General features: G+C 47.7%; 6 protein-coding genes and 3 long non-coding RNA genes across 32 annotated transcripts in view; 4 read left to right on the top strand and 5 right to left on the bottom strand.

The window, feature by feature from the left end:
- Window positions 1-35,065: 35,065 nt before the first annotated feature.
- Window positions 35,066-49,354, bottom strand: MFSD2A (MFSD2 lysolipid transporter A, lysophospholipid). 2 transcript variants are annotated; one of them, XM_003127828.6, is made up of 14 exons: window positions 49,071-49,354; window positions 47,469-47,600; window positions 45,881-46,005; window positions 40,463-40,586; window positions 40,249-40,327; window positions 39,722-39,879; window positions 38,909-38,999; window positions 38,668-38,789; window positions 38,376-38,459; window positions 37,783-37,866; window positions 37,572-37,684; window positions 36,989-37,132; window positions 36,723-36,899; window positions 35,066-35,521 (listed from the first exon to the last, which is right to left on the bottom strand). In XM_003127828.6, the coding sequence occupies exons 1-14, from the start codon at window positions 49,161-49,163 to the stop codon at window positions 35,458-35,460; spliced, it is 1,590 nt and encodes a 529-aa protein (XP_003127876.3). In that variant the 5' UTR covers window positions 49,164-49,354; the 3' UTR covers window positions 35,066-35,457. The 2 variants fall into 2 exon arrangements, with proteins under 2 accessions (XP_003127876.3, XP_005656144.2); XM_005656087.4 differs by having other exon boundaries at window positions 49,077-49,354.
- Window positions 49,355-61,528: 12,174 nt separating this feature from the next.
- Window positions 61,529-68,649, bottom strand: LOC102167319 (uncharacterized). Of its 2 annotated transcripts, none has more exons than XR_014807523.1 (3): window positions 68,506-68,649; window positions 64,892-64,982; window positions 61,529-64,133 (listed from the first exon to the last, which is right to left on the bottom strand). It is a non-coding gene; the product is annotated as an uncharacterized LOC102167319 (long non-coding RNA). The 2 variants fall into 2 exon arrangements; XR_014807522.1 differs by having other exon boundaries at window positions 64,003-64,136; window positions 68,506-68,617.
- A 9,513-nt stretch (window positions 68,650-78,162) lies between these two features.
- On the bottom strand, window positions 78,163-79,410 carry LOC146402693 (uncharacterized). The gene is made up of 2 exons (XR_014807517.1): window positions 79,300-79,410; window positions 78,163-78,364 (listed from the first exon to the last, which is right to left on the bottom strand). It is a non-coding gene; the product is annotated as an uncharacterized LOC146402693 (long non-coding RNA).
- Window positions 79,411-85,507: 6,097 nt separating this feature from the next.
- Window positions 85,508-92,053, top strand: MYCL (MYCL proto-oncogene, bHLH transcription factor). Its single transcript, XM_003127827.6, has 3 exons — window positions 85,508-85,712; window positions 86,061-86,565; window positions 89,504-92,053. The coding sequence occupies exons 2-3, from the start codon at window positions 86,070-86,072 to the stop codon at window positions 90,100-90,102; spliced, it is 1,095 nt and encodes a 364-aa protein (XP_003127875.3). The 5' UTR covers window positions 85,508-85,712; window positions 86,061-86,069; the 3' UTR covers window positions 90,103-92,053.
- An 11,970-nt stretch (window positions 92,054-104,023) lies between these two features.
- TRIT1 (tRNA isopentenyltransferase 1) lies at window positions 104,024-150,222 on the top strand. 7 transcript variants are annotated; one of them, XR_014807514.1, is made up of 12 exons: window positions 104,024-104,200; window positions 130,178-130,318; window positions 134,051-134,149; window positions 134,873-135,018; window positions 138,703-138,845; window positions 142,408-142,589; window positions 142,967-143,079; window positions 143,330-143,407; window positions 146,353-146,462; window positions 146,784-146,901; window positions 149,116-149,214; window positions 149,435-150,222. XR_014807514.1 is itself a non-coding variant. In XM_003127821.6 (11 exons), exons 1-11 carry the CDS (start codon window positions 104,027-104,029, stop codon window positions 149,292-149,294), a joined length of 1,413 nt encoding a protein of 470 aa, XP_003127869.3. In that variant the 5' UTR covers window positions 104,024-104,026; the 3' UTR covers window positions 149,295-150,222. The 7 variants fall into 7 exon arrangements, 4 of the variants coding, with proteins under 4 accessions (XP_003127869.3, XP_084820150.1, XP_020951653.1 ...); XM_003127821.6 differs by having other exon boundaries at window positions 142,478-142,589; window positions 149,116-150,222; XR_014807515.1 differs by lacking the exons at window positions 149,116-149,214; window positions 149,435-150,222 and having other exon boundaries at window positions 142,967-143,138; window positions 146,784-148,100.
- A 38,436-nt stretch (window positions 150,223-188,658) lies between these two features.
- LOC100620374 (bone morphogenetic protein 8A) lies at window positions 188,659-221,615 on the top strand. 3 transcript variants are annotated; one of them, XM_003356326.6, is made up of 7 exons: window positions 188,673-189,067; window positions 203,062-203,251; window positions 203,646-203,794; window positions 214,246-214,440; window positions 215,217-215,296; window positions 215,771-215,881; window positions 217,608-221,615. In XM_003356326.6, the coding sequence occupies exons 1-7, from the start codon at window positions 188,734-188,736 to the stop codon at window positions 217,755-217,757; spliced, it is 1,209 nt and encodes a 402-aa protein (XP_003356374.5). In that variant the 5' UTR covers window positions 188,673-188,733; the 3' UTR covers window positions 217,758-221,615. The 3 variants fall into 3 exon arrangements, 2 of the variants coding, with proteins under 2 accessions (XP_084820152.1, XP_003356374.5); XR_014807516.1 differs by lacking the exons at window positions 188,673-189,067; window positions 203,062-203,251; window positions 203,646-203,794 and adding an exon at window positions 206,900-209,055; XM_084964026.1 differs by lacking the exons at window positions 214,246-214,440; window positions 215,217-215,296; window positions 215,771-215,881; window positions 217,608-221,615 and adding an exon at window positions 204,789-204,937 and having other exon boundaries at window positions 188,659-189,067.
- LOC146402692 (uncharacterized) lies at window positions 205,982-207,813 on the bottom strand. The gene is made up of 3 exons (XR_014807524.1): window positions 207,704-207,813; window positions 206,491-206,691; window positions 205,982-206,256 (listed from the first exon to the last, which is right to left on the bottom strand). It is a non-coding gene; the product is annotated as an uncharacterized LOC146402692 (long non-coding RNA).
- Window positions 221,427-239,665, bottom strand: PPIE (peptidylprolyl isomerase E). Of its 13 annotated transcripts, none has more exons than XM_021095990.2 (11): window positions 239,416-239,590; window positions 238,397-238,695; window positions 238,144-238,242; window positions 237,020-237,063; window positions 236,504-236,530; window positions 234,499-234,580; window positions 233,883-233,983; window positions 231,305-231,428; window positions 226,063-226,248; window positions 224,655-224,797; window positions 221,427-224,492 (listed from the first exon to the last, which is right to left on the bottom strand). In XM_021095990.2, exons 2-11 carry the CDS (start codon window positions 238,431-238,433, stop codon window positions 224,424-224,426), a joined length of 912 nt encoding a protein of 303 aa, XP_020951649.2. In that variant the 5' UTR covers window positions 238,434-238,695; window positions 239,416-239,590; the 3' UTR covers window positions 221,427-224,423. The 13 variants fall into 13 exon arrangements, with proteins under 13 accessions (XP_020951649.2, XP_084820153.1, XP_084820155.1 ...); XM_084964027.1 differs by having other exon boundaries at window positions 234,499-234,601; window positions 239,541-239,590; XM_084964029.1 differs by having other exon boundaries at window positions 239,541-239,590.
- Window positions 239,666-272,490: 32,825 nt separating this feature from the next.
- HPCAL4 (hippocalcin like 4) overlaps window positions 272,491-284,640 on the top strand; it is a 13,174-nt gene continuing 1,024 nt past the window's right edge. Inside the window, exons 1-4 of one of the 2 annotated variants that reach the window (XM_005665245.4) lie at window positions 272,491-272,618; window positions 278,898-279,067; window positions 279,230-279,445; window positions 281,621-284,640. The exon at window positions 281,621-284,640 is cut by the window's right edge and continues 1,024 nt beyond it. In XM_005665245.4, coding sequence (XP_005665302.1) covers window positions 278,906-279,067; window positions 279,230-279,445; window positions 281,621-281,818 — 576 coding nt within the window. In that variant the 5' untranslated portion in view covers window positions 272,491-272,618; window positions 278,898-278,905 and the 3' untranslated portion in view covers window positions 281,819-284,640. 2 annotated transcript variants of the gene reach the window in all.

Genomic DNA, 284,640 nt, shown 5'->3' with positions numbered 1-284,640 from the left:
ATCGGAGCTGCAGCTGTTGGCCTGCACCATAGCCGCAGCAATGTTGGATCCAAGCCACTTCTGTGACCTATACCACAGCTCAGGGAAACACCAGATCCTTTTATTTTTTTATTTTTTATTTTTATTTTTTTGCTTTTTAGGGCTACTCCCTCTGTATACGGAGGTTCCCAGGCTAGGGGTCGAACTGAACCTGCAGCTGCTGGCCTACACCACAGCCCCAGCAACACCAGATCTGAGCCGTGTCTGCGACCTACACCACAGCTCATGGCAACCTGGATCCTTAACCCACTGAGCAAGGCCAGGGATCAAACCCGCAAACCTCATGGTTCATAGTCGGATTTGTTCCTCTGTGCCATGACAGGAACTCTCACCAGATCTTTTTTTTTGTTGTTGTTGTTTTTTGTCTTTTTGCCTTTTCTAGGGCCGCTTCCTGTAGGGCCCTAGAAAAGTCAAAAGACAAAATAAATAAAAATAAAAAAATAAAGGGAGTTCCCATTGTGGCTCAGCAGTAATGAATCTGACTAGTATTGATGAGGATGCAGGTTCCATCCCTGGCCTTGCTTAGTGGGTTGTTGCCGTGAGCTGTGGTATAGGTTGTAGATGTGGCTCTGATCCGGTGTTGCTGTGGCTGTGGTATAGGCCAGCAGCTGTAGCTCCGATACAACTCCTAGCCTGGGAACCTCCATATGCCATGGGTTCCACCCTAAAAAGCAAAACCAAACCAACCAAACAAACAAAGAGCACTAGAGAATACAAGAATCTTAGGTGTAAGAAATATCTACTACTATTGGAGTTCCCGTCGTGGCACAGTGGTTAACGAATCCGACTAGGAACCATGAGGTTGCTGGTTCGATCCCTGCCCTTGCTCAGTGGGTTAACGATCCGGCGTTGCCGTGAGCTGTGGTGTAGGTTGCAGACGCGGCTCGGATCCCGTGTTGCTGTGGCTCTGGCGTAGGCTGGTGGCTACAGCTCTGATTCAACCCCTAGCCTGGGAACTGCCGCGGGAGCGGCCCAAGAAATAGCAACAATAACAACAACAAAAAGACAAAAGACAAAAAAAAAAAAAAAGAAATATCTACTACTCTAGGGCAATGCCTACAGAAGAGTATTCCTTGCCCTCCAGGCTGAGGCTCAGAATGGGTTCATGAGGGAGTGTCCTCTTCACTGGATGGTGAAGTTGAATCAGTGAAATTTGCTGGAAATCTCACTGAGAGGGTGCTGGGGAAGCTGCTGAATACCGAGCACTGTAGGCTACTGCGTGATATAGGAATCAGGTGCTGGACAAACTATGGGCTGCAAGCCCAGTGCCACTAAAATGCATACTGCAAGAGCCTGGAGAGGAGAAAACAGGAAAAATCTCTTTTCCCTCCAGTGTTACTCTAGCATTATGCCACAAATATTTAAAGGGATCATCTTAATTTTTGCTGAGCAGGCAATGAAGGATAGATCTTGAATTGTGAATCTGGCACAATTGAAAACTGGCACAAAGGCTAACTGGATTGTTTCATAGATAGTGTTTGATAAATTGGCTCACTCTATGGAGAAAAGTACTAGGCCTCGATCTAATATATACAAAGGTGAGTTCCAAATGGGTTTAAGCCTAAACATAAAAGGTAAAATTACTAATTTAACAGGAAAAATGTAGGAAGATATTTTCGTAACCTAGAGGCGAAATAGAAATTGTTTTTAAACTTCAAAAAAGTGTAATGAGGTTAAAACAAACAAACAAACAAACAAACAAACAAAAAAAGGAGTTCCCATCGTGGCGCAGTGGTTAACAAATCCGACTAGGAACCATGAGGTTGTGGGTTTGGTCCCTGCCCTTGCTCAGTGGGTTAAGGATCTGGCGTTGCCGTGAGCTGTGGTGTGGGTTGCAGACGCGGCTCGGATCCCGCGTTGCTGTGGCTCTTGCATAGGCTGGCGGCTACAGTTCTGATTCAACCCCTGGCCTGGGAAGTTCCATATGCCGAGGGAGCGGCCCAAGAAATAGCAAAAAGACAAAAAAAAAAAAAAAAAAAAAAAAAGTCAATGGATTTGATTGTATTAAATCAAGTTTTTCCTTTTTTTTTTTGTCTTTTTAGGGCCCCACCTGAGGCATATGGAGGTTCCCAGGCTAGGCCCAAGACTAGCACCACAGCCACAACAACACAGGATCTGACCCACATCTGTGACCTATACCAGAGCTCACGGCAACACCGGATCCTTAACCCACTGGGCAGGGGCGGGGGCCAGGGATTGAACCTGTGTCCTCATGAATATTGGTTGGGTTCATTTACCGCTGAGCCATGACAGAAACTCCAAGTTGTTGTTGTTGTTGTTTTTTCTTTTTCGGTTCAGTAAAGGAAAAGATAAGTGCCACGTCTAATTCCAGTAAGAGACATTAACTAGAGCAGGATGTGGCACACTCTGTAAAGGACCAACAGTGAAGATTTAAGCTGGCCTTGTGGTCCTGATGGTTTTTGACACAATTATTCAACTCTATTGTAGTAGGAAAGCAGCCTTAGAAAAAGAAGTGAATGGGCATAGTTCCCATAGGGACAGAGCTGAAACAAATCTGACTACGAACCATGAGGTTTCGGGTTCGATCCATGGCCTTGCTTGGTGGGTCAAAGATCCAGCGTTGTCATGAGCTATGGTGTAGGCCGCAGTCAAAGCTCGGATCCTGTGCTGCTGTGGCTCCGGTATAGTCCAGCAGCCGTGGATATGATTCGACCCCTAGCCTGGGAACTTCCATATACTGCAGGTGCAAAAAAAAAAAAAAGGGGGGGGGAAATGGATATGAGTAGGCAATACACAAAAGAGGGAACAGAAAGGTAGTAAGCATATGAAGATATGAAGAGATGTTTAATTTATACTTAGAAAAAAGGAAATTAACCATGAGATATTGTCTAATCAAACAGCAAAAATTACAGAGATAATGAGTTTTTTGGGGGAAATTGGAACTCTTCATGGTGGGAATAAAGACTGGTGCAGCCATTCTTTTTCTTTTTTTTTTTTTTAACATGATTTATTATTTATTTATTTATTTATTTGTCCCTTTAGGGCTATACTCGAGGCATGTAGCGGTTCCCAGGCTAGGGGTCTAATCGGAGCTCTTGCTGCCAGCCTACGCCAGAGCCACAGCAACGCCAGATCCGAGCCGAGTCTGAGATCTACACCACACAGCTCAGGCAACACTGGATCCTTAACCTCTGAGCGATGCCAGGGATCAAACCTGCAACCTCATGGTTCCTAGTCGGATTTGTTTCTGATGCGCCACGACGGGAACTCTGTCATTCTTGAGTGCAATGTGGTGGCACATAGTCCAATAGTGTGTATGTATACCTAATGCCCCAGCAAGATTTCTTCTGAGTCTATAACTCAATGAAATTCCCACAGAAGCCAATGAGGGGTCATGAGATAGAATGTTCACCCCAGCATTATTGGTGGTATAGAGAGTAGGGACGATCTGAGTTTCTGTCACTTGGAAAGTAATTATGTAAAATGTAGTAAATGCATTCCATGGAGTATGACATAAGGTAGCTGGGAGAGATGGATTAGATGTACATGTAACGGCATGGATGGAGCTTGATCTTAAAAACAGTACCGATTTTAAAAAGTCAAAATAAGTTATAAACACAAACCACTTATGCAAATTTAAAATTCATGGTCTACAAGCGATATACTTTTTGCGAGAACACAAACACAAAGGTATGTATTAAACATGCTGCAGTGGATTGTTTATGGGGTGTGAAAGGAAGTGAATTATGGAGTGAAAGGGAATACAAGTATATATGAGAAGTACATGAACCAATGATTAAAATAGCAGATAAAACAGCAGATAAAAATCCAAAGAATATACAATTTTTTTTCAAGTAGCCAGGGATGTAACTCTATAGGACGATGAACCTCAGCAGAGCTGTTTACCCCCTCATTCAATTCTCACTCAGGATTAGCCATCCACACAGGCTAGCCTGGGAGACGCTAGCACAGATTAGCTGGATAGCAAATGAGTCAGCATGAAAACCATCTGATTAACAGTGCGTAATGCCTGCTTGAAGCTATCAAGGTTTGAAGTGTGTGTTCTAAATTCTGAATGTATATGGTTTACAACTAGGTGTAGGTTATATCTGAATCAGCCTGCCCATACATAATATCTAACTTGCATAGTATTATTCAAATTTTCAATTTAAAAGAGTTGTTATATATTTATATATGCATATAAAGAAAGTTGCAGGACTTTGCTCTCAAATGTTGACAGTAGGGGTAGGTGCGGCAGAGGCTGGTCAAGTCAACAAATCTCTTTCCTCTTCCCCCGGGCACTCATTTGCTTACAGTCCTCAGCCTCCCTTGCGGGAGAGGTATGGCCAGGTGCCTGGAATCTGGCCAATGGAATTGTGGACAATTCTCCATGCTCTTTCTCCTTTTGTGGCAGATTTGGAAGCTCTGTATTCAAGATAGAGACACAAGATGAAAGGAGCCTGGGTCCCTGAATCATTATCTAGGGGAGTACAGTTTATTGATAGGCGATGAAATCCTATTTTGGAATTCCAAAGTGAAAAATAAACTTTTTTTTTGTTGTCTTTTTGTCTTTTCTAGAGCCATCCCCGAGGCATATGGAGGTTCCCAGGCTAGGGGTCAAATCGGAGCTGTAGCCACTGGCCTACGCCAGAGCCACAGCAATGCAGGATCTGAGGCACGTCTGCAACCTACACCACAGCTCACGGCAACGCTGGAACCTTAACCCACTGAGCAAGGCCGGGGATCAAACTCGCAACCTCATGGTTCCTAGTCGGATTCGTTAACCACTGCCCCACAAAGGGAACTCAGAAAAATAAACTTTTATTAGACACTTGAGATGTCAGGACTTGTTAAATTGCTAACATACATTAGCTCATAAATTAGGATTTAGGGAGTTCCTGTCGTGGTGTAGTGAAAATGAATCTGACTAGGAACAATGAGGTTGCAGGTTCAATCCCTGGCCTTGCTCAGTGGGTTAAGGATCTGGCGTTGCTGTCAGCTGTGGTATGGGTCGCAGATTCGGCTCGGATCTGGCGTTGCTGTGGCTGTGGTGTAGGCCACGGCTCCAATTAGACCCCTAGCCTGGGAACCTCCACATGCTGGGGCTGCAGCCCTAAAAAGACAAAAAGACAAAAAAAAAAAAAAATTAGGATTTAGGAGACTTTGACTTCCTACATTATGCATTTAGGTATTGCATTATCGCATTTGGTAAAGTTTTATATTGCATTTGTAGTTAGCCTTGTGTAAATATAGATGTTTTAAAATTAATATTTCATACTTTATAATCCTTCTTATTCTCTGAGTAATTCCTTCTTGCTTAATATTTTGGTAGAAAATGCAAAGTTGGATGATGTTACCAAAAGGCTGATTGTCCAAGTTCTGTAGGTATAAATCAGCTTGTTATCCTTTCTGGTTTTTTTATTGAGATATAATTCACATACTATAAATTCACCCATATAAGTGTACAATCCAGTTGTTTTAGTAGGTTTTTGAGGTTTTGTAATCATTATTGCAAACTTTACCACTATCTAATTCCAGTACATTTTTATCACCCCAAAAAGAAGACCCATGACCCAGTAGCAGTCATCATCCATGTCTCCCACCCAGCATCTGACAACCATTAAACTGCTTTATATCTCTATGAATTTATTTATTCTGAGCATTTCCTGTAAATGGAATCATACAACATAGTGGCCTTTTGCATCTGGCTTCTTTCACTAAGCAGAATGTTTTCCAGGTTTATGCATGTCGCAGCATATATCAGGGCTTCATTTTTTTTTATGGTTGAATATTATGTCATCAATGGATAGGCCACATTTTGCTTATTAATTCATCAGTTGATGGACATTTGGGTTGTTTCCAGTTTTTGGCTATCATGACTAGGGCTTCTATGAACATTCGTGTACAATTTTGGTCCTAAACACACTTCACTAAGCAGGGATCGAACCCACACCTCTTCAACAATTCCAGGTCCTTAACCTTCTGTGCCACAGCAGGAACTCCTCCTTTCTGTTCTAATGTGTGTGTGTGGTGGTCATGTTGTGATAATTACTTTGCTATAGTGACAAGTTATTTATGAATTAAATGTTAAAGAAAATATAAAACATGGAAAAGTTGATCTTAGGAGCTCCTGCTATGGACCAGTGGGTTAAGAATCTTGCATTGCCACTGTAGCATAGGTGACAGCTGCAGCTCAGATTTGATCCCTGGCCCAGGAACTTCCATATGCCATGGGTACAGCCAAAAAGAAATTTGTTTTGTTTTGTTTTTGTTTTTTAAGGCCACGCTCTTGGCATGTGGAGGTTCCCAGGCTAGGGGTCCAATTGGAGCTACAGCTGCTGGCCTACATCACAGCCACAGCAATGCAGGATCTGAGCTGTGTCTTCGACCTACACCACAGCTCACAGAACACCAGATCCTTAACCCATTGAGTGAGGCCAGGGATTGAACCTGCATCCTCATGGATATTAGTTGGGCTCATTACCACTGAGCCACAATGGGAACTTCACAATTCTAGGGGCTGGAAAATCTAAGATCAAGGTGCCAGCCAATTCAGTTTCTGGTGAAGCCTCTTCCTGGCTTGTAGGTAAGCACCTTCTTGCTATATCTTTACATGGCCTTTCCTCAGTGTATGTGTGTGGAGAGAGAGAGAGTAAGAGTTCACGGGTAACTCTTCTTATAAAGATACTAAACCTATCAGGAACCCACCTTCATCATCTCATTTTAATTACTTCTTTACAGATTCCATCACCAAATATAGCCATGCTGAATTGAGGGCTTCAACATATGAATGTGGGGAGGACACAAATATTCAGTGTATCGGATTTCCCACTGTGGCTCCGCTGGTTAAGAGCTGGTTAAGAACCGGACTAGTATCCTTGAGGATGAGGGCTTGATCCCTGGCCTCACTCAGTGGATTAAGAATCAGGCATTGCTGTGAGCTGTGGCGTAGGTCACAGATGCAGCTTGGATCTGGTGTGGCTGTGGCTGTGGCATAGGCCGGCAGCTGCAGCTCTGATTCTACCCCTAGCCTGGGAACTTCCGCGAGCTGTAAGTGCAGTCCTAAAAAGGTTAAAAAACAAACAAACAAACAACAGTGTAACCATTGATTTCCTAGGAACCTCCTGAGAATCAAAGTCTTGATCCTCATCCACTATTTGATTCATACACATACAAACGCATCTGATGGAGTGGTTCAGGTCTAACTGATTACAGGGAAGTTCAACTGTGCACTTGAGGGAAAATTCAAGAGAAGGAAGAGACTGTACGCAACTGACACAAAAAGCAAAATCCAGCAACAGAGATTTTGAGAGGGAGGTAACAGGTCACTGTACTACACAACACCAAGGGCACCTTTCAAATCATAATCTATATGAATGGCACTCCCAGGAGTTTTTCCTAATGCAAAACCTCTAAGGCCATACCTTAGGTAGTGGTTCTGAATACAATGTATCAGCAAGTACTGGTTCCCTTCCTGAAAACTTTTCCAGTCCAGACACTATGGAGATATGCCTGGGGAGAAAAATTGCTATGTGTATGTGTTGAAAAAGCTGGATCACTAGCATATTATTTGGGGGTCCTCTTTGCTACAAAGCCCCTCCAACAGAATTTAGTGTTTTTGTTTCTGTGGGATGCTTATGAGTTTAATGCTGAGGAATCAATGACCAAATAAAATTCCTTGGCTACAAGCAGCAGAAATCATCTCTGGCTAACTTAAGTGGGGGATATCAACGACTCTATTGAAAGAAAATATGAAAATTCACAAAATCAAAAGCCAACCTAAACAGTTAAGTATCAAGAGAATCAGGAATCAGGGTAGTTCTGGATATGCGGGTAACAGAAACAAATAGAAAGTCCCTCCAGGATACTTGTCCGAGAATGAATCAATTTGAAGAGTTTCCTGTCTTCCTGCCTCCCACTAAAATATTCGTCCAGAGAAAGCACTTCCAAGTGTCTTCATAGGAATTGGATGCCATCTTCTGACTAGGGAAGAGTAGAGAATCATGATTGACAGCCCCACCAAGCCAGCTTACAGTGGGGGAGGCTTCTCCAAAAGAAGGAGCAAGAATGCTGATAGAGAAAAACAACAGATGTTCTCTGCATTCCAACCATGCGTTGCCAAGCAACGTCCTCCCACTTTTTTTCATACCACATACAATGTTTTAAATGCCTCTGCCTAACATAATGTAATTATTTCACATGCAGACAAAAAAAATACACTTAACTCCTTCCAAAAGGAGGCAACCCATGGCCAGTTATGGCATCCAGTTCTCCCCTGGTTCCATCATGATCCCCCTCCACATTTTGCAACTTGTGGACAACATGACAAATTTAACCATCACAATTTACACCACACACAAGTCCAGGGAAGGGAAAGGGAAATGGAAAGACAAGGATAATTACTGTTAAAATATAGCTGACTTTCTTCATGTTACTCTATGTAGGCTTGAGAAGGAAAAATACAGTCTTCTCCTGTGTTTCTCCTTTACTCTCACATCACTACCACACTCACGGAGTGTGTGACAGCAGATGTGCGGGGTTTATCCCCACAACAAGTGAGTCTCTGTGATGCTAGCTGGGTGTCTTACAATCCAACTCAATTTGGACACTATCTACCTGAAGGTGGCATCAAATCCCACAGATTAAGGGCTCAGTCCTACAAGCTCAAGTCCCTCCCTATTGACTTCAGCTACCAATTGCAAGTCTAAGTTGTCACCTGTGCTTCTGGTCAACTGGCTGTTAATTGGAGGTTCCCCTGACCTCATCAGGTTTGATTACTTTGCTAGAGTGGCTCACAGGACTTGGGAAAACTGTTTGCTTACTGCTTACCAGTTTATTATAAAAAGTATGATAAAGGACGCAGATGAACCTCCAAATAGAAGAGGTGCATAGAGCAAGGCATGAGGGAGAGGCATAGAGCTCCCACACCCCCTTAGGACATGCCGTTCTTCCCACACCTCCATATGGGAGCTGACCTGGCAGGACTCAGACCCTCATACTAATGGGATTTTTATGGAGGCTTCATCACACAGTCGTGATCAATGATTAAATCCCTTTCCAGTCCTTCTTTCCTCTCTAGAGGATAGAGGGTAGGGCTGAAATTTCCAAGCTTCTAATCATGGCTGGTCTTTCTTGTGACCAGCCCCCATCCGGGAATCCACTAAGAGTCACCTCATTAGAACAAAAGGCACTAATGGTAATGCTATCACCCAGGAAGTTCCAAGGAACTCTGTGTCAGGACCTGCGGTCAAAGACCAAATATTAGAACAAAAGATGTTCCTAGGGCTCTTATTAACTAGGAATTAGTTAATTCTGTGAAATTGGGAAATTTTAAGGGTTTAGGAGCTCTGTGCCAGGAACCAGGAGCAGAGAACAATGCATATTTTTTCTCTTATCTCACAAAGTTATACCTCAGTAAAAGAGAAAAAAATATCCATGACACAGCAAGGAGGGAAATAGAGGCAGAGGCAACCATCCTCGCTTAACACAACTGGTTATGGTATTTATGACTTCTCTCCTATCCCATCAATCCAGATTGTCTTGGCATTGGCCAGTACCTCAGTTGGACTAGTACTTTGCCAGGTGGGTTGTGGTAGACAGCCTTCAATGTAGCACCCAGTAGGAGTACCCTGGTGGCTCAGTGGGTTAAGGATCCAGCGTTTGCTACCATTGAGGCTCTGGTTACTGCTGTGGCATGGGTCTGATCCCTGGCCCAGGAACTTCCACATGCCATGGGCGTGGCCTGAAAAGAAAGGTAGCACCCAGAACGTCTCACCACTGGGTTCATTCCCTTGTGTAGTCCCCTCCCACACTGAATAGATTCTAGAATTTTTTTTTTGGGGGGGGGTGGGCTGTACCTGCACCATATGGAAATTCCCAGGCTAAAGGGTCGAATAGGAGCTACACCACAGCCACAGCAACATCAGATCAAAGTCACCTCTTCAGCCTACACCACAGCTTTTGGCAATGCCAGATCCTTAAACCACTGAGCGAGGCCATGGGTGGAACCTGCATCCTCATGGATACTAGTTGAGTTCATTACTGCTGAGCCACAACGGGAACTTCTGGCATATTTTAGATTATTGGAATTAAGTCCCCCCTGCCGTGGTAGCTGCATCATCTGCTCTCATGCTTAGCATTCTGGTTTTCAGCTCTCTCTTTACTTTGGACCCTGGCGATTTCTTTCGTCTTACCAGTGAAGTTAAACATTTCCTTACACTTTTTTTTTTCTTTTAATGGCTGCACCTGGAGCATATGTTAGTTCCCCAGGCCAGGGATTGAATCTGAACCACAGCTGCGACCTGTGCCATAGCCATGGTGATGCTGGATCCTTTAACCCACTGCAATGGGCCAGGGATCAAACCCAAGCCTCTGCAGTGACCCGAGCTGCTGCAGTCAAATTCTAAACCCACTGCTTCACAGCAGGAACTCCTAGCCAGCATTTCTAAGTATTTATCATATGAACATTTTCAGGTTCTCTAGTGTTCCAGATCGCTGAAGTTGGAAGTTGCCATGTGTTTCCCTTTCCATTTCCTCAACTAGACTGCAAGCTCCACAGAGACAAAGAAGATGATTTGTTCATAATTATGTTCCCATAATTTAGCACTGCACCTGGTACATAATAGACATTTATTACATGTTTGTTAAATGAGCAAATGTAACCAGGGAAGGGATGGATGCCACAGTCGGACATGGTTGTCTCCTTTTGGAAGGAGTTGAGTGTGTTTTTGTTGGCAGGTGAGATTACTAATAATTAATTAAATAATTAATTAATGAGAAAGCACATAAAAGCCTTTCTCCCTTTAACAAAACTCTCTTTCAGAATTGTCCGTTGGTGATCATTAAACCTTGAAACTTGCCTTCTAGATATCAGTATTTGGGCTGCAAACATGGTTGTCATTTGAGTTTTACTTCTTATCCTGCCCCCCTCCCCCGACCTTGAATGTCTCTGGAGGAAGTGGAATTTGGTTATGTTGACCTAGGTATAACACTAGCAGGACATGAACTTCTCCGTATCCGGTAAAAGAAACAAAACTTATTTATATAGCTATATTATTTGCATTGGTATTTCTAGAGCTTGTTCTTTAATGGATGGATAGTTCAGGGGTTGACTTGAAAATGCACTGTAAACAATGGCTATGTTCCAGAGTCTGTGGAGTTTGTCTTGATCAACTTCATGATTTATTTTATTATTATTATTATTTTTTTTTTGCCACACCTTTGGCCTGCAGAAGGTTCCTGGGCCAGAGAGCAACAGCAGTGGCAATGCCAGGCTAGGGTTCTAAGGCTAGGGTTCCACCGGCCTACGCCACAGCCACAGCAACCGGGATCCGAGATGCGTCTGCAACCTATACCGAAGCTCACGGCAACGCCGGATCGTTAACCCACTGAGCAAGGGCAGGGACCGAACCCGCAACCTCATGGTTCCTAGTCGGATTCGTTAACCACTGAGCCACGATGGGAACTCAGAGAATTCTTGATTCTTTTTTTCTACACTTGCCCCCATCTTCGCCTTCTCTGAAATTTTATTTAGTAATTCGCCAAAACCCTAGGAAGCAACAGTGAATCCTCTTGTCCTTCCCATCCTACAGCCCTCACTTCATGTCTAATCCATCAACCGTGCTGTTGACTCTCCTTTCAGAAGATATCCAGACTCTTACCTCTTCTCTGATATCCTGCTTACCAAGTCTAACCCCCATAATTTTTTGCTTAGCTTGGTGTAGAACCCTAAAGTCACCTGCCGGCTCATCCATGTCCCCACTCTCAGTTCTCTGCACCGCAGCCAGAGGGAACTTTCCAAAATATAAATTAGATCATATTAGATATATAGCCATGGGCCAATTTAAGAGGCAGCTGGAAAGAATATCCTCCTGTGTCATCTCTGGCTACATGGTAGGAAACCAGGGGCCGTCCCCAAAAATGGCGTGACGGTCCATTCTTTTTTTTTGGTGTTTTGTCCTTTTTAGGGCTGCACCGGCGGCATATGGAGGTCCCAGGCTAGGGGTCCAATCAGAGCTGTTGCTGCCGGTCTACTCTAGACGCCAAAGCCATAGCAATGCCAGATCCGAGCTGAGTCTGCGACCTACACCACAGCTCACGGCAACACCAGATCCTTAACCCACTGAGCGAGGCCAGGGATCCAACCTGCAACCTCACGGTTCCTAGTCGGATTCTTTTCCACTACACCCTGACGGGAACTCCCCTGAAGGTCCATTCTTGGCAAATTAAAAAAAAAAAAAATTTAGTGAGTTCCCATAGTGGCTCAGAAGCAATGAGGACTTGGGTTCAATCCCTGAGTCCCTCGCTGAGTGGCTTAGGGATACAGCATTGCAGTGAGCTCTGGTGTGGGTCGCAGATGCGGCTCAGATCTGGCATTGCTGTAGCTGTGGTGTAGGCTGGCAGCTACAGCTCTGATGGAACCCCTAGCCTGGGAACTTCCATATGCTGCGGGTGCGGCCCTAAAAAGACAAAAAACAAAAAAAGTAAATTTTTAAAAAGGAGGGGGGCGTGTTGCTGCATGAGAACTTTACGGGAAGTTTTAAATTGCAGACCTTGGCCTGATCAGCTTGGCTCTCCTCCATACTTCACGGTGCAGCTAGTGCAAACAACCTCTGAGCAATCAGCATGAGAATGCTGGAAAAATAGTCATCATATCCTGATGTTTTCCAGATAGGTCCCTGCTGTCTTACTTGCTTCTCTCATTACAAAGCGGAACCCTTGATGAGCTAGTGAAAGGTTCGTTCCTCTGATGGCCCAGGATTGCTGCTCTGATGTTATGCCATCACTCGGCAGGAACAAATACGATGCATTTCGATCCTTCTCTATGATGTCTTCCAGAAGGACCAATGACCAAATATACAATGGGCAGAAAAAGGTTTTCTTTTTTCTTTTTTTTTTTTTTTTGTCTTTTTTGCTATTTCTTTGGGCCGCTTCCGTGGCGTATGGAGGTTCCCAGGCTAGGGGTCAAATCGGAGCTGTAGCCACTGGCCTACGCCAGAGCCACAGCAACGCGGGATCCGAGCCGCGTCTGCAACCTACACCACAGCTCACGGCAATGCCGGATCGTTAACCCACTGAGCAAGGGCAGGGACCGAACCCGCAACCTCATGGTTCCTAGTCGGATTTGTTAACCACTGCGCCACGACGGGAACTCCAGAAAAAGGTTTTCTGATGCAAGCCAAAATAGAGACACATTTATCATGAAGCTAATGAAACAAGAATTAGGAGCCCTTCCTTGCACAGACCCTTCCAAGGCCTGTATCTAATTTTGTATTCATACTTATGTATTTTTTTTCTTTACAAGGACCCTCCCTCTCCTCACCCCTTTTGCAACAAGTTACAACCCTCTTCCCAGGTTTTGTGATAGTTACCAGGAAAAAGAGATTCAGGATGTAGATGATACCGGCTAGGGAAAAAGAACAGCAAGAACTGTGTCCCTGGGACCTTCTATTTTGCTGCTACCCCGAGACAACTTGTGTCCCAATGATTCCAGGCCACTCAACATTCATACCCTTAATTCAGCCATCGCTTTTTTGGTCAAGCCGAAGAATCTTGGCAGATTGCCAGCTGTGTGGTCATCCATGAGACCCTTGAAATTATATGATCCTTGGAGTTCCTGTGGTGGCTCAGCGGAAACAAATCTGACTAGTATCCATGGGGACGCAGGTTTGATCCCTGGCCTTGCTCAGTCGGTTAAGGATCCATTGCTGCCAAGAGCTGAGGTGTAGGTCGAAGACACAGCTCGGGTCCTGCGTTGCTGTGGCTGTGGCTCAGGCCAGCAGTTACAGCTCCAATTTGACCCCTAGCCTGGGAACCTCCATGAGCTGCGGGTGCAGCCCTGGAAAAAACAAAACAAAACAAAAAGGTAATCCTAAATACTTTTATTACGATACTCTATGTCAGCTCGACCTTCTCTTCTCCACAGAACAGAGAGACCAGTTTGTCATAGGTAATTGCCTTTGGCCCTGCCTCTCTCCCATCTGAGATATGAACTGTGAGTCACTGAAGTCTGGGAAGGGTGTATATGAACTTCTTGGAACACAGCAGACTCTCTGACTCATTAGACTTAACCAGTGGTAATATCTTTTGCTTTGATCTCTACCCCAAACTGAGAACGATTAAATACTCTGGATTTGCATTGACTTCCATAGCTCCATCTTGAGGCCAAATTGCACAAAGTAACTTAACTTGGATCAGCACTTTCCAGGTGTAGCACCTGTCCCTTTCATCATCTCAAAAGCAGGAAGGACATCGACGTCTCACTGAGTTACATTTATAATGATATAATTGTTTTCTTCTTTGGCCACCCTGGGGGAATATGGAGTTCTCAGGCCAGGGATCAGATCCAAGCCGCAGTTTCAACCTACACTGTAGCTACGACAATGCTGGTTCCTTTAACAACCCTCTGTGTTGGCAGGGGATCCAACCTATGTCCTGGTGCTGCAGAGACTGGCTAATCCCATTGCGCCACAATGGGAACTCCTAATTTTTTAATGTTTAAGAATCACCATTTTAGGAGTTCCCATCGTAGCACAGTGGTTAACGAATCTGACTAGCAACCATAAGTTTTCGGGTTCGATCCCTGGCCTTGCTCAGTGGGTTAAGGATCCGGTGTTGGGTGAGCTGTGGTGTAGGTCTCAGATGAGGCTCGGATCCCGTGTTGCTGTGGCTCTGGTGTAGGCCAGCAGCTACAGCTCTGATTAGATCCCTAGCCTGGGAACCTCCATATGCTGCAGGTGCAGCCCTAGAAAAGACAAAAAAAAAAAGACAGATTTCATTAAATACAAGACCCCCATTTGATGAATTTAGATAGCCATGTTGCAAATTCAGAGTTGGGCACAGCTGAACTGCTCTGCATAATAGAGGAAGACAAATTTATTTATTTATTTATTTTTGTCTTTTATCCTTTTTAGGGCTGCTCCCTCGGCGTATGGAGGTTCCCAGGCTAGGGGTCCAAATGGAGCCGTTGCTGCTAGCCTACGCCACAGCCGCAGTAAGGCCAGATCCAAGCCTTGTCTACAACCTATACCACAGCTCATGGCAACGCCGGATCCTTAACCCACTGAGCGAGACCAGGGATCGAACCCTCAACCTCATGGTTCCCTGTCAGATTAGTTTCTGCTGTGCCATGACGGGAACTCAGAGGAAGACAAATTTAGAGGTCAGAAGGCATCTAGAGGGAGGAATATATAGGAAAGGGAGGGAAATGGTAGCTAGCTCAATTCCGGGAGATTGGATTCACATGGGGTTAAACGTCAGTGAGAAACCCATAGAATGGCAGGATAACTAAAAGAATTTTAAGGGAGTTCCCATCATGGCTCAATGGTAATGAACCTGACTAGCATCCATAAGGATGCAGGTTCAATCCCTGGCCTCACTCAGTGGGTTAAGGATATGGCATTGTTGTGAGCTGTGGTGTAGGTCACAGATGTGGCTCGGATCTGGCATTGCTGTGGCTGTGGCATAGGCTGGCAGCTGCAGCTCTGATTCAACCTCTAGCCTGGGAACCTCCATATGCCACACTTGTGGCCCTAAAATGACCAAAAAAAAGAAAGAAAGAGTTTTAACATGGTAATTTTCCCTTTTGCAAAGTTTAAGTGTATATTACTTCTGTGTAAATACTTCGCTCCCCCCCGCACCCGCCTCCAATCTTATACCTAATACTCCAACCAATGCTTAGTATGAGTAATTTTTATAAAACTTAGAGAAAGAAATGGGGTCATAGAGGAATCAGGAATCTAGTGGGATAACCTGCAAAAGTAATCCCTAGGAATTCGCAGGATTCTTAAGGTGACTGTGGATTTCCTCCACAGGATTTGGGATGGAGGTTAGAGAAAATTTTACTTATTTACCTATTTTTTTATTTTGCTTTTTAGGACCACACCCATGGCATATGGAAGTTCCCAGGCTAGGAGTCCAATTGGAGCTGCAGCTGCTGGCCTAAGACACAGCCACAGCCACAGCCACGCAGGATCCGAGCTGTGTCTGAGACCTACACCACAGCTCACAGCAACGCTGGATCCTTAACCCACTGAGCGAGGCCAGGGATCGGACCCACAACCTCATGGTTCCTAGTTGGATTTGTTTCCACTGCGCCATGATGGGAACGCCTTTTTTTTTTTTTTTTTCTTTGATGGAGGTAATTTTAAGTAATCTCCAGGTGTAGGGAGCTAGGCTACTTATAAAACTTATGTACTTGTTCTCTCCTTTTCTCATCCTACTGGACATGAAACAGGAGGGAAGCGGGGGAGGGCACGACCTTTAAAAGAATGACACAGGGAGCTCCCGCTGTGGCACAGCAGGTTAAGGATCCCTCACCATCTCTGCAGCAGGCAAAGATTTGATCCCAGGCTGGGCTCAGTGAGTTACCGATCTGGCATTGCTGCAGCTGTGTCATAAATTGCGGCTGCAGCTTGGATTCCATCCCTGGCCCTGAAACTTCCATATGCCACAGGTGAGGCCAAAAAAAAAGAAAAAGAAAAAAAGACCATCCTTGAGGATATGACAAAGACTTGTTAGACCAACTAGGGCCAAGATGACAAATGACAGATGATTGACTTCCCATGGACCTTGAGCCTCTTTATATACCCAGTGTAAAGCATTAGCTAAATGACACACCTACCGGCACCAGGACAGTTCCCACCATAAAAGGACAAAAGTGGGTAGTGGCCCAATTCCTGGAAATCTCTGCCTCCTTCCCCAAAATGGTCAGAATAATCCTTCTGCTCATTAACCTATGAAATTACCCAGCCCATAAAAACTCACCATCCCATATTCCCAGGCCTCTTGCCTTCTGTGATAGCCTACACTGTCTCTCTCAATATATCTACTTCTTACCTATCTCTTTGCCTCTCCCTGAATTCCTTCTGCACTGAGACATAAGGAACTTGAACTTCAGTAAATCCTGAGACCAAGTGTGCAATTTTATTGGGGGGGGCGTTATTTTTAGGGCCTCACCCGAGGCATACAGAAGTTCCCAGGCTAGGGGTCGAATTGGAGCTGCAGCAGCTGGCCTACGCCACAGCCATAGCAACGCCAGATCTACACCACAGGATGTAGCAACACCAGACCGACCCTTCAACCCACTGAGCAAAGCCGAGGATCAAATCTGCATCCTCATGGATACTACTTGGATTCTTAACCTGCTGAGCCACAATAAGAACTCCCCATGTGAATCATTTAAATTAAAAGTCAGTGGGTTTGGAGTTCTTGTGTGGCTCAATGGGGTTAAGGTTCCTGCATAGTCACTGCAGTGGCTTGGGTCACTGCGTTGGCCTGGGCTCAATCCCTGACCCGGGAATTTCCACATGCCAGGGGTGCAGCCAAAAAAAAAAAAAAAAAAAAGACAGCGGGTTCAGATTCCAATCTGAGTGGTGTGGTTTCAGGTGTGTCTCCAGATGCAGGAGAGCCCTGGGCATCACCCTTGTTCCATCGGGGTCCATCTTCTTAGCATATGTTCCTTGCAGCCCACTAGTCCACACTGAGCATAACCTCGGAGGCTATTTGGAGGCTATGCAGGGTGCAAGGTGCCCAGCTCATGCATCACTCCTCTGCACCCTGGCTCAGAGCTGCATCCGCTTATGGAGGGGGCACCCTTTCCTAACTTCCTCTAAGGGGCCCCATTAGATTAGATTAGAGATGGCCCTGTGGCCACCGACCGGGTTAGAACTGGAAGGGGCAACCTACAGCTCCCACACCTTGTCCCACGTAACATCTCTTTGCCTACCTTCCCCTGGAGGTGTACACAAGTCTCCAGTCTTGAGTTTCACTAATTGTTTCTGAGGTAGCTACCTCACTCCCTCTACCCCCAGAATTTGCCAGGCTGCCTCTCTCACAAGGGAGTAGGACTGCTATTTGCAATGCAGAACAGTTTTCTTTCTTTCTTTTGATCCTAGGCCTCCCAAACTGTGTTCACTTAGGCCTGCTGGGAATAATGAGCCAGCCTATTCAAGAGCAGGTAATTCTTAATGGCTTCTCCCTTTTCTACAAAGACACAAAGGCCCTGCCAAAGCTTTGAAACTAAACCCTTGTACTCCTCCCATCTGTGCTTGTGTGAGTTACATAAAAGAAGCCAGTAAAAGGGAGAAAGAAGAGGACAAAGAGGGTGGTTTTCTTTTTCTAGTTAAAATTGTTGGCATTTTCTGATTTTTCTGAAATGAGTACACAGAGATTCAGGGAGGTTATACAACTCGCCCAAGGTCACACAGCTTGTAAATGGTGACCTGGACGTTGATCCCATCCCAGGACTTCAGATTGCATGGAAGGCACTTTCCAGGATAACTGAGCTGTCCCTGGAAGATTAAGGCTGGCTGCCAAGTCCAGAGTTGAAAGACATTTTTCGATAAGGAGAGAGACATATAACTGTCCCTCAGCTGGTGAAAGAAGGACCTAAATATCTCTACAGTCAAGGGTGCAAACGTGGGATTTCCTGTTGTGGCTCAGCAGAAACGAACCTGACTGGTATCCATGAGGATATGGGTTCAATCCCTGGCCTTGCTCAGTGGGTTAAAGGATCCGGCATTGCCATGAGCTGTGGTGTATGTCACAGAAGAGGCTCACATCTGGCATTGCTGTAGCTGTAGTGTAGGCCAGTAGCTGCAGCTCCAATTAGACCCCTGGCCTGGGAACTTCCATAAGCTGCAGGTGCGGCCCTAGAAAATAAAAGGTGCGAATGTGATGCCTCCAGGTGATTGGAGAGCAAACCCTTTCAACCACCTAGCTGGGCTAATAGGGTTTCTCTCTCTCTCTCTCAAGGAAATCTATAATTAGAATCAGGAGTGTCCAACTCAATCGGGGTAGGTCACTTGAACAGAGATGTATGCTTCAGGGTTGGCTGTCTTCTACCTGCCAGTGGAACAAAAAGCTGAGCAAAGATGTGCAGAGAGACATACAAGACAAAGAAATAGAAAAATTCCTAACGTCTTTGGGTTCCTAGATCCAGTGATTTCCTAGTTTATTTGAGGAGGCCAAAAAACTTGGGACAAAGGCCACTACATCACAGGGCAGTCATTTCTAAATTTTAAATTAATTGCCTTCTATCACATTTTCATATAATAAGAGGCGAAATAGCTTATGGATAAAAGCCCCAATAAGGATGCAGACTTCTTGGGGACTTGGGCAAGTTTAATATGTTTCCTCAAATGTAGGATAGAAATAGTACCTTTATTTATTTATTTTTTTGTCTTTTTTTGTCTTTTCTGGGGCCTCACCCGAGGCATATGGAGGTTCCCAGGCTAGGAGTCTAATTGGAGCTGTAGCCACCCGCCTGCACCAGAGCTACAGCAACATGGGATCCCAGCCACATCTGCGACCCATACCACAGCTCACAGCAACGCCAGATCCTTAACCCCCTGAGCAAGGCCAGGGACTGAACCCGCAACCACATGATTCCTAGTCAGATTCACTAACCATTGAGCCACGAAGGGAACTCCATAGAAATAGTACCTTTATTACATGATTTTTTTTTTTTTTTTTATCTCCGTACGCAAGGCATAGGAAAGTTCCCGGGCCCGGGATCAAATCCGAGCTGGAGCTTCGACCTTCTCTGCAGCTGTGGCAACGCTGGATCCTTTAACCCATGGCAAGGGCCAGTGATGAAACCCCATGTCTCTTCAGTGAACTGAGCCAATGCAGCGGGATTCTTGACCGACTGTGTCACAGCGGGAACTCCTCTTACATGATTTTTATGATGATTCAATGAGTGGATATATGAAAAGTCCTCAGAATAATGATTGGAACATAGAAAGTGGTATGTAACGGTTAGCTATTATTCAAATTGGGTTTCTTCTTTTTTTCTCCCATTTTATACCTGGGAAAAGTAAGGACACACACCCCCCACTGCCCCCAAATGATGGGTTTTGCCCAAGGCTATGTAGAAATCACAGAGTTAGGCTGAACCCAGAACTAAAAAGTCTTCTCATCCTAAATTCAAAGTTTTGTTCATCACCCTAAATGTCCGGCAACCAACCACCAGTTAAAGAGTTACCCTGGGAAATATATTAGAACCCAAGTCCTGAGGATGTTATGAAAGCTGTAAGGAACAGCTCCCTGGCTCTACTTCCTGGTTGGAGAACAGGCTGAGCCTCCTTGCTTGTACAGTTGAAGAAGAATAAGAGGGCTTGGTAATGATAATATAAGATTTCTGACAAGTATTTTGCAAAGAATGTTACTGCCAAAAATATGTCTGCTAATGTTTAGGAAATCAGAAAGTGCAAAAATCAAAAGGAATCAACACCAATAATCTCAGCTACCAGAGACACCAAAGGGGGTGATTTACAGAAGGAGGCCTGAAGCTGTACCCCAAACTCCATCTGCGGTCTGCAGAAGCTCTAAGCTGGGGAGTTCACGTTGCGGCTCAGCAGTAAGGAACCCGACTAGTATCCATGAGGACAAGGGTTTGATCCTGGGCCTTGCTCAGTGGTTGAGGATCTGGTATTGCTGTGGCTGTGGTGTAGGTTGGCAGCTACAGCTCTAATTTGACCCCTAGACTGGGAACTTACATATGCCATGGGTGCAGCGCCAAAAAGACAAAAAAAAAAAAAAAAAAAAAAAAAAAGCCCTAAACCATTCACCACTGATATAGAGTCATGATGGCTCTCCTTTCCTCTGCTTTGCAAGACACAAGCTATAGCTGTGTGGTCAAGGCAGTCTGGAAAAGGTAGTCCTGAGGCCTCCAGCCTCAAAATGTAGAGGAAGTGAGAATGAATCATAAAAGGAAGTGAGAATGGTGCAGGCCAGCAACCTGGTATGGTCTATCCCTTTGGCTAGTCAGTAAAATTCATATCCTTTCTTCAGTCCATATTTACCTTTCAAACCGCAATAATGTTCCCCTTAATATGATGCAGCTACCCTTCAGATGAATAAGGATGTTGTTATAAGCTGAACTGTATTCCGCTAAATTTTATATGAAAGTATAACACCCAGTACCTCAGAATGTGACTTTTTTTCTTTTTAGGGTCACTCTTGGCATATGGAAGTTCTCAGGCTAGGGGTTGAATCAGAGCTGAAGCTGCCAGCCTATGCCAGCCACAGCAAAACGTCATCCAAGCTGTGTCCATGTACGATGGATCCTTAACCCACTGAGCTAGGCCAGGGATCGAACCTGCATCCTCTTGGATATTAGTCTGGTTTGTTACTGCTGCATCACAAGAAAAACTCCTCTAACTTGCATTCTAAAAATGATACCACTGTGTTCCTACCTGAACGAAGTTCCCACCAGTGCCTCGATGGGTTAAGAATTCAACTGCAGCAGCTCGGGCCGCTGCGGAGGTGTGGGTTTGGTCCCAGGCCCAGTGCAGTGGGTTAAAGGACCTGGCATTAACGCAGCTGTTGGTATATTTAAATTCATGACACAGGAGATCACTTAAGCCAGTGAATCTCCAACAGCATAATGACCCAACTAAAGAAAATTTTGGAAAACTGCCAGAACTTTTTTTTTTTTTTTTTTTTTTTTTGGTCTTTTTGCTATTTCTTTGGGCCGCTCCCTCGGCATATGGAACTTCCCAGGCTAGGGGTCGAATCAGAGCTGTAGCCACTGGCCTACGCCAGAGCCACAGCAACGCGGGATCCGAGCCGCGTCTGCAACCTACACCACAGCTCATGGCAACCCCGGATCCTTAAGCCACTGAGCAAGGCCAGAGAGCAAACCCACAACCTCGTGGTTCCTAGTCGGAATCGTTAACCACTGTGCCACAACGGGAACTCCCCAGAACTTTTTTTTCAGGGGGTGAAGGTTGGTTGCGAGGGAGGCTATGTCACAGCGATTTGGGTGGGGAGCTCTACGAGGCTTTAGTGGGTGGGGCCAGGGCAATTCTGTGCAATAAAAATTGTCCCACATTCCACAGGATTTTCTTTCTTTTTTTCTCTTTTTGGGCCATGCTTGAGGCATGTGAAAGTTCATGGGCTGGGGATTGAACTCATGCCACATTCATTTGGTGAAAAATGTGTTTATTATTTATTTCAACCTAGAGCTTAAATCTGTTCTCTATATAAACACAGAATATTTGTGGTACAGCTTTTTTTCTTTTTATGGCCGCACCCACAGCATATGGAAGTTCCTAGGCTGCAGGTGCTGGCATACATTGCAGCCACAGTGATCACAGATCCACGTCTGTGACCTACACCACAGCTCATGGCAATGCCAGAGCCTTAACCCAGTGAGCAAGGCCAGGGATCAAACCTACATCCTCATGCATGCTAGTCAGGTTCTTAACCTGCTGAGCCACAACGGGAAGTCCGGGTACATTATTCATATACAGCAAATTTCCCAGGAAAGCCCCTTCCATGCAATTGGTGGAAGAGTTTGCTTTGTCTTGTTCAGGAACTCAACACGGCTTCTCTCTGCATTTGAGATGCTGGTCCAGGTCTCCTCAGTCAGTCTGCCATCTGCAGCTTTGGCTGACGCAGTGATTCTAGGAAAAGCTGTAAACGTCTGATGATTCCATTGGGGCTTCTGGTGAAGTTGCAACATTTTTACATATACAAATATACCACTTTTTTTTTTTTTTTTTTTTTTTTTTTTTGGTCTTTTTGCCATTTCTTGAGCCGCTCCCGCGGCATATGGAGGTTCACAGGCTAGGGGTCGAATCGGAGCTGTAGCCACCGGCCTTCACCAGAGCCACAGCAGCACGGGATCCGAGCTGCGTCTGCAACCTACACCACAGCTCATGGCAACCCCGGATCCTTAACCCACTGAGCAAGGCCAGAGATCAAACCCGCAACCTCGTGGTTCCTAGTTGGATTCGTTAACCACTGAGCCACGACGGGAACTCCAAATATACCACATTTTATATGTTAGTTTCCTCTTATTTCTCCTTATATTACAGAGAATTCATTATTTTGAAATTATGTTGGAGTTTTCTGGTGGTGTAGTGGGTTAAGGATCTGGCGTTGTTGCCATTGTGGCTCGGGTCACTTCTATGGCTTGAGTTCGATCCCTGGCCCAGGAACTTCCACATGCTGCAAATGCAGCCAAAAGAAGAGAAGAAATGATGTGTGAGATTGCTCCCTGTGTCCCTCCTGACCCAATCTACTCACTGCTCTTTGGCACCCTGCTCCCCGCCGCAAGAGGCTGATGTTTACAAATGGCATCTACCAACTCCCTTGTCCAGTGGCTTCCAGTTGGCTTCAGCCAAAGGGAGATAGCACCCCCTCATCTTGGTCCCGCAGGGATGGCAGACACACCCTCCAGGGCTTCCTCATTTCTTGTTGGTTGCCTTAATTTTGCCCACATCTTTGTCAATAATCCCTTCATAAAACTGGCCGCAATTGGACAGAGCTTGCACATGCCATCCATCCGTTTCCTGTCAGACCCCAAGTAATACAGTAGCTACATTATTTCTGAATTTTGTTTTCAGGACAGTAAAGGGCAAATTACAAAAGATTTGTTATAAAAAGAAAGTAAATCCAGAATGTGGAACATTCAACAGGACAACTGAGCTGATTTCTGTAATAAATCAATGGTATAAAAAATAAAGGGAGGAGGAAGACTGCAGGACATGAATAATGTTGAAAGGGTTCACTAATAAAATGTAATGCAGAGACCTGTTTGGATCCAAATTTGAACAATCCACTGTAATAAGATGTATCTGAGACATTAGGAAAAGTGTAATTATGGACTGGACATTAACTGATACCAAAGAACTATTTCAAACGTTGTTATGTTTGGTCATGGCATTGTGGTTTTGCAAGACAAAGGCCCATGTCTTTAAGAAATGCATACTTGGGAGTTCCCATCGCGGCACAGGGGAAGCAAGTCCAACTAGTGTCCTCGAGGATGTGGGTTTGACCCCTGGCCTTGCTCAGTAGGTCAGAGATCTGGCATTGCTGTGAGCTGTGGTGTAGATCACAGACGTGGCTTGGATCCCGAGTTGCTATGGCTGTGGCATAGGCTGGCAGCTGTCGCTCTGATTCAACCCCTAGCCTGGGAACTTCCATATGTCACAGGTTCAGTTCTAATTAAAAAAAAAAAAAAAAAAAAAGAAGAAGAAGAAGGAAAGAAAGAAAGAAAAAGAAAAGAAATGCATACTGATCTTGGGAGTTCTGTTGTGGCTCAGATTAAGAGCCCAGTTAGCATCCATGAGGAGGCAAGTTTGATCCCTGGCCTCGCTGAGTGAGTTAAAGATCTGCAGCATAAGTTGTGGATGTGGCTCGGATCTGGCATTGCTGTGGCTGTGGTATAGGCTGGCAGCTGCAGCTCCAATTTGACCCCTAGCCTGGAACTTCCATGTGCACACCTGGAGCCATAAAAGAGAAAAAAAAAAAAGAAAAAAGAAATGCATACTGAGCTTACTTGAATGACAAGAACAAAGAAAAAAAAGGAATGCATACTAAAGGATGTAGGAATGAAATGACGTGGTGCAAAAAAAAAAGGTATAGATAAAGTAAACGGGAAGAAATATTGTTACACTGAATCCAGGTAATAGATATATTGCACCATTCTCCACCCTTTTGTTTATATGTTTGACATTCTTTATGATAAAGCATTTAGAAAATAAATTAAATTAAAAGGGATCAATGGGGTGACAGGGTTGAGAACCACTAACCAAGGCAGGCAGTGTAGACAAGAGATGCGTCTGAGAATGGGCACTTCAGGTAGAGGTAGGGAAAATGGGAGGAAAGCCAGGGAGGGAAGAAAAGAACAAGGACAGAAGGGTGTCCCTGTGAGGTCAGGTGGAGTTTCAAGGAGGAAGTGATCATTTGGGTGCAGATGGGGCAAATAAGGGAGAAACTGAGAACTGACCACAGGATTTAGCCACATGAAGGCCATGGGTGACCTTGACAAGAGCCAGTTTTGTGTAATGGTTGTGGCAAAGCCTGACTGCCTTAGAGTCCAGTCATCCCTCTTTGTAGAATTGCCCCTTTCTCCGCTCCCCATTACAGCACTGCCTGTGGGTAAAGCATGTGGATTGGAGGGGGTTCAAGAGAGAATGAGGGCACACAAAGGAGAGAGAGAGAATAAAGCCAATCTTTTGAGATGTTTTGCTGTAAAGAAATGAGATGGTACCTAGGAAAAGTGTGCTGTGAGAGGAGATCTCCCTTTGCTGCCGAAAGGGGGACCCCTCCCAGGGCTTGAGAATGGGTTCTTGCCTAACACTCGGGAATGAATTGTCAGAGGAGACACACATGCTAACAAAGCAGAAGACTTTGTTGGGGAGTTCCCGTTGTGGCTCGGTGGTATCGAACTCCACTAGAATCCACAAGGATGCAAGTTCAATCTCTGGCCTTGCTCAGTGAGTTAAGGATCTAGCATTGCTGTGACTGTGGTGTAGGCTGGCAGCTACAGTTCCGATTTGACTCCTAGCCTGGGAACTTCCATATGCTGCGGGTGCAGCCCTAAAAAGACAAAGAAAAAAAGACTTTGTTGGGAAGGAGTGCCCAGCTGGGGAGAAGCTGGGTGAGGGAACCAAGGATCCCGGGAAGTTGGTTGTCTCCTCCCTCCTATTGGCTCCTCCCAAATCCTCCCAGCTCATCTTCTGGGCAGCATGATGCTCCTTATCAGGGTCTCCTGTTGTGAGAAAACTCATGCCTGGCCAAGGTGGGAAGTTTCAGTCAATGGTTCTCTGATAGTTTGATTTAATTTTTAAGATAGGAGGAAAATAATGTGTTTATAAACTGTGAAGAATAAGTCATTAGAGAATGGGAAATGGGAGTTCCCGTTGTGGCTCAGTGGTTAATGAATCCGACTAGGAACCATGAGGTTGCAGGTTCGGTCCCTGGCTTTGCCCAGTAGGTTAAGGATCTGGGATTGCTGTGAGCTGTGGTGTGGGTTGCAGACGCAGCTCGGATCCCGCGTTGCTGTGGCTCTGGCGTAGGCCGGTGGCTACAGCTCCGATTGGACCCCTAACCTGGGAACCTCCATATGCCCCGGGAGCAGCCCTAGAAAAAGCAAAAAGACAAAAAAAAAAAAAAAAAAAAAGTTCCCAGGCCAGGGATTTAACCTGTACTACAGCAGGGACTGGAGCCACAGCAGTGACAATGCTGGATCCTGAATCCACTGAGCCATCAGAGAGCTCCAGTTGTTTTTTTTGTTTGTTTGTTATTGTTGTTGTTGTTTGCCCCTGCTCCCCTACTCAAGCACACTCCTTCTACAATTGTTTGATATCTCTCTCACACATCTTCCATTTCCCCTTCTCTCTCTCTTTCTCTTTTTTTTTTTTGTCTTTTTGTCTTTTCTAGGGCCGCTCCTGCGGCATATGGAGGTTCCCAGACTAGGGGTTGAATCGGAGCTGTAGCTGCCAGCCTACACCACAGCCACAGCAATGCCAGATCTGAGCCTCATCTGCGACTTACACCATAGCTCACAGCAACGCCGGATCCTTAACCCACTGGGCAAGGCCAGGGATCGAACCCTCAACCTCATGGTTCCTGGTTGGATTCATTAACCACTTCGCCACGATGGGACCTCTCCTGGCCTGGGAACTTTTGCATCCCACAGTGTGCAGCCAAAAAAAAAAAAAAAGCAGGGGATGGGGTAGGGGGAAGTGGGGATGCTGGTGCTGAGGTTGATTCGGTGGTGAGAGAATGTAGAGGTTCTCTTCTGATTTTTTTTTAAGGACTGCACCTGCTGCATATGGAAGTTCGCAGGCTAGGGGTCGAATCGGAGCTGTAGCTCCGCCACAGCCACAGCAACACAGGATCCAAGCCGGGTCTGCTACATACACAGCAGCTCAAGGCAATGCTGGATTTTTTTTTTTTTTTTTCTTTTTAGGGCCACGCTCGCGGCACATGGAGGTTCCCAGGCTGGAGGTCTAATTGGAGCTGTAGCCGCTGGCCTACACTAGAGCCACAGCAACTCCAGATCCGAGCCAAGTCTGCGGCCTACACCACAGCTCACAGCAATGCCGGATCCTTGACCCACTGAGCAAGGCCAGGGATCGAACCCCCAACCTCATGGCTCCTAGTCGGATTCGTTTCTGCTGCGCCACAACGGGAACTCCAAATTGTAACTTTTTTTTTTTTTTTTTCTTTTTAGGTGGATTTTTAACCCACTGAGTGGGGCCAGGGATTGAGCCTGCATCGCGTGGACACCAGTCAGGTTCGTTACCGCTGAGCCACAATAGAAACTCTTGATTGCTTTTCTAATGAAATAAGCCACAAGATTACCAATTGAGAGTGAGGACAGAGAGGAGGCTTTGGAGGTTTGAGAAGGCAGAGGGTGTGAAATAGTCAGCTAAGAGTAGGAGAACAAACAGGCTAGGGAAATGGCTCAAATATAGTGAAACTAGCCAGTATGGTTGTGTCTTCTTCTCAACCATGTTGAGCCTGAGATTTGGATTTGAGCAGGAGTGCATTCAGGCAAGACCTATAGAGGGGAAAGGGGGCAAGAAAGTAACGATAAAAATGAGACCATGGGAGTTCCCATCGTGGCGCAGTGGAAACGAATCCGACTTGGAACCACAAGGTTTCGGGTTTGATCCCTGGCCACCCTCAATGGGTTAAGGATCTGGCGTTGCCGTGAGCTGTGGTGTAGGTCGAAGACATGGCTTGGATCTGGTGTTGCTGTGGCTGTGGTGTAGGCTGGCAGCTACAGCTCCAATGGGACCCTTAGCCTGGGAAACTCCATATGCTGCGTTCGGGGCCCTAACAAGACAAAAGACAAAAAAAAAAAAAAAGAAATAGCAGGGAGTGGAAATGCAGTGCCCCTGGGAGTTAACAGACAGGACAAACCTGAGCTGGGGAACCAGCTCTGGAGTCTGGCCTTTGATGGGAGTGAAGGGGGAGGGAACCACACAGGATGAGAGCCTCCGCATTCTTCAGAAACTGACAATTTGGTGAGAAACAAAAATAACTCTGAGCGTGGGAGTGAGAACTAGATTCCGTCCTGCTTCTGTCTCTGGCTGGCTGTGTGACCTTGTGTGACTCTGTTGTCCTCTCTGAGCCTGGGGGCTACTCTGCCTGGGTGATTCCCCTGCCTTCCCCTGTACAGGCGTCCTCTGAGGCTGCATGGAGTTCTAAGCAGAAGGTACTGGATGCGGGTCTGCTGTGACTGCAGTGGGAGACAGAGAAACTCCAGGCCTCATTCTTCATCTCTGATGAACCATATTAAGGGCAGACAGCCCTGTTCCCTCCTTGCTTCTCTGACTGAGGTCACCCCAAGATATCCCAGACTCCCTCCAAGCTCTCCAGGACGCTGTGGCTCACCTTGGGATAGGGACCCAGTCCACCTACCCCAAGTCATTTTCAACAGGATCTCTTCCAGACAGAAGGTGATTTCCTGGATGGATGAGCAATCAGAACTCACTCAAGCCTGGGCTACTTTAGGGTTTGGGCGTCACCCCAGAAAACGGAAAACTGCTTTAGGCCGTAGCAATCCGGCACTTCCTTGATTGCCCTGGAGATGAGAGCCCCACCCTGCCCTGCACAGCTGCTCTGGAGACAAAGCGGGAGGCTCTGGATCTTGTCCAAACACCCAGTCCCAAGGCCTCCCTGGCTCTCTACCACCTGTCATTGCTGCCTCTTTCTTCCCCGTGCTCAGCCTCCCTTCTTGCAGTTACAAATAAATATGGGCAAGTAGGAAAATTGGCCAGCTCAGAATCTGCAATTAATGAGGATCAACTGTGTTGTCCTAGGGGATCCTGGAGGAACCTCTGACTCAGCCTGGAAGAGTCAGGGATGATCCCCAAGGGGATGAGACTTTGACTATGACCTGAGATAAAGAAAGATCTACACGGGGGTGGGGGAAGCGGGGGGAGGGGGGAACTTCCTGTGATCAAATAAATCATACAGTTTGTCAAAGAGTGATTTCTTTCCTATTCCTAGGTATTTTGTTGCTCTCATAAGTGTGACTTTCTCTTTCACCCTATCTTCTAACACAGCCCTGGACAATAGAACTTTCTGCAGGGATGAATATGTACTATAATTACATGACTATTGTAGCCACTAAGCATGCATGGCTATTGAGAACCTAAAATGTGACCAGTAGGATTGAGATACTGAATTTTTTGTGTGTGTGTCTTTTTAGGGCTGAACCCACGGCATATGGAAGTTCCCAAGCCAGGGGTCCAGTCGGAGCTGCAGCTGCCGTCCTATACCACAGCCACAGCAACACTGGATCCCTAACCCACTGAGCAGGGCCGGGGATCAAACCTGTGTCTTCATGGATACTAGTCACGTTCGTCACCGCTGAGCTACAATGGAAACTCCTGAATTTTGTTTTATTTAATTTTAATTATTTTACCCTTCAATTCAAATAGCCACATCTGGCAGTGGTTATTATGTCAAACTATGCAGTTTAACTGTCTTCAGTTGGTATAGTTAAAGGGTATTGATTTTTGTATGTTAATTTTATTTTTATTTTATTTTTATTTTAGGGCCACACCCACAGCATAGGGAGGTTCCCAGGCTAGGGATCCAATTGGAGCTGCAGCTGCTAGCCTACAACACAGCCACAGCAAAGCCAGATCCAAGTCGCGTCTGTGACCTACACCACAGCTCACGGCAACACCGGATCTTTAACCCACTGAGTTAAGGGATCAAATCCACATCCTCATGGATCCTAGCTGGGTTTGTTACCACTGAGCCACAAGGGGAACTCCTGCATAATAATTTTATACTGCCTTTCCTTACTTTATTTTTAAATTTTTTTTAAATTGTTATTTCCCCCAACACCTTACTGACTTTTTTGGTCAATGGCAGTTTTTCAGTTGATTCACTTGGGTTCTCTTGGAATACAAACATATGCTTGACAAAGAAAGATAATTTTACTTACTCCTTTCCAATTTTTATTTCTTTTTTTATCTTATTGCATTGGCTCATATCACCAATGACAGGTTATACAGTAATAGTGGTGATAGTGTGTATCTTTTTTCCTGATCTAGTGGAATTTCTAAGTGTGATTTCTTCTTCTTTTATGTGAAAATGAGATAAACAGGTGACAAGTGAACTGTTCCCCAAGCTTGCTCCTCCTCCAGTGCTCCCTCTATTATCAATTGAAGCACTACTCTGTTTCCTAAATTAGAAATCGAGGCATCACCTTTATTTCTCCCTCCCTCTCCCTCTCTCACCCTTTCTCTGTCAATTATCCAGGCCCGTCAGCTGCCAAATCTGTCTTCTTCTATCCATTTCCACTGCCAGCACCTCTGGTACTTTTCATTACTCAGGAACATTGCAAGAGCAACCTCTTCATTAATCATCCTGCTTTCACTTCCACTTCCTTCCATCTTTCTCCACAAAGCAGATGATACAGTCTTTCTCAACTCTTGATCTATCATGTGGCTCCCCTGCTTAAACTTGTCAGTGGTTTGTGTCTGCTCTTAGGATAAAGACCAAAATGCTTCACACGGCTCAGGAAACCCTGGGCTATCTGCCTCGGCCTATGCCTTTTTAAACATGTAAATCACTTTTCTGTTTAAACCTCTTCAATGGCTCTTGGCTGCTTTCAAAATAAAATCAACAAAATAAAATTGAAACTCTCACTGTGGGTTGCAAGGCCTGTATACCTCTCCAAACCCATCTCACACCACCTGCCTTCTCCTTCACTACTCTGGCTGCCCTGTTTCCTTCTGGTACTTCAAATACGTTAGGCTCTTTCCTATCTTTTTTTTTTTTTTTTTAAGGGCTGAAAGCAAGACTTATGGAGGCTCCCAGGCTAGGGCCAAATTGGAGCTGCAGTCGAGGGCCTATGCCACAGCCACAGCAATGCGGGATCTGGATTCTGAACCTACTGTGCCATTACCTTGGAATTTTTTATGCTGTCTCTTCTATCTGCAATGCTTTCCCCGAGCCTCTTCAAATGTCTGGCTGTGGAGTTCCCGTTGTGGCTCAGCAGAAATGAATCTGACTAGCATCCATGAGGATGCAGGTTTGATCCCTGGCCTTGCTCAGTGGGTTAAGGATCCAGCATTGCCGTGAACTGTGGTATGGGTCGCAGACTCAGCTCCGATCTGGTGTTGCTGTGGTTGTGTCGTAGGCCAGCAGCTATAGTTCTGATTCTACCCCTAGCTTGGGAACCTCCATATGCCATTGGTGCAGCCCCAAAAAGCAAAAAAAAAAAAAAAAAAAAAAAAAAGTCTGGCTGTATCTCCTTCTCCATCACTTTCTCAGAATGTTCTTTCCTGAGCACCTGATTTACAATAACCTCCACACCCGTCAGTACCCTCTATAAAGCACCCTACTTATTTCTTTTACAGTGCTTATTGCAATCTGAAAATGTCTTATTTGCATGTCCAGTTATTTGTCATTGGTCCTCACCAAGAATGTAAACTCTGTTTTGTTCACCACTCTGTCCTCAGAACCTAGTCCATGCATGACTCAGAGCAGAGTTGGTGCACTATAAATATTTTTTCCATCAGAGTTCCCATTGTGGTTCAGCGGTAACAAACCCAACTACTATCCATAAGGATGTGCGTTCGACCCCTGGCCTCACTCAGGGTTGCGATGGGTTAAGGATCCAGTGTTGCAGTGAGCTGTGGTGTGGGTCGCAGATGTGGCTCAGATCTGGTGTTTCTGTGGCTATGGCATAGGCTGGCAGATTCAGCTCCGATTGGACCTCTAGCCTGGGCATTTCCATATGCCATGGGTGCGGCTCTAAAAAGCAATACATACATACACACACACACACACACATACATGCATACATATTTGTTCCATAAATGTGTAGCCCAGGCCTACAGCCAGTCAATGACAGATCCTTCTTTGCAATATTAAAAGATGTTTCTCCTTTCTTCCAGCAGGTGGCGCCAAAGCCTCACCTGGTCCTTTGCAGGGATCAGGCGTGGTAACACGTGGTTGCCAGGGCTTGGGGCAGCTGGAGAGTAAAGTGGGAGAGGCAGAATTTGTTGTAATGTTGCCGGATCCAAACACTGAGGAAGCTGAGATGGCACATCCTCCAAAAGACAGGAAGCTATGAGCTTTCCAAAAGGCCTGGAGCAGCCAATGACTCAAGGGGTCTCTGGGATCCCAGTTTGCTTTCCCTCTTCCCCCACCTATCCCACCGCCTATATCATCAACCCAAAAGTCAACCAGGGGTCTTTGAGGAGGAGAGCAACTTTTTGTGCTCATGAAACTGGATAGAGGCAGGGATTTTTAATTCCAAATCCCCATTTTACAGTTGGGGGAAAGGGAGACAGGAAGCCTCAGTGGGAGTTGGGTCTGGCTTACAAAGCCCTCCGCGTTCTTAGTTCGTTCATTCAGCTCCAGTCCCCTACTCTTCCCTTCCATGCCTAGAGGGCTCTGGGCTCCATGTGGGCAATCATGAGATCATGACGAGGAAGGCACGGATTTCCCAGAGCTGCCGCAAAGATGCAGGGGGCAGGAGGAGCTTTTGAAAAGCCTGTGTGTGAGAAGGTGGCTATGCTCACCACTGTACTACCAATGCACAAGAGGCATGCTGGAGCAAGACACGCTGGCCCGGGGTCTGCCTGGGGCATCAGGGACCAGAGGTGTGTTCCTGGGCCAGGCAGGTAGCCTGCAAAAGGGGCTGGGAGAAGTCGGCAGGGGTCTTGGATTTCCTCCAAGACAATGAGGGCTCAATGAACGGGCTCTAAATAGGAGAGTTACTCGGTTATCTTGCATAGCTTGCAGAAGGAATCAAATCTGATTGAGGAGATCAAATCAGACAGAGGCCAGTAAGGACACTGGTATAATCATTTAGGTGAGAGAAGATAAGACCTGAGAAGTAATTGCAGGGAAGGAAAAGAAGCAAGCTTGGGTGGTTTAGGAAACTAAAAATAATCTTTCTCTTTTAAAGACCGGATTTGGTGGTTATTGATCAGAATGGAGGGAGAAGGGAGGTGTGAGTGGGCCTCTTGCGGAGATCATCTTGGGATTCTTGAATGCTCCAGCTATGGAGGTCAGACCAGAGCCCAGGGCTCCTGCTCTACTAAGGAAGACTCTGACCCTGAGGGCAGCTCCAAAAGCATCTGGACCTGGTGTGGCAGTGGCGAAAATGTTGGTTCACGTAATAGCCTAAAGCAGTGGTCAAGAGCACAGGTCCTAAGCCAGATAGCTTTGCTTCAAATATCAGCTAACTTTCTGTGGCTGAATTTTCTTATCTGCAAAATGGGAGTTAACTATGTACCTAACTCAGGGAAGTTATGAGGACTAATTAAATTGATATTTGTTAAGCATGTGTAATGGTGCCTGTTATTAACACTTATAAGTTTTTTCTTTTTGTTTTTTTTAGGCTTTTTGTTTTGTTTTGTTTTTAGGGCCACACCTGTGGCCCATGGAAGTTCCCAGGCTAGGGGTCAAATCGGAGCTACACCTGCCAGCCAACGCCACAGCCACAGCAACACAGGATCTGGGCTGAGTCTGCGACCTACACCAAAGCTCACAGCAACACCAGATCCTTAAGCCACTGAACGAGGCCAAGGATCGACCCTGCAACCTCATGGTTCCTAGTCGGATTTGTTTCTGCTGCTCCACAATGGGAACTCCAACACTTATAATTATAAAAGTGGTTGGGGGGTTCTCACTGTGGCTCAATGGTAACAAAACTGACTAGTATCCATGAGAATGTAGGTTCAACCCCTGGCCTCGCTTGGTAGGTTAAGGATCTGGCATTGCTGTGGCTGTGGTGTAGGTCTAGCTGCAGCTCCGCTTGGACCCCTAGCCTGGGAACTTTCATATGACACAGGTACGGCCCTTAAAAAAAAAAAAAAAAAGAGCAGTTGGGCAGAACTTCATCTGAAATGTGGAGCCCTGGAGATCGGCTATGGCGCAACAGGATCAGCGGCATCTCTGCTGCCACCAGGATGCAGGTTCCATCCCTGGCCAAGCACAGTGGGTTAAACGATCCAACATTGCCACAGCTATGGCATAAGTCACAACTGCAGCTTGGATCTGATCCCTGGGCTGGGAAATCTATATACTGCAGGGTGGCCAAAAAAAGGGGGCATGGGGAGCCAGATACCCAAAGTAAAAACCAAGGCTAGGAGTTCCTGTTGTGGCTCAGTGGTAGCAAACCCCTGACTAGTATCCACGAGGATATGGGTTCCATCCCTGGCCCCGCTCAGTGGGTTAAGGATCTGGTGTTGCTGTGAGCTGTGGTGTAGGTCACAGACTCGGACTCGGAGCCTGCATTGCTGTGGCTCTGGTGTAGACTGGTGGCTATAGCTCTATTTAATCCCTAGCCTGGGAACTTCCATGTCCTGTGGGTGTGGCCCTAAAAAGCAAAAAACAAACAAACAAAAAACAAAAACTAAGCATAACTCATCTAAACATGTCCCTTTTCCATACCTCATTTATCCAGCTATATAATATAATGTAGAGGTTGGACTGGCAGCCTCTGATCCTGCCAAGGTTGCCTTCCTGAATTTTGGAGCTTGGCCTAAGTGTATGAAACCTTAGAACTTGCTAGGGCAAGCTCTTACCAGCTTGTGAGAGCCAATTATTGCAAATTTAGTAATTTTGCAGGACAGCACAACCGTTGGTAACTGGAAAGTGGGTGGAGTGTTTACACCATGGAAATAGGTGAATGCTACAAGCAAGGCCTTCCTACCACCCTGCTCCCTGCCACCAGTGGTGAGACCCCCTCCCCTCAACCCACACACACACCCAGCTGGGCACATTCTTGCCTTCCAATGCTGTCATTCTCAGTGGTGGAGAAAGAATCCCAGGCCTCTGGGGACCCCAGAGGGCCCCAGTCATGGAGTCTGCCCTAGCACAGCCAGCCCCATTGCTCAGGCACGCACAGGGCGGGAAGCACAGCACACAGGCCTGGGCAGAGCCAACTGGTTGTTCTCACACGCAGGGGAGCAGTGGGTGGTGGCTAAGGCATCGGAGTCTCATAGACCTGGGATGTTATTCCAGTGAGGTCATTCTTGGCTGCGTGAGCTTAGCCACATCCCTTCTCAACACACGGGGGGCTCAGTTTCCTCATCTTTAAAATGGGGATGATCCTGACCCAGCCCGATGGTTTCTGGGATTTAAGTGAGAACACCAGCAAAGTGAGCAGAAAGCTTTCACACGGGGCCTGGCACACGCAGGTGTTTAGTAAAGCTTAGCTGATGTTATCACCCCCTCCACATACATTCTTGCACCCCGGGGCACCTGCAGCTGTCCTCCCTCTCAATCTGAGTCTTGGTACAGAACGGCTCAGTGAGTAGCCAAGGACAAAGACAGAAACAGGCAGCTTTCTAGCTTTTATGAAAATTAATAACATTAATAGCTCACAGACATATATACATAAACATACATTGCTATGTACACAGTCATTAAGTTATTAATTAGTCTCTGTATAAAAGGTTTCTACATTTAGTGTTCCGGGCTAGGCCCGATCAGTCCTTGGCATATTCACAGTAGCAGCCCCTGGGCTCAGCCCCATGGGCAGGTGGCCCTATGAAGAGCATGCCCCCATTGTGGGCACAGGTGTCCTGGGTCACTTTCTTGTGAGTCTTTGGTTCCCTTCCTGGCATCTGGAGACCAGCTGGTCAGTGAGCAGGCAAGTAGGCCGGGACTCCTCGTGCGGCCTGGTAACCCAGACCCTGGGCGTGGTGGCTTCAGGTCACCCAGCAGGCCCTAGAGGATGCTGGCCAGTTCTGTAGAGTCTGTATCAGAGCAGCCTGAGCTGCTGGCCTCTTCCCTGCAAGAACCAGAGGAGACGGGTTGGAAAAAGCATCCCCTCCCACCAGCTTGTTCCCTGAGGGATCCCCGGCTCTGTGGTCTCAGCCAATAGGCATCTAATCCTAATCACAGCACACAGTTTGTTCACGCCCACTCTCAGCCCAGAAACTGCTTGTAGGATTGTTTGCTGTTCTTGCTGCCCACAGGGAACCCAAGTCCCAGCACTACACCCAGGCCTGGGTGGGCTGATGGGCTGGCACCACTTACTGCACCCTGCCCTCTGGTCTGCACACCTGAGGTCCTGCATGCCAGAAGAGCAGTGAGTCAAAACCAAGGGGAGTTCCTGTCGTGGCGCAGGGGAAACGAATCTGACTAGGAACCATGAGGTTGTGGGTTCAATCCCTGACCTTGCTCAGTGGGTTAAGGATCCGGTGTTGCCATGAGCTGTGGTGTAGGTCACAGATGTGGCTTGGATAGGGCATTGCTATGGCTCTGGTGCAGGCCAGAGGCTACAGCTCCGATTAGACCCCTAGCCTGGGAACCTCCATATGCTGCAGGTGAGGCCCTAAAAAGACAAAAAGACAAAAAAAACAAAAAAAGATAACACCAAGGGCTCAAACCTCAGCTCTGCCACTTATCACTTGTCACTCTTCCTGGTACAGCCGATTTACAGTGTGGTGCCAATTCCTGCTGTGCAGCCAAGTGACCCAGGCATTCACATACATACCTTCTTTTTTTCATGTTATCTTGAGTAAGGATAATTTTGTAAGTGATCAATTCACAGTGATTTTTTTTTTTTTTTTTTTTTTTTTTATGGCCACACTTGCAGCATATGGAAGTTCCCGGGCTAGGGGCTGAATCGGAGCAGCAGCTACTGGCCTATGCCACAGCTACAGCCAGGGGAACACCAGATCTTTAACCCCCTGAGCGAAGCCAGGGACGAAACCCGCATCCTCATGAACGCTATGTCGGGTTCTTAATCTGCTGAGTCACAACGGGAACTCGCCATACCTACTTGTTGAATGAAAACAAATGTAAAACCATTCAGCACAGACAGGCAGTTCAGTGTGCCAGAAATGTCAACGGCCACTGCAGGAGGAGAGGGCAGAGGAGGAGCTGTCGAGGGCGGGAAATCTGGGCTTGGCCCCAGGAAGCACTAGTCAAGGGCTTCGACGGGATGATGTCCCCTCTGCACCTCCCTGTCCCCGCGTCTCTCTTACCTCAGAGCCTGCAGGGCCTTCTTGTTCTGCCGCCGCTTCTCCTCATCAATGGGGTACAGCTTGAAGAGCAACAGGCCCAGCAGGATGAGGACTATGGGAGCCATGGTCACCAGCATCTTCAGCGTGAACTTGACCCGTGCCGGCTGGGAGCAGCCTCGGGTCTGGTACCCAGTGAAGCTGTGGGACCCAGGGGTAGGGAAGTGGTGAGGATGAGGCACCTGGGACCTAGCCATGCCCAGCACTGCCCAGACCCCCATACCACTCACTCCAGGCTGAGGGTGGAGATGCCCAGGGAGACTCCAGAGGCAAACTTGGTAAAGAAGACGTAGAAGGAGAAGAAGATGGGCTCCGTCCCGTGGATGTGGGGCTGCTTCAGGTGGAAGTCGTCAATGACGTCGGGGAGCATGGACCTGTACAGAGAGGCGGCAGCCATGAGGACCCTCCCGCCTGGCAACCCTAGGCCCCTGCCAGCCCACGTGGTGCTTGTCAAAAGCAGCGGTCCTCTGGGAGTTTGCAGTCCCACAGCACACACAGTTGAGTGAGAAGGTGGTAACTTCGTGTGAATTAAAAAAAAAAAAAAGGCCCCTTCCTCCAAGATGAAGTAGCCCCAAGTCTAATTGTTCAGCTGGGCAAGTAGAGGACAGGCTCAACTTGAGCCCCCATTTCCCACCCTGACGAGGTCCTCTTGTGCAGTGCACAACCTGTACCACTGTCCTGGGAAGCCCTGCCCCAACCTGGACCCATCTGCAGGAAAAGAAGCCCCCACAGGATTCTCCCTAAGGAGCTTCAGAATGGGGGTGAGGATGGGGGGAGGCTGGGAAGCATACCCAGGCTGGCCCATATACTTACCAGGGTAGTAAGAAAGCAGCTGCTACGCTGATGCCGGCTGCTACTGCTACCACGTATGTGACGATCAGGTTACTTTCCATGAGGGCCACCAAGATGAGAAATGGCACTGCTGACTAGGGGTAGCAGGTGTAGAAAGATGAGTCAGCTGGGAGGCTCCCATCAGTAGTAACCCCCACGTCAGCCCAGGCCCCTTCCCTTTAGCTCGACTCACTGAGATCCCGATGTACACAGCCATCTTCTTGCCAAACCGGGTTAGGAACCACTGCCAGATGGGAATGGTGATTGTGGCTGAGAGCTGTGGATGGGCAAAGGGGGTGAGGGAAGCCGGTGAGAGCCATGGAATCCCTCCTGCCCTTGCCGGGACTCTAAAGGGGTTCCCAGCCCTGCTCAAGAGCAGCCAGATGACGTCACCTGGACCCTGAGCATATTGACAGCCTCTCCAGGGAGCTGAGTCCCAGTCTGATCTCCCACCTCCTCTCAACGTGGAGCTCCATGCCTTTGCTTTTGCTGTGCTCTCTACTTGAACAACTAACCCCAAGCTCTCCCCCCGCTAGTGCTATTGAGATGTAATTGACATGTGACATGGGACTAGTTTAAGGTGTACAACATATAGATTTGATTTATGGACCCAAACTCTTCCCTTTACAGTCCTACCTAAGCAATTGTTGGTCAGATCCAAATGTTCTGAGAAGCCTCCCTCATCCCTCATGGCCTTGGGTCAGTCTGGGAAATGCCCTCCGCCTATCCAAAGAACCCATCTGGAAGCCCAAGCCATTTCACCCACCCTCGGGGCCCCACACGCACCATGATGGCCAGGAGCAGATTCTGGAATTCATTGCGAAAGCCCAAGGTGTATGTGCAGAACAGGGCGAAGTTCCCCTCCACCAGCTGCGGGGACAGGGAAGGCAAGGCAAGAAAAGAGGTGATGCTGGGGTTGAGGCCCCCCAAGACATGTCCCATGCTCTAGGGACCTCTGCTCATCCCTCCCTCCCCCAGTTCACTGGTCCCTCAGGCTTCATCACATCCCGAATGGGTGGCCTACCCCGCCCTCACCTCACACCCCCCATCAGGCTGAGCACATCAGGGCACCACTCACCATGAAAGCCAAGGAGGTAAAGAGGAAGCCGGCAATAAGCTTGATGTAGGGGCCATGGCTCATGACCAGCCGGAGGCCCGGAAAGAAGGACATCGGCTTGGTCTGCTGAGTCTCGTATGGTTCTGGGGGACAGAGGGGACAGATGAGGCAGGAGCAGAGGCCCCTCCCAGAGCCTGAGGCCCAGGCAAAGGGACAAACCCACTCCAAGCCAGGGCCTGCACCCCTCACCAGGACCCCTCACCTCTCTGCTCCCGCACGCCCAGGATCAGGATGATGGCACAGATGACATAGATGGAGGCAATGACCCCTGCCGCCAGCAGGTATGCATTTTGCTACAGAGGGTGAAGGTAACATAGAGGAAAAGTCAGTCTGATCTCATCCCGGCCTCCAGCAGCTCTACTTAATGACCTTGGACCAGTCCCTTCTGCAGGGGCCTCCCTGTCTTCATCTGTGAAATGGGAATCAGCCTGGGTCTGCTGCTGCTTCCCAAGGCTGGGCAAAGTCTGGATGAACAAAAGGCTAAGAAGATCAGGCTGTGGAGGCCAAGAGCCTCCAATTCGAATCCCCCCAAATCTAGTTTTTGCAACTCACTAACTCGATTACCCTGAACAAATTATTTCGCCTCTCTTGTGCTTCAGTTCCTTATCTGCAAAGAAGGCATTTTTTTTTTTTTTTTTTTCAGGGCCACACGTGCAGCATATGGAAGTTCTCAGGCTAGGGGTCGAATCAGAGCTGCAGCTGCTGGCCTAAGCCACAGCCACAGCATCACCAGATCCGAGCCGCGTCTGTGACCTACACCACAGCTCACAGCAATCCTGGATCCTTAACCCACTGAGCAAGGCCAGGGATCGAACCCGCATTCCCATGGGTACTGGTCGGGTTTGTTAGCAATGAGCCACAACAGGAACTCCCAAAGGGGCACCTTAAAGTAAGACTTATTTATCAAATGCTCAACATTTACAAACACTAGTCATTGTTACTGTTTTCAGGATTGACTGCAAACCACCCCATCTTTCCTCATCTTCCCTGGATCCCAGCCATGCTAGGGCCTCACCGTTTCTTTGAGCGAGGTGGCACTCTGTGTGAGATTGGCACCTTCCGAGGCTACTGTAGAAGCATTAACATCCTGGATACAAGGCGTATCTGCTTGGCCCACGATCTGCCCCTGGATGGCCGTGCCCAGCACTGTCCCTAATACCTCCACGGTCATCCCTGAGTGGGAAAAAGAAAAAGGAAGTCCTTGAGAGGGGCTGTGTGGCTTGGGGGCCCCTAGGGAGGAATATCAGATGGACTGAAGCCCAGGTCTAACCCCAGGTGATGGGAGCGGCGTCAGGTAGACGAGCGGGGCCAGTGGCATCTTGGCCTCAATTCACAGCCTCGCTGTGTGACCTCTGCCTCGTCCCTGCATCTCTCTGGGTCTTACCAGAGCAATAATGGGACCAGGTGATTTTTAGGATGGTTTCTCAGCTCCTCTCAAGAGCAGAGAGTTGGGCGCCCAAGGGAAGAAATGTGGTAGGAGGATCAGGGAGTGGGGGACCCCGGGTCCCTGGTGGGTGGGTTCAGTGCCCTGGGGAAACTTACGATACGCAGTGGCAGAATCCCGCTCGCTCTGCTCCGTGCTGATGAACATGGTGAGAGCTGAGTAGGGAACGTGGAAACACTGGCATGGAAGAGAGGCCCTCGGCCAGTCAGATGATGGACAGACAAATGTGGCTTCGGGCACCAACCCGGAGGCCCCAGGGACTGCCCCTCCCCACAGCCCTCCGAGACACCCAGGGGACGTGCCCACACTCACCGTGACCAGTGTCTCAAAGAGGCAGTAGAAAAGCAAGTACCACAGGGCCTGGCCCTGCTTGAAGTCAGGCACGAACCAGATGAGGAAGTAGGCGATGATGGCCAGGGGTGTGGAGAAGATGATCCTGAGGGGTGGGGAGAGGGAGGGTCTGAGTGGGGGGGGGATGCCAGAATCCCAGGATCTGGACCTAGCCTGGACGGCTTGGCAGTCCCACAGGGTGCCTGCCAGGAAGGACACATTCCTCCTCCTGGATCCACCCCTGACTCGGGGTCGGGGAAGGGACTGATGGCCAAGCCAGGAAGGGCAGACAGAGAGGGCCCCCAGCCCACAATCCCGAGGATGGAGCATGCGGTCAGACCCGAGTCTTGCCTGCATCTCTCCAGGGGTGAAGACTCCAAAGATAGAGGCTTCCTATGGGCTGGGGGCCGGGGGGCGCTGAGAATGGAGGCCAAGGCCTCAGATGGTGGGGCAGGGGAGGAGGACAGAGGAGGAGGAGCAACCCCAGGGCTGGGCTTCTCATGCAGACGCATGGGTGGGGAGATCAATTCCCGGTGAAGGTGTTCCTTCTGGAGAAGCCACCAGGGAGACGTGGGCCTAGTGAAATGAAATAACTAGGGGGGCAAATGTCTACCTCCCCACATGTGAGGCCCACACCATCCTAGTAGGATCTCAGGATGGTCTAACTTCATGGTATCAGTATAGAAAGGCAGCAGAGAACTGTGGTTAAAAGAAAGGCCTTTGAGGAGTTCCCTGATGGCTTGGTGGGTTAAGGATCCAGTGCTGTCACCTCTGTGACTCAGGTCACTGCTGTGGTGCGGGTTTGATCCCTGGCCGGGGAACTTCCACATGCCGAAAAAGAAAGAAAGAAAGACCTTTGCAGCCACACTTCAGGGATCCAGTTCTGGTTCTACCAATATAAATAACTTGGTCTTAGGCAAGTTTTCTTTTTTCTTTTTTCTTTTTTTTGGCTGCACCCAAAGCATGAAGTTCCTGGGCCAGGGATGGAAGCTGAGCCACAGCAGTGTCCTGAACCACTTGCAGTGACAATGCCAGATACTTAACTCACTGAGCCACAAGGAAATGCCATTGGGCAAGTTATTTAACTTCTCTGAGGCTCATTTTCTCAAACTGCAAAATGAAAATAATAATAGACCCTACCTTACCTTCAACAATTACTCAAATATTCAAGGGCCAGCCCTGTGCTGAGCACTATTCAAGTAATTCGAGATGTATCAGTGAGCAAAACTGGACAAGAAATTGCCCTTGTGGAATGTACTTTCTAGTTGGCAAACAAAATATTACACATAATTATATCATTATGTTATATACATAATCCAACCTTAAAAAAGAATGAAATTCTGACACAAGCTATGGCATTAACCTTGAAGACATTATGCTAAATGAAATAAGCCAGACACAAAAGGACAAATATAGGATGATCCCACTTAGATGAGTCAAGTTCCCAGACAGAAAGTAGTTAGTCGGTTGCCAGGGCCTGGGAAGGATGGAGGTATGGTGAGTTAGTGGGGGTTTTCTGTTTGTTTTGGGGGTTTTTTGGTTTGTTGGTTTCTGTCTTTTTAGGGCTGCATCCACGGCATGTGGAGGTTCCCAGACTAGGGGTCAAAATGGAGCTACAGCTGCCTGCATACACCACAGCCACAGCAACACCAAATTTGAGCCATGTCTTCAACTTACACCACTGCTCATGGCAACGCCAGATCCTTAACCCACTGAGTGAGGCCAGGGATCGAATCTGCATCCTCATGGATACTAGTTGGGTTCGTTACTGTTGAACTACTTTGGGAACTCCTGGGAGTTACTGTTTAATGGGATTTTCTGTTTGAGCGATGACAAAATTTTGAAAATAGATAATGATGATGGTTGTACAGTTTCAGTTTGCAAAAACATTGTGGGGGATGGTTGCACAACAATGTGACTATAATTAATGCTCCTGAATCATATACTTGAAAATGCTTAAAATGGTAAATTTAAAAAATTTTAGGGAGTTCCCTCTGTGGAGCAGTTGGTTAAGAATTTAAGAATCTGGAATCCCCATTTTGGCTCAGTGGGTTAAGAACCAGATTAGTATCCATGAGGATGCTGGTTCAGTCCCTGGCCCTGCTTAGTTGGTTAAGGATCCAGCATTGCTGTGAGCCTCGGCATAGGTCGCAGATGCAGCTCGGATTTGGCGTTGCTGTGGTTGCAGTGCAGGCCAGCAGCTGCAGCTCCAATTCGACCCCTAGACTGGGAACTTCCATATGCCACGGGTATGGCCCTAAAAAAACCAAAAAAAAAAAAAAAAAAAGAATTTAAGAATCTGACCCAGTGTCTCAGGTCTGGCAGAGACGAGGATTCTCTCCCCTCCCCAGCACAGTGGGGTAAAGGACTCAGCATCGCTGCAGCTATAGAGTAGGTCGCAGCCGTAGCTTGGGTTCAATCCCTGGCCCAGGAATTTCTATATGCCAAAGATGTGGCCATAAAAAAAAAAAGAAAAAAATTTAAAGAGTGTACTTTACCACACACCAAAAAAATCTATATAACATATTAGACGGTGATTAAATATCATGGAAAAAAGAATAAAACAGGCTAAAGGAGATGAGGAGTATGGGGGTGCAATTCACAACCAAGTGGCCATGGAGCCTTCATTGAGAAAGTGACATCTGTGTCAAGGCTCGAATGAGAGAAGGAAGCTGGCCTTGCAGAGGTTGCAGGGCAATGGTGCTTACTTAGGTGGGACATGTGCCTGGCCGGTCTGGGGAACAGCAAGCAGACCAGGAGGCTAGAGTGAAGTGAGCATGGGAGATGGAATTAGGAGATGAAGTTGGAGAGGAAATGGAGTACGAGGCCCTGTAGGGCCCCATAAGCTATTACGAGGACTTTGGCTCTATTTCATAGGGCTGAAGAAGCTGGGTTCTTTGTTTGGCCAGGCATACAATGGCTTGAGGTGGGATCTCAGTTCCCAGACCAGGGATTGAACCTGGGACATAGGGGTGAAAGTGCCAAATCCTAACCACAGCACCACCAGGGAACTCCCAGGTGGAAGTATCTTGAGACTTAAGTGGATATTAAAAAGATAGAACAGTGCTTGGGAGACAGCAAGCATCCGCTGTGATTTTCCCACCAACAAAGCTCAGCGGGAGAGTTCTGGGCTGGGAATCAGACTTCAGGTCCAGCCCTGCTGCATCTCCCATGTAACCCTGATGACACCCTGCTCACTGGGTGGCCTTGGGAATTCTAGCAAAGTGTTTGTCAAAGTCTTCCTGGTCTGAAAAGGAGGATTTTGTTTTTCAGAATGTTTGTTTGTTTTTTTATTTACGTCTTTTTAGGGCTTCACCCACGGCATATGGAAGTTCCCAGGTTAGGGGTCAAATCAGAGCTGTAGCCACGGGCCCACAATACAGATCCAAGCCCCATCTGTGACCTATACCATAGCTCGTGGCAACACCAGATCCTTAACCCACTGAGTGAGGCCAGGGATCGAACCTGCTTCCTCACGGATACTAGTCAGATTTGTTTCCACTGGGCCACGATGGGACATGGAAAAGGAAGATTTAAATGCTGGCTAAGGACAGAGGCTGGTCTGAGGCCTGGGAGGTGAGGGAGCCCCAAGGCTTCCTACACTGAAAGGACAAGGAGTGCTGGGTCCCAGGTCTTAACTGCTATGGACAGAGAGGAGAGTCACATACACTGCAATGCGGCCCCTCAGCCAGATGGGGTGGGATTCACCAGGCGTGACCACCCAGACACGTGAGGACACCTACAGAGACACATCTAAATCAGAAAGCAGCCTGAAGGGCCCTCAGCTACCTCATCACATGGGCTTCCACACCTGCCAGATGAGAGGCCTCAGATCCTACTTCCCACAGGGACGGCCTCTCCCTCCCTGCCCTACACCACCCCTCCCAAATCCTGGGAGAACAAGGCTCCTGGGCAGCCTTCACTCCATCCTCTCCCTCCTAGGCTGCCAAGCAGCTGCAATGAGGAAGCAAATGTGACTGAGAGTAACCCGGGCTGCTGCTGTGTCTTGGGCTGGCCAGGGCGGCTGCCTGCCATTGGCTGTGCCTCATGAGGAGATGTGGCAGCAGAGCCCCGCCCCCTGCCGGCTGCCAGGGAGGCGGGTACAAGGCCCGGGCTCTTGGGCTGGCTCCCTGGAAGCCCCCACAGCCTGTCCAGGTAAGGCAGGCTCTCCTGCCCCCTGGCCCCAAAGCTTGGATCAAAGGCCCCAACCTGGGCCTTGGCCAGGGACTGGCGGGATTTCGGTGGGAGGGGGGCCTCGTGGGAAAGGAAGCTGGAGGGGTGGGCAGGGACTGCGGGAAGAGCTTTGAAGGCCTTAAAGGCCGGAGACCAGGTATGGGCGCCCCTGGGGCAGGAAGGCGCCCATTTGAGCCTGGATGGGCTGGAGATGAAAGGGGCATGGCCTTCCCCCAGCCACCAAGCAGGATGTCCTGGAGGGAACCAGAGCTTGGCCCTTGTGCCTGCCTTTGCTGTCTGATCTGTGGCACCACCTCCCCCAACCCTGCCTCACAGCCTGAGGCTGCAGAGGGTAGGCTTTGTATCAAGAAAAGAGGTAGTTCACACGGTCCAAGAGCAGAGAATGCCGTCCCATTCTTGGTTTGATTGTTCACTCTGCATAGGTACCAAATTATCTATTACTTAATATGTGCCTGGCACTGTTCTCAGTATGTCACATATTAAAAAACTTAATCCTGGAGTTCCTCTTGTGGCTCAGAGGGTTAAGAACCCAACATAGTGTCAATGAGGATGCAGGTTTGGTCCCCGGCCATGCTTAGTGGGTTAAGGATCCAGCCTTGCTGTGAGCTTTGGTGTGAGGTTGCAGATGCGGCTCAGATCGTGGCTGTGGCATAGGCCGGAAACTGCAGCTCTGATTCGACCCCTAGCTTGGGATCTTCCATATGCCTTGGGTGGGGTGGTAAAAAGAAAAAAAAATATCAATCCTCACCACAATCCTAGGAGCTATCCATACATAATTAGTGTCCTCATTTTGCAGATGAAGAAACTTGAGGCTCAGAGATATGAACTGTCTTGCCCAAGGTGGTACAGCTCGAAGTGGTGAGGTTGGTGTTCAGGCCGAGGCAGGCTGGCTCTAGTGTTACCTCTTGACCACTATGAGAAGTGGTGGCGTGGGACAAGTTAGAATTCCAGCCTCGTGGAAGGGAAAAGACCTCAGGGAGTAAGTAATGGGACCTGGGCCAAGGGAAGCCACTCAGTCCAGTCCAGCCTGGGCACAAACTGGCAGGAGTTTCCAGTGCCCATGCCAGTGGCAGCTAAGGCCTCAGCTGGGGGTTTTGTATCCTTTCGTCTCCTCACCACGCCCTCCCCCAACCTGTGACAATCCAGATAGAAGGACCAGGGGGCAGTAGACATGCAGGAAGACTGCTACCATGATCTTCTACTCACCAGGGCATGAGGCGGCCCAGGCGGGTCCAGGAGGATTTGCTAATGCAGAAGCCCACCAGGGGGTCTGTGATGGCATCCCAAGCTCGGCCCACAAATAGGATGATGGAGGCGGAGAAAGGATCCACCTGGGATGGGGTGGGGGGAACAAGCAAAGTTGACGGCCTCATCCTTCTAGCTACCTCAACCCTCACTGGTGGGCAAGAGCAGGGCTCTCTCCCCCTTCAGCCAGGCCCCTGGGACCATGTACTGCTCCCACCCTGTTCTTAAGCATCATCACTCGCTTGGTAATCATGACAATATCAGCTCTTCAATGGCAGTAGAACTACGTGTCTCCTTAGAAACTTTCCCAGATCTGCCCCCCTTATGTCTGCTCCACTGCCCATGAAAACGCTCTCAGCAATGAGAATGAATCCAGACTCCATTTCCTGGTCTCCCTCTCCCAACTGCAAGCCCCCAGCCACGGGATATCGGAAATAGCATTTGTTGGGTCACCCCAGGGGGCCACCATTTCCCCATCTGTATAATGGGGGATATGATCCCTATCTAACAGGGTCAAACTCTACCTTGGATGTGGAAAAAGGAATCAATGGAAAACATTTTGAAAAAAATAGGCTGTCACCATCACTACCCATTTCAAGCTACCCCCCTCTTCCCCAACCACATAGACTTAAATAGACAGTTTCTCTGGACTCTTCCTCATCCATCAAGGCTATTACTATCACTCCGGAAAGCTGGAGAGGCTGCTCCCACATCACAGCTTCCCCAGCCTCACTTTTCCAACCCTAATCTTCATGACAATAGTTTTACTTTTTGACAGTAAGCTCCTCATATTTGTACCCCACTTAAGGCTCGGCCCATGCTTGGGACTTGCTGGAAAACTAGCTGCTTAAATGAAGTTATCTGTCCTTTCTGGGACTCAGTGTTCCCCCACCTATAAATGAATACAACTAAGACGGCTCGCTTGCAAAGTCAGGTGCTACATACAAAAGACAGCCAGTGAAGACTCCTGAGAGCCATGACTGTTCGGCCTCCCACTCTCCTAACAGACAAGGTGCATTCTCAGGATGCCAGGCAGCTGGCCAAGGTTTCGCAAAGCATAGTGGAGCCCTGCTTTACTCGGAGTACCTCTCCTGGTCAAAGACCCTGCGTAGTAGGGTACCCAGGACTTGAGGGTCCCTCTGCCTACTAACATGCCCCTGCTCCTCAGGTGAAGGTGGGATGCGTGTTGTCCACAGGCCCGGCAACATCCACCAACCCCGGAGCCAAGCCAGCTGACAGCTGGGGACATGGTGTGCCAGTCTCTTCTAAGAAAAACGTCACAGCAGGCTCCATTCTTTCACACTACCGCCGCTGCTGCCTATCCCTCCAGGATCTGTTGCTCTTGCCAGGCAAGAAGGAGTTGCCTGACCTTGCCAGCTAAGACTCGTGGGGCAGAGAGACTCCTCTTCTAGATACTCCTCAAAGCCTTATTTCTCATGGGATTCCCAGGTCCATTTCACAGATGGGGGAAATGACCCTACCCGGGGAGTCCATAGTCTTTTCCCCCCTCGGGATTATGGCAGAGTCCTGAGGGGCTCAGCCCACTTACCTGAGCTACATCCAACAGGTAGATCTGCAGGAAGAACCCCAGGGCACATCCCGTCACCTGGTAGGGGGCCCCCCCAACTGCATAGCAAAGCTTGTTGCAAACGGACAACTGTTTTTGCTTCTTCGGCTCCTTCTGGCAAGAGGAGAAAAGAATGAAAAGAGAATCCATGAATGAAAAGAGATCCACAATCCTGTCCACATCCTACTAGTTTCCAGAGGCAGGACCATCCCTTCAGCCAACTCTGCCAGGAGGAACCAAGTCTGCCTTGCCCTGTTCCCACCCAGGGAGATCCCACTTCCCAGAAGAAAAGAAAGGTATTCTCTGTTCTTAGGAATCTTGAAAAGGGGAACCCATACTGGAAGTACCCCTAAGCCACCCTCAACCCTGGATCCTTATCAGCCCATCATCCCTTAACTTCCCTCCCAAGGCCTCAGACATGTTTCTTTCCCAGTTGGAGGGGGAGCATGCTGCTCCAGCAGCGGACCTGTCCCCACCCGGCACCAACTGCCGCAACCTGAAAATCCTCTTGCTGCCAAGAGCTGGCTAAACCCAACTCTGGCTCCCGCCCTGATTCAGAGGCCAGAACCCACCTGCCTAGTGGGTGAGGGCTCTAGAGATCTATAAGGGCCCAGCCCAGCTGGCTGTAGGCACAGCTGTTCCTTCCATCTGTCCCAGAGACTCCCTGGCCCCTGGAGGCAGCCAGACCTTCAAGCAAACCCAGGAGCTGTCCTACCCTCCTTCCCTCTCCCTGTCCCCCACCCCCCACCCCCCTCACCCCGTTCCCAAGGGATCTTGGAGAGGGGAGGAAAGGCCTCTAGGTGCAGGGCTGGGCCCTGTCTGGGTGGGGCACTAGGGAAGTTAAGGTTGCCCAGGGAAAAAAGAGATTACTCATACATGTAGCAGCATAATTGCTTACCCAAGCTCCTTCCAAGGACTGGTTAATAAAATGAAAAGGAAAAAGCAGTCACCTCCCAGGCAGGTATCTATTGCCTGGGATCCCTCCCTGGGGCCTCCTAATGCCATACAGTCCTTCATTTTGTCCACAGAACTAGAATTGGGGCCGAAGGTCAAGTCACGCAAAGCGCCGCGCGGGACCAACACCCACACTCACACAAACGACTGCGGAATGCGGCTCCTTTAAGAGCGGAGCCCTGGTTCTTATGAATGAACTTGAGCGGCCCTCTCAAGCGGAGTTGAGAAGCACTCGTAGGATGTGGGGGCGGGGAAGAGGGGGCTGAGAGATGGGAAACCAAGGGGGATTTCTCAGATCTCTGAGGTCTCTCTGGCTTCCAGTGTAGCAAACTTAAGCTACTCGTCACAGAGGTAGGCAAACTGACTAGGCAGAGCCCGGCACACGTGGAGCAGCCGGCGCGGCCGCTCCTCAGACTTAGCCAGAGCAGGGGTGGTTAAAAAGAGGGCCGCCGCCTGCAAACCTTCTCCATCACTCCCTGCCCCCGCCCCCCACCCCGGGCATCCTAGGGCCCCTTCCTGCCTCTGGGTCCTCCTGTTCCTGGCTGGCCCAAGGTGTCCCAGAACCAGGTTTATTCCTCTACTCCCCCATATCAGCCTGCCCCGCCACCCCACCCGGTGCCGGGCCCTCACCTTCACCTGGACCGGACGTTCACCCGCTTGGAGGATGCCGGTGGGCAGCAGCCCCGCCGCGGAGCCGCTCTCGGCGCCCTCTCCTTTAGCCATAATCCGCGGGCCACGCCGCCCGGGACCGGGAGGCCGGGATGCTCCTCTGCTCCGCGATGTTCCTTCCTCTGCTCCGCGGGCCTCCGCTCCTCCCGGGCTCTCGTTGTAGTCGTAGCCGGCTCCGGCGCCGCCGCCGCCACGGTTGCCGCGCGATAGTACACCCGGCAGGCGGCTAGGCGAAGCTCACACTCCCCTGCACGCCCCCTCGCTCTTCTTAAAGGTTGGGCCCCCGCCCTCTGCAATTCAGCCAATCCCAGAGTTCTGCTTCTCCGCCGGCGGCCAATCCTCGAGCTCGCCGGGCGCCAGCCTGCCCATACCGCCCCGCAGCTTGTGCAGCTGAGCCACGTTCTCCAGTTGGGAACCCGCATCCGGCTGCGCGTGCTTTTCGCAACCCCTCCCGCCCCCCAACGAGAGAAGGCCGGGAGACCCACCTGATCTGCCCGAGATCCCCCCAAGAGAGTTCTCCCAGAGTGAGATCTACACCCCATGATGTCTGACCCTCAGGCCTAGGAAAGACAGAGGCTCAGAAAGCCCACTGCCCCCTTTAGAATCTGGAGTCAGGTCAAGTTTCCCTCTGGTCCAAACCGGGAGGATGTAGTTGGAACTTTTCTGACCTATACTTCTCTTTCCTCTCCGCGAACGGACCCTTCCCTCTTCCCGACACTGGCATTTTTAGGGGTCCTCGCGATGGGGTAGAAAGACCGGCTGCGCGGTCGCTGGCGCTGCCCGCAGGAAGCTTCCAAGTTGTGGGAGGAAATCAGGACCACAACCACCCGCACACAGTGATGATAACAGTGGTATTTTATGGAGAGCTTCCTTCATTCTTGACGTGATCCCATTCAGTGCTCATAACCACACTGTGAGGGTGGTACTATTATTATCCCTGTTTTACAGCCGAGAGAACGCAGAGAGATGAAACAGCTGTTATGTGGCAGAGCCAAGCCTGGAAGGTTTTGCCCCATTTCAAGGCACAGACCCGCTCTATCCCTCTCAGGAAAAAAAAAAAAAAAAAAATGCAAACCCCCACGAGCATCCCCAATAAGAAAAGCCCTGGGGGAAGAGTTCGCATCGTGGCTCAGCAGTAACGGAACCGACTAGTATCTAAGTATGAGGACGCGGGTTCGATCCCTAGCGTCGATCAGTGAGTCAAGGATACAGCAGCGTTGCGGTGAGCTGTGGTGTAGGCCAGCAGCTACTGCTCTGATTTACCCCTAGCCTGGGAATTGGTATATGTTGTGGATGTGGCCCTAAAAAGACAAAAAAAAAAAAAAAAAAAAAAAAGAGAGAGAGAGAGGCAAAAAAGAAAGAAAAAGAAAAGCCCTGGGAGACACAAAGCTCTGTGTTGAAACAATCAAGGAAAGGCAAAAGGAGCACTGATTAAACTGGTCCTTGAAAGAAGATGAGAGGCCAGAGACAGAAGCCAGAAAACAGTCTTCTACCACCTCTGGGTCCCTTTTGCCACCATCACCTTCTACTTTCCAGACATTTAAAAGGCCCTGTTGGGGAGTTCCCATCGTGGCTCAGTGGTTAACGAATCCAAATAGAACCATGAGGTTTCGGGTTCGGTCCCTGGCCTCCATCAGTGGGTAAAGGATCCGGCATTGCTGTGAGCTGTGGTGTAGGTGGCAGACACGGCTTGGATCTGGAGTTGCTGTGGCTCTGGTGGAGGCCGGCGACAACAGCTCTGATTCAACCCCTAGCCTGGGAACCTCCATATGCTGTGGGTGAGGCCCTAGAAAAGACAAAAAAAATGAAAAAATAAAATAAAATAAATTAAATAAAATAAAATGCCCTGTGGAGGCCAGTTGGTACTGATTAATGAAGCAGTTTGTGGGATGCTCAAAGGCCACTCACTCCCGTTCCTGTGGTTGCTCTGTTCAGGTTCCTCCCCTTATTTTTCTTTATAAAATCTGATTGCCATGAGGAGAGATGAGGTCTGGCTGCCCCAGGATGGCCACACCAAGCTTCCTCATCTGCCCTAGCAGATCCCCGTCTTGGCATAAAGTTCTTGGCCATTGCTGAGCAGAAGAGAACCAAAATGAGGCCACTGAATACTGTGAAAAGGGCCTGGACTGGCCCCCATGGCTCTGTTATAAACTGTGTGACGCAGTTCTGTCTCTTCCCCTCTCTGGGCTTGAGTTGGCTGAGGACTCTGATCCCTTCCAGCCCTAATATCCTCAGTCCTGTAGCACCACACTGCATCACAAGGGATTTAGACTCACACCAGACTGTGTGTGAGCTCTGGGAAGGAAGGAACCACATCTTTTTCATCACCATATCCCCACCAACTAGCTGGGGGCCTGACTCTTAGTAGGAAATGAATAAATATGTGTTCACACCTGCTCATCTCCTTCAGGATGGGCACAGGAGGAGCCCATTCAGAAAAGTCAAAGTCGTCTCTGTTTACTGCTGCGTGGTTGATCCTGGGCAGCAGTTAATCTCCCTTTGTATAAAGCAGAGCTATTAAATGACTACCTGATAGGGCTGTTTGGAGTATGAAACCAGAAAATGCAGGAGAAGTGCTTAGCACCAGGGCCTGGGAGCCAAGGCTGGGCTGGTCCCCCCTCCTGGCCTGATTCCAGTCTGTCAGTGTAGCAATGCAAGATTCCAGATATGGCCTGATCAAGCCAACACAATAGGCCTATTATTTCCCCCAGTCTGGACACGACACATTGTTAATGCAGCCTAAGACTGCTGGGCCTCGGAGCCTTTCTCTCCCATGATTAGTTCCCATCAGGTTGTGGTCAACTAAATCATGCAGATCCTTTTCACTAGAGCTGGGGTCAAGTCAGGTCTCTCCCCCATCCTCTACTTTGTGTAATGTCTTGAAACTCACAGAAGGGCAATGTCATCTTGCTTACTCCAGCCTATTGAAATTGTTTTGAATGCTGGTTCTATTGCCCACTGTTTTCTCTCCCTCTCTAAGTTTAGATCCAGGCTACCCCTTGCGACTTCAACTCCACCATCCATTCTGTTGGTCAGAACAGAGCCCCCTACAACACGCTGCTGGAGATAAGTCCTTCACCATGAATAGAATGGTGCTAATACCACAGTTCCCAATTATTGCTGGGCAGGCACTGTGCTAAGAACCTTATGTATATATACCATCTGGTTTAGTCACAACATCGCTGGAGAGGGTAGGTTTTTTGTTGTTGTTGTTGTTGTCTTGCCATTTCTTGGGCTGCTCCCACAGCATATGGAGGTTCCCAGGCTAGGGGTCCAATTGGAGCTGTAGCCGCCACCCTACACCAGAGCCGCAGCAACACGGGATCCGAGCTGCGTCTGCGACCTACACCACAGTTCACGGCAACACCAGATCCTTAACCCACTGAGCAAGGCCAGGAATCGAACCCACAACCCCATGGTTCCTAGTGGGATTCGTTAACCACTGAGCCACGAGGGGAACTCCCCTGGAGAGGGTAGTTTTGATTACCCCCACTGTGTAGATGATGAACCTGAGGCTAAGAGAGGGAAAGCAGGGACCAATTTTATAAACCCAGAGTTAGGCCCCTTTTCTGACCATGAGCTTGGCTGTAGACCTGTCACTCAGAGATATTATCCTCCGGGTGCATACAGTCCTGACCATGTGTCCCCATGGCGCTCTTGGCCACTCCCTCCCATCCCCACCCTTCCCCACACCACCAGGCCTGGGGCCCATGGCGCTTTACTGAGGCTCTAGTCCACAGTGGGCAGAGGGCAATTTTATCAGCTTCATTAGCCTCGGGAGCCTGGAACAGAGACCTGGGCCCAATCGTCATAGCAACGTTTTTTGCATCTAGGATAGCAGTGAGAACAAGGGCCTCTCCCTGAGGAGCAGAAAGGCAGCTCCCCACTCTGTAGTGGTACAGTGGTACCCTTGCAGCCATCTTTGACCTTTTCTGGATCTAGCCCAGCCTCAGAGCCAAGGGCAAATACATTTCAGTGCTCCCCTTGTAGCTCTCCATTTGTCTGTGCCCTTATAGTGCATCATGCCCAGCCTGGTAGGCTTCTTCATGCCCTAGCATATTCCCCCTTGAGGGAAGCCACCAGGTCTGCTGAGCTTCTTGAGACAGAGCAACAGAGTTAAGTGCAAAGATCCTAAGGACAGGGAGTTCTAGTTCTGGCACAATGAAAAGAGTCCGACTAGTATCCATGAGGATTCGAGTTGGATCCCTGCCCTTGATTAGTGGGCCAGGGATGCAGTGTAGCTGTGAGCTATGGTGTAGGTTGCAGACTCAGCTAGGATCCCGAGTTGCTGTGGCTGTGGTATAGGCTGGTAGCTGTAGCTCCGATTTTGACCCCTAGCCTGAGAACTTCCATATGCTGTGGGTGTGGACCTAAAAAGCAAAAAAAAAAAAAAAAAAAAAAGGTGCTAAGGACATGTAGCCTAGCTTCATAGTTTACCATACAGTTGGGCAATTTACCAAACCTCTTTGAGCATCACTTTGCCCACCTGTCCCACACATCTAATTGGGGTAATATTGTATCTATCTCACAAGTGTTGGCATGAGGAGTAAGTGGAGTGCTTAGAACGGTGCTTGGCCTGTAATAAGCACTTAAAAAGACTTATCACCACCATCAGCATCATCGCCATCAGCATCCTCGCCATCAGCATCCTCATCAGTGTCATGGGTGAAACCTTACCAAGGAAGGCCTCAAGTCAAAAGGGAGGAAATTTGATGTAAATGGCTAAGCCAAGATTTATATCTGAAGATTCCAGGTGGTATTTCTAGCCCAATGGGGATGCTGCCAGGGCAGGATTGCCAGATGCAGCTGTTGGGGTGTTGGTGCTAGGAGACGGTTGCTAAGTGAAGGTGTTATCAGATGCCAGTGTGTCAAGTGGGATAGCTTACAGTCTGTTATCCAATGGTAAGATCTCATTAGTCCTTAACTGGCAGATCCACAACCTTGACTTCTGGAGAAAAGGAGCCCAGCCCATGTTTTAAAACACACTTATCTCAGAGTTCCCATCGTGGCTCAGTGGTTAACAAATCCAACTAGGAACCATGAGGTTGTGGGATTGATCCCTGGCCTTGCTCAGTGGGTTAAGGATCTGGCATTGCCATGAGCTGTGGTGTAGGTCGCAGATGCAGCTCAGATCCCGTGTTGATGTGGCTGTGGCTTAGGCCAGCAGCTACAGCTCTGATTGGATCCCTAGGCTGGGAATCTCCCTGTGACGTGGGTGCGGCCATAGAAAAGATAAAAACAAAACAAAAAAAAACCCCCAAAACCCCATACTTATCTCAAGAGCCACTGGTAAGTGGCTGGTGATCCGAGGCTAGAGAATGACCAGGTTGAAGAGCTGAGGGCTGGGCAAGCATTGGAACCAGGACTATAGCCTTGGCTCTTCCCCACCTAGCCCTTGGGTTTGCCTTGTGGGGAGGAGGCAGGGCAGAAAATAGGAAAGAGGGACTCTTGCGTGTCCCAAGAGTGGTTCTTTGGGGAGGAGGTAGCTGAGGGCCCTTGAAGTCATCTGAGGCTACCAGTTCCTGCCAAGATGTTGGTTGGGCAATTGAGGGTCAGAAGAGCACTCAAGGCTGACCCCCTCAACTCAAGGCTGATCTCCAAGGCAACAGATCACTCCACAGGAAGGCCTCTCATCCTGGGCTTCAGGACTGGGCTGGGGGATAGGTCTAACTTCTGAGCCTCAGGTCAGGCTGAGGGGCATGGAAAGCATCCAGAGATTCCTTGGGAAGGAGTTCCTGTTGTAGCTCAGTTGGTTAAGAACCCGACTAGTATCCATGAGGATGTGGGTTCGATCCCTGGCCTCACTCAGTGGATTAAGGATCTGGTGTTGCCATGAGCTTTGGTGTAGGTTGAAGACACGGCTCGGATCCTGCGTTGCTGTGGCTGTGGCAAAGACTGGCAACTTCAGCTCCTATTTGACCCCTAGCCTGGGAACTTCTATCATCTGTGGATGTGGGCTTAGAAAGAAAAAAAGAGAGAGTGAGATTCCTTGGAACAACTGGTGCCCCCCTGCCCACTTAGTGTCTCAGCCCACCTAGTGTCTCTGTATCTTTTCATCCTTGATGAACCCAAATTCAGGTCCTCCCTAGAAGAGAGAGACAGCCCTACTTGCCAGGAAGACTCTGACCACTGAGGTGGCATAAGAATGACAGAGTGGAAAAAGTTGGGTAGGTTAGCCTTGGCTCAGAAAGCCATGCCATCTGAGGCCATGGTACAGCTCTGAGAAAGCCCCAGTGGTTGGACCAACCTACCAGATAGCCCCAGGGCCTAGAAGATCAGGTGATGTGCTCTTTGAACAGGAGCCCAGAGCCTGATCTCAGAAGGAGGTGTGCAGACAGGGGCCTGAGCAATGCCACTCTCTTACTGGATGACGAGGCCTCTGCCCTGGTTCTCCTTATGCTTGTACCACATTCCTGCATGGCAGCCCTGCCTTGGTCTGCTGGCCTTGACCCTTTCAGAGTTAGAAGAGTCTTTCAAGATAAGCGACTTATCTTGACGTTAGACTCGGTCCAGCGTGGCAGAAGCAGAACCTGTCTTGGGAAGCCCTGAGGTCCTGCCTCCCATCTAGGCCAACTTTTACCTGTCTGCACAAAAAGCATTCTGGGGGTTCTCTTGTCACACAGTGGGTTAAGAATCCAGCATCGTCACTCTTGTGGCTCGGGTCACTGCTGTGGTAGTTTCAGCCCCTGGCGCAGGAACTTCTTCATATAGTGGGTGCAAACAAACAAACAAATAAACAAATGAAACATTCTGGACAACCCCATGCAATGGCAGCTTCCACTTTCCTGTGGCATGCAGAGACCTTCATCTTTTGGTGGCCACCTTCAGACACTGTGGTAGCCTGGTGATCACATGTTGATTAGGAGCAAGGGGTAAGGCAGAGCTGGAGCCTTAGAGCATGTGGCTTGGAGCCAGGATCATCAGGGATTGAACCTTGTTCTGTTTCTAGCCAGTTCTATGACTTTGGGCAGGTCAGTTAAGCTCTCTGAGCCTCATTTATCTGATCTGCAATTTATCTGATCACAGTGTTATCTGAAGATCAGAAAAGACAATGTGTGTGTGTGTGTGTGTGTGTGTGTGTGTGTGTGTGTGTGTGTGTGTAAATAAAACAGTCCTTACTGTTGGCTCTCAACAAGTGTTAATTTCTTTCCTTTGTTGCCTCTGATTGGCAGGATGTCTTTGATTAACAGACAATGGAAAAATACATTTCTAATCTGGGTTTAAAAACTTAAAGTTTGAGGGACTTAAATTTAAAAAAAACAAAACAAAAAAAGGAAATGGGGGGGGAGCTCTTGTCAGTACATTCACTGAGCCTACTCTACTCTGTGCCCACCCAGCAACACAGAGATGTATAAAGCATGGATAGTCTTCTCCTTTGAGGAAATAACATCTAATCATGGAGACAAACGTAAGCAGACTAAGTTATGAAATGATGTGGCAAAGGCCTAATACACAGACTTGGGAACACCAGATGCTGTGTGCTAGGTGCATGTGTGGGAAAGCTTCACAGCAGAGATGGTGATGGAGCCAAACTCTGAAGGATGAATAAGAGTTCCTGGGGCAGGGAAGGGCATGCTAGGCAAAGGGAATGCCACAGACATGGAAGTGTGATGGAGGATGGGGGGTGTCGTAACAATGAGCAGCCTTGGCCTGGCTCAGCATTTGCTGGCTGGGGAGTTGGTAAGCCCTGAGGCTGAGAAGTTGGGAGAAGGCCTTGTATCTTCATCCTGAAGACAGGAGGGAGTCATTAAAGGATTCTGAGGAGTACCCATTGTGGTTCAGTGGGTAAAGAACCTGACTAGTATCCATGAGGATGCTGGTTCAATCCCTGGCCTTGCTCAGTGGGTTAAGTGCTTTGCTGTGGCTGTGGTGTAGGCCGGCAGTTACAGCTTTGATTCAACCCCTAGCCTGGGACCCCCATGTGCTGTGGGTGCGGGCCTAAAAAGACCAAAAAATAAATAAATAAATAAAAGATAAATAAAGCATCCAGGGTTGCCACAAGATACAGTGTAAGTTGTAGATGTGGCTCGGATCTGGCATTGCTGTGGCTGGGGTATAAGCTGGCAGCTGCAGCTCCAATTCAGCCTCTGGCCTGGGAACTTGCTTATGTCACAGGTATGGCCCTAAAAAGAAAAAAATAAAATGAAATAAAATAAAAGGATTCTGAGCAGAGGAGTAAAAAGACCACATCTGTACCTTATAAAGATGGCACTGGCACTGCCATGCTCAGACCCTCATCTCATCTTTCCCAGACTGTTGCAACAATGCCCTAACTGGTCCCCTCTGATCTAATCTCCAAAGATAGATGAATTTTAAAAAATAAGTCAGACCATTTAATTCCCCTGTTTCAAGTCTACCTACTGATGTATAGCACAGGGAACAATATCCAGTCACTTGTGATGAAGGATAATGTGAGAAAAAGAATGTGTACGTGCGTGTGTGTGTGTGTGTGTGTGTGTGTGTGTGTGTGTGAGACTGGGTCACTCTGCTGTACAGCAGAAATTGACAGAACATTGTCAATAAATACAATGATTAAAATAAATAATTAAAATAAATAAATAATTAAAATAAAATCTACCTGTTATATGTGTCCAATAAATAATTAAAATAATATCTACCTATTATATGTGTCCAATAAATAATTGATGAGTAGAAGACTAAATGAGTGAAGGGTCCATCTGTACCAGGCCCCTCTTCTGTTTCTGGGTCTATGGGTCTACGGAAAGCACTTTCTAATTTCCCTTCGAGTAGAAGTGAAACCAGAGAAAGGAAGGAACTCGTTCAAGGTCACATTGAAGTCAGCAGCGTGGGACTCTGTTTCCTACCCCATTGGGATTCTGAGGGCCAGCCCTTGCCGAGAAAGCCCCAGGCTGTGAGTCCCCAGGATGGACCCTCCAGATCAGGGATGGGAGGACCACAGAACACTACGCCTGCCACACACGCAAACACCAGCTCCCTGCCCCCATTTCCCCCCCTTCCCCCCCGCCCCCCAGCCAGGAGTAGGGTTGAGATCTAGAATGCCTCCTCTTCAGCTTGTAACCTTGATCTCTGCCTTTGGGTTGCCCCCAGGAGGAGTGTCAAGGATCTGCTAGGCTCTGAACTGAAGGTGGGGTTCTAGGGCACCCTAGCTATTAGGTTAGACTCTGAGTTCTGGAGCTAAGATGGGTCTGTGCTGGGTTCTAGGCTTTTGGGTAAATACTGAGCTGGACGCTAGGCTGCTATGGCCTCTACACTTTGGGCTTAGCTTTGATCTGAATTCTGGGCTCCGAGGTTTGGACCCTCTGCTCTGGGTTCTAGGTTGTGAACTGATCTGTAAACTGAGTGCCCAGCTCTAAGTCCTTAGCTCTGTTCTTTGGCTCAGGCTGGACTTTGGTCCTGGACTGAGTTGTGCTTTGGGTTCTAGGCTTCCGTTCTGAATTCTGAATCGGACTTTGGACCAGGGCTGCGCTATTTTGGGCTATATGTTCTAGGCTCTGAGCTATACCTTGGGGCTGAGCTGGGCTGAGTTCTAAACCTCAGGTGGCCGGTAAGCTGTGACTCTCCTTCCTCTGAACTCCAGGCTCTGAGCTTTCATTGGGTGGAGGTAGGTGATCACAGAAGGGAGAGTAGCAAATTATTGAGCTTCTCCATTCACCCTACTTCTCTTCCTAGAGACTTTCAGCTTTAATCTTCTTTTTAGTGGAGAAGGCCAAAGTAAACGTGGTAGGAGCCTTTCTTGAGCTGCCAAGGACTTTCCTGGTCACCAGGAAAAATGCGAAGTGAAGGGTAGGGCAGGTGGCATGTGGAGGTGTCCTCAGGTAGGCAGGATATGTTCTGCTTCTTATCAAGGACTTTCCTATAGAACAGAGAGCAGTGAGGAAGCACAGGGGCAGCTCAAACCCCCATATGCACTGAGACTGAGACTAAGGGGCTCCCAACCCCACCTTTCCCACTTCATTTCCTGAGACATCACCCCACCCTCTTGTTCTAGCCAAGAATTGGGCTTGAAGTTTCCACATGTGGTTAAGAACCTGACATAATATCCATGAGGACACAGATTCGATCCCTGGTCTTGCTTGGTAGGTTAAGGATCCAGCATTGCAGTGAGCTGTGGCATGGGCCAGCAGCTGCAGTTTTGAATTGACCCCTTGCCTGGTAGCTTCCATATGCCATGGGTGTGGCGTGAAAAAGAAAAAGAGAAAAAAAGAATTGGGCTTGAAACTCCTGGTCCCCAGAAGAGGTCATTTCCAGGGCTCACTGAAGCTTTTGCTCAAACCCTGCCCCTTACCCTGAGTGCCCTCTCCTTACCACGGACTGTGCTACCTTTTTTCCCCTTCCTCCCAAATCTGCTCAGGAGCCTTTCACCCAACAGGACTCCTGCCCAGCCCCCCTTCTGAACATGCTCACTCCACGATGCTGCCAGGAACACAAGGCCCACGTGCACAGGATTCACTGAAGAAGCAGGAATTTCCTATAGGGAGATAGGGCTAGGAGAAATCATTTTGTTTATTTATTTTTTATTTGTTTGCTTTTTAGGGCCACACCGGCGGCATACGGAGATTCCCAGGCTAGGGTCGAATTCCCAGCCTACGCCAGAGCCACAGCAATGCGGGATCCGAGCCGCGTCTGCAACCTACACCACAGCTCATGGCAACGCCGGATCCTTAAGCCACTGAGCAAGGCCAGGGATCGAACCCACAACCTCATGGTTCCTAGTCGGATTCGTTAACCACTGGAACTCTAGAGAAATCTTTTTAAATTGTACATGACATATGACTGCCTGAGGGGAAAAGCAACCAAAACCTGTTAACAGTATGTCCCCTCATGAGGACATTCAGTTCCTAACTTTATTCTCTTGCCTTAGGTCTTCCTTCCCTCACACCCACAGAAAGAGACCACCTTTTCAGTTTTCCACTGGGTAAAATCTCCATCAGGCTTTGTGCAGGAAACCCCACCCCTAAGCCATGTGCAATCTGATCAACAGGATAAGAAACACTGAACAGAACACTTCCCAAAGGGAGTTCCCATTGTGGCTCAGCAGGTTAAGAACCCTATGTAGTGTCCATGAGGATGAGGGTTTGATCCCTGACCTCCCTCCGTGGGTTAAGGATCTGAGTTGTTGCAAGCTGCACCATAGGTCACAGATGTGGCTCAGATCTGGTGTTGCCATGGCTGTGGTAGAGACCTGCAGCTGCAAAGCTGATTTAACCCTTAGCCCAGGAACTTCCATATGCTAAAAAAAAAAGAACGAACACTTTTTCCAAAATCTGATTATTCAATCTAGAAGAATTTCACAGCAAGCATATGAAATGGTGCAGGAAAAAACCCTCCGCCAAATAGCCCTGGGTGGGCTTGGCAATTTCGATTCTCAGTGTCCTTTCCCTTCAAAGTCTTTCCACCAATGAGAAGTAACAAGCTACGCCTCCTCCTCATTGTTCAGACTTGGCCTTTTGGGGTGAGTGGGGATGGCAAGAGGTAGTTAAATGCAGATCAAAAACATACATACACACATACCTCTATAAAATACAAGTGGTTATTCTTAGCAAAAATATAGTCTAAATCTATATCAAGGAAGAAAAATACTTTCCTAAGAGATTTATAATCTGGTCCCTGCCCACAGTGGGGGCAAATTGAATTTTTTTTTTAGGATTTCACTTGCAGCCTATGAAAGTTCCCAAGCTAGGGGTTGAATCAGAGCTGCTGATGCCAGCTTACTCCACAGCAACACCAGATCCGAGCTGCGTATGTGACCTACATCACAGCTTGTGGCAACACAGATCCTTAACCCACTAAGTAAGGCCAGAGATGGAACCCACATCTTCATGGATACAAGTTGGGTTTGTTTCCATTGAACCACAGCAGGAACTCTGACAACTTGAATTATTTTTTTAGAAAATGTCGGATCGTCTGGGCACATCTCTCTGTGTCAGGCTCTGCCCCAGTCTATCATGCATAAAAATAGGTCTGCAAAGAGCATCAACCTATGATAGTCCCTCTTGGATGTATAATATCCCTATAAGAGCTATGAAATGATTATTTCCTTCACTTTGGACAGATGAAAATCATGGGGGATGGAGGGCTGGCTCAGACAGAGCAATCCAGAAGTGTGGGGCACTGGGTTTTCAAAGTACATACTCCTTTTTTTGTTTGTTTGTTTGTCTGTTTTTTGTTTTCTTGGTTTTTTTTTTTTTTTTTTTTTTTTTTTTTTTTGCTTTTTAGGGCCACACCCATGGCAAATGGAGGTTCCCAGGCTAAGGGTCAAATTGGAGCTGCAGCCGCTAGGCTCCATCACAGCCACGGCACCATGGGATCCGAGCCGTGTCTGCGACCTACACCACAGCTCACGGCAACACTGGATCCTTAACCCACTGAGCCAGGCCAGGGATCAAACCTACAACCTCGTGGTTACTAGTCAGATTCATTAACCACTGAACCATGACTGGAACTCCAGTACATATTTATTTTTTATGTCTCAGCTCTAGCTGCCTCTGTGACCACTGCATTCTCCCTTACAGAAGTCTGTCTTAGTAAAATCTTGATCTGAAACACATAAATCTGTGGACCTCCTGGGTATGCTCAGTTCCTAACCCTTATCCTGTTTGTTCCTTCTGTCTTCCCAGCCTTCTAAGAGCCCGAGGATGCAGGGATGAGACCAAGATCTCCTCATTCAGATGAGAATTCACTGAGCCCTGACTCTGTGTCAGGCAGAGTCCTCAAGGAGTTCAGAGTCTAGAGGGAGAGACCAACAGGTAAATAAATCATTACAGTAAGGATTTGATAAAAATTATGATAGTGGGGAGTTCCCATCAAGTTTGCCAGGCTGATGAGAAGTGAAGGACAATCCATTTAGAGCAAATAGCATGTGTGAAGCCACAGAGGGGTGAGGCAAGATGCTTAGTGCTGGGAAATACTAGGAAATCCACTTTGACTGAAGCTCTGGGCACACATGGGAGAATGCCGAGAGATTTTCCATTAAGTGAGCTAATGAATGCAAGAAGGACCCTACTAACAAAAAGCATAACCAATATTTGTTAACCACTCGCTCTATGCCAGGCACTGTACAAAGGGGTTCCCATGAATTTTCTCATTTTAACTTCACTGCATCTCCATGAGGTAGGTTCCCCTCTGCAGATAAGATGCAAGAAAAGTTAGTCAACTTGCTCCAGGTCAGCTAGCAGTAGAGCCAGGATGGAAACTCAGATGTCCTAGACTCTAGAACCCTGAGCCCTTAATCACAGCTTCCTTCAACACCAGGGTCCTTAACTTTGGTCAGGGGTGGTGTCAGTGCAGAGCCAGGTGGGCATCAGCAGTCACATCAGCCGCCCCTTTGAGTTTCACCAGCCGTGGTGCCTCCACTGGCCATCAACATGGGCAAGAGTCAGTGGTTCTACCAAGATCTTGAGCAGAAGGGGAAAATGGGGAGGGAGGCTCCTGAGTGAATTCTCCGAGCAAATGTGAGAAGATCCAGAACTCCTGGAGCTCCCAGGAGGACTTTCAAGAGGGTTAGGATCCTGCAGAATCAGAAACGCACAGACACACAGAAACACAGACACAATTTGGTGACCTTGTTTTATCCTAGGCATGATGTAGCCTAGTTACACCCTGAAAAAACATAAGACTCTCTTCAGTTTTCTCATGCCTGCATGTCCATGTTATTTATTTTTTTTAACCCCATTGGACCCTCCCATCCCTCTACACACCCCCATCCTCACCCAGCCTAGCAGCCCCTCCTAGTTTCACTTTGTCTTTCCTCCCACAGGACTGGCATTTCTTTTTTTTCTTTTTTCTGTTTGCTTTTTAGGCCACATCTGAGGGCTGCATCTGCAGCATATGGAGGTTCCCAGGCTAGGGGTCCATTCGGAGCTACAGCTGCCGGTGTACACCACAGCCACAGCAACACCATCTGAGCCTCATCTGTGACCTACACCAAAGCTCACTGCCACGTGGGATCCTTAACCCACTGAACAAGGCCAAGGATCGAACCCGCAAACTCATGGTTCCTAATCGGATTTGTTAACCACTGCACCATGACGGGAACTCCCTCTTTTTTCTTTCTTTTTTTTTTATGAAGCATTTTATTTTTTTTAATTACTTAATGAATTTTATCACATTTATAGTTGTACAACGATCATCACAACCAAATTTTACAGCATTTCCATCCCAAACCCTCAGTGCATCCTCCCACCCCCCAACCTGTCTCATTTGGAAACCATAAGTTTTTCAAAGTCTGTGAGTCAGTATCTATTCTGCAAAGAAGTTCGTTCTGTCCTTTTTTTTTAGATTCCACATGTAAGCGGTAGCATTTAATGTTGGTGTCTCATTGTCTGACTGACTTCACTTAGCATGATAATTTCTAGGTCCATCCAAGTTGCTAAAAATGCAGGTATTTTGTTCTTTTTAATGGCTGAGTAATATTCCATTGTGTATGTGTACCACATCTTTATTTTCTCATCTGTCGATGGACATTTAGGATGTTTCCCTGTCTTGGCTATTGAAAATAGTGCAGCAATGAACATCAAAGTACGTGTCTTTTCGAGTCATGGTTTTCTCTGGATAGATGCCCAGGAGTGGGATTGCTGGGTCAAATGGTAGTTCTATTTTTAGTTTTCTGAGGAATCTCCATACTGTTTTCCATAGTGGTTGCACCAATTTACAATCCCAACAACGGTGTAATAGGGTTCCTTTTTCTCCACACCCTCTCCAGCACTTATTGTTTGTAGACTTTTTGATGATGGCCATTCTGGCCGGTGTGAGGTGGAACCTCATGGTGCTTTTGATTTGCATTTCTCTAATAATTAGTGATGTCAAACATGTTTTCATGTGTTTTTTGGCCATCTGTATGTCTTCTTTGGAGAATCGTATGTTTAGATCTTCTGCCCATTTATCGATGAGGTTGTTTGTTTTTTTTGATATTGAGATGTAGGAGGTGTTTATAAATTCTGGAAATAGGACTGGCATTTCTTTTGTGGACACCATCTCTTCTTCTCATCCTAAAGTCAGACCCAACTGACTCCTGTCTCTGCTCCTATGCCAGGCTACCGAGAGCTGCTGGAGGAAACCATGGAATCATATGTGGTCTCTGAGATCACCTGCTCCACAGCCCTTTGCTCAATCCTTGCCCACTCTTGGGCTTTTCTCAGCCTCATTCTAGAGTGTTTCCCCCTCAACACGACCTTAAAAGACCACTTCCTTAGCTCTCTTTTCTCCTTACCCATCCTCTCCCACCACTTCAGTGACCATATTTATACTAACAAACTATATTACATATTAATATACTAATAACTCCCCAATTGCAGCTCCACCCAAATCTGGATGCCTGAATGTGTATTTCACAGGGTTGTTAATAAAATCTGACATTTGGGGGGGGGAGTCTTTGGTGGTCTAGTAGTTAGAATTTGGTGCTTTCACTGCTTCAGCCTGGGGTGCAAGCCCTTGTCGGGAACTGAGATCAAGCCACTGCACCCTGGTGGGGGTAGGGGGGTGGAGGGGGTAACCCAATATTTTTTGATTTGATTAGCCACTGTGCTTGGTAAATAACATGGACCCTGCCCTTGTGAGTTCACAATCTACTGAGTAAATAGAACTAGGCAATTAGAATGGAGAGTATTGGCAGAGCTAAGGGAACAAGAGGAAAGACAATTGATCGAAGGAAAGTGTATCATCAGTGAGGCTTAGATTTGGCTGTGAGTGACAGAAAACTCCAAATCACAGTCATACAACCAGTCTGGAAATAACCAGTCCAGAGCTAGTATGGTGGGTTCATAACCATCAGCACCCCAGTGCTTTCTGTTTTATTGACCTACCATCTTCTGCCGTCCTCAGCATGAGGCTTCTGCTCATTATCCAGGATGGCTGCTCAAGCTCTAGTCGTCACAGTTGACATTCCAGACCATCCTAAAGAGGGGGAAAGCAGCACATTCTCCCTTTAGAAACAGTTCCTGGAGGAGTTCCCTGGTGGAGCGGCATGGTTAAGGATCTTGAATTGTCACGGCAGCAGCTTGGGTTCCTGTCGTGGGTGCAACCAGGGTCACTGCTGTGGCATGGGTTTGATCCCTGGCCTGGGAACTTCCAAATGCCATGGGTGAGGCAAAAAAGAAAAAAGGAAAAAAAAAAAAAAGAAAGAAACAGTTCCCGGAGGTTGCACAAAACCCTTTTCCTTATCCTTATAAGCCGTTGATCAGCACTGAGTCACAGAGCCACACCCAGCTGCAAGGAATTCTGGGAAATACAATTTTCACTCCAGGCCAAGAGCAGGGGTCTATGACTAAGGACAGGCAGGGTAACGGAAATTAGGGGGCAACTAGTAGTTTCAGCTTCAGAAAGCATCGTGATGTTTAACCTGACTTGTGGGGGATGAAAATCAGAGTTAGCAGCCAGAGTAGCGAGTTTTAGTCAGTGGCCTGCAGAGTACCTTTTTTTTTTTTTTTTTTTTTGGTCTGTACCCTCAGCATGTGGAAGTTCCCAGGCCGGGATCGAACCGCTGCAGTGACAACACTGGATACTTAACCCACTGTGTCACAACGGAACTCCCGTAGAATGCATTCTTGTAAATGCAAGTGATTCGGGGCATCTCCAGCAAGGAGTGATGGAAGATGCAGACAGGATCACATTATCTAGGGAGTGAGTGTAAGACGGGAAGCATGGCCCATTCTGAGGAAAGAGACACACCTAGAGGTGGGGCCGAGAGGAACCAACCTGCATTAAAATTAGGTCCCTCCAGAGATCAGCAGCCTGAATATGGCTGACTTAAAAGTGCCTAAACTTTGGAGTTCTCTCGTGGCTCAGTGGTTAACGAATCTGACTAGGAACCACAAGGTTTCAGGTTCAGTCCCTGGCCTTGCTCAGTGGGTTAAGGATTCGGCTTTGCCACGAGCTGTGGTGTAGGTCATAGACGCAGCTTGGATCTGGCATTGCTGTGCCTCTGGCATAGGTTGGCAGCTGTAGCTCCAATTGGACCCCTAGCCTAGAAACCTCCATATGCCGCGGGAGCCACCCTAGAAAAAGGCCAAAAGCCAAAAAATAAAAAATAATAATAAAAAATAAATGCCTAAACTCTGAAGTTCCCTTGTGGTGGCTTAATGGGTTAAGGATGGCACAGGTTCCATCTCTGGACGGGGCAATTTCCCCAAGTCATAGGCAAGGCAACAAAGAATAAGGAGAAGAAAAAGAAGAAGGGGGAGGAGGAGAAGAAGAAAGAGAGGAGGAGGAAGTGCTTAAATGTTTCTTCTCCAGCCCAGAGTTCCGAGAAGTGCCGGTTTGCACTTAGCAGGGAGGCTCTGAAAGCCTCAGTTCAGGTAGTGGCAGTAAGGCCATTGGCCTCACAAGCTTCGACTGCTGGTCAAAGGAAAGGCAGCACTCATGTGAGCTGCCAGCTGCAGCATCCTTCCCAGACACATCACCAGGACTTCCAAAGGTTGTATTTATTTCCCTAGGCTGTTTGCAGACATCAGGGCAGGGTAGTCAGCTGGGCGTGGAGCGTCTGGCTCTTGGGAGAACAGGCTCAACCCCCCAGTAGGATTTGGTCCCTTCTGCCCTTCTCTGCTCTTGCAGCAATGGGCAATGACCTTGGCCCAGGTCACCTCAGATAATTCAGCAAGGATTCCCAGATATGCCAGCACCTCCCCACTCTCCACTGCCTAAGAGAGCTCTCCAGGTCACACTCCTCTAGTCCCCCTTTACACAAGGCACACACATCACATACAGACACACCAGCACACACTGCTTAGACCACATAGCCGGGTGAACATCTGTCTTCACATACACGGTTTTCCATACGCAAAAGTCATATACACACACCACATGCATGCTTACACATAGGCACAGCCCTCCAACCACTTACATCATTTATAGACACAAACTCCCTGCTTACAGGCATATATACACACTACATGTGATATTCTAACCTGTCTGTACCCACCACATACATCCACACCTACACAAGCACATGCCTGCACATTGCATGCAGACCCCCACTGAGGGTGGTTCCTGGGTTTAGGGGACAGGGTCCTCAAGTTCCCTCATCCATAGGAACCCTTGCCTTCTGAGTTTTGACAGGACAGAGACTCGGCGAGGCAACCGGAGGGGAGAAGGAGGCATCCTGCCTCCCCAGCCCAAATTTTACTCAGCCCACAGCAACAACGGAAGACTGGCCTTTCTCCCAGTACTCTATGGACTTGTGTTTGCACCTGACGTCAGGGACATGGAGTTCTGGTCAGGTAATCCAGTAATCCATTATGGTGCCTTGGCTCTGTCCCCACTGTCCAAGATGCCCTTGGGACAACAATCCCAGCCAGAAGCCGGGAAACAAGGCTATGCCAGGCCCCCCAGTGTCATAGTAGCAGCAGAGCCCTTATGCAATGGGCACTGGAATGTGCAGGTCCCTTGCAGGAACTGACCCAGTGGACCCGGGGAAAAGATGAAGAGGACATTACGGTCATTGACATCTACTCTGTGCCGGTCACCATGCCTGGACCTCCTGTCTTATCTCCTGTCATTGTCACATCAACTCTTGTCCCATTTTTTTCCTTCCTTTCTCCCTTCCTTCCTTCCTTCCTTTCTTTCTTTCTTTCCTTTTTTATGGCCACACCCACAACATATGGATGTTCCTGGGCTAAGGGTCGAATTGGAGCTGCAGCTGCCCGCCTGTGTTACAGGCATTGCAATGTGGGATCTGAGCCGCATCGGAGAACTGCACCACAGCTTGTGGCAACTCCAGATCCTTAACCCACTGAGCAAGGCCAGGGATCAAACCCACATCCTCACAGACACTATGTTGGGCTCTTAACCTGCTGAGTTAATAGGAACTCCTGTTGTCCCATTTCGTAAACAAGTTAATTGGGGCCCAAAGATCAGAGCCAGTAAACGTCAGGCTCTTGCTTTGAACTTGGGACTCTTTGTCCCCATAGCACTGATCAGGGCCCTGATATTGGGCTACGATGTCGCAGCCACGTGTCTCCAGGGCAGAAGCAACCCCAGAAGTGAATAGGCTGCATGGGGCTCTGTTCAATCTCTTGCCATTCTCTCTCCCTCCTTCCAACCTGGGAGGACTTTCAGTCCAGGAAAGCAGAGCTGGGGATTGGGAAGGTAGGAAACTTTTGAATATACTGCGAGTCTGGACCCAATGCTATAGGCTAAGCCCACACTGGTTCTAGATATTGAACCAAAGCTGGTCCTGGGTCAGAAGCTGGAAATAGAGCTTGAAACAGCTCAGGGCTAGAACAAGAGCTGGGGCTGAGCCAGGAGCCAGACCTGGAGCTGCTGCTGTTGCTGAAGTGAATCCAGGCCAGATCAAGGGCCAGAGCCAGGAGAGAGGGGTTGGTGAATGGAGGCTTAGAGGCTCCCAGCCCATGCTTACAAAACCTCCCCAGGATGTCAGGTTCTGTGCTGAGCACAGAGGGAAGGATACACCGAAGCTCACGCTGCTCAGTAGGGAAGAGAGTCAGGAACACCAAGCACTTTCATCCAAGGTACTCCTGGGTCGGTGAAAAGGCCCTCCATGAAGCTGGGCCTTTGAGGGTGGCAGAACTTTAGTCGGCAGAGAGGGATGGAGGAGAGAGATAGTGGTAGGCTGAGTTGGCAGTGGGTGCAAAGGTCCAGAGTTGAGAAAGCCCAGCCCAGGGCCTGTTCAGAGGAGTGTGAAGTGGGTCCTGTTTGGCTGGAGCAGCCAGGAGAGCAGTCAGCCCAGCAGGCCTGGTGACCTGTTAGGGAGTTTGCCCTTTATCCAAAGGGCAATGGGATACCAGGATTTCATTGGCAGGTGTTAAAAAGACAATAATGTGTTTTAGGAGAAGTTTCTGGCTGCTGATGTGGAGGAGGGACTGGGTGGCCAGAACTGGAAGGCAGGGAGACCAAGGAGGAGGCTGATGGCAAAGCTACCACGGGATATCACGGAGCCCACACTGGGGCAGTGGCTCCAGGACTGGAGGAAAGGGGACAGATTCAAGATGTGCAGAGGGGGTGGGATGGACAGGATTTGGTAGTCATTTTTTTTTTTTTAACTTTCTAGCCACACCCATGGCACATGGAAGTTCCTGGACTCGGGGTCGAATTGGAGCTGCAGCTGCCAGCCTATGCCACAGGCACTGCAACACCAGATCCTTAACCCACTGAGCGATGCCAGAGGTGGAACCTGCATCCTCCTGGATACTAGGCAGTTTCGTTTCTGCTGAGCCACATGGGAACTCTAGTAATCACGCTTTGATTGAGTGTGAAGGAGAGGTGGAAGGCTAGGAGGACGCCAGGGTAGAGCCCAAGTGTCAAGAAGACTGAGAAACCATCACGGAAGTGGGGCCACCCCAGGAGAAAGCATAAGGATGGAGTCTGATCTCCCATCATGTCCTCCCAACTCTGCCTCTCACCAACTGCATGTCCTTGGCATGTTATTTATGTTCCTTGAGCCTCAGTTTCCTCTTCTGTAGAATAAAGAACATTGCATGTCCTCCACAGAGTTTTTATGAAGATAAATAAAACATGTGTGATGGTGTCTGGCGTAGAAGAGTCAGGGCATGTTTCAGAGCTCAGCCCCGCCCAGCCCATGTCTCTGGCTCCCAAGCAAGATTGCCAGCCTCTTTCGAAGACAATCGAAATACCTCCCGGTCACAAGGGATGGGCCTCCCTCGCCTGACCTGTTGTGGTCCCACCATGTGACAGCTCCAGGCTCTTCTCATCTCCCAGCTTCCCTTGGCTGGGCCCTTCCTCTGAGCTCTCCTTCCCAGTCCTGTCCCAGATGCCCACCAAGTGACCCTGGAAGGCAAGAAGGAGCTTCTTCTCCTTCTTTTTTGCTTTTTAGGGCCAAACCCACAGCATATGGAAGTTCCCAGCCAGGGGTTGAATTGGAGCTTAGCTGCCAGTCTATGCTACAGCCACAGCAACACCAGATCCGAGAAGCATCTTGCAGTTCACGGCAGTGCTGGGCCCACTGAGTGGAGCCAGGGATCGAACCCACATCCTCATGGATACTAGTCGGGTTCTTGGCCCACTGAGCCACAGCGGGCACTCCCAAGAAGGAGCTTCTAAAGGGCACTTAGTTGTCCTGAACTTGACTGGGGTCTTGCCCCACCTTATCCTCAGGGCTCTATCAGGCTCAGATCAGAGCTTGTCCTCTCACCCTGTTCCTCAGTCCACCTGCAGAGGGGTACTGGGGAGGGGTCCAGTGCTGCAGGTGGAGGGCAAGGCCCCCTGGGGAGGCAGCTGGACCCTCCTCTCCTCTTCGCTTTACATTTTCCAATCCCTTCAATGTCCTTAATCCCTTAATGTAAACAGGTCCTCACCATCCATCCCAGGCCTTCCGTTCTCTCCCCCTGCCCCCCCCCAAAGGAATGATCTTACCTACTCCCCAGGCCTCCTGTCTCACCACTGACACATCATAGGGCTGGCTCTCCTCTGTCAGACCTCATGACTGATGCAGACTCTCAGACCCCACATGGCTAAAAACAGACCCATTCCCTCCTCCTCTGGACCCTCAGGTCAGTGAGTGGGTTTACCTCCCACCCACCCATTTCTCTCTCCCCCATACCCCACATGCTGTCAATTCTACTTTCAAAATACCTGTCACCTGTCTGCTCCTTCTCTCCATCTCCATTCCACTTCCTGGTAAGGTCTCCACATCTTCCACCCAATCACTAGTGTCTAGCCAGCCCAGCTATGAAAACTCAAAGGACTTCAGAGCTTTTCTTGGTTCAGGGGGTTCAAATGGCAAAAAAATGGTCCCATTCTGACACATTTAAGCTTTTTTTTTTTTTTTAGATGTCCCAGAAGGCAACATTTAAAAACCAGGGCAATCAATAACCACAATTTAAATATAATATATAATATCTGCCTTTCAAAATAAATTTGCCTGGCAGACCCTTGCAACAGGGGAATTGCCCAAGAGGTTTTTGTTTTGTTTTTTTCTGGTACAACAATTAACACCATTTTGCAAAAGAAGTATGAAAATATGCTATAAATAAAGAGACTGCCTCTAGCATAATACTCAACAGCAGCTTATGAAACACAAGCTTCCCAGACCATCAATCTTTTAAAAAGAAGCCCAAATCTGAGTTTTAGATGAAGTGTCACAATTTTGAAATGTTGACAATCAGTTCTTAAAGTCTTTAAAAACCACTGTTCATGCCTTCAGTATGCTGCTTAGGGCCCCCTGTAGTGCACCCTCCACATGGCTCTTGAAATGGTCTTTTGCAATAATAAAAAGGATTTTGTTTAAAAAAACAACAAAAACCCTACACTTAAATGCTGACTGATTGCAGACATGATTCTAAGTGCGTCACTTGGAATTAATTTAATCCAATGGGCTACCTCCACTCACTTAAGTCAACATGTCCCCCACCTTCCCCCGCTGGAGGTCCAGAGCGGTTAAGTCATTTTCCTAAGTTAACACAGCTAGTGAGTGGAGGAGCCAGGGTTCTTATGCAGTCATCTGCCCACAAAGCCAGGACCTGTGAAGGTCCTTGGGATCCTGAACCAGGTCCTCCTGCCCAACAGTTCAATAACTGATGCCTGCATGAATGAGCGAGTGCGTGAACAGAGGAATGAAAAGACAGATCTAGGCTTCTCAGCCCAGTTACTACCTGCCTGAAATGACGCGGGCCCCGCCCCAGCAGCGAACGCCAAGAACGCGCGCCAAGGGGTCCGCGGCGACTCAGCAGGGAGCGGGCTTGCACAATGCAGGTGCCGGCTGCTCCCTCCCTTCCGCCACTTTGAGGCTCCCGGACAGCCCCGGCCACTGCTTCCTGCGCACACCCCCGAGGCCTGCGACATCCGGCTGCCCCCCCTCCGGCCTGAAATCCCAGCCCTGGAGTCGGGGAGGGGGACGGCCCTCAGCATTTGGGCGGAGGGCTGCTTTCCAGTCCACTTCCTGGCTGTGTGCTTGGGACAAATCCGTGCCATCAGGGATTTGTTGCATCCTGGTCCTTCCTATCCCACGCCCGTTCCTTGACACACAGAGTCAAGGTGATCCAGCACCTACCACCCCACCCCTCCACAAATAGAATTATAATAGCTTCTGCATCAGGGAACACCTTCTCCGTGATGGAAGGTCCAGCTGAGGGCTCTACAGATAAACCTGGTTTAATCTTTGCAAGGGCCATGCGTGATGACTCTTCTATCCCTATCTGACAAGTGCGGAGACTGAAGCCCAGATCAGTTAAGTGCCTTTCTCAGAGCATGCAGTGAGGGGGCGGAGGAGCTCAGAGCTGTCTGACGCCAGTGTCTTGCTCGCTCCTGCACAGTGTTCCGCGTAGCGGCTCCAACATTATGGCCCAGGGACTTGAGCCAGGCCTCGAAGACAGACCCAGGGGTTTCTTCCCTGGCCTCAGAAAGCACCTCTTCTTCTTCCTCCTCCTCTTCTTTTTCCTCCTCTTCTCCTCCTCCCCCCTCCTTCTTCTTCTCCTCCTCCTCCCCCCTCCCCTGCCTTCTCCCCTCCTCCTCCTCCTCCTTTTTTTTGGTCGTCCCACTAGGGCAGTTCCTCCACCAGGGATCAGATCCGAGTTGCAGTTGTGACCTACACCACAGCTATGGCAAAGTGGAATCCACTGTGCTGGCCGGGGATTGAAGCTTTGACCTGGCGCTGCAGAGATGCCACCGATCCCGTTGTGCCACAGCAGGAACTCTGAGTCCCCCTTCTGATGGGGCAAAACTTTCTAGTGCTGGATGACCTCAGAACTTGCAGAAAGGCATGCCTGAGCTCCTAAGCGCAAAGAGACTTCAAGTGAAAGGAGTACATTGCACAAAGCCTGAGACTGAGAGAGGACCTTTAGGCTGAGCTCCTGCAACAACATGACAATGCTCCACCCACTGCCCTGTCACTGAACCCCGCTACAGCTTCTGTCTGCCGAAATTGGGTCCTCCATCGCTGGGGACATCTCTGAGTGTTTGACAAGACCTCTGTAAAAGCCCATCTTCTCTCTGCAAGATTTTTTTTTTTTTTTTTGGTCTTTTTTTGGGGGCTGCGCCCATAGCATTTGGAGGTTCTCAGGCTAGGGGACCAATCTGAGCTGTAGCTGCCGGCCTAGGCCAGAGCCATAGCAATGCCAGATCTGAGCCACATCTGCAACCTACACCACAGCTCAAGGCAACGCCAGATCCTTAAGCCCTGAGCAAGGCCAGGGATCGAACCCGCAACCTCATGGTTCCTAGTCGGATTCATTAACCACTGAGCCACAACGGGAACTCCGCACAAGATTTAATGTGGGGAAGGCCTAGGCAGTGATGTCCTGGTTAATATTTAACAACTGGATGGGATTTGGGAACATTCTGATTTGTAGCATTTGCAGGCTTCCACGGAGTTAATACTCCACCATGGCCAATGTCAAGCTATCAACGTTCGATGAACCATAGCTCACCACTCTGTAGTACTTCCACCATAACAAACACAATAGATAACAGTAAAATATAGTAAAATAAATGGGGAATTATAAGTCTGGAGTCTCTTCTATCTTTCTTGTTCTCTCTCTCTCTTTTTTTAATGGCTGCACCTATGTCAGAAGGAAGTTCCCAGGCTAGGGGTCAATTTGGAGCTGCAACTGAGGCCTATGCCACAGCCACAGCCACATTGGATCTGAGCCTCGTCTGCAACATATCCAGCAGCTTGTGGCAATGCCGGATCCTTAACCCACTGAACAAGGTCAGGGATCGAACCTGCATTCTTGTGGATACTATTTTGGGTTTTCAACCTGCAGAGCCACAAGGGAACTCCTATCTTTGTTTTTAATATTTATTTAAACATAAACTTATATAACAGTTTTCAATGACCACATGTAACAACCAGCTCTCACATTTCCAGAAAATGCAACCACCAGCTGGTACAATCAATTCCAGCACAGCACGGCACCTAGGTCCCTCAGGCCCTGGTCCTGGCAGCTCCATCCGCTTTTTCCAACCTCGGGACTTCTCCGCTCAGGACTTAACATCTCTCTAGCCTGGGTTTCCCTCTAGTGGACAGAAGAGTCATTCCAGGTGATTCTCTGGCTCCGCCTAGAGCTCAGAACCCAGTGCAGGGTGTGGGTGAGGTTTTGTCATCCCTCATGGAAAAATTTTCTCAAGGGGAACGCACAGGGTTTCACAATTGCCCTTACGCACGAGGTGCCTGGTATTCCACATCTCTGAGGGGCGGTGCCTGGAAGGCCACTGGGTTTTAGCTATTATCCGCCTTTCCAGAGCTTCTCGAAAATCCCATCTCATGCCCCAAGTAACAGCTCAGGCTGGTGACGTCACCTCCCCCCACTCCCCGCTGGTCTATCTGTAAAAAAGGCAAACTGGTGAGATCCCATTTGTGTTAGGGATGAAGCTGTCACATAACTCACAGCCCACTAGTGGTGAAACATTGGTGAGGACCGGTCATCTGCGTTGGGCACATATGAGAAAACGGAATCAGTTAGAGGCAAAGCTGGGGCTCAGGACTTCCCCACTTGCATTATGCTTGGACTTTGCTCTTCCAGAAGAGAACTTTCCAAAGCACGGATAGATCTGTGTCACTCCTCCACTCCCAAACCTCCGATAATTCTCTGCTGCTTTCAGCTTCAGGACAAGCTTCTTAACCAGATATGCAAGGCCTTGATTGAGACCCGACATGTACTGTTTCCCTTGAATCTCCAAAGAAAGAAAGAAAAGAAAACTGATGGTTTTAAAATTCTCTTCCCGCCCTTTGCAAACAGTATCTTATTTAATTCTCCAATACTGCTACTAGATAAGGATAACCACTTTCTCGATGGGAAAAAACCAGAGAGGCAGTACAAGTGTGATACTGCTTACAAACAGAAATTTTATATTTAGGGAGTTCCCGTTGTGGTGCAGCGGAAACGAATCTGACTAGGAACCATGAGGTTGGGGGTTCGATCCCTGGCCTTTCTCAGTGGGTTATGGATCCAGCGTGGCCGTGAGCTGTGGTGTAGGCCAGGAACTGTAGGTCCGATGTGACCCCTAGCCTGGAAACTATATGCCATGACTGCGGGCCCTCAAAAGCAAAAAAAAAAAAAAAAAGAAAAAAAAAAAAGAAATTTTATATTTAGCCTTTTTGTCTTTGTTCTAGAAAGCTGTCCCTGTCTCTCTAGACCTGGATCCTTCCCCAGGCTGGCTGCAGAGTGAGAGCAAGTTCTCCAGAACTCATTTCTCATTGCACTCAAGGCAAGGCCATATTTCTTAGGGTTCTAAGGAAAGGACTGATTTTCAGTGAAACTCAAGCAGAGCCACAGACTTGGGATACGAAACCAGAATTTAATCTGATTACATTTTCTGGTGTTGACGCCAGAGTTCTTCCTCTCCCCGCCTTCCCCCTTTCTCTTCCTTAAGTCTCCCTTCTCATCTTCTCCCACCTTCACCCCCTTAACTTCCACTGGAATCCTAAACATCTTTAAGGCTCAGATCAAATGTCCCTCCTCCAGAAAGCCCTCTCAGACCACCTGGCTCAGGAATCTGCCTAATGAAAGTGAGAATTGTTGCGATTTGAAAGGAAGAACAGATTTCTGGCTAAACATAAGGACTGATCACATGTGTTTATCTCCACTGATTCCTGGAATTCCACTAAAGTGACAGTAAATGGATTAAGAAAAATAGTATAAACTCACAGGGGAAGGGAATGACTATTTAATGGGTGTGGCTTTTCTTTTGGGGGTGATGAAAATGTTCTGGAAATAGTGGTAATGGTTGCACAAAAAAGAAAAAAAGAAAGAAATTGGAGACATTGAACCGATACCTTGTACCATGAACAAAATTTAATTCAAATGGATCAAAAACCTAAATGTAAAAGGTAAAACTCAAAACCTCTTGGAAGAAAACATAGGGATAAATCTACATGATTTGGGAGTTCCCATCGTGTCTCAGCAGTTAATGAATCTGATTAGCATCCACGAGGACAAAGGTTCAATCCCTGGCCCTGCCCAGGGGGTTAAGGATCCAGCATTGCCGTGAGCTGTGGTGTAGGTTGCAGACGTGGCTCAGATCTGGCATTGCTGTGGCTGTGGCGTAGGCCAGCAGCTACAGCTCTGATTAGACCCCTGGCCTGGGAACCTCCATATGCCGCAGCTACAGCCCTCAAAAGACAAAAAAAAAAAAAAAAAAAAAAAAATCTCAGAGAGATACTAGTTTACACCTGCTACGAGGGCAATAACCATGATACTAATAACCAAAAGCAACAGTGTTGGCCAGGACGTTGAAAAATCAGGGCTTACACATTACTGCCTATGTAAAACAGTACAGCCACTGTGGGAAAGAGTTTGGTAGTTCCTCGAAAAGTTAAACATAGAGTTGCCACCTGAGACAGCAATTCTACGACCAGGTACGCATCCAAGAGAATCAAAGATATATAGTCAAACAAAAACGTGAACATGAATGTTGATAGCAACATTATTCATAACAGCCGAAGAGTGGAAACAACCCAAATGTCCATCAGCGGATGAATGAGTAAAATGTGACATATCTACACAATGAAATCTTTTTCAACCATAAAAAAAGGGAAGTACGGATATAATCTGCAACATGGGTGAACCTTGAAAAGACAGTACTCAGTGAAAGAAGCCAGAGGCCAAGAGCCATGGATTGTATAATTCCATTTACATGAAATGTCCAGAACAGGCAAATCCGTAGAGACAGAAAGCAGATTTTAAAGGTTGCCAGGATGTAGGAGGGCAAGGAATGACTGGTTAATGGATATGGGGTTTTTTTGAGGGGGAATGATGAAAATGTTTTGGAATTAGATAGAGGTGATGGTTGTACAATCCCATGAATATTTATCAAAAACCACCAGATTGTACACTTTAATGATTAAACTGGTGACTTTGATGTTATGTGAATTTTACTTTAATTTTAAAAAAGAAGGAAAGAGAAGGTGTTCCTCTTGTGGCTCAGCAGGTTAAGAACCCGACTAGTTTCCAAGAGGATGCAGGTTTGATCACTGGCTTTGCTCAGTGGGTTAAGGATTCGGGGTTGCTGTGAGCTGTGGGGTCGATCGCAGATGTGGCTCAGATCTGGTGTGGCTGTGGCTGTGGCTTAGGCCAGTGGCTACAGCTCCAATTTGACCCCTAGCCTGGGAACCTCATATGTCACAGCACAGCCCTAAAAAAAAACAGAAGAAGAAGAAAGAGGAGGGAAGACAGGAGGAGAGACAACAGCAATTGAGAGAGGTGAAGCTGGAAACCAGGTGGATAAGGGATTGGCTGCCTTAGAAAAAGGCCAGAGGAAGCTGAAATGTAACCAATTATCCAGGGAGTGGTGAGAGTGGGAGGGAAAAGTGTCAACGAGAAAGAAGTCTATTGCTGCAGTCAGAACCCAAGGACAGCTCAGGAATGGGAGGAATGAAAGATATCTCTGAAGGCAGGTTGTAGGATGGGACTGAAAAGAGGAGGCTTGAATGAAAGCATAAGGAGTTAGACTCCTAATCTCTTCCCTCAACTCTGCAACCAAGTGACTGTCCTCTTCCAGCTTGTCAGGAAATTGAGTTGAGAGGCTCTGGATTTGGGAACATGAGGCATAGCTGAGAATAGGAGTGACAGACTGGACTGTAATCAGAGGGAGGCATTTGCTGAACTATAAGACCCTCTCATTCCCTTCCCCTCTTGGCTCCCGGAACACTGGCAAGCAGGCTTGTAACCTGGCCCCTTGTAGATTAGAGGACTTCTTTACATGGAAATTTCAAAACCTGCAGATAGAGACAGTTGAAGAGTTCCTGGTAAAACTGCCAGATACCTGCTTAATCACCTTTTAGTGAAGCTCTGTAATTGACAGATCCCGCCTCCCACTAAACACACACACACACACACACACACAGCTTTCAATCAGCTTTTAATACTTCACCTTTTAATACAAATAAAAACTGACAGCAAGGATCACCAGACATTTGATGAAAGCTTCTAACAAAATAACCAGAGCAAAGCAAATGGGGTGGTGGAGGAGGGGGACCAGCAGGGGGGAGAGGGACAGATTCTAAAGAAACAGAGAAAACGGGGAGTGAAAGAAACCTTTAAGATTTAGAATTAATATAAAAACTATAATTAATAGCCTCAGAGAGAAAAGAGGGGGAAAAAGTGTGTCCATGGAAAAAGAACATTTAGGAAGCTACAAAAAGAAAACATTTAGGAAACAAAAAAAGAGTTCTTAAATTTTTTTAATATTGCAGGAGTTACCACTGTGGCTCAGTGGGTTAAGGACCTGACATAGTGTCCATGAGGATGTGGGTTCTGTCCTTGCTCAGTGGGTTAAGGATCAGGTCTTGCAGCAGTCTGTGCTGTAGGTCTCAGACACGATTTTACCACTAGTCCTCAGAACTTCCATAAGCTGCAGGTGCAGCCCTAAAAAAGAAAAAAAAAGTTTTTAATATTGTAGTCCAAAAAATTAAGTCAATAAGCTTGGAAGTTGAGGAATCTCCCAGAAAGTAAAAGGCTACCAGGACAGGAGTTTCAGAAAGAGAGAAGAAAAGAAAATAGAGGGGATATTTTTCCAAAAAATTATTACAGAATGAATGGGTTTCCAGATATGCAAAAAGATCCTGCAATGCAATTCTGTCTCTCTCTCTCTCTCTCTCTTTTTTTTTTTTTTTAAGGACTGCATTTGTGGCATGTGGAAGTTCCCAGGGCTAAATTGGAGCTATAGCTGGTGGCCTATACCACAGCCACAGAAACTCGGGATCCGAGTTGCATCTGTGATCTACACCAAGCTCGAGGCAACATTGGATCCTTAACCCACTGAGCTGGGTCAGGGATTGAACTTGCATCTTCATGCATACTAGCCGGGTTCGTTTCCACTGAGCCGCTAGGGGAAAGCCCTTGTTTTTTGTTTTGTTTTGTTTTGTTTTATTTTGCAATGCAATGCTGACACTATCCAGAGTAGGCCAAGTTTCACAGGTTAAGGACATAGTCCTCCACAAAACTGCCCTCATTTCAGATGCTAGCTGCAAGTTCAGGGTTTCCCAGGCCACCCACACTTCTGACCAAATGGCTATAGACTCAAGGAGTTCCCACTACCCTCTGATGTTCAGTAATGAACTAGAACAACTCACAGATCTCATGAAAATGCTATACTTATGGTTACAGATATAATATGGCAAAAAAAAAAAAAAAAAAAAGACAGAGAGCGAGAGAGATACAAATCAGGACCAGTCAAAAGAAGAGACACATAGGACAAAGTTTGAAGGTCCCAAATGTGAATTTTCCAATGTCCCATTCCTGTGGAGTCAGAATACATCACCCTCCCAGCACATGGATGTAATGTAATCAGGAAAGCTTACCTGAGCTTCAGTGTCCAGGTTTTATTGGAATTTCATCACATAGGCATGACTGATTGAATAAGTGTCCACGTGGCTGAACTCAAACTCCAGGCCCCTTCCCTTTCATAGAGGTCAGACCGGTATCACATGGCTTAAAGTTCCAACCCCCTCATCACACCATTGGCCTTTCCTGTTTGGCCAACCCCTGTCCTGAGTCATCTGAAACTATCTAGGGGACCACCATGAGTAAGCTCATGGGCATAAACTATTAGGGCCCTGATAACAAAGACAGTCCTATCACTCTGGAAATTCCAAGAATTTAGAGGCTACCTCCTGGGGACAGGAGACAAGGGCCAGTCAAATTCTTTATTATACAGCAGACCCACGCAAAAGCACAGCAGTGAAAAAAATTAGAATGCCAGAGACAAAGAGCACATCCTAAACTTGCCAGGGAGAGAAACTGGTCACATACAAAGGCTTGTAGATCAAATGATATCAGTCCTCTTGGGAGTTCCGGTCGTGACCCAGCAGGGTAAGAACCCAACAAGTATCCATGAGGATTCCGGTTCAATCCCCGGCCTCACTCAGTGGGTGAAGGATCCAGGGTTGCCATGTGAGCTGTGGTGTAGGCCAGCAGCTTCAGCTCCATTTCAACCCCTAGCACAGGAATGTCTATATGCCACAGGTGCAGCACTAAAAAGAAGAAAATGATATCAATCTTCTCAATAGCAACACTGGTTGCTAAGAAACAGAAAAGCAATACTTTAAATTGCTTTTTTTTGGGGGGGGGTTGTACCCGAGGGATATGGAAATTCCCAGACTAGGGGTCGAATTGGAGCTGTAGCTGCTGGCCTATGCCACAGCCACAGCAACGCCAGACCTGAACCACGTCTGTGCCTCAGCTAGCGGCGACACTGGATACTTACCCACTGAGAAAGGCCAGGGATCGAACCTGTGTCCTCATGGATGCTAGTCAGATTCGTTAACCGCTGAGCCGCAATGGGAACTCCATCTTTAAATTCCTTAGGGAAAATTATTTCTCATCTAATACTCCGTACCCAGCCAAACTATCAACCAACGAGGAGGGTATAATAAATGCAATTTCAGAAATGCAAGACATCAAAATTTTTACTTCCTAAGCCCCCTTTCCTAGACAGCTGCTGGAGGATGTGCTTCACTTATGTGAGGAAGTAATAAAGAAGAAGCAATGAGCTCCAGAAAACAGGGAGTCAACACAGGAGAGAAGCAAAGGGAATTTCCAGGAGATTTCAGGTAAAGGAAGTTGCAAAATGACAGCTATGAAGCAGGTCTAGAGATCATTAAGTTCAAATTGGAACAAAAAGACATAGTGCTCCAAGAGGGATGTTTCCAAGAAAAAAATAGAACCTATAGATTGATAACCTGACTCTTTTTTTTTTTTTTTTTTTTGGTCTTTTTGTCTTTTGTCTTTTTTTTTTTTTTTTTTTTTTTGTCTTTTTGCTATTTCTTGGGCCACTCCTGCGGCATATGGAGATTCCCAGGCTAGGGGTCCAGTCGGAGCTGTAGCCACTGGCGTACACTAGAGCCACAGCAACTCGGGATCCGAGCCCCGTCTGCAACCTACACCACAGCTCACGGCAACGCCAGATCCTTAACCCACTGAGCAAGGGCAGGGACCGAACCCGCAACCTCATGGTTCCTAGTCGGATTCGTTAACCACTGAGCCACGATGGGAACTCCTACCCTGACATTTTTGACCATGTGAAGCAATCTTTGTAGCTCTGGTGGGAATGTGCAGTGTTAAATTCATATATACAGGATAATAGATCCATAGAAGTATCTACATTGAAATCTAAGCCCAAAAGATAAAAATACAATTTAACTCTGAAAAAAATTGTTGGAGTTCCCATTGTGGCGAATTGGCAATGAATACAACTAGTATTCTCGAGGCTTTGGGTTCGATCCCCGGCCCTTCTCAGCAGGTCGGGAATCCGGTGTTGCCGTGAGCTGTGGTGTAGGTCACAGATGAGGCTTGGATCCTGAGTTGCTGTGGCTGTGGTGAAGGCCGACAAGTATAGCTCCTATTAGACCCCTAGCTTGGGAACTTCCATATGTCTTGGGTGTGGCCCTAAGAAAAAGCAAAAAAAAAAAATGTTTAAGAGAGGAAATATAATCAGAGTACTGCATATTCATATAGTCAAAATACTATAGATATGGAAATGAATACTTATTTTACAATTGAACTACAATTCTATTGGGAGAATAAGGGAACACCAAATATGTGGGTTGGGAAAGGAAATATAAGAGTTACAGCTTCTTCTATTTTCTTCTCTTTTCTTTTTCTTTCTTTCTTCTTTTTTTTTTCATCTGCACCTGAGGTATGTGGAAGTTCTCAGGCCAGGAATTGTACCTGCACCAGGCAGTCATCTGAGCCACTGCAGTGCCATTACCAGATCCTTAACTCACTGAGCCACCAGGGAACTCCTGCTCCTTTTATTTTATTTATTTATTTATTTATTTATTTATTATTTACTTATTTATTTTTAGGGCGGAACCCGAGGCATACGGAAGTTCCCAGGCTAGGGAATGAATTGCAACTATAGCTGCTGGCCTTTGCCACAAGCACAGCAACACTAGATCTGAGCCACATCTTTGACCTACACCACAGCTCACAGCAACAACAGATCCTTAACCTACTGAGAGGGGCCAGGAATGGAACCCGAGTCCTCATGGATACTAGTTGGGTTCTTAACCCACTGAGCCACAATGGAAACGCCTCCTTCTATTTTAAATGTTAATAAAATTTAAATTTAATAGGAATTAAAATTCCTCTTGCACTTCCTAGCCAATAACTGCAAGGAACAGTTATGTTGTTTATATGCCCCCCCACACGATTTTTAAAATAGATTATCTGTATTGGTCAAAACATAGAAAGAAATATCAGGGACAGAAGTAGCTAAACCAGTAGTTGCCTTTTGGGAGTGGGAATCAGGGGTAGTGATGGCAGGATAGAAGACTGCCTTTTTTTTAAACCTTATCATATACTTAGTTGATTTTGAAAAATTTTGTGCATATAGTATTTGAATTCAAAACATGCTTTAAGAAAAATAAAAATTAAAAATTGCAGAAAAACTGAGTGTCCCTAGGGTAGCATTTGTTACCTTGGTGAATTCATCACCATCCTGGGTCCAGACATCACTCAGAAACCAGAGCCGTTAGACCTAAAAGCGGCAGCATCTCTGTGGAACAGACACACATTAACAGGGCTCATGAGACCGATATTTCAAATCAGATGCCAATTCATTAAGTTATAAGGGGAAGCAGGGCTTTGAAGCAGACTGGATCTTCCTGTTCGCTGATGAGTGTATTCTCTCCCTGTGGGCGGATCTACGTAGGGAACAGAGTGGTTTTCAGCAGGTTGCTTGGTGATCCAGAGCACGAGTGAAGTGGGGGGTGAACTGAGTGGTTTCAAAGAATGATGCCTCCATCTCTCTTGTTGCTGGACCAGCATCTTTGTCCCCAGACAGTGCCAGGACAGACACTCTGGTGATGGCCTTGACAGCCCTTCTGAATGGCACCTTCTTCTCTTTAGCTGCATTAATACCTTTGTTTAGGTTACAGTCTAGACTAAGCCTGACAGCTATTCTGTCTCCATCAAGTGGACCAGCATATTTCTGCTTTAAAGCAGTAGAGGCTTGGGTCCAAACAGGCAACACATTTACCAAACACCCACAGCCTAGATGTGCCAGGCTCTGTTCTAAGCCCTGGAATTACAGTGGTCAACAAGACTGCCATTTGTCCCTGCCCTCATTAAGCTTACAGTCTGGTGAGGAAGTCAAAGCATGCACAGTGAAGGAGCAGCCTACCTCTCAGAAGACAACTTAATTTATCCTCTTTTTTTTTTTTTTTTTTTTTTTGCTTTTTAGGGCTGAAACCAAGGCATATGGAGGCTCCCAAGCTAGGGGTTGAGTCAGAGCTACAGCTGCTGGCCTACGCCACAGCTACAGCAATGCAGATCTGAGCCGAGTCTGCGAGCTACACCATAGCTCACGGCAACACCAGATCCTTAACCCACTGAGTGAGGCCAGGGATTGAACCTGCAACCTCATGGTTCCTAGTCTGCTGCAACATAAGAACTCCTATCCTCGTTCTTGAGGTGAGGCCACCCCTTGGTCGTCCTCAGATATCACCCTCTATCAACCATGGGGAGGGCCTGTTGAGTAAGGAATCTCATCTAGAGAAAGAAGACCCATTTTCCAAGCATATATTTCTAATCTCCCATGGGTTATATGCCCCAAATCCTTCCAATAAAGTGATTTTCTGCTTAAATTTATCTGTCACTTATAACCAAAAACTCTGGTACAGCAATCATTTCAGGCATCTGCGAACCAGAGAACAAGTCCATAAAAGGCAGTTCCAATCCCTCTGCCTTGAGGCTGCAACCAAACCTGCAACCTTTCCGAGCTGTGCCTTCCATTCAGCACAAATCGGTGTGGTGTACACAGGCTATCTCAATAAAATCTGGTTGCCTGAATCACTCAGGAAGTTCAGTCAGAAGCTGTTCTATGTATTGAGATTGCAAAGCTACCAAGAGCTAGTTGCTGCCTTGGAAGATGCCCACATGCACCTGACATACAGCAAAACTGAGGGTGTCATCTTCCTTGTCTTTTCTCTCAACCTATGTATCAACTTACAACTGGTATCCCATGCTCCAACCACAATGAACTACTTGCACATCTCACATCCCTCTGCCAGGATGTCGACAGTGAGGAGTTTGGTGCTCTTAGACCATGGGGAGGGAGAGACAGACAGCAGGTAATCAGGCTGCTGTTTGTAGACCAGACCTTGAATGCCAGTTAGAGCATTCTAGATGTACGGGCTGCTATCCCAGGTTAGTTTCCTTGGTCTAAATAGAACGCTCCTATAGTTTAGCTTTTCCTCTTCTCCTTTTTTTTTGTCTTTTGTCCTTTTAGGGCTGCACCCGTGGCATATGGAGGTTCCAAGGCTAGGGGTCTAATGGGAGCTACAGCTGCCGGCCTACACAGCCATAGCAACGCCAGATCCGAGCCACATCTGTGACCTACACCCGATCCTTAACCCACTGAGCGAGGCCAGGGATGGAACCTGCAACCTCATGGTTCCCAGTCAGATTCGTTTCCCATGCGCAACGAACGGGAACTCCACTTTTCCTCTTCTATTGAAGGAAGTCTGCACAGAAGAGGAGAAGAGGACACAAGGCTTATACCTCCATCATTTTGAACAGACATGCAGAGCTACAAGCAAAGTTCCCATTTTACAAATAAGTAAACAGAGGCTTCAAATGACTTGGCTCTACAGCTACCAAGTGGCAAATTGAAGGCTTGAAAGAAGTTTCCAGACCGCAAATCCCCATTCTTTCCTCTACTAGTACAGCTCCTACAGCGAGTTTTGTGTGTGGTGTGAGGGAGGGGAATCTCAGCTCTGGCCTGGTCTTGGGGAAAAATTCTCCTTACCACCCACATCAGGGGCTAAGTTTGTTCTACTTGCCTCTCTTGGCCTAGTTCCCTTCACTAGATACTCTGTCTTCTTAAATTCTCACAACAATCCTGTGGGATATTACCATCCCTTCATTTTATAGATGAGACCAAGGCTCAGCAAGGTTAAGTTTCAGGATCCAAAGTTTGGGGTCCTCACCACCTTACTTCGCTGAGGTCTGTCCAGGTTTAGGAACACTAGCTGATGAAACGGACCAGAGGGTGATGAAGCGGTTGCTGGGGACCAGTCCCACTTCAGGACCAAGGGCCACCAGGTGGCGTGGTGGACGTTTGGCTGCCCCCACCCTACCTCGCCAGACGCACCAGAACGACAGGAGGCGAGCCCGAGGAAGTAGGCTCGCGGGGCGGGGAGTAGTTCTCTTCTCCAGCCCAGAGTCTGCAAGTAGCGCGCGTTTCCCTCGGCCTCCAGAGGACCACCCGGGCCTCGCTCAAGAGTTACGCCCCCATCAGGCAACCGCCGGGCTGCATCAGCTTGCCGCCTCTTCTGCGCTCCCCAGTGTGCAATCCATTTTGAGAGATACAGGGAACAGAACAGGAGAGAGTAGCCACGATCCGGGCGCGGGGCGGGGGACTGGGGGGGGCTGAGACTCCACCGCCCCCACCTGTCGACCGGGAGGGGCGGGGAAGGGCGGGGCTTGTCCCGTAGGGCCCGCCCCCGGTCCCTGAGCCCTGGGCGCGCGACGAGATATAAGGCAGCCGGGAAACAATGCGCCTGCATCTCGCGCTCCCGCGCCGCTCCCGGGAGCGTCCCGGCAGCCGTGCGCGAGTGAAGGCGGGAGCGCGCGCGCGGGGGGCGAGCTCCTGAATGCGGGCCGCGCGCTCGGTGGCGCGCATGTGCATGTGTGCGGGCTGCCGGGCTGCCGGGCTGCCCCGAGCCGGCGGGGAGCCGGTCCGCTCCAGGTGGCCGGCAGCGGGAGCGAGGTGAGGCTGCGGGCGGCCAGGGTACGGGCGCCAGTCCCGGGGGGGCGGGCTGCAGGCTGCCTTTAGGGCACAGCGCGCCCCCGCCCGGCCCGGCCGGGCCCTGGGAGCTGCGCTCCGGGCGGCGCTGGCAAAGTTTGCTTTGAACTCGCTCCCCGCAGCCTAGACCGCGCGCAGTGAGCGGCTTCCTTGGGCACTCTGACCCAGGGCCGGGCTGCTCCGGACACTAGAGAAAGACGCGAGAGGTTGGGGAGGGAGAAGAGCCTGGCAGCAGGCTGTGCTGGAGGGCCGAGGGACGCCTCCCTCCCTGAGCCCGCAGCGGGGTCAGCACGTCCCCCTTCCCTCCCGCAGGGAGCGGACATGGACTTCGACTCGTACCAACACTATTTCTACGACTATGACTGCGGGGAGGATTTCTACCGCTCCACGGCGCCCAGCGAGGACATCTGGAAGAAATTCGAGCTGGTGCCGTCGCCCCCCACGTCGCCGCCCTGGGGCTCCGGTCCTGGCGCCGGGGACCCGGCCCCGGGAATTGGTCCTCTGGAGCCGTGGCCCGGAGGGGGTGCTGCGGACGAGGCAGAAATCCGGGGTCACTCGAAAGGTTGGGGCAGGAACTACGCCTCCATCATCCGCCGTGACTGCATGTGGAGCGGCTTCTCGGCCCGGGAACGGCTGGAGAGAGCGGTGAGCGACCGGCTTGCCGCTGGCGCTCCCCGGGGAAACCCGCCCAAGGCTCCCGCTGCCCCAGACTGCGCTCCCAGCCTCGAAGCCGGCAGTCCGGCACCCGCTGCCCCTTGTCCGCTGGGCGAGCCCAAGACCCAGGCCTGCTCGGGGTCCGAGAGCCCAAGCGACTCGGGTAAGGACCGCCCTGGGCCATCCAAGAGGGGGGCACCCCATGGGTGGCCAAACCTCTGCCGCTGAGGTCAGGCACTGGATCTGCGCAAGCCTTTCTGCCACCTCCCCCTTCCTCTGGCTGAAGCTGCCGGTGTAGCCCCCAGCGGTGTCTGTCTGGCACGTGGGTGTGTTAGTAAACAGTTTGAAGTAGTGGCGTGGGAGCCAGCGTCCCTTTGATGATGATTGGAGCCCCGGGGGACAAGGGAGACTGGGTGAGGCTTGGCACTTAGAGAGGACAATACTGGGATTGAGCCGTAGGGGATTTTTGTCCTCCAGAGGCTGGAAGTGGTCCCTTAAGGGTCACTCCAGGCTTGACTTTTTTTGTTGCTGTCTCTTTCCCTGGGAAACTCACTCCCCTAGGGAGAGGAGCCCCTCAGGAGCCTTTTGTGCAAAGAAGAAGCCTTCATCCTTTCAAAAACCTGGTCTCCTGCCTGCTTTACTTTAAAATGGCAATAATGGCTCCTCTTGCACCTCCGCCTGTTACTATGTGTACATCCACATCACCCCTGAAACAGGTATTGAAGGAATGACCACTCCCCATTAACAGATGGAAACACTGAGGCTTAGAAATAGGAAATCACCATACGTGAACCCCAGCTTCCCACCATCTAGCCAGCCTCCTTTGCCCAATCCTCCATCCCAACCAGGCACTTCTCTGATGTTTAGAGGACCTCAGTGGTAGTTTATGTGAGAAAGGCAGCCACTTGCCTTTTTGCTTTGGCCTGAGGTGAGAAGGTGTTCCTCTAGCTCCCTCCCAATTCATCCGAGGGCTTCAGCTACTTCATTTGTATTCAGCAAATGTTCACTGGCCCCTACTTTGTGCCAAGCCCTGGGCTTGGTTCTGGCGTCACAGATCTGGAGCTCCAGGCTTCTCTTCCCCATCCTTGAATGAATGTGTAAATGTCACTGAGTGCAGACTGCAGCATCCTGTGCCACCAGACTGTGTTCTTAGCCTAACCTCTTTGAGGTGCTCATGAGAAATACTGGGGAGGGTGCTTTTATAGGGTGCAAACTGAGGGTAGCATCAGGTAGATCAGGACAAAAAACTCACTGTAGCTTTTAGGAATGACTTACATGACCATTTGGAGGGAACTGGGGAATGGATTTGGAGGTTGTCATACACTTGAGGGGAAAAATAAGGATAATGAGAAGAATTAAAAGTCTTTTTTTTTTTTTTTGGTCCACCATATTAAGGTCATTTTTTAACCTTGCTTTCTACACTGAGACCTTTTGTTTGCTTAATGGCTGGAATGGGAACTTTGAGACCAAGATACCAATAAAGATGTATCTCTACAAAAGCTGATGGAGTGGTAGAGCGGAAAGAGCATTGTTTTGGGAGTTTGGACATCTTAGTTTCAGATCCAGAACGTTACAAAGGTGATGTGTGGACTTGGCTGATCTGGATCTCGGTTTCTCCCTTTGCACTTGAGGGAGTTAGACCTTATTGTCCAGCCGAGGACATTTCCTTGTCTGGGTAGAGTTAGACACTACTCTTTCAAAAAGAGAATGGTGTCTTACATTATTTCTTGCTTAGGCAGAGCCTTCCCCAACGATGGGGTTTAACACTGAAATATTAAAAGTTTGGGATGTGGGGGAGCCTCTTGAATCATTTTCCGACCCGCCCTTTAACCTGAACCTGTTTGCAAGCTCCTGGTTCACTCACAGGCCACATGGCCCAGAACAAAATGCAACAGATTGCAAACAATGAGGGGGGTGGGGAGAGTGATTGACGGCAAAACTCAGCCAATAGGGGCTAGGGGCTGGGTAAGACAGCATTCCAAACATGGCTTAGCCAGCCAATCACAGGCCTTGGGGCCAGGAGGGCTGAATGGTCAGGTTTTATTAATGGAGAAATAATGCGATTGTCCACACAATGGAAGGCTTCCTGACAAAGGGGCTCAAGCATCCTGATATGCAAAAGAGGCCGAGAACTGAGCTCTTCTGTTGTCAGGCTGAAATGCATTAAGGTTGCCTTCTGTGTGAGGGCTGCAAAACGTGGGGAGCAGGAAGGTTCTTCCCTAATTGTCCCTCTCCTGGTGGGGTCACCAAAGGGAATGATGGGGTCATGTTCAGGTGTCCCTGATGTTTTGGCCTTTGTATCAAGACATTGTTCCCCTGCTCAGTTCCTGCCCCCGGCCCAGGTAGCTTGGAAACAGTGGCTTATACCTTTGTGAAGTTCCTGCAGCTTTTGCCGACCTGTGATTACAAATCCAACCCTCTTGTGGTCCAGGGAAGGGGGTGGGGCAGGTGACCTATAAATGATGGATGACTTCAGAAACCCATTGAACCCAGGAGCAAAATGCTCCTAAGGGAAAGCCTTTCCCTCCCCTCTGTGGGTGAGGAGGGATGCGTTGAAGCCCTCCCTTCCCTGACTCTTCAGCTGAAAGGAATGGCAGAATAGAGAGGTGGGGGAATAATAGGATTTATAACTTGTGAAAAGTAACAATTCCCAAGTGCAGGCTGTGCTGGGCAGGAACAAAGGGCAGCTCTGCCCACAGACCCCTCATTTACAATTCTGATGGGGCATGAAAGAGCCCGACTGGGGAAGATCTTTATAGCTAAACTTTGTCCCAGGCCGATAGCTCTTTCTCTCTGTCCCCCCAGCGGGGGAGGGGGAGAGTCGGTGCAGACTGGGGGCTGTTGGCTTGGGTCTGCCTTTTGTTCTTATCTAAGCCTTGCTGTGCAAAAGGAAATTGGAGAATATTTTCCTTCTTGCTTATTTCCCCCCTTTCCTTCGCACTGCCCTCGTCCCTCGTTCCAGATGAATCAGTTGTCTTTCTCCTCACTTGAATTTGGTTATATCTAAATTGGGAAACCTTCACCTTCTTTCTCGGATGCAGGGTCTGTATATGTGTTTTTCACGGGGTGTGTTTCTTCTGTTGATGTCTCTTTTCGGACAGAGGGGGAAGAAATTGACGTTGTGACAGTGGAGAAGAGACAGTCCCTGGGCGTGCGGAAGCCAGTCACCATCACGGTGAGAGCGGACCCTTTGGACCCCTGCATGAAACACTTCCACATCTCTATCCATCAGCAACAGCACAACTATGCCGCCCGTTTTCCTCCAGAAAGCTGCTCCCAAGGAGAGGCTCCAGAGAAGGGCCCCCAAGCAGAGCCTCTGGAGAGAGATGCACCAGACGAAAAGGAAGAGGAGGCAGATGAGGAAATGGTGAGCCCCCCGCCTATAGAAAGCGAGCCTCCCCAGACCTGCCACCCTAAACCCGTCAGTTCTGACGCTGAGGACGTGACCAAGAGGAAGAACCACAACTTCCTGGAGCGCAAAAGGCGGAATGACCTCCGTTCCAGATTCTTGGCCCTGAGGGACCAGGTACCCACCCTAGCCAGCTGCTCCAAGGCCCCCAAAGTAGTGATCCTGAGCAAGGCTTTGGAATACTTGCAAGCCCTCGTTGGGGCCGAGAAGAGGATGGCGACGGAGAAAAGGCAGCTCCGGTGTCGGCAGCAGCAACTGCAGAAAAGAATCGCGTACCTCAGTGGCTACTAACTGACTCAAAAAGCCTGACTGCTCTGGCTTAACAAAGAACTGAATTTATTTTTTAACCTCCCCTCTCTCCCTTAGGAATTTGCACTTTTGGTTCCAGTGGGACAGCCTGGACAGTAGATCCCAGAATGCATTGCAGCCAGTGCACACACAATAAGGGCTTGCATTCTTGGAAACCTTGCAACCCAGCTCTCCCTCTGCCCTGACTCGTGGGAGCGCTGTGGCTTCTCTGGCACCTTTGGCTTCTCAGGCGGGCAGCTGACCGAGGAGCCTTGGGGTCTGCCTAGCTCACTAGCTCCGAAGAAAAGCCTGACAGATGCTATGCAACAGGTGGTGGACGTTGTCGGGGGGCCTCCAGCCTGCATGAAATCTCACACTCCGGATGAGCTTTAGGCTGGGAAAGGATGCTCCCACTGGTGTCTCTGGGGTGACGCTAGGACAGCTGGGCCTGGATGCTCTCCCCGAGGCTCCTTTTTCCAGGAGACATATGAGCTGTCTTGGGTGAAGACAAGCTCACAGACTTGATCAACATGGACCATTACCTCACTGTCAGACACTTTACAGTAGCTGGAAAGGAGGTGGAAACCTTTAATATATATATTCTGATGTTAGATAACAGCCCTCCTCCCACTCTCCATGCTGCGACCTTGAGAACATTTAAAGAGCTTGGCCCCTAGATTCTTTGTCTCAAAGCCCTCTCTCTGGGCCCTTTCCTCTGAGGGCTGAGGACTTTTTTGTTTCCTTCTGCCTTTGTTACACCGTGGGCTCAATAGCACCCCTTTCCCACAGGTCAGAAATCCTTCCCCAGGACACAGGGAAAAGGGTCCCAGCCTGTGGCCTAGGGAAGACTTGGAGTCCTGGCAGTGAACTCGTTCCCTGCCCAGGTATTTTCCATCTCGGAGTCTTCTCGAGGCAGACGGCAGGCACGACGGGGGTGGGGGCGGTGGGGGGGGAGAGACTGCACTGCTTCCTCTTTCCCACCTCCCCCTCACCTCAATCCCTAACTGGTAGGTTTGCAGTTCTCCCAGGACCATGCAAACCTGTCCTTCTCATGCAACTCCAAGGAGCTCTGTAGCCACCCTTGGGCCCCCTGCCAGCCTGTCATGAGTCAGATCCCCTTCCCAGAATCTGGGCCTTACTGAAGTTCTTACTGGGAGAGCTGCTGGGACCTATCCAGGGCTCCAGCAGGCAAACTAGCTTCCTGGTGGGTTTTTAAGGAGCTTCCAGGAGCTCTGCTTAGCAGACCATGATGGATTTTACCCCCGCTGAACTCAGCCTCTCCAAGTGGATCCCAGGTGCTGCCTCCGGTCTGAGAAAGGCACCCAACCCAACAGGCTTCCTGTGGGCAACCTCAGGAGGCCATAAGCCTGGCCTGGAAGAAAGGCCAGCCTCCCCCAGAGCTCTTCCCAGGGCTGCAGGTGCCTGTGGGTTGTGGGTTTGAAAGTGGGGGAGGGGAGGATGGTGGACTGCTGTATGGGGCTCTGGAAAGCCTGCTGCTACTTCAAACCTATTATGCATGATGGTCTGTTTCTGAGGTTGCTTCCTGGCCTCAGACAATCCCAGTGGAAGTTTGGGAAAAACCTCCCTACCTTCAGGAGCATGGTTCTGGGGAGCCAACTGACTTCTGGAACTGTCTTTGGAGAACAGGTGAGATGTAGGTTCCTGATATCTCACCTGAACAACAGCTCGTGTTTTATAAGCTGCTGTTGGGTATTATGCTGGGAGCAGTCTTTTTTTTTTTTTTTTTTTTTAATACTGTATTTTTGTATGCCTTTTGCAAAGTGGTGTTAATTGTTTTTGTACCAGAAAAAAATGGAGGCAATTCTGTTGCAAGAGTCTGATTTATTTTGAAAGGTAAGTTTACCTGCAATTTTGTATTTAGTTGTGATTACTGATTGCCTGATTTTAAAATGTTGCCTTCTGGGACACCTTCTAATAAAAGATTTCTCAAACATGTCAGGGTGGGGGCAGTTTATGCCCACCGCGTCCCCCGGAACCAAGGAAAACCATTTCAAGATAGGCACAAGGGATCTCTAACCATGTTGCTAACCTGGTCACTCCACTTTGGGTTCCTGAAATGCCATTTCAGACATGTCTAAACAATGTAGGCTCAGTACTCGGTCAACACGAAATTCTCTTGTGAATTGCAGAGTGCTGAATTTGTACTGGTTTTTGTTTGTTTGTTTTTTTTTTTTTTTTGTCTTTTTGTCTTTTCTAGGGCCGCTCCTGCGGCATATGGAGGTTCCCAGGCTAGGGGTTGAATCGGAGCTGTAGCTGCCAGCCTACACCACAGCCACAGCAATGCCAGATCTGAGCCTAATCTGCAACCTACACCACAGCTCACAGCAACGCCGAATCCTTAACCCACTGAGCAAGGGCAGGGACCGAACCCGCAACCTCATGGTTCCTAGTCGGATTCGTTAACCACCACGCCACGAAGGGAACTTCTGAACTTGTACTTTAGAAGGCTTGAAATCCTGGTTCCACCATTGACTTGTCCTGCGCCTTTCCTTTTTAGCTCAAAGCTAAAAGCCCTCAGTGTCCTTATCTGTAAGATGGGGGTAAATGTTCCTTCACAGGGGGCATTTAATGGCGGGCATTAAATGAAGTACATTTTAAACTGCTTTTCTTAACTAGAAAGCCTTACATCCTTAAATTCTTTAGGGTGGTACTGTTCTTAACTTAGTGGTATTTGCAGGATATCTTTTTCAAAATTCTACGGGATTCGGTGGTGTGATGTGATTTTTTTTCCTTCTCCCTTGATTAATAAAGGAAAATGAAGGCTCCCTTTCCCTCCCATCCTTCTCATAAACTTGCTGTAAATGCAAAAAGGGAGAATTTTATCATTGCTATTCCTGATGGAGCGTTGCCTATGTCTAAGTACTCTGTCCCTTCCTACATATTCTGTCACATGCTGGGGCTCCAGAAGAGAGAACTGAGGTTCTCAGAGTGAAACATAACTGCCCAACATTACACAGTGAAGTAAATGAGTTGGGATTTGAAACCAGTTCTGCCGATCTCCAGAGCCAGAGGTCTTAACCACTGCATACTAACGATCAGCTTGTTTTTGTTTGCATGGGGTGTGTGGAGGAAGTAGACAGGGAATTTGATCACCTAAATGCTTGCTGGTACTGTCTCTCCTTGGGGCCACTGTGCCTGCCACTTACTGGGATGAAATGGAGCAAATGTTCCATGACCCACCACTCTGCTGCATTTTCGGGCTGGGTGGGTTTGTCTTGTCCCAGAGAGGCGCCTTCTGGGACTGGGAAAGGAAAACAGTTGCTGTTTAGAAAGGCCATGAGCATCCTGGTGGGAGAAGTCCACTTTGTCACATGTAATCCTGCCTTACAGCTGAGACCTAGGTACATTGCTCACCTGCATTCCTATGGAGCCTGAGTTGAGTCCAAAAGCTACTATAAATTCCTCACATTAACAAGAGTTCCCTTGTGGTTTAGTGGTTTTAGGATCTGGCGCTGCCACTGTAGTGGCTTGGGTCATTGCTGTGTGCAGGTTCAATTCCTGGCTCAAGAGATTCTACATGATGCAGGAGTTTCTGTTGTGGCTCAGCGGTTAATGAATCTGACTAGGAACCATGAGGTTGCGGGTTCGATCCCTGCCCTTGCTCAGTGGGTTAAGGATCTGGTGTTGCCATGAGCTGTGGTGTAGGTTGAAGACAAGGCTTGGATCCTGCGTTGCTGTGGCTCTGGCATAGGCTGGCAGCAACAGCTCCGATTCGACCCCTAGCCTGGGAACCTCCATATGCCACAGGAGTGGCCCTAGAAAAGACAAAAAGACAAAAAAAAAAAAAAAAAAAAAAAAAAGAAAGATTCTACTCGACGCAGGCACAGCCAAAAAAAAAAAAAAAGATTCCTTACATTTATAAAGTGACCATCACAACCTGGAAAGTTAGCAACACCTGCCACTTGGTACTGGAGCTCAGAGAGGTTTCCTGCTCAAGGTCACAGAACAAAATCAGAATCCCCAGCCCACTTTCCTGTCAGGCAAACTTCCCAGTCAGCCTCCACTGTTCCTAGGTCACCAAACCCGGGTGATAGAGAGGCTGTTTAATAAAAACAGACTTGGGCTACTGGGAATCTTTTCTTACAGCTCCATTTCCTTCTTTTAGTTATAGTCTCTCTGTTCCCAGTGTGTTCATCCTTCTGGTTTTTTAGTTTGGTTTTGTTTGTTTGTTTGTTTGTTTGTTTTAGGGCTGCACCTGCGGCATATGGAAGTTCCCAGGCTAGGGGTTGAACCCGAGCTGTAGCTACCGGCCTATACCACAGCAAAAGCCACGCCAGATCCGAGCCAGGCCTTCGACCTACACCACAGCTCATGGCAATGCCAGATCCCTGACCCACTGAGAGAGGCCAGGGATTGAACATGCATCCTCATGGATGCTAGTCAGATTCTTTTCTGCTGAGCCACGATGGGAACTCATCCTTCTGTTTTGAGGCCCTTTGTCAAGAAAGTAATTTGAAGGGGTTCTCTCCCTTTACTAGATCTTGAAAGAATTCACAGGTCCTCAGTAAAATAGCAGGGACTCCTAGGTACAGGTACTAACACCCACACTAATATTGTTTTACTTTTTTTTTTTTTTTTTTTTTTTTTTTTTTTTTTAATGGCTACACCCATGGCAAATGGAAGTTCCTTGACCAGGGATTGAATCCGAATCCGAGCCTCAGCTATGCTGTGACAATGCCAGAGCCTTTAACCCACTGCACCAGGCCAGGGATGGAACCCATGCCTCCACAGTGTCCCAAGTCACTGCAGTCCAATTCTTAACCCACTGCACCACAGCGGGAACTCCTGTTTTATGTTTCTTAATTTTTACAATAACCTGGAGAACAGGGTGGAGTCAGCCCCATTCCATAGGTGAGCAAACTGAAGTTTAGAGACATTTGTCTGAGCCCAGACTTCTAGTACCAACTGGCTGACTCTAAGCTTCAGCTCCTCTGAGTCTGACACTGCTGAGAAAGGAGTGGGGGAAAAAAGGCATCTCCTTGGGGGAAGGGAGGGTGTTTCTGGAATGTGAAGTATTTTAAGCTCCTTCCTAGCTCACTTCTGCAGACTCCTACCTCTATCTTTGTCTGAAAATAGCCAGAAGTTTATTCCTGGATTTCAGAGAGCAATTTCTACAAATTAGGTTTCCCCTGAATAGTACACCTAAGGGCCTAGGTGCCCAGCTTGGGGACGTGGATGCAAACACTCAGGGACAGCTGAGAAGCCACACTTAGCGTGGAAAAGAAAGGCCATCCTTTCCATTAGCCAATCAAAGGCTAAACTTTGTGCTTAACTCCTGCCTCCACTGGCAGTTATTTTGGGGAACTGAGACAGGTTGAACTACCTTAGAAGTGCTGAATTTGTCTTAAGAGCTCCTGGGTCAGGATATTTTAGAATGGGCACTGTAGGAGGAGAAGGGGTGGGGTAGGGATGGCTTTGTTGATCTGGAAAGTGATAGGGAGCATGAGAGAGGATTCTAAGGATAAGATAACCAATTGGGAGATGACTTGTGACTGGGAGGGTAGAGGGGAAGTGTCTAAATGTATCAGCTGGAGTTCCCTTGGGGTGTGGGCACTTCCACTTTAAGCTCAGTGGACAGCTCTTCTTAATGTCTTTATGTAGAATTACTGCCAAAGATGGCGGCCCCATCATGGCTCAGTGGTAACCAACCCCACTAGTATCCATGAGGACTTGGGTTCAATCCCTGGCCCTGCTCAGTGGGTTAAGGATCCGGTGTTACCGTGAGCTGTGGTGTAGGTCGAAGATGTGACTGGGATTTGGTGTTGCTATGGCTGTGGTATAGGCTGGCAGCTGCAGCTCTGATTCAACCCGGAGCCTGGGAACTTCCATATGCCGTGGGTGCAGCACTGAAAAAAAGAACCACTGCCAGAGGGATCAGCCTTATTAAGGCTACCATTCTTTTGGCGAGGAAATCTAAACATGTTCTTAAGTCTCTAATTAGGTGGGGTATTAAACAATTAGACTCAGTGCCAGGAGTTCAGTAGGTGCCCAGGAAGTAAGTGCTGGATCACCTCCAAACTTGTGGGAAGCAGGAGGGGTAAGGATTCTCCCACACCAACAGCTTTGTGACCTGGGACAAATTATTAACCTCTCCCAGCCCCAGCTTCCACATCTGTAAAATAGGTATAAATCATAGCACGTGCTTCTTTGGGTTGTTGTGAGCAATATTAAGTGCTCAGTAAATGATTAGTATTATTTAAACCATTTAACAAGGCCCGCCTAGAATACAGATTAGTCATATGTGAAAGGTGATAGAAGGAACTGGTAAAATGAGAAGTCTTCCTAGTTGTATTTAAAGTCATCTGGAATGAATATATTAATGCCTCAAGAGGCAGTAAATCATCATGGAAGGAGTAGTCAGGGTTTGGGGAGACTGAGATGAGCAGAGGAGGAAAGGAGGGCAAAGACCTGAGCCTCTGACTGGTCCATGGCATCCCATGACCCATGGCAGGCCCGAGCTGTGGGTCTGTGATGCTGCTGCACAAATGAGCCCTCCATTTGTCCTTACTGGGCACTGTAGTGTCTTCAGACTGAGCTGGAGTCAGTGAATCCGTGCAGTCATTAAAGCTTCTGATGCCTATTTTGTTCAGGCAGTGATTCTCCAACCTGAATGGGCCTTAAGAATACACACATCAGAGTTCGCACTGTGGTGTAGCAGCTTAAGAACCCGACTAGTATCCATGAGGATGCGGGTTCGATCCCTGGCCTTGCTCACTGGGTTAAGGATCTGGTGATGCTGTGAACCATGGTGTAGGTCATGGATGCAGCTCGGATCTGGCTGTGGAGTAGGCCTGCAGCTGCAGCTCTGGCTGGACCCCTAGCCCAGGAACTTCCATATGCTGTGGGTGTGGCCCTAAAAAAAAAAAAAAAAAGAAAGAAAAGAAAAGAATCTATCCACCCCCAAGACCCTAATGCAGTAGGTCAGGCCAGAAATCTATATTGCTGAGAAGCAAGCAAGCAGGGAGGTGGACTCCTGAAGTCACATTTAGAAAAACACTGGAGGAGTTCCTGTCGTGGCGCAGCGGAAACGAATCCAACTAGGAACCATGAAGTTTCGAGTTTGATCTCTGGCCTCGCTCAGTGGGTTAAGGATCTGGTGTTGCTGTGAGCTGTGGTGTAGGTTGCAGACACAGCTTGGATCTGGCATTCCTGTGGCTGCGGTGTAAGCCAGCAGCTGTAGCTCCAATTAGACCCCTAGCTGGAAACCTCCTTGTGCCGCGGGTGCAGCCCTTAAAAAAAAAAAAAAAGAAAGAAAGAAAGAAAAAGAAAAACACTGACATAAGGGTTGGAGCCAGGTCCTGTGGAGATAAAAAAAATACTTAAACAAGTGGCATAGTATAATGGTTAAGAACGAGGGCTTGGGGTTGCTACCTAAGTGATATTTGGGCAAATAAGTCAAACCCCCTGCATCCTAGAAGTTTCCTTCTTTTCTAAAAATGGATATAATATGAATACCTACCTCATAGGATTGGTGCAAAGGTTAAATAATTTATCACATGTAAAGCACTTAGAATGATGCCTGCCACATGATAAGAGCAATGATCTATGAAGCGATGGTTTCTTATGGAAGCTTATGAGCGTGCAAACATGACACAAAATAAGGCAATATTGTCTCTGAAGAGAGCTGCAAGCCTCAGAAGAGGAAGCAAACCTTTTGGAGTCATCAAGAAAGTTCTTGTTAGAAATACTGTGACTTCAACTGGAACTAGAAGTCCCAGCAGCATTTGGCTAAGAGGAAGGTGTTCTGGGCTAAGGGGGTAGCTTTGGGGAAGAGAGGGCTGGGAAAGTTGTGTGGAATCTGGGGAAAGGGGAGGAATCTGGTCTGATTTACAGGCTGAGTGGTCTTCATTTTACAAAACCAGAGGGACTGCTCTCGATTTCGAAGAGGATCCTTTCAACAGCCGACATCCTCTGTGACTCTTTGAAATAGGGAAGTCAGGAAAAGAAACTGATTGTGGTTTGGGACACAATGAGATTGAGGTGATGGGGGTCATCCAAAATAGAGCACCCAACAGGAAGTGGGAAATGTGACATTAAAGCTTTAGAAAGGGGGTTGAAATGAAGATACAGATTTGAGACTCTTCAAGATACAAAGCTGATGAAGGCCCACAATCCCAAGCCACAAGAAAGAGAAAGGGCCAGAGAAGTAGAGCAGAGGGCTTGAAGGAGCCATGAGATGAGAACCCGAAAGAACCTCTGATAGCTCTGCATCTTTCTCCCTTTTGCACCTCCCAAATTTGATTTAGTACCCTTTTGGGGATCCCTGTGCACGTGCAGGCCCCCTTGGAGATCTGGGAAGGCAGGGAGTGGGCTCCCTTTGAGAACACTCTGGTGAGCTCTGGAGCAAACTCTGTAACACAACTTTAGGTGTTGCATAAACCCTACCACATGCTGAGATCTACTCTCTTCTTCCTCTCCCTTGTTTTAAGCCATTCTGAGGCTCCCAGATTTGAACTGGTTAATCACCACTGGAAACAATGCTGGAAACAGCAATTCACCAGACCAATGGAAGGTGTTACAGCTGCGGTTACTCACAGGCACTGTACTGGGTTGTATATTGTTCCCACTAAATTCATGATTATCCAGAACCTGTGAGTGTGACCTTATTTGGAAATAGGATCTTTGCAGATATGATCAAGTTAAGATGAGGTCACCCTGGATTTCACGGTGAGCCCTGATCCAATGACTGGTGTTCTAAAGAGAGGAAATGTGGACAGAGATGCACAGCAGAAAGATGGCCATGTGACATAGGTGGGATTGGAGTCATGCTGCCACAAATCAAGGAATGCCATGGAGGAGTTCCCGTCCTGGCATAGCGGAAACGAATCCGACTAGGAACCATGAGGTTGTGGGTTCGATCCCTGCACTCGCTCAGTGGGTTAAGGATCTGGTGTTGCTGTGAGCTGTGGTGTATGTAGGGTGCAGACTTGGCTTGGATCTGGCATTGCTGTGGCTGCGGTGTAAGCTGGCAGCTGTAGCTCTGATTAGACCCCTAGCCTGGGAACATCCACATGTCAAGAGTGTGGCCCTAAAAACACACACACACACACACACACACACACACACACACACAAAAAGGGAATGCCATGGATTCCCAGCACACACCAGAAGCTAGAAGAGGCAGGGAAGGATTGATTCTTCCCTAGAGGAAGCATGGGAATATGGCCCTACTCATACCTCGATTTGGGGCTTCTGGACTCCATAACTGTGAGAGAGTACATTTCTGTTGTTTTAAGCTACCTGGTTTGCAGTCGTTTGCTACAGTAGCCCTGGGAAACAATTATAGGCACCAAGTTCATCATGAAATATTCCTTCAGGAAACATCTGTTCCTTGGGCTGCCTAATTAGGATGTAGGTCGGGCTGCAAAGACTTGAGTTGTACCAAAAAGCTAGTGTCTGTCTTTGACTCAGCTCTCACCTTGGTAACAGATGTTTCAGGCTTCCCGTGGCACATTCCTCCTCTTGTCCTGATTGTCACAACATCCCCTAGAACTCCAAAAAGTTCAAACTTACTGGGGGCTCCACATTGTTTTTTGGCGTTTTAGCTGTGCTCGTGACATGTGAGAGTTCCAGACAAGGATTGAAACGGCACCACAGCAGTGACGCTGAGCCATAGCAGTGACAGTGCTAGATCCTTAACCACTAGGCCACTAGGGAACACCCTGATGCTCCACTTTGAATGAACCTTCCACTCTAATGGCTTCAGCTTTACCTTCTCCTTAAATTTTTTTTTTTTGTCTTTCTGCCTTTTCTAGGGATGCTCCCGCAGCATATGGAGGTTCCCAGGCTAGGGGTCTAATCAGAGCTGTAGCCACTGGCCTACGCCAGAGCCACAGCAACATGGGATCAGAGCCACATCTGTGACCTACACTACAGCTCACAGCAACGCCAGATCCTTAACCCACTGAGCAAGGCCAGGGGTCGAACCTGCAACCTCATGGTTCCTAGTCAGATTTGTTAACCACTGAGCCATGACTGGAACTACCTCCCTAAAAAAATTTTAAGTAAATTATTTGAAGTATACAGAGGATAGGAAATAACAACACCAATGGGTCATCACCTAGACTTCCCCTCTATCTTTCTGCACTTCTCACTTTCTCCTTTTCTGTCATCTTCCCATGCTCATCCCACCCCACATACTGCTCTCAATTTCCTAAAGAAGGTGAGACAACCTAGAGGTTGCCCAGGCTGACTACATATCTGCCCCTAGGGTATAGCACGCACACACACCAAGGGTAACAATAGTTGGCTAACTGTGGACTTTCATAAGGGCAGGCAAGGAGTTCCCATTGTGGTGCAGTGGTTGATCCGACTAGGAACCATGAGGTTGCGGGTTCGATCCCTGCCCTTGCTCAGTGGGTTAAGGATCTGGCATTGCCATGAGCTGTGGTGTAGGTTGCAGATGCAGCTTGGATCCTGTGTTGCTGTGGCTGTGGTGTAGGCCGGCGGCTACAACTCCGATTCAACCCCTAGCCTGGGAACCTCCATGTGCTGTGGGATCGGCCCCAGAAAAGGCAAAAAAGACCAAAAAAAAAAAAGAAAGAAAAAAAGGGCAGCCAAGAATGATTATCTTCCGAGTAACTTGACTCTTCTTAGTACTTTATTTCTGCATTTTAGATATGTTCTTCCAGACCAAAACTATCCCAGTGTTTTTGCCTCTTAAACTAGAATTAAAAAAAATTTTAGGAGTTCCTGTCGTGACGCAGTGGTTAACGAATCCGACTAGGAACCATGAGGTTTCGGGTTTGGTCCCTGCCCTTGCTCAGTGGGTTAACTATCCGGCGTTGCCGTGAGCTGTGGTGTAGGTTGCAGACGCGGCTCGGATCCCGCGTTGCTGTGGCTCTGGCGTAGGCCAGTGGCTACAGCTCCGATTTGACCCCTAGCCTGGGAACCTCCATATGCCGAGGGAGCGGCCCAAAGAAATAGCAAAAAAAAAAAAAAGACCAAAAAAAAAAAATTTTTTTTTAAATTTTGGCCATGCCTGTGGCATACAGAAATTCCTAGGCCAGGGAGTAAATCTAAGCCACAGCAGTGACAATGCTGGATTCTTAACGGCTAGGCCACCAGGGAACTCCTAAACTAGAATTTCTTTTACCCCAAATAATCTGTAAGCAGTGGAATATTTATTATTTATTTGTCTTTTTTTTTTTTTTTTTTTGTCATTTTAGGGCTGTACCCGTGGCACATGGAGGTTCCCAGGCTAGGGGTGGAATTGGAGCTGTAGCAGCAGACCTATGCCACAGCCACAGCCACGCCAGATCCGAGCCGTGTCTGCAACCTACACCACAGCTCACAGCAACGCCAGATCCTTAATCCACTGAGTGAGGCCAGGGATTGAACCTGTGTCCTCATGGATGCTAGTCAGATTCGTTTCCACTGAGCCACCATGGGAACTCCTAAGCAGTGGAATATGTTGAAGATGGGCTTCCTTATCTTCCACCTCTAGATATACACATAGACTTTAAGGGAGAGACTCTCTTCATCTTAAGTTATCTTTCAGAATAGGTTGAGATGCTTCCTATCTGGCCTCATACAAGGCAGAGAAGGATCAGAGCTAATACTTGGGCATGACTACAACTGGCTTTCCTGACTCCCTTTTGTCACCTTTTGTCTCCTTATTACTCCACCAAGCTTCCTATTAGAGGGTTTTATGTTGTTTTTAAAAAATACTCATTAACTCCTAATCATAGACTTGAATTTCCCAATTTTCTCTTGAAGTTCATCTCTCCAATTAGGATTTCAAGTTACAGGTTATCTTTCAGGAACAATTTTTAGTATAATTTAGAGTTGAGAATATCATTAGGGAGACAGAGGTACAAATAAAATAGCCTAAAGATATTAAATACATGCTTCCATTCTCCTTTGGTGGGGTTGGCAGAATTACCATGAATGGAAATGGTATGATTTTTCTTCTTACTTCTCTTAATTTATTTTGGACCACAGGCTCCATTCTGATTTAGGAGTCTTTCCTGCTCAGTATTTCAGTGATAATTCTCCCCATGGTCTACAGGATCCCTGTTCTCTTTGTTTCTATAGCAACAGTCCTGTGTTGCTTGGCTAGAAGCAATTTTCTGCTGCTATGGTGAAGCCCCATTTTTTCATTCCTTACTCCCCAGTTGCCTTGGTAACCAGCCTCTCCCTCTTCTGGTCTCTCAGTGGTAAATTCCACCTCCCTCTGTTTCTCTCTCTCTCATAACAGTCACCTGGTCATGACTTGGACAGTGCTTTCCCATCGTGAGTGAGCCTACCCTGTCATGGTCAGATTGTCATCATGAAATTAGCCTCCCTTTTGCTTTATTTGCATCATTTCTCCAGCCTGCCTTCTGTCTGGTGGTTGTCATGGTAACCATACCCTCGGAAAATCTCCAGGCAAAGGCTCTACAGTTAACAACCATCATGTGAGAGTGTCTGCCAATGTGTGGCCACACATCTCGATTTTAAAACTAGCCCCAGGCGGTTACCACAAATTGGAGAGAACAAGGCTTTTGATCAAAGCAGGCTGGATTGAGAAAAGGAGGACCCTGGGATACATGGGACTACAAGGTTTAGGCTGGGTCTGCAAAAGTGGCCATTACGCCAATGGTGATCCAAATGTTTGAGAAATGTATTTATTGGCAATCATTCCAGGCAGGTCTGTCATATACTGTAAACATTCAGGAGTGATTCCTTCCACCCAAGGGTGATGGGACTTGAGAGCTAGGCAGAGCCAAGTAGTAATCTCAGAGAGAAAGCAATTAGAACTCTTAAATTGGCTAACAAGGGGTTAGTAGAAAAGGTATTTAGGCACTTTTCACACGTTACTGAACATTTCTATGCCTTTAGGCTGCTGCCCTTACCTCTTTAGTGTGGCAGATGGGGTGTTACTATTATAATAATACAAAGTGTTCAACAAATGGTGGTTATTATGTGCCAGGGCATTGTAGCAAGCACTTTTCAGACATTACTTCATTTTGTCCTTATGGCAATCCGAGAGGTATTTAACAATGAGAAAACTGAGGCTAAGAGGTGAAGCTAATTGTGTGAAGTCATGCAGCTGATAAGTGGCAGTGTTGGGATTAGAACCTAGGTTCATCTGATTCTAAAGCCCTTTCTTTCCTTCCTCCCTTCCTTCCTCCCTTCCTTTCTTTCTGCCACCCCGAGACACTCAGAAGTTCTCGGGCAGGGCTCGAACCCAAGTCACAGCAGTGACCAAAGCTGCTGCAGTGACAAGAATGTGTCTTTAACCTGCTGTACCACAGAAGAACTCCTTGTGGGTTGTTCACATGCTTGTTCTTTCTCTGTTTTCACCCCATCTCTTTTCTCCTTTTACCAAAGAGATGCAAAATTTTATTCTGCCCTCCGATTGTGTCTGAGCTTGAGTTTGGGGTGAAAACATTAGAGCAGCCGCCCTTGCCTGAGAACTAGGCAGATCCAATCCTGGAGAACGCCACACCTCTGAGCTCATTGGCTTTAGCACTAGGTAGACAAGCCATTCTCTTCTCCATTAAAAATTGTTGGGTGTCTATTGCGTATCAGGTACTGCGCGAAGCACTGGAGATACAGCAATGACCTAGGCAGAATCTGTTCCTTGCCTTTATAGGACAGTCTGGAGTGAAAGTCAGACAATAGACAAGAGGTCTGTGTAAATTTCATACTGTAAGCAGTCCTGTGAAGAAAAAGAACTGGGTGCCGTGAAAAAAGCATAAAAATAGATCTATTTTAGATACGACTAACATCCCCCACTTAAAAGACGAAGTAGTTGAGGTTCTCACAGCAATTCGTTGATAGCAGTCACATCGGGAGCTTCCGAGCTTGGAAGTTTGTCCCCTTCGCTAGTCACCCTCCCTACGGTACCTGAGGTCCGCGCCTGCGCATTAATGGTTGCCATGGGGACAGCTGCTCCAGCGCAAGCGCAGACGTCTCTAAGATGGCGGCTGTGGCGGCTGCACGAGCAGTGTCTGTGGGCCCGGGGCTCCGGGACCTGAAACGAACGCTCCCTCTTGTAGTGATTCTCGGGGCCACAGGGACGGGCAAATCTACCCTAGCGCTACAGCTAGGCCAGCGACTTGGCGGCGAGATCATCAGCGCTGACTCTATGCAGGTATGACAGTGCGGCTGTCCCCGGCCTGTGCAATCGGAGGCCGCGTGCCGGCCTCTGGCCGAATGGATACCCTGGCGCTTGGGTGGTAGGGGGTGAACCCCGAGGCTTGTGGGGCGGCGGGGTGGGTGAAGGACGCCCAAAATGACCAGACGCCCACTCTGTGCCAGACGTCGTGCCAGGTGTTTCACGTCCATCATCCCATTTACTTTCTCACGACATTGCTGTTGGTTGTAGGTTATATTATCATCTCCATTTACGGATGCGGGAATTCACCTAGAGAGGTGAAAACAATTATCTCCACGTCACGTAGCGAATACGTGGCGGAGATGGCATGTGAACCTACAAGGTTGACATATAGGCGTCCAGTAAATAACTTTTTGAATGAAAGTTATTCCTGAGCTTTTGCCATTTAGAGTTCCCAGGATAAATCAGTTACTATCTACGAGTCTCTGCTGAGGGAATGGAGCAGGGTCGATAGTCCGGAGACCTGGATTCTCGTCCTGAATCTGCCTTCGCCCACGTGACGTAAACATTGTTAACCATGGTTTGGGGGACGTTCTGTATCTGTGAAGTGGAGAAAATGCCACCTACCTCACAGGGCTGTAATGCTTCATAAGTGAGATCACGCGAGTTAGAATGAGGAGCAAGGCGGCCTGTCCTGAAAAAAGCCAGGAGTTCGATAAATGCGTGTTGCAACTGAGATTATTAACTTACTGACTGATGGGAGTCAGGAGGTTTTGCCCTCTTCCTTGAGCCACAGGGAGGCCCAGAAGGAGTGTAGTACACATAACACTTGGCAGCATTTGTGCTCCAGTTGAGGGTGGGTGACATTTGAGGTAAATATCTGATGGAGGAATTACAAGCACTGTTTGTTGAAGAGAATTTAGTTAAGAGTTTTCACAGAGTAAATGAGATGCTTAACGGGAAATGCCTGGTGCTGAACCTAACACATGATAGGTACTCAACAGAAGGGGCAGTCCTTCTTCCCACTGTACCCCATAAGCCTCCAGGCATGGTTTCTACTCTCATTAATTCGTTTGGGGGCACAGCCGTCAGCACACTTCAGATGATTAGGATAATTCAACAAATATTTTTTTCGAAACCCCTACTTTGTGCAACTTCTACTTTTTTCTTTTCTTTTTTGGCTGCTCCTTGGTATATGGAGTTTTCAGGCCAGTGATCAAGTCCATGCCACAGTTTGTGACCTATGCCGCAGCTGGGGCCATGCTGCATCCTTTAGCTCACTGTGCTGGGCTGGGGATCAGACCCGAGTCCTAGTACTGCAGAGACCCATAGATCCTATTATACTATAGTGGGAGTTCCTACTTTGTGCTGGCTTTGAGAGACAGGCTTTAGCTCAAATCCCAGCCATGTCTTTTAAAGATATGCAACTTCAGCCTGACCTCTTTGTGTCTTTGTTTCTTCTGTAAAATAGGAAAAATAAGATCAACAACGTAATCTTACTGTGATGATTAAACAAGATTAATAAATATGCGAAGTACTTAATATAATTTCAGGCATGTAGTAAGTGCTAAAAATATGATAGGTATTATTTTCTGCAAGGTCCACAAGACAAAATTGCAGTCCCTGTCTTCACAGAATCTAGCTAGTCCAGCTAAACATGAAACAAAGCAAGTTAATAAATGTTCGAACTAAGATATTAAATGATGCTTTGCAAGGTGTGGGGAGGGGAGAGACTACAAGTATTAGATTCTATGATAAACCATAGGATTTCTGAGAAGAGAGAAATCAGTGAAGGCTGATATAGTCATGGAAAGCTCTATCAAAAGAGACTTGAAGGGTAGGTGAATTTTGAGTAGATGAGAAAGAAAGGCATTGTATCAAAGGAAGGAACATAAATGAAGATTTAGAAGGTGAAATGTGCTTAGTGTGAATGTAGGACAGTGAAAGGAAATTATTCAACAGGTAATCGTACATATTGTGGAATGGGGGATAAGTAACATGATGCAGTGTGTTAAGAAGCATTCATTGTGGAGTTATAAGGATCCAGCGTTGCCGTGAGCTGTGGTGTAGGTAGAAGACGCAGCTTGGATCCCGCGTTGCTGTGGCTGTGGCGTAGGCCGGTGGCTACAGCTCCAATTAGACCCCTAGCCTGGGAACCTCCATATGCCGCAGGGGCGGCCCTAGAAAAGACAAAAAAAAAAAAAAAAAAAAAAAGGAAGCATTCATTGTAAGCACTATTATGATAAATTGGGTTTGGGGGCAGGTGGGAGGGGCATACAAAAGTAGCCAAGAATGTAGTAATAATAGATCTTTGGCCTGACTTCAGACTTGAGTAATATTATATAGGTTTCAGTAAGATGGTATTTTACTGACGATACCTAAGGTCCATCCCGGGAGTTCCTTGGTGGCTCAGTGAGTTAAGGATCTGGCATTGCTTGCAGCTGTGGCATAGGTTGCAGCTGCGACTTGGATTCGATCCCTGACCCCCAGGAACCTCCATATGCTTCGAGTGTAGCAGAAAAAGAAAAAAGGGTCCATTCCAGTCTTTTTTTTTTTAAAGGGCTACACCCTTGGCATATGGAAGTTCCCAGGCTAGGGGTCCAATCAGAGCTGCAGCTGCTGGCCTGTGCCACAGCCACAGCAACACCAGATCCAAGCCTTGTACACAGCTCACAGCAACACCAGATCCTTATCCCACTGAGCAGGGCCAGGGATCAAACCCACATCTTCATGGATACTAGTCGAGTTCATTACCGCTGAGTCACAATGGGAGAACTCCCATCCCAGTCTTTATGTTCTGTAATTGCTATAATTCTGAGTTGATGTGCTAGTGAATAGAAGGGAAGAGAAAGATGTAACATTCTGAAGGTGGTAACGTGTTAGTATGAGTTGGTCACTGATGGGCAAGAAGACAGCAGTGCATGCAGTTATGTGCCTGGAAGAGTATGATGAGCCTGGAAGTCAGATCTGGCGGGCACAGGGGAGGGTGGCAGCAGGACATTGATAAGGAAGGTCTCGTGGATATGTGGAGAATGCAACAAATATGATCCCACTTTAGGACTCTTACACTCAGAGGTTTCCTCTGCTTGGTGGGCCTCTTCCCCTCTGTAAGCATGTGGTTGCTTCCTCTCTTTGTTCAGATCTTTATTTGGATGTCACCTTATCTAGGCCTTCTCTAACTGTCCTGTTTAAAACAACACATTGTTACTCCCTGTTTCCCCCTCCTCCTCATGTACTACAATAGTCCTTGTCAGGCAAATGTTCTCAAGAAAACATCTTAATTTTACATCCTTTTTTAAGTAAGTTAATGAGTTCTAGCAATAGGAATGGTTCTAGCAATAGGAATGGTTATAGCTTTGTAATTGTTATCTTTTATTCAGAAATGTTTCTTTACTCATAGTGTTGTACCATAAGGTTGAGCTTGCTAGAGGTCTTGCCTGCCGTAAAGTAGGCCACATCAGTTAGATACTAGATACTATGCCTTGTGTAGTGCTGATGATATGGTAGATCCTTAACATTTGATGAAATATTTGTTGACCTGTCTTATTAAGACGGCACATGATAATCCATTTAGATTCTTCCTGTGGTTGCAAACTAGAGTATGAGAATTAAATTTCTTTCATCCGTGGAATGCCATGAGGATTGATTAATGTATGAAAAACACTTTGAAGATAATTGTGCTTTCTGAATTGGTTATAGGTTGTTTCATTTTGATTATACCTTGGATATTCATAACATTTCCTCTTGGACCCACTGGAAAGCTTTGACCTTTGATTTTTACTTTTCAGTTCAAATAATGAAATAGAGTATTGTTGCCACATTGATTGTGTGGGTGTACACAATTCTTCAGTTTTCTACCTTTGCTCACCATGCCCATGTAGGGTAGTGCTATGGTTGTTTTTTTTTTGCCAGTGGAAAAAGATGATACTTTTCAGTGACTTGTGGTTGAATCAGAAAATTTTTGGTAAGCATATGAACAAATGACATCCTATTTTTTTTTATTTTTTATTTTTTATTTTTTGCTTTTTAGGGCTGCACACATGGCATATGGAAGTTCCTGGGCTAGGGTTCAATTCAGGGTTGCAGTTCTGGCCACAGCCACAGCAGCTCGGGATCCGAGCCCCATGTGTCACCTACATCACAGCTCGTGGCAATTTAACCTGCTGAGCGAGGCCAGGGGATCAAACCTTCATTCTCATGGATACTAGTTGGGTTCATTACTGCTGAGCCACAATGGGAACTCCCCTTTTTTTTTTAAATTCTTTTTTTTTCTTTTTGGCCATGGGATGTGGAAGTTCCCTGGCCAGGGATTGAACCCATGATGCCACAGCCGAAACTCAAGCTGCTGCAGTGACAATGCCAGATTCTTGACCTGCTATGCCACAAGAGAACTCCATGACACTTTTTTTTTTTAATGGCGCACCCGCAGCATATGGAAGTTCCCAGGCCAGGGATTGAATCTGAACCACTTCTGTGACCTAAACTGGATCCTTTAACCTCTCCTGTGCTGGGCTGGGGATGGAACCCGAGCCTCCACAGCAACCTGAGCTGCTGCAGTCAGATTCTTAACCCACTGCACCATGGTGGGAACTCCTCCATGACTTTTTTTTTAAGTTTTTAAATTATAGTTGATTTATAGTGTTCTGTCAATTTTTGCTATACAGCAAAATGACCCAATTATACATACATATATTCTTTTCTCACATTATCTTTTGTCATGTCTCCATGACATTCTTTTTTTTTTTTGCTTTATAGGGCCGCACCCGTGGCATATGGAGATTCCCAGGCTAGGGGTCCAGTCGGAGCTGTAGCAACACAGAGCCACAGCAACACAGGATCCGAGCCGTGTCTGCGACCTACACCACAGTTCACGGCAACGCCAGATTCTTAATCAGAAGCAAGGCCAGGGATCGAACCCGCAACTTCATGGTTCCTAGTCGGATTCGTTAACCACTGAGCCACGACAGGAACTCCTCTCCATGGCATTCTTAATGTTGGAGTTAATCTGTTTCTTAAAGAACATTTTCAGTTTCAATTAAATCCACAGTCATACTAATAACTTTGTATAGCACTGTTATAAAATGCTTACATCTGCTTTTTTATCCTCGCAATAAATTTATAAGATAGATATTATAATCAATTCACAGTTAAGGAAACAGATCCAAGGTCTTACAATAAGTAGCAGACCTAGAGTTGGACATGGATTTCTATTTCTATGCCCAGTGCCTTATCTGTATCCAAAGTTATCATCCCTTTTAGATGAGGCAGGAGCTGTGGGATTCAATCATTAGAGAGTATTTAACTTCTGTTGCACCTTCACAGGAATGTGCTACATTTTGATCAGGCTATAAAATGTATTTTCCTTTCTTTCTTTCTCTTTTTGTTGGCCATGCCCAAGGCATGTGGAAGTTTCCAGGCCAGGGATGAAACCCACACCACAGCAGTGACAACACCAGATCCTTAGCCCACTGAGCCACCAGGGAACTCCAGTATAAAATGTATTATCATATTGTGAATCTTAGTGTGGATTCATAGTCGTGTTTTTTGAGTTGAGTGTTAAGCTGAGTGGTGGCCACATGATGCATTGCTTAGGAGACTAAAACTTAACTGCAGCTGAGATATAATTTAATGTCAGTAATTTGATAATATCAAACTGAGAGTGTTTACTGGAACAGAGGGGAAATTAGGCCTTGTGGAGAAGCTAGACAGGACAGTATATTTCCTTGTCCTAAGAGCCTCACAGACCAAAGGGTTACCAAATGAAAGTGTGGCAATTAGGAAGTTTTTCAAGTTTTCAAATTGCTCTTTCTAAAAACCAATATTTGAATTTTAATAATCCTTTTTGGAATGCTGCTCAGAATTTTGTATTTCAGAAGTGTATCAGTAACCCAAAAAGGATTGTATAACATACCTCAAATCTTAAAATTGGGGGCTTCCCTTCATGGCTCAGTAGTATCCTGAGTTAGTATCCACGAGGACAAGACTACGATCCTTGCCCCGCTCAGTGGGTTAAGAACCCGGCGTTGCTGTGAGGTGCATTTAGTTTGAAGATGTGGCTTGGATTCTGAGTTGCTGGGGCTGTTGGTGTAGGCCAGCAGCTGCAGCTCCAATTCAACCCCTAGCCTGGGAACTTCCACGTGCTGCAGGAGCAGCCTTAAAAAAATGAAAAAAAAAAATCTTGAATTGTCTTGCACCTCATGCTTTTGTCATCTCTTTGTCCTACCTTAACTGTAGGGTCATCCCAAGGCAATCCCAGCAGGGCAGTTCCCATCAGGGAAAGGTGCTTGTTTTTATAAACATAGAAGAAGTAAGTGCTCTAAGTATCAAGGTAACTTCTTTGAGGTAAAACCGCAATGGGGTGTTAAGGATAGTGTGTCTAGGGTGATAATATTGTCATGAAACCTGATAGACAGTGGCTTGCTTCTGTAACCACGCATGACCTGTGGTCCTGCCTGGCCTCTTGCTTCTCATTCTTGTTTGAATGGTTTGAGTGGTTTGTTGAGTGGGAAGTCAGAACCAACTCTCTGAGAGATGCCTTGCTCAGGGACCTCTGCTGGGCTTAACTCTGGGTTTTTTCATGGCAGGTCTGACAAAAGTGAGAAACAACAATTGTGGTTAATTTTCTGAGTTTTCCAAACCCCATTTTCACAAACCGGAGCAGCATAAATATTTTCAGCTAGCAGTAAGAGTCTCAATTCAAGGAGGCACAGGTAATACAATTCCTGTTTTCCAGGATGGAAAAACTGAGGTAGAGAAAGATTAAAGAGTGGACTAGAGATCATACTGCAAGACAGTTGCACACCTGGGAATTGGATCTGGGTCTTGTAAGTCATGTAGTGTCTGATATATTGTGGGAAGGTGATACTGAAGGTCTTCTTTTCAGTCTCTTTTTCTTGGCCTGTCAGCTCAAGGTACAATGAATGCATTGCCTTCAGTAACTGGATGAAACATTGTACTGAGAAATTTGAAGGCACTTGCCAAAAGATGTACAATGAGTGCCTGGAAATACAGACTACCAACTATATGCCGAGAAAATAAACCAAGTGTTCTCTTTGGGTTTGTAGAGATGAAGTCTAAGGCCTTGGTTCTTCAAATCCTGTGGAGAAGCAGTAGTCAGACATAGGCGCACAGTTCCCGTGTGTTTGCCTAATCCTACAGGAGGAGAAGCAAGTTATTTTTGGCAGCCTGACTAGTAAGCAGGCTGTGTGTCATCTAATAAACGTTGAGTTCTGCATTCTTGTTGTCTGCTTTGGGGCATGATTGAGGAGCAGTGTTTTTTACCAAAGGACCACTTGTCTGAAAGAGCTCAAGGGAGCTCTGGGGTGCATGGGGGAGGGGTGCAAAAAAAGAGTTGAGATAGTGATCACCGTGGCTTACAAGGACATGGAAATGAAAGTTAGGAGAACCTGTTAACTAGGAGAGATGAGGGCTGTCCAGAGTGTGCTTGCCACAACTGACAGAGGCAATCTTTTAAAATGACGGCGCCTGGCAGGAGACCAGAAGGAAATCTCAAAAATTTTGACTCATCTAAAATATATATGGTGATTTCTAGGTCCTTTGGTTCACCTCCATTGTGAATGAATTTGGTTTTCCTTTGGCTACAGTATTAAGCTTGGGTGGGTTGTACATATGTATTCAGTTTTTAGCAGCTGTGGGAAGAACTGCTTTCCTTGTATCAAATCTCCTCTGTGATACAAAGAAAGAACAGCAACTACTGGCTAAATGGGAGACCACAGGAATGCACAGATGGGATTAGCAGATTCGGACTTGCGAGGATTAGGTGCTGCCCTGATGTTTCAGTGCCCAGGGCAGGGTGTGGAAACAGCTCCACTTCCAAGAAAGAATATATGTTTGAGGGGTAAAAGTTATTTGGGGCATATGGGAATTCATCTGTGTGCTCTGTGTATACTCCAGTGTGGCTTAACCGAATTGGTTTGTGGTTTCTTGTGTAGTTTGTTGGATTCTTTAGATACATTTTGAATTAGACCAGGGTCCTGTTTACCTCTTTGCTTACCTTTGGGACTCCACTTGCTCACTCCTTCCTCATTATGGCAGCTAGAGTTCAAACTCTTACTACTGTACCCTGAATAATAATAATAACGCTGGAAATAATGATCATAATAAAACACATGCCAGGCAGTGTTCTAAAAGTTTAACGTATTATTTCATTTAGTATCCTCACCACAACCTTATGAGGTAGGTGCTATTATTATCTTATCCCTACCAAAAATTACTTTCTTGAACCCTCATCTCTGTGCTATTCTGTGTTTTTTCCTCCATCTTCCCCTATTTATTCATTCATCTTGCATCCCATTCTTTTCCTCTGTATCTCTGTATACATTTTATCAGGCAGTGAAGGAAAAAGAACATTCCTGACAAAAGAGCGGCATGAGCAAAATAAAGGAAGAGTAAACGTGCATGATATGTTTCCAAGGAATGACTAGTAATTATCTGGCATAGAGGCTACTTGAGGGACAGTAGTCAGAGGTGAAACTAAAAGGATAAACCCTGGGAACAAATTGTAGAGGCCCTTGAGAGGGATGCCATGAGGTTTGGGGTTTTAAACATGCGAGTGATAGAAATTCTACTTCATAAGGTGACTCTGATGTGGGTGGAGAGTGAGTTAGAGAGAGACAGTTTAGGATCCTGTTAGATTAGCCTGGGTGAGAGAGGCTGGAGTTGGGCTGTGGCTGGGAAAAAGAGGTCATCATTTTGACATTTTGGAGAGAGAACCAACAGGATTTTGGTTATAGAACTGGAAGCATAGTGAGAAAAAATAATGGAGAACGAAGTCTTTCTGTGTTTGAAAAAAGGGTGACATGCTGGTTTAAAAAAAATCCAAGTGATGCAGAAAAGTACAAAGGAAATATCACTGTAATCTTAGCATCCGGAGATAACCATTTTAACTTTTTGTTGCACGTCCTCCCAGACATTTTGTTTATGTATCCATGCGCATGTGTATGTGTATTTTTTCAATTCTTAAAATTAGTGAAATACATATAAAACTTACCATTGTAACCATTTATTTTTATTTTATTTTATTTTTTTTTTGCCTTTAGGGCTGCACCCATGGCATATGGAAGTTCCCAGGCTAGGGGTCCAGTCGGAGCTACATCTACTGGCCTATACCACAGCCATAGCAACTCGGGATTTGAGCCTTGTCAGCGACCTACACCACAGTTTATGGCAATGCCAGATCCTTAACCCACTGAGCAAGGCCAGGGATTGAACCCACAACCTCACAGTTCCTAGTCAGATTCGTTCCCGCTGCACCACAATGGGAACTCTCCCATTGTAACCATTTAAACTGTAGAGTTCTGTGGTTATTAAATACATTCATAATGTTGTATAACCATCACCTCCATCCATCTCCATAACTCTTTTCATCTTGTAAAACTGAAACTCTGTACTCATTATAGGCTAACTGCCCCTTCCTCCTTCCTTCAGCCTTGGCAACCACCATCCTGTATTCTATGTCTGTGGTTTTGACTGCTCTTAACTACCTCATATAAGTGGAATTATATAGTATTTGTCTTTTTTGTGACTTGCTTATTTCACTTAGCATCTGACAATTTACAAAATAGTTGACCAGCACAATTACTTAGCATAATATCCTCAAGGTTTATCCATGTGATGTGTTTTAGCATAAATTGTCTCATACATTTCATGCTGTTCTGTATCCTGCTTTTTTTCTCTTCACGATATTTTATGGATATCTTTATGTGTTAATATATATAACTCTACATCAGTGGTCTCAGTCTGGGGGTAATTTTGTCCCCCAGGGGACGCTTGGCGTCTCTGAAGACGTTTTTGTTTTTTGTTTGTTCATTTTGTTTTTTTGTGTGTTTTTAGGGCCATACCCACGGCGTATGGAGGTTCCCAGGCTAGGGGTTGAATCGGAGCCGTAGTAGCCAGCCTGTGCCACAGCAGTACCAGATCCGAGCTGCATCTGTGACCTATACCGCAGCTTGTGGCAACACCAGATCTTTAGTCCACTGAGCGGGGCCTGGGATCCAGCCCACATCGCATGGATACTAGTCAGAGTTCTTAACCTGCTGAGCCACAATGGGAATTCCATGGAGATATTTTTGTTTGTAACGAATAGGAAAATGGTTTCCTGGCATGTAGTAGATAGAGGCCAAGACTGCTGCACAACATCCTGATATGCATAAAAGAGCGCTTTACAACAGAGAATTATCTGGCCCCAAATATCAGTATATTGTACTGAGATTAAGAAACCCTGTTGTTCTGCATCATTATCATCATTATTATTATTAGTATTATTATTTTTGCTTTTTAGGGCTGCATCCACAGCATACGGAAGTTCCCAGCCTAGGGGTCTAATTGGAGCTAGAGCTGCCGGCCTACACCACAGCTGCATCAATGCCAGATCCAAGCCGAGTCTGCAGCCTACACCACAGCTCACGGCAATGCTGTATCCTTAACCCACTGAACGAGGCCAGGGATCAAACCCACAATGTCATAGTTGGATTTGTTTCTGCTGCGCCACATTGGGAACTCTTATTTTTGTTTTTTAAATTTTGAAGTAATTGTAGATTTACATAAGAGTGTCAAAGATACCACAGAGAGTTCTTATATATCCTTCACTCAGCTTCTTCTAAAGTTGAGATCTTATATCATCATGGTACATTTATCAAAACTAAGAAATTGACGTAGGTACAATACTATTAACTAAACTGTAAACTTTATTTGGATTTCACCCGTTTTTCTACTAATGTTCATTTTCTGTTTCAGGATCCAGTCTAGGATACCGTATTGCATTTACTCATGTCTCCTTCATCTCCTCCAATCTGTGAAAATTTTTCCTGTCTTTTATAGTCTTTCATGACTTTGCTACTTTTTGAATTGTACTTGTCAGCTATTTTGTAGATTGTCTCTCAATTTGGGTTTGTCTGATGGTTTCTCATGAATATGGATTTTGAGAAGGCATACCACAGAGGTGAGGTACCCTTCTCATTACGTCATTTCAAGGTATGATATCAATGTGATATTCAAGGTAACTTAATGTCAACTAGTGATGATTTACCTTGATCATTTTGGTTTAAGTTGTGTCTGCCAGATTCCTCCACTGTAAAGTAAATGTTTTCCCTTTCTATTCTCTATTTGTTGGAAATGAGTTGCTAAGTCTAGCCTGCATTGAAGGAAAGGGGATTTTAATCTCCCCCTTCCTTTTTTTTTTTTTTTTTAGGGCCGTACTAGTGGCAAATGGAGGTTCCCAGGCTAGGGGTTGAATTGGAGCTACAGCTGCCGGCCTACGCCACAGCCACAGCAATGCCAGATCCAAGCCACGTCAGCAGCCTGCACCATAGCTCATGGCAATGCTGGATCTTTAATCCACCGAGTGAGGCCAGGGATAGAACCCGAAACCTCATGGTTTGTAGTCAGATTTGTTTCCACTGTGCCATGGCAGGAGCTCCTGCACTCAGATTTTTAACTCATTGCACTGCAGTGGGAACTCTGATATCATTGCTTTTAATCCCTTCAGTGGAAAGAACTAGGAAACATACACTAATTCATGTGTATACAAGTATATTTATTTCTGTATCTATCTGTATATATATTAAAATAAGCATGACTTTATACTGATGTCTCTGATTCTAGCCCACCACAGTGTATGTTCTAGTCTTCCTATCTTGCTTATTTGTGACTTCTTTCTCTGAGAGTAAGAAATCTGGCTCTTCTTGTCTACAAAATATTTACTTATTTGTATAGCCTATAAAGTTGTTTAGTAGTAACTCTGTGATAACAGATTTACCAACTAGAGTATAATGTTTGTGTACAGTTCATTTTAGTTGTAGAATATCTAGTCATAGCATTGTTTTACAAAGTTACTTAGGTTAGCTCCTCCCCCTCTTCAGTGAGGTTATGTCATACATTTGTAATATAATTAGATTCATTAATTTCAGTCTATGTTCTGTCCTGGTTCCTCAGATATTCTGGTTATTATTATTTTTTAATTTGCATACAAGTAGAGTGCATTCATTGTTGTGTACATTTCTGTGGGTTTTTTTTAACAAATGGAGAGAGTTAGATATCCACCATCATAATACCATGTTGAACACTTCCACCACTCTAAAAGTTGCTTTGTGTGGCCTCTGTGAGGTCAACTCTACCTAGACCAGTTTTTTTTTGTTGTTTGTTTGTCTTTTGTCTATTTAGGGCCATGCCTGCGGCATGTGGAGGTTCCCAGGCTAGGGGTCAAATTGGAGCTAGAGCTGCCGGCCTACACCGCAGCCACAGCATGTGGTATCTGAGCTGTACCTGCAACCTACACCACAGCTCACGGCAACGCTGGATCCATAACCCACTGAGCGAGGCCAGGGATCGAACCTCGTCCTCATAGATACTAGTTGGGGTCGTTAACCACTGAGCCACAATGGGAACTCCTACCCAGACCAACTTTGGGCAACCACTGATCTGTTTTCCATATCTTTTTTTTTTTTTTTCTTTTTGCCTTTTCGAGGGCCGCTTGCTTCCCGCGGCATATGAAGGTTCCCAGGCTAGGGGTTGAATCGGAGCTATAGCCACCGGCCTACGCCAGAGCCACGGCAACGCTGGATCCGAGCCGAGTCTGCAACCTACACCACAGCTCATGGCAACACCGGATCCTTAACCCAAGGCTTAAAGCAAGGCCAGGGATTGAACCTGCAACCTCATGGTTCCTAGTTGGATTTGTTAACCACCGCGCCACGACAGGAACTCCTGTTTTCCATATCTTTGATTTTGCCTTTTCCATAAGGTCATGTATACGGAGTCATACAATATGCAACCTTTGGGGCCTGATGTTTTTCACTTAGCAGATACATTTAAGGGAGTTCTCTTGTGCATTTATTTATTTTTTAATTTCATACCTGTTGTTCCCACTTTTATATAATGGTTTTCATTTTTGTGTTTATTGGTTTATAAGAGCACTTTGTGTATTGTGAGTTTTAACCCTTGGTCCAGTCTCATGAATTGAAAATATTTCCTTTTTTTTTTTCCCCTACTGCCTCACAGCGTATGAAGTTCCTGGGCCAGGGATCATATCAGAACTGCAGTTGCGACCTAGACCACAGCTGCAGCAATGCAGGATCCTTAACCCACTGTGCCGGGCAGGGCAGTGAACCTGCATCCCAGCACTCTCAAGATGCCACTGATCCCATTGTGCCGCAGTGGGAACTCTTTTATTTTATTAAAAAATTTTTTTCTTGCTTTTTTAAGGTTTTTATTTGTATATTCTTATATACTTTTTTTTTTTTTTTTTTTTTTTAAGAGCCTGGTTTTCATCATTTTCTTTTTTTATTTATTTTTCTATGGCTGCACCTGTGGCATATGAAAGTTCCCAGGCCAGGGGTTGAACCCCTACCTCTGCAGTGACTTGGGCCGCTGTAGCCAGATTCTTAACCCACTGCGCCACAGCAGGAACTCCCTCTTGTACATTTTTTAGGAATACAAGTTAGTTTTTTTTTTTTTTTTTTTCCTAATGGCTGCATCAGCAGCATATGGAAGTTCTCAGGCTAGAGATTCCAGCCACGTCTGTGACCTGTGCCGAAGCTTGTGGCAATGCTGGATCCTTAACCCACTGAGTGAGGCCAGGGATTGAACCAGAATCCTCACAGATACTAGTTGGATTCTTAACCTGCTGAGCCACAACGGGAACTCCAAAGTAGCAAGGTAGTTTTAACATTCTTTTAGAAAGAGTTCATGTCTGCAGTTTATAATCTGTTGAACTGTTGGAATTTACAGATATGAATGAAAGATATTGTTGATTCTCTTTGTGAGTGAAGATAAATCCAGGGCCTCCTTGCCTTCACTGTTCCTGTTGCTCTTCCCCTTACACATGTGTGTAGATGCAGCTTAAACATGGGGTCCTGCATTGTCAGGTGTGATCCTTCATTGTCCAGGCTTTCTTAAGTCTGGATACCTTTGGTTAGCTACCCAGCTTCCTGCTGTCTTTTTATATCTTACCTCCTAGTATGATACTTGTAATAGGGGTTCTCACCCCAGCTGCTCATTGGAATCACCTAGATAACATTTGAAAAAATACTGATGTGGGAGTTCTCTCGTGGTGCAGTGGCTTAAGGATTTGGTGTTGTCACTGCAGCAGCTCAGGTCACAGCTGTGTCATAGGTTCAGTCCTTGGCCCAGGAACTTCCACATGCCAGGAACATGGCCAGAAAGAATGCTGATGCCTAGGCTATAAGTATAGTATTCAGTAAATATCTATTGATTTGAATTAGATGATTTGCCTAACTCTTCAGGTATCAATATTCTTTCCTAATTTATAGTTAGCCTTTAAAGACTTCATCTAACCCATGGTAAACAGTTTCGTTTACTAGGAAAAACTGGGTTTTAGTTTCAGCTTTGCCTCTTACTTACTGTTATGTGAATTAGGATATTTATTTATTTATTTATTTATTTAGTTTGCTTTTTAGGGCCGCACCCGCAACATATGGAGGTTCCCAGGCTAGGGTCTAATTAGAGGTACAGCTGGCAGCCTGTGCCACAGCAATGCCAGATTCTTAACCCACTGAGCGAGGCCAGGGATTGAACCTGCAACCTCATGGCTCCTAGTCGGATTCGTTTCCGCTGCGCCACGATGGGAACTCCTAAATTAGGACATATTTATATAAAACCTTGGAAAATTACTGCTGCTCTCTGGACTTTAGTTACCTCTTTGGATAGATTAGATCAGGGACCAGTAGACTTTTCTGTTAAGATCCAGATAGGCTTACTGAGTCATTCACTGTCTGTCTGTCTCAATGTCTAAAGCTCCTTTCAGCTCTGGTATTTTGAGGTTCTCTTCTTTCAAACCCTAGTTCAGGATCTCACCTCAAAGAGCCAAGGATAATCTTGTTTTAACTACCAGCAATTAAATATAGATGATATATCAAGCACTTAATGTACTGCTTACCATCTGCTTGGCACAATTCCAAACATTTTATGTATATTAACTAATCCTCAGAATAATCCAGTGAGGAATGTAGGTACAGTTATTATCCCCATTTTACAGAGGCAAACTTGAGGCAAAGAAAAATCAGATAACTTGCCAAATGAAGGCTGCAACTGGGTAGAGCCAGATTTGAACCCAACCCAGGTTTTCTGATTCCATTATGCTCTACTCCTCTCCCTAACCTAGATATACACCTCCAAATAATGGGGCACTGCAGCTCTTATACTGTCATCTCTATCCTAAGAGAAAATGTCACTGAATCCATCCAAAGCGGGCCAGTCCTGAGGCTGTAAAGATGGCGACAAAATAGAATCTTTATCAACTTTTTGTTCTCTTAAATGAGCCCTTTTGTTTCTGCCTCAGCACTATAGTCACATGACATTGTGTGTATATTTCTGGCTTTCTGTCACTCTTACTCTTGATAACCTTGACGAGGTTCTGTGTATGGTAACTGTCTTCTCCTCAGCTTCTCGAATTTAATTTCACCTAATGAAGTAGGAATTCATTACTTCAAGCAGGCAAACAGACCAGAGTCAAATGAGGATAAAAATTCTACTGATGAGAGACAGCAGAAACAACTTGGGTTATAGGCAGAGAATTGAGGCTTTAGTCCTGCCTCCACTACCCTCAGTATATGGCAGGGGAGCTCTTTGAGCCTCAGTATTCTCAATATAAAATGTCAGGTGATTAGACTGAATAAGTGATCTTCGAATTTCCTTACGTCCATGCTTCACCACTGTTTGCAGTTGGACATCTCAGCAGCCACTGCAAAGGCTCTGCCTTGCAAAGTTTCTCATGTTTTAACCCAAAAGTATGTGCTAGTTTTGCATTCTTTCTTCTAACCTGTCTATATTTATTTAGATGTAAAAGTGTTTCAAATTCTTTCTGTCACTGGGTTGAGATTGATGCTCTGGAAGAATACATCGCATACATATTATGGACGCATCTCTTAAGTTGATAAGCATGGCTTTATGTGATTCTAGTCCCTTTTCCTCTGAAGAGGGATAGCCATAGGAAAATAGAAGCCATGATTGGCACTGTAAATTCCAAACTACTTCTCTTCCCAGACTGATTCAACACTGCAGGTACAAGTTCTCCTGGGTGTTTAATCTGTCTGATTTATTCAGCATGTCTGCAGTTGGATTTCTGCTAAACAAAGCTAAAAGGAGTAGTTGCCTGCCTGGATGTTCCTGCGGTTAATTCTTTTTTGCAAACCTAGTAAAATGTAAATTTTTTAAAAGTCCTTTTTTTTTTTTGGCCGTGCCCATGGTGTGCGGAAGTTCCCAGGCCAGGGATTGAACCTGTACCGCAGCAGTGACAACACCAGATCCTTAACCCACTGCACCACCAGGGAACTCCCCAAGAGGTGTCTTTTTTTTTTTTTTTTTTTTCTTTATTTTTTTTTTCCTGTGTCTGTGGCATGTGTGTGGAAGTTCCTGGGCCAGAAATTGAATCTGAGCTGCAACTGCAGCTGACTCTGGATCCTTAACCCTTTGTGCCACAGCAGGAACGTCGTCATCCTTTTATTGAGAAGAAAAAGTTTGTTAAGAGATTGACCTTTTCTCTACTCCTTAGCATCTATTCAGTTGGATTACCAAGTTTCAATTCAGATTCCTTTAATCAAAAAGGAAAATCAACTTTCTGGCGAGCATCAGCGTGCTTTAAAAAAATATTTTTTTCTGGAGTTCCCGCTCTGGCATAGTGGGTTAAGAATCCAACTGCAGGGAGTTCCTACTGTGACACATCAGTGTTTCACAGCTGCAGCTTAGGTTGCGATTGGAGCTCATATCTGATCTCTGGTCTGGGAACTCCATATGATGTGGGGCAGCCAAAAAAAGAGCAAAAAGACTCCAGCTGCAGTGGCTTGGGTCTCTGTGAAGGCTTGGGTTCTACTCCTGGCCTAACACAGTGGGTTAAAGGATCTGGCATTGCCGTAGCTACAGCATAGGTCACAGCTATGGCTCAGATTCATTCTCTGGCCTGGGAACTTCATATGCTTTGGGTGTGGCCATAAAAAAAATTTTTTTTTTTCCCTTTCATCCTCCTATGCCAGAACTTTTGCTGAATCTGCGGCTGTTAGGACTAGAGGGGATGTTAGATGTGAGGAACTTGAGGTTCAAGGAGTGAAAAACTGACTTTCCAAAGTCACAAAGCTGCTTTGTACAGGACAGAGGTTACCATAGTGGGAAAAGGACACTGACTATGAAGTCATAAGACATGGATTCAAAGTTTGTCTCTGCTACTAATTAGCTGTGTGACTTTGGGCAGATTAGTAATGTCTCTATGTTTCTGTATCCTCACTGGTGAAATGAGACAATAGAACTTTATAACTTAGCATAGGATCTCGCACTCTGTACCTCCAGCACAGAGTATTTATTGAGTATATTCCATGTATTAGACACTGTGCTGGGTGCTGGAACTAGAGATAAAATACACAGTTTCTTCCCTCAGAACTTGTAATCTAGTAGCAGGGATTGAAATATTTCACCTGTATCCGAAGTTCTGTGGGAGTTTCTGTTGTGGCTCAGTGGTTAACAAATCTGACTAGGAGCCATGAGGTTGCGGGTTCAATCCCTGGCCTTGCTCAGTGGGTTAAGGATCTGGCCTTGCCGTGAGCTGTGGTGTAGGTCGCAGACGCAGCTCGGATCTGGCGTTGCTGTGGCTCTGGTGTAGGCCGGCAGCTACAGCTCCAATTGGACCCCTAGCCTGGGAACCTCCATATGCCACAGGAGTGACCCTAGAAAAAGCAAAAAGACAAAAAACAGGAGTTCCTGTCGTGGAGTGGCGCAGTGGTTAACGAATCCGACTAGGAACCATGAGGTTGCGGGTTCGGTCCCTGCCCTTGCTCAGTGGGTTGACGATCCGGCGTTGCCATGAGCTGTGGTGTAGGTTGCAGACTCGGCTTAGATCCAGCGTTGCTGTGGCTCTGGCGTAGACTGGCAGCTACAGCTCCGATTTGACCCCTAGCCTGGGAACCTCCATATGCCGTGGGAGCGGCCCAAGAAATAGCAAAAAGACAAAAAAAAAAAAAAAAAAAAAAGACAAAAAGCAAACCCAAAAACAAAAAATAAATTTGGCTTCTTCAAAAAAAGTTCTGTGGTAGAGGTAAATGCAGGGTAATGGGGAGCATGGAGGACAAGCATGGATGGGAGAGAATTGGGGCGAGACTTTCAAGGCAGACTTTCATTAGCAGTGATGCTAAGGAGTATAGGACTGGATGAGACCGGATTTTCATTTTAGAAAGATCACTGTCTGCAGCGTAGACGTAAATTGGAAAGGTTATACCCTTAAGGAAGGAAGATCAATGAGGAAGCTGATGGAACAGTCCAGTTGAGAAATCATGAAGCCTTCAATTGATGTAGTGGCAGCAGGAAGTGTGATGGTGGTAAACTTTGAGGTAATTTTAGGAACTGGTATGGATTGAAGTTGAGACAGATTGGAAGTGTGGAGGGAAAGAGATGGAGATACTAGGATCACTTAAAGGGTTTTTTAAAAATTTTATTTTATTGAAGTATAGTTGATTTAAAATGTGCTAATTTCTTTGAGTTCCCTTCATGGCTCAGCGGTTGACAAACGCAACTGGGATGCATGAGGATGCGGGTTCGATCCCTGGCCTCACTCATTGGGTTAAGGATCTGGTGTTGCTGTGAGCTGTGGTGTGGGTCACAGCCACAGCTCAGATCCCTTGTTGCTCTGGCAGTGTTGTAGGCTGGCAGCTGTAGCCCTGATTCGACCCCTAGCCTGGGAACTTCCATATGCTGTGTGTGTGGCTCTAAAAAAAAAAAATGCTGGAGTTCCCGTCGTGGCGCAGTGGTTAACGAATCCGACTAGGAACCATGAGGTTGCGGGTTCGGTCCCTGCCCTTGCTCAGTGGGTTAACGATCCGGCGTCGCCGTGAGCTGTGGTGTAGGTTGCAGACGCGGCTCGGATCCCGCGTTGCTGTGGCTCTGGTGTAGGCCGGTGGCTACAGCTCCGATTCAACCCCTAGCCTGGGAACCTCCATATGCCGTGGGAGCGGCCCAAGAAATAGCAACAACAACAACAACAACAACAAAAAAAGACAAAAAAAAAAAAAAAAAAAGCTGATTTCTGCTGTACAGCAAAGTGATTCAGTTATGTGTATGTATGTGTATTCATCCATATACACATTATTTTTCATATTTGTTTCCATTATGGTTTATCATAGGATATTGCATACAGTTCCCTGTGCTGTACAGTAGGAAAGGATTTTGGTTTGATTATCTAGGTGCTTCACTCAAGTATGGGTGGAAAGTAAGGAGGTCAGTTTTTAAAATTTTTTTGGCCACGCCTACAGCATGTGGAACTTCCCAGCCCAGGGATCGAACCCATGCCACAGCAGTGACCCAGGCCATAGCAGTGACAATGCCAGATCTGTAACCTACTAGGCCACCACGGGACTCCAAGGAGGTCAGTTTTGGACATAGCTGGTTTCAGGTGTCTGGGGTGATGATGATGATGATGATGATGATGATGATGATGATAGCAGCTACCTATCATTTATTGCTGCTTCCTTATATGGCAGACCTATTCCTTCCTTATAGGGCAGGCGTGCTTTGCATGTGTCAGTTATTTAATTCTCATCACAATCCTTTGAGGTTACATTTTAGGCACAGAGAGGTTGAATATCTTGTCCAAGGTTACATTGCTAGTGAGTTATGAAGCCAGGACTTAAATCCTGGCAGCCTTACTGTTAACCTCTTCACTGTATTAGATGCCTTTCATTGTTGATGGAATGTCCACTAGGCAGTTAAATGTATAGGTCTAGCATCATGAGAGAGAACTAGATTGCAGATATGGATTTTGGGAGTTATCAGCACACACACAAAAATGGTTGTCACCCAGAGAAAGTTTGTCGTACAGAAGTGGCAGGTAGATGCCATAAAGACTGCCCCTTCTCAATATTGTTTCCATGACAGACATTGCAGACATCAGAGGCTGACCCCAGCAAAGGAAACTGAGGAAGGTCCAGTGAGATACAAAGAAAACCTGGAGAAAATGGTGCCATTTGAAGCCCCAGAGGAGAATGATTTATGAAGGAGAGCTCAGGAGCATCAGATTGTTTTGTTTTCCATTACATGTTTTGAGAGCTTAGTAGAAAAACGTTATATTTGGCAGTCAGGATTCGTTAGTGATCTCAGTGAATGAGAAATCCATGGAGCAGTGGTGGTGGTGGGGCAGCCAGCAGAGAAGGTAGATGGATAGTTATATGGCTTCATAATCCAAGATTGTGGTTTTCAAGGCAGGTATAATCCCAAAAGGTTAGAAAGTGATTGAAGGACTTCAGGATCTAATTTGGATTAGGAAGTAAATGAAGTCAAAAGGGGGAAGATAACTTGAGAGGACAGAACTAAACTGGTACAGGCTTTTCTTTTTGCTTGTAGACAGCTGTACTGGTGCATCATAGCCAGCCAGCACTTGGACAGAGCTCCAGGATCCACCCAGTGCCACTGCTGATTAGCCTACTCATTAGGGCCACCCTACAGCATGGCAACCCCAAAGGATTGGAGTTTAAAAGAGTGGGACCTTTGGCTGTACTCTTAAAGATTTGGGGAAGTTTCTTCAAGGTAAAATTTCTTTGGATCAGAGATTCTCAGTTTTGGCACTGTTGACATTTTGGGGCTGGATAATTGTTTTGGAGGTAGTGGGTTGTCTTGTGTATTATTTTAGGATGTTTAGCAGCAACCCTGCCCTCTATCCATTAGAGGCCATAGCACCCCCACCCTCCACTTGTGACAACTAAAAATGTTTCTGGACATTGCCAAGTCCCCTGGTGGACTAAATTGCTTCTGGCTTACAACCACAGTTCTAGGTTCTGCTGGTTCAGTCTCAGGCCCACGAACTTCTGGATGCTGCAGGTACGCCCAAAAATAAATAAATAAAAGATAACATGGATCCTTTTAGCATTTCTAGCACCCAGAGCTGACTGTGCTATGGATAGAGTCACACTGAAACTATAACTAAAGCTGGAAAATAGGCAAAATGTAAGGCAAACAGCTACAAACGTAACCTATTCTGATGGAATGATGTTTTCTAGGCAGGTAATAATGTTATAAGCCCACTGTGGCATTTACAATAAGAATATGAACCAAATGTGTCATTTACAAAACTGGTTGTTTTTTAGGTTTGTTTAGATATTTATCCATACTGCAAATGTGTGAAATATTGCCATGTTTCGCTTTTTGGCCTAGCAGTATGATTTTAATTGATAAATAATGTATACCATAAAACACATAATTCATAACTGCACAGTGCAATAAATTATCAAAATGTAAAAATACCCGTGTAAACTACAACTCAGTTCAAGAGAGGACATTACCAGCCCTCTCAATAATTTTGAAAAATCCAGTATGATTCAGCAGTTTTACTTCTGGGTATATATTCAAAAGAATTGAAAAATTAAATTTAAAAAAATTTTATTTTATTGCTAATATTCACTAGTTTCTCATTATACCTAAAAGCTGTCATCAAATCTTTTTAAAATTACAGTGGAAAAATACATATAACATAAAACTTACTACTTTACAATTTCATTGGCATTAAGCACATTCAGATTGTTCTGCAACCATCATCACTTTCCATCTCCAGAACTTTTTTCGTCTTTCCAGACTGAAATTCTGTACCCGTTATACACTAGCTTCCCTTTCCTCCCTGCTCCACCTTCTGACAACCACCATTCTACTTTGTCTTGAAATTTGACTGCTCTATGTATGTCACATAAGTGGAATCATACAATATTTGTCCTTTTGTGACTGAGTTATTTTACTTGGCATAATGTCTCTGGGGTTGATCCATGTTTATAGCAACTGTCAGAATTTCTTTTTAAGGTGAAAAATCTTCCATTTTAAGTATAGAACACATTTTGTTTATCCATTTATCTGCGATGGACACTTGGGTTGCTTCTACCTTTTGACTGTTGTAAATAGTGCTGTTTTAAACATGGGTGTGTGTCTGTCTGTTCAACTCCTTGCTTTCAGTTCTCTTGAGTACATACCCAGAAGCAGAATTGCTGAATCGTATGGTATACTGTTTTCCATATCTGCATCATTTTACATTCCACCAACAGTGCACAGGCATTCCAATTCCTCTACATCCTCACCAACATTTGTTACTTTTTTTTTAATGCCTGCACATGTGACATATGGAAATACCTGGGCTAGGGGTCGAACCACCAGAGAACTCCTAATATTTTTTAATTGAGGTATATGAGGTATATGAGGTATAAGTAATTGACATACAATATTATATCTCAGGTGTACAATGTAATGATTTGACATTTGTATATGCTGAGAAATGATCATGATAAGTCTAGTTAACCTCTGTCAGCATTAGTAGTTACATTATTTTTTTCTTGGGATGAAACTTTTAAGATTTACTCTTAGCAGCTTTCAAATATGCAGTACAGTATTGTTGACTATATTACATCTTCATGGCATTTATTTTATAACTGGAAGTTTGTACCTTTTGACTCCCTTCACCCATTTTGCCCACCTCACATCCTCGCCCCTGGCGGCTACCACTCCTTTATCTATGCAGCTCCAATTTCTTTTCTTTTTTTCTTTTTTTTTTTCTGTTCTTTTGGCCACCCTGTGGCATATGGAGTTCCTGGACCAGGGATCTAATCTAAGCCTTAGTTGTGTCCTAAGCCACAGCTGCAGCAATGCTGAATCCTTAACCCACAGAACTGTGCTGGGATTGAACCTGTGTCCCAGTGTTCCTAAGACTCTGCTGATCCAGTTGTGCCACAGCGGGAACTCCTCCAATTTCTTTCTTTCTTTTTTTTAAAGACGTTATATACCTTCATTTGTATGTACTTCAATATACTGTATACCTCAAAGTTAAAGACTCTTACTGGGCCAGGGATTGAACCTGTACTACAGCAGTGACCTGAGCCACTACAGTGACAATGCTGGATCCTTAACCCACTGTGCCACAGGGGAGCTCCACCAGGTTTCCGTTTTTGGGGGTGCCGCAATCCACGGCATGTGGAAGTTCCTGAGCCAGGGATTGAATCTGTACCGCAGTTGCAACTTGTGTCACAGCTACAGCAACTCTGGATCCTTAACCTGCAGCACCACACAGGAATTTCCACGACTTTTTTTTTGCATAACCATGAAATCATATTATTCCTAAAAGTTAAAAATAATTCTTTTATCATCAGATATCTAGTTAGCATCACCCATGTCTTTATGTTTAGTTTCTTTTAGTCTGAAAGTATAGGAGACAAAAGGTTTAATAAGTCATTCAAAGAGACAGTTTACATTGCTAACCAAGATGCATGCAGTTATAGTTTTCAGTTTAACTCTATAGGCAAACACCCTGCTTTTTTTAAACCATTAGTACTCTTCTTCCTGATATTTGTTGACATTTGTATATATGTACCATAAACAGTACAATAGACCACTTCCTTCAGTAAATAAAGTGAGCCTAGTTCTGGGGTTACCTTCTGTTAGATTTATGCTTACGTGTTGGTCTGTTAAAACTTGACATTTTAAGTGGCTCTAGAAAATACACTTAAAGGCAAAACACAGGATGAAAGTATATCTACAAATTTATCTGCGTATCTGATAGAATGTGCTTATAGAGATATTCACATTTTGGCTTTTTTGGAGGTAGAGGGTGGTAATTATATATTTGCAAATATGCATTTCCTTAACATTAATCTCAGTGTTAAAAATGAGAATCCGGAGTTCCTGTTGTGGCTCAGCAGTAATGAACCTGACTACTATCCTTGAGTATGTGGATTCAATCCCTGGCCCTGCTTAGTGGGTTAAGGATCCAGCATTGCTGCGGCTATGACATAGGCTGGCAACTACAGCTCTGATTTGACCCCTAGCCTGGAACTTCCATGTACTGTAGGTGCAGCCCTAAAAATAAAAAAATTGCTTGAGGATCCATTAGTAATTTTTCCATGTATTGCAAGTAATTTTACTGCAAAGGAGCATTGCTTTTGTATTGTATATCATGGATTATTTAATGTTTTGGGAGCTACCAGTAAGAACATGAGACATCAGAAAATATCGTAGGAGTTCCAGTTGTGGCTCAGTGGTTAATGAATCTGACTAGCATCCATGAAGACCCAGGTTTGATCCCTGGCCTTGCTCAGTGGATTAAGGATCTGGCGTTGCTGTGAGCGGTGTAGGTTGTGGACGAGGCTCCAATCCTGCATTGCTATGGCTGTGGCATAGGCTATCGGCTACAGCTCCAATTAGACCCCTGGCCTGGGAACCTCCACATGCCAAGGGTGCGGCCCTAAAAAGCAAAAAAAAAAAAAAAAAAAAAAATAAGTGTGTAGGCATTGAAAGAAGACTTTATTTTCAATGTTCAATAAAATAAGAAACTTGCAAAAAAAAAAAAAAAAGAATCCACTTACAGAGGTCAGAAATCCTCTATTGGCAAAATCAAGTTGTTACTATGTACATTCTTTAACACTGGTCATTTGGAATCTAGGCTACAACAGAGCCAACTAAAAGCTGTGGGAAAAGGAGAGGAACACACAATTACTAATTTTTTCATCCTTCAGTTTTCCTATTTTGCACACAAGTCCCAAGTATACAGTATACCCTACTGCACTTATAACATCTGAAGGAAGTCTTGTTCAAGCTACAAAGAAAAGAACACCCTGTAATTTAAGATTTCAGCAGTATTTAGGTGTAAGAATGCTGTTCTATTGTCAGGCATGGATGGATGAGTTAAAGGCAGAGCTGGTTCTTTCTCTGTTGCTCTGATTATATTTTTTCTGTGTCCTGTTTACTGATTAATAGTTTTCTTTTCTCTTGATGATAGCTTAAATCTTTGTTGGGTAAATAATCTTAGTGGCTAGGAGCACTGAATCTTCAGAGTGTTAGTGACGCTAAAATTATTTCCCATTCTCCTTGTGTTGTTGTGATCATATTCATGGTAGTAATATAATGACCCTTATATAGTATTTACAATGTGCCAGGCAAAAAAAAAAAACGAAGTTCTTTACATATATTAACTCATTAAATTTACACAACAACCATATGAGTTAGATTTTATCATCATTTTACTGATGAGGTATTAAGGTACGAAAAGGTTAGCAACTGACTACTCCAAGTACAAATAACTAGGAAGTTGCAGAGCTAGGAATTGATCTGAGGCAGCCTGGCGCCAGGGTCCTTCCTCCTAACCATTATACTGTACCGTACTTATTTGACACCCATGTAAGTAAAGGGAAATGTGAGATAAAAAATGCTCTTAACATCTTTGTGGGCTCTATGGAACTTATTATTTGTTCATTTTGTGCTCCCTGTAGAATCAGTGATTACAGAGAGAACATTTAATCTCAAAGCATTCATCCCTATTTTCAAACTAGTATTTTCAGATCTGTTCTCCATCTGAGACCTTGCATTTAGAAGAAGTACACTTGAACTTTTTAGTGGAATTGGCAGATCAAGAGCTTACGAACAGGATATTGCCTTTGAGTATTTAGACTGTACGTGCTGACCCCATGAAGCAGTAATTTGGCACAATGTTTCTACCAGAGTTCATCAGTATTAGAGGTTCTGACTTCAAGTGTGTATATGTGCTTTATACATAACTTTGTAGGTAGACTACTTCTCCACAAATGGAGCCAACCTTATACAGATTATAAAACCTTTCAGAGCCATTTAAATCCAAGAAATAGCTAAGCATTTGAAGTAGAACTATGAGCAATGCAAAATATTACCTTCCTGGAGACTTGTGATAAGTAGAATAAATAAAACAACCTGTCTATTTTTAAATGCTTGAAGTTCAGGCCAAAGAACCTCCAGTTAATCCTGCAGAATTAGTTCTTATTTGGGACACTGATGTACATACACTTTTTGTCTTTAAGTCTGAGTCGCCACTATTTGCTAAGAAAGCCAGTGTTCTGTTTTCTTCTCTTCGTCAGGCTGTGCTCTGGTTAGAACACATTTACTCTGGTGCTTTGGGTCAGTCAAGTGTTTGGCTGCAGGGACCAAGAGATCGCCATTTCTACCCGTCATGTGTACATCTTAAGGAGGTAGAATACTTTCTCATGCTAATTTTCTTTCCCCTAGGTTTATGAAGGCCTAGACATCATCACCAACAAGGTTTCTGCCCAAGAGCAGAGAATGTGCCAGCACCACATGATCAGCTTTGTGGATCCTCTCGTGACAAATTATACAGTGGTGGACTTCAGGAACAAGGCAACTGCTCTGATATCCTTAGGAAAGACAGCAGCGAGGCTTGGGGGCTGCAAGAAAGTTTTCTTTCTAGTCACATTTTTTTCTAAGCAGAGGCACCTAAGACCTACCTACCAATGGTAGTATCCCATCAGAACTATTTGGATTAAAAGACATAAGTCCTTTGCTCAAAGTCTTGTGCCCAGGGAGTTCCTGCTGTGGCTCAGTGGGCTAAGAATCTGACTGCTGGGGCTTGGGTTGCTGCAGCAGCATGGGTTTGATCCCTAGCGTGGCTCAGTGGGTTAAAGGATCTGTTGTTGCCACAGCTGCTGCAAAGTTTACAGCTGTGGCTCGGATTCAGTTCCTGGCCCAGGTGTACCCTGGTGCTGCGGGTGTGGCCATTTAAAAAAAGAGTCTTATCCTCTGACAGGAGCATCATTCTCCCTTGGGAGCCTGTAGAAATGCTGAATTTGGGCCTCATTCTTCCTATTGAATCAGAATCTGAATTTAACAAGCGTCCTGGGAATTTTTTGGAAAAAAAAAATAACGTAAAGGGGGCTGCCCTTATATTTTAATGTCTCTAGACTGCCTTTAATATCTGGACTGCTACATATTCAAATATATTGAAAATTCATAATAATTAGAATGGAACTTATGTAATACTAGACAAATTCATGGCATAGATTAGAAAACTCATACAAATTAAAGTGGATGTATATATTTAGCTTATGATCAAGGTGGCATTTCTAAACAATGGAGAAATGATGTAGTAGTTAATAATTATTCCTGGGACAGTTACTTATTTTTGGAAAAAAATGAAATCAGGTCCTTGTATCTGACATAAATTCCATATGGATTTGAAAGTTTAAAAAAAAAAATTTTTTTTTTTTTTTTGGTCTTTTCTAGGGCTGCACCCGCAGCATATGGAGGTTCCCAGGCTAGGGGTCTAATTGGAGCTGTAGCCGCTGGCCTACGCCAGAGCCACAGCAACAGCAACTTGGGATCCGAGCTATGTCTTCGACCTACATTACAGCTCATGGCAACACTGGATCCCTAACCCACTAATCGAGGCCTGGGATCGAACCTGCAACCTCGTGGTTCCTAGTCCGATTCGTTAACCACTGAGCCATGACGGGAACTCCTCTTTTTTTTTTTTTTTTAATGTTGTGTTAAAATATACATAATGCTTGTCATCTTAACCATTTTTAAGTGTACAGTTCAGTTTTGCAGCTATTGCTACCATCTATGCCTGTAATAGTCTTTTTTTTTTTTTTTTTTTTTTTTTTTTAAGGAAAATAGCTGGATATGTAAGAATTAAGAATTTGCATTGGCAAGAAAGTATTTCAACCAGAGTTCCTAGATATCTACCCTAGAGAAACCTTGCCACAGGTATCAGGAGATAGGTGATCTAATTTTAACAACAGCACTGCTCTTAACAGCAGAAGCATATAAGTATTCAAGTAAATAGAAAAATTTATAAAACGTGCCTTGTTCATATAAGTTAAGTACTTTTTCAGCAGTGAAAATGAATGTTATGATTTTACACATCAGTTGGTGTGGAAGAATCTCAGGAACAATGTAAAATGTGGGAAATTATAAAAGGATACACACATGTTCATAACATTTATTATAAAAGTTAAAAAGGATGCAAAATTAACCAATATATTGTTTACAGTTATATATACACATCAATAATGTAATGAAAAACAAGGGAATGATGAAAAACAAAATAACCCAAAACAATTCAGGACTGTGGTTCCCTTAGAGAGAGGGGAAGTAAGGGGGTTGGAATGGTAATTAATACACAGGAAGCTTCAAAGGAATTGATAATATTCCCTTTCTTACATTGGGTTCGTGAGTGTTTTATTACTGAGCTTCATAATTTACATATGCTACACATGTTCTTCTGTATGTATTGAATATTTTATAATTTAAAAACAACTCAGTAGAAACAAAATTAAAAAGCAGACTGTAGACCAGGGGGAAGATATTTGTAACATTGGAAAGGCAAATAGTTAATATACCCTTACATGAGGAACTCTTTTAAATCAATACAAACAATACTTAAAGAGCATGAGTAGTAATTCAAAATATAAATGGTGATAAACATGAGAAAGGTTTACCCTTGCTGATAATCAGGGCCATGCAAATCAAAATGATGAGATAATTTTTTTTGTGTATCAAGTAGATAGAGATTAAAATGCAGATAATAATTCTTGCCCTACCTGCTTTACAAGGCAGTTGTATCAGATGAAATAATGTATATGAAAGCCCTTTGCAAATTAAAACATATCACCACATGTATATTGTTGCTATAAGACAGTTTGGTTTTTCAGAGAGAACTGATGGAAAATGCAGAGCTAATTAGGAATTTTAAAGGGCAACAACAACAGAGGATGACTCAGATCACATAGAGGCTGGAGGTTTGTGAATTTAGTTAAGAACCTAGAATCAGAATGTCAGAACTGAAAGTACCTTAAGAAGTGTTCAGTCAACCTTCTTGATTTGACAGGTGAAGGTGGTAGATACTGAGACCCAGAGAGAAGGGTTTTACCTAGGAACACAGTTGTTTCATGGCTTGGGCAAACAAGTTAATCTTTTTCCCATCAAAAATCTCCTGTCCCATCTCCCTCCCTCTTTTCCATCTCTCCTGTTCTGGTATCTCACCATAGACCTTTCCCAGCCTCTTATAGGGGACTTCTGATACAAAAGAGATCATCTATCTCGTTGCCCACAAACTGGCTGGTAAAGGAAGAAGTGTGTAAATGAGTTTTTATCTGGGTTGAAAGTGCCTTTATCAATTATCCTCAAAAGCAAAGCCCTTTTTTTGGCTATCTCTAATTGCTCTCCTCTCATTTTCTTCTTCTTCTTTTTTTTTTTTTTTTTTTTTTTTTTGTGGCCATGCTGGTGGCATGTGGAAGTTCCTAGGCCAGAGCTTAAACCCTTCCATAGTAGTGACTCAAACCACTGCAATGGAAACACTGGATCCCTAACCTGCTGCGCCACGAGAACTCTGCAAAGCCCTTCTTAAAGCAGATAATTATTTGTTCAATGGAGTTCTAAAGAGAATTCCGAGTAGCAGGGATAGAAAAATAAGGACTAAAGTAAATTGAGTGCTTACTCATTTGAAAAAATATTTTGGTCATTGTCTTGGGGGTTTTATTTGCATTGTCGCATGTAATGCTCATAAGAACTAATGAGGATTTTACAGATAAGAAAACTGAAACTCAGGTTGAATGACTTGCGGAGTGTTAGAGCTGGTGTCTGAAATCTGTTTGTCTTCATAGCCTGAGCTTCTTAGTCCTCCTGGTAGTCTCCAGTAGCTGAAATGTGCACTACTAGCACAGAATGGTGAAGACTGACTGAGTCTAAGAACCACAGCCTAGAGAAACCAGCTTATAATTTGCCTTGGAAAGTAAAGTCACAATAGAAGCACCTTGGTGGCTTCCTGAGCAGCTGACACTTGGTTCTGTGAGAGTCTAGGTTTGTGTTTATTAAGCTGATGTGGGATACAAAGCAGGCTTTGAATTTTAGCAGCAAGGCCTCGAAAGTTCTAGAACCAAACCAGAAGGAATTTCCATCATGTGTCTGTCTGTGGTTTATGCAAATCCCTCCACAATTGATAGGAAATGATTCTGAGAACTCATGGGAAACAGTGAGGATTAGTATCAAAAATATGACGCATGTGGTTTCTTACTAATACCCCACTTCCAAGTAAGTCAGGGTTTTCTTAATATTAAATATTGTGATGTCTTTCTTAACATTCACATTGAAGATATATTTGCCCGAGATAAAATTCCTATTGTCGTGGGAGGAACCAATTATTACATTGAGTCTCTGCTCTGGAAAGTTCTTGTCAATACCAAGGTATGTTTAGTTTGACTTGTAATTCACTGAGGAAATGGGTTCTTCTTTCTTGCCAGCTAATTTAAGTGGGAGGAGCATGGACTCTTGCCTATTTCTTATACTCAGCAACTGATTTTCCTACTCAATATTCTGAAGCAAATGCCACCTCCATGTGTGAAGAGTGCCCTTCCAGGCTGGCCTGAGGGGAGGGGCTGTGTGTTGGAAACATGCCCCTCTGTGAATTAAGTAGCATTGCCATGTAAGTTAACAGTACATAGTCTGATTCAGCATTTCCTGGCTGTAATAATCTATGTGTTAGGGAGATATTTGACACTAACCTTTCTTACAGAGATGCTATGCATAAGGTAGGACTTTGCAAACTGTAACGTGCTGGCAGTTCGCATCCAGTCTTTCTTTGGTCACACTGTTGAGAAGACTGGACTCCCATATGTGTTAATATAATATGCTAGCCTGGGTAACTGTTGTACTTCTGCAAAGGAAGCAGAGTACCTGAGTACTTCCTAGGCAGTAAGTCCTCTTTTCTCTTTGTCTGCTGTGGCCTCCCAGCACTACCGTGGTGTGTTGGAATTTCCTGTTAAAGATCTGTCTCTCACTATATGGCCAACGCCTTCTGATTCATCTCTATTTTGTGTTCCTAACACTTAGCAAAGTGCCTGGCACATTGAATGTCTCGGTGTTTATTGAGTTGCTGGATTAAATTTACCTCTAAACTTCATTTAATAGCCCCAGGAGATGGGCACTAAGAAAGTGATTGACCGGAAAGCTGAGCTTGAAAAGGAGGATGGCCATGAACTCCATAAACGCCTAAGCCAGGTGGACCCAGAAATGGCTGCCAAGTTGCACCCACATGACAAGCGCAAAGTGGCCAGGTAAGAAAGCTGGCCCACTGACCCGGGGCCCCTTCAGAGTTAGAGGGCAGTCACTTCTTCAGTGCGCTGGGTGGCAAGACAGGTTTGGTAACAGCAATTGGTAGAGATTGATGCGTTCTAGCTGAGCAGGTTAGGAGGCCCCGAGTTATTGCCTCAGTCCAACTCCCTCAATAAATAGTTGCACCCTACTTTGTTGTCATATTTAAAATGCATAATATAATACAGTTTTCCTCTGGGGCCTATATAGCCTTGCTTCATTTTCTATTTGATCTTTGCTTATATAACAGTTTTCATATAAATTTTTTCTGGCATGCAGTCAGTTGACATTGTGATTTAGGTTTCATAATTGATTGTGCAATGCTGAGTTCTGTCCCAGCAGCTTGCCCAGTGGGGGCAGATTTTATAAACTGTCCCATAGATCAGCTCCCCTTTACACATGTTCTTGAAGGGAAGAGAGAGATGACCTTATTAGCTCATCACCCACGTTTTCTTAGGCTGTTTTGAAATTGCAGCCTGAAGTGTTGTGTACTTTTCTCTTTTTTCCTTTCCTTTCCTTCCTTTGCTTCCTTTCCTTTCTGTCCTTCTTCCCTTTTTCTCCCTTCCTTCCATCTCTCCTTTCTTTCTTAACATTTTAAGATTAGATGGTTAATTTTTTCCCTTCATAAAATGCATTTTCATTGTCCCATATTCTGTTCACTTCTGACATAGCACTGTATAATTTTAAGGGTACAGCATAATGACTTTTCCTCACATACATCATTAAATTATTATCACAGTAAGTTCAGTGTATTTTAACATAGATACAAAATAAAAGAAAAAGAAATTTTATTTGTGATGAGAACTCTCAGGCCTCACTCTTAACTTTCAAATATAGCATATGGCAATGTTAGTTATGTTTATCTTTTGTACATTACATACTTAGTAGTTATTTATCTTGAAGCTAGAAGTTTGTACATTTTTTCAGTTTTTTATTGATTTTTATTTTTCCATTATAGCTGATTTATAGTGTTCTGTCAATTTTCTACTATACAGCAAGTCACACATACATATATACATTTTTTTCCCTCATATTATCATGCTCCATCATAAGTGACTAGATACAGTTCCCAGTGCTATACAGCAGGATCTCACTGCTTATCAAAAAGTTTGTACCTTTTGACTGTCTTTATCCAATCTCTTCATCCCCTCCCCCCAGTTTCTGGTAACCACACATCTGATGTCTTTTTCTATGAGTTTGTTTGTTTTTGAAGTATACTTGACCTACAAAATTGGTGATTCCTAATGCACAGCAGGAGTTCCCGTTGTGGCTCAGTTGTGACAAACCCACCTAGTATCTATGAGGATGCGGGTTCAATCCCCGGCCCCACTTAGTGGGTTCAGGATCTGGCATTGCTGTGAACTGCGGTGTAGGTTGCACATGCGGCTTGGATCCAGCATTGCTTTAGCTGTGGCTGGCAGCTGCAGCTCTCATTAGACCCCTAGCCTGGGAACCTCCATGTGCCGTGGGTGTGGCCCTAAAAAGAAAAGAAAAAATAGCATCCTAGTGTACAACATAGTGATGTGATATTTCTGTTTGTTACAGAGTGATCTCCACCTAGGTGTATTTTTCTGTAGTATTGGGAAGATACCATACCTGGCAGAGTAGAGGATCTAATGAAGGACCTACTATGTGGATGATTATACAGATTAAATATTATTGTGACATTTGGTATTGATGGGCATTATGAAGTATTCTACTCAAATGAGTGTTCTAGGTCATTCGTTTCTTTTTTTTTTTTTTTGTCTTTTTGCTATTTCTTTGGGCCGCTCCCGCGGCATATGGAGGTTCCCAGGCTAGGGGTCGAATTGGAGCTGTAGCCACCGGCCTACACCAGAGCCACAGCAACGCGGGATCCGAGCCGCGTCTGCAACCTACACCACAGCTCACGGCAACGCTGGATCGTTAACCCACTGAGCAAGGGCAGGGACCGAACCCGCAACCTCATGGTTCCTAGTCGGATTCGTTAACCACTGCGCCACGACTCGAACTCCTCAATTGTTTCTTAATCCTTTTTTATCATCCTCTCTGCCCTTGAAGCCTTTTTAGAAATTTTTTTCCTAATTGTGCATCTCTCCTTCCCCTCCATGAAATTTTAATAATGAAGAACAAGATTTGGTGGGAGTTCCCCGGTGCCTAGTAGTTAAGGAATTGGCATTGTCACTTTTGTGGCTTGGGTTCAGTCCCAGGCCTGGGAACTTTCATGGGCACAGCGCCCCCTTCCCAAAAAAAAAGAATAAGATTTTGGTAGTTATGGTTACCCTTTGGAGAGCCACACATCATTGTCATGTCTAAGTTTTTTTGCCCCCTTGCAGGCAACCTCACCCCGTTGATAGTGCACGCACTAGGTAAATGAAGTGTGGAACAGGATTGGCAGTGTCTTTGGGTCACTGGGACGCAGGTTTGATCCCTGACCTAGCACAGTGGGTTAAGGATCTGGCCTTGGTATAGCAGTGGCATAGGTCACAACTGAAGCTTGGATCTGATCCCTTGCCCAGGAACTCCATATGCTGCACCGTGGCCAAAAAAGAAAAAAAAAGTGGAGAAAAAAGTATTCACACATTTTTTATTTTAAACATTTTAATAGAAATCTTCCAAAGGTTTTTTTTTTTTTTTTTGAAAATTCAGGGACAGACACTATAATCAACATTGATTTTTATATTGTTTTATGGGATGATTCTTGAGCTTGGTTGTTACTGTCTGCTCCATTTATTAATCGGTTCTTATGATTTCTCCTCATTCTGCTACTTTTAAACTAGTAATGGGTTGAAAATTGTGTTTTAGTAAGAACAATAGGTTCTAAGCAAGAGCTCTAGAGTCTCTAAAAGATTGGAAGACTTTTTTCATCTTTCTTTTAGTTTGAGCCTGTATTCTCACCTCCAGATAAGATACCTATGACTGTGTTTTCCCCTTGTAGGTCCTCTTTGACCAGTGATAGGGAAAGATGAGGGGTCCCTACTCTTGTGTTAGGGTTTCGAGAAGTAGAATTGGATCAGGAAGAGAAAGATCACTTTCAGGCTGATAAGCTGTAATCACCCGGAGTGGTGGAGTATAGATTTGGGAGTTAAATTACCTAGTGCTGCATAACATAATAGATGTTGACAGAGCAGTGGCTTAAGAATAAATATGTGAGTTCTTTCTTCAGTGATCTTTGTGCTAGTAGAGTACTGAATTAGTCAGAAGCATTCTTTATTAATTTTAGACATATTTAAAAAGAAAGTTGGTGAGCTGGATATACAACATACTTTCGTGCTGTGGGAAAGGCATTCCAGCGAGACTAGACTTGTTGGCTTGTAACACAGTGTCCCAGACAAGCTTTAACTGCTTACCTGAAAGTGAATCTATCCTATTCTCTTTGTGTAGAAGAAACCTGTTGTTTCTAAACCTTTGTTTAACCGATTTCAGAAAATTTTATGTATGTTTAGAGAGATAGTTTTCTTTATTTACCTAAAGTTTTCTTTAGGATCCTTTTAGGAGTAGCTATTAGGATTGCAGTAACCCTGGACCTTCATGTATTTAGGGACATAGGTAGTGAAAATGACAATGAAGCCTTCAATAATAGCCTCTTTTCTGTTTCACTTGAGAATTATTAACATTTCCTAATGGTTTTTATGGGTGTGCCCACCCTCCCCTTTCAAATGATTTAGGAGCTTGCAAGTATTTGAAGAAACAGGAATCTCTCATAGTGAATTTCTTCATCGTCAGCATGCAGAAGAAGGTGGTGGTCCCCTTGGAGGCCCTTTGAAGTTCCCTAACCCATGCATCCTCTGGCTTAATGCTGAACAGACAGGTAAAGTCCTTTGGTGTCCTAGAGTCCATTTGAAATAGAGTAACTATTACAGTAATACATTACTATATATAAAATCCTTAGAGTAGGTCAGCTATACTTCAATAGAAAATTGTTTTGAAAAAAAAAAAATGCTTTGAACCATGAATGGCTTATAAGCACCACGCAAGTGTTAGCTATTAATTTTATTGTCATTATCAGTATTCATTGATTTATTGAGGCACAGTGCCATTTCCCTGGGCATCTGTCTGGAAAGTGGGTAAAGGTAGCCCTGGTGTAAGATACCAAGGGTGGGATAAGATGGGATGGGAAAGAGAGTGCCATCCAGGGAAGAGCCAAAGGGGAAAGAGAAAAGAAGGCTCCCTTGGAAGGAAGTCTGACTCCCTGGATTGGCTGAAGCCTGGGTCACTGATTATTCTAGAAGTAGTAGATCTGAGGAGCAGGAATGATGGTTAGCTAGTTAGCCTGAGGGTAGGTTTTGTTTTTGTTTTGCCTAATGTCCCGAGATAGTAGGAACTTCTTTAGCCAACAAACATTTAATAAGCATTCAATGAAGTGGCAAGAATTCTACTTACTACTTGGATTTCAGAGATGGATGTGAGACAGTACCTGCCCTTAAGGAGTTCCCAGTCTAATGGGGCAAATAATGAGGTAGATGCTGTGTTGTGATGAATGCTAGGCTAGAATGTGCTGTGGGGCCACAGAGAAGGGATGATGAGCATTTTGGGGGGCGGTGTCAGGGACCAACTTGTAAAGGTAATTTACAAACTTTGTCTAGAAAGATGAGATTAATATGGAAACAGGCAGTATAATTTAGTGATTAAGAGCATGTCTCTGGGAGTTCCCGTCCTGGCTCAATGGTTAACGAACCCGAGTGGGATCCATGAGGATGCGGTTCGATTCTGGGCCTCGCTCAGTGTGTTAAGGATATGGTGTTGCCATGAGCTGTGTTGTAGGCTGCAGATGAGGCTCAGATCCCGCATTGCTGTGGCTATGGTGTAGGCTGGCAGCTGTAGCTCTGATTGGACCCCTAGCCTGGGAACCTCCATATGCTGTGGGTGTGGCCCTAAAAAGACCGAAAAAAAAAAAAAAAAAGCATGTCTCTGAGCTCAACTATCTAGATTCAAATTCTGGCTCTACCATCTCTGGTTATGAATTTTATTTTCATTATTTTGGGGGTTTTTAAATTTTTAAAAAATTTTTCTATTTTTTTCTTTTTTCCCCCTCTTTTAATGGCTATGTGAATTTTAAAGCAGGTTGATTTACCTTTCTTTGTCCCAGTTTTCTCTTCTATAAAATGGAGATGATAATAATAGTACATATCTCATAGCTTTATTGAGGATTAGATGAATTAATAATACATACAGAGTGCTCAGGAGTTCTCTTTTGACATGGTGGGTTAAGGATCCAGCATTGTCACTGCAGTGGCTCAGGTCACTGCTGTGGTGTAGGTTTGATCTCTGGCCCAGAACTTCCACATGCTGTAGGTGGAACCGAAAAAAAAAAAAACAAAAAAAACCACAGAGTTCCCAGTGTGGCTCAGTGGTAGCAAATCCCACTAGTATCCATGAGAATGCAGGTTCGATCCTTGGTCCTGCTCAGTGGGATCCAGCATTGCCTTAAGCTATGGTGTAGGTTGCAGACGTGGTTCCACTCTGACATGGCTGGCAGCTACAGCTCCAATTCAACCCCAGCCTGGGAACCTCCATATGCTGCAAATGTGACCCTAAAATCAAAAACAAAAATTAAAGAAAGAATCATGGAAGTTCGTTGTGGCTCAGCAGAAACGAATCTGACTGGCATCCATGAGGATGCAGTTTTGATCCCTGGCCTTGCTCAGCTGGTTAAGGATCCCGCATTTTTGTATAGGCCAGCAGCTACAGCTCCGATTCGACCCCTAGCCTGAGAACCTCCATATGCCGCAGGTTCAGCCGTAAAAAGACACACACACACACACACACACACACACAAAAGAATCATGAATGATAATGTGAGAAAAAGAATGTGTATATAGGAGTTCCCGTCGTGGCGCAGTGGTTAACGAATCTGACTAGGAACGCTGAGTTTGTGGGTTCGATCCCTGGCCTTGCTCAGTGGGTCGAGGATCCGGCGTTGCCGTGAGCTGCGGTATAGGTCAAAGACTCGGCTCAGATCTGGCGTTGCTGTGGTCCTGGCGTAAGCCAGCAGCTACAGCTCTGATTAGACCCTTAGCCTGGGATGCTCCATATGCCATGGTTGTGGCCCTAAAAAGGACAAAGACAAAAAAAAAAAAAAAAGTGTGTGTGTGTGTGTGTGTATGTATGTGTATGACTGGGTCACTTTGGTGTACAGCAGAAATTGACAAAACAATGTAAATCAACTATATTAGAAAAAATAAAAACCTAAAATTAAAAAAAAAACAAACACCACCAAAAAACCAAAAAGTGCTCAGAATGTGCCTGGCACGTAGAGAGTCCTCAATAAATGCAAACTTTTTTTTCATTATAGTTGATTTCCTATGTTCTGTCAGTTTCCACTATACAGCAAAATGACCCAGTCATATATACATTCTTTTTCTCACATTATCCTCCATCACACAAGTGACTAGATATAGCTCCCTGTGCTATACAGCAGGATCTCATTGCTTCTCCTCTCCAAATGCAATAGTTTGCATCTACTAATCCCAGACTCACAGTCCATTCCACTCCTTCTCCCTTCTTTCTCTTTTTAGGGCTACATCTGTGGCATATGGAAGTTCCCAGGCTAGGGGTTAAATCAACTGCAGCTGCCAGCCTGCCCTGTAGCCACAGCAACACTGGGTCCGAGCCACATCAGAGACCTACACCACAGCTTTCAGCAACGCCAGATCCTTAACCCACTGAGTGAGGCCAAGGACCGAACCCTCGTCCTCATGGATATTTGTCAGGTTCTTAACCCACTAAGCCACAATAGGAACTCCTAAATGCAGACTTTTTAGGAAGGTAGGAAAAAAGGTTACTGTCATTGTAGGCTGAAAAATAGCAATGGTGGAGATATAGAAGAACATAATTGAAATGGTGGGAATTTGATGTTAAATTAATCTCAGTTATAAGTGTATAGAAAAAGGTAATACTTTGGAGTTCCCTTTGTGTCTCAGTGGTTAACAAACCGGACTAGGATCCGTGAGGATGCGGCTTCCATCTCTGGCCTCGCTCAGTGGGTTAAGGATCCGGCGTTGCCTTGAGCTGTGGTGTAGGTTGCAGACACAGCTTGGAGCCTGTGTTGCTGTGGGTCTGGCATAGACTGGCAGCTGTAACTCCAATTTGACCCCTAGCCAGGGAACCTCCGTATGCCACGAGTGCAGCCCTAAAAATAGCAAAAATAAATAAAAAAATAAGCAGTGGATATACATTCCATACCAGAGTAAATACTTGTTCTTCCAAATAATTGTAATTGTGTGCTTTCTCTTTACATAGTAATAGCTTCTTTTGGCTACTTTTTGGAATAGTAGAGATTTAAATGTGACTACATATAGTATGAATTATTATATAATCTTTGGATTCTGAACCCTTTCTTCCACTTGAACAAATTCTCTTCTTTGTGGCAGCCTATGCATTCATCATGTATAGTACGCACCTACGGCAGGCTTGCTGGTTGATGGGTTAATTTGATTCAAGTTCTAGATGAGCGCTTGGATAAGAGGGTGGATAACATGCTTGCTGCTGGGCTCTTGGATGAACTAAGAGATTTTCACAGACGCTATAATGAGAAGAAAGTTGCAGAAAATAGGTAAGGACTTGGCTGTTACTTTCACCTACTCTCCACCCCTTGCTTATGGTCAAAAGACCATAAACATAATACTGGCTTTGGATCTACTTGTTTATTAGTCTTTGTCCTTGGCATTGGCAAGGCTTGTTGGAAGGAGGTTTGGTGTACTTGTTACAGTTGCAGTTTTTATTCTGTCAGACATCCCTAGGAGTTAATTTTCAAGGGAAGTAACCTGGGAGCTGGTCGGGGAGGTGGAGGAAGGATTTCAGAGCGGTAGTAACTGCTGAGGATCTCAATTTCCTCATCTGTGAGATGAAATGGCTCAGCTAGATCATGTCCGGGGCCACTGCTAGCTCTCAGATGCAATGGCTCATCCGCTGATGCTCTCCTGTTCCCAGCCAGGACTATCAACATGGTATCTTCCAATCAATTGGCTTCAAGGAATTTCACCAGTACCTGATCACTGAGGGAAAATGCACACCAGAGACTAGTAACCAGCTTCTAAAGAAAGGTGTGAATTCTCCATCAAACCTAGCTTTGGACATCCTTCGGTGACAGAGTATCCTGCTGGTATGGTCTGTGAAAGAGCTGAAGGTAAAAGAGTCCCATATGGCCTCCAGCTCAGAGTTGTGATTTTCATCTACCAAGCGTCCACCACTGTGCTGCTGTGGCTAGTTTTCTTTTAATGTTGGGCTAGGTGGGCCTGCCCTTCAGCAGAGTGAGAATTGCTTAGAGGTTCTTATATTTACCTTATCTTTCAGGTATTGAGGCTCTGAAACAAGTGACTAAGAGATATGCTCGGAAGCAGAACCGATGGGTTAAAAACCGTTTTTTGAGCAGTAAGTCTCATGTTTTTCCTTATTCCCTGGGTATGTTTTCAATAGAACATAGATGTCCTCAGTGCACCCACAAAGCAGACTTGAGTTTCTGGATCTATTCTAAGATTTGGGACCTGACCTGGAGGGGAGGGTCTTTTGCATAAGTGATTGTCCAGGGTTATTTCCTTGCGATGCCTCAGAAAATAGTTCTTCCCAAAGAAGCATCTGTCAAATGCTTTGAATTAGTGGGTACTGGCTGCGAACAGGTAAGAGCAAAATAGCAAGCCCTTCTTAGCAGCGTTGGTGCTCAGGGTTAATTTTAGCTTCAAATTTTGTACCTGAAGAACAACTGCACTTCTGTAGGGAGATTTCCCTAATTAAAATGGTTCTAGGACCAGATGAGTAGTGTGAAAAGACAGAATCGTCACCAATTCTCCCAGCATTGCTTTCGTGTTCAAACACGTGGTACTTCAGGCCTCTAAACTCAGTTGAACAGAACTTTTAAGGAAAAGGGAAGGAAATTCTCATTCTTTGGACCATGTACTGCATCCTTGGTGCTAAATTTGGTGCAATACATATATTACTGAGCCTTCCAGGTGGGTGATATTCTTTTCCTTTTTCAGATAAGGAAATGGAGGCTTAGAGAAGTTAAATAACTTGCCAGAAATCCCCTAGCTCATAAGTGGTTGAGTCCCGAATGCAGGCCTGACTCCTAAGTCCACACTCAGCTTTACACCATGCTTCTTGTTTCCTTCAGCTATAGCTTTAGCTGGACAGCATTAGTATTGGGCCTCTAGTAAGAAATTGTGTGGCCACGAGCTAACGGAGGTTGATTTAAAGGAGATGAAATATTGGTGAAAATCCAGTTTTATCTTGTGGGCACTTTTAAAATATGCTTTTGAATCATCCCCTGTTTATCTTTTGCCATTAGACTTGTGCTTTCAGTTACAGATAAGGACAGCTGAGGTCTCCCCCTGCTCCTCAGTGTCCCCCGAACAGAAACACCTTGATCTGTGTTGCTGACCGTGGATCCCTCTCTTGGTTCTCACTCTCTACCAGAGATCTCCAGTGTAGTTCCGGTCCCAAGGGGCTCTTTACACTTTCTTCTACTTACCTTGCTTTCTCTGCATGTCCTTTGAGATAGAAGTCTTTGCTCAGCTGAAACGGAAGTTTCACTGCTACAGATTTCTAATGCAGTTTGTCTTCTCCCCAGGGCTAATAACCATTAGTCTCTAACAAAAGACGAGTTTCTTTGTTGTCGTTGTATTTTTCAGTGTATTTGTTTTTTTGGTAATGATTTGGAACTTCTTCCTGTGGCAAAGCCACAGTAACTCCCCATCTCCGAGTCACGAGGGCTTGATGGCACTGCGCATCATATGCTCGTTCCTCATTCATGTGTATGCCGGCACAGTCCTGGTGCTAGAGTGAAAGGCACAGCTGCCCTGTAAATCAGGAGCCGTGTGTGATTGGCCAGGGCTGGTCTGCTGGGATATGGTTCTGGCAAGAAGCCAGAGGGACTTCCCCACCCCAGCTTGGCCTTGGACCCAAGCCAGAAATAGCAGCTGGGAGCCGAGAACTTGTTGAAAGGTGCTTAGACAGGGCACAGAAGCCCAACAAAGGACTTAGAGGGGAAAGGAAAATATAGAGTGGCCTGGAAACAGGTGCAGAGCTTAGCCAAGGCCAGGTGTGCTGTGGATGCTGCCTGCACCCTCCCATTCTCACCTTTCTGTGTGGTGGCAGGTGCAGCCCAGTCCAGCTCACGAAGGCTTATTTGTGGTTGGCACAATCAAAAGGCCAGCACCTGCCAGCCGTTGGCATTCTGAGGACTTTGATGTTTTTTGTCCATGAGGCGATGCTCTTTGCCTTCAGGCAACTGACTTAACCTAGATGTGGAAGGCAATTTAGTGTGTCCACAGCCTGAGGAAACGATCAGCAGGGACCAAGAATGGTTGGCTCAGACGATGAGATGCCTGTAGCTATACTTTTGGCTACCTACGATCTTATCTCCATTCAGAAGTATTAACCAGAGGGTATTTCTTGAATTACTCCTCTAGATCTATTTCCTGGAAGAAGGGTTGAACTGGTTCAGTTCCAAAGCTTTTTTTTTCTAATTTTCAAATTCAGCAGTTCCCTAGCTGCTTCTCTGCTATTGCTAGCCCATGGTTATCAGTGGGGCATTGATGAGTTTCATGAATGCCAGACTGCTGAAGAGATATATTCAAACCTGAGAGTTGTGTCTGCTCTTAAAGCTGTGAACTCTCTTGCCACAGAGTGACATCACTGTAAGGTGATACGGAACTTAGAACAGGCCCTCACTTCAAGCTGTTGTTTCTTCCTTTGGTGTGCTGTCTTTATTAGATTGTAGCCCACACAGTGGTCACTAGAGCTGTTACCTGGTATTGTTTTCCTAACTGGTCTGGAAGATCCTACACCTGAGACTCTGGATTACACAGCTAGACTTGTTGGCTACAGACCAGTCAACCTGCTGGGTCTTTCTTGGATTGTATGTAGCTGCTTGGCTCATGTTTATGGTTAGAATGAATGGCATTATCAGATGTTTATTTTTTTGACCCCATATGTTTCCCTTGAGGATTTTGGAGTCTTGGGAGTAGAATAGATCGGGTCTTGGAGGCTGACCTCTCACAACTTTTCTTTTTTGTTTTTTTTTTTTTTTTTTTTTTTTTTTTTTTGTCTTTTTGCTATTTCTTGAGCTGCTCCCGGCAGCATATGGAGGTTCCCAGGCTAGGGGTCGAATCGGAGCTGTAGCCACCGGCCTACGCCAGAGCCACAGCAACGCGGGATCCGAGCCGCATCTGCAACCTACACCACAGCTCACGGCAACGCCGGACCCTTAACCCACTGAGCAAGGGCAGGGACCCAACCCGCAACCTCATGGTTCCTAGTCGGATTCGTTAACCACTGCGCCACGACGGGAACTCCTCACAACTTTTCTTTGTCATCATTAGGACCTGGTCCCAGTGTCCCCCCGGTATATGGCTTAGAAGTATCTGATGTCTCGAAGTGGGAGGAGTCTGTTCTTGAACCTGCTCTTGAAATCGTGCAAAGTTTCATCCAGGTGATTATTAATTATGGTACTGTCTACTGTCTGGTTTTCAGAGCGCTTTCCTAAGCTGACACCTTTGTTGCTCTGTCGGGGAACCAAGCCTTCTTTTCCATGGAATACAGCAGAAGGGCTGGCTGCTTTTAGATCCCTGGAGGCTGCGTTTCTACTTTCACATTCAGAAAGGTTGTTGTTAAAATCTGTTCACAGCCCACCTGCTCTCTGGGATGAGAAAAAGGAATCTTGGGAAAATCTCACTCCTCTTAATATCAGAGAATGATATCCAGATCTCTTTGAATCAAATGCTTCTCCCCCATCCCTGCCTTGTTTTTTCAGGGCCACAAGCCTGCAGCCACTCCAGTAAATATGCCAAGCAGTGAAACTGAGAACAAGAGGAGTTATCACATGTGTGACCTCTGTGACCGAATCATCATTGGGGACCGTGAATGGGCAGGTAGAGTCTGGGGTGGGGCACAGAAAAATCTGTAAGGGCGGGTCACACTGACTTCATGAAATTTAAGGTCTTTGCTGGATTGAATGCTGGAGTCTCCTTGTTTGTCTATAAAAAGATGGCCAGATTCCTCTAAGAGCCTATGTTCAAATTTCATGGAGGCCTTCTCAAAAGGGAGAGTTATCTCTCTATTCTGAATTTCCAAAGAAGATCATATGCCCTCCAGCTTCGGCTGGAGTCGATAATTTATAGTGAAAGGTCTGCTGTTACCCTTCCAGAGCTCCTTTGACTTTCACAATCCTGCTGTAGGGGAGGAGTTTCTTGGCCTCTCCTGTTTAGACCTTGATGGAGGTGAAGTTGGATTGTAAGGGAAGCCAGGCAACTCACCCGAGAGACCAAAGAAGCAGAAACAGCTGGGAGGGAACGGGAGGTGCAGTTATTCCTCCTGAGTACATTCTTCAAAGGTGGTGTCTCTTCAGTAATTTTAAAGTAATACATTGAAATGGTGTTGGTGGCTAAACCCGTGATGAAGAAAACATTCAGAGCAAGACGGTCAGACATGCATAAAGAAGGCAGTCTCTCTTCTTCATAAGGCGCTCCTGACCAGCCCAGGATCGGCCCTGTGCCAAGGTCCTAGTTCCCCATTTCAGAGTCTGGATCTGTCTTTGCCACAGAATCACACTGCACTCCCCTGTCAGATTTCTACAGTCATCCAGCCAAAGTCCAAAAGGGCCTTGGCCTCCAAGCCTTGAATTTACGTGGTGTTTAGAAACTTGTTTAAGGCTCACTCCTTTGGGCACAAGTAGGACTTGTATTTTACTCAGTGGCTGGAATCCTCCTGTTCAGAGGACTGGTTTGCATGATATTCTCACAGAAGTAGATTTTTCTCCCTCTACCAACCAATAGAAGGATTAGTTCTATTAACTGTTAACTCTGGCAGAATGAACCACATTGTCAGCTGGGGGAGGGCTGTGATTGCCCAAGAAGCAAAAGAAGCCTCGATTATGGTTGGTTTATAATGATGAAAGGGGAAGAGAAAGAGAGTGTCTGATTGTTTTTTCTAAAGGAAACTTAGTGGTTTGATTTGTCGAATGTCCTTCAGGGACAGCCTCAGAGAAGCAACATTTGTGAGCCTTTGTGAGCTGAGCTTGTGTAAGCCCTTCTATAGTGCCATCTGTCAAGTCCTTGCTCCCATCTCCTGCTGCCATGGAGAGCCAGTCCAGAAGGCCATTTTTTGCCTTAGGCTCTAGCTAGAGAACAAAGCTGACTTCTTCCCTCAAGTAAACTTTTCTTTGACTTCTTACCTCTTCCTTACCTACTTTTGCTTCTGAATCCCTACGAATGATGTTTTAACTATGTATACAAGAGAATTTAATCTCATTGTCTTTCTCTTTAGGTGTTTCCAAATAAGATTTCCTTGAAAAGGAGCAGGATAGCAAAAAGGAGCTTCTGTGAGTTAGCCAGAAGCTGGGAACTGTTTTGGGGGTGAGAGGTCAAAAATTGATATCAGCCAATAGTAGCTTTTCAGCTTTACTGCTTCTGTGGACTCTTGAAAGGGATCATCAGAGCAGACAGCGTATTTGTCGTCATCTCTCTGATGCATTGTGTGCTGGAGAACGAGTCTGGGTTAGTCATGCACAGGGCTTATGTGACCCAGGCCCGAGGATGTCAGACCTGGAGGGGCAACCTGAGTGAGCTGGTAAGAGATGGGAAGGGATGCTCTGGCTACTGTAGGCCTAAGCATCTGTCCTGCAGTACAGACAAGAATTTGAATTTGTAACTTGGTTGAGCCATGTGAGTAGAAATGTGTCTGTAATGGGCAGCCCCATATGGGAAAATTAGTCTAAAGCCCTATTTTTTGAAAATTCGGTCTCTTTTTAAGCTATAGGTAACCTAAAGAGCCTACCTGCTGTGTGACCTTGGACTTCAGTCTCTTCCTATATAAAATGAGCCGAATAATACTGTCCTGCAAGATTGTAGTGTGAATTAGTGATATAGAGTGCTTAGCAGGTGTACAGGATACGTGGCAGCTCACTCTAGTTTGCTAGCCAGCTGTCCATATGATTTATTCTTCTCTTAAAAATGCTAAGCAGCTATGGCTGTACAAATTATTGTGTTGATCCTATTATTGTTAAAGGATTCTGTAGTTAATTTCGCATGCTTCCAAAATTGTAGAAAATTCTAAATTTTTTTCTTTTTCTTTTGGTTTTGTCTTAGCGCATATGAAATCCAAGTCCCACTTGTACCATCTGAAGAAAAGAAGAAGGCTGGACACAGATGCCATCGCCACTATAGAAAGTCAGAGTATTTCCCCAGGCCATGATAAAGAGCATAAAGAAAAGGGACCCCTAAGGCAGAATGATCAGAACGATGAAGAGCTGAAATCCTGCATTTAAGGGACTTGTCCAGTGGCTTTTGGAAAGGTGGTAGGGGTCCAGTTCTCTCATTCAGTGGTGTGTTTTTTTTTGTTTGTTGTTTTGTTTTTTGTCTTTTTGCCTTTTCTAGGGCAGCTCCCACTGCATATGGAGGTTCCCAGGCTAGGGGTCTAATCGGAGCTGTAGCCACCGGCCTACGCCAGAGCCACAGCAACGTGGGATCTGAGCCGCGTCTGCAACCTACACCGCAGCTCACAGCAACACCGGATCCTTAACCCACTGAGCGAGGCCAGGGACCGAACCCGCAACCTCATGGTTCCTAGTTGGATTCTTTAACCACTGTGCCACAACAGGAACTCTATCAGTGGTGTGGTTTTAAAGTCTCATGTTCTCTGTCATGGAAACAGCAGGTCTTGTTAGCTCCTTGTGTGGCTGATGTGTCTGGTCTGGTAATGATGAATTCGGGAAGGGATTTTTTTTGTTTGTTTTTTTCTTCTAACCTTAAAGGTTCTATTTTTAAAAGAGGCACAGATTGCACTTTTTTACACTTGATCTTTTTGGTGATGAATACCAGGATTCACTGCATCCCTTAAAAAAAAGAAGTTTTATGTCCCTGACTCTGGCTAGAAATATCTAATTTCCAGACACTTTAATAGATGACTGAGTTATTGTGAGCCACAATTCAGGAGTTGTGGATTTGAGTGAATGGCAGGAAAGGATCAGCCCCCGTGAGATAATTAAGTGAACCAAACCAGTTTTTGGAATTCCTTCGAGAAGGAGAGAATCAGACTGAAGTGGTTGTGACATGGAACTTGAAAACTGAGGACTTTGACATTTGTTGAGCTCCTCCTATGTGGTAATCACTACTCTCTATTGAGTTAGGAATTTTTATTTTTATTGAAAGTTAAATAAAGGAAAAGTTTGCAAGAGCCTCTCTAGGCCTTAAAAAGATGTTTATATTCATATCTAACAATGTGCTTTGTTTTAAACCTGAGATTTTTTTTCTCAAAGTTGACATTCTTTCATTTTTTTTTTGGCTGTGCACACGGCATGCGGAAGTTCCTGAGCCAGGGATCAAACCCATGCCACAGCAGTGCCAGTGCCGGATCCTTAACCTGCTGCACCACAAGGGAACTCAAAAGTTGACATTTTTTATATGCTGTCTATTTATTTATTTAGCACATGTTTAATGAGCACTTCCTACATTCCTGGAAGACATCAGAGGGTCTTTTACTGGAGATTTATTATTTCCAGTTGAAGCCCTCTTACTGGAGTGACCTGAGGTACCAGCAATGTGAGTACACATATATGAGTACAACATAAAATTAAGCATTTTTAAGTTTGCAACTCAGCAGCATTTATGTTGTGCAACCAAAACTTTTTCATCATCCGCAACAGAAACTCTGAACCCATTAAGCAATAATATCCCACTCAAGCAGTGTTTTATTTGTGCAGAATCTACTACATGAGAGGCCCCTAAAGTAGGCTAAAGGGAATACAAAGATAAAATGAAATATGGTTCTTGCTTTCAGGGAGCTTGTAAATATTGTATATATGCACAAACAACAGATTTAGCTAAGAGAATATCAAAGGCCATAAGAGCTGTGTAGAATTTCACTTTGGAGGGAAGTGAGAGGGATCATGGAAGGAGCGTTTCTTTTTCTTTTCTTTTTTTTAGGGCCACACCCACAGTATATGGAAGTCCCCAGACAGGGGTTGGATTGGAGCTGCAGCTGCCAGCCTACACCACAGCCACAGCAATGTTGGATCCTTTAACTCACTGAGCGAGAACAGGGATCGAACCTGCATCCTCATGGATACTAGTTGAGTTCATTTCTGCCGAGCCACAGTGGGCAGAAGAGCCTTTTAAAATAAATAATGAACGCATTTCTTCCCCTTACTCAAAAGATAACAAATACCACATATTGTCTTCATTTGTTACTTTACCTGTTGGCAATGCCTGAGTGTGCATGGGTTTCTGCTGCCTCTGGCAGGTCTCCTGTTTCTGTTCTTTACCACTCTCTAGACAGTCCCCCTGTCGACCCCAGGCTATAAGCAGGGTACTCTCACTTTTGCACACTGAACTTCATTCAGATGCTGGGGTTAGGCCAAAACCAGCCTCTGAGGAATTGTCAAGCTATGGCCAGCCCTTTCAGCCAGCCAGCAGATATTTGAGAACTTCTTATGTGCTAGGTGCTGTGCTAGACTATGGGAATTCAAAGATCAAAAAAGTGCACACTGATCAGACAATTACAGAATTACAGCTGTGATAAGGGCTACAAAGAAAGGACACTTACTCTGAACTGAGGTAATCCACAGCCCTGCCCTCCCTTGGTATGTGGGAGTGTGTGTGTATGTTGCGGGGAGGGGGTGTCGAGGTGCAGCATGGCACCACATGATGATGGGGCAGGAGTCTTGGGACCAAGGTGTACATGGTACAATGTGATCTGGACAGGTGGGCTTCTTGGCTTGGCTTCAGTGGCTTCTCCTCCACCAGTCTGTGATGTCCTAGGCACCTTTAGCAAACCTCACTCAACTGCCAAATCTCATACCACATGTCATTTGAGAGCGGGAAAGGATCAGCCTTGGGCATTTGGTTCAACCTGGAGTAAGGCTATACCCTCTGGCCTCAAACAATCCCTAGACAGGCAGAGCCAGGTACCCACAGTCTCCAGTCCACGGCAGTGCTATGTAAATGGCTTTGGTAATTGATTCCAGCACTTGGAAAGCTATTGGTCCATTTGCCTCTGTTGGTAAAAACCTTTTTTCCCTCAGTTTGCTTGAGAGATAATTGACAAAATAACAATCTTGACTAGACCTTAGATACTTCTAGTTCAGACATTGCTGTTCTAAGTGTGTGGGAATGGAGTTCCCATTGTGGCTCAGCAGAAATGAAGCTGACTAGCATCCATGAGAGCGAGGGTTTGATCCCTGGCCTCGCTCAGTGGGTTAAGGATCCGGCATTGCTAAAGCTGTGGTGTAGGCCAGCAGCTGCAGCTCCAGTTCAACCCCTAGCCTAGGAACTTCCATATGCTGCGGGTGTGGCTCTAAAAGAAGAAAAGTATGTAGGAGATACTTTGACTCTGGAAAGAAAGGTGGATTTTTAGTCTTTAAAATATTTCGTGGAGTTCTCGTCATGGCTCTGTGGTTAACGAATCCAACTAGTATGTACCTGTGAGGATGCAGGTTCAATCTCTGGCCTCGCTCAGTGGGTTGGGGATCCGGTGTTGCCATGAGTTGTGGTGTAAGTTGCAGATGCAGCCTGGATCCTGCAGTGCTGTGGCTGTGGTGTAGGCCTGCAGCTATAGCTCTGATTGGATCCCTAGCCTAGGAACCTCCACATGCCTTGGGTACAGCCTGAAAAAGACAAAAGACAGAAAAAAAAAATCGATATATGCATAGATAGGTGTATCTTGCTTATTTTTCAGGGCTAAGTAAGAGAACATTTCATCTATAGTCTAGGTACATGTTGTGAACGTTTGTAATTCTCAGTAATTATTTATGTTCTTAGCCTCAGTTCCACATTCTACAAAAAAGATTTTTCTACTGAAAACTCAGCACAGCATTAAAACAGAAACAGGAAAAACACTAGAAAATAAGCTTTTATGAATGCATTATCCTAATTATATATCTCCACCATCTAGAAAGCCAAATATTTGTTGAATTCAGTGACAGTGTCAAATTAAGTGGGTTTCTACATAAATAATGTGCTTTAATCGTTAAAGAACCTTTAACTAGGATGAAGAAATCTTGGGATAGTAGCTACAGGAAGGAATTTCATTATTTGATTATCACCTACTTGGGAGGTTAGGGCAGTTTTCTGAGAAGATGGCTGTCTGGCAGGTCATTTGTAAAGCTATTTTGAATACATACAAAGGGCGCTGCATGGTTGTATTAGTTAGGGTAAAGAGCTAAGCTGCTGTAACAAAGAGACTCAGCAGTACAGTGGTTTAAAGAACAAAGAAGTTTGTTTCCTTCTCATGTAACAACTCTGAGGGGAGTTGGCATTTCCACAGTGAGTAGTCAGGTCAGTGGGGCAGCTCAGCTCCAAGCGGTCATCCAGGGACACAGGTTCCCTAGATCATGTTGCTTCTCCACCCTCTGTGGCGGGGGCGGTGGGGGGGGCACCTGCCTGGATACAGTTGGGTCATCACTGATTATAGCCAGTGGGAAGGGGTCAAAGCACAGCGCAGGCACACCAGATGCCTTAAGTCCTGGACCCTGCAGCAGCATGCATACTTATGCTTACTTTCCATTGGCAAGAACGTAGTCATGTGGCCACACCTACCTGCAGGGAGGCTGAGAAATGTAGTCAAGCCCTGTGCCAAGAAGGAATGGGAGAACAGATTTTGGTGGGCAACTTGCAGTCTCCACTAAATTAGTCTCGTGGAAAGAGCACTGGTTTGTCTAATTAGCTCTGATAGCTTGCTAGGGGCAAATCGATTTCCCCATCTGCGAAATCAGTGAGTTGTATGAGCTGCCCTCTGAAATACTTAAGAAAGCAAAACTTGACAAAATCCTGGCTGCTGAGGTTTTAAGGTGGGAATAAAAAAGCATTACAGTGAACATTAGACTGACTGAGCCTTAGGGCCAATGACTAATGCTCTAAAGATGGCGGGGAGGAAAGATAGACAGTGTTATGGTGGCACTGTGGAATACCTGAGCCAAGGGCCATAACCATCCACCTCTAGGCTCTTTTAATGTGAGAAACAAACAAAACAACAACAGACTGCCCAAGGCTTTCCTGTCTGTGTGGCCCCAGGAAAGTTGTTCAGGCAGCCGGAGTTTCTTCATATATAAAATGGAATTATTACCTCCATTCCAGGGAACATTGTAAGGAATAATTAAGGTCTTTTTGAAAGCAGCATAGTGTTTGGCACTGCGGTGCCCAGTAAATGGTAGGTAAAAATCGAACTTATTTGCTTCATTGGGGAAAAAAAATTATAATGCTACTAAAATGTTGGTTTATGGCATGGTGTCAGTCCCCAAAAGTTATCAGAACAAGCTAGGACATAAAACTGACTAGTCTGGCGGTCCACAGTGCTGATGCCTCTGGCTTTATCTGATACCCAACTAAGCTTTGGCTGTTCGTCATTATTGTTTAAAATTTACTCTTGTAATTATTTTTTAAAATTTTAATTTAATTTTGGCGTGCCGAAGTTCCTGGACCAGGGATCGAACCCACGCTGTGGCAGCGACCTGAGCCACAGCGGTGACAGTGCTGGAACCTTAACCCACCAAGCCACCAGGGAGCTTCCTTGTTTTTAATGCACATGATTTTTTCATGGTTTAGCTCATTTGCTTGAACTGTTTGATTAACCTGAAATGCCCTTGCCCCCCTCTTGACCTAGTGAACTCCTGTACCTCCTTCAAGCCCAGATCTGATATCCTCTCCTTAGACAATGCTTTCTTGGCTGCTCTAGGAGGCTTAGGTTCTCCTTCCTATGTATTCCTATGGCAGTTTATACATTGTATTAGCATGTACTTTTATATGGTACATGTGCGAGGCGTGTTCTAAGTAGGTTATGTATAATCACTCACTTAGTCCTCACAACAGCTCTATGAGGTGGTATTGTCTTTGTTGTTCTTAACTGTTTTTAAGCTGAGGAAGCTAAAGAGTTAAGTGATTTTCCCGAGTGCAAGCTGGGATTTCGAAACCAAAGTCTGTGTTCTTATCCACCAATTTTCTGCACTTCGTTACTCGCCTCAGAACATGTCATCTGTAACTATCGCATGCTCTTGTTGGGTAGTAATCCTCCTGCCATGTGAGTCCTATCTTAAGGCAAATGTGGGACACACAGTGGGTACCCGATGAGTATGAAGGCTAGTTTAGATGAGACACGACTCTGTGTCTAAATGTCACCATGGCTACTGTGTGTCAGGCATTTTGAGTTAAATACATGCATACCTTACAATGATTCTTTTAAACAGAGGAACAAGGTAAGTTATCATCCCCGTTTTATGAACAGGCATACATATGCAGAGAGCTTAATGATGGCCGCCACAGAGTAGACCTGCAGATATTTGCTGAGCACTGAACAGGTCTTTGAGGACAGGGTTTTTGTCCACAGCTTTATCCCTGGCACCTACAGCAGGCCTTCTGCTTGAAAGGCACTCAGTAAACATTTCCTGAGCTGGGATACAGAGCCAGTTTGGGCTGACTTCAAACCTATGCTGTACTTCTCCAAGGGCATTCCTTTAGTGCTTTTTAAATGTACAAATTAGTTATATCCCATCTACATATAAAAAGGAATCAGGACTAGAAGAAGAAGAAAAAAAAGAACTCTTGGAGAAGTAACTCTTCTACGAAGATGTTTATGTTAGGTGAAACATGGTTACAAGCCAGATTCAAACTCCCTTAAGCAAGAAGTGAGTTTATAATAGGGTTACTGAGGTATCTCAATGAAATTCAAGCACAGAAAAACATCAAGGCCAGAAGCACTTACTTTGTGTAGTCTCACTTTCTCACTTCTTACTGCAAACAGGCTCTCTCTACGTGGTGGGAGATCCAAGCTGCCAGTAGCACCTAAGCTTTACCTCTTCCAGCTTTTACATTTGAGAGAGATTGTCCTGATGCTTTCTCTGGTTCTAAGTTTGAAAGTATCAGGATATCTCACACCCATTAGGATGAATTCTTTAAAGAGAAAAAAAAAACAGGAGTTCCTGTTGTGGCACAGTGGTTGACGAGTCCGACTAGGAGCCATGAGGTTGCAGGTTCGGTCCCTGACCTTGCTCAGTGGGATGAGGATCCGGCGTTGCCGAGAGCTGTGGTGTGGGTCTCGGACACGGCTCTGATCCTGTGTTGTTGTGGCTCTGGTGTAGACCGGTGGCTACAGCTCTGATTCGACCCCTAGCCTGGGAACTCCATATGCCGAGGGAGCGGCCCTAGAGAGGGTAAAGAGACTAAATAAATAAATAAAATTATTAAAAAAAAAGAAAAAAACCAAAAAGCTAGGAAATGACAAGGGTTGATAAGGATGTAGAGCTATTAGAACCCTTGTGCACTGTTGGTAGAAATGTGAAATGGTACAGCTGCTATGGATAACAGTACGGTGGTTCCTGAAGAAATTAAAAATGGAATTTCCATATGATCCAGTAATTCCACTTCTGGATATATACCCAGAAGAACAGAAAGCAGGGTCTTGAAGAGATTTTTGTACACACCCATGTTCATAGCATTATTCATAGTAGCAAAAAATTGAAATAACCCCCAAGGGTCTGTCCATGGACAGATGGATTAACAAAACGTGGTAGATACATAGAATATTATTCAGGCTGAAGAAGAAAGGCAATTATGACACATACTACAACATGGATGAACCTTGAGGATATTATAAATAATAATTATTAAGTGAAATAAACCGGTCAAAAAAGAATGAGTACAGTGTGATTCTACTTATATGAGGTATCTAAAGTAGTCAAATTAATAGAGACAGAAAGTGTAATGGAGGTTGCCAGGACCTTGAGCAAGGAGGAAATGGGTTGTTTAACGGGTATAGAGTTTCAATTTTGCAAGATGAAAAACCTCTGGAGATTGGTTGCACAACAGTGTGAAATGCTTAACACTACTGAATTGTACACTAAAAAATGGTTAAGATCATAAATTTTATGTATATTTTACCACAATTAAGGGGGGGGGAAGGGTCCAAGAAAGGGATTCGTTAGCCCAGCTTGAGTCTGGTGCTTACCCTGAGGCCTACTGGCCAGGCTAGGGTTAGAGTCTTGAAAGAATAGGGCAGTTCCCATGGAAACGAAGTGGATGAAATGAAAGTGATTTCCAGAGGTAGGGTGTGTGGGTTGCTGGGAGGGAGCGTAACTGGACAGACAAGCTGTGGATATCCACTGTGGAGTAACCGCCTTCTCGTCAGCAAGACATTTGTTTTTCTAGCAGCAGGGGTGATCTTATGCTACGTCCAAACCACTGGGGTGGCCCTTGCCATTATCTTCACCATCTGACATCTGTCACAGTCACTCCTTATGTATTTATAGCTCAGTATGATTTTAACAGACTTACATATCTCACTAGTCTTTGCTAAGAATCTTTGAAGGAGTTTCTACAAATGAGGAAACAGACTCCTACTATATGAGTGACTTAATGTAGAGTTGTCAGTTGTAAGGGACCAAAAGCCAATTAGAATTCAGGTATAAAGAAGGATTTATTGACTCATGGAATCTAAGGACAGGTTGAACAACCAAGCCACTCCTGAAGGGCAGATCTGGTGCCTCTGGGCATCAGGAGCAGCTGCCACCAGGGACTCTGTCACCACCAGCACCATCTGCCCCGCCTTTCTCTTCTCTGAATGCTGGCTTCACTTTTTCCTTCATGCCAACCAGTTTTCTTCAGGTGATCACTGGAAGCTTCCACACCTCACATCAGAAGTAGACCTGACTCCTGCAGTTCCCTTTGTGGCTCAGTGGTTAATGAACCCGACTAGGAACCATGAAGATGAGGGTTCGACCCTTGGCCCTGCTCAGTGGGTTAAGGATCTGGCATTGCCGTGAGCTGTGGTGTAGGCCGCAGACATGGCTCAGATCCCGCGTTTCTGTGGCTCTGGTGTAAGCCGGCACCTGTAGCTCCAATTCCACCCCTAGCTTGGGAACCTCCATATGCCTTGGGTGCGGCCCTAAACAAAAAAAAAAAAAAAGAAAGTAGACCTGACTTCAACTTAGAAATTCCAAGGGTGGCTGCTGAATAGAGCTGAATTCTATTGTTTATATGCCACCCCACACCATTAATCAGGAGAACAAGTCACAGGGATCAAACCCCACAATGTCATGCTAGTTGGATTCATTTCTTTTGTGCCACGTGCTTTTTAGACACTACTTTTTTTTTTTTTTTTTTTTTTTTTGGTCTTTTTGCCATTTCTTGGGCCACTCCCATGGCATATGGAGGTTCCCAGGATGGGGGTCTAATCAGAGCTACAGCTGCCTGCCTACACCAGAGCCACAGCAACCAGGGATCTGAGCCTTGTCTTCGACGTACAACCACAGCTCATGGCAATGCTGGATCCTCTTAACCCACTGAGCGAGGCCAGGGATTGAACCTGTAACCTCATGGTTCCTAGTCGGATTCGTTAACCACTGAGCCACAATGGGAACTCCACTTTTTAGTTGTTTTAAATGTCAACATGGGAGTTCCCCTTGTGACATAGCAGAAACAAATCCTACTAGGAACCATGAGGATTCGGGTTCCATCCTGGCCCCAGTCAGTGGGTTAAGGATCAGGTATATCAGGTATTGCTGTGAGCTGTGGTATAGATCACAGATGCAGCTGGATCTTGCGTTGCTGTGGCTGTGGTGTAGGCCAGGAGCTATCGCTCCCATTCGACCCCGAGCCTGGGAAATTCCATATGCTGTGGGTGCAGCCCTAAAAAAAAATTCAAATTAAAAAAAAGTCGCCATGCAAAGAGTGCAGAGAATCCAATATTCATCTGGTTCAGTTGTTTTCAAACTTGCTTTCACTGTGGATCCATTTTTTTTTCTTCCTCTAAAGAAAACCTCACCTGAACTCCAATACAGAATATAGATTGAATCAGAGCGGCTTGGGGTCTGGGTGGGTCACAGGGGCCTTGGGACCCTCTAAGTCAGTCTCCTCCCCTGTGGAACATATGTAGAAAATCACTGATCTAGATTAGCCACTTTATTTCTCAGGTGGAGAAAGTGAGGCTCAAAGGTCCAGCGGGTCACCCATAACAGCACACAGAGTAGCAGGGCTGTGGCTGGAACCCTGGTTTTGTCGTTGTATTCGTTCCACTGTATGATGCGGCTTCTAGCTGTTTCAGATGAGCCATCCACCAACGCAGCTGTATTTTCCTTGAGACACACGATAACTTGAACTGGACCAATGCAAAGGCAAGCGGAGAACTTTGGGGGCCTAAACCGATAAACAGATGAAAGCTGTATAGTTAGGAATGTCTGTTTAAATTGCTTGACAGATTTAAATGAGTGCTTACTATTCACCATTTTAGGTGCCAGAGATAGATCAGTGAACAAGATAGTTCCTGCCTTCAGAGTTCAAGTCTTCCAGGCTATTTCAGTTGATATAATAAATGTTACATTAGAGATGGATGTTGAGGGAACACTCGTAATTGTAGCCAGCCCCGTTCAGAGGAACCTGGGAAGGCTATCTGAGGAAATGACATCTAAGAAACACACCAGGAGTTCCCGTCATGGTGCAGTGGTTAATGAATCTGACTAGGAACCATGAGGTTTCAGGTTCGATCCTGGCCTTCCTCAGTGGGTTAAGGATCCGGCGTTGCTGTGAGCTGCGGTGTAGGTCGCAGACTCAGCTCGGATCCCGCATTGCTGTGGCTCTGGTGTAGGCTGGTGGCTACAGTTCAGATTAGACCCCCTAGCCTGGGGAATCTCCATATGCCCTAGAAAAGGCAAAAAGCCAAAAAAAAAAAAAAAAAAAAAAAAAAACCACCAGAAAAAGTGACGGGAGTGAGCCAGGCAGGGGAGTGTCAGGAGAAGGGCTGGGGAGGTCTGCCGGAACTAGGTCATAGAGGGCCCGGTAAACCATTAACCCTAAGATAACATCATCAGATGTGTTTGCTGGAGAAATCACTCGGAATTGGCCGGAGACAGCCTAGAGGCAGTAGAGACGGGGTGATTCAAGTATTTACCAGGTAGGATTTACAGGACTTGGTGATCGATTAAATATGGGTGGTGAGGGAGTAGAAAGGGGTCAAACATTGAGCAATTGATGGATGGTGGATCCTTTGGCCAAGGTGGAGAGCACTGGAGGAGGAGGGCAGGGCTGGCCTGAGGCCTCGGGAGAGTTCAGTTAGGGACTTGTTGAGATCAGACTGTCTGTGGAGACTCCTAATGGGAAGTACAGTACGGAACTGGATATTCAGGTTGAGCCCCGAGAGAATTCTGGGCGGGAGATAGGGATCTCTAAGCCCCTAGCACTGATGGTGTTTGAAGCTGTGGGAGATGAGGTCACTGGGGTAGGGGGGTAGTGAGAAGAGAAAAGGTCTGGAACGGAACTTGAGGAACATGGACATTGTGTGAGAGGAGCTTACATCAGGAACTGAGGAGTAGTGAGAGGAGGAGAGAGCAGGAGTCTGGGGCCACAGAAGCATTTGAGAAGGGAGTGGTCAGCAGAGAAGAACGTACACACACGATGAGGAATGAGAGGCATTCGGTGGATTTTAGTGACAGAACGTCAGTGATAACCTCGGCAAGAGAAGTTTAGGTTTTTGGGAGTTCCCGTCGTGACTCAGTGATTAACGAATCCGACTAGAAACTATGAGGTTGCGGGTTGGATCCCTGGCCTTGCTCTGTGGGTTAAGGATCTGGCGCTGCCATGAGTTGTGGTGTAGGTCGCAGATGTGGCTCGGATCCTGCGTTGCTGTGGCTCTGGCGAAGACCGGGGGCTACAGCTCCGAATGGACCCCTAGCCTGGGAACCTCCATATGCCGAGGGAGCGGCCCAAAGAAATAACAAAAAGACCAAAAAAAAAAAAAAAAAAAGAAGTTTAGGTTTTGGGTTAGCAAATTTGAGGAGTAAACGGGAGGAGAGAGAGTGGCCACGGTCAATGTGGTCTGGTCTTCAAGTTACCAAAGGTTTGGGAGAGCTTTTGCGGGAGGTTTGGGGTTGATGGAAGTTGATTTTCTTTATTTCCAAGACAGTGTCACATGTTTAAATGTTCCTTTTTTTCTTCCCCCCCGGTCATTTTTGTGTGTGTGTTTTTAAATTTTTCTGTTGCACTTGATTTACAGTGTTCTGTCGATTTCTGCTGTACAGCAAAGTGACCCAGTTATACATATATAAACATTCGTTTTTTCTTCTGTCATGTTCCATCACAAGTGATTAGATATAGTTCCTTGGGACGGCGAGTAGTTCTAGGTACTAGAAGATGGTTTCCTCCTTTGGGAAAGATTTGGAGGGACGTCCGTACCAATGTGACAGGGCACCCCTTTGTGACGCCATCTACAGCTGGAGGCAGGGTGACCAACTCATCCTGTTCAGACCGGGACTTTCCTGGTGTTCAAACTGAAGTGCCATGTCCTGGGAAGCCCCTCAGTTTGAGCGGACAGGATGAGGATGGTTGGTTCCCCTAGATAGAGACTTCCTCCCATAAGGCTAAGTAAGAAATAGTCTCCAGTTTTGAAGAGAGTGGTTTATCATTTTTCTGAAGATCCAGAGAAGCTGCCTACCTCAGAAAAACTCTTATTGCAAGAACAGAAGAAAATGTAGGCGGTAGCTGATGGATGTTTCGATAGGCTTCAAAAACGTACGTAAGTAATGTGTAGAACCAGCAATCCTGCAAATGGAATCATCTGAGATATGGGAGTTTAAGAGGAGATTAAAAAGGTGGCTGTTGAATTAAAACCTGCATGAAACCAGTGAATGCTAGGTTGAACACAGTCGGTGGATTTGATAAAGAAAACCAACTTCGGATGGTTTCCCAGGAATCCGGAGGACACTGATAAAGCTATGAAAAAAAGATAAAAGAGGAGATACGGAGAGCGGAATGATGAAAGATAAATTTTAAGAATTCAAAAAATGAATGGACTGGTGATTAATAATGAATAATAGGTGAAAACACTTGAATGCTTGCTCTGTGGTAAGCATTGTATAAACCCTTTACATGTGAGAACTCATTTAATCCTCAAACAATAGTGTGGGAGCGGTACTATTATCCTCCCCATTTTGCATATGATAAGTCCAGCAACTTGTGCAGGTTTACACAAGTAGGACATGTGAGTGGCTGGTGAGTCAGTCTGCCACCTCCAAAGCCTTGGTCACCAGTGCTTCTTCTGGTGCTCTAACACTGAAACCTAAGCATCTCCTGTGTACCAACCAGACTCAGTTCTGCTGCTGGGAGTGAGGCAGACTAGGTCCCTGCTCAATATGGAGAGGAAAGAAAAAAAATATATATATTTTTTGCCTTTTTTTAGGGCACGCCAGTGGCTTATGGAGGTTCCTAGGCTAGGGGTCCAATTGGAGCTACAGCTGTTGGCCTTTGCCACAGCCACAACAATGACAGATCCGAGCTGTGTCTGCGACCCACACCACAGCCCACAGCAATGCCAGATTCCCAAGCCACTGAGCGAGGCCAGGGATCGAACCTGCAACCTCATGGTTCCTAGTCGGATTCGTTTCCACTGCGTCACAACGGGAACTCTGAAAAAAAATTTTTTTTAATAAACAAGGGAAGTTCAACCAGTATTAAGTCTTAGGAAGAAATAACTGAAAGGCAGGTTAGAGAGAAACTTGAGATGGGTGTGTTGAGGCGGGCGTCACTACTTCAGATGGGATGGTCAGGGAAGACCCTCTGAGGAGATGTCATCACCTGAGTCCGGTCATGACGGGGAGTCAGCTGTGCACAAGTGTGCGGCAGAGGGAACTACAAATGCAAAAGTCCAAAGGGGAATGAATTTGGCTTATTCAAGGACAAGCAACAAGGTCGGAGTGGCTACGGCAGAGTGGAGGAGGGGGAGATTTGTAAAAAATAAAGTCGGAAGTGACGGGGGTAAATAAGTTAGGGCCCTGGTAAGTAAGGGTGTTATTCTAATTGCCACTGAAGGAATTGAGGGTTTTTTGGCTTTTTTTTTTTTTAAAGTGCCCCACCCACGGCATTTGTCCGTTCCCAGGCTAGGGGTCTAATCGGAGCTACAGCTGCCAACCTACACCACAGCTTACGGCAATGCCAGATCCTTAACCCACCGAACGAGGCCAGGGATCGAACACAAGTCCTCATGGATACTAGTCAGGTTGTTACTGATGAGCCGCAACAGGAACTCCCTTGGCTTCTTTTTTGCTGTTTTGTCTGTTTGATTTTTAGCGGTGGAAGAATATAATCTGATTTGCAGTTAAAAGATCAAACTGGCTGCTCTATGGAGAATGGGCTCTAAAGACATGGAATGTTTTGGAAGCAGGAAAAAGATGTTCTGGCTGGAAGCAGGGCCTGGAGTTCAGAAGTTCTGGATAGGTGGAGGGTGAATGTCAGCTTTCTCTGCCCTGGGGCATCCCCTTCCCAGTTTATCTAATCACATCCACCAATTTCCTGTGGAAAAAGGAATCAAAGATTCTAACCCACTTTGAGATAAATCCCCTGCCCCCTGGGTTCTAGCTGATTAGGGCAGTGTAAGACCCGAGGCTGAGCCAATCAGATGCCTCCGGAGAATTTCAAATTGCAGCTCAATCTTTGCTGGGTACACTTGAACACGGAAATGTAATGTTTGGGCATATACACAAAATAAATATTTGCTGTATGAGTAGGTGCCTGGCAAAAAGATGTGGAGAGAAGGAGGAAAGAAGCAGATGTGTAAGGGAGGTTCAGACAAGGAGAGAGGTTTCTGCTGGCTTCCCGATTTTGGTGTCTGACCCCTGCCTCCCTGTCCCGAGTCTAAGATATTTCCTTGGGTTCCTGGACACCTCTGTTTTCTTATTAAAATCACCAAGTTTGGTTTGTTTGTTTTGATTTTTAGGGCCACACCCACAGTATATCGAGGTTCCCAGGCTAGGGTTCGAATCGGAGCTGTAGCTGCTGACCTATGCCACAGCCACAGCAACAGCAACACTGGATCCTTAACCCACTGAGCGAGGCCAGGGATCAAACCCTCACTCTCATGGATGCTAGTTAGATTTGTTTCTGCTGAGCCACAATGGGAACTCCTAAAACCACTAGTTTTGCTTAAATGGAATTCTTTGTATGTGCAACTTAAGGACCTCAGTTCCAGGGTGTGCACGCTGCTCTCACCTGCAGCTGGTGGTGCCCTTGTTTCCCACAGCCTCACCAGCTTCGGGCTTTGCTATACCTACTTTTGCATTTTCTAGTTTTATGAACCTATAATGTGGTCTTAAGTTACCTGAGTTTGCATTTCTTTTATTCACTGGTAAGACCATCCTTCTCTTGATTTAACTTTATATTCACCTTGTTTACAGTTTAAGCCCTTCTTGAGTAGAATCCTGTTTCACACATACATGCTTAATTCAGTTTTTTGGAAAATAAACATGTATTTGGTTTTGTGTTGTTTTATGGGTACACACATTTCCCCACGTTGTCTTTCCTTTTTTTATCTTCTCTCGAAGATAAAATACAAATGAATCCGACCATCGAGCGTCATTGACTTACCACCAGATGAGGGTGTCGGGTATCCCCCTTCCCTGCTTTTGCCCACCCTGTGGAAGTGGGTTTCCCTGGCCCACCTCTCCACTTTGAGCCACAAGCCCTCTCTGAATGATGTCAGCGATCTCATCTCTTCTCAGGCCTCAGCTCCCACTTGTTTTGCAGGATGAGCAGGCTTTGGTGTTTTTGTTTGTTTTGTTTTTAATGATATGTGACTTTCACCCCATGCACTTTGTATTCAGAGTTTGAACATTCATCTGACCCGTGGGAAACTCCACTGAGAAAATTCTGTCCCTGTTTCTGCCCTTGGTGCAGGCCACAGGTCCACTTGAGGAGAACTGGCTTCTGTACCACCACACTGTGTCTTCAAAAAGACCAGTCTGGATCCAAAAGAACTCATGCAGAAGTGACTCAGCAGAGCTCGCCTCCTTGGACCTCTGCCCTGTGGGCTGCCTGGCAAGGCCCTGACATCTCTTTGGAGGACTCAGGTTTGCTTCTGCCATCTGGACGAAGTCTGTCACCCAGTCCAAAGGGGTATGCAGAGGATGCTAGGGCTGGGGCTTGAGTGTTCAACAGCTGCATTTAGGAGAAGTTTTAACTCCACATCACAAAGTCTGAGCTAGGAAAAGAAACCCGGGTCTTTGACCCCAGGGGTCTCTCAACAGCCTCGGTCCTGAGCCTGTGCATGCAGATGGTGTCCAGGGTCCACTCTAGGCTCCAGATCTCCCTCCTGGACACTTTGAGCTTGAGGTGTGCAAGACCGAACACCCCACCCTCCCACTATTCCCCAAAATGCCCCTTCCTCACTATTCTTAGTCCTGATCATAATGATCCCACTACCGGCCCCATCACCCAAAAGTCTGGCCATCATCCTTAACCCTTTCTATGACTCCTGGCTTTCCTTTTTTTTGGCACACGGAATTTTCTGGACCAGGGATTGAACCCATGCCACAGCAGTGATCTGAGGTGCTGCAGCAATAATGCCATATCCTTAACCTGTGGAACCACCCCGCAACTCAGCCACATGGGAACTCCTGGCTTTCCTTCTTGCATAACTATGTGGTCATCGGGTCTAAACCATCTGTATTTGTGTCCTCTTGCTTATATAATAAATAACTATGGATTTTAATGGCTCAAAACAACTTTACTGTCTGACAGCTGTGGAGGTCAGAAATGAGTTTTATGGGACTAAGATCGAGGTATAGCAGAGCTGGTTCCCTCTGGGGGACCTAGGGGAAAATCTGACCTTGTCTCAGCTCCTAGACGCTGCCTACATTCCTTGGCTTGGAGCTGCATCGCTTCAATCTCTGCCTTCCTCTCCCGTTGCCTTCCTCCTGCTACTCACATCTCCTGTCTCCCGTTTTAAGGACTCTTGTGATTTACATGGGGCTCACCCAGATTACCCAAAATAATCTCCCCAACTGCATGTCCTTAACTTGATCTCATCTGTAAAGTCTCTTTTGCTACATAAGGTAACATCCACAGGTTCCAGTCACAAGGCTATGGATTTTCCACAACATTCTACCTAAGTGTCTCTGCTCTTCAGGTCACATCCCTCATTTAGACTCTTAAAAATGCCTCCTAATTGGTCTCTGCTGCTGGTCCTGCCCCCTCCAATCCATTATCCTTTTAATTGCATCTGTTCTGTTCTGTCTTGGTTAACTTTTTTTTTTTTTGCTTTTTAGAGCCACACCCGCGGCATATGGAAATTCCCAGGCTAGGGGTCAAATCCGAACTATAGCTGCCAGCCAACACCACAGCCACAGTAACGCCAGATCCCAGCCAAGTCTGAGATCTGCACCACAGCTCAGGGCAACGTGCATCCTTAACCCACTGAGCGAGGCCAGGGATCGAACCTAAATGATCCCAGTCAGGTTTATTACCACTGAGCCACGACGGGAACGCCCTTGGTTAACTTTTTAAGGACTCCCTTTTACTCTCAGGAGAAAGTCTGAGCTTCCGAGATGCTGTACCAGGTCTTCTGTGGTCTTTCTGCTCAGTCCTTCGGCTGAGTCTTCCTCCCGCCATCACAAAGCCACATTCAGTTCCTCTAGACAGAACGGGTGTGTTAGAGAGCTTCTGGGGCCAAGCGTCTCAGGCTTGAATCCCAGCTCTGCCTCTTGCCATATATGGACTCTGGGGCCAATAATTGAACCACCCTGAGCTTCAGTTTCATCTTTTAAAAAAAATCTGGTGTTGTGATGATTAATATTTTAAAAGTACATATTAAAATGGGACTTGGCACACAGTTGGCTTTTCCTTCATCATTCCATGTTCTTACAAAACCATTAATTCTGTCTGGAATGTTCTCCCCACACCCCTGTGTCCCTGGAAAGTCCTCCTCATCCTTTCAAGGCTCAGCTCAGGGTTACCTCCACTACACAGTCCTTGTTGCTGTCTCCTGCCACATGCCAGAGCGCTGGGAACTCAGTAGACCTGAACTAGAGACCCTATCACATTGTCCTTACAGTTATTTGAGGATGTGTGTGGGAGGAAAACATCTTGAAATATGAATCTGTGTGCTTTTCTTCACACACTTCCTCGTACGTGACCTTCCCCTAGTTGATCAGAGGTGTTCACATTGCCTTCAAGACCCCTAGCCTGGGAACTTCCATAAGCTGCAGGTGCTGCCCTAAATAGACACACTGCCTTCAAGACTCCGTATTTTTCGAAGAAAAATAAGAAAAAAAATCTTTTTTTTTTTTTTTTTTTTTGTCTTTTTGTCTTTTGTTGTTGTTGTTGTTGCTATTTCTTGGGCCGCTCCCTCGGCACATGGAGGTTCCCAGGCTAGGGGTTGAATCGGAGCTGTAGCCACCGGCCTACGCCAGAGCCACAGCAACGCGGGATCCGAGCCGCGTCTGCAACCTACACCACAGCTCACGGCAACGCCGGATCGTTAACCCACTGAGCAAGGGCAGGGACCGAACCCGCAACCTCATGGCTCCTAGTCGGATTCGTTAACCACTGCGCCACGACGGGAACTCCAGAAAAAAAATCTTAAAAAAATACAAAAATAAATTAAAAAGAATGAGTATTTTTGGGAGTTCATACTGTGGTTCAGTGGGTTAGGATCTATAAGGATGTGGGTTCAATCCATGGCCTCATTCAGTGGGTTAAGGATCTGCCGTTGCTGTGAACTGCTGTGTAGGTTGCTGATGTGGCTTGGATCCTGTGTTGCTGTGGCTGTGGTTTAGGCTGGCAGCTATAGCTCCAATTCATCCCCTAGCCTGGGAACTTCCATATGCCAGAAATGCAGTCCTAAAAAAAAAAGCCGAGAAAAAAAAAAAAAAAAAAAGAAAGAAAAGTGTTTTTACAGCAAGAATGCAAAGAGAAAGAGGAAAAACCCCTATGTTTAGTTTTTCTGTTTTGTTTTTGTCTTTTTAGGGCAGCATCTTCAGCTTATGGAAGTTCCCAGGCTAGGGGTCCAGTTGTTGCCACAGACACAGCAACACCGGATCTGAGGCACATCTATGACCTACGCCACACCTTGTAGGTAATGCCTGATCCTTAAGCCACTGGGTGAGGCCAGGGATCAAGCCCGCATCCCCATGGATACCAGCCGGATTCTTCACCCACTGAGCCACAACGAGAATTCCCCCATGTTTAATTTTAGTTAACTTCCAAACTAGGCTTCAATGTGGACACCCACATGAATCATATTGAAGGCAAAGTGGTGGGCTTTACAGAAACCCTAAGAGGTGGTCCTAAAGGAAGCAGCGAGTAAAGTTAACACATTTATAACCCATCTGTTCCAATTGTCTCTGCTCTTCAGTCCCCATTGGTGGACTGGTAAGAGCGCAGAAAGATGCTCGGCCCATCTAGCTCATGGGAAGGCTGGTTAGGGGTCACTCAGGTGGAGAAGTGGGACAGGAGTTCATCTTGGAGATCAGCGTGGTCCGAGATGGAAGAAAGACGTGGAGAGGAGCAGAGTCAGTGGCAAGAGACTGCCCAGCAGCTGGGCCAGGTTGTGCTATGCCAGCCAAGCCAGTGTCCGGTAAACATCCACAGCCTCCTGCATCAGCACTGCCATCACCTGCGCTGAGGGCCACAACCCCTGTTCTGCTCCTCACTTGCTGGTGAAGTCCTGCTCTTGCCCTTGAATCACCCAGCAGAAGTGATGCCGACCCACGCCATGCCTCAGTAGAGCCATTTCCTGTGGACACCCACTTTCCATAATGCTCAGGAACCTGTAAGCCTCATCAAACAAGGCTGGGATCTTGACACTGAGTATCAGTGGTGTGAGAAAGATAGTCTGCAGAACTGGACATTGAAGCTGACCTGTTTCGCATGACTACATCCCAAGCCAGACTGAGCCCCTGAGAGGGAGCGAGCCCTGAGTTGGAGTCATCTCTGTATCCCTAACACAAGGATGGTGCTTGGTAGACATTTATTATGTTGAAAGAATGAAAGAAAATCACAGCCTAGCAAAGAAGACAGATACACAAACACATAATTATAACACAACCCAAGGAGTTCCCATTGTGGCTCAGTGAAAACGAATCTGACGAGCATCCATGAGGACGCAGGTTCAATCCCTGGTCTTGCTCAGTGGGTTAAAGGATCCAGCGTCACCGTGAGCTGTGGTGTAGGTTGCAGACACGGCTCAGGTCCTGCGTTGCTGTGAATGTGGCGTAGGCTGTCAGCTACAGTTCTGATTTGACTCCTAGCCTGGAAACCTCCATATGTCTCAAATGCGGCCCTAAAAAAAATAATAAAATAAAAAATAAAATAATAATAATACAACCCGACTGCTGAGATAAAGGACTATGAAAGAGGAAAAGGGTCCAGAGACATAGGGGTTTCCTGAGGCAACACCAGGACTAGTGCACAGGTTTCTCGACCCCACTCAGGAGGACCACGGGGCCAGCTATGTGCTCTGGGGCATGTCTGCCCAGCCCGTGCCTCTGTCTCCGGGTACCAGGACCGGGCCCCTGCTGTGACCTCCGCCACAGATGATGGGCCTTTGGTGCATGACCCAGATTAGGGCGTAGTTCTCCCTGCCCTGATTTTTGCTGCTGGGATTCAGAGATGTCAGTCCATTGCTGCTGCTCACCTGCCCTGAGAACCAAGAGCTGGTCATGTCTGGCCATGTGCTCAGGAAGTGGAGGACAGTGAGGCCCAGAGAGGGAGAGAAGCTTGTTGTCTGCTCCGTGGTTTGGAAGATCCTGTTCCTCGTTCCTTGAGGCCTCGTTCCCTATCCTTGGGTTCCCTGTGACACCTCTGAAGACTTGTATTAAATTCCTCTCTTTTACTCAACTTGCCTGAGTGCTTTTTCTTCTGTGCAACCAAGACTCTTGGCTAGGAGTTCCCCCCATGACGCAGTGGTAATGAATCCGACTAGGAACCATGAGGTTTTGGGTTCAATCCCTAGCCTCACTCAGTGGGTTAAGGATCTGGCATTGCCGTGAGTTGTGGTGTAGGTCGCAGATGTGCTCGGATCTGGCATTGCTGTGGCTGTGGCGCAGACCTGCAGCTATAGCTCCAATTGGACCCCTAGCCTGGGAACCTCCATATGCTGAAGGTGCAGCCCTAAAAAGACAAAAAGACAAAAAAATACAAATAAAAAAGAGTCTTGGCTAACGAGATCCTCATTGATGTCACCATCCTAATTTCAGTAAACATTTCCACAACTCCTACCCTGCCCCAGGGTTTGTTCTGAGAGCTTTACATGTAATAACTTGTTATGTCCTCATTGCACTTCTGTCCTCATTTTCAGATGAGGAAACTAAGGCACAGAGAGGGTAAGTAACTTGCCATGGTCACACAGCTAGGAGGTGGTGGAGCTGGAATTCATACCTAGACAGAGCCCATGGCCGACACTGCAGCTTTATTATATTTTGCTGAGCTGACGTTTTATATTCGTTTTGTTTTTGGCTGCACCCATGGCATGAGAGAGGTCCTGGGCCAGGGATCAAACCTGCGCCACAGCAGCGACCTGAGCAACTGCAGTGATAATGCCAGAAGCATAACCTTCTGAGCCCCATGGGAACTCTAACTGCAGTTTGTATTTTCATACATCTTTGACCCATTCTCCTGAAAGATGTAGTTCTAAATGCCAAACACCATGAGGAGCCCTTCTCCTGACATGAGGCTGCGGTGCTGAGAGACCCTGCAGGTCCTGCCTCTCCCTTTGCCGGGCCTGGCCAAGAAAGCGCGGGAAGGAATTGCAGGGCCGGGCACAGGGCTTGGCGGCAAAGCTGCTTGGGCGCGGGAGGCCAGAGCCTCGCCCTGCACCTGGCAGGCAGCCCAGCCCCGCCGTTGAGAAAATACCTGGAACAAAGGAGTCCTCCCGCCACCACGGGCCGCCGCTCCTGTGCCTGCAGCGCCTCGGCTGAGGAATCTGACCTCCCAGCCAGGCCAGGTCTGGTCCTTACAGGTCCTCAGGAGGCCACAGAGGGACCTCGATGGCCAGTCTGGAGCACCTTCCTGGCTGCCTGGGGTGGGCGTTGCCGAGGGAGGCCTTCTTCTCACCCTGTTTCCACCCAGGGGCTCTGCGGGGCTGGCTTCCTATTCCAGCCACCTTCCCCAAGGTGTCCAGGGCAGGTGGCTTCACCGCTCCAGGGCCTGGCATCCCTTCAACCAGGGGGTCCCCTCTCACAGCAATGGCTGCTCAGAGGTGCAGGCAGAGGGATGTGAGTCTGAGGTGAAGAACCAGGGTCCCCACAGAGGAAATCGGGCCTGGTCACCAACAGCCATGTGGGGGAGTAAATCTGGACTTAGGAGCCCAAGTGAGTGAAAAGTGGGAAGGACTCTGGACCCCGAGGGCAGTGGTGTGGTTTTTGTCAGATGTATCTTTTCTTTTTGCTTTTTTTTAGGGCTGCACCTGCGGCACATAGAGGTTCCCAGGCTAGGGGTCGAATCGGAGCTACAGCTGCCAGCATACACCACAGCCACAACACAGGATCCGAGCTGTGTCTGCTACCTACACCACAGCTCATGGCATCGCCGGATCCTTAACCCACTGAGCAAGGCCAGGGATCACACCTGCAACCTCTTGGTTCCTAGTCGAATTTGTTTCTGCTGCACCACGACGGAAACTCCCTTGTTGGGTGTATCTTGAGCAAAGCACTAGAAGCTCCTTAGAGGGAGGGAGGTCCGGCCCTTGAGGGGTCAGCCAGCCTATAACCCATTCCTTCTCCTTCCTTCCCTCCTGCTGTGAGCAGGACTTTGGGAGCATAGATCTGGGCAAGGGACCACCTCACTGCTGCTCTTTCTATTCAGATGGGGCCTGGCCCAGAGCCCCAGGCCAGCATCAAGACTTGCCCCAAGCATGTGCTCTAGTGACTGCTGCCATCAGAGCCACTGCCAGCCCGTGTGGTGCTTATGATGATTCAGAAAAAGAAGCTGCTTCCTCCAGGTGGACACAGCCTCCCTCCTGGGCCCCCAGCAGTGCTGAGTGGAGCAGGGCAAGGAGCTGGACTTCAACCCCTACTTGCATCTCATTTGTGTGAGCCTGTGCAGACCCAGCCTGCATTGTCTTATTCAGGGACAACGCCTCTGAGGCTCATTCCTGAACCATGACCCCAGACCAAACCGTCTTCCCCTGACCTGAATATGCCCCTGGCTGGGCAAAAGGAGATCATTCCAGAGGTGGTCCCTCTTTGCTGGTCCAGCCAACTTTAGACAGCAGGGCAAGAACTCAGGAGGGGTCCCCTAGAAAAAGTTCCCAACGCCCTTAGTAGGAGCCTTCTTCCCAGGCAGCACCCTCTGGCCCCGGAGCAGCTCCTGGATGAAGGAGCTCCCAGCTCTGTCGGTAGCCTTGAGGCTATTCTGGGGGCAGGAGATGCGCTGACCTCAGTCTGTGAGTCTGGGTGGAAGAGCAGGCAGAGGTGGCACCGAGGTGGCACCCTCAGGCCTGGCTTCCAGGCCCCTGAGCTCCCTGCCCAGGGTGCAGACCAGGGAGACTGTGGGCTCAGGGTTTCTCCTCATTCTAGTCCCTGTCATTCACCATAGGCCCAGGGCATGGCTCCCTGTACCCACAACAGGGCCAGCTCAGAGTGTGATCTGCACAAATGGATGAGCGAAAGAATCATCCAGAGGAAGAGGCCTTCCTGAAGCAGGTGGGGCTGCCAGGGCCTGAGGTCCCAGGACCCTCGCCCCGGCCCTCACTCCCTCGGGACTTTGAGCCTCCCCTCCCCTTCTACACAATAGGCAAAAATGACGCCTGCCTCCCTTGGTTGCCAGACAACTTCCTACTAATAATAAAAATAGCAACAGCAATAATAATAAGGCCGTCACTTCTCCAGAACTTTCTCTGTGTTCAGCACTTCCCAGGAATCCTCACAAGGTGATATGAGGGAGGTGCTCTCCCCATATTAAAAAGAGATTGATCAAGTTCCCTTCAGGGCTCAGCAGTTAATGAACCTGACTAGGATCCATGAGGGTGTGGGTTCGATCCCTGGCCTCGCTCAGTGGGTTAAGGATCCGATGTTGCCGTGAGCTGTGGTGTAGGTCAGTTGTGGCTCAGATCCTGTGTTGCTATGGCTCTGGTGCAGGCTGGCAGCTGTAGCTCCAATTTGACCCCTAGCCTGGGAATCTCCATCTGCCACGGATGTGGCCCTGAAAAAAGAGCTTGGTGATGCCTCGGTGATGATGAGCCTTGCTCAGGAAAGGCAGCTGGATCCCTTGTGTGCAGGGCAGCGGGGGTTGTGTGGGACTGCAGGTGCCTGTGGAGCTCACAGCTGGGGAAGGAGCCTGGACCATGATCTAGAATCCATGCCCACCATGACTCCTTGCAGGTGCTGAGGGTCACCTGAGTCCAGGGTCAAGGTCAAAGCTCCTGGGAGGCTGGAGTCCTGGGCTCTGGCCCCACTTCTGCTTATGATCAGCTCTGCCACCTGTGTGGGTCACTATCCCTCCCTGACCTCAGTGTGTCCTGTTGTAAAGTGAGAAACAGGAATCTCTTCACAAAGAAAGACTAAGAGGAAGTTCAGGAAAGCATGGGGCGTGGGTGTGACTGTCTGGCTTCTCTCTGCCCCCTGGTGGACACCAGCAGCTTAGCACCCAGGGGAAACCGACAGCGAGAAAAAATTAACTCCCAGGGACTAGCTATGAGACTTCTGCCAAGGATCCTATCCTTTGGGGCCCCAGTCTCCATCTGTTAAGTGGAGACAATAATAGTACAACTGCATCAGGATGTTGTGAAGATTAAGTGTAACAGTGAGTATAAAACACATGCTATTGAGCTACACACAGATGTGCCCAATACCTGCCAATCATTATCATAACCCCTTCTCCTCCATCTCCCTGATCTACCAGTCACAAGCCCTGCTGACTCCCCCTCCTCTTGCATCCCCTCCACCTCCTAGACCAGGCCTTGTCATATGGATTTCTCCAAAAGCCTCACCCCGCCCCCATGCCCTCCTGCACCTCCCCTGTGACACAGTCTGCCCACGCCCCAAGGCCAGACCTGAAAATGCCTCATGCCAGAGAGCTGTCCAAACCCCTGAGCCAGGCTTGGGGGTGGGTGGGGGGAACCCTGCCCACCTCTGCAGCCTCAGTCAGCCTGCACCTTTCTGCTCCCTGTATTCTGACCACACTCAGCACCCACCATCCCTCCATTTAGGCCCTGGGGTCCTGCCTCCCAGATGAGTTCATTGAAAGGTTCCTTAAACTGTCCTTGCTTCCTTCGCCCTTCCCCACCTCTGCTGTAGCCCCAAACCCTCCTTAGGTCTCTGTTTTCTCATCTGCCAAATGGAACTATGGTGATGAGGATGCAAAGAGGGAATATACAGAAGTACGTGGCCCCCAGTAGCCACCAGACAGAAGCCAGGTGCCTACAACTGGGAAGGAGGGTTCCAACATCTGTGCAATCGGGGAGTCATGCCTAGGTGGGGCGGGGGCAGAGGCATGCAGTGCGGCAAGAGCCCCCAGACCCCGCCACAGCGAACCCAGCAGGGGGACCCTCTGAGCAGGTAAGCACAGCCTGGGCTTCCAGGTGGAGCACAGAGCCTGGGTGGCCCCTTCGTGGGACCCTGCTCACCATCTCACTGTAGGACCAAATGGAGAACTGTCCCTCTGGCTTGGTGGCCCCAGGGAGCAGCACTGGGGCTGAAGCACTAATGACCCTGACCCTGATTTAAGAGGAGGGAGGCACCTGGCAGGAGGCAGACCCCTTCTGACCCTCTGTCAGGTCTGGGGCCAGGGCAGTGGACCAGAGACCTAGAACCTGTATGGAAAGGAGGGCAGCCGTGATGGGGAGGCCCTCAGTGGTCCTCCAGGCCCCTTGGGGAAACCGAGGCTGTGATTGGGGAAAAGACGCTCCTTAGGGTTAGATGGAGCTTTCACTAATTCAACATATTTTTATTCTATTTAGTATTTTGGTTAAGCAATATATTTACAACTTCCAAGAAACTATATATAGAATGATATACTTTAAAAGGCTCCCCTGGACTTCCCGCTGTGGAAACAGAAACAGACTCACAGACGTGGAGAACAGACTTGTGCTTGCCAAGGGGGAGGGGGGAAGTAGTGGGATGGACTGGGAGTTTGCGGTTAGTAGATGAAAACAATTATGTGTAGAATGTGTGTGTATATGTGTAACTGAATCACCTTGCAGCACAGCAGAAATGATCATAACATTGGAAATCAACTATACTTCAATAAAACTTTAAAAAAATTTTTAAAATGATGTTTAGAATGGATAAACAGGAGTTTCTTTCATGGCTAAGTGGAAACGAATCTGACTAGGATCCATGAGGACGCAGGTTCAATCCCTGGCCTCGATCAGTGGGTTAAGTGGGCATTGCTGTGAGCTGTGGTGCATGTCACAGCTGCAGCTCGGATTTGGCGTTGTTATGGCTGTGGCATAGGCCAGCAGTTAGAGCACCGATTCGACCCCTAGCCTGGGAAACTCCATATGTTACAGGTGCAACCATAAAAAAAAAAACAAAAAAAAAACCCCAAAAAACGTTAGACTGGATAAGCAATGAGGTCCTGCTGTACAGCACAGAGACCTATATCCAGTGTCTTGGGATAGACCGTGATGGAAGATAATGGGAGAAAGGGAATATACACATATATATAAAACTGGGTCACTTCGCTGTACATCAGAAATTCGCACAACATGGTAAACCAACTATAGTCTAATTAAAAATTAAAAAAACAAATCCAACTGCAGTGGCTCAGGTCACTCCGGAGGCACGGATTCCACCCTAGCCCAGTGCAGTGTGTTAAAGGATCCATTGTTGCTGCAGCTGTGGTGCAGGTGGCAGCTGCATCAGGGATTCCGTCCCTGGCCCGGGGAACTTCCATGTGCTGCAGGTGAAAAAAAATTTAAAATGTTAAAAGTCCTCCCTGCTACCTGCATGTGCATTCTTTCTTTTACCTCACCCATACACTATAAGTAATCCATTTTATTAGTTTCTTATATTTCCTTTTCAGGTGAATAAATGCAACCACATAGGAAAATGACTTCTTTTTCATTCATATTCGCTTTTCACCCAAAGGAGGGCACACGATGCTCTGCATCTTACCTATTTCACTTAAAAATGTATTTTGTTAGTTTAATCAGTTCACAGCTTTCTTCTATGAGCTTTCTAGTATACAATGGGATATACTATAGGTTATTAGCCAATTCCTTCCTTATTACGCTTGGGTTGTTTTCAGATTTTTGCTCTCACAAAAAATACTGCAACGAGGGAGTTCCCATCGTGGCACAGTGGAAACAAATCTGACTAGGAATAATGATGTTACAAGTTCGACCCCTGGCCTCGCTCACTGGGTTAAGGATTCACTGCTGCCATGAGCTGTGGTGTAGGTCGAAGATGAGGCTCAGATGCCACGTTGCTGTGGCCGTGGCGTAGGCTGGCAGCCATAGTGCCAATTAGACCCCTAGTCTGGAAACTTCTATATGCTGCAGGTGCAGCCCTAAAAAAAAAAAAAAAGAAAGGCAAAAAAAAAAATGCTACAACGAATAAACTTATCTACACAGGGCTGATGATTACGCAAGAGTAGCAAGGGCATGGCAGGCTGTACTAGTTGTTAAAATATTGAAATACTTTCAGAGTTCCTGGTAAATAGCACAATTGCAACTGTAACAATCAATAAACTTAATGTAATTCTGTCACAATTCTTTTTTTTTTTTTTTTGTCTTTTTGTCTTTTTTGTTGTTGTTGTTGTTGTTGTTGTTGCTATTTCTTGGGCCGCTCCCACGGCATATGGAGGTTCCCAGGCTAGGGGTCTAATCGGAACTGTAGCCACCGGCCTACGCCAGAGCCACAGCAACGCGGGATCCGAGCCGAGTCTGCAACCTACACCACAGCTCACGGCAACGCCGGATCGTTAACCCACTGAGCAAGGCCAGGGACCGAACCCGCAACCTCATGGTTCCCAGTCGGATTCGTTAACCACTGCGCCACGACGGGAACTCCCTGTCATAATTCTTTAGTTCAAGCTATGGTTGTAGGATGTCAGGACTTGCCCAATGGGCTTCCTGGATGATTAGAAATTTTTTTCTGCTCCCTCAGTATTTGGAGGTTCCTGGGCCAGGTATCGAACCTGTGCCATAGCAGCAACCCAAGTGCTGCAGTGACAATGCCTGGTCTATAACCTGCTGAGCCACATGGGAACTCTGATTAGAAAATTTAGGGGAGTTTCCGTTGTGGCTCAGCAGTACCGAACCCAGGGATGCAGGTTTGATCCCTGGCATCACTCAGTGGGTTAAGGAGCTGGTATTGCCATGAGCTGTGGTGTAGGTCACAAACATGGCTCTGATCTGGCATTGCTGTGGCTGTGGCTGTGGCCGGCAGCTACAGCTCCAATTCAACCCTTAGCCTGGGAACTTAAATATGTGCTGTGGGTGTGGACCTATAAAGCAACAACAACAAAAAACTTAGGACCAGCTGGCCATACAACAGAATGACTCTGTGACTGTGTTTTTAGAATATTCACCGGTTTGTCATTCTCTTCTATTTATCTAGCTGCTACTGCTTGTAAATATTTTAGTTTTCACTGAGCTTTTATTGGTTCCTTTTCATTCCTGTTCAGTCGGATGAACGCAGTGCTTTGGTATTTATAAATTTAAGACTTATAGTTAAATATTAAAAACGAACACCAAAGTGAAGGGACAAGATTTGGATATTTCTTAAAGTTTATTTTAAATATTTTAAACATGAATCTTCCTTTCCAGAGAGGAAGAAGAAGTAATAATCCAATACAGCCTGGTATATCTTTTTTTTTTTTTCTTTTTGCAGGTTCGATCTCTGGCCTTGCTCAGTGGGTTAAGGATCCAGTGTTGCTGTAAACTGTGGCGTAGGCCAGCAGCTACAGCTCTGACTGGATCCCTAGCCTAGGAACTTCCCTATGCCACAGGTGCGGCCCTAAAAAGACAAAAAATAAAAAAAAGATATAGTTTGGATAAATTAGAGAATAAAAGGGTATGTTTAAAAATTATTGATATGCACATGTATGGATACATACGTATACATTTTCATGATCATATCCACTTGCCAATTTTTTTTTTTTTTGTCTTTTCTAGGGCCGCTCCCATGGCATATGGAGATTCCTAGGCTAGGGGTCCAATCAGAGCTGTAGCCACCAGCCTACGCAGAACCACAGCAACACAGGATCAGAGCCGTGTCTGCAACCTACACCGCAGCTCACGGCAACGCCGGATCCTTAACCCACTGAGCAATGCCAAGGATCGAACCCGCAACCTCATAGTTCCTAGTTGGATTCGTTAACCACTGCACCACGACGGGAACTCCTCCCCTTGTTAAATATTTTGAATATCACTCTTGTCCATATGTCATTTCTTAGTGCAGCGATATACAATAAGTTCTCAGAAGAGGGCTTGCTGGGTCTAAGTGTCAATGCATTGGACATTTTGATAGATACTGTTAAATTGCTCTCGGTAGAGATGGTACTATTTTTGCACTCCTTTCAGGAATTTATGAGTACCTGTTTCCTCATAGCTTCGTTATGCCTGTGTTGATAAATGTTTGATTTTTTTGTCCCTTTTTTTTTTTCCCCAGGCCGAACCCAAGGTATATGGAGTTTCCCAGGCTAGGGGTTGAATCAGTCAGAGCTGCAGTTGCCGGTCTATGTCAGAGCCACAGCAACTCGGGATCTGAGCTGTGTCTGTGACCTACACCATAGCTTAGTACAACACTGGATCCTTAACCCACCGAGCAAGGCCAGGGATCGAACCCGAAATCTCATGGTTCCTAGTGGGATTTGTTAACCACTGAGCCATGATGGAAACTCCCTAGATTTGCATTTTTAAAATAAGCACCTCTACAGCTATTTCCTAATTCTTCTCCCTCCACACTGTCCCATGTCCCTCTAAAGAATAGTGCAAAGTTCCTGGGAGTCTGAAGGGATGGAATTCTGAGCGCAGAAGGAGTGTCTTTGGACAGGAGGGAAAGAGGGAAAAGGCAGTTTATGACAGCTCCTATTTTCTCTGTCAAGTAGATCGTTAGGTCATCTGCCAAGTGTGAGTAAGGTAGAAGGCAAGAGAGGTCTGGGAACAGTGTCTTTAAACAACAAAATATAGGCGTTCCCTGGTGGCCTAGTGGTTAAATGATCCGGCATCGTCACTGCTGTGGCTCAGGTCACTGCTCTACCATGGGTTTGGTCCCTGGCCAGGAACTTCTGCATGCCCTGGGCATGGCCAAAACAACAAAACATAATAGAAGTGTTTAGTAGCCTTGAGGTTCATGACAATGAATTTATATTCAGTATCACTTATATGCCCAGTAGCTTATGTTCTTCAGTAATGCTGACCAGCTAGAGTCAGGCACAAAGAATACAGATAGTTGGGTTCATCTAGAGTTTGGAGTTTTGATAGGTAAGTGCTAAGGGCAAAGGAATTCAGGATGTTTGCAGGGAATGATTAAATGGAACATGAAATTTTAGCACTGAGAACTATGTCTAGATACTTACGATGGAGCATGACAATGGGAGAAAAAATATGTATACATGTATGTGTAACTGGGCCCCCATGCTGTACAGTGGGGAAAAAAATTGTGTTGGAGAAATAACAATAAAAAAAACATGAAATTTAATCTGGTTAATGAGCAAAATGAAGGCAGAAAAGAGTTGATGGATAGGGAGAAACTGGAAGGTTCATTGGCGTGGTGGAGTGGATTATTTATTTATTTATTTATTTATTTATTTATTTATTTATCTTCTTAGGGCTGTATCCACGGTATGTAGAAGTTCCCAGGCTAGATGTCATTGGAGCTGCAGCTGCCAGCCTATGCCACAGCCACAGCAATGCCAGATCTAAGCTGCCTTTGCGACCTACACCAACCGCTCACAGCAATGCTGGATCCTTAACCCACTGAGCTGGGTCTGCGATCGAACACATGTCCTCACAGACACTAGTTGGATTGGTTACAGCTGAGCCATGATAGGAACTCCTGGAGTGGCTATCTTGAGGAGGAGGTTTGAGAAGAGAAGGGGTGTGATGGGCGCAGCAAGCAAGGTGGAAAGGCTGAGTTTGTAAGCGCACAGTGATTCTGGGCTTGGACAAGGGTGCGAGGGGTGGTTCCCGACATTAGGAGTACAGTGACGTTCCGAAGGAGGACGCTGGCAATGAGCAGATAAGGAATGTGGGGTCAGGGAGGGCTGTCGTGGCCCATGGTCCTGTGCCTTTCTTTGCAGATGGAAACTTTTCAGAGGATCTTGGCAGCACTCGTGTGAGGAGTGTGTGGAAGATTTCACATTGTGTTTAGGTTAGAATCTGTTAGAGAAAACATTGGCTTCAAGTAGTTCCCAAAGAATTCAAATGGTGTGTTCACAAAAATACAGCATATATGTTAAGAGCATAAAGAAAGCCTCGACAAATTCTAAAGGATTAATATCACAGAGTCTGTGTTCTCCAACCATGAGTCAGTAAAATCCCATATTATAATGGGCTTATATGTTTGAAAACTATTGCATTGATAAATACATTTTGGTGGAAAAGAAAATCATAAAAAGGAGTTCCCGTCGTGGCTCAGCGGCTAACGAATCTGACCAGCATCCACAAGGATGCAGGTTCGATCCCTGACCTTGTTTAGTGGGTTAAGGATCAGGTGTTGCTGTGAGCTGTGGTGTAGGTTGCCAACACAGCTCGGATCCCTTGTGGCTGGCTGTGGCTGTGGCGTAGGTCGGCAGCTATAGCTCCGATTTGACCCCTAGCCTGGGAACCTCCATATGCTGAGAGTGTGGCCCTACAAAGCAAAAAAAAAAAAAAAAAAAAAAAAAAAAAAAATCGTAAAGAAATATGAGAGCATTCCCTGATGGCTCATTGGGTTAAGAATCTGGCATCATGGCTGCTGTGACTCAGGTGGCTGCTGTGGCACAGGTTCACTCCCTGGCCCTGTAACTTCCACATGCTATCTGTGTGGCAAAAAAAAAAAAAAAAAGTTTAGAAATATTTAGTTCTGAATAATAATGACAAAATACATGTCAAAAATTTGTGGGACACAGCTGAAGCAGCACAAGAGGTGAATTTATATCCTATAATACATTTATTAGGAAACAGTGTATGTATAAAAATACATGAGCGCCTGAGAGAAAACATACATCCACACATACACTTATAAGCAAGTGTTCATAGCACTGTTTAAAACAGCCCCCAAATGGAAACAATACAAATGTCTATCCACTGATGAATGGTGAAACAACATGTGGTCTATCCATGCAATGGAATATTATTCAGCAATAAAATGGAATGAAGTATTGCTACAACAAAGATGAACCTCAAAAATACTATGTTAAGTGAAAGAAGATGCCTATATTGTATGATTTCATTTTTGTGATATGTCCAGAAAAGGCAAATCTTTCACCCAAGATTAGTGGTCATCTAGGGCGGGGAGTAGGATGGGGGGGGTTTAAACTGCAAATGGGTGTGATGTTTCTTTCTCTTGGGAGTGATGGGAAAGAGTCTAGTATTATACTGTGGTGGTGGTTGAACCACTCTGTAACTATACTAAGAATTGTTCAATTGTATACTTTAAACAGGTGAATTTTATGGTGTATAGTTATACCTCAATAAAGTGTTAAAAATAGATTAACGAGGCAAGCATTCAATTTAAGATGGCAAAAAAGAGCAATAAGAGAAAACGTAAAAACAAGAAGGAAGGAAACGATAAAGTCAGAAACCATGGAAAGAGAACAAACAAAAGAAGGAAAAAGTATTTTAAATAAACACACAAAAACCTAATAAAACATATATATGGTTGGTGAGTATTTATCCAGAGGAGAATTAATTATCACGGAATCTATGAATCCATTTACTGCTTAAGTAAGCAACTTTTGCTTCCAACAACAAATTATTTTATAAGTTTGTAGTCATTACATTCTTCACTGATGATAGGATTTGCCATCTCAATTGTAGGACGTGGTCTCTGTTGATTGGCTGGGCTGTGCTCACCTGCGTCCAAGCAGATCTCATGTATTATTGCTTTGCATTCTCACAACAGCCCAAAGAAATAAGTATTATCCACATTTAAAAGATGGAGATTGCTTCTCAGAGGAGTAGAGCCTTGGCAGGCAGTCCCCAAGCCGGGTTTACTATTTTGGGCTTTTCCCCTCTGGATGCTGGGCTCCCAGTGTCCACCAGGGGGCAGAGAGAAGCCAGACATTCACACCCACGCCAGACATTCACGAAGACTAAGGAAGTCTTTGTGGTGAAGAGATATTTGTGATCAGGGATCTGACCCCTGCATTTCTCTTGACAATAGGACAAACTGAGGCCAGGGGGGGATAGTTACTGGCCCAGGGGGCAGAGCTGATCAGAAGCAGAAGTGGGGCCAGAGCCCAGGACTCCAGCCTCCCAGCAACTTTGACGTTGGCCCTGGACTCAGGTGACCCTCAGCACCTGCGAAGAGTCATGGTGGGCATGGATTCTAGATCATGGTCCAGGCCCCTCCCCCAGCTGTGAGCTCCACAGGCACCCGAGGTCCTGCACAACCCCCACTGCCCTGCACACAAGGGATCCAGCTGCCTTTCCTGAGCAAGGCTCATCATCACTCATCACCAAGCTCGGAAAGATGGGGAGAGCGCCTCCCTCATAGCACCTTCTGAGGATTCCTGCCCAGTGCTACCCACAGAGGAAGTCCTTGAGAAGTGGTGGCCGTATTATTATTGTAGCTATTTTTACTAGTAGTAGGAAGTTGTCTGGCAACCAAGGAGGCAGGTGTCATTTGTGCCTGTTGTGTAGAAGGGGAGGGGAGGCTTAGAGTCCTGAGGGAGCGAGGGCTGGGGCTGGGGTCCTGGGACGAAGTGAAGGAGGGGCAGCCGTATACCATTACCATAGCAACCTAGGCATACAATTATGGTTCCATCTTACACCCAAGGAGTAAGAGGCTGAGAGAGGTTAAGGATCAAACCGGTGTGTGGTGGCTGGTGTGGACCTTTATAGGAATTCTTGTCTGTCTGACTCCAGAGCCTGTGCTCTTCACCATTATCTTGCCCTCAACCATTGCCCTCTGCTGCAGGAATGTATAATCAGTGCAGACTTTCGGTCATTAGGGTGTGTTCGTGTGCATAGTTGTAGGATGATGAAATGTCAGAGGTATTCCATACCTGACCCCTGTACTCTGCTTAATCCATGCTAGAGTGTGGTTAGAGTAAAAATGTCTAGGCATTACTTTTGGTCAGTTTTTTCTTTTTCTTTTTTCTGGTTGGTGGTTTCTTATTGTGGTAAAATATGTACAACATAAAGTTTACAATTTTAACCATTTTTAGGCATACAGTTCAGTGGCATTAAGTGTATTCATATTGTTTTGCAACTATCACTGCCAACCAGCTCCGGAACTTTTTCACCCTCTCACACTGAAAGTCTATACCTACTAAAGAAGCAAAACAGGAATCCCTGTCGTGGCTCAGTGGAAATGAATCTAACATCCATGAGGATGCAGGTTCAATCCCTGGCCTCGCTTGGTGGGTTAAGGATCCCGAGTTGCTGTGAGCTGTGATGTAGGTCACAGACATGGCTCGGATCTGGTGTTGCTGCGGCTGTGGCATAGGCTGGAGGCTACAGCTTCAATTTAACCCCTAGCCTGGGAACCTCCACATGCTGTGGATGTGTGTCCAATAGTGGAATTGCTGGGTTATATATTTATTCCATGTTTAATTTTTTGAGAAAAGTCCTTCCGTGTCATCTTCTACATTTGGCTACTCCATTGTACATTCTTGCTGGCAATGCACAAGAGTTCCAACTTCTCCAGTTGTCTAAGGACCAGCCTGTGCATAGGGATCTTAATCTCATCTTGAACCTCATGGATGCCCACAAGGTGAGGGATGAGATCCGAGCTGTGTGGAAGGCAAAGCCAGGAGGTCCTCCACCTGTGTATGCCTTCTGCTCATGCTGCCCTTCTAGGGGAGAAAAAAGGTTCAGAGAATCTACATCTCTGCTTGTCAGAGAGATGGCTCCTTTCTCTGTGTGTTTAAACAGTCCACTGCCAGGGTTCTGCATCAGTCACAAAGAATTTACCAAAGTTTGATCCAGATTTGGTGATCAGAAGCAAACTTTACTTTGAGAGGTTTCCCCCACCTCCACCCCATCCTCACCCCTACTTCCATCCCCAGTCCATTCATCATGGATATCATTTGGGACACAAGGTGGATTTAATTTCAAGTGGAAACCTTCAAAGATACCCATTTCCACCGATTCCCAAAATAAATGCGAGGACTTTTTATCTACTTCGGAACCACATTCATGGATATTTAGTGTAGCCTGAGCCTCTCATGCTCAGCTGTATGATGCACTCCTGTTTTAGTAGGATGGATTCTGATTAGGTGACACTTTTGTCATTATCTCTGCTAGTATTCTTTAAGTCTAGTGTCTACCTGATATTAATACAGCCCCTCCAGCCTTCTTACTCTTATTTGCATGATATATTTTTTCCATCCACATATTTTCAACCTATGTCTTATACTTACAGTGCATTTTTATAGACAGTTTATCATTTGTTCTTGCTTTTTTCTCCTTCCCTAACTCATCTGGCAATCTCTGACTTCAAAAATTTTTTATTGCAGTATAGTTTATTTATAATGTTGTATTAATTTCTGCTGTACAGCAAAGTAACTCAGTTTTACATATGCATGTCTTCTCTTTCATATTCTTTTTGTGTGTGTGTCTTTTGTCTATTTTTAGGGCTGCACCCACGGCATAAGGAGGTTCCCAGGCTAGGGGTCTAATGGGAGCTGTTGCTGCCAGCCTACGCCACCACCACAGCAATGCCAGATCCCCAGCGGTGTCTGCGACCTACATCACAGCTCACGGCAATGCCAGATCCTTAACACAATGAGCAAGACCAGGGATCGAACCTGCAACCTCGTGGTTCCTATCTAGATTTGTTTCTGCTGTGCCGTGATGGGAACTCCTCATACCCTTTTCCATTATGGTTTATCACAGGATAATGAATATAGTTTCCTATGCTACACAGTAGGACTTTGTTTATTTATCCAATATATACTAGTTTGCATCTGCTAAATACAAACTTCCAATTCTTCCCTCCCCGACTCCCCTCCCCTTTTGCAACCACAACTCTGTTCTCTGTGTCTGTGAGTCTGTCTCTGTTTGGTAGATATGCTCATTTGTGTTGTATTTTAGATTCCATGTATGTTTTGACCTATGGTATTTGTCTTTCTCTTTTTGTCTTGCTTCACTTAATATGATAATCTCTAGGTCCATCCATGTTGCTGCAAATGGCATTATTTCATTCATTTTTATGTCTGAGTAATAGTTCACTATCTATGTATGTATATATATATATATATATATATAAAATCTCGCAGTTTCTTTATCCATTCATCTGTTGATGGACATTTAGGTTGTCTCCATATCTTGGCTATTGTGAATAGTGCTGCTATAAACATAGGGGTGCATGTATCTTTTCAAATTATAGTTTTGTCTGGGTATATGCCCAGGAGTGGGATTGCTGAATCATAGGGCAACACTATTTTTAGTTTTTCGAGGAAGTTCCTTACTGTTTTCCACAGTGGTTGCACCAATTTACATTCCCACCGACTGTGTAGGAGGGTTCCCTTTTCTCCACACCCTCTCCAGCATTTATTATTTGTAGTCTTTTTGATGATGGCCATTGTGACTGGTGTGTAGTGATACCCACTGTAGTTTTCATTTGCATTTATTTAATAAGTAGTGATGATGAGTATCTTTTCATGTGCCAAATGGCTGTATGTATGACAATCTCTGACTTTTAATTGGAGCATTTAGTACATTAACAGGAGGTGACCTGAGCCTTTGGCTGGAGATTCCCCATGAAGACAGGATTGTCTCATTACGTTTCTTCTTGCCATGTAAGCACACCTTGGGAGCATGATGAACTGGATTTTCCCAGCAACCTGGGTGCAGCCAGGAAGGTGAATGAGGCACCTTTGAGGCCCCTCAGTGATCATTTGGCGAGGCATTATGCTGCATCTACTCCAAGGCCACCCTCTGGATCTGACCTGGTCATGACACAGGAGCTTAGGCCAGGATCCTGTGGTGGTATTAATATCTATGATCTATCTATGTCCTCAGATTACAAAATGCAAAGATTACATGTATCAATAATAACACTAAATAATCTCCACTCCACTCCTGCAGTATTTTTCTCATAGGAAACTGTTCTCTCTGTGCTTTTTTTTTTTTTTTTTTTTTTAATGCCTGGGCCCATAGTATGTGGTAGTTCCTGGGCGGGAGAGCAACCTGTGGCTCAATATTGACACAAACCCCTTCAGTTACAGTGCCAGATCCTTAACCCACTGTGCCACAAGAGAATTCCCTCTCTGCTCTTTTAAATTACTATCTCTTTTTCATATTCTATATAGAGTGGGTCTTGGTGATCATGAATTTAACCTTGTGGTTTCATTACTGAAAATTAGTGGATTTGCATTCATGGTTGGTGAGAAAGTGAGCCAGAGAGTGAGGCTTGCTAGCCACCGATCCCCACACTCCAACACAGCTTTGTGCTTCTGTTCATTGCTCCCACTCGATAACAAACACTTGTTTTTTTGTATTTTTTTTTTTTTTCTTTTTAGAGCTGCACCTGAGGCATATGGAAGTTCTCAGGCTGGGGGCTGAATCTGAGCTGTATCTGCCAGCCTACGCTGCAGCCATAGCAATGCCTGATCTGAGCTTTCTCTGCAACCTACACCACAGCTCACGGCAACACTGGATCCTTGAACACACTGAGTGAGGCCAGGGATAGAACCTGAATCGTCATGGATACTAGTTGGGTTCTTCACCCTGCTGAGGCACAACAGGAACTCCCTAATTTTAAAGTTTAATCTTGAATCTACATTAGGATGCCAGGATCAACAGGTGTCCAGAGACCACATGCAGCCTTCCTGCAGGGCCCTTTTTGGTCCATCCCTTGTCAGCCCCTTCAGCCTCACCCTAAGCCAGGCCATTTGCCCCGCAGGCTCTCCAGGCGTCACTGAACAGTTCACCTGCTTGTGCCAACCTGCTCCAGCCCAGCTTCATTGTTGTGTGACTTGGGGGGAGTCCGTTAACACCTGTGTGCCTCAGTCTCCTCATCTGTTAAAAAGGTGTTTAGGAGTTCCCGTCATGGCTCAGTGGTTAACACATCCGACTAGGAACCATGGGGTTGTGGGTTTGATCCCTGGCCTCGATCAGTGGGTTAAGGATCCGGTGTTGCTGTGAGCTGTGGTGTAGGTCGCAGACTTGGCTGGGATCCTGCATTGCTGTGGCTGTGGTGTAGGCCGTGGGCTACAGTTCCAATTCGACTCCTAGCCTGGGACCTCCATATGCTGCGGGTGAGGCCCTAGAAAAAACAAAACAAACAAAAACAAAAATAAAAACAAAACGAAAAACTCAGGTGTTTCAATATCTACCCCATGACAATGTAGCTGCATGAAAGAACTGATACACAACACACAGAAAATGGCTGGTCGATGGTAAGTACTAATTGTCACCTGCCATTGTTATGTTCCCTCCATTCTCAGAGCCTTGACACATGTTGTTTCCTTTGGCTAGAAAACTCTCTTCCCACTGGTCTTTTCTTCATCCCAACCGATTTCTTCCAGTCTTCAGAGCTCAGTCTAAGTGTCACTTCCTCCCAGCGCAGCACCTTAACCATAAATGAATAAATGTGGTGAGAAAACCCTGGGGAATAGCAGGCTGTGCAGAGGAGGGCGAGTCAATCGAGGAGTTTCCGTGAGAAGCTGAGGGGCCGTGACAGGTAAGCGCAAAACTCCGGAAGGGCACCGGAGCTGCTTGGTGAACCCGAGGCTGGAGGCGGGAGGCTGGTGCGCCCTTCTCGCGCAGGGCTCTACTGGCATCCGAGTCCGAAGGGCGCACAGCGAGGGCTGCTGTAACCGTACAGCCACCGAAGCAGCTGGGACGGTCCGCCAGTGGCGCAGGCCGGGAGCGCACGGAGCCAGGCGGGTGGGCACGCCGGGAGCAGGGACCGAGTGGGTGTCAGACATCGGAGGAGCCCCTAACGGCGCAAGCAAAGGGACCGCGGGGAAGGCGCCGGGATGCCGGCGAGGAGCTTCGGTAGCGGGGTACATGGGCCTGGCTCCTGCTGGTAGAGGGATGAGCCCTTCTCTCCGGTCCTGGATGGCATCCTCGGGGCCACTTACCTCTACACCGGACTGAGCATTTCCGGGTACTGGGGTGGACACTCTGAGCACCAGTTGGGCTACCGGGTCACTCTGTGGGCGGAACCGAGAGTTGGGATCCCGCCAGGGCAGAGCCTCAGGGATTAGCCCAGCAGGACGGCGCGATCTGATTTCCCCAGACCGCGCGGCTACCCTCCCCAGGCAGGGTCCCCGCGTCTTCCCTACAACGCAATCAGCGGCGAGAAGGGGAGCCCAAGACGATCCCGAAGCCCCGGAATGCCGGGCTGTGGACTCTTCAATGGTCGCTCCCGCCACTCACAGCGGTTCGAAACTGGGGGGGCACCACCGCCTGCCACCCAGCCCCCTTCTGGGCGCGTCGGTTCCATGGCCTTGGCCCCGCCCCTGTGCCCCTATTGGTCAAGTCAAAAGGGGGCAGCACCCGATGGGTGCAACTCCGACAAAGAGAGGCAACCTCTGGTCCAGAGAAGAGCCAAAGACTGAGGGTCCGCGTCTCTCTGACCCCGACGGGAGCTCACCCTCCGCCCCTGCGCTGAGCGGCCTCTACAGCAGGCGGATTAACAGGCCTGGCGAAACAGACAGATTAGCCTACAGTCCCTGGTCCCTGGAGGAGCCTCTGTCCGACGCTGTGCCACCACATTCGACGGCCAGGAGCCGCGACCGTCGCTGAGCTGGGCGCCGTGCGCCGGGAGCTCTAAGGACTGCGCCGCGACCGCCGGCCACGCCCGCCGCGGCCCTCCCTCCCCGGGCCCCGCCCGCCGCTAGCCGTCGGGGCGGCCTCGGCCCGGGAGTGACCGGGAACAGATGCGCCCGTGGTGAGGTTACCCCGGTCCCGCCATGGCCGCGCGCCCCGGGACTCTCTGGCTGCTGGGCCTAGTGCTGTGCACGCTGAGCGGCTGCGGTCCCGGCCCGCGACCCCCGCCCGGCTGCCCGCAGAGTCGCCTGGGCCCGCGTGAACGTCGCGACCTGCAGCGCGAGATCCTGGCGGTGCTCGGGCTGCCCGGGCGGCCCCGGCCCCGCGCGCCGCCTGCCGGCGCCGGGCTGCCCGCGTCCGCGCCGCTCTTCATGCTGGACCTGTACCGCGCCATGGCCGGCGACGACGACGAGGACGGCGGGGCCCCCGAGCGGCGCCTGGGCCGGGCAGACCTGGTCATGAGTTTCGTCAACATGGGTGAGAGCGGGCACGCGGTGGGCGGCGGCGACCCCGCGAGAAGGCGCGTGGGGGACGGCGGGCTGAACGCAGGCTGCAGGGGCGTGTGCGCCACCTCGGGCAGGGCTGCCAGGAGCCGGGAGCGGGGTGGGGGTGGGGGGGGTTGAGAGTCATCTTGTCGTGGACAAGGACCCAAGGGAGGGGGAAGCGCCCAGGGGTGTGCGGGTCGCAGAGCTGTGGGACAGAGGAGGATGTGAGTCCCAGGGCCGTGTACCCTCACCCGCTCCCAACACACCCAAGGCTAAGAACCATGTACTGTGGGAGGGACCTGGGCAGTGCCAGGAAGTCAGTCGGGTCGTGGGGAGACAGATGGGTAAACAGAAGCTGTGATGCTGTCACGGTGATAAGGTCGGTACTGAAGAGAGGGACAAAGTTCAGCGTGGAAAACCCTGGTCACAGCATCAAAGTGACCAGAGCGGAGATGAGGACCAGGATGTTCTGAGTCCCCAGCAGCCTCTTCCCTGGGCCAGAGCCCCAGAGCCTGGGGGTGGGCGTGTTGACGTGGGGGGCTTCGGGGACTGTGGGGAAGGCTAGACTCTGAGCTTGGCAGGGCAGGGGCTGTGTCTTGTCACCCTGGGCTCACACCTGGGACTTGGTTTGTCAGGAATGAGTGTCCAGGCCCCTTGAATGACACGATGGGCAGCTTGGACCCCCTTTGCTCCCCCAGCAAAGCCCAGCTTTCCCTCTGCAGAAATTATACTCTAAATCCTGGAGCCATGTACCCTTAACGTCCTCAGATAGAACCTTTTCCAGTCCTAAACTCTTGCATCTACATTCAGGAACATGTGTACCTCATCCGCTTGGCCTCCTGTCTGCGGCCAGCAAGGGGCAGGAGTCTGGGCCGAGACAGACACCAGGCTGGACCTGGGGACCCAAGGACTGCAGCTCAGCCCCGGGTGGGGCAGCTGTTGGGCCCAGAACAGGGAGAGGACCCTTGCCAAGGCCACCAGACTCTCTTCACCTACAGCATAGCCCTTAACCCTCCCATCAGCCCTGTTAGACCCGATATTCACACCATGTCCTGGACGAGGACAGTGAGACCGACAGAGGCAATGTCACACCCAGGAGAGCGTGGCCTCTATGTGGCCAGGCCAGGACAGGCCCAGGTTGTTTGGTCCTGCATCCAGTTCCCGTGGAGGTGACATTTCTGCATCAGGAGGGCGGGCTTTCAGGATAGAGCTTTCGGAGGGGTTTAGGCAAAGGAACCCAGGGACCTTCAGCCATTTACTTCCTACAGTAGGGCAAGGAGAGGGGACATCAAGGAGGCCTGTCCCCCCGACTCAGAGCTGGTGGGGGCTCAGGTGGGGGACTGAGCAGCAGGGAGCAGCCGTTAATCTCTGCTGAGAGCCCAGTGCCAGGCATAGGACTGAGGCTGGTGGGCTCTGGATGCCACCTTCCTGGTTAGAGGGCAGGGGACAGAGGTGACCCTGTGTGGAAGTGAGGCAGAGCTCTGTGCTGGGGACAAGCTGACCTGGGGTTCAGGACCAAGAAGAGCTGTGGATGCAGTCCCCCTGAGAATGCCCCCAGAGGAGCCGTCCACCAGAGTGAGTCACTGCCTAGCCCATGTTCCCCTTCCCCCAGCATCCCTGGAGCAGGGGGTGCACAGCCGTGGTGGGAGCTGCTGCTGTGGATGGAGCAGCATCCTGAGCTGAGATGGACCTTGTTCCCTTCCTGCCTCTGCTGTGTGATCTTAGGCAAGTCCCTTACCCTCTCTGAGCCTTGAGTCTCTCCTTGTAAAAGGGGTATGCTAGTGACCTATCCTCAGAGTGCTGTGACTGGTTGATAGAGGGGGAGGGGCAGAAAGTCAGCCCCCCTTTTAGAGTGAACCTGGCCCTCGGCCCGACCTCAGTCCCTCTCAGCAGCTGTCCGTCCTTGGTGTGGATGTGATGGAAATGTCCCCATGTGCCTTACAGACATGTGAAACCCAGAAACAGGTTTAAAAAGCCAACCAAAGGTATTTCTATTTTTAGAATAGAAACTAGCATTTGAAGTTACATAGCCTTAGAAATCCTTGTTTCATCCATGCAGAAACATGTGGAGCTCTTACCAGCCTCATTTCATGGGCTCAGAGAGGTTAAATAACAGCCTAGGGACACACAGCACAACCATGGCATCATCCAGGCTGTGGATTCCAAATCCCAGTTTCCTCCCACACCATCTCTGTGTGTTCCTTGAAGATCTAAGGCCTCTGAGCTGTGGATGAACAAACAGATCTTTGTTCTGTGGAAGCCTGGTCTGTGGGTGGGCCCAGCCGGCTGTCAGAAGGTCCTTCTTTATCCTGATATACTAATTGCACTGGTAAAACTCCTTCAGCTGGACTAGTCTTACCTGGCAATTACCTGGGCTGATGTGGGGGATTAGACACCTCCCAGGGGTGCTTCCTTCTTTGGAGGCCCAGCCCCAAGCCCCCAAACCTCTGTGGAGTCTAATAGCAGAGTTGCTGTGGCGTCAGCGCCCACGCCAAGGCTCCCACACCCTTGGCCTCCAGCTCCACCTCTGCTGTTAGCCTCATTGGCTCCTGAGAAGCCAAACCTGGTGCTTGCTGGGCCCCTGACCACCAGGGGCACCTGTAGGACCCCGAGGCATGGGTTCTGGTGTCAGGCCTCCCATCTGGGGTCAGAGCTGTGTCCACGCAGATGGGCCCATGTTGGGGTTCAGGGCTGCAGTTGGAGCCAGGCGTCCCCTAGCCTGCCCATCAGTCTCTGCCTGTGGTCGCTTGGCTCCCCTTGGCCTGGACACAGTAATGGGGTCAGTACCCCAGGCGCAGACAGAGCCTGTCGCTGCTGTCGCCTGAGCTCCGGGTGAGGAGATCCTGAACTTGGAGGCATCACCCAGGTTCTGGTACCTTCCTGCACGTCCCGGGCCACATCTCTTCTGTTCTCTGGGCCTCTGCTTTCCCACCCAGGCTACAGCAATTTTTGTCAGAAAAAAAACCCTGACCCTGTGGCTCTTGTCTGGGGCACCTTGTCACACTACCCGTCCCTTCGCAGAGCGCGGGTGTGACTCTCTGGCTGGACCTTGAGGGCCTCCTGCTGGCCCAGCCCCTCCTGAGGGAGAAAGGAGGCAGGAGAGACCCACTCTGCCTTTTCCTCCTGAATCCTTCTCCCCCTTGGCTCAGCGGAGCGACAGGGACCAGACTGAAAGACCGAGGCCCAAACAGCACTGCCGACCGCCGTGTAGCCAGAAGTGGATGTCCTGACCCTTCCTGGACCAGACTGATTCCTCCCTGTGGTCCCGGGTGGCTGAGGACAGGCTCGGGATGAGCTGAGGCTGTTGGATTCGGGAGGGGCAGGGCCCTGAGCCCGGGTCCTGCTCAGCCCCTGACCTTGAAGGGGTGACCCTCCGCCTCCATGAACCCAGGGTCACCTCTTTGGTTCTTTACTAGGGAATTCCTTCATTTTTTCTTGAATTCACTCAACATAGTCATGTTGTACCTGCTCTGAACTAGGCTCAGTTCCAGTTACCGGAATGTAACGGGGATGAAACAAAGTCCCTGCCCTTGTGGAGGTGACCCTCTAGTGGGAGACAAATAACAGTATGTCAGCGACAAGGTGACTGTCACCAGGTCTAGACAGTGACACCCATGTCCGGAAACCAGGAAGGGAGGGACAATGGGAGGCAGGCAGGACGGGGCCGGGGGTTCTAACCTGGGACTCGGGGTTTGCATCTTGATTCTGCCCCCTCTTCTCTGTGTGATCTGGGCTCTCTGGTCCACCTCGCGGAACCTCTGTCTCCCTGTGAAATTGAGATGCTCATGGTACCCACCCCAGGGGCTGTTCAGGGATTGGGTGAGGTGACACCCAGAGATGACCACATGCCCAGGAGGTCCCCGCCTGTCCTTTCATTTCATCTCACATTTACTGTCACATCTCTGTTTAAATAGATGACATGAGGCTCAGAGAAGTTGGGTGATTTTCCCAAGGCTGCACAACTGGTCACCTCCCTGCCTGCCCATCTTCTGCTACACAGAAACTGCCTCTCCCCTCAGCTCAGTTTTCATCATTTGCAATATGTGCTGAGGAATTGGACTATTTTAAATATGAACATGCGTTGTAAACTAGGAACACTATTTTAAAAATATCGTTGGGCAAGTTCCCTTCATGGGTCAGAGGTTAATGAATCTGACTAAGATCCGTGAGGATGCAGGTTCGATCCCTGGCCTCATTCATTGGGCTAAGGATCCAGTGTCACCTTGAGCTGTGGTGCAGGTCACAGATGTGGCTCGGATCCCACGTTGCTGTGGCTATGGCTGTGGTTGGCAGCTGTAGCTCTGATTGGACCCCTAGCCTGGGAACTTCCATATGCCTCTAAAAAGCCAAAAAAAAAAAAAAATCTTTGAGGATTTATAGAACAAATGCACGCTCATTGTAGACAACTCATATCATATAGATTCATTATGGAATCTCATTATGGAAAATTGGGATCACATGTTTAGAAACATGTACTATGGAAGTCCCTAACAATCCTCTATCTCAGACAGAACCAGTGTTTTATTCCTTTCATGAGCTCCCATCACTTCTAGGGCCAAGCAGCTCTAGTATTTTATCAATACAGATACTAACATTTGTATTACTATTTTTTACAAAATGGGATCAAAATGCCCACTATTTTGCCATTTTGTCTTTCACTTAACAACAAATCCTGGAGTTCCTGCTGTGGCACAGCAGGTTAAGGATCAGGCATCGCTGTAGCTGTGGCTTGGATTTAGTCCCTAGCCCAGGAACGTCCATATGCCATGGGTGCGGCCAAAAAAAAAAAAAGAAAAAAAAATCTGGAGTTTCCATTGTGGCACGGTGGGTTAAGAACCTTACTAATATCCATGAGGATGTGGGTTTGATCCCTGGCCTCGCTCAGTGGGGTGAGGATCCTGCATTGGCGCGGCTGTGGTATAGGCCGGCAGCTGCATCTCCTAGCCTGGGAACTTCCGTATGCTGCAGGTGTGGCCCTAAAAAGAAAAAAGAAAAAAAAAAATCTTTATCCATCATAAGAGCTGACTGTTAGAGTGACCATATGCCCCAAAGTATTTCTCTTTGTTTCTGTCTACCTGTTATTTATTTATTTTTATTTCTGCTTGGTTGAGGTATCTTCACATATAAAACTGGAAGATATTTAACATGTGCATCAGGATGATTTGATGTACATATAACACCCCCCATCCAGTTATTTAACAGTCATCACTTCACATGCTTATCCTTTCGTGTGTGTGTGTGGGTGTGGATGTGGGTGTGTGTGTAAGAACATTTAATTTCTGCTTTCTTAGCAAATCTCGTATAGCACAGTGTTATCACCTGCGTCACCATGTTTTACTTTAGTTCCTCAGACTTTATTCAACTTAAAGCCAAAAGTTCTTCCCCATTTATCAACCTCTTTCTATCTCCTCTATTCCCAGCTCCTGGAAACTTTTCTCCCTCCCTTCCTTCCTTCCTTCTTTCCTCCCTTCCTTCTTTTTTGGCAAAATAATACATGTATTACCTACAATTGGCAGATATATTCCTGATTCATTCTCTCCAGGTTTCAAAAGAATTTCAAAGTAACAAAACATTATATATCATACAAATCAAGGAAACGTCGGGCTCAGGGGACCATTTCATTTTTCAGTGTGGGCAGAACTATGTGTCTCCCACATTTTTTTGAGCTAGTTGATGTTCAGCTGTGAGTCCTGATCCCAGATCTAGAATCTCAAGAGGTTAAGTGCACCACCCAATGGGGGCTGGAATTTTCTCAGCCATAGGGGTGAAACTCTAGTTTAGACATGAGGCAAGGGCTTCCAGGGAGGGACCAATAAAGCCTCTGAACCTGAAACAAGAGAAGACAAGGGCAGAGGGCCTGGCCTTAGGGGATGGGGCTCCCCTCCCATTCTAGTATTTTGTGTTCATCTGTGGAGCTCCACTCAGTAGAACAAAGGCTGTCTTATAAAAGCAGCAGGAATTGTCTTCTAGTAGCTTCCAGAACCTGAAGACAGAACCCATGGAGTTCCCATCGTGGCGCAATGGTTAATGAATCTGACTAGGAACCATGAGGTTGCGGGTTCGATCCCTGGCCTTTCTCAGTGGGTTAAGGATCCGGCGTTGCTGTGAGCTGTGGTGTAGGTCGCAGACTTAGCTCGGATCCGGAGTCTGACCCCTAGCCCCCTAGCCTGGGAACCTCCATATGCCATGGGAGTGGCTCAAGAAACGGCAAAAAGACCAAAAAAAAAAAAAAAGAACCCAGTAGAACCCTCCACTGGACCCAGGAGACCCCAGGATGTCAGGGAGCTATAAGCCTTTGATGCATGAGGTGACCTAGACAGTGGTCAGTCAGGTTGTTTTGCATGCAAGGACAGGCCTCCACTAAAACAGACAGAACCACATGATCACCCTGGAGTGGGGCAAATAGGCTCCGTACTCCTCGGGCCAGAATGCCAATTCCCAGACCCAGTGTTTGGAAGACACAAAGCAGATGCCTTTCTTGAGGTTGGAGAACACACGGCTGATCTCACAGGAGACACTGTTTGTACACTGCTGGATGGGAAAAGGCAAAGGAGAGAAATGATGCAAGATGAACTTGTTGGCATCTGGAAGTCAGGCAGCTGATATATACAGTTGGTGCCTGTCAGTCCATCCACCTGTTAGAGGCACAAATCTCGATCTTGCCACTATCCAGGGCATTCACCCACTCAGAGACAAGCATGGGAGTTCCCAGTGTGGCTCCATGGGTTAAGAACCTGACTAGCATCCATGAGGATGTGGGTTTGATCCCTGGCTTTGCTCAGTGGGTTAAAGGTTCCAGCATGTCTGCAAGCTGCAGCGTAAGTCTCTGATGCAACGCAGATCTGGCAATGCTATGCCAGTGGCTACGGCTCTGATTTGATCCCTAGCCTGGGAGCCTCCATATGCCATGGATGTGGCCCTAAAAAGACAAAAGACAAAAAAAAAAAAAAAAGAGAGAGAGAGAGAGAGAGAGACAAGCATGAAGGTTCAGTATGGCAGAAGACAGACCAAGTCCCTCTCTCCTTAGTGGGTGATGAACAGGGCCAGAAGAGGAGGACAGAGAAGCCTTGGGAGGGGGTGGTGTTGCCCAGGACCTTGAAAGGAGGGGAGAGTTAAGTCAGAAGAAGGTGAGAGGAGAAGGCATCCAGGCACAGGGAGGCATGGGAGGTGAAAAAGCTCTCAGTCTGTTCTTAGAACTCCAGTTCCTCACGGGAAAATTCCACTCATGGCTTCCCTGGCTCTGGTTCCCCACCAAATGGCCCTGCAGGCCAGCCTGGCCCTCGACATGCAGCGGTCTAGTCTAGCGGGACTGGGGTGGGGGGCAAAGAATCTAGACATGGGAGGCAGACGCACCTAGACTCTAATCCCACTTGGGGGCTGCAGATCGGCAAGCTTCCCCGATTGTTCATTCTCAGCTATAAAGCAGGGTGAAGAATGCCTCTCTCGCAGGGTGGCTGCAATATGCCCTTCAATGATCCCTGCCTCCTAGTTGTCACACCGCTGTGTCCTCTCCTCCCACACTGGGCCAGTCCTGGTCCCTGTGACAATAGTGATGCTATAAGGTCCAAGATTAGGACGTAAAAGGCTGCAGCTTCCATTTTGGGCTCTGCCCCTCTCCCCTGAGATGATCTATTCAGAGGGAAGGTCATATCATGAGAGGCCCACTCGGAGAGCCTGCTGCCCTCAGTCACAGGCGTGAACTCCAAAGTGGATCTGTTGGTCCCCGTCAAGTCTCCAGAGACCACAGTTCCACCCAACAGCTTGACTGTCACCACATGAGAGACTCTGAGGCAGAGCCACCCGGCTAAGTGCCTGGATTCCTGACCCACAGAAACCACGTGAAATAATAAGTGCTGTGTGTTTTCAGCTGCTGCATTTGCATCATTTGTTACACAGCTATTGCTAACTAACACAGGGGAGCATTAACAAAATGGCATGTGTAATGTGCCCAGGATGGTGCCTGACACACAGCTCAGTGCTTAAAAAGTGGGAGCTGGTGCATGATTTCCCACCTCTGTGCCTTTGCCTGGGATGCTGTCCTCCTTTTCTGTTTGCCAAGCTTCCTCCGCCACTCTCAACTCTGTTTTCTAGAAAAGTGTCCTCTGATCCCTCCTCCCTAAGCCATTGCTGCAGTTAGAGCCCTCATCCTTCATCGCATGGCTGTCTCTTAGGATTTGAGTCCCTTTTTGCCTGTCTGATTTGGAGACACATATAGCCACGCTTTCTCCTACTCCCACACCCCAGGAAAACACAAGCAGCCTGAGAGCCCCAACCAGATCTGACTCTTATAGCACCATCCCCCTATCCCCCCACCCCCATGTGGCAGGTGCTCAGGGCAGGCTGGCAAAGCTGAAGGAGAGGAAGGCCGTGGGAGGCAGGGAGCCCAAGAGCCAGGTGAAGGAGCTGGGCCTGGTCGGGTGGCACAGAAGCAGGGCCAGCCTCATTGTCTTTGCAGATTCCCCTGGGCCCTCCTCTGGGACCCGAGTCCCCGCAGGGTCCTGCCTGGAGGACAGTGACCTCAGCGGACCACCTCTCAGGCACCTGTGGATGGAAGAAGCTTGTGGGCAGGTGACCCCCCCCACCCCAGTATCACCACCCAGAGGAAGGCCAGGGCCGCTCATTCTACATGGGCTGCAAGCCTGCAAGTCCACGCGAAGGGCCCCGGACCTGACTCGTGACCCCGGCCAGCCTCTGCCCCTCTGGGCCTCAGTTTCCCCATCTAGGCAGGGTTGCCGCAAAGCCCTGTCCGCTCCCACCAAAGGATGTGTGCCCTCCCTGCCCGCTGACAGGACTCCTCCAGGGGTGGGGCACAGGGCGGGAGAGACACCCCCCACCTCCTCACCGGAAGCCATCCCCCACAGGAGAGGGGGGATGTGTCACGGTGACCACGTCTTTCTGGAAAACCCCACAGTTCCGTTCTTTCTCCATTTGAACTGGAGGAACCGCATCCTTCTTGCTCACATCTTCTTGGATCTATTTTTGACCTTGGTGGGCTTGATGTGGTGCAGCGTGCGGGTGTCCCCTTTTAATTTGGGCTCTGAAGCCGTCTGAGGCCTGGACGGGTAATTATGAGTGCAGAGCCATTTATGGAAACAGCTCTTGAAAAAGTCAGTAATGAGAATTGACTAAAAATACCCCAGAAATGAAGCCAGGGGCCTGCTTTTAGCAGTGCTGAGATTTCTGGGTGGGAGGAGGCAGAACCAGTAGATGATGGATTCTGCAGGTCCTCTGGCCAAAGAGACCCAGGTCTTGTCTTAGGTCACAAGGATCCTTGGCCTTGTTACTGGTGGGACCAGCCAGTTGGGCCCAGCCCATCGGCTTCCAGGGCCCCCGGGGAGCCTGTGCTTCACCTCAGGGCTGGGCCATGAACACAGGTGAGTCCCGCAGCAAAGTGGGAATATGGGTGGCTTTGGATGAAGGCCCGCAGGGATGTGGAAGCCACTCCCAGACCAGCAGGACGCCCCAGTCCAGGGGCTGCAGGGCTGGATGCTGAGCTGCTGTCCTGGGGACCAGGAACCCATGGAAAGAGGGGCCCTGGGATACGAGGGGCTGGATGGTCACCGTCCAGAAGGCAGATGAACCGGGTTGAGGGAGCCCCTGGGATGGGGAGGGGAGAGACCACACGCTGATCTGTGTGGGATCAGAGGAAGGGGGCCAAGGGGGCTTTTACAGCTGGACCAAGAAGAAAGTAGGCTTTCTACTTGGTAGGATGGGGCACCTGGAGAAAGCAGCTTCTGGGGGGGCTATAGCTGTGGCGTAGGCCGGTGGCTACAGCTCCTATTCTAGCCCTAGCTTGGGAACCTCCATATGTCGTGGGTGCAACCCTAAAAAGATTAAAAAAAAAAAAAGAAGGATAGAAACAGAGCAGATTTAGGTTGTCCAGTGACTCTAAAGTTCCCCCCCTCCCCTGCATCTATGGAAGTTCCAGGGCTAGGGATTGAACCTGTGCCACAGCAGTGACAACACTGGGCCCTTAACCCATTGAGCCACTGGGGAGTTCCATCTAAATTTTGTCCCTTGCACAAGAATAGCTAAAGCCTATGTAGGTGTTGGGCAGGTGGCCACGGGGTGTGGGATCTGGGGATCCAGCCAGTGAGTCGGGGGTGGGGGGTCTCAGACGTGAAAAGGCAGAACATGGAAGGTTGTTGTGGTGATGGAGGCTGCCTACTGCCCACAGTGGGACCTTTCCTCAACCGTGGAGTCCAGAGGTGGTTTATCAGGGGCTGGAGGAGAAGGCCAGGGACCCAAGTAACACTCATTGGTGAATCATGACTGTTTTTTTTTTTTTTTTTTTTTTTTTTTTTTTGTTCTAAGGCAATCCAGAAAGTAAATTCATTTGTTACTGCTTCCCCAGATAGAAAAGTGGCTCAGTGATTGAAAATTTTTGACAGCTTTTATGATTTTGTGGAAAATAAATGTATCAAGGTGCCTCAGGAGCCAGAAGTGGCTTCATCTACTCCCTGTGTCCAATGAATAGCTTTGTGAATGTCCTTTCATATCTTCGCTGGTGTGTCTTTGGGATTTGGTGTCAAAGGGTAAATTCATATGTAATTTTGCCAGAGTATTGCAAAAGGAAGTTGCCAAATTCCACTCCACGTTATTCCTACTAACACCGTGTGAGAATGTGCACATTTTGGAGTTCCCTTTGTGGCTCAGCAGGTTAAGAACTCCACATGGTGTCCATGAGGACTCAGGTTTGATCCCTGGCTTATCTCAGTGGGTTAAGGGTCCAGCATTGCCAAGAGCTGCAGCATAGGTCGCAGATGCAGCTTGGATCCGGTGTTGCCCTGGCTGTGGTGTAGACTGCAGCTGCAGCATTGATTTGATCTCTAGCCTGGGAACTTCCATATGCTGCAGGTGGGGCCCTAAAAAGAAAAAAAAAAGAAAGAAAGAAAGAAAAAAAAGAATATGCACATCTGTGCTTATGTATTTCCTTATCACAGGCTGGGCCAAGCACCCAAGGACAAGCCCCCCTGCCCCTTCCAATCCTCGTGAATCCATACGCTCTGTATTTCCCTTACAGTGGAAATGACATCCCCTATTTTACTTGTTTTGTTTGTTTCTATTCTGTCTCCCCCCTAGACTGTGAACACACTCTCTTGTTCTGCCTTGTTCACTGCTGTGTTCCCACTGGTCAGGGCAGAGTCTGATGGACATTAAGAACTTGATAAATTTGTTAATACATTGAACTTGATAAATGAGTGAGTAGATAAATGAGCAAGTGATTACATTTATTTAGAGGACGATTACTCATAATCGCTTCCCCTCCACCTCATGGCCTTGGGATAGCTGACACGGTCCCCTGAGGGTCTCACGTCTTGGCACAAAGTTGGGAGATTGTCAGTCAGGTTCATCCCAAACTCCCGTTGAACCTCTGTCCTTCCCAGTCCATTGCCTGACTGTTTACAAAGTCTTTCCATGGCCCCATGAGGAAGGCTGGGCTGTCACTCATTCCTGTTCACACGGGGGACCAGGCCCAGAGGGGGCACCTATACCTCATGGGCTCAGGTCTGCCGTGAGGGCTGTCATCACTGGCCAGAGCCCTCTGGGCTGCCCTAAGCCACTCTCTGGCTAAAGCAGGCTGAGTCTGCACCATCAACAAGGGGGAAATAGAGGTGCCAGAAAATACTTTCTCAGAACACCGGCTTTTGGAAAATCTCTCTTTTCAATCAAAGCCACAGTCACTGAAAATAAATCTGCGGGTGGCTTCTCCCTCCCCTCCCCCACTGACTGTCAGATACAGGAGTGACTCTCTTTATCCAGTTCCACACTCCAGGACATTTCACTAATTTTTCATGGAAATCTTGTTCCTAAAAATGTCCCGCTTCTAGTGCTTGCCTGGAACAGCTGGATGGGCGGTTTCCTGTGCTGCAACTACTGGGGGGTGGGGGTGGGTATTGATTTTACAAACCCACAGGACAGACCCTCGGACTGGGGTCAGTCCAGGTGAACCAGGTTCTCTTGACACAGCACGGTGGACCCCCAGCTCAGCCAGGGAGCGAGGCCGCAGTGCTTGGTGCCCGCAGGAGCTGCTGGTTCGCAGCTGGTCCCTCAGTCCTGGATCCACCATGAGTCAGCGTCGGGCCTGAAGACAGAGGTTCCCAGAGATCCAGCCGTCAGCCCCCGCTGTGCCTTGGGGGCAGATACACTTAAGGGCGCTTTGCGAGGGGTCAGGCGTGGGGCACGACCCAGCGACCCCTCCTCCCTGTCTGTGCCACACCCTGTGACAGCCAACAGCCTGGACCTGTTTCATCCTGGGATCAGGGATGTTTTCTTGGCCACGTCACAGAGGTGCTCTGTGCTGCTACCAAATGCACGGAAATTGTCCCCAAGGCTGTGTGTGCGAGTGTGTCTCCAGGGAGGCGGGGACTCGTGTGGTGATACTCGTGGCGAACATCACTGGGCAGAGGCCCAGAACCCTGCCCGCCACACCCTGCCTGTGTCACGCAGCCTCTGAAACAGCCTGGCTCATGGGTGGGCATTTGCTGCGGGTCTATTGTCCCTGTCACATGGCCTTCTGTTTCCTCTCCTGCCCAAATGTGCGTCCACGGGCCCCGCCCAGCACAGCTGTTTGCCCATCCATCACTGGGCCAGGTCCCCGCCACCAGGACAGGAAGTGCTCCCACATCCGCCTTTGCCACCAGCCTGGGGACTTGTGGTTCCTGAGCCCAGTAGCCAGAGAGAGACGTTTTAAAAAGACTCACAGACATGTAATTAAAATCTCAGTGTTGGTTTAGGGGGAGGCACTGGGCGGCTCCCACCCCTGCCTGATGGAAACACAGATTTTTTAGTGTTTGAAAGTGACAGGAGGCTCAAGTGAGATGTCCTAAATACACTGTCCTGGGCATTTCCGGGCAGCTGGGCAAATGTGGGGTTTATTCCACGCCTGCGGTCTCTTGCCCAGACCGTTAGACCAGCCCCACCTCGAGTCCCTGCCATCCTGGGCTTTACCCTCGCCTCCACACATAGCTTCCACTCCACCCTCAAACCATGCTCCCTGTTGCCCAGAACCCTGGCCCCCCACTGGCCAGAGCACAACCCCCGCCCCAAGGCCAGAATTCCAGCCCTTCCCCAGTCAGGCCAGACTCACAGCCCCAGCTGTACACAGCTGGATGGTGGGTGGGCAGCCTCGGCACCCACACCTGAGCGTACAGGTGTCCCTTTGCCTAGAACACCTTTCCTTCCACCTTCTCCACCTGCCAGGGTTCTGTCCTGTCCTTCAGGGCAGTTCAGGTGTCACCTCCTCCGGGAAGCCTGCTCACAGCCCGTCACTCCGTGGGACCCTCCAACATCCCCAGCACTTGACCCAGCATCTCCAGGAGCTGCCATCCTCCTTGCTTCTTCCCTGTCCTTTCCATGTCTCCGTCCAGCCTCCCTTCCTCCTTCGCCTTGTTCCCATAATGGTCCTGCCATCCCTCCGCCCTTCACTGGGCTTTATGGCTGCCGGGTCCCTGCTGGCGCCGTCCTTCCTCAGCTCTGGACCTGGGTTCACACGGGTCCCTTCCTCTGCGGTGTCTTTCTCCCCTGACATCATGGCAAATCCACTCTCTCCCCTCAAGGCCCAGCTCCAAAGTCAGGTGCAAGCCCATCCTTCCCGCCCCGCCCCGCCATCCACACACCACGGGCTCTGGGAGAGCCCCTGTCCCGCTCAAGTGTACTCAGCTATGTCCCTGCCACCAGTGTGGCCCTTTTCTGCCTTGGGTCTGAGGAGGGACCATTCTCTGCCGCATCTGTGGGTCCCAGAGGCAGCAGGGGGCTGAGCGAGGCAGGCTGGATTTGGGGCTTGGAACCCAGACATGGATGTTGCCCTTGTGACACGGCCTCGGAGCCCTCTCGGCACCCAGGAGGCAGAATAGGGACAAGCCATTCACGAGGAGGGGGCCTCCCCTCCCAGACCACCCAGGTCCCCGGCTCCCACCTCACGCAGCCCATCCAGGAGCCAGAGCCGGAGCCACGCGTGACCACCAGCCCCACTTGGTCTTTCAGTGGAGCGGGACCGTGCCCTGGGCCACCAGGAGCCCCACTGGAAGGAGTTCCGCTTTGACCTGACCCAGATCCCGGCGGGGGAGGCGGTCACAGCCGCGGAGTTCCGGATTTACAAGCTGCCCAGCACCCACCCGCTCAATCAGACCCTCCACGTCAGCATGTTCGAGGTGGTCCCCGAGCAGTCCAACAGGTGCCGGTCCCCCCCACGCCTCTGTCAGAGTGTCGGGCCCAACCCTGGGGGGACATTTCCCAGGGGACAGAAGGGGAGCAGCCCACCTTCAAAGAAAGATGCTTGGCCCCAGACCTTGTGTCACCGTGGGGAGAGGCCCAGCATCACCTGGCTTCAAGTCCCCTCCCTGCTGTCCTGCCTGTGGGACGGTGCCCAGGTCACTCTGCTTCTGAGCCTCAGTTTCCCCATCTGTACACAGGCACAGTAACGCCTTTGTCCACTCAGTGACATAAGGCACGTAAGGCGCCCAGGCCAGAGCCAGGCAGGGTAGATGCCCCCACTAATGGTCCCCAGGTGGGCCCTGGGAAGACAAGGCGGTGCCGGCCCTCGGTTAATTGTTCTTTCGTGTCCACAGGGAGTCTGACTTGTTCTTTTTGGATCTTCAGACGCTCCGATCTGGGGACGAGGGCTGGCTGGTGTTGGACGTGACAGCAGCCAGTGACCGCTGGCTCTTGAACCGTAGCAAGGACCTGGGACTCCGGCTCTATGTGGAAACAGATGATGGTAAGACTCGGGTCAGCGGCGAACCTTCCCCTGGGGGCTGCTCCGAGGAAGCTGCTGGCGGCACATGCAGCTGGAGCCCCCATTTGGCCCCGGAGACCTGGCCTTTCTGAGCTGTGTGGCTGGGGCGAGAGTCCTGTCCCCACCGCGGGGGCTCAGTGGGCGGGAGGGTGAGGTCCCCGCAGTGCGGGACCGCAGGAGGCCCCCTACCAGCCAAGAGGGCCTCCCCTCCTTCCTCAGGACCAGCAGGTGCTAAGAGCGAGGCCATGCTTTCCCTTCCCAAGAAATGGGGTAATTCTGACTCTGTGGAGCCACCTCCTACTGACCAGGAGTCTCCCTTCTGGGCAGGGCCAGGGGACGTGGTCCCACCCTCAGGCTCTGAGCCAGAGGCCAGGGCATGAAGCCTGGCTCTGCAGCCTTTTAACTCGGCGCCCGTGCAGGCTACTTACCTTTCCAAGCCTCGGCTTCCTCATTTGTAGAGTGAGGATCCACCCATTCGTTCATTCAGCAGGTGTCTGGGGGACACCCTCCCTCAGCCCCGGCAATGGGGGTAGAAAGGCCCAAGGGGGACCAGGGGCTGGTGTGTCTGAGGCACAGCAAGGGGGCGCCATGGCTGGAGCACAGGGGGCCAGGGAGTGACTGGGAGGAGAGGAGGCTGAGAGAGGTGGGCAAAATATTCAATGTGAAATAAAATAACTGTTCTTTTATTTAATAGCAGTGGAGGGCAACCTGGTCAGATTCAGCTTTTTATAAAACATCCCTCTGAGACACTCCCCCTCAAAGGGGTGTAGCAGCTCCTGGCCCTTGAGTGTGGGCTACGCTTAGTGACTGGCTTCCCAGCAGTGTGGACGGGGTGACGGGTAACTTTGTGGTGGGGAGTCTGAGCAGCAGCCCCTCTGCCGGGCACTCGGGCTCCCGGGGGCATCAGGTGGCTCCCGGACACCCTCGAGCTGATGGGATGAGAGGAGGACTTCACCTTCATGGTCTTTGTCCCCAGAACCCAGCGCCCCAGTTGCACGATGAGAAAAACACCAGACAAACCCAAGTTGAAGGACAGAATATCTGACAAGTACTTCTCAGAACTGTCAAGGTCATCACAACAGCGAAAGTCTGGAGTTCTCGATGTTTCAACATCGGATTGGAGGCACCTTGAGAGCTCTGGGACACAGGTTCCACCCCAGGCCCAGCATAGCAGATTAAGGATCCAGCGTTGCCAGGTTGAAGCTGAGGTCGCAGCTACGGCTCAGATCTGATCCCTGGCCCAGGAATTCCACATGCCACAGGGTGGCAAAAACAAACAAAAAACAACAGGCAAAGTCTGAGAAATTGTGACAGCCCAGAGGTGCCTAAGGCGCTGTGATGACTAGGTGCCAGGTGGGACCCTGGATGGGATCCTGGAAGAGAAAGACATTGAAGGAAACCAGTGAAATGAGCAAATCGTGGTGTTCAGTAAATAATAAGACACCAATATTATTATAAAATACCAATATTGGTTCACGAATTGTAACGAATGTAGCATAGTCATTTAAGTGTTAACACTTTCCAGAGGAAACCGAGTCCGGGTACGTCGTCGGAACTCTGGATATATAGCAATTTTCTACAAACCTCAACTATCGTAAAGTAAAGAGTGTGTTTATCTTTTGTACAAACTAAAGATGCCCTGACCTCAGTGGGGAGAGTAAGCTGTAGGGGACAGGTGTGAAGTCAGAGAGGCCCTGGGAGCCTCACAGGGTCCGGGACGGAGCTGAGGGGGCTTGTCCCACGGCAGAAATGGAGGACGTGCAGGAAGGAAACTCGGGGACAGGGACTGAGCCAGTGGGTCTTTTTTTTTTAAATGGTCGCACTCATGCATATGAAAGTTCCCAGGCCAGGGACTGGGAATTCGAGCCACAGCTGGGACCTGCACCACAGCTGTGGGAAAGCAGGATGCTTTAACCCACTCCCTCGGTGGGATCAAACCCACTCCTCTGAAGTGACCCAAGCTGCTGCCGTCAGGTTCCCAACCCACTGCACCACAGCAGGAACTCTTTTTTTTTTTTTTTTAATTTTTTTTAACAGTGCATCATTTTAACAGGTTTTGTTTTGGTTTGGTTTTGCCAGGGTTTGGGAAAATAGAGGCGGGGCAGGTTTGAGGTAGGAAGTCAGCTTGGCTTCTGTCCACTGGTGCCGAATAGAAATGCAAAGACAGAGTTTTGCGTGAAGGAAAAAAAATCACTTTTATTGCTTTGCCAGGCAAAGGAGGCCACAGCAGGCTAATGCCTTAAAGACCGTGCCCCCCTTCGGGGAAGAATTGCAGGAAGGTTTATAATCTAAAAGGAGAAAAAGAGGGTTTCAGCGAAGAATCAGTACTGGGCCAAACATGCTTCCTTCTTCCTTTGGGGGAATCTTAGTCACCAAGACTGACATCAGCGACCTTGGCGTGATGGTGATGGGGGTCTTCTGGGTTATTGCCTAGAATAACAGCACTTGAGAGAAAGGCATCTTGATCAGAGATTAGAACAGACTAGGAAAGTTCCTGAAAAACATCATGTGCGAACAATCTTTAACCCACAGGCAATGGTGTACTCAGGGGGCCTAATCATTAGCTTACAGCCTACAGGTGATTGTGGTTAGGGTGCAATTAAACCAGAGAGAAACGCAAGGAAGGGCTCCAAGCTGTTCGATTTTATTCATTTCTAAAAGCAGCAGAAGGAATATACCTTTTCTCTCGGGTGTGTAAGAGGCCTATGTCATTATGTGCATCCAGTGAGAAGGAACCAGGACCCTGCCCCGAGGCTGTACTATTATTGCTTGACTGGTCCTCCCTGGTCTTTGCATCCCCTTCCTTCCCTGATGAGCAACTGCCTGAACCTGCCCCTTGGAACTCAGGGAAGGCCATGGAGGCTGATGAGACCCATTTCCTGAAAGCAAGAAATAGGAGACACAGAAAGGCTTTTAGGAGCTCCACAGGGTCCTGTTCTGTTCGGCAGGCATGTTCTTGAGGTCCTGGTAGACATCCACGGAAAAGTTACAGGACAGTGAATGCTGGGGACGCAGATGCTGGAACCACTAACATGGAGGTGAATTTGGGGACGGGACGGGAGTAGCGCGCTTGGGAGGGAGGGTGACGTTGGGGAGGGGGGTGACCAGGGCCCCCACGCGCTGGGCCGCCTCCCTCCCTCTGGCCAGACTTCCGGATCGATCCCGGCCTCCAGCCTTCCTGGCTCAGGAAGCTCCGCGCCTCGGGTTCTTGGAGCGTGGAGACCAGCGGGGCAGCGGGGAACCTGCAGGAGGGCGCGTCACCGCCAGGCGACCCTGTTTGTGACGCGCAGGTCGGGGGCGCACGGCGGGAGCACGGCGGCCTCGCGTCCCCGCCGGCCTGGTCTGTCCCTGCCAGGTCCCAGCGGAGCGGACGATGGCGGCCCCGCGGCTCCTGGCGTCAGCGCTGGGGCGCCGGGTCCCCGCTAGGCTCTTGGGGCCCGCGCTGGCGACCGGTCGCTTGTATGGCTTCTCCAACAGCGCCCCCAAGCGCGGCAAGAGACATCGTTGACAGCGGGAGGATCATGGGGGGCGGGGTGGGGGGCGGGCGGCGGTGCTTCAAGCCCTGTGGGCTCCCAGAGAACCTGATTGGGGCGCTGCTCAAGACCCGCGTGAAGGACTTGACCGTGGTCAGCGGCAGCGTGGGGGTGGGGGACTTCAGGCTGCGCCTTTTGCTGGAGACCAAGCAGATCATTCGCATCACCTGCTCGTACCTGGGGGCGAACACCCGCTGCGAGCACCTGTGCCTGGCGGGCGAGCTGGAGCTGGAGCTCACACCCCAGGGCACCCTGGCCGAGCGCATCCGCGTTGGGGGCGCCAGCGTGCCTGCCTTCTACACCCCCACGGCCTGTGGAACCCTGGTCCAGGAGGGAGGCGCACCCATCAGATACTTACCCATCTGCCACATCGCCATCCTCAGGCAGCCCAGGGAGGTGAGGGAGTTTCGGAGGCAGCACTACCTTCTGGAGCACGCCATCACCGCGGATTGTGCTTTGGTGAAAGGGTGGAAGGCTGACCACGCTGGAAACATCACCTTCAGGGCCAGCGCCCGGAACTTCAACACGCCCACATGCAAAGCTGCCGGAACCTCAGTGGTGGAGGTTGAAGAAATTGTGGATGTGGGTTGTTTGCCCCAGAAGACATCCATGTTCCTAACATTTATGCAGATCGAGTAATACAGGGGAAAAATACAAGAAAAGAATTGAGCATTTAACAATCTGGAAAGAGGAAGATAAAATATGCCAGTCTTCAGATAACACAAGGACACAGTCAACAAGCGGGCAGCTCTTGAATTTGAGAATGGCATGTATGCCAATTTGAGCATAGGAATCCCTCTCTTGGCCTCCAGCTACATCAGCCCCAATATAACCATTCACCTTGACAGTGAAAATGGAATTCTGGGCTTGGGTCTGTTCCCATTGAAAGATGAGGCAGATGCAGATCTGATCAATGCTGGCAAACAGTCACCCTTCTTCCCCGGGGCTGTTTTTTCTCCAGTGACGAATCATTTGCCATGATTCGAGGGGTCACCTCGACCTAACCCTGCTGGGAGCCGTGCAGGTTTCCAAATATGGGGACCCAGCCAACTGGGTGATACCCGGCAAGAAGGTGAAAGGAATGGGGGAGTGCGATGGACCTGGTGTCCAGTAGCAAGACCAGAGTGGTGGCCACCCTGGAGCACTGCACCAAGGCCAACGAACCCAAAATCTTGGAGAAATGCACGATGCCCTGACTGGGAAGCGGTGCAGGGACTGAATCATCATGGAGAAGGCTGTGTTTGACGTGCACCAGAAGACAGGACTGACCCTGACCGAGCTCTGGGACAGCCTGACGGCGGAGGAGCACGGGGAGGAGTTCCCGTCGAGGCTCAGTGGAAATGAATCTGACTAGCATCCATGACGTCTTGGGTTCAATCCCTGGCCTTTCTCAGTGGGTTAAGGATCTGGCATTGCTGTGAGCTGTGGTGTAGGATGCAGATGGGGATCAGATCCCGAGCTGCTGTGGCTATGGTGTAGGCTGGCACTACAGTTCCTATTCAACCCCTGGCCTGGGAACCTCCATATGCTGTGGGTGTGGCTCTAAAAAGACAAAAAAAAGTTCCTGTTGTGACTCGGATGTCATCCCTGGCCTTGCTCAGAAGGTTAAGGATCTGGTGTTGCTGTGAGCTGCGGTGTAGGTCCTGTGGCTGTGGCTGGGAGCTGTAGCTCCGATTTGACCCCTAGTCTGGGAACCTCCATATGCCGCAGGTGAGGCCCTAACCTAATGGGAAGGGAACCTTGGTCCCAGGGCATGTGCTTCTCACTTGAACCTGCCAGGACTTCATCCCAGGGAAGCCAGAATCATATTCCTATGTGTCACCAATATCTAGCTGGCTGTCTCCTGACATCCCAGACTGGCTGTCACTGGATAGGCTTCGTTCTCTCAAGAGGGATATGACTTTAATTAGAAAACAGAAGGGGAGTTCCTGTTGTGGTGCAGTGGAAACGAATCTGACTAGGAACCATGAGGCTGTGGGTTTGATCCCTGGCCTCACTCAGTGGGTTAAGGATCCTGTGTTGTGAGTTGCGGTGTAGGTGGCAGACTCTGCTCGGATCCCACGTTGCTGTGGCTGTGGCTGGCAGCTGTAGCTCCGATTGGACCCCTAGCCTGGGAACCTCCATATGCCTCGGGTGTGACCCTAAAAAGAAAAAAAGAGAAGAGAAAAACAAGGAAGTCAGAGATGTTGACCTTGTATGTCCTGTGAGTTCTGAGAAAGCTCAGCTCCAATGATCCTCTTCTCTGTCTGTGATACTTATGGTAAATTCTGTGCAACTTGAGGGAGTTCCCCGGTGGCTAAGCAGGTTTAGGACCCAGCATTGTCACTGCTATGGCATGGGTTCGATCCTGGCCCTGGCCAAAAAAAAAAAAAAAATCTATGCAGCTGGAAGGGTTTCATGGAAGTGCTTTTCCCTGTGAGTGAATCATGGAATGTAGGGGAAAGTGATGGGGGAGGAACAGAGTCTACATACGGCACTGTTGTACCAGAACCACGAAAACCACACGTAAATGTGAATTTATGATCAGGAGAAATGCTGTCTCAACGAATGTTTTTCCCTTTGGCCCTTCATTTCGTCACTGAGTTTTGTTTCCCTGTAGCCTCACCTTCTCCACCCCGCACATTCCTCCTCCTCGTGGCTACGTCGATGTCTCTAGAAGGGAAGCAAGACACCAAGGCGGCCAGTGGACGAGGAATGGGGGCAGTTGAAGGGGGCGAGACGGTTGGTACCGATGTTCCCCCGGGAAGTCTCCTCTGTGAATAAACCGTCCTTCTGTGTGTGGCCAATGCCGCAGCCGAGGACGGAAGGAGTTCTAGAAACCTGACCGATGGCCTTAGAGGGCTTTGCTCACCTCAAACCCTAGTGTTCCTGTGTCATCCAGGACAGACACTTAGCCGCTTCCTCTCTGTTCTGGAGCCCAAGCCTGCGTCTTGTTCATACTCCCTTGAAACTCAAGAGGGGCGGCGAGGTGCTCCATCCTGACCCCACAGTCTCAAAAACCAGACAGAGGAGCTCCCATTGTGGTTCCGTGATAGGGGTCACGAACCTGATGAGTATCCATGAGGATGTGGGTTCAATCCCTGGCCTCGCTCGGTGGGTTAAGGATCTGGCATTGCGGTGAGCTGTGGTGTAGGTCTCAGACACAGCTTGGATCCAGCATTACTGTGGCTGTGGTGTAGGCCAGCAGCTGCAGCTCCAATTCGAGTCCTAGCCTGGGAACCCCCATATGCCACAGGTGTGGCCCTAGGGGAAAAAAATAAACAACACATACACACAGAAAAAACCCCGAGTTTCTCTCTCTGTGTGTGTGCCCCCATGTGTGTGTGGAGGGTCCAAACCCAGGCCTGCCGTGGAGCCCGTGCTTTCTCAGTGCCGCTCTGGGGCCCCCACAGCGGTCAGGGGATCGTGGGTAAGAAGAGGAAGGTCCAGCGGGTCAGGGACAACCTTCGAGAGGCCTCCCTGGAGCCTCGCCCCAGCCCCCAGTGGGAGGGCCAGGCCCCGCGTGGAGAGACGGTGCTCCCGAGGGGCAGCCAGGGGTGTCGGGACCGAGGCTGGGTGGAGAGTGGATGGAGGTCACTGAGTTGCCTTTGGGGGCTTCTGGGGAAAAGGGCCTGAGCGGCCCTGGGTGTCGGGAGAGGTTTCCCAGCAGCCGCGTGGGGGAGGCAGAGGTTTCCAGAAGCAGACAAGTTAGAGGGCTGTTAACAGTAGCAGGAAAGGGATTGAGTTCCTAGTTGTCAGGGTGCAGTGAGGAAATAACCTGTGGGACAGAAGCAGGTCCAGCTGGGATTCCTTCCAGGGCTTTTGGCCTGGCGTCCTGATTGCCCCTCCATGTGGCACTAGGGTCATACCCACGACTGCAGGCTGAGGTCGGGCAGGGGACACAGGGAAGGGGCAGGTGGCACCCGGAGCAGAAAGAGGCCTTGGGGAGAGAAGGGAGCAAGCTTGGCCTGGCACCGGTTGCGGGGGGGGGGGGGGAAATATCGGGGACAGGATGGGGCAGGTGAGCATCCGACTTCCCTATAATCTCGGGGCCCTGATGGGGCTGACTCAGAATCAGGTGAGGCTGGAGGTGTCGGGGGCCCACCCGCCCAGAGCAGCAGCATCTTCACCCAGGCCTGCAGGGGGAGGCCACTGTGTGGCCCCATCTCGAGGCAGGGCCACCCATCCCCTGTCACCTGGGAAGGGGACAGCAGGCCTGGTGGCCTCCACACAGGTCAGGTCTCCTGAGGTTCCTGCCTCTGCTTTCTGGGAAGGGTCCTGCCAGAGCTGGGCGCCTGGAGGCCACACCCTGCACAGCCCGGGTCTCCCCTGCTGCCCCCTCTCTCTGAGCTCCGGAGACCCCAGTATGATCCTTGACCAAACAGCTGCACAAAGAAAAGTCCACAGTGAACATGGCTTTGGGGGCCTCAAAGGTCTCCCTGGCCCCTGGGGCACAGGGCTCTCCAGGGACTCCCAGGACAGGACAGCAGCACACATGGGCCTGGGGGGCTTCGGGCTGAGGCTGCCCCACGTGTCCACCAGGCGAGGAGCTCCACTCGGGTGCGCTGGGGACGACAGCCGCCCTCCTGCCCGCATCGCTCCAGGGCCTCCCCCTCTGCGGCAGGGCTGCGGTGTCTGGTGGCTCCGCATCCTCACGGCCCGCTCTTCCTCGTGACCCTGACTTGCCGTGACCCAAACTCCCCAAACGGGGCCCCTTCCAGTGTCAGCTCCTGCAGCCGACAACCTCCCGTCCCAGCAGGGTCACCCCGAGGTGAGCCTGCAATGGGTCCAGGGCATGTTGGTGGCAGGTGACGTCACAGGTCGAAGGTTGTCTCTGGTTGACTAGTTGTTGGGTCCACTCTGGCCCCTGGACTCGGGGCTAAAGCACAGCTGTGTGAGGCTGATCTTTGAGCAGGGCTGCGGGGGGCAGGCATGTCCGTGACCTGTGCGGTGGAGGATGTCGAAGCCCCTAATGGAACAGATGTAAATGTGTATGTGTGTGCAAATGTGTACACGCCCTACATAGATGTGCATGTGCGTGTGTGTGTGCATCCGTGTTGCAACATTGGGGTGAAATGTGCTGGAAGTGGGATGCTCGGCTCTGTGTTTTAGGGAACATGACGGTGAGTTCACAGTCACGTCCTTGTTTGGTCTGAGAAAATTCCCAGGGAAGGGAAATGAAGAGGTTCCATCGGATTCTCATCTTTACGATGAAATCCGGGGAATAATCTAAATGTCTAAAGATGCACTAACATCTAAATATTATGGTGTAAAATAAATATATATTATGGTGTATCTACTCAAAGGAATTTTATATGTTTGGAATATTCATAGTTGAGGAGTTCCTGTTGTGGCTTAATGGCTCAATAACCTGACTGGTTCTTAGGTGGGTTCGATGAGGATTGAACCCATGAGGTTGTGGGTCGATCTCTGGTCTTGCTCAGTGGGTTAAGGATCCTGGGTTGCCACAAGCTTCAGCATGGGTCACAGACACGGCTTGGATCCCTAGCTGCTGTGACTGTGGCTTAGGCTGGCAGCTGCAGCTCCCATTTGACCCCTAGTCTGGAAACTTCCATATGCCACAGGTGAAGCCTTAAAAGACAAAAAAGGAGTTCCCACGGTGGTGTATTGGAATTGGCAGCTTCTTGGGAGCACTAGGATTCAGGTTCAATCCCCAGTCCAGCACTGCGAATTAAGGATCTCAAATTATTGCATTTTCAGCTTAGGTCAAGACTATTGCTCGGATCTGACCCCTGGCCCGGGAACGCCACGTGCCGCAAGGAGGCCAAAAAAGAAAAAAAAAAGAAAGAAATGTTCATAGTTGAGACTCACTTTAACAACTGAGAAAGTGTTTGTGTGAAAAAATTGAGAAAAGATAAAACTTCTTTGTTATGCTCACAACTTATATTAACATATGAAAAAATGCAAGAAAATGGAAATGAAGTGGAGTGGGGAGGGAGTTTATGGGTGATTTTTTTCTAGGTTTCTTTAGAGTTGTTATACTGCTTTGACAATGAAAAAAACAAGAGGTTGTTAGAAATACAAAGAGAAACAAAGATAGTTTCATTGATGGTGTGGACTTTTCCAGGGATAATCAGTGTGTTTTTCCTGCGTCCTCAGTCTTTAAGTGGCTGTGGATAAAATTCTACTTTTACAAGCATCACTGTTCCTCGGCTGAGGCCCCAGTTATGTCCCTGCCCACAGTCTTTTCTCTCTCTTCCCTTTTATACCACAAACCCAGTGGTTAAGAACTTAAATGGATAAGAACTTGGACTCCAGAATTAGACCTTGGTGGTTGAATCCAGGTTAGGGACTTGGGGCCAATGTCTCTGCCCGCTGAGCCTGGAGTCTCTTTGGGGGCATCAGGGGACAGTGAGTGGCCTGCTCTCGGGTGGTGCTGAGCAGAGCAAGCATGAAGTCCTGGCAGTGCCCCGGTGGCTGGGGGGTGTAAATCCCACCCTGCTCCCCAGAAGGTGTGGGGTGGAAGGTGGAACTCGGGCCTCGGAGCCCTGAGACGTGGGACCTGGTGCCGAGGGTCCCTGGCAGCGAGGCTCTGGGCCGTCACTGAGGGGCCCTGACATTTCTCAGTGAAGGGTGGGCTCTGGCATCACTATGAAGACCGGCTGAGATCACCACGTGACCTGGCTGGAAGCTGCAAAGCACTGTCACAACTGGCAGTGCCCAGGACCATCATTAACCCCCAGTCCTGGGCTCGAGAGGCCCCTCCCCTGTCCCCTGCAGACCCGCTGGGAGCTGGGGCTGGACGTGGGACTCGGGGCTTCAGAGGAGGAAACTGAGGCACAGTGGGTCCCCTGAAGCCTCAGCCTCCCTGCCCCCGGCCGGCCCACAGGGGGGTCCCCACTGTGTCCCGTGCAGGTCCCTGCCCGCAAGTGACCACCCTCTCTGCTCTCTCTGTCTCAGGGCGCAGCGTGGATCCTGGCCTGGCCGGTCTGCTGGGGCGACAGGCCCCGCGCTCCAAACAGCCTTTCGTGGTCACCTTTTTCAGGGCGAGCCCAGGCCCTGTCCGTGCCCCTCGGGCGGTGAGGCCCCTGAGGAGGAGGCCGCCGAAGAGAAGCAACGAGCTGCCGCCCCCGAACAAACTGCCTGGGATCTTCGGTGAGCCCGGGGCCCGGGGTTGGGGGGACTGGCACCCTCCTGGCTCGGGGTGGGGGTCGGGGGGTCAAGCCAACGGTCACCTGGCCACCTTTCCCGACACCCTTTGCTCCCGCACCTCGGGGCCAGTCACTGTCCCCCTCAGGACTCTGAGCGTCTGCCCTTGAGTCCCTGCTGCCCCGAGGTCCCTTCTCTGGCTTCCCAGGCCCACCAGGCACCCCCCACCCCCAGGGCTCCGTCAGCGTCAGCTGCCCCTGGTGGCCCTCGGTGCTGTCCCAGGCGTCCTGCAGGATGCGGTGTTTATGTGACGGTGTCCCCACCACCCAGCCCCTCGGGACCAGGATGGGCCTAACCCGCCAGGAGCCCTCCTTTCCCTCACGGGGAGTCGGCCTTTCTGGGCCTCAATGGGAGCCCTTGCTCCGCGGGACGAACAGGCAGGAGAGGTGGACGAGGTCAGGGGTGTCTCTGGAGGAAAGGAGGTCCAGCCCTGGTGGCCGAGGGTCCCTGGGCCATTTATTGGACCCCCAGGAGGCCCACAGGGTGAGAGTCAGGGGAGGCTGAGCTGAGTGTGGGGCGACTCTGTATCTGTGGGGAGCTATCTGGAGCCATGGAAGGTTCTTGAGGTGTCGTGTCACCAGCAGTTGCAGGGATGGGCTTTATATGACCCCATGTGTTAGTTTCTCCTCTCATTTATTCAGCAAGTATGCCCTTTAGAGCAGGAACTCTAGCTGCACAGAGAAGGAGCCCCAGCAATGACCTTGCCTCGTCTGCCCCCACAGATGACGTCCACGGCTCCCACGGCCGGCAGGTATGCCGTCGGCACGAGCTCTACGTCAGCTTCCAGGACCTGGGCTGGCTGGTAACGTTCCCTCTCCTTCCCCCCCCGGCAAGTGTCTGTCCAAGGGGAGGCCCAGTTATGGGGGAGTTTGATTTTCTTCTGTGTTCAGCAAATTGACTAAAGGGAGACTATGCTGCTTTTACAGTGAAAAGTGCTTTTCTATAAAAACCAGGCAAAAGGGAGAGAGTCTGACTCCTCAGCCATAAAATGTCAGATCTGCAGCAGGAAATCTGAAGCCAGGGTGGATGGTATCTCTGGCCTTTGCTGTGACTGGAGGCCGGCTGGGGAGGAAGCTGGGCGCTGATGGAACATGACGGGGGCAGAGCTCGGGCCCAGCCCCCATCTGCTGAGAGTCTTCAGGGGGACACTGCCCTGGGAGGGGTCCTGAGGCTGAGGGAGGGTGAGGGGCAGCCCTGAGTGGTGCTGTAGCAGGTGCTGGACCCAAGGGCTTGGGAGGGGAACATGGATGAGCCTCACCTTCTCTCTTTACCCCAGGACTGGGTCATCGCCCCCCAAGGCTACTCAGCCTATTACTGTGAAGGGGAGTGCTCTTTCCCACTGGACTCCTGCATGAACGCCACCAACCACGCCATCCTGCAGTCCCTGGTCAGTACCGCGTCCCTCCTGCCTGGATACAGGGGAGAGGGGCGCCCGCAGCCAGGAGGTGACGGCAGCACTGCTCATGTCAGGGACTTTCCCTATGTGGAAACCATCATGCACGCAGCGCAGTGAACTCCCTCATCCGGAGGGAATCAGGTCCTCTGTGGCCACTCTATGCAGAGCCCCTGGGGCATCTGAACTTCCAGGCACCAGACCCTGGCTGCTTGGTGTGCACACACATATGCGTGTGCACTCCATGGGCCCGTGGGGACGCTCAGGTACGAGACTCATAAGGGGCCCCCTGCTGGTGATCAAGGGCACAGCATGTTCATAACAGACAGGCATCCTCACAGCTATCTCTGCACCCAGAACACACATGTGCCCTTGTTCACTGGTTTGTTCAGCCTCCTGCATGTGACACAAACACTCAGGGGTGGGGTAAGTGAGTGTGTGTGCCTTCTCCCCCTCTTCCTGTGCAGGAGTCGCTGGGTGCCCTGTGCCCTCCTGGCTTTGGCTTCCCCTCCTGCTCCTCTGCCACTGGCCCTTTCTCCTGGGTCGCTCTCAGCTCTTTGTGCTCCTACACATTGCAGAGATTTTTTTTTTTTTTTTGTCTTTTTTGTCCTTTTAGGGCTGCTCCTGCGGCAATATGGAGCTTCCCAGGCTAGGGGTCTAATTGGAGCTATAGCTGCTGGCCTACGCCAGAGCCACAGCAACACCAGATCCAAGCTGTGTCTGTAAACTGCACTACAGCTCATGGCAACGCCAGAACCTTAACCCACTGAGCAAGGCCAGGGATCGAACCCGTAACCTCATGGCTCCTAGTCAGATTCATTTCCACTGTGCCACGACAGGAACTCCACATTGTAGAGATTTTGATGCCCCAGTGTCTGGGGTAACTTCAAACCCTGAAAAGTCCTTTCTAATAGGAACACTGTTGCTGCTGCTTATTGCTTAGTGTTTCACATGTTTTCTCAGGCTCAGAACATTGATCTGGACACTCTAGTTAGAGGTTGTGTCAATATTTTTGTGGAGGCTGCGATAGCTGACTCAGTTGGGCTGGGTTTGGGGCAGAGCCCTTTGGAGGAGGGTAGCAGGATCCCTGCACCGGGTCCCAGTCGAGCTTGGGTGTCAGCCATGCGACTGTGCGTGTGACGTGGCTCCTGTGCCCTCAGTGGTCCTCTGCCCAGAACAGTCCCTGCCTCGTTGTTATAAGGGTGAAGCTGTGTTGAGAAACAATAGTGTCCAACACCCCAAGGGTGAGCCTGGAAGTCTGGGTGTCAGCTGGTGTTGCTTGGACATTCACGGCTCTCAGTCTGGAGGGGCAGATGGACCAGAAATAGCTGATGTGGACAAGACACATCAGGGACATTACAGAAATGCAGAGAAGAGAGGGGAGCAGCAGAGACCCAGGGAGCAGTGCTGCAGGGGCGCCAGGCAGAAGCGCCGGCACACGTGCTGGGGACAAGCAGGATCTGAGTTGTCCTGTCTGAGGGGAGGGGGTATGGCAGGTGCCCAGGCTGGGCCTGAGGGCAGCGGGCAGGGCACGGGTCAAGGAGGGCAGGGCGGGGGCAGAGCCCAAGCCTGCACCTGCCCAGCCGCAGGTGCAGATAGAGCCGAGGCAGCTTGAGCAGTTGGAGCCCAAGTGGCAGGAACTTGGGGGCTGGAACTGGGGGGGTTCCCAGGAGGAGCCCACAAGTCTCACACCTCGGCCTGCCACCCTCTCCCCCGCCAGGTGCACCTGATGAAGCCAGACGCGGTCCCCAAGGCATGCTGCGCGCCCACCAAGCTGAGCGCCACCTCCGTGCTCTACTACGACAGCAGCAACAACGTCATCCTGCGCAAGCACCGCAACATGGTGGTCCGGGCCTGTGGCTGCCACTGAGGCCATGCCGGGCCTTGGTGCTGGCCCCCACCCGGACAGCCCTCCACAGGCTGGGACCCCCCAACACCGTCACAGCTCGGGCAGGCAGCCCATATCCTGTCAGGGCCGGTCCTCTCCAGGCCCCTCTGCCCCCTCCCTGCCTGAGGTCGTGATGGAACTCTGGCCTCCAGTCCTGGTGGTCTGAGTCATCAAGCAGGGGTCTACCCCAGCCCCCTTCCCAGAGGCACGTGCTGATTGTCCTTCGAGGTTGGCAGCGTCCTGTCTGAGGATCTGCCCTTGTCCACTGCTGGCCCAGCGTCCTGTCTGAGGATCTGCCCTTGTCCACTGCTGGCCCAGCCACGGCCGGGCGTGCGATGAACTCAAAGGCCTCTGGAACCCTGGATGGCTCCCTCAGGCCCTTCACCATTCATGATGGGGTTTGGGGATGCGTAGACGGGTCCTGGCCCATTTCCAGTTCCCTGCCCTTCCCAGGTACTGGGCGCTTCTGGGCACTTTCGTTGCCCAGTGTGGCATTGCCCTCAGTGTTCTATATATGGGGCTCTGAATTACCAAATCGCTGGCCACAAGGACACATGTGGGTCACCTCCATCCAGAAAGAGCTGAATGAACATGATTTAGGGCCAAGGCCAATGGCATTTATCTTCCCTCTCTTCCTGCCTTGATCTGCTTCTGCTGTCTCAGGAAGAGACTTTGGGGGAACAAAAAATCTTGGGGGCTTCATTGACCCCCATCTGTCTGTCACCATGTTGAACCATCAGGAGCTCAGCTCTGCAGAAAAGTTATCTTTTCACTGAATCAAGTATGGTGGATACATCACGTGGCCCAGGATGGCAGCGCCCAGCACAGATGATACAACCTCCTTTACCTTGTGCACAACAGTCAGTAATCAACCTCAATCTTTTCTTTCACAGCTGGAATTTCAAAATGATGAGCACAGAACTCTAGCTGGCACCGCCAACAGATGAGAGTTGGCATGTGATGTGAAAACTGTCTGCCATCTCCTGCTAAGGAGCCATCCACTGTGCCTAGAGCAACGCATCTGGGACACTGGGTGGCCTGGGGTCAGGTGTGGGGCAAAGGCAGGGCTTGTCAGCACCTGCCCATGTCCGGAAGTTGTCAAAAACAGGCTGGTCACCCAAGTCACATCACCCTATGTGCCCAGGAGCCCTGCTCTTATTTCTTGGGGCCTGTGAGCCAAAGAAGAGTCCCCTCTCCCAGGGGAGTGACAGGTGGCAATTAGGCTGAGCTGGGTGGGGAAGTTCTCGGAAACCACTGTTCTCCTTGGAGCAGCCGCCAGCAGCTGGAGTATTTATTTGATTTCTGACTTGCTAAGCCTGTAATTTACCTGCTAGAGCAGACAGAGTCCAGCTGCCCAAACTGTGTCATTAAAAGCAGATCCGGGGCCCGCCCCAACCCACGGGCACAGCCCAGGAAGCGTGTCCTTGGAATTCACTTTGCGCCCCTGAACCTACTCTCCGGGAACGCAGGTCTGGCAGCAGGGGTGGAGGCTGGGCCTTGCTGCGGGACAGCAGCCCCTCTGCCTGGACCTGGGAGGGACTCTGGGAGCAGTGCACAGGAAGAGACCCTCCTTATGGACACAAAAAGTGGTGAGCTTCCCATCAGTGTAGGGATCTAAGCTGTGGCATGTTAGGGGACATGACTTGTGGGTGGCCTCCTCCTCTGGGCTTCCCTTTCCATCTTGAACATGAAACATGGACTTGTGATATGCACAGGGCCTTCAGCCAGGGAATCTGTCTACCAGCCCTGGCTCCCAGAGGCAGCCTAGTAACCCTGAACAGAGCTCAGGTGGCCATCGTGAAGCAGAGCTGGCATGTCATGTGGAACCTGTTTGTTGGTCCAGTACTTATCTAACAGTTCTCTCTTCCCAACATCAAGGATTGTCATTTAGGTCATTTTAAATCTCAAATTAGCCAATTACCTTGACAACTTTTTTTTTTTTTTGGCTTTTTAGGGCCGCACCTGCTACATATGGAATTTCCCAGGGTAGGGGTTGAAAGAGCTGTAGCTATCGGCCTACACCACAGCCATAGAAACGCAGGATCTGAGCTGCATGTGTGACCAACATCACAGCTCTTGGCAATGCCGGATCCTTGACTCACTGAGTGAGGCCAGGGATGGAACCTGCATCCTCATAGATACTGGTTGGATTCGTTTCCACTGGGCCACAACTGGAACTCGCAAAAACTAATTTTCTTATTTCACCTGGCATCTTTAGGCCCCGTGACTGGCTTGCTAGGGGTACACCAGGAACGTGTCGTGTTACCCAAAGGGTGGTGGGAGATGTGGGGTACACCTCACCTGTGCGTAGCAGGAATGATTAGGAGTTACAATCCTCCTTCTTCAGGCAGAACAATTGGAAAACAGTGAGTTGCCTCTGTACCTGGCCGTTCTAGCAACTTTCGCCATCCAGTCACCAGAGGAAATCAAACGAAAAAAGCCCTGAGTGGTGGAACAGTTGTGAATGGACAGAAAGCCTGAGCATTTAATTCCAAGAGTTATCTGTATGCTGAGCCAAGCAATGTGGCTACAGTCCAGGTGCCAGCATTTCCCAGCCTCTGGCTCAGGGCCTGGCTTGTTTACCTGGTTGCACCAGGTGGGAAGGATAAATAAGGGTGGGCAGTTCAGACCCACAGATGGCAATGAGGAATCAATGACAGTTGACAGGCAGGGAGGACACGTGGGTGAAGAGATAAAAAGAAATGCACAACAGTCTCGGTATCTGCAGGGCATTCCTGGCCTCAAGACCAAGTCATTATGTCAGGATCACTGTCTTCAAACTAAGGTAGGGCGGTAACATGTTCTGGAAAAATCCCTAATAGGAAAAGAGGCAGCAGAGCAAAAAGAGATTTTTGGAGCCAAATGGATTTGAATCCTGGTTCTCTTTCACTGGAAAGCAGGATAGTGGCTCTTTCCTTCCAAGCTATTAAAACGATCATGTATATACACATTTAGGATGATGTCTGGCATATAAATGCTTAACTGATAGTTGTTGGTATTATTACAAACAAATTTGCTAATTTTGAGCCCCTTCTGTGTTTGTCTACCAAACCTCTCCTCCTCCCAGAATGTATTCTGTGGGTGACAGTGTTTTATTTCAGAACCGTGCTTTTTCCACCGCAGTCCTTGGAGGGCTGGACTTGTGTTCTCAATGGCTTTAAAAGCCTGGGACAAGAACGCTTTTGTCCACTTTGGCCAGAGCCGTGACACTGCGTTCCGTGTTCCCAGAGACCTGGGCATCCGAGTGGCCTGAGGGCACTCAGCCCCACCAAGTGCCCTCTGACAGGTTGAACAGGGGGTTGTCCATCCTGAGTTTTACTCCCTATGGGGAGGCCTTTTGCAAGCACTTAATCCACTTTGTAGAAACTATTTTTCATTTATTACTAAAATAATGCAGTTTTGGGAGTTCCTGCTGTGGTACAGTGGGTTAAGAATCTGACCGCAGTAGCTTGGATCACTGTGGAGGTGTGGGTTCGATCCCTGGCCCAGTGCAGGGGGTAAAGGATTTAATCCCTGGCCCAGGAACTTCCATATGCCATGCATGTGGCCTTTAAAAAAAATGATAATGCAGTTTTAGAAGAAATTTTGGAAAAATCAAAAAATAAAATTTATTCAAATCACCATAATCCTACAAGTCAGATAAATACACTATTAATATTTTGGTGAATTTATTTCTAGGCTTTTTTTCTTAGGATACATATAAAATACACGTTTACATATCACACATAGGTATTTATGCAAAACTGGGGATCATACTGTATTATATGAACAGCTTTAGATGTGCTTTTCCCACTTTATTATATGGTGAAGTCTTCCCTGTTAATAAATATTTTTTGAAAATACGGCTCTCTAGTTTTCCATCACTTGAACTCTACAAGATTCAGTTTTCACCACTAAAAATCTCTTTCTCGTTCCAGCAGCATCTGGAGCAGACATGCTGCGAGAAACACTAGCAGTCACAGGACCGGTTCTGGGGCCACAAACCCAGGTCTCCTCCTCTGTGCGGCTGGCACAGATGGGGCCTGACGCTGGAACAAAGGCCTGAGAGAGCCCTGGGGTCCACTACCCACAGGCCAGAGCCTACTAAGCAATAAGGCCGGTGCTGTGCAGTGAGCAGCTGAGCAAGGTGACCAGGCCGATGCTCCCCAGGCTCTGGGCCCCCCTTCCTGTCTGGCAGTGCAGGGCCCTGTGACTTTCTCCCCCAAGCTTTGGGCCATCCTGCTGCAGACTGAGGCTAGAGCTCAGGAAACTCCCCCAGGACTCCACTACAGTGGGGGGTGGGGGGAGATGGCCAAGCTTCCAACCCCAGCTCTGCCATGTGGTTCCGGGCGACCTGTGCAGTGGTGTGCCTCTGCACAGGGTTCTGGTGTGAAGACAGTGAGATAATACCCACGGACACTCAGAAGGGTACTGGGAAGGCCACTGGCATGGATGACTCCAAACCTGCTGAGCTTTCCAACCTGCTGGCTGCTCTCAACCTTCCCAGGATATCAGGGAAGAACAGAAAGCAACAAAGTCATTGTCAAAGGAGTGGTCCCCTCTTGGGATGGCTGTGCTAAGTAAGCTCTTCACACACATCCTTCCTTGGCTCCTGCTATCATACTGCTTTACTAAAGCCTGTCCTAACGCCACCAGAGTCCACACTCGAGGGTGGGATGGGGTCGGGGGCCTCTTTTGGCAGCTCCAGAAGGACCAGGGGTAACTATGTGGTACGGTGCAGGCACGAGGAGGCAGAAACCCAGCCAACTGCAGCAAAGGGAGCTCAGCTGAGGGCTGGGAGTCCATCTGGCATGTGAGGGCCACAGGGAGGGCCGGAGTGTCATCATCCCTCAGCAGGCACTATCCTGGGATCTCTGGGGCTAGGGAACTCAACGCTACAGGCCACTGCTGGAGCATCAGATTTCTACTCAAGATGGAAGAGCCCAGCCCAGCCGTCTCTGAATGATCTGAGTGATCTATCCCACAGGGAGCTGTCCAGAGGCTGCAGGGCCCAGGCCTTGCTCAGAGCCTTCAGCAGATCAGGCTTTAAAGCCTGGCTGACCAGTCCATGGAATGGGAGTGAGGAGAAGCTGGCCTGGCTTGAGCAGCAGACAGTGGCTGCACACAGGGACCAGAATGTGAGCTCAGCAGGGCTGGGGCCACCTGTCTCATCAGTGGTCAGCAAACTTCTTGCAAAGATTCAGATGGTAAATATTTTAGGCTTTGGGACCATGCTGTTAATTTTATGTGTCAATAGGCTAGGCCATGGTATCTACTTTTTAGCCAAACACCAGTCCAGAATTTGCTGTGAAGGTATTTTTCAGATATGACTGACATTTAAATCAGTAGACTTGGAGTAAAGCAGATGACCCTCTACAACTATGGTTGGGCATCCGTGGGAGAGAAAGACTGGGGTCACCTGAGGAAGGAGGGATTCTGCCACCAGCTGGCCTTTGGACTCAAGCTTCAACATCAACTATTCCCTGGGGCTCGTGTGCTGGCCTGCCCTGCAGATGGCAGAATTGTGAGCCCCCACAACTGCAGAGCCAGTTCTGTAAACTAAGTCTATGTACCTAGACACACATCCCATTGGTCCTGTTGCTATGGAGAGCTCTGGTCAGGGACCACACACGATCTGTCACCAACACTGCCACTGTAGTTAGGAAGCAGCCACAGACAACATGTAAACAAATGGGTGTGGCTGTGTTCCAGTAAAACTTGACTCACAAAAACAGGCAGTGGGCTGATTAGACTCAGGGGGTTTGCTAACCTCTCATTCCCTCACAAGTAAGTATAGTACAGGGCATGGAGAAGGCACTCTGAGTAATAAAGTATCAAACATCTGTGTTGGAGTTCCCGTTGTGGCTCAGTGGTTAACGAACCCAACCAGTATCCATGAGGACGAAGGTTCCATCCCTGGCCTCGCTCAGTGGGGTAAGGACCTGGTGTTGCCGTGAGCTGTGGTGCAGGCTGCAGACACGGCTCGAATCCTCCGTTGCTGTGGCTGTGGCCGGCAGCTACAGCTCTGATTCGACCCCTAGCCTGGGAACCTCCATATGCCACAGGTGCGGCCCTGAAGAAAAAAAAAAAAAAAAAAAAATCTGTATAATGAAGGTAAAATAAACAAATGATTCACCGAGACTGAGAAGTACACCCGTTGGCTGTGAGACTGGCAGCATGATACGGGAGTAGAGGCACTGGAAGACAGGAACTTTCCCCCTGATTTCCGTGGTCTTGACAATGGTCTGACAAGGGTACTGGCTTAAAGCTCTCTCACCTCCCTCTCAGGGACTAGCCCAAGGGAGGAAAGCAAAGCTGTGGGGAAGATGCTGTGCCCTACTTCTTTGTCAACCTATCTCAGGGAGACAACTGAGCTTTAGATGTGAGCTCTGATAACTCCCAGGAACTAGCTGGAGGCGGCAATACAAAAACTAGGATTTATTTTACCAGAAGAAAATGTCTAAGAGTCACACTGCTGGGCCCAGGAGAGGCCCTGGCAGCAAAGGCTGGAAAGGCCATGCACAGCTGTCCAGAGGGAAGGGTGGCACTCGGGCCCTCGGCCACACCTGGGGCAGAGCCAGAGGAGGCCAGGCTTTGCCCGCAGAGGAGCTGCCCCATGCTGACCAGGACACAAGGCCCTGCTGCCGCCAACAGGAGCCCTCTGGCACCTCACGCGTACTCCCCACAGTCGGAGATGATCACCTTCTGCTTGGGCTTCCCGTCCTTGCTGCCCTGGGCCTTCGGGGCAGAATGGAAGAGGCCGAATCAGGGAGGGAGCAGGGAGGGTCCAGGCGGCTCAGGGACACCCGGCCCCGCCCTCCCCACCCCAGCCTCTCCCTCCTGCCCGGGCCCCCCTCCAGGCCCGGAGCCCCCCTCCTGCTCTCCCACACGGCCGCCCACCTCAATCTGCCGCAAGACGTCCAGGCCTTCCGTGACCTCCCCAAACACAACGTGCTTGCCGTCCAGCCAATCTGTCTTGTCACACGTCAGGAAGAACTGGGAGCCGTTGGTGTTTGGGCCAGAATTGGCCATGGAGAGCAGGCCTGGGGAGAGAAAGACCAGGTCGGCTCCCTCCACCCTGCTCTCAGCTCCCGACGTCTGGTAGCAGAGGCCAGAGTGCTGGAGTGGGATGAGGCAAGGGCAGGGAGATCACGTGCAAGACGGAACTGCTGGCGTCTTGGGTCAGAGTGGTTTCAGTGGACTGTGGGGTCAGAAGTCTGTCTAGAGCGGGTGGTGAGAACAGGAGGCAGAGAGCCCACATAACTTCTTTAAGAAGTTCTGCTTAAAAGGAGGACCGGAGGCAAGGGTGATGGCTGAGAGGTGTGAGTCAAAGCACTTTTAAAAAAGACTGATCCTGGAGTTCCCATCGTGGTGCAGTGGTTAACGAATCCGACTAGGAACCATGAGGTTGCGGGTTCGGTCCCTGCCCTTGCTCAGTGGGTTAACGATCCGGTGTTGCCGTGAGCTGTGGTGTAGGTTGCAGACGCGGCTCGGATCCTGCGTTGCTATGGCTCTGGCGTAGGCTGGTGGCTACAGCTCCGATTCGACCCCTAGCCTGGGAACCTCCATATGCCACGAGAGCGGCCCAAGAAATAGCAAAAAGACCAAAAAAAAAAAAAAAAAAAAAAAAAAGACTGATCCTGCGGGCTTGTACGCTGATGGGCTGGCCCAGCAGAGCTGGGAAATGCATTTCACGGGGTGGGGGTGGGGCGGGGGCCCAACTGCAGAAGCCAGGCTCCGAAGTAGGGGAGAGGGCAGGGGTCCAGACCACGAGCAGAGGGGATGCCGCCAAGCCCCTGTACCTGGAGGGAAGTCAGAGGGGGAACGTGTGGACACGGTGGAGGAGGCCGAGCGTCGGCTGAGGCAGAGGGTGACATGGAGGCTTTGGTAGTGAAGGAGGGATGGACGGGAGCTCTAGCTAGTAAGGCTGCCGAGCGCCCCCTGAGGAACTGCAGGAATGAATTTCAGTACACTTCTGCGTTTTCTCTAGTTGCTGGGGCCCAACCACTGAAACTTTACTGGGTATGTCTGACGGAGTGAGGCGGGCAGTGGGGTTGAGGGAAGCAGAGGGCCTACAATGGCGGACCACAGAATCTAAGCTAGGCCGATAGGGGGTGTGGACACGCGGGCAGATGGATGGAAACAAGCTCGCTCCACTCCAGTGACGCCAAACCTTTCTCTTCTGCTCATTGGGTGGGTCTCCTGCAGACCCCGACCCCTCAGCCAGAACCACGGCCTGTCACCCACCCTGCGGAGCCATCCTGCCCCAGCCCGGCCTGCTCGTCACCACCTGCCCATGGGGTCCCACCTGGTCCCGTGTGCTTGAGGATAAAGTTTTCATCATCAAACTTCTTCCCATAGATGGACTTGCCCCCAGTGCCGTTGTGGTTGGTGAAATCGCCGCCCTGGCACATGAACTGGGGGATGATGCGGTGGAAGCTGCTGCCCTTGAAGCCAAAGCCCTTCTCGTGGGTGCACAGGCAGCGGAAGTTCTCTGGGGCCCAGAAAGGAAAAGGCACCCGGGTTAAAGAACAAACCAAGAAAGCCTCTCTCTAACTAGGCTGAAATACCACATTCTACTTGTTTAATGTTCATTTAGACCCTTGAGATACTGACATCTTGGAGGACTGGAAGGGATTTCTGGTTAAAGAAGGAGTGATCACATGCATTCCAGCTCTGCTCCAACTAAACTGACAGTGAAGCAATTTTTAAAAAGAAAAACCAAGAGTTCTTGTTGTGGCTCAGTGGGTTAAGAACCCGACTAGTATCCATGAGGATGCCAGTTCAATCCGTGGCCTGGCTCAGTAGGCTAAGGACCTGACATTGCTGCAAGTTGCAGTGTAGTTTGCAGATGCAGCTCAGATTTGGTGTTGCTGTGGCTGTGGTGTAGGCTGGCAGTTGCAGCTCCGATTCAACCCCTAGCCTGCCTGGGACTTCCATATGCCATGGGTGTGGTCTTTTTTTTTTTTTTTTTTTTAAAAAAAAGAAAAACCAAACAGGATCTGAGAAAAAAAACAAGGGCACCTCTTTGTGACTTTGAATTTGGCAATGGTTTTCTTAATTGTGACACCAAAAGTATAAGTAACGAAAGAAAAGATAGGCAAATTATACTTCATCAAAATGAAAAACTTTTGTGCATCAAATACTCTCAACAATGTGAAAAGGCAACTTAGGGAATGGAAGAAAATATTTGCAAAAATCTTATCCCTGAAGGGTTTAATACCCAGAACACACAACAAAATCCCACAACTCAACCACAAAAAGACAAACAATTCAGTAAACAGGTAAAAGATCTGAATAGATATTTCTCCAAAGAACATACACAAACGGCCCCTGCCCCTAAACACATGAAAAGATGTTCCACATCACTAGTCATTAGGGAAACGCAAATCAAAGCCACAGTGAGATCCCACTTCGTATCTACTAGGATGGCTACAATAACAGAAAACAAGTGTTCATAAGCATGTGGAGAAATCGGAACCCTTAAACACTGCTGGTGGGCATACAAAATAGTGCAGCCACTGTGGAAAACAGTTTGGCAGTTCCTAAAAAGTTAAATTAGAATTACCGTAAAAACTAGCATTTCTACTCTTAGGAAGACACCGCAAATAACTGAAAACAAGTACTTGAACATATTCGTATATGAGCGTTCACAGCAACACTACTCACAATGGCCAGAAAGTGGAAACAAGGCTCAAGTGTCCATCAACATGTGAATGGCAATTATCCAGTCATGAACATGAACAAGACACTGAGATACAGACACCCCTTGAAAACACTAAGTGATATAAGCCAGACACAAAAGGACCATTATGCGATTCCATTTACATGAAATATCTAGAAGCGCAAATTCAGAGAGACAGAAAGTAGATGAGACGTTACCAAGGGCTGGTGGAGAGAAGAATGGGACCTACTGTTTAATGGGTACCAAGTTTCTGTTTAGGGTGATGGAAAAATTTTGAAAATAGATGGTGCTAAGAGTTGTACAACACTGTGAATGCAATTAATTCCAGTAAATTGTGCACTTAGAAAAATGGATAAAATGACCAAAAAAGGTGTGTGTGCGTGTGTGTGAGAGAAGAGATTAAAGCAGCAAAAATCTTTGAAACCTAGAAGACAAACAGATGAGCCATAACCGATACAGCAGACCTAACAAAGCTGAAGCTTACACTAGTAAAGCAGAGAAGTAATTTATGGGGCAGAAGCTCAGATACGAGGTGAGGATGGTTCTCAAAGTAGGAAGTCAGACTGAAGGCCTGTTTAAGAAAGCAGCTAGCCCCCAGAGGCTCTCCCTTCCCTGGCCCTGGCTGCCAGCTGGAGCTCTATCTACCCTCTGGCAGGTTAAAGCAGAGGGTCTCTGGTCTGGGATGCACTACACATCTCCAAGGGCTGAGACACAATGACAAATGGAGACTGAGTTAAGGTTTATCTACTGCTCCCATCTCACTCACTATGATAGCAAACAGATGGACACAGGACCACTAGCAAGAGACTGGAGGCTTCTCTGTGACACTGCTCTGTCCAAGGGACCATAACTCAGGAACACTGACATCCAGGGTCCAACAGAGAGAAAATCCCCTTCCAGTGGAAGCCCCAGTCAGGAGGCCTTACCGATGTCCAGGGAGTTCCCAAGCAGATTTTTGGGGCCCTAGTCTTAAAGATGAGGAAGGCATCTAATGTGAAAAGCAAAGACTAAAACAGACCAATAACGAAGCAGAACAAAATTTTAAAAACCCAGAAAAATGTGACTTAAAACATAAGCTGTATACAAAGGAGAAACTTCAGTGATATCCCAAGACAAAATGATAGTACGTGCATGGAATAAGCACAGGATGCTATGAAAAAGAACATTTAGAAAGGTCCCAGAATGAGAGAAGCAAGAAATTAGAAGGGACAAAAAGCAAAGAAATAATTCAAGGAAATTTCCCCAAACCAAAGGATAGGATTGTCCTGATCGATGGCTGTGATATGCAGCACAATGGCTCACCAAGCTGTCCACGTCCCCATGGACCTGAGAATACGTTACGCTGTACAAGGGAAAAGGCACTTTGCAGGTGCGACTAGGGTTATGGACACTGAGGAGGGGAGAGCAGATTATGCAAGTTGGCCTCATATATCACAAGCCTTTAACCAGAGAACCTCTCTCGGCTGAAGTCAGAGAGAGTTCAAAGTGGATGGAGAGATTCAGAACATGAGAGAGACTAGATCTACTGTTTCTGGCTTTGAAAACAGAGGAAAGGGGCCACAAACCTCTTGAAGCTGGGAACAGCCCTCAGCTGGCAGTCAGCAAGGAAATTGGTACCTTGGTCTATAGACGCAGGAAACTGAATTCTGCTGATGACCTGACTGTCTCTGGAAATAGATCCTTCCCTAGAGCTTCCAGTAAGGCATGCAGCAATCTAGCCACCACCTTCATTTTAGCCCAATGAGGCTTGTGTTGGACGCCTTGCTTTTGGGACAGTCAAGGTAATAAATTTGTGTTCTAAGTCTGTAATAATCTGTTACAGCAGCAGAGAAAAACTAATGCAATGGGGTCCACTGAATATCCAGCATGATGGATGGAAGGTGACCTACTCCAAAGGCACTGTTTCAGGACAAAGAGACCCTCCTAGCCTCTACACCAGTGTTATCTAACAGCTATTAAGCACTTGGTTAGTGTAATTAAGGAAATGAATTTTAATTTTATTTAACTTGAATTAATTTAAACTTAACTAGTCACATGTGGCTAGTGGCTACCATACTGGACAGCTTAGCTCTAGACAGAAAAAAAGTTTTTTATAAAGGACCAAGCATCAGAATGACATTAGACCTCTCCAGAATTCTACTCCCAAACTATCAAATGGGAAAGTAGATATTTTCCTACATCTGCCTCAAAAAACTCACTCCCCCAAGCTCTTTTCTCCAGAAGCTACAGAAGCATGGCCTCTACTGAAATGAGGGAATAAACCAAAAATGACAACAGAGGTGCCAACATAAGAAGTGAAAAGAGGAGATCTCATGACAATAGCTATGCAGTGGGCCTGGAAAGCCACTGGTCCAGGCCAGAGGAGGTCAGAAGCTTCCACGGAGGAAAAAGTGAAACTGAACATGATGAGAGAGTTATACAAGCAGGAGAATTTGGGAGAGACTCAGGAATGTGTGCACAGTAGACAAAGCAAATATGAAAATAAGATAATTATGAATTCCAAGGAAAACAAAATGGAATATATGAAAAGAAGCTATAATATGATGCATTCATAGTTAAAATAACCCATGACCTAACCAAAACTATGGTAACAATACAAGGAAGATGAAGGAGCAGAAAAGGTGATAGAAAAGCTAATCCTTATCTTCTGAAGTGGGAAGCCAATAGATGTCTAAAATGACAAAACGAAAAGCAAAAACCAGGAAATAGCAACACAAATCTATTATCTACCGATACAGAGGTGAAAAATCAAAAGAATCCATGAGGAGTTGAAGCAGCAATGGTGTTAGTGATGAAGACAGCACCGGGGCACTGCTGCTTTTTAAAACAAGCTTTGTCCAGAGGCCCTGTTGTGATGCAGTGGAAACAATCAGACTAGTATCCATGAGGATGTGGGTTCGACCCCTGACCTCGCTCAGTGGGTTAAGGATCCGGCATTACTGTGAGCTGTGGTGTATGCTGCAGACATAGTTTGGATCCTGTGCTGCTGTGGCTGTGGTGTAGGTCAGCAGCTGTAGCTCTGATTTGACCCCTAGCCTGGGATCTTCCATATGTCATGGGTGTGGGCCTAAAAAAAAAAAAAGAAAGAAAGAAAGCAAATAAATAAATAAGAAAGCTTTGTGAAACTAACATTTTAAACTATTTGTCTACAGAAAATTTAGATTTTAAAGAAGAGTAAATAGGAGTCAGTATTTAACAAATGACAAAATACTTAAACCATTAGTTAACAGTAATTACTTCTGAAGGGTAAACTAGATGTAGAGAAGACAAAAAGACTTAAATTTTCAATTCACTGCCTTCAATATTGTTAGAATATATATATATATAATACGTGAGTAGTTCTTTTTTTTTTTTTTCTTTTTAGGGTCGCACCTGTGGCATATGGAAGTTCCCAGGCTAGGGGTCAAAACAGTTGCAGCTGCCAGACTATGCCACAGCCACAGCAATGTCAGATCTGAGCCACATCTGCGACCTACACCACAGCTTGCAGCAATGCTGAATCCTTAAACCACTGAGCGAGGCCATGGATAGAACTTGTATCCTCATGGACACTATGTCAGGTCTTAACCCTCTGAGTCACAATGGGAATTCCTGTATGTAGGTTTTTTTTTTAAAAAAAACCCATAAATACATGTTTACTTATGTCAAAGAAAAATAAAAAGACTATTAAAAACCAGTAAACTACTACTTACAAAGCTTTAAAAATGCCTGCTCTGACTCATCTGTTACTAGATCCCACAATGTGAGATGCTGCAAAGCAACTTGGGTCAGAAACAATGTCACAGGAATGGAGGCACTGAGAATCTTGGGAAGGCTCACTGCTCAGCCACCAGCTTCCCGCCCTCCCGACAGGAGTCCTGCTCACCTGCTGTCATGGGAACGACGTCTGAACGCAAGAGTATCTGGATGCGGCCGGCTGGTTTGTTCCCAATCTTGATGTCCATGTACACTTGGGGGTTTGACCGGGCCTTTTTGGCAGTGGGCTCCCCCTGGACGAAGGAGAAATGGCCAGGTTAGAGACCTCCCTTACTCACTGGAGCGAGTGTTCTTCTGGATCCACACTGGAACCCAACTGCAGCGAGCAGGCTCGGCAAAGTGCTGATAGGGAAGGCCCTGAGCCCTGACAGCGCTGCAGCGGGTAGAGGCCACAGCCACGGTCCCCAGCTGGACATCTAGTGACACAGGACCTCAGTACCCTCTGCCTGGAGCCCCATCTGCAGGCATGTTTTCTCATCACACCCCCTCAGCATGTCAGCTTGCTTCGCCATCACCCTCCCCTGCAATCACAGATCAGTAATTTTCTGGTCTACAACACAAAACTCTCAGCATCTTCAAACCCCTCTTAAAGCCCACCCCCCTTACTCCAGTTTAATGGACCCCTTTCTGTAACACCACCCCTTCCTTCTATGCTCAGCCCTGCATATCCACAGGCTGGCTGCAATGGAAGCAAGCAGGGCCTAAGTGCTCAGAGGACTGCGGAGGAGCCTGGGCCTTGCTTTATCCTCCAAGCAGACAAGGCTGGGCAGAGGAGACAGTTAATACAGCTGTCACATTTGCTCCAAAGAGAAAAGTCAAGCGTCCTTAACTTGCTTGTGATTCAGTTTAACTAACACTGAGGTATCACACTGGGTACTGAGGGTACTGTGATGACTCTGCTGCTAACAAGGGCAGCAGCATAGCTGTAACAACAAATACTCACACAGCACTTGCCAGGTACAGGGGACTATTCGGAACATTGTATGTGATCTGTTCATTTCATCTTTATGACCACCTGTGAGATCAGTGCTACCATCATTTCCATTTTAAAGGCGAGGAAACTGAGGTACAATGCAGTTCAGTAACCTGCCCAAAGTCACTCCCACTCCCAACCAAGTCCATTTTCTTAATCACATTATCCCACCTCACATTCCACATTTATATTAACAAGATGCACAGTACAAAGGCCCCTGTCCTCACAGAATTTACTGACAAGAAAGAGAAAGGCAATAAGCACGTGAGCAGCCTATACCAAAGCAAAGATATACAAGGAAATACAAAGACTGGTTTTACCAAGGGTGTAAAGTGTGGTCTGCAAGGTGAGAGGTGGGCAGGGTCAAGGCCTTTATCCCCTGGGACCGATGATGGGTAGCTATGGAAAAGTTCTTAGCAGGAAAGTCAGATGATCCATCTTATGCTTTAAAAAGATCTAGCTGCCCTTATGACAGATGGGAGGGGAGTAAAACTGCAGCTAGAAGACCAGTTAGGAAGCTACTGCAATTACCCAGATGAGATGAGAAGCTGGGCGATGGAGCCAGGAGAGGAGGAGGGATTCAAGGAAGGTTTAAGAGAAAAACTCAGCAGATTACGATGCACCGACTCTACTTTAATGAGGGGTCTAGGGTGACCTAGGGTCTCTCCACTGACATTCTCTATGGGCCATTACTGTGCTCTGCTTTGCCACGGATGGTGGCAAATTAGCGAGCTTGAGAGCACAGGAAGAACAGGATCAGAGAAGGGAGGCATCCATTTTAGGTAGCTTTACGCTGCCTGTGAGACTCACAGCACAAATCTGAAGCTTGGCGGTTCCTATTGTGGCCCAGCGGTAATGAGCCTGACTAGCATCCATGAGGATGAAGGTTCCATCCCTGGCCTCACTCAGTGGGTTAAGGATCCAGCGTTGCCGTGAGCTATGGTGTAGGTCGCAGACACAGCTCAGATCCTGAGTTGCTGTGGCTGTGGTGTGGGCCAGCAGCTGTAGCTCCAATTCAACCCCTAGCCTGGGAACCTCCATGCACTCTGGGTGCGGTCCTAAAAATTGGGGGAAGGAAGGAAGGAAGGAAGGAAGGAAGGAAGGAGGAAAGAAATCTGAAGCTCAGGACTAGAAACAGAGTCCAAAAAAGTCAACAGCACAGAAGAGATGGTGAAAAATCAGAGTGACTGCCCCTGTTTTGGTCAAGAGGGGAGACAGAGAGACTCCGTGGGTCAAGAAAGAAATCCAGAAGAACATGAAGCAGAGGGGCAGCCTGAGAGGCAGTGGTAAGAGGCAGGCTGAGGATCAGGAGAAGGTGCCACCGTGGGCTCTCAGGAGACCTGGACCAGTGCACAGGATGCAGGGAAGGACCCCAACCCTGTCCTGCCTTCCCTATGTCAGGACAGCAAGACTGTGAGCCTGGGGCTTGATGCTTCAGGTAAGGAGGGAGAATGATGAGGAGGGGCACTGGGGTGCGCTCACTACCCTTCCTCACCTCAGCGTAATCACAGAACAGGACCCGAGCCCGGAAGCTCCTCACGCAGGGCACAAGGACGAGGAGCCTAAAGCTCCTCTTTAGTTCACTCAACACCACCTCCAACAACACATAAAAGTTCAGTTTTCATTCTCTCCGCTTTTGTATATATGTTTGCAAATTTCCATAAAACCTTAAAAAACAAAGCCTCCTGTGAGACATGCCAGCCTGCAATCTCACCTCCTGGGTTTCTACTTTGGGAGGCTCTGAGCCTTCTTCTTCTTTATTCTCTTCAAGAGTCTTTCCAGAAAACTTCTTCAACCAGTCATCATCAGACCAAACTGAAAGGAAAGTGAGCAAAGATGAACAAATTCAACCCATCAGCCAACTGCTACTAAGCAGACCTTACTCTTTGGTCTTTTTGCCTAGAAGACTCTGCCTTGGGAACTCCCAGGGGTAAGGTCAGTTCCCGCAGGGTCTGCCACCCTGAAGTCCACCTCTTAGCAGGACTGAGGGAAAAAGCTCTGCCTCACGGAAAGGTGCAGCCTTCACTGGCCCAGGCACTCAATGGCACACCCCAGCGTCAAGTGCTGAGAAAACTGGGACAGGTAAGAGATTAGGCAGGGTTTCTCTCTCGTAAGGGAAACAATTACCCTGGCACCCTGGCTTTGCTGAGAAACTCAAACTCTTTTTATCTCCCTACAAAGATGGTACATATTCTTCACCAGCATAAACCACCCTCTACTCCTGACCACCAGAGTGCTATTCAGCTCCTACTTCCAAGAAAACAGGGACAGGAAGGCAACCAAAGCCAAAGTGGAAGATGTGAAGGGGAACCTGTGTTGCTCCCACTCACCTGGTCGGGAAGAGCCTTCCTTAATCCTCATTGGTTTTGCCAAATTGACACGAATTGTCCGTCCAAAGAGCTCAGATTCATTCTGAAAAGATTGAAAATCCAGCTGCTTAAACCATTAGGTTGAAGTAAAATCAGACAGCTTTCTGTTTACTTCTGATACATCTGAGATAAGCTCATGATTTGTTCTCCCTTAATCCCTGAGCCCCTAACAGCAAGCTATGCACCTGCCACGCAGCAGTCTCTGGGCAGGAAATTTCCTCCTTGGAGCCATCACACACCTCCTTTCTTTCAATACCAGGAAAGACTTGTGCTACCAAAACTGACTCAAGATTCAGAGCACTCTGAAATTACGAGGATAAATGTGGTTTCTAAGTACACAAGTTCACCTCCAAGTCAAGATCAGCCTTGAAAGGGTAAGAAGTGAGAGATGAGGAACATGTTTGGTGAATAGGTAACAGAGAATAGGAATAAAAGAAAATTTTTGTATCCAAAGATAACTGATACCAGGAAAGGTCACTTAATGTGAATCCACTTGAAGCAGTGAAGAAAATATAACGGTAAAAACGTGAAGGGGAGGTAGTTCCCTTTGCAGCTCAGCAGTTAATGAACCCAACTAGGATCCAAGAGGATGCTGGTTTGATCTCTGGCCTCATTCAGTGGGTTAAGGATCCAGTGTTGCCTTGAGCTGTGGTGTAGGTCACAGATGTGGCTCAGATCCCACGTTGTTATGGCTGTGGTGTAGGCTGGCAGCTGTAGCTCCAATTCAACCCCTAGCCTGGGAACCTCCATATGCCACAAGTATGGCCTGAAAAAGCAAAATAAATAAATAAATAAATAAATAGATAGATAAATAAGTGAAGGGTAGGAGCTCCCTTGTGGTGCAATGGGTTAAGGATCCAGCATTGTTACTGCAATGGTTCGGTTCACTGCTATGGTGCAGGTTCGATCCCTGGTCTGGGAAATTTCACATGCCGCAGGTGCAGACAAAAAAAGAAAATACAGTTAAAATTCAGGTTTAACTACGCACTAATTTGTAGAACAAAAATGTAATGGAAGCTGATTAATTCGCAGTATTTTCTTTCCAACAAAATACTATCAACGGTATGATATATCTTTGTGGTGAAAAATCATAAGCATCTCAAAGATGAAATAATACTCAAGAGCTGCATCATTTCCCAAAAGGACCTCTCCAGGCTATTCCAATCATTTGCATCAGCTGCACACCCTATCATTCTCCTTACTGAATTTCCTAGTTGTTAACTTGTCCAACACATCATGAAATCCTGCCTCTTTTTACAAAATACATGATTTCATTGTACAATCTGTTTGCAGTGGTTTGCAATTTCCTACCCTAGACAGGGTCAGCCAGTTAGAGTGGTCAACAAGGATGGTAAGGATTTACATTACTGTCAAATGGGGAAAGATGTTTGAGTAGGGACAATTTTTTAAAACTTAATTTAATTTTTTAAAAATGTAAGTATAGTTGATTTACAAAGTGTCAATTCTGCTGTCAGCTAAGAGATCCAGGCGAATATATACACACACACACACAATCTTTCCTCATATTATCTTGAGTAAGGATAATTTTATAAGTGATCAATACACAGTGAATTTTTTTTTCTTTCTATGACCACACATATGGCACATGGAAGTTCCTGGGCTAGGGGTCGAATCAGAGCTGCAGCTGCAGGCATACCCCACAGCCATAGCAACACCAGATCTGACCCACATCTGCAACCTACGCTGCAGCTTATGGCAATGCTAGATCCTTAACCCACTGAGCGAGGCCAGGGATTGAACCCCTCTCCTCGTGGAGGAGACTACATTGTGTTTTTAACCTGCTGAGCCACAATGGCAACTTCCACAGTGGATATTTTCACATGATGAAATTCTACTTCCCCATGCAACATTGTAACTTGGGAGGTTCTGCAAACCAGTTTATGAATAAAGACCCTCTGTACCATCAAAAAGTAACTTCTCTAAGTATGAGGATTCTCAGCCATACCATGTTGTCAATAGCTGCTGCAGCATCCTGCCAAGGAAAGACAAGGAACAAGTTTAGGCATGCAGCTCAATGCTTCCTGTGGTGTCTAGACACATGCTCAGTAGGAAAACAAAACAAAAACTAACCACCCCACCACTGCCAAAAAACAAAACAAAACAAAACAAAACAAAACAAAAAAAACCCAACAAGAAAGTTCTCTGTTGGTGGCAAAGCTATTTGCAAGAAAGTGGAAGGCAGAGAAATAATCGCCAGTACTGCCATGTAAGAATGTTCAATGAGCAGAGCTGCAGAATCTCTGCAGAGCAAGAGGGGCAGCACCTGACAGTCTCAGATGTTAACCACAGCCTCCAGTTTGATTAAGCAAGGGAAGCTTTCTTTCAAATAGCACTTTTTGTCTCTCTGGAACCATCACCATGAGGCTCAGAAACCCAACCCAATGGCGAACAGCTCCCTTTGTAATCAGTAACAGTAATAACAGAAGCCAAAGACTTAACACAGGTAATAGAATTTTCTCACCTCGGCCAACTCAAACTCAACAAAAGCAAATCCTCGGTGCTTTTCTGAAAAGAAAAGAAAAGAAAAAAAAAAAGTAAACAAAATCACAATTACCACGGGGGCAAAGGGAAGAAGCATGTGGTCATAAGGAAACTGAAGTCTGTCATATGTCTTATCCATTCACTAGAAAATTCTATTCAATCACTATTTTGGAAAAAGGAATCATATTCTTTGGTTTTTCCTAGTTTAAACCACATTTCAAGCTATACTGAACTGTTCTGTAGTGAATATAGCTAAATAATGAACTGTACTTTTAATCTTTAAAATAAGAATACAAGGAGTTCCCTTGGTGGAGCAGCAAGTTAAGGATCCAGCATAGTCACTGCTGTGGCTTGAGTTGCAGCTGTGGTGTGGGTTCGAATCCTGGCCTTGGAACTTCTGCATGCCATAGGGTGTAGCCAGGGCGGGGGATGGGGGGAAGGATTCAGTTCTTCTTCCAAAGCTAAAGTAAAACCTTAACCTTTGCATGCAAGACAGCTGGAAAAATGAAGTCATTTAATCTATCAAATTATCCATTTCAAATACACATTCTGAACAACAACTTTGCATAAAACATGAGTCCTAAAACCTGAGTAAGGACACTTAGTCTTTACCCTCCACAAAATGCTAATCAAAATAGAAAGGCCAAGTGCCCAACAGTGTTAATTAACCAATTAACCTTAGAGAGCCAATACAACCAAAGAAAATTTACCCAGATGTGCAGAGGCTAAGGCTCCTCTCTTAGGGCTGGGCTTTCCTGCTACCCTGATTAATAGCACAGCTGCCAAGAAGGGGGGAGATGAGGTAGAGTAAGTAGTTTGGTAAGTAGTTTGAAACAACATATCTCCACGTAGCTCAAAACCAATCTTCCTACTGGCTAACTGATAACTGTCTTATCTCAAATACAACAGATAGGACTCTGCAAATTACAGCTCACAACTGCAAGCCTAAGAAGAGTCCTGCATTGAGATCACTGTCATGCTGCCCAAGGCATATCTCAAATGCACTGTGATATGACCTAAATGTTGTTTTTTGGTTTTTGTTTTTTTTTAAGTTCTCTTTCTAGCAGGAGAATTCTGAGCATGAGAGACACTAAAAAGCCTCACCTGTTTCATAATCCAGAGGAATCTGGATATCTGTGATGTCTCCAAAAGGGATAAAAGCAGCATGAAGAACTTTATCATCCACCTCCTCTGCAAGTCCACCTGCAAAGAAGCCAAAGGCCTTTTGAGTTACTGCCCTCCATTCTCTTGAAAAGTCCTTGCTATTCAGATAGCACGTGACCGCCAAGGGGGTCTTTCCATCCAGTCCTTTGGGTACACAAACACCCCTCTCATCTGCTCCCTCATGCCTACTTACGAAGCACACTCCTTTCACCCTTCTTTAAGATTCTCATCTGGGAGTTCCTGTCGCAGCACAGCAGAAGCGCCCGTTGCGGCACAGCAGAAGTTAATCCGACTAGGAACCATGAAGTCGTGGGTTTGATCCCTGGCCTCGCTCAGTGGGTTAGGGATCTGGCGTTGCCGTGAGCTGTGGTGTAGGTCGCAGACGCGACTAGGATCTGGTGTTGCTGTTGGCTGTGGCTGTGGCATAGGCCGGTAGCAACAGCTCCAATTAGACCCCTAGCCTGAGAACCTCCATATGCTGTGGGTGCGGCCCTATAAAGACAGAAAAGACCAAAAAAAAAAAAAAGACTCATCTGAAGTAAGCCCCAGGATTACTGCAATAACTTCATAAATAACCCCCACAAAACCAACCAGTACCATCATGGAAACGTTCAGATTTTAACCCATCATTTCTCTGCTTAAACTACTTCGAAGGTTTCCCACTGTCCTCAGAATAACGTATAAACGCCTTAGCAGTGCACATAAGGTTTTTCACAAGGCCCCGCCCACCTCTTCGAGCCTCTCTCCCCTTGCCCCCAAGTATCAGGCTACTTTACACCTTTGGGCTTTTGCTTTATGCTCCCTTTTAGTAAACACACCTGCCCTACTTTGGCTGACTAACTGAGACTCATCAGCTCCAGCGTCACAGCATTCTATAAGTGTGCTCTCAACTCTCCAAATGGAGGGTCATTTCTTCCCGAACTCAGGCCCCTATCACCATTGTCCACCAAAGCACTCATCAAATTACACTATTAACGTTATTCCCACTTTTACCCGGCTAGTCTGGGAACTCTTTCCTTAAAGGCAACAGGGGGGCTGAGCCATCTCTGCAAAGAATGTAAAGTGAATGGGCACGAGGATTCAGAGGTCCCTAATATTAAGCTAACACTGGCCTGGGCCCAAGAGGTGAAGAGGTTCCTGTGAGTTTAGCGGGCTTGGAAGAATTGAAGTGATCGTTGGGTCTCGGGGTCCCACCCTGAGGCCAAGCAATACCGCCATAGATGCGGCCTAGACAGCTGCTCGCCGGCCTCCGCGTCCGGAGACCTGTCCAGCTCCACGCCACGACCCACTCACGGCCAGGTTCGCCCAGACTCCACTTAGCACCCGCGCCTGCTCACCCACGTACAACACTCGCTTGGTAGTGGCCATCTTGCTCGCACGCTCTTCCGCCGGAAGCCCGCTCTCGGGCCCCGCCCCCGCGTTCGGCGCTCGCAGGCCCCGCCCATTTAGGCGTGGGCCTAAGCGGCTTCCTACTCGCGGTGATTCTCGCCCGTATTGCGCAGGTGCATGTCGGTGGGTGAGGGGGGGCCTGGTCCCCGCGCTGCCTTTGCGCTGTCGTGAGGAAAACAGTCCTTTGAACAATCAGCTGGAGTCCGCAAATAATAAACTACCAATAAGCTACGGCCCGCGGTCCACCCTCGCCAGTTTGTTTTTGGACAACCCCGGAGCCACAAATAGTAGCTGGAAAAAAAAAAAAAAATCCAAACAGGAATAATATTTCCTGACACATGAAAACCATATGAAGTTCAGGAGTTCCCGTTATTGGCTCCGTAAGTTAAGAATCTGACTAGTATTCCTGAGGTTGCAGGTTCCATCCCTGACCTTGCTCATTGGGTTAAGGATCCAGCGTCGCTGCAAGCAAGCAGCTGCCTAGATCACAGATGCGGCTGGGATCCTGCCTTGTGGTGGCTGTGCTCGCTGTGGCTGTGGTGTAGGCTGGCAGCTGCAGCTCTGATTTGACCCCTAGCCTGGGAACTTACATATGTCGCAGGTGTGGCCCTAAAAAAGGAAAAAAAAAAAAAAAAAACTGTATGAAGTTCAATTTTCATACACAAAAATTTATTGGAACCCAGACATGCTCATTCCTTTAAGTATTGGTCTGTGACTGTTTTCACACTGCAAGGGCAGACCTAGGGCCTATAAAGCTTGAAATATTTACCATCAGACTCTTGAGGAAAAACGTTTGCCAACTCTTGGAATAAAACAACTAATACATAAATCACTGATCGACATGTTATACAATATAATAGGGCCATCTACTTTAGATACAGCAGTGGGTTAAGATCTCCCTGAGGTCATATTTAAGCTGAAACCTGGAGGAAGAGGAGCCAGAGAGAGGAGGAAGTAGAGAAAACAGTTTCAGAGAGAGGAGACAGTGTCTGTGTGTTCAAGAAACTGAAAGGCCAGAGCATGGGGGTTGGGGAGGGGAGGGGCAGAAAACCTTAGGCAGGCAAGCTGGGCAGGGATCAGGTGATGCAGGGCCCTGTAAACCACGTGGAGGATTTATAAGTTTTGAGAAACTACTGAAGGTTGTAATAGGGAGTTCCATGGTCACATTCATGTTCTAAAATAGTGCTCTGGGAGTTCCCTGGTGGCCTGGAAATTAAGGATTGTTGTCACTGCTGTGGCTTAGGTTCGATTCGTGGCTCGGCTCGGGAATTTCCACATGCTCCTGATGCAGCAAAAACAAACACACAGACAAAACAAACAAACAAACCCTCCCATCACCTCCCCCCACCACCACTGAAGGAAATGAAAAAGCCAAACATATGGTTTGTCCTTGTCTAAGAGGTAGCAGCAACAACAGCGCCCACCTTCTGGGCAGCTTCTTTCTTGGCATGATGAGCCTGTAGGACCGCTACAGCTTCATCCACCTGTGAGAGATCTCCAGGTGGTCAGTGACATCTGAGGAGAGCCCCTCCGTCCCTCCCTGGCGCCCAGGCCCAGCGGGGGCTTCTGGTGTGAACTGCTTTCTCACATGCCCACAGCACAGCAGCCCTCCGATCGCAGGTGAGGCACAAGGAAGAGGTCATGGGGGCAGAAGACCCCCCCCACACACACACATCCTGAGCCAAGTGAGCCGAAGTGACAGGGTCGGAGAACCAGCTCACCTTGGAGCAGAGAGACTCGGAGGACTCCAGCATGTGCAGCAGCTCCGAGTTGTCAATCTCCAGCAGCATCCCCGTAATTTTCCCAGCCAGGTTTGAGTGCATGGTCTGGATGAGTGGGAACAAACGTTCACCTGTGGGAAGGTACTCCATTAAAAACCCAGTAGAGCCTGGATGCTGGTGTCCAGGTCAGTAACAGGCTCTGGCCCCCTCTTCTGCAAGCATGTGGGTCACTCACCCAGCATCTGCTTCTGTTGGGGGGTGGGGTGGGGTGTTGCGGCCGGCGTGGAGGCGGTCAGCTGCACGTGGACTACAGGCCTGAGAACCAGGAGAGGAAGAAACCAGGGAAAGGGCATATGACAGTTGTCAAGGTTAGGACAGTCCAATCATTCAATACTTGTATGCTACCACTCAGAATTCCAGAAGAGGTGGAAAAGGGTAATATTCCCTGAGCAAATTCAGTCCACTGAGAGGGGAATGGTGGGAATATAAACACTATATAGATTCCTCTGTACATATTCATGTATATATACAATGCAATACAGTCAGAAAAGGGAGGTGAAATGAACCCATACAGGACACACCTGCTCTGTGTTGGGCCTAGTGCTAGGCAGCTATTTCCTCAGACATTTAGTCCTCACAATTTTTTTTTCCTTTTTTTTAGGTTTTCACGTGCAGCATATGGAATTTCCCAGCCTAGGGGTCGACTCTGAGCTGCAGCTGCTGGCCCATGCCACAGCCACACAGCAACTCAGGATCTGAGCTGTGTCTGTGACCTATACCACAGCTCATGGCAACGCTGGATCCACGGATCGAGGCCAGGGATTGAACCCATCTCCTCATGGAAACTAGTTGGGTTTGTTACTGCTGAGCCACAATGAGAAATCCAAAAATAGGAGTTCTCATTGTGGTGCAGTGGAAACGAATTCCACTAGGAAATGTGAGGTGGTGGGTTTAATCCCTGGCCTTGCTTAGTGGGTTAAGGATCCAGCATTGCTGTGAGCTGTGGTGTAGGTCACAGACACGGCTCAGATCCTGCGTTGCTGTGGCTCTGGCATAGGCCGGTGGCTACAGCTCCAATTAGACCCCTAGACTGGGAACCTCCATATGCCGTGGGTTAGACCCTAAAAAGACAAAAAAAAAAAAAAAAGAAAGAAAGAAAAAGAGAGAGAAATCCAAAAATATTCTTTGTATAACTTTAGAAATATTTTGTATTTTCCTTTGTAAATGTCTAGCTTTTTTTTTTTTTTTTTTTTTTTTTTTTTTTTTTTTTTTTTTTGTGGCCATGACTGCAATATGCAGAAGTTTCCAGGCCAGGAACTGAACCTGAGCCACAGTGGTGACATCCCCAAATCCTTAACCGCTAGGTCACCAGGGAACTCCTCTAGCACACCTTTTATAGGATATATCCCTAGATACAGAATAGTTTTTACTGACATTGTGAATGGTATCTTTTTGCCTATTACATCTTTCAGTTTCTTATTCCTGCATTTGGTAATCTATTGATTTTTGTATGCTGATCTTATATCCAGTAGCCCTGCCAAACTCTTTTACTAGTTCAGATAGTTTTTCTCTAGATTTTCTCAAATTTTCTAAATTGATCGTAATATAATCTGAAAATAGAGACGGTATTGTCTCTTCCCAATTTTTATCACTTACTACATTGCCTAGGAAGTCGGGATAATGGTCAATAGTAGGGTAACAGCGCAATCCTACCTGTTCCTGACTCAGTGGAAATGCTTCCAAACTTTCACCTTAAGTTTAGGTTTAGATTTGAGGTAGGTACCTTGAAAAGTTCCCTTTGATTAATTTGCTGGGTTGTGTGTGTGTGTGTGTGTGTGTGTGTGTGTGTGTGTGTGTGTGTCTTTTTTGTCTTTTTAAGGCCTCACCCACGGCATATGGAGGTTCCCAGGCTAGGGGTCGAATCGGAGTTGTTGCCTCCGGCCTATGCCAGAGCCACAGCAGTGCCAGATCTGAGCCACGTCTGCGACCTACACCACAGCTCATGGCAGCGCCGAATCCTTAACCCACTAAGTGAGGCCTGGGATCTAACCTGCAACCTCATGGTTCCTAGTTGGATTAGTTTCCACTGGGCCACAACAGGAACTCCTGTTTTTGTTTTTTTGTTTTTTAAATAAGGAAACTTATTAAAAAATGTTTCAACAAAATGTTTCATTTTGTTGAAAGTTATTTCTGAATTTTTGAAAGGATGATCTGATTTTCTCCTTTACCAGTTAATTGACAAATCACAGTGAGAGATTTTCTAATGTGAAGTAATCCTTCTGTGAGTAAAGGGAAAGTTGATGTCAGGCCTGGGCTGATGCAAGTCTGCCTGACAGTGACCTTGGTCTTCCAAATACTGTTTCCTTGGAAACAGCAGAGTTAAGATAAACGGGGGTCATCGGGTATGCCTCCTTTGTTGTGTGCATAAGTTTAGGGGAGTTGTCAGTGGGCTCACACAACCAGAATGGTGTATATGATTGGTGGGAAATAGAGGCTGCAGCTTCTATGAGTCAGGTGACCCACACACACCTTGGATCTCCTGTGGTGGCTGTTCATGACCTGTGGATGAATGACAAAAGAACCTCTGTACTTGGGTAGCTGCGGGGCCTCCCAGGAAGATGAAAATGGCATCTGTCTATCTCCTGCTTTGTAGTCTAGATTCAAATCTGTTTCTGTCTCATGAGTCTGTTCATCAACTTGAACCCATAATCACGGTCGTGGTACTATACCTCCCATTCCAGGGGTCATGATAGAGGATTTTTTAATATGCTGCCAGATTCTATACACCAGCATTTTATTTTAGGATTTTTGCAAATATATTCATGATTTGGGGCTAAATTTTCTTTTCTCATACTAGCATCCCAGACTGGTTTGGCATTAGTTACGGAAGTCCACAATTCTTATCTGCAATTCCAGAATTCAAATGGTTCTGAAAAGTAGCAATAGGGTTTTTTGGGGGAGGGGGTACCTTTTCAGCAAACTCATATGGCCACTAAACCTGATCTGAACTAATGTGAGACTATTTATACTTTTTATTTATCCCATTTGGTATATTTCATGGCAGAATATTAATATATTTGATTGTAGGAGACCGGTGCCACTTGTGCTGGGAGTGTCATACACAAGTTACACACTACATTATCTTTCTTAACTTCTAAACCCCAAAAAGTTTAAGATGAAGGATAGTGAACCTATTTTAGCCTAATAAAATAAACCAGTCAGAGTTCCTCTTTTGTTTTGTTTTGTTTTGCTCTAGGGGGAGTGGTATTTGAAGTAGTTTGCATAAGACAGGGATGGTTTGTTGTTTCTGAAGCCAGCTGGCCTTTATGGTTTTGTGTATGTGTGTGTGTTATTTGTGGTGGGAAACATTTTTCATGGCAATCAATTCTTTGGGGCCATTCTGTTCTGCCTTACCTAGCTGGGCTAAGCCTTCCTGCTTACCTCTGAGAAAGTCTGAAATTGCAGTTCAAAGAAATTTGAGACACTAAGGACCAGTTGTTATTGGGCCATTTGATTTGTAGAAACTGGCTCTTTGGCTGGACAGTTTGGAAGAAAAAGGCTTTCAGGGTTTGTGTTTGCTTGGTTATGAGACCATGTTTTAATTTCACCTCTAGGTGGCAGTCACGGATCATAAATTGGCAGGCTGTTTTAAAAACTGTTTTCTAGGTGTTCCTGTCATGGCTCAGTGATAACCAGAGCGACTAAAAACCTTGAGGATGTTGTTGGGTTCCATCCCTAGCCCTGCTCAGTGTGTTAAAGATCCAGTGCTGCTGTGAAATGCAGGCAGCTGCAGCTCCAATTTGACCCCTAGCCTGGGAAATTCCATGTGCTGTACATGTGGCCCTAAAAAGCAAAAAACCAAAAAAACACCTATTACCTAAAATAAATGGAGTGCCAGTTTAGGTGTGTATTATTTTCCCCACTTTACAGATGAGGAGAGTGAGTCTTAGAAAAGCTGAGTAACTTGCTTATTTCATGGAAGTTGTAAGCAGCATAAAGTAGATCTGGGATTTTAACCCAGATCTATTTACCACTAAAATCCATGCTCTTAACAACACTGCATTCTCATTCTCTCTCTCTCTTTTATTTTTATTTTTAATTTATTTCTTTTATTTTTCTTATTATGGCCACACTTGCCAATATGGAAGTTCCCATGGGTTGTTAAATCAGAGCTGTGGTCTAGACCACAGCCATAGCAACACCAGTTCTGAGCCACATCTGTGACCTACACTGCAGCTTGTGGCAACACCAGATCCTTAACCCCCTGAGTGAGGCCAGGAATTGAACCCATATCCTCATGGACACTATGTTGGGTTCTTAACCTGCTAAGCCACAATGGGAATTCCTCCCCGCCTCTGCCCCCCATAGAGGCAGTATACCAAACTGGTTAAACGTACCAACTCTTTTTTTTTTTTGCTATTTCTTTGGGCCGCTCCTGCGGCATATGGAAGTTCCCAGGCTAGGGGTCTAATTGGAGCTGTAGCCACCGGCCTACGCCAGAGCCACAGCAACTCGGGATCCGAGCCGCGTCTGCAACCTACACCACAGCTCACGGCAACGCCGGATCCTTAACCCACTGAGCAAGGCCAGGGATTGAACCCGCAACCTCATGGTTCCTAGTCGGATTCGTTAACCACTGCGCCACGACGGGAACTCCTGTACCAACTCTTAACAACCCTAGAGGTGACCTGCTTGATGAGGAAGGCGGGGCACACGTGAGTACCTGAAGGGCAGAATGACATCAGAAAATTGAGTCCTATGAAGAGTGAGTCACCTATAAAACCCCCCAATGTCTGACTCTGTCACTTGCCAGCTGTGTGACCAGGGGAATGTTACTTAATTGCTCTGTGGCTCAGGTTTCTCTTCAGGAAAAATAAGGGGAGAAAGGAAATGTTTGCTAAGTCTTGAGCATATGCAGTGCATTGCATGACTCTCAACCTGTATTGGTAATAAAATGCAAGAAAGCCATCAGTCAGGGTCCCAGAGGAAGGAACCAAGGCAACACCCTCTTAGAGGACTGGTCAGAGTCAGCAGAAAATAGCACAAAACAATGAAATCAGCCTGATGCTGAACCTATATTTGTGATCTGTGTCTCAGTTGTACTAGGTGGATTCAACCTAATGGACCTGTTGGATCAATAAAGTCCCAAAGAGGCCACAAATGGAATTGGAGCTCAGTTTCATTACAAACCAAACTGCTGTGCTGACAAACTAAAGACTTGTTTAAACCAGCCAGTTTAAACTTATAAACAGTGCCTTTTGCCCTTAGAAGCCCTTTTTTTTTTTTTTTTTTTTTTTTGTCTTTTGTAGAAGCCCGTTCTTGTCTTTGGACTGGGGCCACTCTTCAGGGCCTTGTTCTCCCTTGTATATTACCTATCCGAGAGTAAACCCTCCCTGCTTTAACTAATCATCTTGAGTTGTTTGGTAACATTTAATCAGAAGACCCTGTCTTTGTGGCCTGACTTCTATATTGGATCAAGTTTCCCCACCTTACCCAGCAGTATAGTCAGTTGAACACTCACTACATACCAGTATTTCTTCTTCTTTTATGTGTATATATATATATATATATATATATATATATATATATATATATATGTATATATATTTAGTCTTTTTAGGGCCCCACTCAAGGCATGTGGAGGTTACCAGGCTAGGGTCAAATTGGAGTTGTTGCCTCCCACCTATGCCAGAGCCACAGCAACATGGGATCCAAGCTGCATCTGTGACCTACACCACAGCTCACAGCAAAGCCACATCCTTAACCTGCTGAGCGAGGCCCGGGATTGAACCTGCGTCCTCGTGGTTACTAGTCAGATTTGTTTCTGCTGAGCCACAACAAGAACTCCTCTTCTTCTTTTTATTAGGGATAAGAGTTCCTATCTCATGAGATTATTTTGGCAATGAAATGAAATGATACATGTAGGACACTTTAGAACAAAGCCTGAGGTGGTAAGAACTCACTGCGTTATTGCTATTAGTTCAACAAATATTTTTTTGAGTGCCTACAATGCCAGGCACTATTCTCCATTCAAAGGATGCTTTGAGAGTTCCTGCTGTGGCACAGTGGGTTAAGGATCTGGCATTGTCTCTGGGGCAGCTCAGGGTGCTGCTGAGATGTGGGTTCAATCCCTGGCCCAGGAAATTCCATATGCTGCAGGTTTGGCCAAGAAAAAAAGAAAAAGAAAACTTTGAACGGGGTGTGCATAAGGAAAATTCTGATCAAGAGATAGAAACCGCACTGGTTATTTGAGAAGAGAGTTTAATCTAAAGAATTGTTACCTCAGTATAAAGTTATTAACTGGTTAACTGACAACTCAAGAAAAAAACAGTGAGGGTGTTTTGGTGGCAGCAAATAAGGATACTTCTATCGCCTCCTGGGCTGGGAGAACAAAGGGAAGATATTTAAGTTATTAAAACTCAAGGAGTTCCTGTCGTGGCTCAGTGGTTAACAAATCCGACTAGGAACCATGAGGTTTCGGGTTTGATCCCTGGCCTTACTCAGTGGGTTAAGGATCCGGCGTTGCCGTGAGCTGTGGTGTAGGTCGCAGATGTGGCTTGGATCCCACGTTGCTGTGGCTGTGGTGTAGGCTAGCGGCTACAGCTCCAATTAGACCCCTAGCCTGGGAACCTCCATATGCCATGGGAGCGGCCATAAAAAAGGCAAAAAGACAAAACAAGAAAAAACAAACAAACAAAAAAAAACGAAAAAACTCAAGCTTAGCAGAGTGGGCCTGCTGAGATGAAACTCAGATTTAAAAAAAAAATTATTACAGTATAGTTGATTTACAATATTCTGTTGAAACTTAGATTTCTGCGAAGGGGGCACTGTTCAGCTGTCACTGGCTTTTCTGGGTGAAGCACAATAAGGCTGGTGTTTAAGTGTGGGAGAAACTGCCAAACTGGATTTAGCAGCCTCCCCAGAAAGAAAGTGCTATGGCCAGGGTGAAGCAGCTGCTCATAAGGTCAGGAAGCTCAAGGGAAGAAATCACTTCCTTCCTCCTCCCGTCATAGATGCCCTCGCATACCACCTATTCAAGGGTTTTTTTTTTCTTTCTTTCTCTCTCTCTCTCTCTCTTTTTTTTTTTTTTTTTTTTTTTTTTTTTTGGTCTTTTTAGGGCTGTACCCATGGCATATGGAGGTTCCCAGGCTAGGGGTCTAATGGGAGCTACAGCTGCTGGCCTGCGCCACAGCCACAGCAATGCCAGATCCGAGCCTCGTCTGTGACCTACACCACAGCTCACAGCAACACCAGATTTTTGACCCACTGAGCAAGGCCAGGGATTGAACCTGCAACCCCATGTTCCTAGTCAAATTCGTTTCTGCTGTGCCATGATGGGAACTCCACATACCACCTATTCACAGTGCCTAAGAGGAGCTTGCTTTTGGGGAAGCAGAAATACAGTTGCTCTGGTCCCTGCCCCAGCATCATGGTGCAGAATATAGAAGGGTGGGTTGGAGGTAATAGACCACAGGTTAATTAACAGCACAATTCATCTCTTTGGCTATTCAGCATCTCCATGTACCTTCTTCACATATAACTTCCCTAAGTCAAGAGAAACAACTCTATTTTTCTTTCTAACAAAATACAACTGTCCTTTCTTCAAATGAAGACCTCTATTCCTTCCCCCAATAATCATTGTATTGATATTTTTTTAAATATTAAAAAAATTTATTTATTTACTTTTGGCCATGCCCACAGCCTGTGGAAGTTCCAGGGCCAGAGAGCAAACCCATGCCACAGGAGTGACCTGAGCCACAGCAGTGGCCATGCCTGATCCTTAACCCACTGAGCCACCCGGGAACTCCATTGTATCCATCTTTGAGAGACATTCATACATCCATTTCTAAGATATGTTAATTACTCCTCAGATTCAGCCTTAATCTCAACTGATTATTCACTTGACCTTGTCATTTACTTTTTATACACACACAATCTAGGGTATTCAAAAGGATCCGTCTCACATTAGGGTCCTTGTAGTCATCATTACCGCCATCAGGCCAAGTGAAACAGCCACTCTAACTGTACTACGGCACTTTCAATAGGCACTTCATCACAATCAACCACAGGTGACAATCTGATCAGTCATTCCATGGATTGCTAGTATTTTCCATCGTTAAGGAGCTCAGGGTTGAGTTCAACTCCAATAACACAACCAAAACAGTGTCCAAAAATTCCCCTTCTGAAAACTAATTTCTCAGTCAGCCTGGGTCCAATCAGGAGCCAGACCCCCACCAGTTATTTGAACAGAGAGAACTGATTATAAATCATTGCTAACTGGGTATAAAGTTGTTAATGAGGTAACTAAAAGAGCAATTAAAAAAACCCCAGGAGTTCCCGTGGTAGCTCAGCAGGTTAAGAACCCAACTATTATTCATGAGGATGTGGGTTCAATCCCTGGCCTCGTCAGTGGATTAAGGATCTGGCCTTGCTGCAGCTGTGGCATAGATCATGGATGAAGCCCGGATCTGGTGTTGCTGTGGTTGTGGCATAGGGTGGCAGCTGCTCTGATTCGACCCCTAGCGTGGGAACCTCCATACACCATGGGTGCCGTCCTAAAAACCAAAAACCTAAAACACATCAGCTTATCATAGATGTTGCAATTGGAGGAAGCAGCCACCACCTGCAGGGCTGAAGGGACTAAGAGAAATGGCGTGAACAGTCAAAACCTCTGAGTGTAGAGGAGGGGCAGTGCCGAGCTGAAACGCAGACCTCTGAGGATGAATCACTGCCTCAATGATGCTGGTGTCTCTAAACCTGGAAGAGGGTCCTCTGGGGCTGGGACCCAGATTTCTTGAGGACAGGGCACTGGCTGATGGATGCTGGTATCTCGGAGAGGAGCAGGATGGGATGAGCTCTGCAAGTGATGGAAATTGTGACTAGATGCAGCTGCTGCTATAGGAAGGAGTTACTGTTACTGGGGAGCAGAAGCATTGCTGGGGTGATACTTAGAAAATGTTAGCCATCAGAGAGCCATGGGAAACCAGAGCAAGTTTTTTCTTCTACCCCCGTCCTGGCATGTTCTCTCTCCCTATGTATTTATTAATCATGTCTTTTAATTTTCTGTTATTTGATCCTTGGGCATCCTGGGCCTTACTGACCCTGGAGGGACTGCTTCTTCTGGGGCTAGCTAACATCCCCTTTAGAGACAGCAAACAACTTGCCTAAGAACATGCCTTTCGTGTGCAGACCAACTGATCCAGAGCCTGTGACCCCAACCGTCTCTTCTATTGGGCTCTCACACTCCAGGCCACTATCTGCCCGCCCTAATCACCCCAAGGCCAGGTACCAGATAATGAAGGTCAGTCTCTATACCCCAGAGTCCACTGAAATTCTTCAAACTAGCCAACCCTACATCTGCCTACCCTGCAGGCTTCCTTCCAGTGAAAGCAGTAAAAGACCTGCTTAAAGACAATAAAGACTCTTGCCCACATTTTCCTCTTACTCCTTCTGCCTCCTGACCCACCCTGGTGTTGCCCCATGTAGCCCTGAGTGGTATGCCGTGCTTCCGGTTTCTAGAAAACTGTAAGCGAACCTTTTTCTTTGGGACGGTCAATTCTATATCTGCATGCCTTACAGATTAAACAAATCCCAGGCCCGCTTAAAACACCCTGTAGCATCCCCTTGTGACAGAGCTTGACGGGAGTCAGCTAGCAAAGCAGAAATGTGGGCTTCAGAGTCCCAGCCCCAGCCTCACAAAGCAGAGAACAGAAGAGAGGGTTTGGAGCAGAGAGATAACGGCGGATGCTCTGGCCAGTGTACAAGTTAAATTGGTCCATTTATTAAGGAGCTTCTAGTCTGGGACAAAACTCTTCACGACTGAACCATAACAGTAGAAATCTACACCCTTGAGACACCCCTGAGGGAAGGCCAGCAGAGAGGGCCTGGGGAGTTGGGGGCTGGAGGAGGGCTTGCAACTTAAAATGTCAGAGAGGGCTCTATTGAAGTGACATTGAGCAAGATCCAAAGGAGATGAGAGTTTGGGGTTAGTGGACACAAACTATTCCATTTAGAATGGGTAAGCAATGAGACCCTACTATATGGCACAGGGAACTGCATCCAATCTCTTGGGACAGAACATGATGCAAGATAATATGAGAAAAAGAATGTGTGTGTGTGTGTGTGTATATATATATATATATATAGATAGATAGATAGATAGATAGATAGAGATATAGATATGGCTGGGTCACTTTACTGTACAGCATAAGTTGGCAGAACATTGTAACTCAACTGTACTTTAACCAAACAAAACCTCAAGGAGGTGAGAGAGCGAGCTGTGTAGATGCATAGGAGCCACCATATGGATGTCTGGGAGCAGAACACTGTGGGGGGAGAAGATTAAGGGCAAAGACCCTGAGAAAGGATGACCTTGTCTTCAAGGAATGACAAAGAGGCCATGTTCATTTTATGGGTCAACTTGGCTAGGTCATGGTGCCCGGTTTTTTGATCCAACACCAGTCCAGCTATTGCTATGAAGGCACTTGGGGATGTGATTGACAGTCTGAGTAGAGCAGATTATCCTCGATCATGTGAATCGGCCTCATTTAATCAACTGAAGGCCATAGGAGCAAAGACTGAGGTCTCCCTGAGGAAGAAGGAATTCTGCCCCCAGACCACACAGAAATTCTGCTTAAGTTTTTGGCTCTCAGACTCAAGACCACGACATTAACGCTTGCCTGCATTTCCAGCCTGCTGGCCTGCCCCGTAGATGACAGAATTGCCTGCCCCTGCAATTGTGTGAGCCAGTTCCTTAAAATAAATCTCTCCCTCCAGATATACAACATGCATCGTCTTGGTTCTGTTTCTCTGAAGTGCTCTGACGAATACAGGCCAGGGTAGCAGAAGAGGGTGAATAGTGAGGTGAGTGCTATGAAATGGGGCCAGAGCTGAGGTGTGGGACTGAGGAGCCGGTGGCCTTGGAGGGCCTTGTGCTAGCAGGAGGGCTTTGGCCTTTGGGCTGGGAGGTCATTGGAGGGTTCTGAGCCAAAGGGTGACCTCATCTGAGTGATGTGTTCAGAGCTTCCCCTGGCTGCTGTGAGGAGAATGGGCTGCAGGGCAAGGGTAGAGGCAGGGAGCCCAGCAAGGCCACTGCAGGGGTGGACACAAGGTGAGGATGCGGGGGGACAGGGGTCAGGAGGGCAGTGGGAGGTGACAGCGCAGGTGATAAGAAATGGAGAGATGCCTCTAAGCATTTGGCTGTTGCAAACACAAATCTGGACTTTAGGGGCCAGGGCTGGAAATGGAATTCTGGCAGCATTGAGCCGGCCTCACCCATGACCACACAGGGAGGTGGCCCATGACTCAGGCCTGTGGTCTCTTCAGCACCTCAAGCGTTGGCTGTGTCCTAGGGAGCCTGCTCCAGCCCCTGCACCTCCCCACGTGGGGTCTCCCCACAGAAGCTCCCATCTCCGTGCCCGAGGCGGGGTGGGTAACACCCATTCCTCCTCCCCACTGTTCACCGCACTCAGTCATTGCATCACAGGCCACAGTATTCACAGAAAACAGCCAAGGGCCTGGAAAACCCCAAACCTGGTTGCCTATTAACCCAGTCAAGTCAAGCAGGCAGGCCTGATTTTCTCACTAGAGCTGGTTACAGTTAGTCCAGGGAAGGGAAACAGGTTTCATCTCACATGCCAACCTTGATTAGTTAAGCTCGGCTCTGGATGGAGCTGTCTTGACGAGAGGGAAGGGGTATAGTGATCTGTCAGGAATGTCTCAGAGGGAGGCCCGAGAAAGGAGAAACTGCTTTTCAAATGCCCGACATGGGCATAACATTTAGCTCTGTCCTTCCCTCGGAGCAGCCCAGGTAGGGAGTCTGAGGATTAGTGGGGCAGTAGAGACAGCGGGAGCAGCAGTGGTGCGAGGAGGGGGAGGCTTATGTGGAGCCCATTTATTTACCCAGCAAATAAGTTTTGTGTACCTACACGCACCTATCACTACTCTAAGTCTAAGGGATAAAAGAGTGGACACAAGCCTACTCTGTAAACCTGCCGTCTTTGTCAGCTTGGGCGGCCACAGCAAAACACCATGGACTAGATGGCTTAAGCAACAGAAATTGATTTCTCACTGTTCTGGAGGCTGGAAGTCCAGGGTGAAGGTGCCAGCCAGTTTGGTTCCTGGTGAAAGATATCTTCCTGGCTTTTATTATTAATGCAACGACCTGGATGGACCTAGAGATTATCATACTAAGCGAAGTCAGAAAGAGAAAGAAAAAATCAGATGATACCACTAATCTGTGGAATCTAAAATATGATACAAAGGAACATACCTACAAAATAGAGACAGCCTCACAGACATAGAGAACAGACTTGTGATAAGGGGGAGGGTGGGGAAGGGAAGGATTAGGCGTTTGGGATTAGCAGATGCAAACTATTATATAGAGAATAAATAAACAGCAAGGTCCTGCTATATACCACAGGGAACTGTATTCAATATTCTGTGATAAGCCATAATAGAAAAGGATATGAAACAGAACACATGTATGTATAACTGAGTCACTTTGCTGTGCAGCAGAAATTAACACCGCATTGTAAATCAACTATATTTCAATAAAATTTTAGAAAAAGTAGCGGTGCCACATATTGATATATGGGTGTCTGTGAGAGGCATGGATTTGGCAAGGTTAATTAAGAATTGTAATTTGAGGGAGTTCCTGTCATGGCTCAGTGGTTAATGAACACGACTAGTATCCATGAGGATTCGGGTTCGATCCCTGGCCTCACTCAGTGGGTTAGGGATCCAGTGTTGCCATGAGCTGTGGTATAGGTCACAGACATGGCTCGGATCCCTTGTTGCTGTGGCTGTGGTGTAGACTGGCAGCTACAGCTCTGACTCGACCCCTAGCCTGGGAACCTCCATATGCCGCAGGTGTGGCCCTAAAAGCAAAAAATTGTAATTTGGACATGTTTGATTTGATATCCCTATTAGATATCTAACTGAAGAATCTGCAGAAGGGGCCATCATGAGGTCAGTGAGTTACGGGCAAGGTGTGTTACAGAAGTCGATGAGGAAAGTGTTTCAAGGAGGAGTTTGTTCAACAACATTGAAGGGATTAAGAGGGACAAGAATATAAAATTGCTATTAGACTCGGTAGAACAGAGAACTTTTGTATGCTGGACTGCCTTTAGATAGAAGATGAACACGTACCATTTTAATGGGGCCAGAGATGGATCCAGATAGGAGTGGCTTGTAAACTTGGTGATAGAACGTCCACGGAGGAGTTCCCGTCATGGTGCAGCGGAAACAAATCTGACTAGGAACCATGAGGTTGCAGGTTCGATCCCTGGCCTCGCTCAGTGGGTTAAGGATCTGGCATTGCCGTGAGCTTGGCATAGGTTGAAGATGTGCTCAGATCCAGTGTTGCTGTGGCTGTGGCATAGGCTGACAGCTACAGCTCTGATTCAACCCCTAGCCTGGGAACCTCCACATGCCGTGGGTGCGGCTCTAAAAAGACAAAAGATGAAAGACAAAAAAAAAAAAAAGTTATTTCTCATTCATGTCACCATCTGATGCAAGATGATGAGGGCTTTGCTCTGTATTAGTCATTCAGAGACCCGGATTCCTCCTACGTTAGGTTCTGCCTTTTAAACCCTTCGAGTCCTCTCCATTCAGCTGATAGAGAAAAGAATGGAAGAAGAAGTGAGGCGTATCACTTCCACCCACATTCCATAGGCCAGTTCTCAGTGACACGCCCACACCCCACCAACACTGGCATCAAGTACCCCACATGTACGTGAAGATGTCTCCCAACGACTTGAACCCTCAGCTGTCAAGCTTTCTCAATCAAGTCCCCAGACACTGAGGAACAGAAACACATTGTCCCCGACTCTGCCCGGGGACTGTGATTAATCCCACATCGACACCAAGCCCTGAATGAACCCCTGCAATGGCATAAATTCTAACCCCTGAATAAATTCCTTTTCCTATATTATGTATCGTGTGGCTCTTTGGATGATCCAACCCTGATCAATACTGACTGTGAACTTGAGCTGAAGGTAATAGCCATTCTGAGTGGTACAAGTGCCACACTAGTCGGTGCTGGAGCTTTTAAGAAAACAACACCCTGCTAGCTTACTTCTTAGACAAGTATTAGAACACACCCACAATAAATCCAAAGGGTAGACTATTTAGAACCACTAGCAAGTGAGTAATTCGAGGATAAAGATAAACTGACGATTCCTCTAAAGCACAGAGTTCTTCCTAAGGAGTGAGCAATGGGGCGTGTGCCGTCAGCAGGAATGTAGGCGAAGCAGCAGAGTGTTTCTCAGAAGAGGCTATTTTAGGAGACCATTTATCAATGCTCATGACAGCACCCAATAAACGAATGAACTTATGCTTACAAATCATTAATTATACTATTTATTGTTGCTACTTACCATTTGCCAACTAGTATCTTAATATTTCAATATTTCATCCACTGTCACAGGCTTTGCACTGCTTACTGCCTAGCAGCTCCTTTAGCGCCTGCTGCTGTGGGAGGAAGAGGGCTGGTTGACCTGGTGATTTAGTTAAAAGTCTCCCCCCCTGCACATTCTCCTCTCAGAATTCAAATTATAGAAGCAGTTCATTTGCTCTTTTTATTTTATTTTATTTTTTTTGCTTTTTAGGGCCACACCCTAAATGGAGTGGCACATGGAGGTTCCCAGGCTAGGAGTCAAACCGGAGCTACAGCTGCCAGCCTACACAACAGCCACAGCACCTCCAGATATGAGCCGAGTCTGAGACCTGCACCACATGGAAACGCCAGATCCTTAACCCACAGAGTGAGGCCAAGGATCGAACCTACAACCTCATGGTTCCTAGTTGGATTTGTTTCTGCTGTGCCACGATGGGAACTCCCCATTTGCACTTTTTAAACAAGAAAAACATTTCCCAGAGGCAGGCAAACCCTGTGTCCTCACCCCGTGTGAGCATCTGGTTTATTCCCATCCATGCTCCTCCCCCAAAGGCACACCCTACCCTGCTTTTATTTCTCCTCCTTTAGCCTCCAGTTTCCCTGAACTTAAAATAAATAAGGACAAATCAGCCGTTCTCAAATTTGAAAAAACACAAAATTCAGATTCTGGGAGTTACCCCTGAGTTTCCAATTTTGAGACAGTAAAATTTTCTCCAGGTCACTTTGAGCCCCATCCTTCTCTGGCCTTTGGCTACCTCTGCCTTCCAGACCGGCAACCACGTTCTTTAGTCTGATCTCATGAGGCTGGATGACCCAAAGTATCCAAGCTCTGTCTGCAAATAAGGGAGAGTGAGTGAGGTTACAGAGCCAGCCCAGATCACACAACCCCAGACTGATCATCCCCTAGACTCAACCAGAAACCAGAGCTTTTTTAAGGCACTGAGGAGCAGCCCCTGCTATGGAGCCCCTGCTATGTCCGTGGAGCCTCTGCTATGTGCCCGACATGGTACTATGTATTTTTTCCTGCATCACCTCAGTTAATCCTGACAACAAATCTTATGAGCCCGAGCCTGATTAATCCTGCTTCAGAGAGGAGGAAAACAAGCATCGGTGTTGCCCCAGCAGGGAGTGTAGGGCAGATCTGGGATTCCATTCAGACCTGTTCTGGGTCCTACTCACCCAAGAGTGGGCGCTGGAACTTAGATCTGAAAGTGACCCTGAAACTCAGTCTAGCTACCTGTTGTCTACCAAGAAGAGGGGAATAAACTTGGTCCTTTCCTCTCCATGGCTTGGCTCCCATCAGGCAGCCCCCTCCCCAGCATCCTAATGCAAAGACAGCTTCCCACTGAGAACCCTGATGCCCCCAGTATCTGGAATGGGGGGCCAGGCTCTATGTTCCAGGTGTGGGAGGTCAGGGGAGCAGACCTGCCGACTCTTTTCTTTCCCGACAGCTATCTGCTCACCTCTCTCCATCAGGTGCGAGAACTTCTGGTTCAGATCCCCATCCCTTCCACCACTCCAACTCTCAGGCCCCCAACCCATCCTACACTTAGAAGCCTGAGTGGTCTGTAAAAATGTAATTCATTTATTCACAATAGCCAAGACATGGAAACAACCTAAATGTCCATTGACAGATGAATGGATTAAAAAGATGTGGTATTTATACAAAATGGAATACTACTCAGTCATAAAAAAGAATGAAATAATGCCATTTGCATCAACATAGATGGAACTAGAGACTCTCATACTGAGTGAAATAAGTCAGAAAAAGAAAGACATATACCATATGATATCACTTATATCTGGACTCTAATATACAGCACAAATGAACCTTTCCACAGAAAAGAAACTCATGGACTTGGAGAATAGACTTATGGTGGCCAACGAGTGGGGAGGGAGTGAGCTGGACTGGAAATTTTGGGTTAATAGGGTTAATAGATGCACATTATTGCTTTGGAGCATGATGGAAGATAATATGAGAAAAAGCATATATGTGTGTGTGTGTGTGTGTGTGTGTGTGTGTGTGTGTGTGTGTGTGACTGGGTCTCTTTGCTGTACAGCAGAAAATTGGCAGAACACTGTAAATCAGCTATAATGTAAAAAATAAAAATCATTTAAAAAAATATAACTCAGGTTGTTCCTGTTACCACAAACCTGTCTGATGGCACTTAGGTGACAATCCAAACTCCTGGCTACAGTCTTCTCTCAGCGAACTCAACCTGTCTCCAGCCACAAAGGTCTCCTGTGAACTCGTGGAGACCCCTCTCTTCCTCACCTCAGGGCCTCTGTCCATGCAGTCCGTCAGCCTGGACGCGCTCCCTCTTCCCTCACTCAGCGGATTCCTTCCAGTCCTTGCAAGGCCACCTTGCTGGAGGGACCCCCACACCTCCCATCTAGTGTGAAATTCCACACCCCCGTACTCCATCACAGCACCCTGTCATTTCCCTCTCTGCATAGTGTGACCACAATGTGTAATTACGTAATGATTGGTTTACCTTTTATGTCCATTGCTCCTGTTGGATGGTAAATTCTGCAAGGGGGGTGGCCATGTTGGTCTTTCTAATGGTTAATTTCATGTATTTTTTTTTTTTTTTGTCTTTTGTCTTCTTGTTGTTGTTATTGTTGCTATTTCTTGGGCCACTTCCACGGCATATGGAGGTTCCCAGGCTAGGGGTTGAATCGGAGCTGGAGCCACCGGCCTACGCCAGAGCCACAGCAACGCGGGATCCGAGCCGCGTCTGCAACCTACACCACAGCTCACGGCAACGCCGGATCGTTAACCCACTGAGCAAGGGCAGGGACCGAACCTGCAACCTCATGGTTCCTAGTCGGATTCGTTAACCACTGCGCCACGACAGGAACTCCTAATTTCATGTATTAACTTGACTGGCCCATAGGGTACCCTGAACATTATTCCGGGTGTGTCTGTTTGTGTTTCTGGATGAGAGTAGTATTTGAATCAGTGGACTCAGTAAAAAGACTGCCCTCCCCAGTGTGGGTGGGCCTCATCCTTTCCATTAAGACTTGAATAGAACAAAAAGCTGAGGAAGAATTTGCTCTCTCTCCTGACTATCTCCTACCTGGGACACTGGTCTTCCTCTGCCTTCAGACTGGAACTAAGATTGGAATTTAAACCATCTACTTTCTTGGGTCCCCAGCTTGTTGCTGATCTTGGGATTTTTCAGCCTGTATAATCATGGGAACCATCTCTCTCTCTCTCTCTCTCTCTATATATATATACACACACACACACATATATAAATAGATACATAGAGATATAAATATAGATCTGGCTCACATTTTTGTGTGCGTATGGTTTGTTTTTCTTTTTCTTTTTTTTCTATTTACAGCCACACTGTGGCCTATGGAGGTTCCCAGGCTAGGGGTTGAATTGGAACTGTAGCTGCCAGCCTATACCATAGCCACAGCAACACTGGATCTGAGCCCCATTTCTGACCTATACCTTGCAGCAATGCTGGATCCTTAACCCACTGAGGAAGGCCCAGGATTGAGCCCACATCCTCACAGACAGTATGTCGGGTTCTTAACCCACTCAGAAACTCCTACAGTCTGGCTCACACTTTTTGATTTGTTTTGTTTTCTCTTTTGCTACCTCTCAGCATGTGGAGTTCCCAGGCCAGAGGTCTGATAAGAACCTCAGTTTCAACCTATACTGCAGCTATGGCCTTGAGGGGTCCTTAACCCACTGTGCCAGGCCAGGGATCAAACCTGCATCCCAGCGCTGCAGAGACACCGATGATTCAGTTGTGCCACAGTGGGAAGTCCTTACATTTGTATCCCCAGAGCTTAGTACTTCCTATCAGTGCTTCTAATCCAATAAATAGTGTTCCAATGACTGAATGAATGGTGCAAGTTAAAAGAGGAATGCCTAAGGCTCACATGAAAAAGCCTAGGATTGTGGAGGCGGAGGGAGCTGAGTCTTCCCCATCTAGCCCCTCACTGAGCAGATGGCCTGCTTTACAAAGATTAGAAGCCTGTGTGAAGGGAGGAAGTCTCTCAACTTACATGCCTATCCCCAATTTTTCCAATGTTTGTCTTAATTTCTCTTCTCATCAGCTCAAAGAAGGGGTCTCCATTTCCCTTCTCCAGATTGTTCCTTTATTTAAAAAAAAATTTTTTTAGGGTTGCACCTGAGGCATATGGAAGTTCCCAGGCTAGGGGTCGAATCGGAGCTGCAGCTGATGGCCTACGCCACAGCCAATGCTGGATCCGAGCCAAGTCTGCAACCTACACCACAGCTCATGGAAATGCTGGATCCCTAACCCATTGAGCGAGGCCAGGGATCAAACTCGCGTCCTGATGGATACTAGTCAGATTCTTAACCTGCTGAGCCACAATGGGAACTCCTCCAGATTGTTCCTTTAAACTCAGAATATTCCTCCCACCTCTTCGCCTCCTCCTCTACATCAATGGCCCCCTGATAACATTGCTGTTCTCTAGAAGCATATAAAGTTCTGTTCAGGGCCCTCTTCTGTTGTTATTTGTCATTTTCTAGCTTTATCTTTAGCCCTTTTCTAAGAACCTAAGATGCATTGTTGCAGAGTCACAGACAGAGAAAAGAACCTAAGGTTACCAAAGGGGAGAGAAGGGGCCAGGGATAAATTAGGAATTTGGGATTAACAGATACACATCACTATATATAAAATAGATGAACAACAAGGATTTACTTTATAGCACAGTGAACTACTATAATATCTTGTAATAACCTATAATAAAAAAGAATCTGAAGGAATTCCCATCATGGCTCAGGAGAAACAAATCTGACTGGCATCCATGAGGACACAGGTTTAATCCCTGGCCTCACTCAGTGGGTTAAGTATCCAGTGTTGCCATGAGCTGTGGTGTAGGTCACAGATTTGGCTTGGATCCTACGTTGCTGTGGCTGTGGCATAGGCTGGCAGCTGCAGCTCTGATTTGAGCCCTAGCCTAGAAACTTCCATGTGCTACAGGTGTGGCCCTAAAAAGCAAAAAAAAAAAAAAAAAAAAAAAAGAATCTGAAAAAGAATATATATATATATATATAACTGAATAACTGCTGTACACTGTAAACTAATACAATATTAGTTTTAAATATGAGTGATTTATACTTCAATTTCTTAAAAAGACACATTGTTGCATTTAATTCTCACAGCAACCTTGTCAGGTAGGTTCTAGTTTTATCTCAGTTTTACAAATAAGGAAACCAGAGAGGTTAGGTGACCCGCACAAGGTCACACAGTGAGTGAAGTGAATGATGTAGCTATGATTGGAACAGAGGCTCCAACTTTCCATCTTACCATCTCCTCATAGGCCCTCCCTGTCCTTGCTATAATAAATACTTCAAGGAAGAGCCACCTATCTTACCTTCAAAGGCCTCCAGAACTTTTGGGGGCCCCTCAAAGTGAGCCCAGAGCACCCTCTGCTGGCAGGTGCTTCTCATTGCACCTCCTGTCTCTGACATTATCTGGCCTTCATTCGCTGAGCTTGGTTTGGCTGGAAGCCATAGAAAGCAGCTCTGGCTAACTTAAGGGGAAAAGGGCAGGAGGCAGGTGGGGTGAGCAGGGAATGAACTTCAGAAGGTTCAAGGGGTCACCCATGGATTCCAAGACAGGGTTGAACAGCCAAGAAATCACCACAGAAAGGCAGACCTAGAGTCCTCCACAGCACGAGATCACAGGGCTTTCTTCCTGAGGCACTGCCATCAATGTGCTTCGGCTCCACAGACACTGAGAGTCCTGTACTTCTCCATTCACAGCTCCAAATTCCCAGGAGACAATGTCTGATCAGCAGAACTTGAGACACGTATATCCACAAATAAAGACAGGGGCTGTGGGTCCACCATGGTGGCTCACTTCCTCCAATGGCCAGGCCAGCCCCTGGATGCCTTTTTTTTTTTTTTTTTTTTTTAACTCTTCCAGTACACGAGCATCATATATCTTTCCATCTATTTGTGTCATCTTTGATTTCTTTCATCAGTGTCTTACAGTTTTCAGAGTACAGGTCTTTTGTCTCTTTAGGTAGGTTTACTCCTAGGTATTTTATTCTTTTGGATGCGATGGTAAATGGGATTGCTTCCCTAATTTCTCTTCCTGAGCTTTCATTGTTAGTGTATAGAGATGCCATTGATTTCTGTGTATTCATTTTGTATCCTGCGACTTTGTCAAATTCATTGAGGAGTTCTAACAGTTTTCTGGTAGAGTCTTTAGGATTCTCTAGGTATAGTATCATGTCATCTGCAGAAAGGGATAGTTTTACTTCTTCCTTTCCAATTTGGATTCCTTTTATTTCTTTTACTTCTCTGATTGCTGTGGCTAGGACTTCCAGAACTATGTTGAAGAGTAGTGGTGAGAACAGACATCCTTGACTTGTTCCTGATCTCAGGGGGAATTCTTTCATCTTTTCACCATTGAGAATGATGTTAGCTGTGGGTTTGTCATACACGGCCTTTATTATGTTGAGGTAGGTTCCCGCTATGCCTACTTTCTGAAGGGTTTTTATCAGAAATGGGTGTTGGATTTTGTCAAAGGCTTTTTCCGCGTCTATTGAGAGGATCATATGGTTTTTATTCTTCAGTTTGTTAATGTGGTGTATCACACTGATGGATTTGCGGATATTGAAGAACCCTTACATCCCTGGGATAAATCCCACTTGATCATGATGTACAATCCTTTTAATGTATTGTTGGATGTGGTTTGCTAGTATTTTGTTGAGGATTTTTGCATCGATATTCATCAGTGAAATTGGCCTGTAGTTTTCTTTTTTTGTGGAATCTTTGTCTGGTTTTGGTATCAGGGTGATGGTGGCCTCATAGAATGAGTTTGGGAGTATCCCTTCCTCTGCAATTTTTTGAAATAGTTTCAGAAGGATAGGTGTTAGTTCTTCTCTAAATGTTTGATAGAATTTGCCTGTGAAGCTATCTGGTCCTGGACTTTTGTTTGTTGGAAGTTGTTTTTTTTTTTTTTTTTTTTTTTTTGCCATTTCTTGGGCCGATTCCTCGGCATGTGGAGGTTCCCAGGCTGGGGGTCAAATTGGAGCTGTAGCCACTGGCCTACACCAGGGCCACAGCAATGTGGGATCCGAGCCTCATCTGCAACCTACACCACAGCTCACGGCAACGCCGGATCCTTAACCCATTGAGCAAGACCAGGGATGGAACCTGCAACCTCATGGTTCCTAGTCAGATTCGTTAACCTCTGAGCCACGATGGAAACTCCTGTTCGTTGGAAGTTTTTTAGTTCTTGTGATGGGTCTATTCATCTTTTCTATTTCATCTTGGTTTAGTCTTGGAAGATTGTACTTTTCTAAGAATTTGCCCATTTCTTCTAGGTTTTCTGTTTTATTGGCATATAGTTGCATATAGCAGTCTCTTATGATCCTTTGTATTTCTGTGATGTCCATTGTTACTTCTCCTTTTTCATTTCTAATTTTATTGATTTGAGTCCTCTCTCTTTTTTTCTTGATAAGTCTGGCTAAGGGTTTATCAATTTTGTTGATCTTTTCAAAGAACCAACTTTTCATTTCATTGATCTTTTCTATGGTTTTCTTTATTTCTATTTCATTGATTTCTGCTCTGATCTTTATGATCTCTTTCATTCTACTAACTTTAGGTCTTGTCTGTTCTTCTCTCTTGAGCTATTTTAGATGTAAAGTTAGCTTGTTTATTTGAACTTTTTCTTGTTTCCTGAGGTGGGCTTGTACTGCTATAACCTTTCCTCTTAGAACGGCTTCTGCTGCATCCCATAGGTTTTGGAGTGTCATTTGCTTCTAGGTATATTTGCTTCTAGGTATATTGTATTTGCTTCTAGGTATTTTTTAATTTCCTCTTTGATTTCTTCAGTTACTCATTGGTTGTTTAGCAGCACATTGTTTAGTCTCCACGTGTTTGTGTTTTTTGCAGTTTTTTTCTTGTTGTTGATTTCCAGTTGTATACAGCCCCTGGATACCTTGATCTGCTCTGGGAGAATCAAAGGCCCTTGGAAGTCTTAAGAGGCAACCAGGCATGCTAGTGTGTGTGTGTGTGTGTGTGTGTGTGTGTGTGTGTGTGTGTATGTGTGTGTGTCCCCAAAGGACAGAGTCTGCCCTGGGCTCAGTGGCTGAGCATCCCAGGGCCAAGGAGCAAGAGGAGATGTGCCTGAGATGGACAATGGCAGACAAGAGAAGCTTAGCACCTGGATCAGGGGAGATGATTCCTTGCACCTTCCCACTCATCCCTTTTCCAACCCTGAGCCCACCATGGTCATCGCTTTTATTTATTTTTTATATTTTTTGCTTTTTATGGTCACAGCTGCAGCGTATGGAAGTTCCCAGGCTAGGGGTCGAATCGGAGCTATAGCTGCTGGTCTACACCACAGCTGCAGCAACGCAGATCTGAGCCACGTCTGCGACCTACACTCCAGCTCATGGCAACACCAGATCCTTAACCCACTAAGCAAGGCTGGGGATCAAACCTGCATCCTCATGGATCCTAGTCGGGTTGGTTAACTGCTGAGCCACCAAGGGAACTCCTTGGCCATCACTTGGTTGAAATTCAATCAGTTAAAATTTCAGTTTTTACATTGGACTCAGAGCTCTTGCCCAGCCCCCACTGCATGAAGGGCAGGCCTAAGGGTGGGGGGCAGGGAGGGAGCTCTTAAACCCTCAACCCTTTCCTTGTGATTGCTTCTCTGGTGTGTTTCAGGGAGGAGGGAGAAAGGAAAAAACATTTCCCCCGTGACTGCCCATAGTGAGCTGGGGCAAGCCTCTTCCTGTGGATCAGAACCTCTCTTCCCCCGCACAAGTAACCACACAGCAGTTGCTGTGTCCTCAGTGTCCAGCATCAAGGGTGATGTTCCAAATATGTAACCACAGAATGTCACGGGCACCAACCCCTCACAACAGCTGCCGGCCAGTCCCCGAAGCAGGGTCCCAAAAGCTCTCTGTTGTGCCAGGCTGGAGGTAGAGGGGCAGGGGTGGTTCCACTTGGTGATTTGAAAGTCCAGGGAGTCCTAGGGGTGGGGTGGGGGCACAGTGGCTGGGATGGCAGTGGCACTCGGGAAAGTGGCTATTTCTCAACAGATGTGGAAATATTTCACTATCTTCACAATTGTTATGTTGTTCTGATGTGTTCTGGTTGAATTTCAGCCTCGCCACCATGAATCCAACTCACCGTTGGCAGCCTCAGAGCCAGCAGTGAGATCCCTACAGGCCTTGCTGGTGAGAGCCATTCTCTTAGACATCAATGGGCTCTTGAAACATAGTCACATTTTTCTGCTGACCCCCAGCTGGCAGCCTGCCTTGTTTCTCTGTACTGGTCCCATCAAGCCAATGGCTCCCAATCTTACCCAGTCTCCTTACCTCCAACGTCAGGTTCTACAGCTGGTGTTGTCCAATCTAATAAGCACAACTGTATGTGAATATTTAACTAAAAATTAATTACAATTAAATTAAAAATTTAAATTCAGTTCTTCATTCACACTAGCCACATTTCGAGTGCTCAGTGGTCACAAGTGCCCAGGAGCTACCATATCAACTAGCATAGACGTAGAATATTTTCATAGTTATGAAAACTCACTGGTCAGTGCTGGCCTATGGGATCTGTCTTCTGTAACTCTCAGGAATTGACCGCTTTGGGGTACACTCTTTACTCTCTCTCCAATTGGCGTTGACACTGCATCACCTCTCCCCAATGCTTTCTCCTACTTTGTGCTACCCCTGCTCTTGCAGCACTTATGGTTCCTCTGAGATAGAGCTGAGAAATGAGTTCCTGAGTGTGATACTGTAATTTATAACAAGATATATAATATTTGGTCTTCCTTTCCAGTACAGTTTCCAAATGCTTGGAAGTTCCTCAGTGATGAGAGAGAAAGACGTCTTTTGTTTTATTAATGAGATGACTTTTGGAATGCCCTCGGGTCACCTATGCTCGCATGGGTACTAGTTTCCAGGGGAACCAACCCTTTGCTTTGTGGGTTGGAACTTTCCATCCCATCCCTTGACACTCTGGGAGGGAAGAGGTGCTGGAGGTGGAATTGACCACCAATTATGTAGTCAATCATGTCTATGTAATGAAGCTTCCATTAAAAACTCCCAAAGGAGACAATTCGGAGAATTTCCAAGTTTGTGAACACCTGGAGGTGCTGGGAGAGTGATGCACCTGGAGAGGACACGGAACCTTGCCCTGTGCATCTCTTCATCTGGCTGTTCATCTGTATCCTTTGTCATATCCTTTAATAAACTGGTAAATGTAAGTAAGTGTATCCCTGAGCTCTGTGTGCGGCTTAGCAAATTAAATGGATCCCAAGAAGTGGGGCATGGGAACCCCTGATTTGTAGCCAGGTTGGATAGAAATGGTGGGCAACCCATGGCCTACTACTTGTGATTGGCATCTGAAGCAGGATAGGAGCAGTTTGTAAGACTGAGCCCTTAACCTGTGGGATCTTACAGGTTCTATCTCCAGGTAGATAGCATCAGAATTGACTTAAATTTTGAGACACCTGGCTAGTGTCACAGAGAATTGCTTTGGTATGGGGACCAACAGGGTCAAAAGTGAAGTGTTGGAGTTCCTGTTGTGGCTCAGTGGGTTACAAACTCAACTAGTATCTGTGAGGATGCAGGTTTGATCCCTGACTCCATTCAGTGGGTCAAGGATCCAGTGTTGCCATGAACTGTAGTGTAGGTTGCCGACATGGCTCGGATCCTGTGTTGCTGTGGCTGTGGCATAGGCCAGCCTGGGAACTTCCATGACCCCTGATCTGGGAATTGTCATGTGCCGCAGGTACGGCCCTAAAAGCAAAAAAAAGACACAGGAGGCAGAAAATTGAGGTTTTTCCTTTTTACTGAGGATACCCCAAAATTTCATTCTTAGGGTTTCCCTTGCAGAGCTATCAGGAAGGGAACCATCTGAATACACTCACAAGGACTGAGGGGAGAAGAGAGTCTGTTTCCCTTTACAGAGTCTCCTCTGGTCTCAGTCCTCCTTCTAGAAATGTAGTGGGAGGGTAGTGAGCTTCTTGGGCTAGTTTTGAAGTTGAGCATCTCTCAGCAAACCCTGCCAGAAGGTGGCTGAAACTACAGTCTTCAGTACTCTGAATTTATAGTACCAGCCACTTACCTGCTTGCTCATAACTCTGTTTTCATCTTTCAATGCCCTCCTCTGTACACCAGGGGCTGGAAGCCTGTGAACTACATTTCTCAGACTCCTTTATCAATTGGCTTGCTGTTAGGTTTTGCCAATCAGAGGCAGTGGTGAAAGTTAGGAGGACAGAAGAGAGAAGCCTTTTTTCCCCTTTCTCCAGCAGTAGTAGGAGCAGCAAAAACAATGAGTGGCTGCAGGTGCCTGTGTTCCTGCTCAAGCAGCACTCTTCCAGAGGTGATGGAAGTTGCTGTTCCTCCAGCACGTTTAGCAGACTGGAACTCTTGAACCCTGAGTCTGACAGTGACAACCACAGCAGCGAGTGACTTCAGCAAGTGTGTGGACACCTGGATACCAGCAGAGCATCAGTGGTGGTGGTTCTAGTGGTGACTTTGAGGTAGGAGGTGGATGGGCCCCTGGGCTGAGAATAGCTGGGACTTGTTGGGCTGAATAAATTGGACTTTGTTTCTCTTTGACACTTCAAGGATGCTAGTCAGATTCATTAACCACTGAGCCAAGATGGCAACTCCCACTTGTGTGTATTTTTATAATTTAGAATATCTGTTGTCCTTAGTAGGAACACTCTCCTTCTCTACTCTGGATATACTTTGGGAGGAATTGACGTTAATCTCCCAGTTCTACAGGTAGACAATTGACTTAGCCCTGGCCAACAAGAGCACTGCCTCCCCCTGTTTTCAGCAATTGATTCTGAGCTTAGCATGGATCCCAGATCAACCAAGGATGTTTGGTTTTTCGTTTTCATTTGCTTTTCGGGCGCACCCGAGGCATATGGAAGTTCCCAGGCTAGGGGTCGAATCGGAGTTGCAGCTGCCAGCCTACACCACAACCACAGAAATGCAGGATCCAAGTCTCATCTGCAACTTGCACCACAGCTCACAGCAACATTTGGATCCTTAACCTATTGATGAAGGCCAGGGATAGAACCTGCATTCTCATGAATACTAGTCAGGTTCTCAATTAGTTGGGAACTCCACTATATTCTACTTTGGCTTAGCCCATTGTGGGCTAGATTTTCTGCCACTTGCAACCAGGAGTCATAACTGATGGAGAAATATGACAGACTCCTATGCATTTTCTGTAAGCAAACAGAAGTCACCTCCAGACAGCTTAAGTTAAAAAAAAAAAAAAAGGAAGTGGAGTTCCCATTGTGGCTCAGTGGAAACAAATCTGACTAGCATCCATGAGGTTGCAGGTTCAATCCCTGGGCTCACTCAGTGGGTTAAGGATCCGTTGTTGCCTTGAGCTGTGGTGCAGTTTACAGACTCGGCTCGGATCTGGCATTGCTGTGGCTGTGGTATAGGCTGGCAGCTGTAGCTCTGATTCAACCCCTAACCAGGGAACCTCCATGTGCCATGAGGGCTGCCCTAAAAAGCAAAAAAAAAAAAAAAAAAAAAAAAAAAAAAAAGGAGAGACAGACTGTATACAATGTGCTAATTCCCCAAGGCAAAATCTCTTCTAAGTACTTTGCATATATTAACTCATTTTAATCCTTAGAGTAGTCATTTGAAATAGGTACTGTTATTATCCCTATTTTACAGATAAGGAAATTGAGACACTGACAGATAAAGTAACTTGCCTGTGGTCACACCGCTGGAAAGTGCTAGAACTGGGATGCAAACCCAGACAGCCTAGCCCCAGAGTCTGTGTTTAACCCACTATATCACAGGGCGTCTCCTGTAGAAAGGGAATGAAGGCAGGGCCGGCCAAAATACCAGCTTCCCGGCAGGTAATGCTCAAGGGAGACCCTATGGGGAACTTCCACTCTCTCTGTATTATTTTTTTAGCTACCATGTATTAACTAGAAAAAAAAATAACAGATTTCTATTTTGGAAATTATAAAAGAAAATCCTGCTTTGGAGTTCCCGTCATGGCTCAGTGGTTAATGAACCCGACTAGCATCCATGAGGACTCGGGTTCCATCCCTGGCCTTGCTCAGTGGGTTAAGGATCTGGCGTTGTCGTGAGCTGTGGTGTAGGTCGAAGAGATTCGGTTCAGATCCTGCGTTGCTGTGGCTGTGGCATAGGCCAGCAGCTACAGCTCTGATTCAACCCCTAGCCTGGGAACCTCCATATGCCCTAAAAAAGAAAAAAAAAAAAAAAAAAAAAAAACCAAAAATCCTGCTTAGCCAATAGAGAAAAGGAAGGAACCCAGAGCTGGTGATCTCACTCTCTACCAGCCACTAAGAAGTCTATGAAATTTCTAGAGCCCAGGGGAGTTCCAGCTGTCACCAGGTTGAGGAAACCCAGGGTGTCAGGAAGGCTTTATGCATCATAAAGGCGGTGTTTGGAACCAACAAGATGGGGTGGGGGGGTGTGTTGGTGAAGCAAATTGAAGTGGCCGCTGCCTGCAGACTTCTGCCCTCACTGAAACCCTGCTGGGCTCGGTTCCTGCTGTGCCCCCGCTTTTGGGGTGGACCTCTCCCACAACCATACTCTTCCTTCCTCCGGGCAGTCCGCTCTGTCCTCTTCAATCTGCAGAGCCCGCTCCTTCAAATGTGGAACAAGTTTTACCAAGGCTCCAAGCCTGAGAACAGATAGGCCATAACAGCTCCAAACCTCCTTCTTCTGACTCAGCCTTTAGCTACAGGACAGTGGAGACAACGATGTTCTAGACACTATCCTTTTCCAGGAACGCTGGCCTGCCAGTTTGAAAGTATATGCACTGAAGTCAGACCTAGGTTTGAATTCCACCTCGGTCACTAATGGGCTGTGTTACAACGGGAAAGTGGTCTAATGTCTCTGAGCTGCCATCCACTGCCAGGAAATAAAGTAATGGTACCAGGGCTGAAGTTTAGTCCCTACACACTGATACAGCTGGTCGTTAAAGCATCAAAATACTTCCAAATTGATTGGGATTAGCCCTCGGGCCCCTACCACCCTAGCATCTTTCCTGCCCACTCCACTCTTTGCAGAACAGAGTCCTTGATCTAGGACTAAGGCCAGCATCCATTCCGGTTGGTAATGCTTGTGCCTAAATGAGTTGTTAGTTTTTTGGGTTTTTTTTTTTTTTTTTGTCTTTTTGTCATTTCTTGGGCCGCTCCCATGGCATATGGGGGTTCCCAGGCTTGGAGTCGAATTGGAGCTGTAGCTGCTGGCCTACGCCAGAGCCATAGTAACGCGGGGATCCGAGCCGCATCTGCAGCCTACACCAAAGCTCACGGCAACGCCGGATCCTTAACCCACTAAGCAAGGGCAGGGAACGAACCTGCAACCTCATGGCTCCTGGTCGGATTCATTGACCACTGAGCCACGATGGGAACTCCGAGTTGTTAGGTTTTTTTTTTTAATATCCACCCCTGGCAGTGGTCATCTCTGGGATGATGCAGACTTGGCAGAGTGTCTGGCACAGAGCAAAGCAACTCAATCAATGTCAACTGCTATAGCTTTAAACACTGAACCTAAAGGGCAGAGGCAGGATCAAGAACAGAGCCTCATAAGCTGGTAAAGATGGGTTATGACTGGCAGATCAGGAACAATTAGAGGGCATGTGATGATTCATGGCCAAGGCTGTGTGGGTGGGCTGGCCGGGTTTAAAGAGCCAGAGCAAGACCAATCTATTCTGCTGGGCTTTGCCTTTCTAATGCCTTGGGCGATCCAAGGAGAATATTCTAATCCGAGGTCCCTTGGGTTGAGGACTTGAAGGCCTTAAAGAGAGGTGGTATTTTGTGCTGGCTACAAGTGTAGGTGCTGGAGCCAGAATGCTTGGGTTCAAATCCCAGCTCAGTGGCTTTACTAGCTTTGTGAACATGCCCTGGTCATGTAACAGTTCTGTGCCTCAATGTCTCATCTGTTAAATGGGAGTGATAAAAGTACCTGCCTCAGAAAAATCTTATGAGGAACAAATTAGGTAATACATATAAAGTGTTAGAATAGCATTTGGCACAAAGTAAGGTCTCTATGTGTTAGTTATTATCAAGGAGGTCACAAATGTAGTGGAGCAGTCTAATTCGTGCCCACACAGGTCCGTCCACTTTTTTCTTCCCCTCCTAGTTGAAATTCTCCTCCTCCCCTAGGCCTCCTGTACCAGCTCCCACATTTTACAGACTGGGAAGCACAGAGTGAGAAGGATGTTGCCCATGGTCTTATGTGGGGTCATTGGCAAAGACGGGACTCCATTTTCAAATTCTAGAGACCACTTCCAGCATCTTATGCTGCCACTTCCACTTCCTCATGCTTTGGATTATGATATCAGTGAGCAGGGATGGGTCCCCAGGGCTAGAGGCTCAGGACGTGACGGAGTCAGGGCTTTCAAACACCTGTCCCTTGTCAGTCACCAAAGGGGACAGGGACGTGCCTACTTACTGGTGCCCCAGGTATGCTCTCATCCCACTAGGACGCCTGCAGCTAGGAGGAAGGGACCGCAAAACAGGTTCAAGAGGGACTGGGATGGTGCCTAAAGAAAAAGAGAGAACACCACTGACTTCTCCCCAGCGAGCCTGGCCATGAAGTTTCTGGGATCAGCCGAGAAACCAAGCCTTCGCTCTTGACCAGCTGGCCCCGCCCACCGCAAAAATTGCTTTCTTGGGCAGAAGTCCCGCCTCTCCCCCTCCCACCTCATGGCTCTTTAGCATCCCAGCTCTGATTGGACTAATCCCCAGACTCCCCGCCCTACTTTTGACAGATGCTTAGCAGTCCCTCCCCTGCACGTGGCCCAGCCAGAGGCTGGCTGCTCCCCTTCCCTACTCGCCCCCCCCACCTCCCCCAGCTTGGAGTAAAAAGGTTCCCTCTCGTCGCCTTGGGTCGGGAGCTCTCAGCTTCCATTGCAGCTGGGGCGGCCGGACAGGGCTTTGGGGAGACCCCCAAGTGCGGGAGGAGGTGTTCCCAGGGCCCTGAAACCTTCCAGACCTGCTCAGTGTAAACCGCCTCGGGCTTGTGTCAACATCCGAAGCCAGAGACTGGCGGCGGCTGGGGACAGACTTCGTCTAAGGAGACCGGAGGGTGGGGAATGGAGGGGTCCATAGGGTAGGCAGAGAGATCCCAGGAGGCTTCCTGAGACTGAGAAATAAGGAAAGTCTGTCTGGGGAGGGATCGGAATTAGAGGCTGTAAGGGGCCCAGGACTAGCGTGGGGCTAAGTGGAGCCTGGGTACTTCGCCATCCCCGTCCACTTGCCTGCTCTCAGTTCCTTGGCGAGAGGGGTGGTTGGGTTGGAAGGGGGATGAGAAGGCGTGGGCTGCTGACTACCGCATCTTTTTCCTCCCCACTCAGTTCCTCCTCACCCTCCTCTGATTTGGGGTGAGATACGGGAGGGGGGTCACATCTTGTGACTCATCCCCTTTTCTGTCCCCACCCCCGCTGGGGCCCAAGAAGGAAAGGCTTAGAGACTCGGCTGTGGCTCTCTCGTTTCCATAGCAACCGTGCGGTTGTTTTCGCGGATCCATATCAATCGTGGACACTTTTAACCCCTGAGGCCCGGGTCTGAGCCTCGGGGAGGGAGACAGATGGGGGTACAGCCCTCCCTCTTCCTCGCGACTCTGGGAAGGTCAGGGAGGGCAGGCGGGGCGCGTTCTTGTAGCCCAGCCTCACTGGCCACTTGGTCCCCACCTGAAACCCCGCCTGCCACTCCGCCTCAGCCGAGCCAATCAACGCCTAATCTGCCCAGAATGAGGCGGGGCTTATGCAAATCGTGTCGCCTCCGACAGACACATAGTGATACAAGAGCTGGGAGGCGGCTCCGGCGCGGACCTTGGAGAACCTGGCGGCCGGCCCGCGAGCCAGTCTCGGTCCCCACGGCCCGCCGAGGCTCAGAGTCATCCAGCGACCCGGCGCTCGGCCTCAGGTAACGCGGGCAGGGCCGGGAGGAGGCCCTTGTCCCCTCCCCCTCCACTCTCCATTCCCATCCTCGTCTTCTGCCCCACTCTGATCCATCTCCCTGACCCCTGGTTCCACCATAGGAGGCAGTATATGGAGAGCCCGCCCCTGGCCAGAGGATTCCTCCCCACCCCTCCAGTCCATTCCAGACCCCACAGGTCCCAGGGAAGGAGGCAGAAGCGTGTCCTTACTCTCAGAGCAACCACTGCTCTCGCGCCCAACACACACACGCACATACACGTACACACACACACACACACACACACCTGGGGTCGCAGTGTTGCTGGTGCCAGCGAAGGAACCCATCACTCTCCCTCCTTTGGAAATGGGAGATTGCCCCAGCCCCATGGCAACCACCCACCTCCACAGGTAGCCCTCACCGCACACCATCCAACCCCACCAAGAGGTCACTGCACTTCACACCACAATGTCGCTGGCCCCCAAGACAGCCTCCGCCTCCACAGAGAGCCCACTCCCACTTCACGTTGTCGCCTCAGACTGTCCGCACCTCCAGCTCTCAAGCTGACAGAGCTCATAGCATACTTGCGGGAGGGAGGAGGCTCCCACATCCAGTTCTCTTCCTTGAGACACTCTCTCAACAGCCCCCCTGCCCAGGGTCTCAGTGTGAGGCGCAGGCCTCTTTTGCCTGGTGGGAGGATGAACCAGGGACAACACCCCCAACAGACCGTCAAGGTCCCACCCAGCCTCCTCCATTCCCCCAGCTCTCAGCCCTCACGGCCAAAGCACCAAGTCTTCTCATTCCACCTCTCAAATATCTAATTCATACCCTTCCTGGACTTCTGGCATCCAGCCGCTTCCTCTCTCCTATCTTCCTGTGGCTCCACAGGGACCATGACAAAGCTCCAGGTGTGCCTTGCCTAAGGCAGCCTGAACCTGGAGGGCAGAAGAGCCAGGCTCAGATCTTGCCTTTGCCTCAGTGGCTGTTTGACTTAGGCCAAGTCACTTCCTTCTCTGATCTTCCACCAAATGGGGAATTCAGGGGTGGGGTTGGTGTGGGCAAGCCAGAGTGTGGAGTTGATGAGATGATCTTGGACAGCTTTCCAGCACTGACATACTCTGGTTCTGTGGCTGATTATGAGAAAACAGGGCCCTCTCCCTCTTTCCCTGAACCTTTAGGACATTTGAGAGAGGAAGCCTCAGGGACTTTAGTCCTCACTGAAAGGACATTGCTTCTTTCCCAGACCTGAGTATGGACCACCCCCTCCCACACACTTTCCAGACCCAGGCTTCTTCTCAGCTTTTAGGAGTCCCTCCTAGGTCATCAGCCCGCATGACATGGGCAGGTTCAGGGTAGAGGAATTCAACAGGACCTACCCTTTGTTTGTCATCCCCTGTTTCTCAATAATAAGGAGAAGGAGAAGACCTGACTGTTGCTGCTATGGCCGCTGCTTGGAGAAGAGCAAAGGAAGGAGAGGAAAGAGAAAAATCTCCTGACCAGGGAGCTGTTGTCACCATAGCAACAGTCTCAGCACCAGCTCCTCTGAAGCTGGGTGAGGGTGTGGGATTATTGCCTCCCTCAGTCCCTCCCACCCTTCCTGCCACCTCTCCCTCTGGAGCCCACACTCCTGGGCCCTGCCCTCTGAAAGTAGCTTCTGAGCCCAGAGGGACAGCGGCTTTGTGTATGGGGCAGTGCCAGCTCCTTCAAGGCTGGAGGGCAGCCCTCAAGAGGAGCCTGCCCATCTTCAGCATGGCCGCAGCTGCAACAGGACATGCCCCCAGTGGGTTCTGGCCTTCACCTTTCTGCTGACGGGCTCTACTTGACCTTGGGTGAACTCTTCCTTTCCCCATTGTCTCTAAGGTGCCATGGCAGGAGAACACAGATAAACAAACCAGCCAGCCATCATCTCAAGGAGAAAAAAGGGGGTTCTGCCTCTCCCATATAATCCATGCAGGGACATTCATTAAACATGTCTGTGTTCCAGACATGGCCTTTAGGTCTCTGCAGGGCAGTTCTGTACTGTCACAGAGGGCAGAATGGAAACCTGTGTGGGGCAGCTACAAGAGGGCACGATAGGAACAGTGGGAGAAACACTTTTCTCACTGGCCCAGCTGCTCCCAAGAAGGCTGGGTTACATCAAGTAGGGATAAACTCTTTGCCATGGAGCAAAAGGTCTAGAGAACTTTTCCTGGCTCAGGCAAGAATTTAATGCAAAGGTCTCCCCCAAATCAGGCTCTATTCCCGAATTCTAGAGCGCCAGGTGAGGGTCAGAGGACTCTGGAGTCTATGCACCTGTGGGCTCAACTCCATGCCCAGAATGCCAAGTCCATGCTGCTGACTGTCTACTCTCCAGGCTGGGGGAGGCTGATCATAAGGCAGTGGGCTTCAGTCAGGCCCAAAGGCTGATTATAGCTGCATCAGCCCAGAAGGGCAGAAAGGCTATTAGGGAAGATGAAAACAGCCAAGCAATAGTTGAAATAGGTTCTGGCTTGAAAGTACGTAGTTGAGAGGGGAGCAGTGGGAGGTGAGGCTAGACAGGTAGACACCTTGACATCAGATTCTAGAGGACTCTGGAGTTTGAGGGGGCCCATGGGCAAGGCCACCATCTATCTCTAGTTTATATTGTACTTTTGGGCAATAACAGAAAAAACATTCTCTTGGGACAGAGGAATCAGAAAGAAAGGCACTCCCTCCAAGGCAGTTGAGCTCAGGGGCATGGCTTGGCAAAGCAGTGCCCCAACTGGCTTTCAGCCCCCTCCACTGTGCCCCTGGCCCTGGCTATGACAGAGGACAGAGTGAAGGTTTCGGGAGTACTTCAAAAGGAAGAACACTAGGACTTATAGCAAGTTGGACTTAGAGATAAGGGAGAAATTAAAGGTAACTAGGAAAGAAGGAAGGGCCATGGAAAGAGAAGGATCATCACAGGTTGAGGGCGAGTCTGGTCGTGGATGTGCTGAATCAGAGGTGCTGGTGGGCCACCCCAAGGGATAGATATTTCCTGGGTATCAGATACCATGACCTAGAGCCAACAAGGTGGTCCTATTAAGGCCAAGAGGAAGATCAGAGCTATGGCTTCCTTGGAGGGTGGGTGGAAGTCTTTGCTGGACAAGAGTAGCCATGACTTGGAGTGGGTAGTCCAGGCAGGTGATATGGATTCAGCCTGGGTTCTCATCCCCTTCCACTAGCTTACTGTGTAAGTCTGAGCCAGCTTTCTCTTTTCTCTGAGTTCCAACTTTCACTAAAATGCAGGGATGATCTTAAAAAGGGCATCTCCAGCTTTGGCTGGCAGTGCCCTTTAAGATCTAAGAGCAGTAGAAGGAATGAGGCGAAATGAAGGAGGAGGCATAGTCTTGCTGGGCGTGGGGTCAAATAGGGGCCGAGAACACGTATGGCCCCAGGAGACAGAAAGTGGTTTGAAGGCAGAACGGGACAGGGAAGAGAAAAGGGGCAAAAGATGAGAGCCATACAGACACCATCACACACACACACACACCCACACACACACTCCACGCGCACGCGCACTCAGGCAGATTTGCAGTCTCATACACTGACGTGCTCCCACCCACACCCAGCTCCTTACACAGACACTCAGGCACATCCCACAGGAGACAGAGAGAGAAGCTCTGCCTCCCCCATCAGACACCTCCACCTCTGGGTTCATGAGCATCCTTGACTATATCCCGAGCCTTCTGTGTGCTTTGGATTGGAGGAAGGGGCGGCTGAGGATGGAGTCTGACTCCTGCCCAGGGGTGTTCCAGATGCATCCTTGACTCTGGCCCCAGGGCAGCCGTTTTGGTCCCCACAGTTCCAGGTTCCCAAAGATGGTGTGCCTCCCCTGGGAGCATATGGGATTCGTCATCCTCTGGGGGTGGTAAGAGGCAGAGGAAGTTGTTGCCCCCGACTGGTCTCTGATCTTCCTCAAGGCCTGGCAGAGGAATTGGAGGCCCAGAGATATCCTGTAACTCACTTGAGGTCCTGCAGCAAGAGAGGGGGCATGGAAGCAGCTGATCTCAGATCTCGTTGTCTAGGACACTCTCACCAGTAAGGATGAGAAGCCACATTGGTGGAATTCCTGCTGTGGCACAACAGGATCAGCGGCGTTTTGGGAGCACTGGGACACAGGTTCCATCCTTGGCCTGGCACAGTGGGTTAAGCATCTGGCATTGCTGCAGCCATGGCTTAGTCTTGACTACAGCTTGGTTCAGATCCCTGGCCTGGGAACTCCATATGCTGCAGGGCAGCCAAAAAGAAAGGAAAGAAGGAAGGAAGGAGAGAGAGAGAGAAAGAAAAAGAAGGAAGGAAGGAAGGAAGGAAGGAAGGAAGGAAGGAAGGAAGGAAGGAAGGAAGGAAAGAAAGAAAGAAAGAAAGAAAGAAAGAAAGAAAGAAAGAAAGGAAGGAAGGAAGGAAGGAAGGAAGGAAGGAAGGAAGGAAGGAAGAAAGGACACCGCACTGGCAAGCAGTGAGCCGTACAAGTGGAATTCCTTCTGCCAGCCTGAGGGCTTCCTTTTCCAGAGTGCCTTTAGGACAGGCTACCCTGCAGCTGGGGTCTGGCCCCCTTCCAAAGAGATTCCAGGCAGGTCAAACTCACCTCCCAGGCCATGTCCTGGGAAACTCAGTCTCTAGAGGGACAATCTTGCCAGGAAGGTCTGATAAGAATGTCCACCCAGGCTTCAAGTCCTGGCAGCCACTCCACCCAGGCTTCCTGGGGAGAGCGTGTACCTCCCTCTGCAAAAACTTCCCCAGGTGCTAGCCACCTGAGGGGCTCGTGTTCCCACTGGAGACTGACCCTACATCCTCTCCAAACCTGCAGCTGCCTCAACCCCTCTGTCCCTCTCCCCGCACCCTCTGTCTAGTTAGTCAGAAAGTCCTGTCAGTGCCCCCTCATCAGTCCATCCACATCCCTCCACAACCCCTATCCTAGGGTCATCGTCCCTCCCCTGAATTATGGAGCAGGACCCTCTCTGCTCTCCCTCCCTGCCCCCACCCAGGTCATCTTGCACACAGTCGCCAAAGGAACACATTCCTTCTCTCTGGGTCCCCAGAACTTAGTTCAGGACCTACCATATTATAAACAATCTTTAAGCATTTGTGGAATGAATGTGGTCTTCCTACCCTTTGCTTTAGAACTCCAGGAGCTTTTGTCCTCTATGGTTAAAGGCCAAACTCCTTGGCATGGTGTGAAGGCCCTTTACAATCAGCCATCCACATCTTAGACCCAGTTATGAGTAAGTGAAAGTTGGTTCATGTCTGCTTTACCTCCCTCAGTAGCACAGGGCCCAGCACACCGTCAGCCTCAATAAGTGCTCAGGGAATGAATGAATGAATGAATGAATGAATAAAAAACAGAATGCAGAGTTCCTGTTGTGGCTCAGCAGGAACAAACCTAACTAGTGTCCAGAGAATGAGGGTTTGATCCCTAGCCTCACTCAGTGGGTTAAAGATCTGGTGTTGCCATGAGCTGTGGTGTAGGTTGTAGATGCAGCTCAAATCCTGCATTGCTGTGGCTGTGGTGTAGGCAGGTAGCTAGCCTAGGAATTTCCATATGCTGCAGGTGCAGCCCTAAAAAGACAAAACAAACAAACAAACAAAGCCGGAATGCAATCAGGGTCATCAGTGCTTCTGGCTAGGCCTTCTATTTGAACAGAGGAAGAAGGGAGAGAAGCTTCTTATTGGGGTGGCCTGGAAGGCCCTGAGGAAGAACTTGGAGGAGAGAGCCAGGGGAGCACACGAGGACCTTGCCTGATAGGAGAGAAGCCTCTAGGGTAGGTAGGGGCTGAGTGCAGAAAGCGCTGAATAGCAAGGAGAGGACTGAGACTCTATTCTGCAGGCGTAGGGAGATGGAAGGTGTAAAGAGGGGCGAAGAGGATGAAGATGGGGGCACATAGGCTGGTAAGGGAGGAGGAGGGGAGGTGAGACCTGGAAGCCTGGAGATCCCGGCTGTCAGGGGAGGAAATCTGCTGTAGAGAGAGGAGACCCTGTGATGGGGGAGTGTCATGAGGGGAAGGCCCTCCACTTTGTGGGGAAGGGGGCAGGAGGGGAGGCAGAAGCTCCTGTAGGAAGGGGCGTGGTGAAAGGACAGAGCCCAGTTGTTGGAGGTGGGGGTTGTTGGGGGCAGGGGTGGTAAGACCAGGGAACCAGGAAGGGTCCTGGCTGTGAGAATGTGGAGTTTTTTTATGGGAGGCGGCTGCTATGAAGAAAGGGAACCCTTATCCTACAGAGACTTGTGGAAAGGCTGCCGAGGTGAGGGCCTTGCCCTGGACCAAACTGAGGGAGCCCCTTGTCCCCCAGGCCCTGCCATGGGGAAGACCAACAGCAAGCTGGCCCCAGAGGTGCTGGAAGACCTGGTTCAGAACACCGAGTTCAGCGAGCAGGAGCTGAAGCAGTGGTACAAGGGCTTCCTGAAGGACTGCCCCAGCGGCATCCTCAATCTGGAGGAGTTCCAGCAGCTCTACATCAAGGTGGGCGGGGCCCTGCTTAAGGGGCGGAGCCAGACGCTCCAGGGGCGGGCCGGACAGGCGGGGGCGGGGCCAGGCATCCAGGGGGCGGGCTGGACCAGTAGGGTGGGCCAGGAGGGCGAGGCTGGCGCGGCGCTCTAACCCCGGCGGCATTCCTGGCTTCAGTTCTTCCCGTACGGCGACGCCTCCAAGTTTGCGCAGCACGCTTTCCGCACCTTCGACAAGAATGGCGACGGCACCATCGATTTCCGGGAGTTCATCTGTGCCCTTTCGGTCACCTCCCGCGGCAGCTTCGAGCAGAAACTCAACTGGGCCTTTGAGATGTACGACCTGGACGGCGACGGGCGCATCACGCGCCTCGAGATGCTGGAGATCATCGAGGTGCGCTGGGGAGGAGCCGGGAGGCCGGAGTGCGCTGTGGTGACGCGCTCCGTGGCTTCGCCGTGTGTGGGGGCGAGTCGGGGGGGGCTTCTCTGGCACTGCCCTCTCCAGCCACATCACTCAAGCCTCAGGAGCCCCTTCGCTGCCCTGCACCCTTCCTGGATCCAGTGGCTAGCATTGGTTAGCAGAGTAGGAGAGCTTTTGTGCTAAGTGCTTTATCCCACAATTCTAGGGGGAGGTAATGCTGGAAACCTCATTTTACAGATGAGGAAATGTTATCAAGTGGCGTTCGAGATTCCAGTCCAAGGAGTCTGATTCCAGAGTCTAAGTTCTTAACTCATTATTCTTTCAACAAATATATATATAGAGAGAGTGCCTATGACGGACCTGGTCCTGTTTAAAGTTCCTGCTTACGGAATTCCCTTCGTGGCTCGGTGGAAACGCATCTGATTAGGATCCCTGAGGACGCAGGTTTGATCCCTCGCCTCGCTCAGTGGGTTAAGGATCCGGCGTTGCCGCGAGCTGTGGTGTAGGTCACAGACGAGGCTCAGATCCCGCGTTGCTGTGGCTCTGGCGTAGGCTGGCGGCTACAGCTCCGATTCGACCCCTAGCCTGGGAACCTCTATATGCCGCAGGAACGGCCCTAGAAAAGGCAAAAAGACAAAAATAAAAATAAAAAAATTAAAAATAATAAAGTTCCTGCTTATGGAGTTCCCTTCGTGGCTCAGTGGAAACGAATCTGATTAGGATCCCTGAGGACGCAGGTTCGACCCCTGACCTCCCTCAGTGGGTTAGGGATCTGGTGTTGCCGTGAGCTGTGGTGTAGGTCACAGACGAGGCCCAGATCTGGTGTTGCTGTAGCTGTAGCATAGGCGAGCAGTTCAGCCCTTAGCCTGGGAACCTCCATGTGCCCTGCTTGTGGCCCTAAAAAAAGAGTCCAAAAAAAAAAAAAAAGTTCCTGCTTACATGGGACATTCCTTATGGTGAGAAAATTTAACAATAGCAAAACCTATGCTATGTCAGCAGCAAGTGTTATAAAGAAGATAAGCAAAATGAAGTAGGAGAGAAAGTGATGGAGAAAAAGCAATTTTATATAAGGTGAAATGTGAGCAGCAACCTGGATAAGGTGAGGGAGCTGACCTAGTAGGTGTCTGGAGGAAGGGTGGTCTCTGCATGGGGAACAAAAAATGCAAAGACCCCTGAGGTTAGTTAGCCTGTGTATCCAGTGTTCAAGGAGTGGCCAGGAAGCCAGGGTGGAAGGAGAGACGTGAGCAAGGAGAGAGTGATAGGAAGGGGGTCAGAAAAGTAGCCAGGAATCCGTCTGTCAGCATCATAGTCTGGGGTAGAAAGTTGACTTTCTCCTGAGTGAGATGGGAAGCCCTTAAGGTCTCTGTCTATACTCTGTGTGGAGACTAGACCGAGGGGGTGGAGAGCAGCAGAAGCAGGGAGACCAGTTCAGAGACTTCTGCAACAGTCCATCGGGAGCGGGTGGAGGTGACAACCATGGAGGAGCAGGGGAGGTAGTAGGAAGAGGCTGGATATTGGACTTACTGCAAAATTATGGCTGACAGGATTTGCTGAAAGATTGGATATGGGTGTGATAAAAGGGGGGTCAAGAAGAGTGTCATGGGTTTTGGTCCAAACATCCAGGAGAATGAATTTGCTATTTTCTGAGACAGAGCATGCTGGGGCAGGAGCAGTGGGAGCAGATGAAGAGTTGGGTATTAGACATGTTTTGGTGTGAGATGCTCACTAAATACCCAGCCTTTTTTTTTTTTTTTTTTGTCTTTGTTGAGGGCCGCACCCGAAGCATATGGAGGTTCCCAGGCTAGGGATCGAATCGGAGCTGTAGCTGCCAGCCTACACCACAGCCACAGCAACGTGGGATCCAAGCCTCGTCTTCGACCTACACCACAACTCACGGCAATGCTGGATCCTTAACCCACTGAGCGAGGCCAGGGATCGAACCCGCAACCTCATGGCTCCTAGTCAGATTCGTTAACCACTGAGCCACGACGGGAATTCCTAAATACTCAGTCTTAATAAGCATTCATCACCTCCTAGTATCCTTGCCATCTCCCAGTGTCCTCCGTGCCCACTGCGGGACGTCTTTCCTTCACCCCGAATTCTCCTAGCCCCCAGTGAGTGTTCACACCTCCCTCCTTGCCTCACCAGGCTATCTACAAGATGGTGGGCACCGTGATCATGATGCGCATGAACCAGGATGGGCTCACACCCCAGCAGCGTGTGGACAAGATCTTCAAGAAGATGGACCAGGACAAGGATGACCAGATTACACTGGAGGAGTTCAAGGAGGCGGCCAAGAGTGACCCGTCTATTGTGCTGCTGCTGCAGTGTGACATGCAGAAGTAGAGGCTGGTGAGGGGCAGGGCCCCTGGCCAGGAGGGGCGTGGCCACCTCCCAACCCAGTGACCTCTCTGGCTGGCCCTTCCTAGGGGGAGGGGGACTCCAGCCTCACTCTCTGGCCCACCCACCCCTCTGCCCAAGCCCTTGCTCCCCTCAGTCAAGATCCTTGAGGGACCACCTCACCCTGGAATCGAGACAGATCCTCAGGTATCCTATGGTCCAGCCCCAGCCCCAGTCTTGGCCCACAACTACCATCTACTGGGCATAGGGGAGTTTTTGCCCCAAAGTGTAGGGTAAAGGAGGGGGGGCTGGGTTCTGCTGTGAAATTCTGTTCTTCCTGGGATTGTGCTTTATAGGATGTGGTCCCACAGACCCCAGTTAAAGGGCCAAATTGGGTCTGTCCTTTGCTGAGGACCCAGATCCCTTCAAGGTGGTCTGTGCCCTGCCCCCACAATTCTACCTGGCACCTCCGGCCCCCGCCTTTGGAGTGTTCATTCAGTCCTTTCTTCAGCTAACCTTTATCGAGCACCTGTTCAAGGCCAGGCACCTCTAGGTGCTAAGGCTGTGGTAGTTTACAAGACACATTCTGTGCCCTCTGGCAGCTCATAGGTAGTACGGTCAGGGTCTCAGACAGGGATGTCAAACATGGGTGAGTAGACGATGCAGTCAGGCTGGTTAGTTTGAGAAGAACTATTACATCTTTCGCTTCGGCTTCATGCAGAGCTATAGGAGGATGAAATGAGAAGTGTTTGGAAGTCTAAGAACCGTGTCAGTGGAAGTTTTAAGAAAAACTGAAATTTATGTAATCCTTATTTTTATAGTACCCTTTTAAAAGAGCTAAAATCCTTTATTCATTGAGGATATTAAACATACTTTATATTACTGGGTTTCTTGTAAAATGATTAAATGAATATGGAAAATGCTAATTTTCAGGGGAAAAAAAAAAGAGCTGAGAAAAAAAGAGAAAATACCACCCAGCTTACCAGATGACACTTTTTCTTATCAGGCTAAGCCCTGAGCTGTCACCATCAGCAGCTTCTGCTACTTCCTTTTTCATGATCTTTTTCAGTTCAGTGAGCAAGTCTCTACTGTGCACTTATTCTGGTTGGATGCTGACTTCAGAAACAGAAAATACAAGGTTTGCTGAGACGGAGGTGAGCATAGTTCCCACAGCTGGATTTGGTCTAGTTTAAGGATGGGTTTATTCTTTCTCTGCTATCGAAGCAGAAGGAGCTAGAAGAGGACCAGCCGACCACTGTTCAGGCTGCCAGCATTTATGGACCAAATGCTTGAAAATGTGCTGGGCGTGCTCCACTTGAAAGGCTTTTTCTAATCCCAAATCCTGAATCTGCCAGGTATTTCATCATCTTCCAAATGCACTGGCTTTGCTTTCCAATGTTTGCTTTCCAATTTTGGATCCACGAGCTATACAGCTGCATGCTTTGACTGCCAGAAAATTAATCCTGCTTCTTCATCAAGTCTTTCACATTACTTTCTTCTGTACTTGTAATCAGAAATTAGCTTTGATGCGCAGTGACTGTGGATTTCCTCTTGAACTGCTGGGGAAAACAGTCTAGTACACAGGTGCCATCAGCCCAGGGTAGGAGCAGGGAATGATTGCTGGGTCGAGGGTGAGTGGTGGTCATGCAGGACTGTATGTGTAGGAAAGAGATGCAACATACCTCTTACTTCTGAGTGCGCACCTGTCCTCCCTCTCTGCAGGTGGAAACTCTTGGGGATGATGACCTTTGGTCTCAAACTCTATCAGACCTTCCTTCTTGCTGCCCCTGGAGGTAGCAAGTTCACTGAGTTGTCACCTTCTTTCTATCCCTCTGCCTATGACCAGCCACATGATAAGGCCGGGGAACTCACATCCTTGGGCAATAGCCAGCAGCCTTTTATTCAGTAATATCTCAAGGGATGTTCCATTGCTCTCAGGAGCTAGCTGTTAGGTGTGTCTTATGCTTTCAGCACCAGGGATACATAGGGACTCAACTGCCCAGCTCAGCTGAGACTTCCAGTGGAAGGCCTTTGACAAAGTGGGGAAAAAACTACCCGTCAAACGTTGACTCTAACCTAATTCACAATCACACAGAACTTCATGGCTTTCCAAGGCTTGCCATCAACCACATCTCATTTTATCCTCCCATCCTAGGGAAATAGGGATTTTTCATTCCATTTCTCCAGACTTGGGAACTGAGGCACAGAATGAAGTTCCTTGTACACAAGCATGGTCAGGAAGTGGTACAGTGCCAAGACTTGAACCCAAGGCTCGGTGAGGGTTTCTTCCCTTCAGAGTCTCTTCTCTGCTCATTCCTCTGACTCTGAGTTGTGCAGAGGTTTGACTGCAGGGCAAGCTAAGTTGGTTTGGGTCTTTTACAAGCTTCCTGCTAAGATGATTCTGAGGGTGTAGTCTTCCAAAAAGAAATAGGAGCTTGGTTGAAGCTCCTACATTCTCAAGCATCTTATTTTCTGCTTCTGGGCAGCTCTGCTTACAGGTCAGTGCTGTCCTAGGAGGTCTCTGCCTCAACCCTGGGAGCATCTTGCACTGTCTTTACTGCCATCTTCCTCCTTAAGAGAATTTTTTTTTTTCCCCATCTGGTGGCAAAATTCTACCCATGAGGGCATGTTTGATCACTCCATGCTTCTGGACACATACCCATAGGTGATATTTGCTGGTCAGGCCAAAGATCCTCAGACATCCTAGCAGTGTGACCACATCATGCCAGGCTAGGAACTGGGACCACTGTGTTGCTGATGGGAGGAGCCACAGATGGGCCAGACCTTGCTCCCACATATTCCTGGATGTCCCAGGGACTATGTGCTTG

This window comes from Sus scrofa, chromosome 6, assembly GCF_054392235.1.
Source record: "Sus scrofa isolate SSC_HxYL_T2T_F1_AM1 chromosome 6, Sscrofa_HxYL_maternal_Yorkshire_Landrace_v2.0, whole genome shotgun sequence".
Taxonomy (NCBI): Eukaryota; Metazoa; Chordata; class Mammalia; order Artiodactyla; family Suidae; genus Sus; species Sus scrofa.
This window is presented reverse-complemented; position numbering and strand designations above follow the sequence as displayed.

Bases quoted from the DNA above. Each gene is read 5' to 3' on its own strand.
- MFSD2A (XM_003127828.6), bottom strand. From the start codon at position 49,163: ATGGCTAAAGGAGAGGGCGCCGAGAGCGGCTCCGCGGCGGGGCTGCTG. The intron at 38,790-38,908 runs GTGAGGGGTCCT...TCTGTCCCCCAG, and splicing joins GGGCGTGCGGGAGCAGAGAG to AACCATACGAGACTCAGCAG. The intron at 37,133-37,571 runs GTAAGTATATGG...CTCTCTGTACAG, and splicing joins GCTGCTTTCTTACTACCCTG to GTCCATGCTCCCCGACGTCA.
- MYCL (XM_003127827.6), top strand. From the start codon at position 86,070: ATGGACTTCGACTCGTACCAACACTATTTCTACGACTATGACTGCGGG. The intron at 86,566-89,503 runs GTAAGGACCGCC...CTTTTCGGACAG, and splicing joins CGAGAGCCCAAGCGACTCGG to AGGGGGAAGAAATTGACGTT.
- TRIT1 (XM_003127821.6), top strand. From the start codon at position 104,027: ATGGCGGCTGTGGCGGCTGCACGAGCAGTGTCTGTGGGCCCGGGGCTC. The intron at 130,319-134,050 runs ATATCCTTAGGA...CTTAACATTCAC, and splicing joins GGAACAAGGCAACTGCTCTG to ATTGAAGATATATTTGCCCG. The intron at 143,408-146,352 runs GTAAGTCTCATG...TGTCATCATTAG, and splicing joins TAAAAACCGTTTTTTGAGCA to GACCTGGTCCCAGTGTCCCC.
- LOC100620374 (XM_003356326.6), top strand. From the start codon at position 188,734: ATGGCCGCGCGCCCCGGGACTCTCTGGCTGCTGGGCCTAGTGCTGTGC. The intron at 215,297-215,770 runs GTAACGTTCCCT...TCTTTACCCCAG, and splicing joins TCCAGGACCTGGGCTGGCTG to GACTGGGTCATCGCCCCCCA. The intron at 215,882-217,607 runs GTCAGTACCGCG...CTCCCCCGCCAG, and splicing joins ACGCCATCCTGCAGTCCCTG to GTGCACCTGATGAAGCCAGA.
- PPIE (XM_013999195.3), bottom strand. From the start codon at position 239,421: ATGGCGGTATTGCTTGGCCTCAGGGTGGGACCCCGAGACCCAACGATC. The intron at 234,602-236,503 runs GTATGGCTGAGA...TGGTTTAAGCAG, and splicing joins CAGCAGCTATTGACAACATG to CTGGATTTTCAATCTTTTCA. The intron at 224,798-226,062 runs GTGGGACCCCAT...TTCTCTCCCCAG, and splicing joins CCTCAAGCACACGGGACCAG to GCCTGCTCTCCATGGCCAAT.